The sequence below is a fragment of the Schistocerca nitens genome, chromosome 6 (assembly GCF_023898315.1).
Source record: "Schistocerca nitens isolate TAMUIC-IGC-003100 chromosome 6, iqSchNite1.1, whole genome shotgun sequence".
Classification (NCBI taxonomy): domain Eukaryota; kingdom Metazoa; phylum Arthropoda; class Insecta; order Orthoptera; family Acrididae; genus Schistocerca; species Schistocerca nitens.
Window position 1 is genome coordinate 580,247,748 of NC_064619.1, and position 288,358 is coordinate 580,536,105.

General features: G+C 43.5%; 1 protein-coding gene and 1 pseudogene across 1 annotated transcript; both read left to right on the forward strand.

Moving 5' to 3' along the window:
• Nucleotides 1-30,222: 30,222 nt before the first annotated feature.
• LOC126263487 (neural-cadherin-like) lies at nucleotides 30,223-149,146 on the forward strand. Its single transcript, XM_049960580.1, has 13 exons — nucleotides 30,223-30,433; nucleotides 38,057-38,303; nucleotides 40,430-40,646; nucleotides 43,451-43,727; nucleotides 43,888-44,357; nucleotides 51,146-51,271; nucleotides 58,343-58,489; nucleotides 61,591-61,782; nucleotides 64,209-64,399; nucleotides 69,713-69,902; nucleotides 76,742-76,924; nucleotides 140,494-140,683; nucleotides 149,082-149,146. The coding sequence occupies exons 1-13, from the start codon at nucleotides 30,223-30,225 to the stop codon at nucleotides 149,144-149,146; spliced, it is 2,706 nt and encodes a 901-aa protein (XP_049816537.1).
• A 116,462-nt stretch (nucleotides 149,147-265,608) lies between these two features.
• LOC126263885 (5S ribosomal RNA) lies at nucleotides 265,609-265,726 on the forward strand (annotated as a pseudogene).
• Nucleotides 265,727-288,358: the final 22,632 nt, after the last annotated feature.

The window sequence follows — 288,358 nt, forward strand, 5'->3', positions numbered from 1 at the left end:
AGACTGGGCTGTTTCGTGTACATGATCAACAACAGCTGATTTTTCATAACTAACCAGTCTGAATGCATCTTTGGATATAGAGGAATCTTCGAGACGAGTCATCGGCTTTGATGAGTGACGTAGGTTCAAATGGCTCTGAGCACTATGGGACTTAACAAAAAAATGGTTCAAATGGCTCTGAGCACTATGGGACTCAACTTCTGAGGTCATTAGTCCCCTAGAACTTAGAACTAGTTAAACCTAACTAACCTAAGGACATCACAAACATCCATGCCCGAGGCAGGATTCGAACCTGCGACCGTAGCGGTCGCGCGGTACTAGACTGAAGCGCCTAGAACCGCTCGGCCTTAATGGCCGGTGGAAGGAAATCGCCCGTGCCTTCTCAAAGGAAGCATCGCGGCATTTGCCTGAAGCGATTTAGCGAAATCGTGGAAAACCTAAATCAGGATGGCCGGACGCGGGTTTTGAACGTCGTCCCCCAGGATGCGAGTCCAGTGTGCTAACCTCTGCGCCACCTCGCTCGGTACACAAGTTACAATAATTCTTTAAGCACCAATTTGACATTTCCCGTCATTTTTTTACAACAAAACGTACAATTAACGACGAATTTTCGGGAGATCTGCAATTTGCTGTTGCTTAGAGATGGCATTTGTACATATGGGCTTCAATTGAAAGCCAAATTGGCGTGTCGCGATTCTGTACTGATAAAGATGGCATCATCCACGTCATTGGTCTACGTTCAAAAGCACATTCTGAATATCTGATACGCTAGGTATTGCCCTGCACGTTTGGAAAGACTAAAGAAATGTTCAAATGTGTGTGAAATCTTATGGGACTTAACTGCTAAGGTCATCACTCCATAAGCTTACACACTGCTTAACCTAAATTATCCCAAGGACAAGCACACACATCCATGTCCGAGGGAGGACTCGAACATCCGCCAGGACCAGCCGCACAGTCCATGACTGCAGCGCTTTACACCGCGGAAAGACTCTCCAAAGTGTTTTCTTTCCCGGGCTATGACGTCAGAAACTGGGTATTCTCAACTTTCAACGATCGAATGCACGGTCTGTGTCTAGACGGCTTTAAGGACGTTAGCTATGTGGGTACGCTGCAACGATAAAAATGAAATAGGAAAAAGTTGTGGTTGCTCATTGTAAGGCTCACAGCAGTCCGAGTGTGTGTGCGGAAACTCGGCTGTCGTAAACCACAACCGAATTGCAGATTGTTGGCGAATACCGCAAAGGGTAGCGTAGCGACTGCACAGTGCGCGCGCTCGTGCGTATAGGGAACGTACGCTGTGGGGACACGCGGCGGCTAGTTGTGAATGCGTCTGGTGCGCTCGCGGCGAGTCGTAGCGAGCTGAGCCGCGCTGTCTGCGGGCGGCGCTGGTCGTCAGGAATGCAGCGCGGCTGCGCTCCTCGCGTCTCTCCTAATTGGATAACAAGCCGGCCGCCGGGGTAGGGATCGGGTGGCCCGTAATAGCGGCTGCCCGCGGGTTCTCACGCAGGGGTAGCGCGCTAAACGGCGGGCGCGCGGCACTGCGCCGGCAGGGAATGCTGGCCGCCTCTGGCCAAGCATCGCCAGCCACCAGGGGCTACGCCGGTTATCACTGAAACCAGTCGTTTTCAGTTATATCGGTCATTTTCAACGCCAGTCTCACATGACTTTTAAAACCACTCAAAATAACCCATTTGGTTTTTTAAACCTTTTTTTTTGTTATAACACTACTGGCCATTAAAATTGCTACACCGAGAAGAAATGCAGGTGATAAACGGGTGTTCATAGGACAAATATATTATACTAGAACTGACAGGTAATTACATTTTCACGCAATTTGGGTTCATAGATCCTGAGAAATTAGTACCCAGAACAACCACATCTGGCCGTAATAACGGCCTTGATACGCCTGGGCATTAAGTCAAACAGAGCTTGGATGGTACAGCTGCCCATACAGCTTCAACACGATACCACAGTTCATCAACACTAGTGACTGGCGTATTGTGACGAGCCCGTTGCTCGGCCACCATTGACCAGACGTTTACAGTTGGTGAGAGATCTGGAGAATATGCTGGCCAGGGCAGCAGTCGAACATTTTCTGTGTCCAGAAAGGCCCGTACAGGACCTGCAACATGCTGTCGTGCATTATCCTGCTGAAATGTAGGGTTTCGCAGGGATCGAATGAAGGGTAGAGCCACGGGTCGTAACACATCTGAAATGTAAAGTCGACCGTTCAAAGTGCCGTCAGTGCGAACAAGAGGTGACCGAGACGTGTAACCAATGGCACCCCATACCAACACGCCGGGTGATGCGCCAGTATGGCGATGCCGAATACACGCTTCCAATGTGCGTTCACCGCGATGTCGCCAAACACGGATGCGACCATCATGATGCTATAAACAGAACTTGGATTCATCCGAAAAAATGACGTTTTGCCGTTCGTGAACCCAGGTTCGTCGTTGAGTACACCGACGCAGGCGCTCCTGTCTGTGATGCAGCGTCAAGGGTAACCGCAGCCATGGTCTCAGAGCTGATAGTCCATGCCGCTACAAACGTCGTCGAACTGTTCGTGCAGATGATTGTTGTCTTGCAAACGTCCCCATCTGTTGACTCAGGGATCGAGACGTGGCAGCACGATGCGTTACAGCCATGCGGATAAGATGCCTGTCATGTCGACTGCTAGTGATACGAGGCCGTTGGGATCCAGCACGGCGTTCCGTATTACCCTACTGAACCCTCCGATTCCATATTCTTCTAAAAGTCATTTGGATCTTGACCAACGCGAGCAGCAATGTTTCGATACGATAAACCGCAATCGCGATAGGCTACAATCCGACCTTTATCAAAGTCGGAAACGTGATTGTACGCATTTCTCCTCCTTACAACAACGTTTCACCAGGCCACGCCGGTCAACTGCTGTTTGTGTATGAGAAATCGGTTGGAAACGTTCCTCATGTCAGCACGTTGTAGGTGTCGCCACCGGCGCCAACCTTGTGTGAATGCTCTGAAAAGCTAATCATTTGCATATCGCAGCATCTTCTTCCTGTCCGTTAAATTTCGCACGTAATCTTCGTGGTGTAGCAGTTTTAATGACCAGTAGTGTATCATTTCTGTTATTTCCTGTAATAAACGTGTAAAGCAAACAAAGGTACATATCTAGATTTACATGATTACTCTGCAATTCACAATTAAGTGCGTGGCAGAGGTTCATCGAACCACCTTTCAGTTACTTCTGTGCCGTTCCACTCTTGATCAGCACGAGGGAGAAACCAACGCTTAAATATTTCTGTGCAAGCGCTGATTTCTCTTATTTTATTACGATGATAATTTTTCATCCGATGAAGGGGTTTATTTGGGGCAGATAGATGAAAGCAGTAGTGTAGTAACTAGAGATGGGAGAAAAAGGCCGGTTAAAATCGATACCGGTATTTTAGTACTGAATAGTCTGTAATTTTCGGTATTTGTTTGGTCTCGGTTACAACAGCTGTCGCCGTCTGTCATTAGTTATTACACAATGGCACTGTCCCTAATCTATAATTATTTTGCGAAATGTGGTACCGATAAAATATAGAAAAATGCACCATTTCCTTTAAAAGATTAAGAGTGGGGGCAGCCACAACAAACTTGTGACATCATATAAGAAGATAACTTAACTATTCATAGTTTTGAGTGAAAATTGAAAGTAGCTGGTCTGTTGCCTGGGACTACGTAATATCACTTTATCTGCTTTTAGACCTTGAAAACGGGCAAATTAACACGAAAAACAGAGTACTTCAACCTCAGTTTTCGTCCTGTAGCAATGATTATTCCTAAAGCCAAAATGGCGGCATGATCCTCGATTACAACATGATTTTTGAGCAGAGTTAAAAAAAAATTAGAATCAGTCTGAGAATACCAGTGATTTTTTTGTAGTATTCAGCCACTTATGACTTTTCGAGAAAAGCAGCGGTTGGTGAACGACGAAGTTCTTTTTTTTAATTTGCGGATTTAATATAGTATTTTGATTCTAGTTAAACTGCGTGCCTATGGAGGAACGTCTCAGTTGTATGACTAGATTCGTGATGTCCTATCAGAAAGGTGACACTTTGTAATAACTGACGAAAAGTCATCGAGCAAAGCAGAAGTAATATCTGGCGTTCCCCGAGGAAATCTTATAGGGTCACTGTTGTTCCTGACGCACGTAAAGATTTAGGATACAACTGAGCAGTCCTCTAAGATTGTTTGCAGATAGTGCGGTCATTCACAGTCATGTATTATCATCAGATGATTAAATTGATTTACACAAGATATCTGTATGGTGCGAAAAGTGGCAATTAACTCTAAATCAAGAAAAGTTTGAAGTCAACCACACAAGCACTAAAAAGAATCTGCTAAATTTCAGTTAGACGATAAATCACGCAAATCTAAATGCTGTTAATACAGCTAAATACTTAGGAAATGCAATTACGCATAACTTACATTTGAACGATCACATAGACAACATTGTGGGGAAAGCAAACCAAAGACTGGGGTTTGTTGGCACAACACTTAGAAAATGTAACAGATGCTGGCGTGGAAAGTAAAACTAAGTAATATTTCTATGATATCTGTGTGCAAACCAACTGATTTTCGATATGCCAATTTAGACAATTTGTTAAGAAATTAGTTTCTTTACGTGTAACTGTGGAAGTAACGGTACGTTTATAGTTTGTATTTTTTTATTGTGACGTTTTGTTACATTATTCCATGGATTTATTATGTCGTCGCTGAATTTTTATCCCAAGCACAAAAATATGGTTCAAATGCCTCTGACCACTATGGGACTCAACTTCTGAGGTCATTAGTCCCCTAGAACTAAGAACTAGTTAAACCTAACTAAGCCGGCCGCGGTGGTCTCGCGGTTCTAGGCGCGCAGTCCGGAACCGTGCGACTGCTACGGTCGCAGGTTCGAATCCTGCCTCGGGCATGGATGTGTGTGATGTCCTTAGGTTAGTTAGGTTTAAGTCGTTCTAAGTTCTAGGGGACTAATGACCACAGCAGTTGAGTCCCATAGTGCTCAGAGCCAATTTTTGAAACCTAACTAACCTAAGGACATCACGCACATCCATGCCCGAGGCGGGATTGGAACCTGCGACCGTAGCGGCCTCGCGGTTCCAGACTGCAGCGCCTAGAACCGCACGGCTTATCCCAAGCACAACATAGGCTTTAGGGGGCAGGGATTAGGAAACCAGGCGCTTTAATCGTACCGAAGTACAGATTCGAAACACGTTTGAAAACGCATTTTGAGAAAAGATTTTTGTGTCTGTGTGGAAGGTGGTTGAAGGCTTAAAGAATAAAGATTCAATATACGCAAAACAGTTTGGATTATTTATATTACCCTACCAAATACAACAACTCTCCCTTAAGGCGTACGAGTTGAGCAACCCTTACCCTGCCTTCCTTCTGGAGGAGTCACACCTGACGACGCCCACGAAGATATGATTTGTATTAAAGTATTTTTCATGTGTAAGAATTTGTATTTTGAAGTGGTGTTTGAAATATTGTATTACAAAAATATGTAGAAAAAATGAAAAAGAATTAAATTAGTGATTCCTAAGCGCCGTGGGGCAGGCGTCTCCGTTAAATACTGCAAAAGGGCGTCCGGCGCCGCGATTCAGCGACGTAAACGCGTTGAGAACGGCTTGGTGGAGGCTGCCAGCGCCGGCCGGAGTGGCCGAGCGGTTCTAGGCGCCACAGTCTGGAGTCGCGCGACCGCTACAGTCGCATGTTCGAATCCTGCCTCGGGCATGGATGTGAGTGATGTCCTTAGATTAGTTAGGTTTGAGTAGTTCTAGGTTCTAGGGGACTGATGACCTCAGAAGTTAAGTCCCACAGTGCTCAGAGCCATTTGAACCATTTGGAGGCAGCCAGCGCCTTTGCCGAGTGACCAGAATGTGCACAGTCTGCGCCGCTCGCGCGTGCCATTAGGCCGACGCGACTGCAGGTTTATTTTATGAGCTCTGCGCCACCGGCGCGGAGGGGAATATTTGCCGAGTTTCACTCCGAGGAGGGGTGGCCCTCCAGAGAGGCTCAGCCGCGGAGTGCATGGAGGGGGGCAAACACCCTGCCGTCTGCCGTTTCTGGCCTAGGGAGGAACCCAGCACACCGCGCAGTTTTCCTGCTTGTGACAGGCAAAAGTGGTACTGGGGTAAGTGATTAACTTGCAGCCGGGAAAGTTATCCAGGAAATTCTACGATGATTCAGAAAGAGAGGGCTGATTCCAGTTGTTTATTACAGACAAACTCCACTGAGGTGACTAAAGTCATGGGATACCTCGTAACATCGTGTCGGACCTAATTTAGTTCGGCGTATTGCAGCAACTCGACGTGGCATGGGGCCCAACAAGTCATTGGAAGTCCCCTGCAGAAATACTGAGCCACGCTGCCTTTATAGCCGTCCATAATAGCTAAAGTGTTGCCGGTGCAGCATGGTGTGCACGAACTGACGTCTCGCTTATGTCTCATAAATGTTCGATGGGGTTCATTTCGAGCGATCTGAGTGGCCATATCACTCGCTCGAACCGCCCAGAATGTTCTTCTACCTGTACATGTACATCTACATCTACATGGATACTCTGCCTGGCAGAGGGTTCATCGAACCACCTTCTCAATTCTCTATTATTCCAATCTCGTATAGCGCGCGGAAAGAATGAACACCTATATCTTACCGTACGAGCTCTGATTTCCCTTATTTTATCGTGGTGATCGTTCCATCCTATGCAGGTCGGTGTCAACAAAATATTTTCGCATTCGGAGGAGAAAGTTGGTGATTGGAATTTGGTGAGAAGATTCCTTCGCAACGAGAAACCTTTCTTTTCGTGATGTCCAGCCCAAATTCTGTATCATTTCTGCGACACTCTCTCCCATATTTCGTGATAATACAAAACGTGCTGTCTTTCTTTCAACGTTTTCGATGTACTCCGTCAGTCCCATCTGGTGAGGATCCCACACCGCGCAGCAGTATTCTAAAAGAGGACGGACAAGCGTAGTGTAGGCAGTCTCCTTAGTAGGTCTGTTACATTTTCGAAGTGTCCTGGCAATAAAACGCAGTCTTTGGTAAGCCTTCCCCACAACATTTTCTGTGTGTTCCTTCTGATTTAAGTTGTTCGTAATTGTAATACCTAGGTATTTAGTTGAATTTACCGCTTTTAGATTAGACTGAAATATCGTGTAACCGAAGTTTGACGAGTTTCTTTTAGCACTAGTGTGGATGACCTCACACTTTTCGTTATTAATGGTCAATTGCCAATTTTCGCAGCATTTAGATATCTTTTCTAAATCGTTTTGCAGTTTGTTTTGATCTTCTGATGACTTTATTAGTCGATAAACGACAGCGTCATCTGCAAACAACCGAAGACGGCTGCTCAGATTGTCTCCCAAATCGTTTATATAGATAAGGAACAGCAAAGGGCCTATAACACTACCTTGGGGAACGCCTGAAATCACCTCTGTTTTATTCGATGACTTTCCGTCAAATACTACGAACTGTGACCTCTCTGACAGGAAACCACAAATCCAGTCACATAACTGAGACTATATTCCATAAGCACGCAATTTCACTACGAGCCGCTTGTGTGATGTCGTGTCAAGAAGCCTTCCGGAAATCCAGAAATACGGAATCGATCTGAAATCCCTTGTCAATAGCTCTCAACACTTCATGTGAATAAAGAGCTAGTTGTGTTTCACAGGAACGGTGTTTTCTAAACCCATGTTCACTGTGTGTCAATAGAGCGTTTTCTTCATTCATAATTTTCGAACACAATATATGTTCCAAAATCCTGCTGCATATCGACGTTAATAATATGGGTCTGTAATTTAGTGGATTACTCCTACTATCTTTCTTGAATGTTGGTGTGACCTGTGCAACTTTCCAGTCTTTGGGTACGGGTCTTACGTCGAGCGAACGGTTGTATATTTATTGTTAAGTATGGATCTAATGCATCAGCATACTCCGAAAGGAACCTAATTGGTATACAGTCTGAACCAGAAGACTTGCTTTTATTAAGTGATTTAAGTTGATTCACTACTCCGAGGATATTTACTTCTACGTTACTCATGTTGGCCGGCCATTGTGGCCGAGCGGTTCTAGACGCTTCAGTCTGCAACCGCGCGATCGCTTCGGTCGCAGGTTCGAATCCTGCCTCGGGCATGGATGTGTGTGATGTCCTTAGTTTAGTTAGGTTTAAGTTGTTCTAAGTTCTAGGGGACTGATGACCTCAGAAGTTAAGTCGCATAGTGCTCAGAGCCATTTGAACCATAGTCATGCTGGCACCTGTTCTCGATTCGAATTCTGGAATATTTATTTCGTCTTCTTTTGTGAAGGCATTTCGGAAGGCTGTGTTCAGTAACTCTGCTTTGGCAGCACTGTCTTCTAATCAACCGAGAACAATTGAGGGCGCAGTCATGACATCGCTCCTTCGGAACATGAAGTCCATGAACGGCTGCGGAAAATGGTCTCTAAGCAGCCGAACATAATCATTTCAAGTCAGTGATTGGTTCAGCTGGACCAGAGGACCCGGTCCACCCCATGTTAACACAGCCCACACCATTATGGGGAGGACCCACCACCATCTTGCACAGCCCCTTGTTGATAAACTGAGTCCGTGGTTTCGTGAGGTCTGTGCCACAATCCAACCCTACGATCAACCCTTATCAACGGAAATCGGAACTATCGTTTCGCGCCCAGGGGTGGCTGGTTCAAATGGCTCTGAGCACTATGGGACTTAACTTCTGTGGTCATCAGTCCCCTAGAACTTAGAACTACTTAAACTTAAGGACATCACACATATCCATGCCCGAGGCAGGATTCGAACCTGCGACCGCTTCGGTCGCGCGGTTGCAGACTGAAGCGTCTAGAACCGCTCGGCCACACTGGCCGCCCAACATGAGTAACGTAGAAGTAAATATCCCCGGAGTAGTGAAGCAACTTAAATCACTTAATAAAAGCAAGTCTTCTGGTTCAAAATGGTTCAAATGGCTCTGAGCACTATGGGACTTAACTTCTGTGGTCATCAGTCCCCTAGAACTTAGAACTACTTAAACCTAAGGACATCACACATATCCATGCCCGAGGCAGGATTCGAACCTGCGACCGTAGCGGTCGCGTGGTTCCAGACTGTAGCGCCTAGAACCGCTCGGCCACCCCGGCCGGCCCAGGGGTGGCGCTGGAGGCGATGTTGTGCTGTTAGCAAAGGCACTCGCTTCAGTCGTCTGGTGCCATAGCCTACTAACGCGAAATTTCGCCGCACTGCCCTAACAGATACGTTTGTCGTACGTCCCACATCGATTTCTGCGGTTACTTCACGCAGTGTTGCTTTTCTGTTAGCACTGACAACACTACGCAAACGCCGCTGCTCTCGGTCGTTAAGTTGAGGCCGTTGAACATTGCGTTGTCCGTAGTGAGAGGTAATGCCTGAAATTCGGTATTCACGGCACACTTTTGACACTGTGGATCTCGGAATATTGAATTCCTTATCGTTTCTCGAAATGGAATGTTCTACGCGTCTAGCTCCAGCTACCATTCCACGATCAAAGTTTGTTAATTCCCGTGCCATTATCACATCGGAAACATCTTCACATGAATCACGTGAGTACAAATGACTGTTCCGCCAATGCACCACTCTTTTATACCTACTGCACGCGATGCTACCGCCACTGTATATGTGCATATTACTGTTCCATGACTTTAATCAGCTCAGTGTATATTTGTAAAAGATAGAAACACATTACGCCTGCCACTGGATAGAGGAAGGTTCAAAGTTTTGATACAGCTGCGCTGTTGTCTGTTTGTAGCAACAGGGCGACTACATAACAAGACAAATAATGTTGTGTGTTGGAATTTGTGCAAAGCCAGTCCATTGTTCAAGTGAAACGTGCATTCAGACGTCGATGTAGCAAGAAGCCGCGTCTGCACTTTCAGCTTTATGACTGGCGTACAAGATTCGTGGAAGCTGGTTACATATGCAAAGGGAAGAGCAGCTCTGGTCGGCCACGCTGATGAAAATGTCGAGCGTATCTGAGATTCGTTTACACGGAGCACTCTACCATCTGGTGAGCAAGATGTATGAGACAGGCGAAATACCCGCAGACTTCAAGAAGAATATAATAATTCCAATCCCAAAGAAAGCAGGTGTTGACAGATGTGAAAATTACCGAACTATCAGTTTAACAAGTCACAGCTGCAAAATACTAACGCGAATTCTTTACAGACGAATGGAAAAACTGGTAGAAGCGGACCTCGGGGAAGATCAGTTTGGATTCCGTAGAAATGCTGGAACACGTGAGGCAATACTAACCTTACTTATCTTAGAAGAAAGATTAAGAAAAGGCAAACCTACGTTTCTAGCATTTGTAGACTTAGAGAAAACTTTTGACAACGTTAACTGGAATACTCTCTTTCAAATTCTGAAGGTGGCAGGGGTAAAATACAGGGAGCGAAAGGCTATTTACAATTTGTACAGAAACCAGGTGGCAGTTATAAGAGTCGAGGGGCATAAAAGGGAAGCAGTGGTTGGGAAAGGAGTGAGACAGGGTTGTAGCCTCTCCCCGATGTTATTCAATCTGTATATTGAGCAAGCAGTAAAGGAAACAAAAGAAAAATTCGGAGTAGGTATTAATATTCATGGAGAAGTAGTAAAAACTTTGAGGTTCGCCGATGACATTGTAATTCTGTCAGAGACAGCAAAGGACTTGCAAGAGCAGTTGAACGGAATGGACAGTGTCTTGAAAGGAGGATATAAGATGAACATCAACAAAAGCAAAACGAGGTTAATGGAATGTAGTCAAATTAAATCGGGTGATGCTGAGGGGATTAGATTAGGAAATGAGACACTTAAAGTAGTAAAGGAGTTTTGCTATTTAGGGAGTAAAATAACTGATGATGGTCGAAGTAGAGAGGATATAAAATGTAGACTGGCAATGGCAAGGAAATCGTTTCTGAAGAAGAGAAATTTGTTAACATCGGGTATAGATTTAAGTGTCAGGAAGTCATTTCTGAAAGTATTTGTATGGAGTGTAGCCATGTATGGAAGTGAAACATGGACGATAAATAGTTTGGACAAGAAGAGAATAGAAGCTTTCGAAATGTGGTGCTACAGAAGAATGCTGAAGATAAGGTGGGTAGATCACGTAACTAATGAGGAGGTATTGAATAGGATTGGGGAGAAGAGAAGTTTGTGGCACAACTTGACTAGAAGAAGGGATCGGTTGGTAGGACATGTTTTGAGGCATCAAGGGATCACAAATTTAGCATTGGAGGGCAGCGTGGAGGGTAAAAATCGTAGAGGGAGACCAAGAGATCAATACACTAAGCAGATTCAGAAGGATGTAGGTTGCAGTAGGTACTGGGAGATGAAGAAGCTTGCACAGGATAGAGTAGCATGGAGAGCTGCATCAAACCAGTCTCAGGACTGAAGACCACAACAACAACAACTCGGAAGCCCAGAAGAGAAGCAACTTCCTCAGACAAAGTTGAGGCGTGCTCTGAAACGACGCCTGCATGTAAAGCCTTACAAGCTGCAGTTACTGCAGCACTGCTTCCCGGCAACCACAGCCGAAGATACGAATTTTGCAGTTTAGTTCCTCATGAGACGGCAGAGGACATTTTCTTCCCGAATGACTATCCTATCGGGTAAAGTAAACCGGCATGATGTAAGAATGTGGGGGGGTCACAAAAATCCTGGCGCTGTCGTCGAACTTGAAAGGCATCGAAACAGAATGTTTTTTGTGCCGTTTATGCTCTGAGATTTTATGGACCTTTCTTTTTTTGCGGAGGAAACTGTGACAGGAATGTCATACCCAAACATGCCGCAAAACAAGTTGTTTCCTCAACTTCACGAAGATTCCAGTAATTTAATTTTCGTGTTTATCAACGCTCCGCCACTTTCACCTTGAGGCGCGGCTTTATCTTAACGATATCATCCTACACAGCTGTATTTGAAAAGATGGACACCAAGATATTGTTAATTTGCTTTTGACCTTCCAGGTCACCATACCCCACACATTGCAATTTTTTTTCTGAAGGATACCTAAAAGACAGAGTCTTTGTCTCTCTTATGGTAGCTACTCTTCAAGATCTGAGAAATCGAATTGTTGAAGTTGTAGATTCAATAAATAAAGGCCTGTCGATTCACGTGCGGAATGAAATTATGTACTGTTTAGATGTTTCTCAAGCAACAGATGGTGTTCATGTTGAGCGTGTGGTACAGTGCCTGTGCGAACATAAAGCTTTGAACCTTCCTGTATCCGGTGACATGCGCAATGTGTTTGTATCTTTCATAGTCTGTTTGTAATAAGCATTTGAAATCTGTTCTTTCTTTTTGGGTTACCCTGGTACTTCTCCGCTTCGTATTCTACTGTGTACAAGCGAAAGTCAAGAGGCATAGGCGATATTTTTTCTACGTGATAGGTTGACAGCGACAACATCTCCTTAACCTCTTTTCTTCTTCTGCATTCATTGAATAAATCTATTTATAGTGTGATATGGGAGCATATTACCAGCGTCTCTATGCACCTAGAGAGATATAGCTGGAGTGATTCGCTTTTTGAAGGGATTGAAGCGGAAGAGGTTGTTAGCAGAATGCAGGTGCAGTATGGTCTTAGTGAAAGAAAAAAATTACGAGTGGATAAACCGTTTTAACCCGTTTAGTGATTTTTTTTTTCAGACTGAAAGACATTGTTTGGTTATTTTCATTAATATCGTAATCATAAGTAACAAAATGAAAAAAAAACTCTATCCCGTTTGTTTTTCAATGAAGGGACGGCTGGTACATACAGGGTTATTCATAAGCACCTTAGGTGTTTCAGAAGATAACTGCTTAAAAACCAGATGACAGACCCAAATCAGTGGACGGAGCATCTCTCCAGGTTTGTAATAAGTGTTTTGTAAGGGCACCGTTTGCGAAGCGGCATATTTCAGAGCATGCGTGCAATTCATTGACACGAACTGTCCGTGAAGGTGCGACAGGAGGCCGCTTTGAAAATCTGGTCATTGAGTTGCCTATCTGAAGACGCCAACTGCTTTGATGCAACGTACCTGCCCCGTAATGCATCCAGCCACCTGGTGTATTACGAATCGAAACTTATAGAGATGCTCTATCCACTGATATATGTTATTTTCCTATATGTTTCGTAGTTTTCGGGCAGTTGTCAGACGTTTTATGAAACCCACATGATATGAATGAATAATCTTGTATGCATCCCACTGGTGCTTTGACATAGAACCTATATATCCCAGTGGTAATGATATGGATTATGATCCCATATTCTCATTTATGATATACACTCATAGACAAAAAGAAAGTCGCCTCACGAAGGAATTATCCAAATGGGACGGAAATGTACATGTAGAAAGAAACAAATGATCACAATTTCAGAAAAATTAGATGATTTATTCAAGAGAAAGAGCTTAAGAAATTGAGCAAATCAATACCGCATTTGTCCTCTTCTGGGTCTTATGCAAGCAGTTATTCGTCTTGGCATTGATTGATAGCGCTGTTGGATATCCGCTTGACGGATATCTTGCCAAATCCTGTCCAATTGGTGCGTTAGATCGTAAAAATTCCGAGATGGTTGGAGGGCTCTGGCCATAATGGTCCAAACCTTATCCTACAATGGAGGCTTTCATGACCGGATGTTTCAGCTGCCGAGAATTCTTCCGGGTTGTATGGCCGTGGTCCAAGGAACTCTTCTCTCCCTGACGTGTCGTCCAAAGCTACGTTGGGCATCTTCACCTCCAACCAGGCGCACCTCCGAAGATGTCCAAAGCTACGTTGGACATCTTCGGAGGTGCGTCTGGTTGGAGTTGAAGATGTCCAACGTAGCTTTGGACGAAACGTCATGGATAGAAGAGTTCCTTGGACCACGGCCATACAACCCGGAAGAATTCTCGGCAGCTTAAAGTTCTTAGTTGCGGAAAGATCCGGCGATACTGTTGTCCAAAGTAGGGCTTGAGAAGCACAAAGACAAGTAGGAGAAACCCTCCTCGTGTGCGGGTGGGCGTTATCTTGCTGAAATGTTGGACCAGGATGGCTTCCCATGAAGGGCAACAAAACGGGTAGAATATCATCGACGTACTGCTGTACCGTAAAGGTTCCGCCGATAACGATCAAAGGAGGAGGAGGTCATTAGAAACGAAGCACAGGCTCGGATTAGTGGAGGATAGGGAGGGAAATCAGCCGTGCCCTCTCAAAGGAACCATCCCGGCATTTGCCTGAAGTGATGTAGGGAAATCACGGAAAACCTTAATCAAGATGACCGGACGCGAGTTTCAACTGTCGTTCTTCCGAATGCGAATCCAGTGTGCTAACTGCTGCGCCACCTCGCCCGGTAACAATCGAAGGGGTCCTGCTACGAAAACAAACGGAAGGCGAGACCATCCCTGGTTGTCGGGCCTTAGGGCGGGCGACAATCGGGTTGGTATGCAACCGCTGTCTGGGGCGTCTACAGACACTTCTTCGGCCTGCAATCTCATTGATTGGAGAATAATTGTCTTGAGTGATGATTGCCGCTTTGAACTGAACCTCAATGACCAGTGAAAGTGCTCCTCGTGTTATTCCGATCCAGTGACTGTCAATCACATATACTTGTATGATGGGTGGCCTCAGGAAGATTATACTCAAGACCAAGCAGCACCTCAACAGCCCCACGATTAGCGTCCAAGAGGAGAGACAATAATTGTTCGCTCAGTCATTCAGAACCACACAGCCACACCAAGTACCTTGAATAAGGAAATGGATTTATTTGCAGCAAGGCAGGTATCCAGTTGGACAGTGCGACTACATATGCAGCACCACTGACTGTGAACACGGCGACCATTGTTGAGCTTACGTCGATGAGGTAGCAGAGGGTGATCCGCTGAGAATGGTGTGGCCTACGACAGCACTGGACACAAGAGACTACGTCGTCTTGTCAGACGAGTCCCGGGTCTGTGTACAGCATCACAATGGACATATCCATGTGCGGGGACACTAAAGAGAACGAAAATTGCCGAACTACCTCCGTCATCGGCATACGGTTCCATTAGCTGACGCGGTGGTTAGGCTGCTATTAGGTGCAGAACACAATCACCTCCGGTCTGCATAGCCAGTAATATGGGCAGCAGCTGTTATGTTTGTGATGTATCAAGGTCGGAGGCTGTGTCCTCGTGATGTTATCTTCCAACAAGATAAAGCAAGTTGGCATGTTGTCCATGCTGTTCTGACCTACCTCAATGCAGATGGTGTTCGTTTGGTGCCCTGGCCAGTACGTTCTCCAGGTCCCTCACCAGCTGAAACCATCTTCTTGTGGGTCGCTGAGTGACTGGCACACCACCACTCACCAGCCACTACGCGTGATGAGCTCAGTCACAGAATTGAAGTAGCATTGAGTGACGCACCCTTATCTGTGACCCGCGGTCGGTTTTACTTGGAGCCCAGTGAGGTTTAGCCATTATTGCTGCCAGATATGGGAGCTCCGTGTACTAAATTGCGCACACTGTATACTCTGGAAAACATACAAATTCAGTTATATATTCTTCCTACTGTACTGTATATGCACAATAAGTAAAATTGCTTCATTTGCTGTCCTTCCAGGTGCTGCAAGTCTAATGGAACGCTGTATGTACGGCCTTGCTAAGATATACAGTAGGATGGATTTTTAGACATGAATAAACAAACAAATAAATAAGGCCACAAAGCCACCGAAAACTTAAAAATGAATTATTTGACAGGGCAAGAAAGCTTGCGGGGAGCACGCGCGTGGTATCTGCCGTACAGCTCGCATTGGCCCCACTCTGAACTCCTTCCTTTACTGAGGCCAGCTTTGCAGATAAGCGCTGCCTGGGCGAAATGTAAATCCGCATGCGAAGCCCCTGCGTAATGTTCTGCGGACACGCAGGCGGAGGGCGTGGGGGGAATAGGGGGGGGGGGTGCGTGCGGTTTGGCCGCAGCACCAGTGCTCTCGCCCTTAAACACACACACACACACACACACACACACACACACACAGACAGAGAGAGAGAGAGAGTCGTAAAAACGCGCCCACATTACAGCTAGCGGTCGTGCTGTGGACAAAGCCGAAAGCGTAGGTGAAACCTCTAGCTGGTCGCAACAGGCGTACCCACAAAACAATACGACAAAGAGTTAGGTCGCAGAATAAAAGAGAAATTTTGAGCAACATTTTCTTTAGACACAGATGTAGCATGAAGTAGTTTTTGTGAGTGTTTGCGTGTGTGAGGGTGCGGGGTGTAGAGTGGGACGAGAACGTGGGTAAGAGGGAGAGATGTTTATCCTTTTCTATTTTTCCGGCTTTTGAAATGTGACGAGGAAATATCTTAGTGAACAGTTCCGCGGGATAGAAGAAGCAGGATCCATGGGAACCTCTTTCGTTGCTGATCAGCGGAGAAAGATTTGAGTTTTAACAGCCGGCCGGTGTCGCCGAGCGGTTCTAGGCGCTTCAGTCTGGAACCGCGCGACCTCTACGGTCGCAGGTTCGAATCTTGCCTCGGGTATGGCTGTGTGTGATGTCCTTAGGTTAGTTAGGTTTAAGTAGTTCTAAGTTCTAGGGAACTGATGACCTCAGATGTTAATTTCCCATAGTGCTCAGAGCCATTTGAACCTCTTTTTTTTTTTTTTTTTTTTTTTTTTTAAATATTCCACCTACAACGATATCATTACTCTATAGTACGATTGTACTTGGGAATCTAACGAGATACGGTGTATAGACGTTATTTTAATGTGATTCTGATAGTGACTTATGCTGAAACTTCTTAAGGCGTATAATTTGTAAAATAAAAAAGCTGTCATGACTGAAAATTACATTAACTAGGGATGATATTGACGGTACATAAACTCGAATAAGGCAACGGTGGCAGCAGAAATCGGATCGGTCTTTCCTTGTCGGAGGAACTATCCGGGCATTCATCTTAATCGTTTTATATAATCTAAGGCAGGCCCCTCCCACTCCCAAGTCCAGTACCTTAACAAGGCGCCGTCTCACTCGGGTGGAGTGGTTTGAGGAACGCTCCACGGGCGCCAGAGAGCTTCAGTTCAGTCGTACTGAGCTCATCTGGTAGTCAGAGCCACGGCAGTTACTAATATGTTTCACTTACACACAGACGAGGGAGCGTAAAATGATAGAACCATTATCAAATAGTAGTCGAAACCTATACCGTTGGATTATTCATATGCTAGTCAACTCACTACAACGACAATACAAATGATGCCCTCCACGTCTTCGTCACATACGTTGCAGTATTTGTAAGTTACCCGCGATAAGAGACTTACGAGTCACAGTTACCTTACTTTTTGCACAAAAATTTTCGTGTATAGGTTAACAGACTGCATTAGGCAGAGTCCAGTATTCTTCTCTTTCTTAACGATTCGACCCCTCGAACACAGCTCTAGCCAGTCTCTGCGAGTTGTGGTCTGCCACGGATTAATCAACACTGCACTGTCTACATTTCTTTTTAGATTCGGCCACGTTTAGTATCAGTTATTTGTAAGATATAGCAATCAAAATCAATTTTGTCAACCTCAAGTCATCATCGGCGCGTCTCTACACAGTCTTAGTAACTGTAAAAAGAATTTTATATTAAAAAAAATGTACTTACTTTTCTCTGGCACTCCCAGAAATTCACTTTAACTTGTGTGGTACCTAACTATATTCGCTAAGTTATGAACGAGGGCTCCTATAGTCGAGACAGCGTAAGAAGAGCCCTGAAAGTTCGAAGCGCAGTTGCCAGGTTTCGACAACGAAACGCTAACGACTGCAAGCGAAAACGGTAGCCACCTACAGAACTGTGACGACACTGAGATGTTTACAAAATCGCGTTACGTTATTGTTTGTAGGCGTGCGAAGTTGCTGCGTCCAGCCCACAGCAGTTGTCAGGGATCAACTTAGGGCGACGCAACCACAATTCTCGATCGGCAGTGGCCGGCAGCTGCCACGATTCTCGATCGGCAGTAGTCGCTCGTCTTCGGCCCGTTCAAGTGGCTGGCCGCTGCCAACCTTGCTTAAGTAGCCGTTGCGAAGTGATTGTTGTGCCTTGCTGTGTTATATCATAAATCAGTACATCTCTTGATGAGCGACGAAGCGGTTCCTGCCTTAACACTGGTAGCGCCAGATACTCTTTTCACTCCTCGGAGAAGGGCAAGGGGATGCACCGAGGTGTCGAGTCGTTCTCAAGTTATTGGTATTTCACTCAACCCTTCCATAGCTTACATATTGCTGCGTTTTGCCACTCGCATGCCAGTTTGACAAAGGAGAATCCTAGGAGAATAGGGCAGGCCCAGAACTGCTAAGCATGATGAGCGAAATGAAATGAAAAGCTGCAAACGGATGGTAGGCTACGATTGACGAAACACAGAGAAGAATAAGTATATCAACGAAGCGTTACCGTCAGTAATTCACCAGGATGATATACAGGGTGTTACAAAAAGGTACGGCCAAACTTTCAGGAAACATTCCTCACACACAAATAAAGAAAAGATGTTATGTGGGCATGTGTCCGGAAACACTTAATTTCCATATTAGAGGTCATTTTAGTTTCGTCAGTATGTAGTGTACTTCTTCGATTCACCGCCAGTTGGCCCAATGGAAGGAAGGTAATGTTGACTTCGGTGCTTGTGTTGACATGCGACTCATTGCTCTACAGTACTAGCATCAAGCACATCAGTACGTAGCATCAACAGGTTAGTGTTAATCACGAACGTGGTTTTGCAGTCAGTGCAATATTTACAAATGCGGGGTTGGCAGATGCCCATTTGATGTATGGATTAGCACGGGGCAATAGCCGTGGCGCGGTACGTTTGTATCGAGACAGATTTCCAGAACGAAGGTGTCCCGACAGGAAGACGTTCGAAGCAATTGATCGGCGTCTTAGGGAGCACGGAACATTCAAGCCTATGACTCTCGACTGGGGAAAGCTTAGAACGACGAGGACACCTGCAATGGACGAAGCAATTCTTCGAGCAGTTGACGATAACCCTAATGTCAGCGTCAGAGAAGTTGCTGCTGTACAAGGTAACGTTGACCACGTCACTGTATGGAGAGTGCTACGGGAGAACCAGTTGTTTCAAAAAATGGCTCTGAGCACTATGGGACATAACTTCTGAGGTCATCAGTCCCCTAGAACTTAAAGCTACTTAAACCTAACTAACCTAAGGACATCACACACATCCATGCCCGAGGCAGGATTCGAACCTGCGACCGTAGCGGTCGCGCGGTTCCAGACTGTAGCGCCTAGAACCGCTCGGCCACTACGGCCGGCGAACCAGTTGTTTCCGCACCATGTACAGCGTGTGCAGGCACTATCAGCAGCTGATTGGCCTCCACGGGTACACTTCTGCGAGTGGTTCATCCAACAATGTGTCAATCCTCATTTCAGTGCAAATGTTCTCTTTACGGATGAGGCTGCATTCCAACGTGATCAAATTGTAAATTTTCACAATCAACATGTGTGGGCTGACGAGAATCCGCACGCAATTGTGCAATCACGTCATCAACACAGATTTTCTGTGAACGTTTGGGCAGGCATTGTTGGTGATGTCTTGATTGGGCCCCATGTTCTTCCACCTACGCTCAATGGAGCACGTTATCATGATTTCATACGGGATACTCTACCTGTATTGCTAGAACATGTGCCTTTACAAGTACGACACAACATGTGGTTCATGCACGATGGAGCTCCTGCACATTTCAGTCGAAGTGTTCGTACGCTTCTCAACAACAGATTCGGTGACCGATGGATTGGTAGAGGCGGACCAATTTCATGGCCTCCACGCTCTCATGACCTCAACCCTCTTGACTTTCATTTATGGGGGCATTTGAAAGCTCTTGTCTACGCAACCCCGGTACCAAATGTAGAGACTCTTCGTGCTCGTATTGTGGACGGTTGTGATACAATACGCCATTCTCCAGGGGTGCATCAGGGATTCCATGCGACGGAGGGTGGATGCATGTATCCTCGCTAACGGAGGACATTTTGAACATTTCCTGTAACAAAGTGTTTGAAGTCACGCTGGTACGTTGTGTTGCTGTGTGTTTCCATTCCATGATTAATGTGATTTAAAGAGAAGTAATAAAATGAGCTCTAACATGGAAAGTATGCGTTTCCGGACACATGTCCATATAACATATTTTCTTTCTTTGTGTGTGAGGAATGTTTCCTGAAAGTTTGGCCGTACCTTTTTGTAACACCCTGTATACAGTAATGGAAATTAAAAACTTTAAGTTAAAATAAGATGCGGTATACCTTCGTATTATAGTACTAATCCGATCATGACGCACCATACGAATTGCTGATAATTGCTTATGTGCACGATCAGTCAAGTTCGTGTCCTTCTGCATTGACACGTGCGTGAAGTCTTGCCTGTGGAGGTTACGTTGAGACGTATCAATCATACGGCTCTTTATGGCCGGCCGCTGTGACCGAGCGGATCCAGACGCTTCAGTCCGGAACCACGCGGCTGCTCCGGTCAGAGGTTCGAATCCTGCCTCGAGCATGGATGTATGTGATGTCCTTGGGTTAGCTAGGTTTAAGTTGTTCTAAGTTTAGGGGACTGATGACCTCAGATGTTAAGTCCCATAGTGCTTAGAGCCATTTGAACCATTTTTGACTCTTTGTGTGGTCAATTTCTCGGCATACATATCATACTAGTTTTACTGAAGTATAATTTTCTTGTAAAATCTTGATCCTTAACAATGGACCAAAAGAAAAAAGGCCGTGATATTTCGATAAATGTAATAATGTCTATGTTTACGAACTCTACGAAGACGATGAGTGGCCAAACGTATGCAGAAGGAAAATGTAATTCGTATGAGAAATAAATCTACGTCTATGGAAATGGAATGAAATCAGTAAGTAGTTACAAATTAATACATTTACTCATTTGACGAAATTGTGGCAAGTTGCAGAGTTTTTCTTTCTGTTACGGATAAGCAAGTGCATGCCTGCTTTTTTGGCGCCGCCATATGTATATTGTGACTGCGGCCATTACATTTTGAATCGTTACGAAAGAGAAGAATACTGGACTCTGCCTAATGCAGTCTATTAACCTATACACGAAAATTTTTGTGCAAAAAGTAAGGTAACTGTGACTCGTAAGTCTCTTATCGAGGGTAACTTACAAATCCTGCAACGTATGTGACGAAGACGTGGAGGGCATCATTTGTATCGTCGTTGTAGTGAGTTGACTATCATATGAATAATCCAACGGTATAGGTTTCGACTACTATTTGATAATGGTTCTATCATTTTACGCTCCTTCGTCTGTGTGTAAGTGAAACATATTAGTAACTGCCGTGGCTCTGACTTCACGTTTAGCTGTAGGTCTCTCATAAATTTGTTGCATGAAATATGTGCATGTAGAATTCTGTAGAATTTGGCAACAACAGGCCCCCATTAGAGACTGGAACAAGCTTCTTGTTGACATACTTCTAAGAACATGTCCCATCTTCAACATTCCGTCTTTGATAGTTGAAAGTCGGTGGCCCATCACATAATCCTCTTAACAGTCTTTCTTCATTCTTCCCGGTCCTCTGCATCCCGGAGTAGCTGGTCCCATGTTTGGCGTCTTCTCCTTTATCTGGTCTATTCATCGTCTCGGTGGTCTTCCCTGCAATCTTTTCCCTTCGACTTTGCCTTGGATGACGTTCTTTTCCATGTCATCCTCCTGTCGTCGAGCTATGTGATCAAAGAGCTGCAGGATTTCCACCCTTAGATATTGAAGGATTGATTTGTTGGTCCGTTTGCCCATACATGAAAATACTGAGCAACCGCCTATATGTCCACATCTCAAAAGCATCAATTCTCTTGCGGTCCCCTTCAGTTATTGTCCATGTTTCAACACCATTAAGGGAAAACTGGAAACACGAGAGATTTTAGCGCTCTCAATTTAATATGTCTGGTTAGGTCTCGGTCTTTCCAAATCACTGTCAGCTTCGATGCGGCATCCCTAACCAGAACAATTATACGTCGTATTTCTTGTGTGTAGCCAGCCATTTTCTGAACCACTGAGACCACGTAGAAAAAGTGACTAACTTCTTCATATTCTGATAGTACATCAGTAGCTGGTAGTGACTAACCTCTGTCAGTTATCATGATCTTGGTCTTTAACTTATTAATTGACACTCCAAATTCCTCGCTTTCTCTCTTAACTCTATCCAGTGATTCCTTCATTGCCACTTGTGATTCTGCCCACAGTGTGGTGTCATCTGCAAATCTTAAATTACCGATTCTTCGTCCTCCTATTCGGATCCCACCAGAACATATCCGTTCGACATCATTGTTGAATAACGCTCCACGCCCCCACTTGAAGTCCTGCACACGTGTCGAAAGATAATGTCCTATTATAGCGTCAATCTTGGCTCGTGGCGGAAGCATGAAAATAGAGATGGAAATCCAACATTAATGAAGAGGCCACTATACCATCGTCAGGCTTTGAAGTACCCAGAAAGGCATGGTACCGCCGAAAGATGATGCGAACAGGCCACGTCAAACCTATGTGGCTGCCTTGTACAGATGGGGCATCGTCAGTAGCCCTGAATGTGACTGTGGAACAGCTGAGAAGACCATGGGCCCCGTCATCCGGTAGAGTTCCAAGGGAAATTAACCTCAGAATAAGGTGTGACATACTGGAAGTTACAGCTGAAGCTGTTAACAGGATATCCAATACTGATATACGAGGGTCAAGTAGTACAACATATTTTTTCCTGAAAGAATGCTGGTTTTATACAGGATTTCAATACACCTTATTATTGCCTATTCTTTTGGTATAAACCCTATTTTTCAACATAATCTCTGTTCAATGCGACGGCGTTACACCACTTTACTGGGAGGGACAGTATACCCATATGGTACCACTCTACTGGTCGACGTCGAAACCAACGTCTTGCTGTATCAATAATCTCCCCATCATCCACGAACTACTATCCGCGGACTGCATCCTTCACTGGGCCAAACTGATTGAAGTCTTCTATTAGATGGCGAGGAACCTAGCAGGCACAACCTTTGTAGTATCCCAATTGGTGGACGAGTGTGTCAGCACTACCAACAGAGACGTGCAGTTGAGCAGCAAGCCGTTGCGTGTGAACCGTCGATCACCTGGAATGAGACTGTCCGCACGTTCCAACGTCGCGGGAGAGACAGTTGTGCGCGGTCGGCCGACACGCGGATACAGGCTAGCGACGTTGTTATGATGACAGACGCCTCGCCCAACAACTGCTGTGCTTTTGCTTACTGCCAGGTCTCCGTATACATTCTGCAAGCGTCTATGGATATCTGTGATGCCCTGGTTTTCCGCCATAAGAAACCTGAAGGCAGCTCTGCTTGGAACGCACCCCCGTAACAGATATTTTGAAGCTACGTATAGCGCTGCCACCTATCGGAACTGTAGGGGGTGAAACGGGGACGTTCCACAAGGTCCAACTCTTTTTAATAAAGCATTTGTGATTTGTAATTGGCTGGCTCTGAGCACTATGGTACTTAACAGCTGAGGTCATCAGTCCCCTAGAACTTAGAACTACTTAAACCTAACTAACCTAAGGACATCACACACATCCATGCCCGAGGCAGGATTCGAACCTGCGACCGTAGCGGTCGCGCTGTTCCAGAATGAAGCCCCTAGAACCGCTCGGCCACCCCGGCCGGCGATTTGTATATATTTTTTTTTTTATTTTCGTAGAATTTGTTAGTTGCAGTTCATTTTTGCCTTGTAAAATTTACATTTTGGTACTTTAAGATCTTAATATGCCACATGACAAATAAATGTTTGCCCTTCTCCAAGGACAAGTAAGTCGCCGGTAGAAGCAAAGCTGACGTAGTCTCGATTTCATACTGAACTGGCAAGCAAACAAAATCACGGCGAGTCTTGGCTAAGGGAGGGTTTGTTTGTGCAGGGTTGAAGTAAACAAGGCGCCCTCGCTGTTCGACCGCTGCCCTCGTTCTTCTACTTCCGAGGCAGCATTCACCTTCCCTTACCCTTGTTAAAACTGCCCGCTCAGTTAAATCTTATTTGTCCTGTCACAACGATTCAAGAAATTCGGTATCTAGGCAGCGTAATTGCACCAGTGTCGGCGACGGAACAATTAACTGAGTGTCCCAGAGTATCCCTATCCATTACTGTAGCACGGAAGTAGTGTTTCAGAAAGGTAGCGGGAATTTCTGAAACGTAGACAGTTGAAAATGGCTGGTGTTAGCGTCGAATTCGTAACCTCTGGAGCCGCTAAGCTGATTGATAATTAAGTCCACGTTTCCACGTTTTTGTGAATAGAATCATTACAAAAACTATAGAACGGTGCAGAAGCAACCCGACTTAAAAGATTGCCACCCCATTATGTTCTGAAAACAGGTGGTGCGCAATAATGTTATTTTCGTAGTTCACAGCTGACGTGCTTCTTCCTAGCAGGTGACATGTTTCCGTTGATCCACGGTCCAGTCGCGATGATTCCGTGGCAACTGGAATCGTAATTGGCGATTGATGATTGAGGAAAACGCAGGGGGGGGGGGGGGGGTGATAACGTGCAGCGACGGTAATCATCTAGCTGTAGACAACACAATTAACGTGGGAGATAGTAAGGAGTGAAATTAAATTTTGAACCACGCATGTTCTCTTCATATATCTTGTCATCAAGAATTACTGCAAGTGAAACATAAGAACTGAAGTCACTATGCAAATACTACAAAAAGTTTTCGCGGTATCAGTGCCGTACTCAACCGCTAAATTCTCTAGAATCGTTATTTCTATTTCAAATGAAAAGACGTGTAAATTAAATAAAGTACTTGCAGCTAATAGTGACTTAATCCACTCGTCCCACGGGGTGTTTCAAAATGAATATAGGGGTTTTCATGCTTTGCACCATTCCTTACATTCAAATGAAAGAGCGTCACCAACAGTATTGTTTGTGTATCGGTGCGCGTACACTGTTTCTTGTGTCTTCCGTTAGAAAGCGCTAGTGGCAAAGATGGCAACTGCTTAAGAGAAAGCTATTTTTATTTTACAGTACTCAAGGACCGAATTTATTGTTGCAGAGCAACTAGCGTTCCGTATTAAGTTCCATTTTAATCCTCCAGGTGATAATAACATCCGTAGATAGCTATCATCAGTTTCTAAAGCCTACAGACTACGATTTACATGCTAACTTCGGAAACGAAATGTTGCTGCACGACGATGGACATGTTATGGTTTGTGTTATCCTCAGTGACGAAACGACATTTCACCTAAATGTAAATATGTACGCACATAATGTGTGCATCTGGGGGTCAGCACATCCCGGCGGGAAGTTAACGTGGCTTTCTTTTTCGGTGAAGTAACTGTTATAGGTGTTTGTTATCTTGATGCCCTAGAACTAAGGCACATTCCTCAGTTGAAAGAAGCTGAATCACAGAACTTCATTTGGCATCAAGACGGTGCGCCGCCTCTCTGGCGTAAGTCAGTACGCGATTTGCTAAACGACATTGTATGCCTGCCCGACCTCTGGATTGGCCGCAAGGGGCAGGGAGACAGTCTGTTTCGCGTGGCCTCCACGTTCACCCACCTGACACCTTGCGATTCTTATCTTTGGTGTTGCGTGAAGGATCATGCGATGTGTCTCCCCTACTAGCTGATCTACCCAAGTTACCAAACAAGACTGAAGCAGTTGATGCAACAATTATTCCAGGCACACTGATCAACGTTTAGGAAGAACTTACCTATCGATTTGATGTGCGCGTTACGACGAATGGTGCGCACATTGAACACTTTAAGCAAAATAGTTTCTGATTATCATTATTTTGATGTATTCCACTGAATCGCGAAAGAAACGTATAGGCATGTGTATTCAAATACATAGAAACGGAAACAGGCAGAATACGGCGTTACGGTCGGCAACGCCTATATAAAACATGTGTCTTGTACAGTTGTAAGATCGCTTACTGCTGCTACAATGGCAGGTTATAGGGGTTTAAGTGAGTTTGAACGAGGTGTTATAGTCGGAGCACGAGCGATGGGACACCGCATCTGCAAGGTAGCGGTGAAGTGGGGATTTTCCCGCGCGACCGTTTCACGAGTGTACTGTGAATATCAGGAATCCGGTAAAATATCAAATCTCTGATATCACTACGGCCGGAAAAAGATCCTGCAAGATAGGGACCAACGACGACTGAAGAGAATCGTTCAACGTGACAGAAGTGCAATCTTTCCGCAATTTGCTGCAGATTTCAATGCTGGGCCATCAACAAGTGTCAGCGTGCGAACCACTCAAAGAAACATCAACGATATGGGCTTTCGGAGCCGAAGGCCTACTCGTGTACCCTTGATGACAGCACGACATAAAGCCTTACGCCTCGCCTGGGCCCGTCAGCACCCCACATTGGACTGTTCATGACTGGAAACATGTTGTCTTGTCGGACGAGTCTCGTTTCATAATGTATCGAACGGATGGACGTGTATGGGTATGGAGACAACCTCATGAATCCATGGACCCAGTATGTCAGCAGGGGACTGTTCAGGCCGGTGGAGGCTCTGTAGTGGTGTGGGACGTGTGCAATTGGGGTGATATGGGACCACTAATACACCTAGATACGACTCTGACAGGTTACACGCACGTAAGCATCCTGTCTGATCAACTGCATCCATTCATGTCCACTGTGCATTCCGACAGACTTGGACAATTCCAGCAGTACAGTGCGACACCCAACATGACCAGAGTTGCTACAGACTGGCTCCAAGAACACTCTTCTGAGTTTCAACAGTTCCGCTGGCCACCAAACTGCCCACGCATGAACATTATTGAGCATATCTGGGATGCTTTGCAACGAGCCATTCAGAAGAGATCTCGTACTCTTACGGATTTATGGACAGCCCTGCAGGATTCATGGTGTCAATTCCGTCCAGCACTACTTTAGACATTAGTCGAGTCCATGCCACGTCGTGTTGTGGCACTTCTGCTTGGCAGGTGTACCAGTTTCTTTGGCTCTTAGTGTATTTGTAACTGCAAGTTCAATGTAAATAACGCTGCAAAGCCTAAAAACCCCATATTCATCATGAAACATCCGATATTATAATTGCCACATCATATCCAACGGTTGTGCACATTTTATAGTGTAACTAGCTGACAAGCCCGGCATCGCCCGGGTATTCATTTTGCCTGTTGCGTGTTAGAAGCGAAAACAACAAATGAACTGTGTTTGTTGTGAAGCATCGAAAAAATTTCATTTCCATATATTCGTTAAAACACCTTTTAAATTATGAAACAGTCGTACAAATAAATATGCTTAATGTACAAATTTATAAATACAGAACCCAAATTAAGAAATATGATTGCGGATGGTTTCTATACACTGGGCGCAGCTTCTTCGCGTGTCTACAACGCGATTTTGTAAATGTATCTATGGCAACATCTCTTCATTGCTCTATAGACGGCTATCGTTTTCGCTTACAGCCGTTTGCGCTTCGCAGTTAAAAGCTGTCAAAAGCGCAGCCAGGTGTCAGCAACTTCCGTTATTTGACTCTACTGTACTAGTGTCTTAGTAGTAAAGAATAAACGTATTAAAACTTCATGCATGATGCGACATTTTTTCACGTATCTCAGTGATACTTCCTGAACTGTGTGTCGTACAGTGATATACGAGGGTAATCTCAAAAGTAAGGTCTCCTCTTTTTTTTTATAAGTTCATAGACCTGTTTATTTCTACAATGGTTTACATCAGTTTACAGCTTGAACATTTAGCTATTTTTCGACGTAATCACTATCGTATGCCCATGTCATACCAGCTCGCCGCCATGCTGTTCAGAAAGTTATGAACCTCTTCTTTCACCTCGTCGTCGGAGCTGAATCGCTGGGACCACAATTAACGCTGACAGGTACTGTGAGACTCTGAAAAAACTCAAACGGGCAATTCAGAACCGGAGAAGAGGAACATTGAGCAAGGGCGTACACATTCTCCATGACAACGCTCGCCCACACATCGCTCGGCAAACCGTTGCTCTCCTGCATCAGTTTCAGTGGAACATAATCACTTACCCACCCTGTAGTCCTGACTTGGCGCCCTGTTCCCTAGGTTAAAAGAACATTTGGCTGGAAAACGATTCAGCTCCGACGACGAGGTGAAAGAAGAGGTTCATAACTTTCTGAACAGCATGGCGGCGAGCTGGTATGACATGGGCATACAAAAACTGCCATAGCCTCTACAAAAATGCATCGACAGAAATGGTGATTATGTCGAAAAATAGCTAAATGTTCGAGCTGTAAACTGATGTAAGCCATTGTAGAAATAAACAAGTCTATGTGCTTATGAAAAAATAGGAGACCTTACTTTTGGGATTACCTCGTATTTGTGCAGGTATATTTAGAGGCATGTATGGGTACTCTAAGAAATATGTTGCGAATAGAGTTGGTATTAAAGAAGTGATAAATTAAAACGTCATGCACGATGCGGTAGTTTTTCACGAATCTCAGTGTTTATGACGTCATATCTTCTGATCTAGGTGTTATACAATGATATAATTATGTACGTACATACGTCGACATATGTGGATACTGTCTGCAAAATGTGTTGCGAATAGTTGGTAGAAACGAAGTAACAAATGTAAACATAATACAGAATGCGGCAGTTTTTCATGCTGCTCATTGTTTATGACGTCACGTCTCCTGAACTGTGATAGGTGGTTCTAATCCCGACGGCGATTATTGCATGACAGTAAGAGATATGTGTACAATTTTGGTTGAAATCGGTCCAGTGGTTTAGGAGGAGGTACGGAACAAACACACACACACACATATATATATGGGGGGGGGGATATAAATACAGGGCTATTACAAATGATTGAAGCGATTTCATAAATTCACTGTAGCTCCATTCATTGACATACGGTCACGACACACTACAGATACGTAGAAAAACTCATAAAGTTTTGTTCGGCTGAAGCCGCACTTCGGGTTTCTGCCGCCACAGCCCTCGAGAGCGCAGTGAGACAAAATGGCGACAGGAGCCGAGAAAGCGTATGCGTGCTTGAAATGCACTCACATCAGTCAGTCATAACAGTGCAACGACACTTCAGGACGAAGTTCAACAAAGATCCACCAACTGCTAACTCCATTCGGCGATGGTATGCGCATTTTAAAGCTTCTGGATGCCTCTGTAAGGGGAAATCAACGGGTCGGTCTGTAGTGAGCGAAGAAACGGTTGAACGCGTGCGGGCAAGTTTCACGCGTAGCCCGCGGAAGTCGACGAATAAAGCAAGCAGGGGGCTAAACGTACCACAGCCGACGGTTTGGAAAATCTTACGGAAAAGGCTAAAGCAGAAGCCTTACCGTTTAAAATTGCTACAAGCCCTGACACCCGATGACAAAGTCAAACACTTTGAATTTTCGGCGCGGTTGCAACAGCTGATGGAAGAGGATGCGTTCAGTGCGAAACTTGTTTTCAGTGATGAAGCAATATTTTTTCTTAATGGTGATGTGAACAGACACAATGTGCGAATCTGGGCGGTAGAGAATCCTCACGCATTCGTGCAGCAAATTCGCAATTCACCAAAAGTTAACGTGTTTTGTGCAATCTCACGGTTTAAAGTTTACGGCCCCTTTTTCTTCTGCGAAAAAAACGTTACAGGACACGTGTATCTGGACATGCTGGAAAATTGGCTCATGCCACAACTAGAGACCGACAGCGCCGACTTCATCTTTCAACAGGTTGGTGCTCCACCGCACTTCCATCATGATGTTCGGCATTTCTAAAACAGGAGATTGGAAAACCGATGGATCGGTCGTGGTGGAGATCATGATCAGCAATTCATGTCATGGCCTCCACGATCTCCCGACTTAACCCCATGCGATTTCTTTCTGTGGGGTTATGTGAAAGATTCAGTGTTTAAACCTCCTCTACCAAGAAACGTGCCAGAACTGCGAGCTCGCATCAACGATGCTTTCGAACTCATTGATGGGGACATGCTGCGCCGAGTGTGGGAGGAACTTGATTATCGGCTTGATGTCTGCCGAATCACTAAAGGGGCACATATGGAACATTTGTGAATGCCTAAAAAAACGTTTTGAGTTTTGTATGTGTGTGCAAAGCATTGTGAAAATATCTCAAATAATAAAGTTATTGTAGAGCTGTGAAATCGCTTCAATCATTTGTAATAACCCTGTAGATGGCACTCATTGCACACATATGGTTTAGAACCCTGCAGGCTATTAGTACTACAAAAAACGCTATTAATCTGCGAGTAATACATTGCCTCGCGTGACGTGAATGACTTGTGGTGTTGCAGACACGGACAACCAGCGGGTGATCATCCACGTGAAAGACGTGAACGACGAGCCGCCCTACTTCATCAACCGTCCACTGCCGATGCAGGCGGTGGTGCAGCTGAACGCGCCGCCAAACACGCCAGTCTTCACGCTGCAGGCCCGAGACCCGGACACAGACCACAACATCCACTACTTCATCGTCCGCGACCGCAGTGAGTATCGCTCCACGTACTTAACAAAGTACCCCTTTAATTTTGTACTTCACGTTCCAGCCGTGACGTTACATCGAGAAAAGGAGGAGCAGGGGCAACATGATCACCATTGGCTTGATCCTGTGCCAAAACTTATTTACATTATAAAATGAACATGAAAAGCACCTGCAAAAGGCATCGCTAAGGAGCTTTGTAAGTACGGCGGTTTACCCTTACATCTGAGACTCCTACGACTGTATAACATGCGCTCCAAGTCAGAAGAAAACGACGCACCACAAAATAATTAAACTTCCTGGCATATTAAAAGTGTGTGCCGGACCGAGACTCGAACACGGGACCTTGCCCGCGAAAGCAATAGGTCTCGAGTTCGAGTCTCGGTCCAGTACTCAGTTTTAATCTTCCAGAAAGTTTCATATCAGCGTACACTCCGCATCAGAGTGAAAATCTCATTCTGGAAACATCCCCCTGGCTGTGGATAAGCCATGCCTCCGCAATATCCTGTCTTCCAAGAGTGCTAGTTCTACGAAGTTCGCAGAAGAGCTTCTGTAAAGTTTGGAAGGTAGGAGACGAGGTACTGGCAGAAGTAAAGCTGTGAGGACGGTTCGTGAGACGTGCTTGGGTAAGTCAGATGGTAGAGCACTTGCCCACGAAAGGCAAAGGTCCCGAGTTGGAGTCTCGGTCCGGCACACAGTTTTAATCTGCTAGGAAGTTTCATGTCGGCGCACACTCCGCTGCAGAGTGAAAATCTCATTCTGGAAACATCCCACAGGCTGTGGCTAAGCCATGTCTCCGCAATATCCTTTCTTTCAGGAGTGCTAGTTCTGCAAGGTTCGCAGAAGAACTGCTGTAAAGTTTGGAAGGTGGGAGACGAGGTACTGGCAGAATTGAAGCTGCGAGGACGGGTCGTGAGGCGTGCTTGGGTAGCTCAGATGATAGAGCACTTGCCCGCGAAAGGCAAAGGTCCCGAGTTCGAGTCTCGGTCCGGCACACAGTTTTTCTCTGCCAGGAAGTTTCATATCAGCACACACTCCGCTGCAGAGTGAAAATTTCATTCTGGCACAAAATAATTATCCGAGTGGGACGAAAATCAGTAGAAATGATGTACATGTCCAGGCAACGTGAGCAAGTGAATACAATGTTGGTCCAGCTCTGGCCCTTATGCAAGCATTAATTCGGCTTGGCGTTACTGATAGAGTTTTTGGATGTTCCGGCGAGAGATATCCTGCCAAATTCTGTCCAAATGACGCGTTAGATTATCAGAATCCCCTGATGGTTGGAGGGCCCTTCCCATAATGCTCCAAACGGTCTCAACTGCGTATAGATCCGGCAACCTTGCTGACCAAAGTGGGTTTGGCAAGTACGAAGACAAGCAGTAGAGACTCTCACCGCAAGTGGTGGGCGGGCATTATCTTGCTGAAACGTAAGCCCAGGATGGCTTGCCATGAAGGGCAACAGAACGGTGCGTAGAATATCTTATCTCTGTGCTGTAAGGGTTCTGCGGATTACAATTGAAGGGGCGCCGCTGTGAAAAGAAGTGGCATCCTAGACCATCACCCCTAGCTGTCGGGCCGTATGGCAGGCGACAGTCAGGTTGGTATGCTAACTGCTGTCCAGGGCGTCTCCAGACACGCCATCATCATGGGATCTCATTTACTGGAACAGAACTGTCTTCAGTGATGAGTCTCGCTTCAAATTGTGCCCCAGTGACCAACGAAGACCTGTCTGGTCAGACAACACATACAGTACTTCAATGATGCGTTGAACACGATCGCTACACTCGCCGAGGTTGTATCTCCACAGGACATTCAGTGGATTGTTCTGCCACAGAAATTTTGGCCTCGATGAGTCTTTGAGGTATTCAGTTATTAAGCAGGGTGTATACGACCCGGGACAACCGGGAGATCCGGGAAAAACCCGGGAATATTTTCATCCGGGAGAAAACCGGGAAAAACCTGGGAATATTTTAGAATTCCGGGAATTTTTCATTGTTTTCAGTCAAATTTTTGTAATTTTGACTGGTAAGAACCGATACTCTAACAAAGAATATTACTGTATCCCGCTACTGCAGAATAATACTTCAGCAATAAAACATGAACGAGTGAAAAAACGAAAATAAAACTTAAACTGCAAAGAAATGCGCCAATAACAAAACAAAGTGCTCATACAAGCGTCTGCCAACAGCAAAATTTGACAAAGGCTTTAGGAAGAATATGCAATGATTCGTAACAACAAATTGCCTCCGATGAGCGTGACGTCACAACTGTTTACATTAGATTCGTTTTAGCAGTTACAAGCGGAATCATGCGCATGCGTCGTTGAGTAGTACCTTCTCCCGCTTCTGGCTACAGAAATGTGGTTGTTGGCTGTGTAAGCAGCCGCAGGTTCGAATGTCTTGTTTCTTTTATGACCTAATGCAAGATCTTTTAATGTTTTACACGTACGAACATACGGCTCCCTACGACATCGTAGCTGCGCAAGTGCGGTGACGCGGGTGTCATCTGGCGCTCTCTGGCAACTGCAGAAACGAATCTATTTCTAACAGGTCGCGGGAAAATATTCCGAAAGGTGGTTTGAAAAGCGTTACTATCAAAGAAAATTTCCTTTTACGCAAGTTGAACTACGTACGAGAATGTACGATGAATTTCTTAAATCAAAGAGCGTTTGACTCTCATTTAAAAATAAACTATTTGATGACGAGCCATTTAGATGAATTTTGAGCCAGAAGAACAGACATTTATGTCGTTCTTAAACATTTTAATGGCACATTTGTGTGATATATCTTAAATTGTAATACACGCATAAAAGACCAACATTATATGTGAAACCTTAGCTTCTCTTCCAGTGTATTAATCTTATAGACCAATATTATAAGTGAAAGCTTTACTTTTCTTGTAGCAACACTATGTATATTAATTTAAACCATTAACTTTTTCTGTTTGTGTGTTCGCGCTACTTAACAGTGAGGTTGCTATTGGCTACCTTCATCACATGTCATAAGTGCTGAATACCTGGTATCATCGGCTGGTGAAAATCACGTGACATGCCTTACAAAAGCGCATCGCAATCTAGATTTCAATGCTTCGGAAAGTAACATGCAGTGTTTGGTGGAATTCGAATTTATACTTTCGTAATACGGAAATATGCAGCGTACATGTTACTGCACATCAAAGATCTTTCCAAAACGTTCCCCCCCCCCCCCTCGTGTTTCGTTTTCTAAAGCGCCGTGAAATTCTACGCCCGTGTATAAAGAGAAAATGTACTGTCAGTTAACAGGGAAAAAGTATGTTTTCACCCGGGAGAAAATGTATTTTTAACTGGGAAATCCGGGAGAAAACCGGAATTTTTTTTTCTTTGTCCACGTATACACCCTGTTAAGGGATCGATTGAAATACGTTTGATGGAAGATATTAATTTTGTTGGTGGATTTCAGCTGGATAAGACGTGGGACCCGTTGGTGTCTTTAATACCTTATGAAAGTAAACATTGGCTCATCTAGCGACAATCAGTTTTGTTAACTAGACGTCTAAATGTTTACTCCGTAAGTAAATTCCGACAGAGAGCGCGCGTGTAGTATCACTTTGCTCGTGTGCCTGCGCGGCGTAGATGGAACAATATTCGAAAATGGTACGAAGCCATGGCCACCCGGATGGCGTTGGCGAAACTCGGCAAACGTCGCTCATGTACCGGCTGCCTTTGCGCAAGAGTCACCTCACCAGTTTTTGGTATAGGTCAGCGATGTGAACTATCAATCTCCAGCGCAAAACACTCATCTGATGGCTGAATGGTTATCAACTGAAAAAAAGTCAACGTCACCTGCCTGCATTTCCGCAATTTCATGGAATATGTCAACGATTTGTTATTAAAAACACATTGGGTTACAGGATTAAGCTGAAATTGCCATGGAAGGAGCGATTTATTTTCGCCTGACAAGTAATTGCTTTTTTCTTTCTCTTGTTACCATTATACATTAGCCTTTTGTGCAAAAACACAACAGGTTGTACACTGTTTCACTTAACATCCTAATGCGGTTGCATTTGCGACAAAACTCTGAAACAGTCCATCGATTGCCATTAAGATAATTACATTACTTCACTGCAAAATATGTAGTTTCTTGTATATCATAATAGATAAGGAAGTTTCGCATGGAAAAGTACTCTTTGCTTTGCGTGTTGTCATTTCCCAAAAACTCATTGAGATATCTCGAACTGTTTGTGAGATATGAAGGATGCGATGAATATTTCACTTTCATTCTATCATTTGCGCTTCATTGGAAATGAGTCCACTGCACACAATCTGTTTTCTCGATATTGAAGAAAGATACAGATTCTGTGTCAAGTTTGAAGAAAATTCGATGTGTATATAATTTTCATACACATCAATGTATTAGCTAACATCTGCCAAATGCAAAATCATGGTGATTCCCATTTTCATTGCAGACTATTCAGATTTCACATAGTACCATACTTAATACTGAAATATCACAGTAACAATGACTATTAAAGAACTGATATGCAGTTCATCATGAAGCTGACGAATGAGACTATGAGTTGCAGGAGAATCTTTTTTTTTTTAACAAATATTTTCGTTAAAACCGTTTGAGAATGGTCGCAGTGCAACTGGTGTGTGAGCACATCTCCATTCCCATAGTGTATCAGGGGTTGGAAGAGGATGTTTCATTAATAGCAGATGAAGTGCACAACACAGTAGGAGACTGCAAACCGAGGCTTGCCCAGCATTGAGAATGAGAATGTATTTCTACACTGGGGCCAAGTTGTCTTGCATGAGCTCCGATCTCCGATCAGAAATATGACAACATGCAAAAGTAATCTCACTGATTAAACAGGGAGATTAAGATCAGCTGTAAAAAAAAAAAAAAAAAAAAAAAAAAAAAAAAAAACAACTGCACGCTAAGATTTTGAATAACAGGCTGAAAATACATCTGAGCACCTGTTAAGTCAAGAACAAATGCACTTTATTAAAAAGGAAAATTGGCGACAGCTGCATGATTTTTGTTTACATGAGTAATTGAAAAATGAAGTGAATGCGACATTGAAGCCCACTTGGTATTCATAAACTTTGTGAGAGCTTCTGACAATATTAATGTGGAGAAAAATGAAGAAGCAGATTTTCCATTACATTCATCGGACGCTACAAGAAACATATACAAAGATATCTCCATCACCTTCGATTTAAGTGCTTAATTAAGTCAGCGCAAGTTGACAAACAAAGAGGTCAGACAAGGATGTGATGTATTAGACACACTTTTTAACATATATCAGGACAGTGTATTATGAGAATGGAAATCCCATATTGATGCAGGTATCATGACAAATAGACACACTTTCCCTACGATCTATTATATCCAGACAGTGCACCACTTTTGGCTGAAAAAATTGATCTACAAAAAGAAATTAATTTGTTCAACAGAAAATTTAAAAATAGACTGTTAAGTAAAACTAAAAGATACAAAATTGTCGGTGATAGCAAAATATTAGAACAAATTAAATACTTTAATTATCCAGGATGTGACATTACCATATGGATAGCCGAACACATTAAAGTGCCCACTTCTGAGGCATGGGGCTGAACACTATCTGCTGATCGAGTCTGCCTTGCAGATTAACAATGGGGGCTGCTATGTTGGGCAGCCTGCATGTTGTTTTTAAGTGGTTTTCCACATCCACCTAACTCAATACCAGGTTGATTCTCACATCCCACCTCACATAAGCAATGTGCAAATACTTTGAAAAACAATACCACTTTTGACCATGTTGTTACACTGGATGCAGGCAAAAGAGGTCTACGAGTACCTCCCAGGGATGGTGGGTCTTCGCTGGCAGTAGCTTTAAAATGTCTTGGGAGTGGCAACCCTATCATAATAAAAGTCTGTATTTGAGTATGCTCTGAGAAAATTGAAAAAGTACCATTCCAGTCGTAATTCTGAAATGACTGGATAAAGGGCACCAGGAAGGAAGGAAAGGATGTGACATTTCATGGGAATATGATGAGATACAGAGAAGACACCAGCAAAATTCTTAAATCTATATATAGAACAATCAGTAAATGCATGAAAAATGAACACGGACAGAGACACGCTTGAAACCATGACTGCTCCTACTTTATTCTATGGAAGTGTGTTTGTGGGTTACATATATCAGCAACAAGGCAGTAGAATTCAGGCAGCAGAAATGAGATTTCTCAGAACAGTGAAATAATGTAGTAAATTAATCATGAAGACATTAAAAATGAAATGAACATCTATAAATTAGGAAATAAAATCACTGAAATGAAAAAAAAGTAGCGAACGTATCAAGAGGAAAGCTTCGATCACTTCAAGCACTAACTTATTTGCTGTTCCAATGTAGTCTCTACATGTTCTCACTTACATTGTGCCAGTTCCCTCACATTTCACGGCATAGCCATATATGTATACTTTTATATAATAACAAATAGCAATATGTGAGTGTGTGTGTGTATTTTTAACTGTAATGCAGAATGAAAATACAGGACACAAAGTAAGGAAGTGAAAGGAAAGTAGAACAAGTAAGGATTAAGAAAAGCGGGAAAGGAATAGCTAAATAATGTCAAAATATATAACTTTTCGGACTCTATAATGTAGGTTTTCCGTTGTCAGGCAGTTGAAACACGGATTTTGGTGTAAACACTTATGGGATGAGAGCTGGTGTTTATGTAAGTAAGGTAGTTTTCTGTCCAAAAATGTGATGTGACCCAAGAGAAACTATATGATAGTCTGTAGGAGAGGGGGGGGGGGAGACATAGGCCTAGAGGTATGGAGTGTTTGCAATATTTTCAGAGATAAATGGTGAATTGTAAGCAACTATAAAAAAGTTCCAATTACAACCCTGCTACAATCCCATGTAATAAAGAATTTTTAAATTATTTTGTTGAGAGAAAAACACCTGTCTACACTGAATTTTTTTTCTTTGGTTGAGAGTGTGGTAGGACCGTGGCTACCCCCCATCCCCCAATAGCCCTGGGCATGGGTGCCTTTGATGTGACCATAGATAGGGTGGTGCACTGGTTATGTGTTTAACAGAGAAATTTAAAGAGGGACCAAGGCAACGTGAGTTTTCACTGTTAGACCCTTCTTGAAGGTGGGTCATAAAAGATCCTGAATAATGTTCTTTTTGTCAATCTGAGGAACACTTTTGTGGGTGGTATTGTTGTCTAGGAAGTGGCACACACATCTTTCAGCATGCAGAGGCTGTGTAAAAATTCCAAATTAAATGTTTGTCCAACATTACATAAAGCTCTGAGGTTGAGTAGTACAACTGATTATGTAATAAGAAGCATAGAATGGATTTGCAGAAATCAGAAGTGATGATTCTTTTTGCACCACTGTGATTAGTTTATTTCTAATAATTTTTTGCAGTTCTAACATCTTTATCCTTTTTCTTTTTATTGTATTCTTGAGGAGAAATGAATGTGCAACCATTTATATTTCTACCTACATTAGGGTTATGTTTTCTTCTCTAGATAGGATGAATTTTGGTTTATGATTACAGTTATAATTTTTTTAATGACTGTAGTATTTTTGTCTATAAAAATGTTATATGTTTCAATCACATTGATGAAATGATTTGAAATGTGAACTTCCAACAGCTGGTGGAAGATTTGAGGTGGATGAGCGCTCGGGTGTAGTTCGAACAAGAGGAACCGACCCCTTCCAGTTGGACATGGAGTATGTGCTGTACGTTAAAGCAGAAGATCAGAATGGGAGAGTGGATGAGCGACACTTCCAGTCAACACCTGAGGAAAGGCTGTCCATTGTTGGTGGGAAACGTGCTCCACAATTCTACATGCCGTCATATGAAGCCGAGATCCCAGAAAATCAGAAGAAAGATTCAGAGTAAGAATAAAGATGAACTTAAGTAAATAACAGAAATTCTCTCTCTCTCTCTCTCACCCCCCTTTCTCCCTTCCCCTCCCCCACCCCTCCTTTGTGTGTGTGTGTGTGTGTGTGTGAGAGAGAGAGAGAGAGAGAGAGAGAGAGAGAGAACTGAGATGAGACTAATTTCCAAGTTTAATAAATCAAATATAACACTAACACTTGCTTCAGATAAATGTTACACAAGCAGAGAAATATGATACAGAGACATGTTACACAAGTATATATTCCTGTCTATAAAAATAATCAGCCCTTTTCAGCCAACATCAGAAAGTTAATGAGTACAAAATGGAAATGGTTCCCAAAATTGCAAGTGTAGACTATTTCAAATTTGCTTACTCAAGTGAAGGATGATGGGAACAATCTCTTAAACATAAGATGTTTCACAAAATTTTTGTCAGTTCAGGGAATAATTTACTGTTATGTTCTGGTGACACCAGCTAGTGTGTATCATTTGTAAATACAGGGTGTCCCAGCTATCTTGTCCACCCAAAATATCTCTGGAACAATAACAGCTATTGGAAAACGAATTTCACCGGTATCAATGTAGGGCTGGGGCTCATGAATGTACATATTTGGAAACATTCTAAAACGAAAGCATATGTGTTTTTTAACACAAACTTATGTTTTTTTTTAAATGGACCTCCTATATTTTTTCTTCAGCAATCCATAGCATGACAAAGCACATACACAATGGCGTTGATTGCATCGCAATATTCCCATTACATCCCGAGATATTGAGACGCGAAGTTGACGCTTGAAACACCCGACATGAGCTGCTAGCGCACGTCCTGAGGCTCAGGCGTGAACCCCATGCTGCCCGTAATCGCGATGTGATTGACATGTGTAATCACACCTCCATACTTATCAAGAGATCCGAAACAACGGTAAAATTTTTAGTCCACTTGCTCGTTTCACTAAAACCATCAACATGAATTTTACTATTACGAGTGAATGATTAACTGTCACTTGCGCTAGATCTACAGTAAAGTAAAGTTTTAACGTTGAACGGCATTACCTTTTTAGTAACGGATTAACGATAAGCGAAGTTAACTTTGTGACTAACGTTGCGGTACACAGATATGTTACAGAACCGCATCACCCCTAGCCTATGGGATAAATACCTAGTGGAATGTACGACGTTAATGCAGGATGGCAGCAGACCGTATTATTCGTTTCGGACCTCTTGATAAGTATGGAAGTGTGATTACGCATGTCAATCACATCGCGATTACGGGCAGCATGGGGTTCACGCCTGAGCCTCAGGACGTGCGCTAGCAGCGCATGTCGGGTGTTTCAAGCGTCAACTTCGCGTCTTAATATCTCGGGATGTAATGGGAATATTGCGATGCAATCAACGCCATTGTGTATGTGCTTTGTCGTGCTAGGGATTGCTGAAGAAAAAATATAGGAGGTCCATTTGAAAAAAACATAAGTTTGTGTTAAAAAACACATATGCTTTCGTTTTTGAATGTTTCCAAATATGTACATTCATGGGCCGCAGCCCTACATTGATACCGGTGAAAGTCGTTTTCCAATAACTGTTATTGCTAAAGAGATATTTTGGGTGGACAAGATAACTGGGACACCCTGTATATAAACGTAAGAGTCATTTGAAAAAGTTCTACAGTGACTTTCACAAAGCGAAGATGAAAGCATTATTTTCCAGTTAAGTCTACCAAATTTGTATTTATTTTGTTGTTGATTCACTTATTGCAGCATAGCATCATTTATCGTGCAACTGTGTTCCTGATGGTAGTCAGCTTTGTGATCACAGTGCAAGTGCATCACTGTAAAAGTCATATCTTTAATCAGTATATATTATATTTTTCATTAAGTGTTCACTGTAGACAGTTGCTCACTTTGCTTAAGACGAAAATGTATGAAACACTGAATTACTCATTGCTTCTCTTCCATGTGGTGAAAAATTTGAGTTAAGATTTACCTATTAATATAAGGAACTGCGATGCCTCTATAAAAGTACATAGCACATGTTACATTTATGTGAAACACTGCATATTTGAATTATACATAAGGAAGGTTTCTGAGGTAAATTTTACAGAACTGTCATTTTTTTCCTGTTGCAGCATAATTTCTGTAAAAGCAAAGTCCTTTGCAGACCGTGAAATTAGGTACACACTGAAAGCTCAGGGCCAGGGAGCAGGCACATTTAACATTGGCCCTACATCAGGCATTGTTAAGCTGGCAAAGGAATTGGATTTTGAAGATCTGAGGCAGCCCCATGTTTACTCTCTGATTGTGACAGCCACAGAAGATTCTGGTGGATTTTCAACATCTGTAGAGGTAGGTTAGAGTTTTCAGCTTAAACTGGTTTATGGTGAATGTGGAACTTCCAAAAATACTTGTACTTGGCATGTTTTACTGAAAACAACGTAGGTATGTTTTTACATACTTAATGAATACAATTTAGGTTGTTTTCAGAACAAATTTTCCACTTTGCAGCAAATTGTATGCTCCATGAAAGTTTCTGATTGATTGATCAGAACTGAAAACCACCCCATTTCCTTTTGTGGCACCTCATGGAGGAAGGAGGCACAACCATATTTGAGTAAATGAAATGTCTATACATGCAAACCATATAACTTACTGTGTTAGTATTACACTGTGCATTGTTTATGTGAAAAGGCAGAAATAACATTTTTAGCAGAAAGAGCTAAATATTATCTTTCTTAAGTACAGTAACATCTCAGTCACAAGTATCTTCTTCTCTTTTCCTTCCCCAGTTTGGTGTTCTACTGATTGTGTTAGCATAATTTGTTCCATGTTGTTCCTTTTATCAGCTCACTATTTTTCATTTTCTCAAGGTGGGCATAATGCAAACATGGACTTTTGCTCTTTCTGCAGAATCTCTCAGTTTCATTAATGAGCTTTATGGCATCCTGTCTGTTGTATGTTGATTCCCTAGAGGCAGTTAGTGTTTCCCCTGTTCTCTGTTTTCTGGTAGACTATTAAATGAAAGTGGGTCCTTATTTTGATTAAATTTACTTAAATCCCCTTGTGTTCAGGCAACAAGGTGTTGCAAGTCACAGTAGATGTGTTAGACAGGATCTCACCAGCACTTCTCTCATAAGGCATTTTCTTCCTCATGGAGTCAGAATTCAAGATTTTTTTTTGCACCACCCCATAGCATTTGGAAGGCACTTTACAGGAGGAAAAATGTCTGATCTTGATGTTTCTTGAAGAAGTACATGCGTTTGTGCGCAGTATTTACCTCCTCGATAGAAATTTGAAGATTTGATCCCTGTCTCAGCCTCTGGTTGGACACACTGCTTTTGTCAATGATTTTTTTCTCACCATGTTTTCCAACCTCAGGCAGTTGTTGGGCCCATGTGGAATTGTGCTCAGGCAGAACAAAGCACACTAATTCTATTTGTGTCCAAACAAACTGTTGACGCAAAGCAGCAACATTGGTATTACTTTCTCCAAGCTAAACTGTTTCTGTTGAGCAAGTGTATCACTGTTTTCTGTGTCTTCACAAAGTATTATTTAAGTCAACATATATTCTGGTACAAAGTAGCCAGGAAAACTCCTGGCTGTTCTCTCGGTTGGAATTTTTCTGATACATCCATGAAAGTAAAGTCTTCTCTCTTTGAAAAATGTTCCTTATTTGGTTATGGTCTACATACTTCCTCCTTTTGCAGAAGCCCTAGTAGTTCTGCCAATTTCTTTTCCCCTCTCCCCTCACTTGTTCGCAACCATCAGCCCTTTTACTTTCTGTATTTCTTTCTTGCTTTTTGTCTCGATGTTCTTTAGCATGGATTTTCTGTTCGGTGTAACCCATTTGATCATGTACAAGTTTTATAGCTTTAATGCAGTGCCACAAAGTCTGAATTTTCCAGTGATTGAAACAATTTCTTGCATTAATTAGTCCGCAATAAAATCTTCATAAGTTTCTTGCTGCATAAGATACCAGTAGGAAATTTCATTGTGTTAACGGGCTGTGAAAACCTTTGTAGAAACATTAATTGATTTATTAATTTTTAAAAGATGGCAACACAAACATAAAATGGAGGTGGAAAGATAGAGCAGCTACACAGGAATATAACTTTATCTTAAGAACATGTGGTGATTGATGTGCTTGTTCTTTACACTTCACATGTCATTTGACTATGCAATCTAGTTACCGTAAGTGCCTCACATCTCCTACGTACTTCTCCTCCCTTCATGCTGAAACTATAAACAAGAAAATGTAATTGTATCAAAAACTTACAATCATTTAATGCTATCTAGTTATAAATTGTGGATTTTAGAATTTAAAAAACATTAAAATTACTAACAGTTTGCTTCCATTTTCATGCCATCAAATTATTTAAGCGTTATTTGAACTTCAGATATAGTGATAAATAGATATTATGAGAGCCAATACATAGTAAAATATGGTGTTACGAAATTTCAACCCTTGAAATCACTCTCAAGCGTCACAGTGGTTTTTTTGTGTGTGTGTGTGTGTGTGTGTGTGTGTGTGTGTGTGTGTGTGTGTGTGTGTGTGTGTGTGTGTACGTACGTACTTTAGAAGAAGGCCATCTGACTGAAAGCTCATTTGCTCATCAGTCTTTTTGTTATGCCTGTCTGTGAGTCAGCATCTCCACTATATGGCAAGTAGCAATCTCTCGTTTTCATAATATAGTCACTATTCCATCCTGGGTTGTCCATTGTTTGATTAAGTATCCAGATTTTCCTACTATTATATCACATTGTACATGAGCTGTCTGTGAAAAATGTCATGTTTGAAGATTAAATAAAAAACTCTGGCTCTTCCATCCTCAAATGTATAAAAATGGACACTGAAAAAGAATTTTAATTGTTGTTCAGTTTATAGTTCATAATTTTTATGGTATTCTGTGTCGCTGACAAGGTGGTACCTTATAATTATGAATTTCTTTCAAATGCTTGAGACACCATTTGGTGACGTTTGCTACCAGATCCAATAAATTATTTAAAAATGAATAAAACAATTATTTTCACATTATCATAAAAACTTGCAGAACACTGTATGCTTGCTCATTTTTACGTTTGAATTAATTTACTAGTATATAAATAGCTCATATGCATGTCAGGAATAACATTTGTATTGACGGGCTTTTCAGCTTACAATTCGAGTTACTGACGTTAATGATAATGCACCAAAGTTTGAGCTGCCGGATTACCAGGCTCATAATGTTGATGAAGATATACCATTGGGAACATCCATACTGAAAGTTAAAGCTACAGACTCAGACTCAGGAGCAAATGCTGAAATTGAATACTTGGTGTCTGATGATCATTTCAGTGTTGATTCAAGTGGTATTATTACCAATAATAAACAGTTGGATGCAGATAACAATAATGCATACTATGAATTTGTTGTTACAGCTAAAGACAAAGGTAACTTACTTATTTTCTCACTATTTCTTGTGTTACTGTTTTTTGTAATTCCAAATTGTCATATTATTGTGTTCAAATTACTAGTGGTAAGTTTCTCCGTATTGTTTCATGGTTCTTCGTGATGATTAATTGTGTATAATATTTGCATTATTCCAAACAGGTGAGCCATCAAAAACTGGAACAGCAACAGTTAGAATCTACACAAAGAACAAAAATGATGAAGAACCAAAGTTTTCTCAGCAAGTCTACACCCCAAATGTGGATGAAAATGCTGGACCAAATACACTGGTCACAACAGTTGTAGCTTCAGATAAGGATGGTGACAATGTTCGATTTGGTTTTGTTGGTGGTGGGACCTCATCTGGACAGTTTGTGATTGAGGAAATAACAGGTGTAATTCGATTACACGGGAATGAGATATCACTAGATAGAGATAAATATGAACTTAATGTCACAGCGATGGATGATGGATCATGCTGTGTTAATGGTGATAGCACAATTCATACGAGCACAGCAGTAGTTGTTGTTTTTATAACAGATGTCAATGATAACAAACCAGTATTCAAAGACTGTGGTACATATGCGCCAAAAGTAGAGGAAGGAGCTCCTAATGGAAGTCCTGTTATAAAGGTAATCTCAAAATAATTCTTATGCTCTGTACCATAAAGAAGGCACAATTTTAAAAAAATAATACTTGCAAAACAATAGCTAGGTAGCTGTGACACAGAATAATAAAGTTGTTCTTTAAATCTTATTTTGTTTTATGAGATGGTGCATTTCAATAATTAAATCTTGAATTTTATCTGGAACAGATTGTAAAGCAGTTACTAGTTCAAGTATTAAAAATATTATCATATTTTATTGTTATATCTGCCAAATTAACAATTTTATGGCCCATGCTGAATACCTCAGGTGGTTGTCTTTGTCATTTCAACTGAGAAGTTCCAGTAATGCTGCATAATTAGTCACAGGAACACATTCTCATATAAAAATGTGCATTTGCATGTTTGTAGAAAGATTCTGAAAGATATAGATGGGAGCAAAAGGATAAAGGGAATAGGGAGAGGATTTGGAAAGTGTACATCTCCTTCCACTTTCAAAACGTATACAAGATGATCAGAGAACTGAAAAATGCACTTAATGATCAGCAAGGACATAATGATACATTACTGGAATTTTGCAGTGATTGGTTTCTCTTTGTAGATCATAGAAACAACACTGTGCAATGACAGCCATACTATTTTAGTTTATTTCACCCATAGTGACTACACAATTAACAGGAAGAAAAAAGGAAGATTAAGGTTTAACATTCTGTCAATAATGAAATCATTAGGGGCAGTGCATAAGTTACGACTGGGAAAGCATGCATCTTATTACTCAATTTCATCAGTAGAGATTATGTAATCAACAAAGGGGGAGACAGCAGTTTTTATCTAAATGTTCTGAACTCTCAAAATGCTAGGACTTATGGTACCTTCACTCTTTAATAATTCCACCAGAAAACCTTTGGGATCCCTGTCCATGCAAGGAAGGACACTTATGAGACTGGCAGTAAGACAGTTCTTCTTTTCTTCCCCCCGTAACCAACAAGTGTGACAGTCTCAAGAGCATCTTGGATGGGGTAGATGAATCTATTGTTGAGTTGTGTGTTGAGTGTTGAGTGTACATGGTGGAGGGGAGGTTGATTGATCGATTGTTTTGGGTGAAGGGGATCAAAAAGTGAGGTGAAGGGGAGGTGGAGGGTTGAGTGGTGATCCAGTGCACAGTTGCAACCTGTCAGAGAGTTTCATGTGTGATCATCATGGACATCCAGTTCTTGAGACACAAAAATGTGCAGAAAAACTGTACCTGGTATTAAACTGAAGATTCTTTGCATAGAATGTCTGGTTCTGGACCACTCTCCTACAGAGATATTCTTGAAACACTCCTCATTCAGTTATCACTGCTTTTTGTTTATGTATAATTTGCATAAAAGAAGCTATCAGTTTTTGGATTCAGCTTAGACCATTGACAGGGCATGTCCTGCATAAAGTTCAAATGATATTACTTCATCTAAAACTCACTCCATTAAATTGAAAAATTGACAACTGGCAGTTAATTTATGTTGGATATGTGCAGATTTTAACCCTGGCTAAGATATGTAAGACCTTAACTTTGGCTGAGATGTGCAGGTTTTCACCAGTGGCTGCAATTTATGCTATAAAAAATTAGCTGTTAGATATGTCTCATGGAGGAACCAATAAAAAATTAAATGCAGTATAAAAATCCATTGAACACAGCAGAAATGAGTAGAGGCTTGGAGACACAGGGGAAAAAAAGATTTTATAAACAGGAGAATTGTAAAAGAAATCAAAGGGAGCCAGGTCAGGTACATAAGGTGTGTCGGTAAATGAGCAGTGCAGTTAACTCCATTTTATATTGATCTTCAAGCACAAGTTCATAAATTTTCTTGACATTTTCATCTCTCTGGGCAATTGATGGGTGTCCAGAACAAGGTATGCCATTACTCAGCATGTCACCATTTTTTAAGCAGAAAATCACTTGTACACTTCAGTTTTTTCCAAAGTACCATTTCTGTAACCTTTTCCTCATCACAACAGTTTCTATGATGCCTTTACAAAGCAGGAAGTAAAGTTTCACATCTGTGCACAGTTCACATACATCCACTATTTATAAAACTCGAGAAGAGAGCACAGTGGCTTAGGATAAAAAAAAATTCACTCTGGGAAGGTGCCATAGGTAGTGCTAAATTCCTAAGGAGTTGTGCAGCACACACATTAAGTGGAAAATGTACCACATGGGCTATGCCCATGGCAGTGCTATATAGATAACTTTTGGATACTTCCAAGTATTGCCTCACAAACTCAGCTCAAAAGTTCACAAAATAAAATAAAATGTCAGATGATTAGAAAAGGAAAAAAGCGCGGGAAAGTTCCATTGCATATGTTAATCCTCATAATACAGTTTCCATTATCAAAATTGATTGTAAAAAACCGATTGGAATGATAAGTACAAAAATAATACACTACTTATAGTAATTCCACTCACCACAGCTTATGATGACAGATATGAAGCTGACAGTTATCTTCTGTTTCCCTGATCTTATGTTTCGTAAAATACATTTCCATTTGAAATATTTTTCATGTTTTGTGTATTATATTCCTCTTATTCTCCTCCCTCCTTGTCCTCCTATTAACCGCAAAAAATGTATACATCTTACTTAAGTTTAAATGTTTGTCTCTCCTACAGTCATTCATGTAAAAAATGATTATATATAAAAACAAAGATGATGTGACTTACCAAACGAAAGCGCTGGCAGGTCGATAGACACACAAACATACACACAAAATTCAAGCTTTCGCAACAAACTGTTACCTCATCAGGAGGGAAGGAGAGGGAAAGACGAAAGGATGTGGGTTTTAAGGGAGAGGGTAAGGAGTCATTCCAATCCCGGGAGCGGAAAGACTTACCTTAGGGGGAAAAAAGGACGGGTATACACTCGCGCGCACACACACACACACACACACATCCATCCACACATATACAGACACAAGCAGACGTATTTGTCTGTATATGTGTGGATGGATATGTGTGTGTGTGTGAGTGTATACCCGTCCTTTTTGCCCCCTAAGGTAAGTCTTTCCGCTCCCGGGACTGGAATGACTCCTTACCCTCTCCCTTAAAACCCACATCCTTTCGTCTTTCCCTCTCTTTCCCTCTTTCCTGATGAGGCAACAGTTTGTTGCGAAAGCTTGAATTTTGTGTGTATGTTTGTGTTTGTTTGTGTGTCTATCGACCTGCCAGCGCTTTCGTTTGGTAAGTCACATCATCTTTGTTTTTGGATATATTTTTCCCACGTGGAATGTTTCCCTCTATTATATATATATAAACAAAGATGATGTGACTTACCAAACAAAAGTGCTGGCAGGTTGATAGACACACAAACAAACACAAACATACACACAACACCCTAATTCAGTAGTTAACCTTTCCTCCAAACCTCTCTCCCAATCCGAAACCTCTGTCCTATCCAAAGGCCTCACCTTCAGCCCCACTCCCAGATTCAACCAAACAGCCCTCGTCAAAGATTTACTGTCCTACACTCGTACTCTCTGCTGGAAGTATCACTTTGCCACGAAGAAAAATGATCCTAATCCTACTCCTAATGATCCAACTCCCCAAGACACTATCCAAATTGAACCCTGCCTGGAACAGTTCCGTCCTCCGTCACAGCGGGACCCACCTCCTCTTCCTCAAAATCACCCTCTCCAAACCTTCCAGGAATTTCTGACTTCCAGCCTTGCCTCTCAATCCTTCTTAAAAAACCTTAACCCTACTCCCAACATCACCACAGCTGAAGCTCAGGCTATCCGTGATCTGAAGGCTGACCGATCCATCGTCATTCTTCCGGCGGACAAGGGTTCCACGACTGTGGTACTTGATCGTCGGGAGTATGTGGCTGATGGACTGCGTCAGATTTCAGACAACACTACATACAAAGTTTGCCAAGGTAATCCCATTCCTAATGTCCAGGTGGAGCTTCAAGGAATCCTCAGAACCTTAGGCCCCCTACAAAACCTTTCACCTGACTCCATCAACCTCCTGACTCCACCGACACCCCACACCCCTACCTTCTTCCTAAAATTCACAAACCCAATCATCCCGGCTGCCCCATTGTAGCTGGTTACCAAGCCCCCACAGAACATATCTCTGCCTACATAGATCAACTCCTTCAACCCATTACATGCAGTCTCCCATCCTTCATCAAAAACACCAACCACTTTCTTGAACGCCTGGAATGCTTACCCAATCTGTTACCCCCGGAAACCATCCTTGTAACCATTGATGCCACTTCCTTATACACAAATATTCCGCACGTCCAGGGCCTCGCTGTGATGGAGCACTTCCTTTCACGCCAATCACCTGCCACCCTACCTAAAACCTCTTTCCTCATTACCTTAGCCAGCTTCATCCTGACCCACAACTTCTTCACTTTCGAAAGCCAGACATACCAACAATTAAAGGGAACAGCCATGGGTACCAGGATAGCCGCCTCGTACGCCAACCTATTCATGGGTCGTTTAGAGGAAGCCTTCTTGGTTACCCAGGCCTGCCAACCCAAAGTTTGGTACAGATTTATTGATGACATCTTCATGATCTGGACTCACAGTGAAGAGCAACTCTAGAATTTTCTCTCCAACCTCAACTCCTTTGGTTCCATCAGATTCACCTGGTCCTACTCTAAATCCCATGCCACTTTCCTTGACATTGACCTCCATCTGTCCAATGACCAGCTTCACACGTCCGTCCACATCAAACCCACCAACAAGCAGCAGTACCTCCATTATGACAGCTGCCACCCATTCCACATCAAATGGTCCCTTCCCTACAGCCTAGGTCTTCGTGGCAAACGAATCTGCTCCAGTCCGGAATCCCTGAAGCGTTACACCAACAACCTGACAACAGCTTTCGCATCCCGCAACTACCCTCCCGACCTGGTACAGAAGCAAATAACCAGAGCCACTTCCTCATCCTCTCAAACCCAGAACCTCCCACAGAAGAACCACAAAAGTGCCCCACTTGTGACAGGATACTTTCCGGGACTGGATCAGATTCTGTATGTGGCTCTCCAGCAGGGATATGACTTCCTCAAATCCTGCCCTGAAATGAGATCCATCCTTCATGAAATCCTCCCCACTCCACCAAGAGTGTCTTTCCGCCGTCCACCTAACCTTCGTAACCTCTTAGTTCATCCCTATGAAATCCCCAAACCACCTTCCCTACCCTCTGGCTCCTACCCTTGTAACCGCCCCCGGTGTAAAACCTGTCCCATGCACCCTCCCACCACCACCTACTCCAGTCCTGTAACCTGGAAGGTGTACACGATCAAAGGCAGAGCCACGTGTGAAAGCACCCACGTGATCTACCAACTGACCTGCCTACACTGTGACGCATTCTATGTGGGAATGACCAGCTACAAACCGTCCATTCGCATGAATGGACACAGGCAGACAGTGTTTGTTGGTAATGAGGATCACCCTCTGGCTAAACATGCCTTGGTGCACAGCCAGCACATCTTGGCACAGTGTTACACCGTCCGGGTTATCTGGATACTTCCCACTAACACCAACCTATCCGAACTCCGGAGATGGGAACTTGCTCTTCAATATATCCTCTCTTCCCGTTATCCACCAGGCCTCAATCTCCGCTAATTTCAAGTTGCCGCCACTCATACCTCACCTGTCATTCAACATCATCTTTGCCTCTGCACTTCTGCCTCGACTGACATCTCTGCCCAAACTCTTTGTCTTTAAATATGTCTGCTTGTGTCTGTATATGTGTGGATGGATATGTGTGTGTGTGCGAGTGTATACCCGTCCTTTTTTCCCCCTAAGGTAAGTCTTTCCGCTCCTGGGATTGGAATGACTCCTTACCCTCTCCCTTAAAACCCACATCCTTTCGTCTTTCCCTCACCTTCCCTCTTTCCTGACGAGGCAACAGTTTGTTGCGAAAGCTTGAATTTTGTGTGCATATTTGTGTTTGTTTGTGTGTCTATCGACCTGCCAGCGCTTCCAAAGATGATGTGACTTACCAAACGAAAGCGCTGGCAGGTCGATAGACATGCAAACAAACACAAACATACACACAAAATTCAAGCTTTTGCAACAAACTGTTGCCCCATCAGGAAAGAGGGAAGGTGAGGGAAAGACGAAAGGATGTGGGTTTTAAGGGAGAGGGTAAGGAGTCATTCCAATCCCGGGAGCGGAAAGACTTACCTTAGGGGGAAAAAAGGACAGGTATACACTCGCACACACACACACACACATATCCATCCACACATATACAGACACAAGCAGACATATTTAAAGACAAAGAGTTTGGGCAGAGATGCTGTTTCTGATTGGACATCTCTGCCCAAACTCTTTGTCTTTAAATATGTCTACTTGTGTCTGTATATGTGTGGATGGATATGTGTGTGTGTGTGTGTGTGCGAGTGTATACCCGTCCTTTTTTCCCCCTAAGGTAAGTCTTTCCGCTCCCGGGATTGGAATGACTCCTTACCCTCTCCCTTAAAACCCACATCCTTTCGTCTTTCCCTCTACTTCCCTCTTTCCTGATGAGGCAACAGTTTGTTGCGAAAGCTTGAATTTTGTGTGTATGTTTGTGTGTGTATCGACGTGCCAGGGCTTTCGTTTGGTAAGTCACATCATCTTTGTTTTTAGATATATTTTTCCCATGTGGAATGTTTCCCTATATATATATATATATATATATATATATATATATATATATATTATTTTACATATTGTATTTGTACTTTCAAAGCAGTTTGTTAGTTTTGTCCATATTTTTTGAGGACTTCAGTATATGTTCAAGTCACTTTTCACACTAATCCCATGGATCATATGATTTCATAGGTACATGCAACAGATGAGGATAAGGGTGTCAATGGGCAAGTGAAGTACTCAATTGTTCAACAGCCAAACCAGAAAGGTACAAAATTTACTGTTGATGAAGAAACTGGAGAAGTGTCTACAAATAAGGTCAGAAAACATTTAATAATTACAATTATTTGGCATCTCACATCATATTACCATGTAATCAACATGTAATTTGAAATTTAAAAAGCAGGGAAAGATGAGGCACAGATATAATAAAATACAACTGAATTTCAATCCATCTGATTTATATGTATCATTTTCATTGCTGTTTCTGATTGTTTTGGTATGATAGCTTTAGTACTCAGCACATTAAAATATTGCATGCTGCTATTTGATATCATGTTGTACTTCATATAGCCCTTGAATTCATAGTTTAATTACTCTTTAATGCATGTCATTAAAAATGTTTAGTTTTCCTGCAAAATAATTCGACAACTGTCTTAGTCCAGTAAAACCAGTATTGTGTTTTATGTGAAATCTATGACTGTTACAAATTAAATGATTAGCAAAGGCCATTGCATAAAGTCTCTGCTATTATTCATTAGTTCCTCAGTGTTTCAAAATACCATATGTCCTGTTATATTACTGAAGTGTGGTTAAAAATGAGTTTAAAGCAATTTGTGGGATTTCTGTATGTTTGTTGAATAATGTCAAAAGCAATGCTCTGTACAGTTTGGTTTTCAAGGCATGACTCACAATATATCCTCATACTTCCTGCCAGTACTTCTCTCCTACTTGCCAAACATCACAGCTGTCTCTTCCATAGTGTGCTGGAGTTGCTCTCCTGAAAGAAAAGAGGGCTAGCCAGGCACTTCTGGGAGTAAAGAATGCTAGTCCAGCAAAATAAACAGGACAGAGTCTATGAAATTTAGAAAGTAAGAGGGAGATACTGGTGACAGCCAATCTGTGACAATGGGTTGTGAGTTAACGCCAGATAACTCAGATGATAGCAGCATTGCCACAAAAGACAAGGTTCTGAGTTTGAGTCCTGGTCTTGTACACAGTTGAAATCTACTAGGAAGTTTTTGATCTAATTATCATCATTAAATGTTTGGGTTATGGTCTTATAAAATTTTACTATCTGGACTCCAACCACACTGTGAGTTAAGGAGACAAGATGAAAGTTTCTTGGATTCTAGCTACAGCTAGCTGCAACCAGTCAGTTATACAAAATTACTTTATTTCCATTAACTAGTTTTTGAGCCATTTCCCATGAAATTTATATATTCATTCTTCATGGATATTGTTGGACAATGGAGTTTTCTTCCTGTGACAACATAGGTACTAATGGTTCTAACATCCCCCGCCGAGCTTCCATTCTCAGCATATTTTGGTCACACAGTTAGCTGCTATGCACTATCACTGAATATTTGTTTCTGTTATTTTATCTGACAGTGTAATATTGTTTTCTTTAACTAAAGAAATGCAAGTACTATTTGCTGTCATCCATTCTTAGTGCATAGTGTTCAACTTTCTTCCAATAAGTAAGTTTAATCCTTCAAGTGTGATTCTGAAAAGTCTACAAAATACCCATCCATGGTTGCCATAGTTGGTTCATTGAACTCAAAACATTGCTAGTCAGAAATGTTTATAAGCATATATCAGGAATGGCCGGCCGATGTGGCCGAGCGGTTCTAGGCACTTCAGTCTGGAACCACAGGACTGCTACGGTCGCAGGTTCGAATCCTGTCTCAGGCATGGATGTGTGTGATGTCATTAGGTTAGTTAAGTTTAAGTAGTTCTAAGTTCTAGGGTACTGATGACCTCAGATGTTAAGTCCCATAGTGCTCAGAGCCATTTTTTTTAATTAGGAATGCCAAATTTGGTGAACAGGTCGGAACGTTTGATACTTAAATTTCCTGTTTTCATGTTACCAAAGCAGCTTTGTGACCAAGTGCATACTCCTGATAAAAAAATTCTTTATATTTTTTTATGAAAACAATCAATTTTTGACAAAATAATTTAATTGGATGGATAAAAAAATCTGTTCTAATTAGGCAAGCTTTTGGAGCCTGTCTCTCCTTCTACAGGCAGCAGAGTTGAAGGGGAAGGAAGAGGGGTGAAGGAAAAGAACTAGAGAGGTTGAGGAAAGGGAGTACATTTCTGGAAAGTCACCCAGAATTGTGGGATCAGGGGAGTCTCCTCTGACCTGCAGTTCAGGATGATTTCCCAAAAATCTGCCCCTTTTGCTAGATCTCTCTAGTTCTCTTCCTTCACTCATGTTCCTTCCCCCATCAACCCTTCTGCCTGAAGAAGGAGCCAAAGGGTCCAGAAGCCTGTCTAATTGTAACCTTCTTTTATGTGTATGTTCTGCTGCTACTTGGTGAGTAGATTTTTTATCTATCCAATTAAATTATTTCTTTATATTTTCCTATCTAAGTTCCTTTCTAGTGTTGCTTTAATTAATTGGTCCAGAATACATGTGCCACGGAAAACAGTGGCTTTACAGTCTGTGGGGTCAGTTTTGCTTGATTTTCTTTTCTTTCTTATTTGTGTGTGTGTGTGTGTGTGTGTGTGTGTGTGATACAGTGTATGGACTTCTAACCACTGCTTTAATTATTGTTTCACTCCTAGTGCATGAAATGAGGGATCCACAGCTCATCAACAGCAGCAGATCATTACATGAAATCACTTTGATTCCTTTTTAAATGGGCCAAATGTAGTTGAGATTTTGGTCAGCATTTAACAAACTTTTCTCATACAGAATTCTTTATGTAAAATGTGCCATGCTCTTTCTACTGCTGTGCCTACGGCATAAGCATTTCTTAAATCTGTAATTACCAATTGTTCACTACCATATTGCACACTTTCTTAATACTATCACCTGTGATTGCAGTTTTGTGGTGTGCTTGATGTGAGCTATCTTCAAGCAAAGTTTGACACATTTGATTTTAGTTGCACATTTCTTAACTGTTGCCAGTGGTGTAACAGGCTCCATGTAAAATTTTACTAACCTAACATGAAGGTAATCGGTTATAAATCATCTGAAACAAATTATTTTAAGATGGCACAGTATTCAGTTGTATTCATTTTAATGAAATGCAAAAAACAGCATTACAGAAATTCACATACACAAAGCTAATTAGCAGATCAAGTTAACACCACTTATAATAACAATGAAACTTTCTGGATGGAACAATACGTAATATTAGGGAAGGGCAACCATGCACTTATAGCAGATTGATGCATGGAGCCGAGTAACACATAACAGAAAACAGCATTTACACTACAAGCTCTAGCTCTTTTCCCTGAAATAGTACACACGTTAACACAGACACACAAATGAACACTCCCATTGCATAAGCTGATGGAGTAGGGAGGGGGAAGCGAGGGATGCAAGGGTGGGAAAGAGGTGGGTCTTTTGACAGATGACTTTGCGGCTGTGTGATAAGATGAAAAAAGTGCAGAAGATACAATGAGAGACGTAGGAAGAGGGAGAGTGGGGAAGAAGAGGGGGGATGGAAGGAGGGAAAGATGAAGATGAAGAGGAGGGGGGAGGGGAGAAAAAAGGTAGAAGGCTTGAAAAGGGAGAGAGGAGAGGGGTGAGGGTGGGAGGGAGGAAGAGAGAGGGAGAGAGAGATATTCATACGTAGTTCAGAGAAACCCTTCCAGCACAAGTTTCTCTGAACTGTGCAGATGGGAACTGTCTCTCTAACATGTCCTACCACCTCACAATCCCCTGACCTAAACCTCTGCAAACCTGTTCCCTCTGTCTCACCTTGCATTTTCCTTTCTCTTTTCTGCTCATACCACTCCTCCTTCCAGGTCAAGCACTGCCCTCTCCTACCACTTGTCCTCTCCCCTGTCCCCTGCCCACCCACACCCTTGTCATGCAGGCCTTCCCTCTCTTCCCCCACCCTCTGTCTCCCTCTCCCCTTTTTTCAGCCCTCTCCTCTCCCTCTTCACCCTTCTCTCCATTTCCCCTTCTCCAACTTCACCTTTATCTCCATTTCCCCCTCCCCTTCCCCCCCCCCCCCCCACTCAGTTACCCACCTCTCCCTCTACCTACATTTCTTGTTGTACCCTCTGTACTTGTTTTGTCTTCTTGTGCGGCTGCGTAATCATCTGTCAGACCTGCACCTTTCTCCTCCTTGTGTCCCTCCATACCCTTCCCCACCTCCATCAACTTCAGGCAACTACTTTCAGTGACTGACTATCAATAATTAGTCTTGCTGTTGCCATAGTAATGTGTGTTTGGGTGTCTGCATGATTGTGTGTGTGAAAGTATGCTGGAAAAATAGTGCTGTAAAACTAGTGTCAAAGCTGTTTTCTGTTATGTGTTACTTTCCTCCATGCCTCAATCCACTATAATGAGTGATTTCTTTTCCCTCATTTTACATATTTAACACAGCTTGTGATGTTTTGTGGTAAGTAACAACATAACAAAAACAAAAATTTAGTTTCATCAGTGCTGTCCCTGCTGGAGCAAAAAAATTTCACCTTGGTATCATAGTATTAGAAATTTCAGTCCTCAGCACTGGTTCTGTAGTGTGTTGTGTGGTATCTGTCTGTTTTCTGACACTTGGACAAAGCCATTCATCAGAGGAAGAAAGAAAAACTCCCACACAAAACTCACAGATACATGATCAATGTTGTCTCCAGGTGCTGTGGCCCAATTGAGGTGAGTAGTGATCTTATTGTGGATGGGTAGTGGGGGTATAGAAGAGGTGTGGGGCAGAGAGAGGTAGGAAGAGCTGGGTAGGAGTAGAGGAGGATGCTTTAGTGGGAGTGTGCAATGATATGGGAAAGGGGGAGGACAAAATAGTGGGCTGCTCCTACCCATCAAAGGCAAGGCCAACAATGAAGGCAGCCATGTAATGTAGCAACTACATGACATTCTATGTGGGTGTGACCCCTGACAAGCTGTAAAGGAGAGAGAGTTTGCCTTCAGTAACTGCTTTAAAGCCCATACCATTTTGATCCTCCCACCAACACCAGCTTTCTTGAGCTGCACAGGTAGGAACTCTCCCTGCAACATATACTTTGTTCCTGTAACCCACCTGGCATCAGCCTTTGCTGGTCACTGTCCTCAGCCTTCATTAATTCCTGTCCTCCACCTGCCTGTATTCCCTTCCCTGCTCCCACACCAACCCCACACTTGCCTTTTATTCCAACAGCTCATCTAGCAACCCACAACCCACTGTCCTGCTCCCACCACATTCCCACAGACTCCCATACACAGTACTGGAGCATCTACCTCCATCCCAACACTGCCATCTCCCTCTCTTCTGACCCCACACCTGTTCTGCACACTCCCTACCTACATCAGCCAAGATCACTTCTCACCCATGGGGCCACTGGCCTGGAGAAGACAGTTGTTGTGTATGTGTTTTCCATCATCTAATGAAGGACTTCATCCAATACCTAAAAATTAGCAAACAGTCGACTATTTTAAAAGTGCCTGTCTGCTGTTGTACTTCCCTGTGTGATGAGTTGCAAACTCACACAACTAGCTCTTTACCCACATGAAGTGTTGAGTGCTATCTACAAGGGATTTCAAATTGATTCTATATTTGTAGATTTCCAGAAGGCTTTTGAAACTTTACCTCACAAGCGACTTGTAACGAAATATCATGTTTATGGAAGGCAGCCAGTTAAGTGACTGGATTCATGATTTCCTGTCAAAGAGCTCGTAGTTCATAGTAACTAATGGAAAGTTGTCGAGTTAAACAGAAGTGATTCTGGCATTCCCCAAGGTAGTGTTCAAGGGCCTCTGCTGTTCCTTATATATATAAAAAAACAAAGATGATGTGACTTACCGAACGAAAGCGCTGGCAGGTCGATAGACACACAAACACACACACAAAATTCAAGCTTTCGCAACCAACTCTTTTATTTTCCTACGTGGAATGTTTCCCTCTATATTAGGAGACAATCTGAGCAGCTGTCTTTGGTCCTTTGCAGATGATGATATCGCTTATCATCCAGTAAAGTCATCAGAAGATCAAAACCAATTGCAAAATGAATATATCTGTACTGTGTGAAAATTGGCAGGTGACGTAAACTAATCAAAAGTGTGAGGTCAACCACATGAACACTAAAAGGAATCCATTAAACTTTGGTTACACGATTAATCAATAAAATTTTAAGGCTGTAAATTCAACTAAATAGCTAGGAATTACAATTATGAACAACATAAATTGGAAAGAACACACAGAAAATGTTGTGGAGAAGGTGAACTAAAGACTGCATTTTATTTGCAGAATACTTATAACATACAACAGATCTATTAAAGAGACTGCCTATACTATGCTCATCCATCTGCTTTTGGAGTACTGCTGCACAGTGTGGGAGATCCTTGTCAGATAGGGTTAATGGAGTACAATGGGAAAGTTCTAAGAAGGGCAGCATGTTTTTTATAATCAAGAAATAGGGGATAGAGTGTCGTGGATATGATACAGGATTTGGTGTGGACATCATTAAAACAAAATTTCAATCACCAACTTTCTCCTCTGAATGTGAAAATATTTTGTTGATGCCAACTTACATAGGGAGAAATGATTATCATAATAAAATAATGGAAATCAGAGCTTGCACAGAAAGATTTGGGTGTTTGTTTTGTGCGTGCGCTGTTCAAGAGCGGAATAATAGCGAATTATTGTGAAGTTGGTTTGATGAACCCTCTGCCAGTCACTTAAGTGTCATTTGCAGAGTAGCCATTTAGATGCAGATTCTGAGAGGCATTATATACGAGTTTCAGTTAGTGGATGTATATGTCAACAAACTGTCTAAGGCTGGTAAATTGTCTTGCTAATTAGTAATCATATATGGCATAATCATGTGAAAATGAAAGAGTGGTAGCCTCAGTTCCTGTTTAGTAGATTTCTTATAATCCTAGCTGGTACATGAGAAGGTAGAGGGGGAAAAAATGGAGGTTTTGTTGGCAGTGGTAGTTGAACGTTTTCATTGAGTCTCACAATTTAAGGACAGCTATTGAAGGAGTAACAGATTAAAACTGTATACACAATAGTTGTAAGTCATATCTCAAATGTCAGTATTGTGGATGGTAAATGTGACAATGATAGTGGTAAATGAAGGGAGCATTTGTAACTAATTCTGTCTCTTAAGCTGTCATGCAATACCCTCTTTCAGTGTGTTGTTTCCCATAACTAATCATTAGAAAATAGTATTTGTGAATAAATGAAGCAAGCTACTTTATTGTCTAATCCACAGGTGTTTGACCGTGAAGGCGATGATGGAAAATTTGTATCTGTAACAGTAAAGGCAACAGATCAAGGTGAACCTTCACTGGAAGGTGTCTGCTCATTCACAGTTGAAATCACTGATGTTAATGACAATCCACCTTTGTTTGACAGACAGGTAAGTCTTTGTTTACTTTGAATGTGACAGAAAACTACAACAGCAGTAATATGAAAATAACAAATATGTCAGTCTCTCACCATTATCAGCTTTTCGTAGGTTGTAAAGGACAAGCATAATTATTGAGTAATAAATAAATAGTAGTTGTTTCACAGCAGTGATGAAAGAATAGAACACTATGTACAAACATAAAATATTTCACTCTTGTGTGTATATTTGACACTGTCATTCCATATTTCTTTTTTTATCAAATATGGTATCTTTCCGCAGTTTGTACTTTGCACCCTTCCATTCGTAACTTAATAAATAATTTCACAAATGGTTAAACTATTTTTTCATCATCGTCATCATCATCATCATCACCATAATCCTCATCATTATCTAAATTCATGGATTAGGTTTGAGGAACCTGTTCCAGCTTGTGTGTCTTAGCTCCAACACTTCCCAGGGTGATATACATCCCTTACCCCTTTGGATATATATTGAAAAAAATTTTTAGGATATATGTCTTGTTGCATTCTGTTTACATGTTGCTTCCGTTTCTGCTTATGTGTGTCAATTTTTTCTGCCATTGCAAATATTTTAAGCTCATTTCTAATATCTTCATTTCTTAGTCTATCTCCTAGTTTACATCCTTTAACTGACCTGATTTCTGGCATCAGTAATCAATTTATGTCTTCTTTGTTTGCTATGAAGCCTTAGATTTGTAAAGTAGCATTAGAACAGCTAGTGTTTTATAGAATTTCAACCATATTTCTTTAGTTATCTTTTTGTTTAATGTTCTTTTATTGTTCCACAGATACCCCGAAATTTTGTTGTTTTATTATTCCTATCTTTGTCATAATCGAAAGAAACGTTGCTACCTAGGTAGTTAAAATGACCTAGTCACTTGAAGATTTTATTTTCTATCACTATTTTTGAGTGCACCTCTTGTTTCCCTCAGAACTCTATTACTTTTGTCATTGTACTGATATTTTGCAATTATCTCTTAGGCCAGTTTGGTTTAATTTAAAAATATTTCTTTGCTATTCTTCCTCTGAAGTGGTTGTTATAGTCTGGTCATCAGTATACATTAATGTTTTTATGTAATGGTCACATCTAGTTTTATTCCTATGTTATTATTTGATTCCTCGTTCTGTTTTTAATCACCTGAATTATATACAGAGTGAGAAAGGCTGCAATTTTTTATCTTCTTGGATAGTTAAAACATAGGTCTTACTTATTTTGTTCTCTGTTTTAATTACAGATTTAGTTTCATTGTATAGGCTTCTTATGGCCCATATCAAGTGTCATGCAATTCCAATTTTTTTTTAAATGTGGACTGGAGTTTAGTTGTGTTAATGCATTGGTATAGTCAGTAAAAGCTATGTGTGTCTTATTATTAAATTCTCTTGTTTTATTTATCACCTTCAAAGCAAATATATTGTCAGTTGTTGCGCATCCAAATCTACTTCCATTCTGGTCCTCAGTTAAAATTGTTTTGGCTATTGATCTTAACCTTAGAGTTAAAATTCCTGCATGCACATTGTATCCAATTGTTAAAACACTTATTCCCCTATAACTGTTAGTTTTTTCAATCTCATTTTTTAAAAAACTGAGTACACAACAGTTGTTGACCAGATGTGTGGTATTCTCGCTTTTCACCAGCATAAATTTAGAAAATATAAAAAACTTAGAAAGAGATTTTCACTTGGCAGCAGAGTGTGCGCTGATATGAAACTTCCTGGCAGATTAAAACTGTGTGCCCAACCGAGACTCGAACTCGGGACCTTTGCCTTTCGCGGGCAAGTGCTCTACCATCTGAGCTACCGAAGCACGACTCACGCCCAGTCCTCACAGCTTTACTTCTGCCAGTATCTTGTCTCCTACCTTCCAAACTCTACAGAAGCTCTCCTGCGAACCTTGCAGAACTAGCACTCCTGAAAGAAAGGATACTGCGGAGACATGTTTGGAAGGTAGGAGGCGAGATACTGGCAGAAGTAAAGCTGTGAGGACTGGGCGTGAGTCGTGCTTCGGTAGCTCAGATGGTGGAGCACTTGCCCGCGAAAGGCAAAGGTCCCGAGTTCGAGTCTTGGTCAGGCACACAGTTTTAATCTGCCAGGAAGTTTTATAAAAAACTTAGTTTGTGCAGAATTCTGCCATATTTTATCTTATGTTACTTTTTGTCATGAGCTGGAATATTTTCTACATGCATGGAAATTCTGGTACAATGTTCAGACTTGACCATGTGTAAATAAGCTAACTGGTACAAGGCCCAAACTTGACCATCTGTAAATAAGGTAAACGGTTTTGCAGCAAACAAGTTTTCCTTTCATCTTATAGAACAATGTGTTACAAAGCTTAAAACAAATTAAAATGGTCTTCTTGGACAATGTACTCAAAACTGATGTTTAATTTACTGTAGAAATCTGAGCTAATGTCACCTCAGGGATCTTGGTACTTTTGCACTTATATGTTAACATGTTAATTCTTCAGTGGTATTTGTGATTAAACCTTTTATTAGAAACATACTGCCTAACTGAAGCACAGTACAAGAAATAAAAATGGACCCCTTTAGAGACTTGTTTTGTGTGGTAGTTTGCCGTAATACAGTATTTTACACGTGCTCTACATTTAATAATTTCTCTTTCCCTCAAAATTTGTCACACAGACAGAACAGTATGTCTCCTATAGTTATATGTCTTTCTTGTTTCATATTTAAATGCAGATTATGTAACAATTAAATTATTTACTGAAAATAGGGAATGAACAAAAGCTTTAAGATGAATTTAATGCATCCCACAAAAGTTTTATTGTGTCTGATAAAACAAAAATTTCTTTCTGTCTGTTTTTATGAAAGTACATGATAATAAGTGAAAGTGCATCCCTTATACATGTTAGCATACATGTTAACATATCAGATGCTAACACATGAGGAGCCTGCATGACAATCCAATGCAAATGCGTGAACTTATTGGGGGCCTGAAGGAAGTGCCTGCCTGTATGATCAGTGGAAAGTTAACAATGTTGGTTTTGGTTGAAGTGTGATTCATTAACCAGAGAAAAAAATCAATATAATTATCCACATACCCGTAATGCAATATATTTCCTTCTTTCCACAGAAATACATTGAAAATGTCAAGCAGGATGCAAGCATTGGTACCAACATTTTGCGTGTCTCAGCTTCTGATGAAGATGCTGACAATAATGGCGCTATTGTTTATTCCCTGAGTGCTCCATATAACCCATCAGACTTGGAATATTTTGAGATTCAACAAGAGTCTGGCTGGATTGTTCTGAGGAAGCCTTTGGATGTAAGTATTTGAGTGCAAATGCGTGACCAGGCTGCTCTTTTCTCCAATTTTCATAATGTAAGTGTGAATGGATGGTGTTGTTGATATTTACATACAAATTTGCAAGCATGTCTTTGGATTACATACTGCTTTTGTTTTACAACTGTTTTCTTATTATTCAGAATATAACTCGTCTTTCATCAGGGTTTAATTTGGAAGGAATAGGTCTGGTGACTGTTGCTAAATACTTTTACACTGATGGGACATTAAAGTCTAATCTTCAATTCTCTTCTACTATCGGGAGAGTCAATTTCAAGTTCTCCTTTTAAGCACAGACATATTTAACTTCATAAGTAAAATCCAAACATAAAATTAATGCGATCAAATTAAGCCCTGATTTCCATATGATAATGACATTAAGCAGCATTTGAGAGGACAAGGAATACGATGTGCACGGCAGATAAGGTGATACTAAGATATTGCTGTATTTCAGTACCTTTATTGTGCCTTGACATGTTTCAAATAAGCCTATTCTGTCTCACACTTTACATTTCTATCTTTAGCTTCTTGAGTAAAATTCTTGATTTGTTCACACTTTACTTTAAGTTGCTGAGAAACATAAATACTCACTGTATACAATAAGTTTCATTTGTACGGCACTTTTTATTGTATATTGTATTTCACTGTTCTTTGAAATTAGTATGGTATGTGAACGTATACACACACTGTATATCCAAATGCACTGTTGTGAGTCCTTACATAACTTTTTTTTTTTTTTTTGCAAATAGCTCAAAGTTTAATTTCCTTGGATATACTTTGACGTATATTGTTCATCACCAGATTATATATTTTTGTTTTTCTGACCGCGAGGTTTTTAAATATTTTTTGAATTTTTCTAGGTTTGGAAGAGATGCGATTTTGCTGCATATGCAGTGGACTGATAGCTTTTTGTGATGAGAACTGTATCTCTGGTGTCTGAATGTAAATCTAAGTCACTAATTTTTGAACTACTTTTCAGAGAAGTGGAAAGATTTTTGAGAGCTGAATCATCGATTTTGCTGACACAGAATATATTTTTTCTTGATATTTTTTTGTCTCCTTTTTCAGGAGATGACCTAATAGAGTTTAGAACAAGTATGGTATTTTGCCAAACTGAGTGCATCAGAGCTAATTTTTAATTTTTGTTTTAAACCTTCTGCTGAGGTTTACTCTGATGCTACTCAGTTGTTATCAGATTTGTGACTTTTTCCTTCTGTGTATGGGGCAGCGTACCAAAAAGTCGTCCACATTTTTTACGATGTAGACTACATACCCCCATTTTTAACAACCACCCTCATCCCACACTTTTTAAAAGTACATTATTTTACGCATGTGGATTGCTTGCTTTAAAATATTGTTTATAATTTTCAAATTCTTTTTTTATTTTGTTGATTGCACCATTTCTGTTCATCGGAATTGAACTTCAACAAGGGATGTTTTCCAGTAAGTAGGTGACTACATTCCAACAGATACATATATTAAAAAATAAAGAAGAACCATACATATCATGGTTCATTAGTATTATAATAAGTAGAATAGAAAAAATACTGTTAAGCTTAATATTGTCCCTAAATGAGAGCACTCTGAAAGTAATGCTGGTACAGTTACAGAGAATTAGTAAATTTTCTAAACATCATTTATTCTGGAAGTGACTCATTCTTTATAAAAAAAAATTAATTGAAAATGAATTAAATTTCTTTGCTGAATAAAGTCATTCTGATCCGTGAAAATCATGTGGAATGAGATTTCATTTATTTAAATCTTTATTTGTTTGAGGTAGGTTAATGATGGTTTTACAGTATTTCTTTGTTTCATGTTTTATTTTATAATTAGTTCCTTTCTTTTTTTGAATTGAAAGTTGTGCTTGTTATCTCCCCTTTGACCTGACAGCACATCTTTTCATGCCACTGTAGCGAGAAAAATATCGTCTGCGTGTCCGCGCCTCAGACAGGGGCATTCCTCCCTCCTATGCAGATGTGGACGTTGAATTAGACGTCGTAGACAGGAACAATAAGCCTCCTCTGTGGGACGTGGGTGTATACGGCCCCATTCACATCAAAGAAAATGTCACAGTTGGTACAGTAGTGACATCGGTAAAGGCCAGGTTTGTATTTAACAGGTCTCTTTATTGTCTAAGCTTATTCACCAGAGAAGAACAAGCATCTTCATAGCAACTGCCGTTTGTGGAAATGGGAACATGCTACTGATTTTGTTTTTTGAAGTAATCTCTTTTTTGACAGTAGTACATCGTTGGACTAATTCAGTTGCTAAGGAGATTCCACAGCTGGAGTTGGCCCGACTGTGCGTGCCCCATACATCCTCATTTCTCGATTTAGATAGTCAGTAAGAACTAATATGACTAACGGCGTGATTTTTCTTGTTTTTCCACTGAACATTTTTTAATATAGCGAGAGACATACAAGTTGGAGGCCATGGCTCAAGATAAAGGATACCCTCCCTTGTCCCGAACCGTCGAAGTCCAAATAGATGTTGTGGACCGTGCAAACAATCCTCCAGTGTGGGACCATGTTCAGTATGGGCCCATCTACATTAAAGAAAACATGCCAGTTGGTGCAAAAGTGTTGTCCGTTAAAGCCAGGTCTGTCACCCGATTCAGTGTTGGTTGCTCCGTGGGGCACGCCTAATCCATGCACGGCACTGGGAGAAATATTTTGCACGTTTGCTCCCGTAAATGTTAATGCACGTCCAGTTATACTTGGTGTGTGTTTGTTGTTTTTTTGTGTCCGTCTTCTAGATATAAAATACAAAGCTTATAAGGAAAATGTCTTGGAATCCTTCCAGTCAAATGAAAATCTGTAGGTATATGTTGTAGAACAGCATGTTTACCAGCAGATATTAGGTTTCACTGTTATAGCTATTGAAACAATAGAATCGTGCTATGTTTTTTCTGCTTCTTAATTTTTTTTTCTTATTAATCTTCAGATGATAAGATATGCATATCTATCTAAATTGTAGAATTTTGTTATTAATTCATTTGACTGCAATGATTGCCATCTGCATCTGGGATGAGAAATTTCATTTACTGCCTTTAGTGCAAATTGTAGTCACAAAGAGAAATGTGAGCTTTGCATTTGGTTTTTGGAGATATCATATTGGTCACCCATTTGAGAGCTGTTGTGTTTTGCTTTATGCTAAATGATTGAAACATTCAGTTTCCTAATGACGGCAATATCATCCCTTCAATTTTTTAATATGGCTCCTGTGAACTACGCAATTATTTTTTTTTTTTTAATGAAATCTTGGAGATGCTGCGCAAAAGTGATGTAGCAGCTTACCCTTTGGCATCTTTACATGAATCAACAAGACTTCACACAAAGATTACTGCATAAAAGTAGTAGATGTATGTGCTGATTTAATGAAGTAAACCTGAGAAAGAGCAGTATTTTTGATCAGATAGCATTTAAGGGGATACGGAATCACCTATCCCCGCAATGTTAATATATGCCTACTATAGGGAACATTTTCTCACAAACTACTGGAGACAGAGAGGTAAAAATTTTACTGTATGTGCATTCATATGTTACAACAATACTGAAACAACAGTTTATTGTCAAAGTATTTTCTTACAGAGATATTGTACATTTATTTTTAAGTAAATTTTTTTCATCGCTTTTTACTAGACTATCACCCCTAAGTCTTTTGTAAATCAAGTAATTAAAAAATCGTTGTTTCAGTATGTAATAGGGACCTATGTCACTACGTCATAAAAATTTCAGACTTCTAGGTTGACCAGTACCTGAGATAATGTTCCTAGATGAAGTAAAAAGTAAACTTACGGGAAACGGAGAAAGAAGATTAAAACATTCCTGATCCGTAGCTAATACCCCCTTCACAGTCTTCATAATCATCTTCAAGTCTTCTTTTGGCACCCCTCTGCACCTGTCTTGCTTTTTTCACTAATGTCTTGATTATATTATCAGCATGCCTTAGTCTGTGCTGATCTAAAAAGAACATAGCACGTACCGTACGGGAACCAACACACATACCCAACTTTTGAAGGACCTGGCATTTAGTTATATTTCCAAGATTGAAGGTTGCCACAGCATCATACACACCAAAATGTAGTGTATTAATTCCGACAAACACTGTTTTTGGGAGACGATGCCATATCACACTATTCAAGCACTCGTTGGGGTTCTGCGTTTTTCCGTGAAGACATTTCATCAGAAGACTTCTGTCAGCCAGATCTCTGAAAATGGGCTTTATTTCTGCCATGATGGCTGATGGTAGACTGGTGGTGAATGTATTTCTCTCCTGTTGTTAGTCCCCTATTGTATTTACACCAGCTGTTTTCACCTTTGGGGCACAAACCATGTTGTGGATGCTCATCCGTGGATGCGGTGTGGAAATATAAAGCCCATATAGCTCTCCTCATTTCTTCAAGATTGCCTGTATTTTGCCTGATTGCAAGGCCATAGCAGTTCTGAATGTGGTCTATTATGGAATCAGTCAATCTTCCTCTGCCATCCAAGGTTTTCCCATCATCTAGTTTTTTCCCTTTCATAACTGATTTTAACCTTCTCAGCCTGGCACCCATTCTCTTCTGCACATGTCCTATACATTCAAGTTTGCTTATATTTACACTGTTCCCATATGGTTTGCTTTCCAAAACTTCTTTGAATGCTTTAGAGTCACCATCTCTCAGATATTTGACATAGCGAACATTATACCACTGTGAAGAGCGATGAAAAATTTTCTTCACCCCAGCAACCTCCATGCCACCACTACTACCATAATAATTAGCAATACAGTCATCACTGTGTTCATTTTTCAGCCTGCCTGTGCACCTACAGTATTTAGACATTATTGCAACATCAATAACCTTGCCAGTATCAACACTAGTTGCTGTTACAACACCATTGTTGGAGGTGTGGCCCCTTTTCTGCCACGTGCCATCAAACGCCACTGTGAGGTCACGACTGCCGTCATTTTCTTCCACTGCTTCTTCCACAGCAACCTGCATTGACTTCTGTGCTACATCTTCAACTGCAGATCCTAGTACATAATTGTAAGCTTCAAACTTTGAAGGTGCACTTGGAAGATTTAGAACACCACATAGCATATCACCAGCTGCTTTGCCCTTACCAATTGCTCGCAATCCATAAACTAACCTAATATTTACACTATAAAGTTCAGTTTTCTTGTATCCATTATTTACAGTTACTGAAACTGAACTTGGAAACTTACAGCTGTATTTACAAACACTGCATATTAAATTAAACTGGGCAGCCAGGCCTACATGGGATTCTACTTTCAGAGAAACGTTTCCATGACATTTTTTGCAGCACAAACTGTTTTCAAGAGCTTCACACAATATATTCGTATCAATGAGTTCAAAAACTTCATTCCCTCTATCAAGTAAATTATATTTCTCTTCCAAATCTCTTCGTTTTTTATGAGAAGCACTGTTTTCATTTGGTGTAAGTTCGTTCGGCAAATCAGTAATAAGTGGATTCACATTTTCCAACAGTGATGATGATGAACTGCTTTGCTTTGCTAATGAATCATTATTTCTTTTCTTTTGCCAGTTCACACGCTTTTTAAATACTTTTGCTTTAGCTCTAGGCATTTTCACTGCGAAAAATGAAGCACTAAATACGAAATAACTCAACAACAACTACTTTCTTATATCACACTGTTTACAAAACAGTCCCGCCACAAAGTCAAAGAGTAACTTGAGGAAACCAGAGAGAAACATTTTCGGGCAACTAGTGTATAAATAGTCGCTGGAAACCGGGATATTTGAATTCATGTCACTTTAAAGGTACTGCCAAAAAGTTCATGGTCAGCCACGAGAGACGTGTATAACTAAAGCGCAATACCCGATCTCACAAATATATAAAAATAAAATAGTTATAATTGTAGTAGAGCTATGTATGATACGTCATTTTAAAGAGGAAACATGGCAGAATATAATACGCCAATAAAAAAAAATTCGATTTTTTAACCCAAAATCCGATTCCGTATCCCCTTAAATGTGAGAAACAGTGGTTTTTATGGTTCTAACATCAGTTAAATTACCAGCACATATTATCATGTGTTTCTCAAAGAATAGAATTTTCTCACTATCCTATAAATGTTAAAGAGCCTTTCCTTACAAAATATATTTTTTTAAATGATAGCAGACATAATGTATTTGTCAATATTTAGAGCAACGTCATAGATTGAGTACTATAACTCACCCACTGTCAAGCTGAATCTGGTATTCTGTGACTTGCCACTTGCATGAAAGAAATCATTGTATCCAAACTAGCCTGAACGGTCAAATCTTACCTTCAGCATTCTTTTCAAAGCCTTCCAAAGAGGAGAAAAAGAGGAATTAAATGCATTATGAAAGAAATGCAATGAGGATAATAAGAATTAGAGGAAAGTGAGATTTATAGGATAAACATAGTTTCATGGAATCAAATGAGTTTGATCCTTCTTTTGGCAATATAACTTTCAGCAGATCTGAAAACATGTACTCGCAACATTAACTTCATCTCCAGAAGTTGAACGATTTTGTGAGATTTTTCATCACAACAGGTTATCTAATGCACAGAATGTCTTTCAGTTTAAATAAGCCTTTAAATTTACATTCTGCCTGTATAATGAAAAATGCTATTTCTCTCATGCATTTCTCTGCAAATTTAAACTGACTAACAATAAATCAAAACTGTTTTCTTGTTGTGTTTTTATATTTGGCCAATATGATATTTCCTGGATGAAAAATTATTCTTTTATTAAAATATTCTCCTTAGTTATCTAAAATTTTTGTTTCATATTATTTTCCTAAATGCACCAGTCACACTTTCTGCATTTTCTAAAGGCTAATGCATCACACTTGGAAGCACAATTATGAACTCACTTCTAATCATTATATTTGGGGAAGTGTATTTTGGGATGGATCAGGGAGTTAAGAAAAGTTATGTTGTATTTCATTTTAGTGTAGGTTTTAATGCAGTTGTTTGGCTCAGTAAAACCTTTTTGATTTTTATTTCACAAGCACACACACTTTGCACATAAAATACATGGGTGGTGGTGATTAGCCTCTAGGGCACTAATCTACAAAATTGAATTCAATTTTACCCTATTAATCAAAAACTGGTAGGTGGCACAAAACTAAAATCAGGGATCCAGGAACATATGGGGATATACTACCATAATGGTGCAGCAAAATGATGGCTTTATCTGAAAGCATGAACCAGTTAAGTTACATAAAAAGCTTTTGTGTGGAAATGCCTAGATAGTTATTACAGATAATGTGTAAGCTGCAAGTGTAGTTTATTGATTTGCTACAAATTATGAATACAGGTAACATCAATAACAAAGCAGTTTTTGACAAAATGATTGAAAATATAATTAATAAACAGTTTTAGAAAATCATGTAGCATGACTTCAGTTCAAATTTTTATAGTAACTTTTTGTTTTCATTGTTGTAACAATTGTGTTTGCTCAGAAGCAGTTGGAATAATAAAATATGAAAAGCCTTTTGATTTTCATTTGCATGTGAGCCTTTCCTAATGTTATGAGAAATGAAAAGAAATAGCAGTATAGTAATAGTAATCTTACTCTAGGTATGTAAAGAGGTTTTATGAGCCTTGTTGCTTTAGAAATGTGATCAGTTTTAAAATTCAGTATTTAACACTGAAAATTTACTATTAGTTTACATGAACAAACCTGACTGTCACTTCCACTGATCACTCTAACAGCGACTTCAGGATATATGCTTTGCAGAAATCATTACATAAACAGTTTTGGAAGAACATGTGAATGTACATATTGAGCACTTAAATAAGATAAAAGTTATATAGAGTACTAGACTGACTGTTGTATCAATAAAATGAAACTGGAAAATTAATTGCTGCCGATGCTTTTCAATGTTAATAAAATTTTGTGTGTGTTCATACAGCTCAGGCATAGATGGAAATCCAACTGTATTCTATCGTTTAATGCCTGGATCTACAGCTCAAACAAATAAGTATCATACGTTCTACCTACAGCAAAGAACTGATAATGGATTTACTTGGGCAGATATAAAAGTAAATCATCCACTTGATTATGAATCAATTAAGGAGTACAATCTCACCATAAGAGTTGAGGTAAATAAAAATAATTTATTTCCAGTGAGAAATGTTGGATAAAGTATTAATTCCATGCGCAAGAATTATTCTCTTAAGAATTTGTTGGTGATATCATAATGAGTTTCTGTAAGTGATGGCTTTACAATATTACGAAGCTTGTACTGCAAAATATTTAAGAGACTTGGAAGTTAACAATTGAGAAGTTATGTTTTGCTACATCTTCCTTACATGAGAGTCTAGCTGACTTTTTCGTGTACCATTCAAGTTATTTATTTCTTTGTTTGTCAATCTATTGTGCTCCATGTAGTTCAGTGAAGAAACTTCGACTTTTGAAAGCTAGTGAGATGAGTAACTTTTGTCTGTGCTCACTGATGAGTTGTTCTTCTGTAAAAACAACATTTTTTTTTCAAATAATGTTGAAAATGAGAGGTGGTGATGCCTAAATTTGAATTACAGTTTCCATTTTTTTTTATCTTAATGTGCTGTAAATGATTTCTTTCATCAAGTTTTATATATGTCGTGTTTCCGGTATGTATGGTATTTGTATTTTTGTTCTTGGTCACTTTTCTTAATCATTGAGGATTATGGAATAAAGTTAGGAGTGTCCGTAGAAGTGGTAGATTGCAGTTACTGTCATGTTTGTTCGTGTTATGTTTGTCCTAAACAACATGAGGTGTAAGACCAATCATTTTATTTTTATTGTTTTATAATTACTACTTCATATCTAAAAATTCATCTGTTGAGTAAAGGAGCTGTTATTCAGAAATTCTTTTAATTTGTTTTTAAATGTTGCTTGGATATCTATCTGACTTGTAAAGATATTTGGTAAATGACCGAGGACTTCTGTGGTAGCATAATTAACACTTTTCTGTGCCAAAGTCAGATTTAACTAGAATAGTGTATCTTCTAATGCTGTAGATACTGCTAACATCTCTAATTCCTTAAATAAATGTCTGCAAGGTGATCTTGGGTGGGCTCCAGCTATTATTAGCTTTTTACAATGAATACTTTTTCTCTTAATGATGAATTACCTCCAAAATATGATGCCATATCAAAGTAGTGAAAGAAGTAGGCATAGTAGGCTAATTTATTGATATGTGTATAACCAAAATTTGCAATAACCCTAACAGCACAAGTAGCTGAACTCAAATGTTTCAGAAGATCATCAATGTGTTTCTTCCAGTTCAATTTCTCATCAATGCACAGACTTCCATTCTCTGTCTATACTTATCAATGGTGTTATGCCATTTACTGTACAGAACTGTATATACTGTGTTTTGTCAAAATTTAGTGAGAGTCCATTTGCAGAGAACGACTTAATAATTTTCTGAAAACATTATTTACAATTTCCTCAGCTAATTCTTGTTTGTTGGTTGTGATTATTACAGTTATATCACCAGCAAAAAGAACTAGCTTTGCATCTTCATGACTATAGGTTCGCAAGTCATTAATATATGTTAAGAACAACAATACAGGGCCCAAGACAAAACCCTTTGGGACTCCGTTCTTGATACTGTAGGCGACTTGCCTACAACAAATAATTGCATAGCCGTCCGGTATCATGAGTTAACGAAAACATATTTATTTGTGAAAACTCACAATGAGAAGAAACTAGAAAAAACAACAGAGAAGTAACAAAAACTAGGAGATCCTTTAGTCTTATGGCAAAGATAAAAAACAAAACATGACCAAAAAAACTCTCGCACACTTTTGATATCACTTTGCACCAGACATGAAAAATATCACTGCCACACAGCTCCCCCCCCCCCCCACCCCCACCCCCCTAAAGTGCGGAGCCCCAGGGATATCTTGATACTTGAATTTTATTCGACGTCCAGCTCTGGTGTGCGTCGGGTGTCTCAGGGGCGGTGACGTTGTTGTTTGTGGTGGTGATTCACCTGTCTCGGACGATGTACTGAGCGGTGTTTTGGTATGCTCTGCGTCCATCGTGTGTTGATGCACAGGCGTGGTGTCAGAGGTCGGAGAGGGTAAAACCCATGCTGGCTTGACACGTTCAATCGATACCTTTGTCGGAACACCATTGTACATTATGTCCACGGTATGCTTATTTCTACTCAGCACCTGAAATGGGCCCGTATATGGTGGTTGTAAAGGCGATTTGACTGAGTCTGTTCGCAACATTACGTGAGAGCAATTGTACAAGTCTTTGTGTACAAACACCTTACGGTTACCATGGCGAGAAGGTGGCGGGCAACGTATATTTGTGCAGTGACGTTTTAGCTGCTGCACCCAGTGTGTGAGGCCCTCTGATCCAGGTAGTAAGATTGGTACTAAATAATCTGCAGGAATCCGTAGCGGCTCGCCGTAAACCATCTCGGCAACTGATGCACCAATATCGGGTTTTTGAGCTGTCCGCAGGCCTAACAACACTAATGGTAATGCTTCCGTCCATCTCTCTTGATGACACATCAATGCTGCTTTGAGTGTTCTGTGCCATCGTTCGACCATACCATTACTGGCAGGTTGATAGGCAGTCGTGTGGTGGCGTTGGAAACCGCACATTTTGGATAGCTCGAGGAACAACGTAGATTCGAACTGACGTCCTTGGTCAGTTGTGACATGAAGGGGGCATCCAAAACGGGCAACCCACGTACACAGAAACGTCTTAGCAGTAGTTTCGGCTGAAATATCGACTATTGGAGTTGCTTCTGCCCATCTTGTGCACCTACCCATGGCCGTAAACAAATGTCTGTAACCCTCTGACTGTGGGAGAGGTCCAACCAGGTCCACATGAACGTGTGCGAATCTAGCAGAGGTACCTTGAAAATCTCCAATATCAGCACGCACTTGTCGTCCTACTTTACTCTGTTGACAAGGAATGCAGGAATGTACCCAAAGGTGTGCATCTCTTTTCATAGAAGAATATAATAGAGGGAAACATTCCATGCGGGAAAAATATATGAAAATGTCTGCTTGTGTCTGTGTATGTGCGGATGGATATGTGTGTGTGTGCGCGAGTGTATACCTGTCCTTTTTTCCCCCTAAGGTAAGCCTTTCCGCTCCCAGGATTGGAATGACTCCTTACCCTCTCCCTTAAAACCCACAACCTTTCATCTTTCCCTCTCCTTCCCCCTTTCCCGACGAAGCAACCATTGTTTGCGAAAGCTTGAATTTTGTGTGTATGTATGTGTTTGCTTGTGTATCTATCGACCTGCCAGCACTTTCGTATGGTAAGTCACATCATCTTTGTTTTAGATATATCTTTTCATAGAAGGCCACACATAGCGGTCTGTCAGCAGCTTTATTGTAGCGTTGGCTCCTGGGTGCGATAGTGTGTGGATACTGTCGAATGCCGTCTTGCGCAGTATTTCTGAAATGAATGGTCTTGGTCTGCCTTGAGAAAAGTCACACCACAGTTTCCGCTTGGAGTTAGGCACCAGAATTTGCTCGAACTTCAGACCTGTAGACGGGTCATTTAACAGCTGTCGTAGCTCTGCATCCTTGGTCTGTTCCACTGCAAGTTTATCATAGTCTATAATTTCTGAAATCCCGCAAATACGTGAAAAATAGTCAGCCACTAAATTTTCTGCGCCTCTTAATGGCGTATATCTGTCGTGAACTGACTTATGAACTCAATATAACGGAACTGTCTTGGTGAGCATTTATCACTGGTGTTTTTAAAAGCCGATGTTATGGGTTTGTGGTCTGTAAACAGAGTCACTGGTCTAGCCTCTATTTGTGGGCAGAAGTATCGAATTGCTTCATAGATCGCGAACAATTCTCTGTCATACACACTCCACTTCTGTTGTGCAGCCTGTAACTTTTTAGAGAAAAACCGTAGTGAACTGGGTGAGCGAGCAACACTGCTTTGCTGAGGCTTGCTTGAAGATCACTAAATGCTTTGTCCCTTTCTTCTGTCCACTTAACTATTCATTGACCTTTGGCGTCGTGTCCCTTGAGTGCATCAGACATGAAAAATATCACTGCCACAATACTTCTCCAGTTAGTGGATTGTGCTGATTTTTGCAGACTTTATGTATTGTTAATTTCAACCTTCTGCAGTCTTCCAGTTAAATATGAATGAAACCATTTGTGCACTGTCACACTCATACCACAATACTTCAGTGTATCTGGAAGAATTTCATAATAATTCACAGGTCAAAAGCTTTTGAGAGATCACAAAATATCCCAATGGATGATGTTCGGTTATTCAGAGCATTTAATATTTATCAGTGAAAGAATATATAGTGCATTTTCTGTTGAAAAGCCTTTCTATCGGAGTCCACCCACCAACTAAATAACAAGAGCATTGAGTTGTCAACAGGGATGCATTACAGGAAACTTGCTAGCTGTATGTTAGAACACAATTAATGTTTGAATCAGAATCAGTTTGGACTATATTTAGTTAGCATAGACCGTAGCAGTTCTTTTCATGGTGTGCAGTGATTGCAGCATTTTATGTTAAACCTGAAACATTGGTTACACACACTGTATGTAAATTGCTATTAACTTTCCTGGCTGTGACAGGTACACAAAGACATGACCTGGGTTTTTGCTGTTTGTGCAGAACCCGGGCATCTTACTCATCTGAGAGTGCACAATTATCTGTCCAAGATGTTAACTACCTCTCTCTTCTTTTTCAAACACTGTGAAGCTTTTCTGCATGTCTTGCTGGGCTATTTGTTTGTAAATAAACACAAAAATATATGGCAATCTTAGTTGTGGGACACAGTGGAATAGATACATTAAATGGGATGTGTCCAGAATGGTTATATTGCTGCAAGAAATGTTTTAATGGGCAGCTTCTCATTGATTCCAACAGCATCACAGTTGCTAGGATATGGAATGACTCCATGCTTCAACCTTTTAGATGTTTGCACTTTATCTTACAAAAGCATAGAGACATGAGCGCTGATTAACAATGCAGCATCTTTCTGCATGAGCTGTAAAATGCAATGAAGTTGAATGTTTATATAGTGTTATTTCTTCAGAATGGTCCATGACCTATGTTCATTTTTTTATGAAACACCATGTACTTTTAATGTGATGTTATGATTAATATAATGTTGCAATACTCTTTATAAAGCATTGTTGTGACTAACGGTAGGTATAAAGGTGTAGCATATTATTGGTATCATGGAAAATTTCAGTTATGAATAATGGATGTGTCAAATATCATATTCTACTTTGAGAAAACAGTATACATTGAAATCATATGCTTTCTAAAAGACATCCAGGATGTACTATGCAGTTAAAAAAAAAATTCTCAACCCAGCAGATTCCATGTGTTATATAGCTTATTATTTTGAGAGATATTTCATCAGTTGAATGCAAATGGGATGTGCTAACTTGACGATGCTCACAAATCTGCTAAAGTATACTGTAGATCTGGATGGAAGCCTTCTCACAGACAAAACCTCATGGATATATCTTTTGCCTCTTTCATTTGATCCTTACTCAAATCATAGCAGTTCGGTTTGGTTCCTACAAACAGTTTCTTCCCTTGCTGCTGTAGGAACCAAGCTGTGACTAGTAAGTGTGACATGCTAATTCAAGTGTGAGATAAATTCCATATGTTTCTCTCAGATGGTATGCAGTGTTACTAATTGATAGTTTGTAATAGGTACTTTTATTACAGAAGACTATGTACGTAAAGCTGCTTCACGTTATTCAGCTGACATTTAAATGCTTGTCAAGTCTGCATGAGACATAAGTAGGATGGTTTACCTTCTTTTTGTCATTGTGTTATACATCGGGTGATTCAAAAATAAAGGACAGATTCCAGTTGTTTATTACAGACAAACTATGAAAGATAGAAACGCATTGTGATTGTTACTGGATATAAGCAGTTTTGAAGTTTTATGTTCACTCAGACACTATACACTACACTCAACATGAGCACCATGCATTACTGGAGTAACTGTAACAGGAGTGCCATACCTGGACGTGCTGCAAAATTGGTTGTTTCCTCTGCTTCACAAATACACCTATGATTTCATTTTTATGGTAGACATCATCCCGCCTCACTTTCATCTTGAGGTACTGCATTACCTTACCAACACCTTCCAACAGTGACTGGAATAGATGGACAACAAGATATTCATTGCTTTTGGCCTCCCAGGTCACCAGACCTCACACCTTGTGATATTTTTCCGTGGGGTTACATAAAATAGTATTTCTCCCACCTATGGCAGATACTATTCGAGATCTGGGAAACTGAGTTGTTGATGCTATCCATTTGATAAACAGGGACCTTTTGATTAATGTGTGGAATGAAGTGGATTACCATTTCATTGTTCCTCGAGCAATGAATTGTGCTCATGTTCATTATATATGTAGTGCCTGTGCAAACATAAAGCTTTCACCTTCCTTTATCCTGTGACATGCACGATGTGTTTTATCTTTCATACTGTGTCTGTAATAAACAGTTGAAAGCTGTTCTTTCTTTTGAAATCATGCTGTATATATCAGCAACAGAAAATACTGAACCAATGAGAAGCAGAGACCTGACATACAGCTGACAATAACTACACATTGCACTGAATTAATAGAAGAAGATTGCTGTTAAACACATTTGTGCTTTTCAGTGTTCTTGGTTTCTGACTTGTCTTTGACGAGTCTGTAAATCATTTACACCTAATAAAGTACGGCAGTGGTGCAACTTAACTGTAAAGCAACATAGCCAATTCACGATGCAATACATAATTAATTTCAGGTGTCACCTTTTCTTTTTACCTCCTACTCATTCTCTTCAGAAACTTTATATTCTTTCCCTCTGCATATATTCTTTGTATGAGCATTTCCTGATAGTACACTTCATAATTGTGATTCTTATTTCTACACATGAATTTCCTATAAAACTATCAGCATAACATTAATTATGTTTTAATTTTTAGAATAATGGAGCTCAACAACTAGCATCAGAGGCTACAGTCTATATCATGCTAGAAGACGTAAATGATGAAATTCCTTTATTTACTGAGAGAGAGCAAGAAACTGTACTTGAAGGAGAACCTATTGGAACAAAGGTCACTCAGGTCAATGCGATTGACAAAGATGGGACTTTTCCTAATAACCAGGTAAGAAGAATATTTAAGCTTCTCATAAGAGTCCCCTTAAAAATATAATTTTCTTTCCACAAGTGTATAATGCAAAAATACCTTGAGAAATAAATATGTTTTTTTTAAAATGGTTGTTCCTTTGCTCTGATCTACTGATCTAATAAACTAGGAAAGGTACACTAGTGTGTGGGCATTAACAAATTACGTTAACATTAGAAAATTAAACTCATGTCTTATCACTTTTTTCTCTGTGAGCTGTTAAATATTACCTAAATATTCATCATCCCAGATAGCTTTTCGTCCATCTACTTAGAGAATGCAGTGGTATGATTATATTGCTATTCTCTTTTTAGATAAATTATTAGTTTGTGCAACACACATTTAATTACAGAATACAATTTGTGATCAGACAGGAATTTTTTTAAAAAAAAGCTTTTTATGAAAGTTAGTTGCCACAAAACAATGTATTTTACATGTTTATATCACATAGAAAGTTCTTCAGCTTAGAGAACCACATGAGCTCTTCCTTTTGATATCAGTTTCTCTAATAAATGAGAACTTTCGTTCAAACTGCATATTCAGCTGAACTGAATCTTTAAGTACTGTGTGAATCCCCCCCACCAATCATTCATTTTTAAGCTTTCATGGCCATGAAATCCTTCTCTTCCCCAAAAACCCTTCTTTATTTTTGCTGTTCGCATTAACTACTAGTTCTATTGGTCTGTTCATACATAAGTACCCTACAGATTAATTTTCACAGGGTGTGTCTGCTTGAGCTACTAGATTTTTGTTAGCGCATCTACAGTGTTCTTTCTGCCTCCCCCTTCCAGCTCCTCCCACACAAAGAGGTTCTTCCACTAGCTCCAGTTCCCTTCCCACTCCAACCTCAACGAGAGAGTCTATTACCAACTTAATTGATGCTTGTCAGTCTACACAGCACTGTCTTCTGTAGTCATGGCCTTACTGCCATTGAATAGTATCAGTGCGTGTAACATTTTCATGACAAACATATTACTTCCTCTATGCAGGAATGATTAATTGCATCTTAGCAGATAGTCACTTTTTCTGTGAAAATTGTGCTTACAAACAAATCTCTGGAATAACGATCCTCTTATGTGAATTGTTCATATTGACCCAATATACAGGTCCACTCATTACTGGTCCACTCATCTGGCTTCAGTTAACTAATATCATCTTCATGATTTAAGTAAAAAATGAACACATACTCCATCTTCCTTCTTGAATGGTAAAATCTTCTCTTAAATCAGTCTGATATAGTCCTCCTCAGTTCAAAATACCAACACTGTTAACATTGTCCACTACTTCTCTGATTACACCATAACAGTCTGTGTTAACTATAAATCCACTAATCACCAACAATACCTCCATTCCAACACCTGTCTCCCTTTTCATATCATCTCCACCCTATAACCTAGATAGCCGCAGACATTTCATATTGAACAGTGAGTCAGTGCTGTGCAATTGGAGAACTGCAGTTTTGTAGTTTTTGAAAACTGACTGCTTGTTTCACATTGTGGATTGGCTCATGTTGGCACCATTCGAGACAAGAACAAGAATCATTGTTGGGTAATTTAGTGAAAGTTCTTTTGTGTGTATTCGTTTCCTGTTACCTTTTACTTATAGAGTATGGAATTTCAGTTGCTGTAAAAGTTCTCAAGTCTCTTTTACTGTGGGAATTTGGAGATTGATTTTCATGTATTCATTTGTTCTACAGAAAAGAATGTTGTCTTTAATTTGTATTAAAAAAATGGATCGTGCATAGTTCATATTGGCACCGATATAACACCTCAGACTTTTACTAAGAGTTTTTTCCATTATTTGCTTCAATCCTTCTCTGAGACTAGGATACTAGCTGTAGTATTTTGAAAAATATGTAGTGTGAGATAATTTGCAGCATTGGCCACATAGGGGTTATGGAAACACAGTGATAGAAAATTTTTCTCTGTCACTTGAATCACACCTTTTTAGCCTCATATTTTGCTATAGACAGTATTTCTTAAAACAGCTGAAATAACAAATTTTCATAAACCCAGTGTTTGTTTTCATGCACAAATTTAAGCACAGCTTCTACCAGATAGTGGAACATTCACAACCATGATCAGCAATAAAAGTCAGTCTGTTCATTACACATCAGTGATGTGAACCTATAATAATATCTTTTTACCAAATAGTTTGTTTAAAATCCATCAATTGCAAATCATGTAATCCAGGAACAATGTTTTTAACTGTTCTTAAAAAAAATTACAAGGTGTACAACTTTGCTTCCCATTTGCTGATAGGTGGCGACAACAGTAAGTAGCGGTCGAAAGAAACAGACCGCAGACGTCATTCAGTTAGCTTGGTTCTCAGTCAACATAACCTCATTCAAACATTAGTCAATTTGTGTCTGCGTCATAAAGTTGTTCTTGATTGAAAATGTCGGTTTATGAGCCTAATCTTGTCATTTGCGGGAGGTGTTACTGTTTCGTTTCAGTATGAAGAAAACAGCAGCTGAGTCTCATTGAATGCTCTCAAGTACGTATGGTAAGGACGCTGTTAGTGAAAGAACATGTCGTGCATGGTTTCAATGCTCCAAGAACGGTGATTTTAATGTTGCAGACCGGCATAGTGGTGTAAGAGAGAATGTTTTCGAAGATGCAGAATTGGAGACATTGCTGGGTGAAGACTCGCATTAAACTCAAGAAGAATTGACATGATCAGTGGGAGTGACACAGCAAGCCATTTCAAAATGTCTCAAGGCTATGGGCATGATTCAGAAAGAAGGAACTTGGGTCCTGTGTGAGCTGAAACCAAGAGACATTGAACGGCATTTGTGTGTTTGTGGACAGTTGCTTCAGAGGCAAAAACGGAAGGGATTTCTGCATCACATTGTGACCGGGGATGAAAAATGGGTTGATTACGATAACCCTAAATGCAAAAAATCATGGTAATATCCCGGCCATGCTTCCACATCGATGGCCAAACTGAATATTCATGGTTCCAAGACCATGCTCTGCATTTGGTGGGACCAGCTCAGTGTCGTGCACTATGAGGTGTTAAAACCAAGTGAAACAATCGCAGGTGCTTGTTATTGAACACAGTTCGTATGTTTGAGCAGAGCACTAAAAGACAAACAACCACAATACAGCGAGAGGCACAATAAAGTGATTTTTCAACATGACAATGCTCGACCCCACATTGCAAGAGGTCAGAACGTACTTGTTAAAATGAGAAGTCCTACCCCACCTGCCGTATCCTCCAGACATTGCTCCCTCTGACTATCACATGTTTAGATCAATGGCGCATGGCCTGGCTGATCAACACTTCCAATCTCATGATGAAGTCACAAATTGGATCGATTTGTGGATCGCTTCAAAAGATGAACAATTTTTTCGATGCGGGATTCATACAATGCCTGAAAGATGGGAGAAAGTAGTGGCCAGTGATGGAAAATACTTCTAATGATACACGTGTAACCAGTTTGTATCATTACAGCCTGGTTGGAGATTCACTTCATTTACATAAATCCATTTTCTTTAGAGGGGCAGCAGATGATATGCAAATCTCTGTTATGGTTGCAGGTTAATCAGTCAGTTAGTTAGTTTCGTGTTTCATGGATCATTTGCATTATAAATCATAATGATCTGGAATGAGTCAACCTGTATCCAAATAACAAATTAATTTGTAAATCTTTTTGTAATATATGGATGTGAGTTAGTAATTCCTACCAATCACCTTTACACATTACAATAATAGAAATACAGGGGGAGGGGGAATAATTAATAAGTAAAGGGACTTTTGAGAAAGGAATATTTATTCTAATGGTAGAAAACTGAAGCATATATTAAATTTTTTGAAAACTTTATCAGCGATCTTTTAAAATTAAAATTTAAAGATTAAAACAGTCTTGATTACAACTTTTTATTTTTATTGGAGTGACCGGTTTTGATTCTATTTGAGAACCATCTTTAGACTCCAGAATGGTGGGTGGACTCCGTGGAGAAAGTTGCGCCGACCTTCAGCACTAAAATAATGGCCAGCAGTTATTCCATTGTCGATGGTCAGCGCAACACGCTCCACGGAGTCCACCCACCGTTCTGGAGTCTGAAGATGGTTCTCAAATAGAATCAAAACCAGTCACTCCTATAAAAATAAAAAGTTGCAATCAAGACTGTTTTTAATCTTTAGAATGAAGCATATATTATTTTTCTAAACTATCTTACTGCAGTTTGACACACTTTGTCCAACGTTTCACAAGTTTTTTGATTCCTTTGGAAAAAAAGTCTTTTGGTTACTCCTGTAGTGAATTTTGCACCACACCAATGACTGCTGCATCGATTGCAAATCTTCCTCCCCTGAGCATTTCCTTCAACAGTCCAGACATGTGGAAATCGGAGTCAAGTCTGGACTGTGTGGCAGGTGTTCAAGCAATGAATCCCGATTCATTTATTGTTTTGGCCGTCTGTTTGGCAGAATGCAGCTAAGCATTATCTTGCTGCAGGATATATCTGTATATTGAGCAAGCAGTAAAGGAAACAAAAGAAAAATTCGGAGTAGGTATTAAAATCCATATCGAAGAAAAAAAACTTTGAGGTTCGCCGATGACATTGTAATTCTGTCAGAGACAGCAAAGGACTTGGAAGAGCAGTTGAACGGAATGGATGGAGTCTTAAAGGGAGGATATAAGATGAACATCAACAAAAGCAAAACGAGGATAATGGAATGTAGTCGAATTAAGTCGGGTGATGTTGAGGGTATTAGATTAGGAAATGAGACACTTAAAGTAGTAAAGGAGTTTTGCTATTTGGGGAGCAAAATAACTGATGATGGTCGAAGTAGAGAGGATATAAAATGTAGACTGGCAATGGCAAGGAAAGCTTTTCTGAAGAAGAGAAATTTGTTAACATCGAATATAGATTTAAGTGTCAGGAAGTCATTTCTGAAAGTATTTGTATGGAGTGTAGCCATGTATGGAATTGAAACATGGATGGTAAATAGTTTGGACAAGAAGAGAATAGAAGCTTTCGAAATGTGGTGCTACAGAAGAATGCTGAAGATTAGATGGGTAGATCACATAACTAATGAGGAGGAACTGAGTAGGATTGGGGAGAAGAGGAGTTTGTGGCACAACTTGACCAGAAGAAGGGATCGGTTGGTAGGACATGTTCTGAGGCATCAAGGGATCACCAATTTAGTATTGGAGGGCAGCGTGGAGGGTAAAAATCGTAGGGGGAAACCAAGAAATGAATGCCTTGAAATGATGGATATTTCGCCTTTCTTCCTGCACTGCCTGAAATGCTACCTGAGAGCCTACACACAATATCAGGCTCAATCATTACACCACTCCGGCTACCAAGACCATGGTCAACAAACTCTACCCCTTTGAACAATACAGTTGTTAAAATCTTTCCCATTTGCTGACACTGGTTGATAGTCCAGTTCTGTGTTAAGACAGCAATTAATCTAACAGATGTAGAAAAATATCCATAACTAGCCATATCATCTGTCAGCCTCTTCGCAAAGACCTTGCAATATTCTCTGTGAGCGTAACCATTAATCAGCCATTCTCTCCCAGGAATGGCCACTTAATGATGGCAAATTTGACCACCTGGTCATGGAGCATCCTGCTTAGCACAGTGTTTTTGACTGTGATAGCTTCATAAAATTATAATATTATAATTATGTGCCATTCAGGCCATGATGTCCAGTACCAACCCTTCAGTACCACATAGGTAGAAACTGCTGCTCTGCCTCTCTGTGTTGAAAGTTTTTTTAACTTCCCCTTTGAACCTCTGTGCTCTCAGTTATTTATCCCACCATCCTTATTTTTGACCATCAACACAACTACCACCATCACCACTTCCCACCTCTCTCCTCCAAATCCCAACTGTTGCTGGAAGTAATATGTATTTTTCTCTCCCAATGTCTCACTTCCCCCACTATCCACCAACTCATCTTTACTGCATTTTTTTTACATTCTCAACCAAGACCAACAGTCACATGCAATGATCTCCTAACATTCAAGCATCTTGAATGTGTGTTTCTGATAATACTTTTTAACTTAGTTTTTCTGAATATACAGACTTGCTCATCATCTGTTTCATGTGGCAGACAGTATCACTGGAAAATGCTACTTTAGTCCTCATTAGAAATAAAATGTTGTTTGAAGTGCATTTTTATGTGCTTTATCAGTAGAACAATGTGAAATTAGTTTTACATAATATTCATTTAAAGGATATTAAGTGATAATGACTCCAAGGCTCAGTACCAATAGCAACAAGAATAGGCTGCTGTGTGATCGTGCTGTGAAGACGGTGTCAACTGTTAGTCCTCAACATAGCATCCTTTCTGAGAAACTGCTGGAAACACATTATTCTTCATGTTTTGCCATCACTAGCAATAAATATCCATGAACTAAATATAGTACCACACAAATTTGATGTATTAATTGGTCTTATAAAATTAAATTTCAGATATAATTCTGTTTTTAATGAGAATCAAAATTAAGTTTTTCATTGAGAATATTTGTGATGTGAAAAATGTCACAAGCTGTTTTGCTTGAAGTGTCTCCATTTGCACATCACAAAAATGAAATAAGAAATATGTCAGAATAATTCCACAGAACTGTTACTAATTTACTTACCTCTTATTGACAAACATGTTTGGAACATTCACATATTAATCGTATGTACAAAATGACAAAACATATGAAATTCTGAGTGTTGATTATCCAGGACATGGGGCACATCACAGTGACAACAGCATGAGCACATTAATGACATAGATGAGCAGAATTTTCAAGGTGGAATGAAATTAGAACTCATACTGTTGAAGACAACACTATTACCTGGACATTTCAGTTTTTGTAATTTTATAGGCACAGAACTCATCCAATGAGACATAAGAAGCTTTGTGATCCCAGACTGTAATAATATGAAATTAAATGTAATAAATGTTTTGCATTACAAAAACAATAGTAATCGGACTTCAAAAAAGAAATTTAGATGGAAGTTCGACTTACGAGAACGTAAGTACGCATTTGCTGGTGTGCTGATGGAGGGCGATTGTGATGTCACTGAACCAATTGCTTCCAATATATCTAGATGCTTGAAACATAAATGCATGCTTTATGCATAATTAGTAAAGGGCATTGATCACTTTCTCAATAAATAGATTCTAACAAAGAGATAGAGGGGCAGGCCAGCATTTACCTCAGCTCAGTACAGCCGGTAGATACACAAAAAACAGAACTGAAAATTTACATTCCTAGCTTTCGGAACAAATGTTCCTTCATCAGGGAGGAAGGAGGGGAAAGAAAGGGAAGAAGGGAAAGTAGATTCAGTTACTCACAACCCAGGTTATGAAGCAACAGGGAAAGGAAAACAGGGAGAGTAGCAAGGATGGAGGCATGGTTGTCAGAGGGAAGCCAAAGATACTGTGCCAGCTTCAAACCAAAGAGGATGCATACAGAAGTAAAGAGGTATATAGTATAAAGATAAATACAACTATGTAGAATGAAAAGATGCGTGAATGGCTAAAGAGGAAAGGGAAAGACGAGAAGACTGAAGAGTAAATGGGAGTGAGGTTGTTTAACGTAGGTTCAGTCCAGGGGGATGGCGGGATGAAAGGATGTGTTGGAGTGCAAGTTCCCATCTCCGCAGTTCAGAGGGACTGGTGTTGGGTGGGAGAAGCCAAATGGCACATACGATGTAGCAGGTTCCTAGGTCCCTAGAATTATGCTGGAGGGCATGCTCCGCTACTGGGTATTGGGCATCTCCTAGGCTGACAGTTCGTCTGTGTCCATTCAAGTTCTCAGCCAGTTTAGTTGTTGTCATACCAATGTAAAAGGCTGTGCAGTGCAGGCATGTCAGTTGATAAATGACATGTGTAGTTTCACATGTGGCCCTGCCTTGAATTGTGTATGTTTTACCAGTAGCGGGGCTGGAGTAGGTGGTTGTGGGGGGATGCATGGGGCAGATTTTGCAGCGGGGTCGGTTACAGGGGTAGGAACCGCTGGGTAGAGGAGGTAGTCTGGGAATATTGTAGGGTTTAACAAGGATGTTACGGAGGTTAGGGGGGGGGGGGGGCGACGAAAGGCAACTCTGGGTGGTGTGGGGAGAATTTTGTCAAGGGATGATCTCATTTCAGGGGTTGACTTGAGAAAGTCATATCCCTGGCGGAGTAATTTGTTGATGTTTTTGAGGCCAGGATAATATTGGGTGACGAGGGGGATGCTTCTGTGTGGTCTGGGGGTAGGAACATTGTTGTTGGACGGGGAGGAATGTATTGCTCGGGAGATCTGTTTGTGGACAAGGTCTGCAGGATAGTTGCGGGAGAGGAAAGCACTGGTCAGGTTATTGGTATAATTGTTGAGGGATTCATCACTGGAGCAGATACATTTGCCACGAATACCTAGGCTGTAAAAGGCTTTCCTTTCATCCCGCCATCCCCCTGGACTGAACCTACGTTAAACAACCTCACTCCCATTTACTCTTCAGTCTTCTCCTCTTTCCCTTCCCTCTTTAGCCATTCACGCATCTTTTCATCCTAAATAGTTGTATTTATCTTTATACTATATACCTCTTTACTTCTGTATGAAAACTCCTTTCATCCCGCCATCCCCCTGGACTGAACCTACGTTAAACAACCTCACTCCCATTTACTCTTCAGTCTTCTCCTCTTACCCTTTCCTCTTTAGCCATTCATGTATCTTTTCATCCTACATAGTTGTATTTATCTTTATACTATATACCTCTTTACTTCTTTATGATCCTACAGCCTAGGTATTTGTGGCAAACGTATCTGCTCCAGTGACGAATCCCTCAACAATTATACCAATAACCTGACCAGTGCTTTCCTCTCCCGCAACTATCCTGCAGACCTTGTCCACAAACAGATCTCCCGAGCAATACATTCCTCCCCGTCCAACAACAATGTTCCTACCCCCAGACCACACAGAAGCATCCCCCTTGTCACCCAATATTATCCTGGCCTCGAAAACATCAACAAATTACTCCGCCAGGGTTATGACTTTCTCAAGTCAACCCCTGAAATGAGATCATCCCTTGACAAAATTCTCCCCACACCACCCAGAGTTGACTTTCGTCGCCCCCCCCCCCCCCCTAACCTCCGTAACATCCTTGTTAAACCCTACAATATTCCCAGACTACCTCCTCTACCCAGCGGTTCCTACCCCTGTAACCGACCCCTCTGCAAAACCTGCCCCATGCATCCCCCCACAACCACTTACTCCAGCCCCGCTACTGGTAAAACATACACAATTCAAGGCAGGGCCACATGTGAAACTACACATGTCATTTATCAACTGACATGCCTGCACTGCACAGCCTTTTACATCGGTATGACAACTAAACTGGCTGAGCGCATGAACGGACACAGACGAACTGTCCGTCTAGGAGATGCCCAATACCCAGTAGCGGAGCATGCCCTCCAGCATAATTCTAGGAACCTAGGAACTTGCTACACCATATGTGCCATTTGGCTTCTCCCACCCAACACCAGTCCCTCTGAACTGCGGAGATGGGAACTTGCGCTCCAACACATCCTTTCATCCCGCCATCCCCCTGGACTGAACCTACGTTAAACAACCTCACTCCCATTTACTCTTCAGTCTTCTCGTCTTTCCCTTTCCTCTTTAGCCATTCACGCATCTTTTCATTCTACATAGTTGTATTTATCTTTATACTATATACCTCTTTACTTCTGTATGACAGTAGAATATCTTTGGCTTCCCTCTGACAACCATGCCTCCATCCTTGCTACCCTCCCTGTTTTCCTTTCCCTGTTGCTTCATAACTTGGGTTGTGAGTAACTGAATCTACTTTCCCTTCTTCCCTTTCTTTCCCCTCTCTCCTCCCTGATGAAGGAACATTTGTTCCGAAAGCTAGGAACGTAAATTTTCGGTTCTGTTTTTTGTGTATCTATCGGCTGTACTGAGCTGAGGTAAGTACTGGCCAGCCCCTCTATCTCTTTGTTAGTATTTGTTTCACATCTTTATATGAGATTTTCCATTAATCAATAAATGGATTCTTCATCAGAGATAGAAGTTCTGCTAAAACTCAGAATGATATGATCACTGCCATTATGAACAAAGACATCAATTAGTGGACATTAATATGGGATGTGTCCACCCTTTGCCTTTATAACAGCTGGGGACAATTTCAATGAGGTGTCTGACTGTGGAGGAATGGCAGCCCAATCTTCCTCAAGAACTGAAACGAGAGAAAGTAATGGTGGCAGGCAGCAGAGGCTGGAACAAAGTTGATGTTATAACTCATGCCAAAGATGTCCCTTTAGGTTCAAGCCAGGACTCTGGCCAACCCGGTCCATTTTAGAAATGTTACTGCCCACAAACCATTGCCTTGCAGTTGCTGCCTTATGATCTGGTGCATTGTTGTGCTGATACAGTCATCGACTCCAAACAGTATGCAGTACACAATGCCACAAAATGTGTTCATATTCTTTCACATTTAGCGTTGCCTTAAGTGCAGTAAAGGGGACCACACCCCAACGCCAAAAAAGAAACGTACTGTAACACCACTTCCTCCATACCTTACTGTTGGAACAACATAATGGCAGGTAAAGTTCACCAGGCTTTGAATTGGACTGCCAAAGGGTATAGCACGATTCATCACTCAAAATCTCGTTTCCAATAATCCACTGTCCACTGTCATCACTCTTTACACTACATCTAGCATCACTTAACTTTGATTATAGAAATGTGTGATCATTACGAGCTGCTTGACCATTGTATCCAATTCTTTTTAACTCCGTACGCACAGTCATTTTGCTAGCTGGAATGCTGATAGAACTTAAGAGCTCATGAGTGGTTTCTTCTGCTGACTTCATGTGAATTTTTACAACCACCTTCTGCACTGCTTGACAGTCCCTGTGTCTCAGTACGTGAGGTGTGCCTAGTCTTGGTTTAACTGTGGTTGTTCCTTCACACTTCTCATTCGTAGTCGGATCACCAACAGTTGACCGCCAATGATTAGTCAACAGTTGAAGTCACTGACCTCTCTTGACTGACTGATTCTGCTGTTATTGAATCTATACTGTCAATACAACCTCACCCCTCCCCCCCCCCCCCGCCCCGCCCACCACCTAGTTTTGTACTGGCAAGTCCACTGCTCATGATATATAGTGGTCAGCTCCACATTACTCAGGTTACTTTTGATTACATAGTTTGCATATTACATGTGTGCAGCATATTGGAAAGCACATGTAGACTTTGTAACTAATAATTAAATACCCTAGATTTTGCAGTGAGGGTTGTATCTGGTGCCTCTCATATCAGCAGTAGAAAAGTAGTGCATCACAGCTACTTTGAATCAGTTACTAGGTATGGAATAATTTTCTGGGGACATTCAACCAACAACATTACAGTACTAGTGCGTCAAACGAAAATCATTTGACATGTGTAGCTCAACAGTGAGATTCATGTCACCAGTTACTTAAATATTCCTTCTCTCTGAATTTATAAATTTTAATTTTCATTTACAATAACCACCACTCACTTGAAAGTTACAATTTCGAGCCAGATTACATCACTGCTAACAAAGAAAATTTCAAACCTCCACTACAAACTAAAACTTTATACCCAGGCACCACTATATATGGGGACTAAAGATTAAAATAAGTAAACGGGAATGTATTTAACATGGAGAATGGCTCACTGAAACAATAGCTGTACAATTTTTAGTAGATAGTCCTGCTATTTCTTAATTTATTGAATGCAATTTGACAATTTGAATAAAAATACATTTTCTGTACATTTAAAAATGGTATCACAGTTGTTGTGGTGCAATAATGCTGGTAAAAAAAAAAAAAAAACAGTTCAAAAGTTTTCAGTGGAGTGTTTTTAGTCAGATGTTTTACTGTAATTTTAACTTGCTCCTGTGTAACAGATCATAACTATATTGTGAAAAGGAAAGTTGCTACCCATGATATAGCGGAGTTGCTGAGTTGCAGATAGGCTCAACATAAAGACTGCCACAAATAAGCTTTCAGCCAACAAGGTCTTTGTCAAAAATAGACTACATGCATGTGCGCACGCACACACACACACACACACACACACATGACTGCAGAGTCTCTGGCAGCTGAAGACACTGCCAGTGTCTGTGTGTGTGTGTGTGTGTGTGTGTGTGTGTGTGTGTGTGTGTGTGTGTGCCGTCTATTTTTGGCAAAGGCCTTGTTGGGCGAAAGCTTATTTGTGACAGTCTTTTTGTTGTGCCTATCTGCCACTCAGCATCTCCACTATATGGTGAGTAGCAACTTTCCTTTTCATAATACTGTTAAATTCCATCCTGGACTTCATTAGATTATAACTATAAATGGTATTGCAGTATTTCCTATAAATCAATGTCATACTTTCCATTCTTTTGAATTTTCTTTACGTTTATTTACTTTTCATATAAAAAAGGCACCCCACAAGTCTCCTGTGTAACAAATCAGAGGATGTGAGTACTGTAAATTTTAAGACAAACATATCACATTTATACTGGAAAATCAGGACTGAATAAGAACATTATGAATTAGGATAGGTTGCTACCCACTACATATAGGAGACATTGAGAAGTAGAATGCCATATTTACAGGTAGACTGATCTATAGGACAAAGTCCTCTTGATATTTAGAAAAACACACACGCATTTATACACAAACACAACTCACATACACATGACCTGTGTCATCTCTGTGTCAGGTCTCAGTGCCCAGAGAGGATAGAGACCATGTATGTGTGAGTTGCATGTGTGTGAATGAATATGTGTTTTTCTAGGTCTGAGAGTCTTTTCTAATAGATTAGTCTACTTTCAAATGTGCCAATCTATTGGCCAATGCCTCCTCTAGCTGGTGAGTAGCAAGTTACCATTACAATTACATTTACATTTACACACACACACACACAAAGTACTTTGCTTGCTGTTCTCATTCACAACATAAGTAAGTTCTTAACAGGTGAAAACAACATACTGTTTGGCAATGGTACACTGTGTATTATATGCATATTTCATTCTTGCCATAATGAAGATTCTACTTAAGATATAATGTTTAAAGTATTTAGCAATAATATAATATGATCAGCCTTCAATGTTTCTTCATCTCCTGTAACTGATGAATAATGTGTTCATTGGGCAACAATTTTGTTCTCTGTCAAATACAGGGCCTGTATATGAATTTGACATATATCCTCTTCTGTGACCCAGAAAAGAGAAGGGTTCACACTTTTCCAGATGTTTGGTGACTTGAGAATTAAATTTGTGGCACATATAACAGATTTTGCTCCTGTCGTTGAGGTATGATGCGAGATGTTCCAGTGGTTGTTAATGTGGCCACAGAAATGAAGTCTTTATAAGCATTGAGTTTGACCAGCATGTTGACTTCACAAACAATAACTGCTGGCTGGAAACTGTGCACTGTAATTTGCATATTGCTGTTCACTATTAAATTCAAGAGCAGGAACTAGAAGAAAAGAAGCAGCTGATCAATCTGTTTTCACTTTCATATCCTCAGTACAGCAATGCAATATATGCCAGATAGATGCACAATTTTCACACAGACAACAACCTCTTCAGTGGTGGCAGGCAGGCTTACAGTGAGGAAATTGTAGAGTCATAAATGGGTGGATATTACTTAAAATGAAAATTCTGAACCTGCTGTTACCTCCCTTCTTTTGCATCATCTAAATGGAGGACATCAACACTCACTGAAATTCAATATGTGTGAAATACATACCACAACAAAAAATTATAATAATTTTTATGACATCATATTAGCTGGCCTTGCCAGCTCACAACTAGACTTTGGGCAACTCCACACATCAGTATGTCACCACAACAAAAAGATTTCATACTCATATTGTTGGCTTAGCCAATTCCCAAACAAACTGTCAGCTTCTAAACCAATCTATCCCTCTGGCTATGCTACAGATATGTCTGTCACTGTAACATACATTCCAGAAAATAATGTACACTCATGGCCATTTAATTGTGACATCAGGAAAGGTAGCAAATAATGATTTCTTTATTGTGCATATACAGTGTTGTAGAAAGCACACATGATTAAATTTATAGGCTGTTTGAATGTATACAAGTTGCAAACTTTAGTATGCAGAGCTGCCTCCTCTCGTCGTGACTCTAACCCAACTGGACATCGAGTCGAAATGAGCTTGGATGACAGCTGAGACCACGACATTCCATGCTGTTTCAATTATGTGTCAAAGTATATCAGTTGTATTGACTAGTGAGTGGTTACATGCCAGTCTGTCGACAACCCAACACCAAATTTTTCGGCGGGCGAGAGATCTCGAAAATGTGCTGACCAGGATAACATGTGAAAACCTTCTGTATCAAGGTAATTCAGGTCATCATGGGTGACATGCAGTCTTGTTTTACCTTGATGAAAGATAAGGTAGGTTGGTTGGTTTGGGGAAGGAGACCAGGCAGCGTGGTCATCGGTCTCATCGGATTAGGGAAGGATTGGGAAGGAAGTCGGCCATGCCCTTTCAGAGGAACCATCCCGGCATTTGCCTGGAGTGATTTAGGGAAATCACGGAAAACCTAAATCAGGATGGCCGGACGCGGGATTGAACCGTCGTCCTCCCGAATGCGAGTCCAGTGTCTAACCACTGCGCCACCCCGCTCGGTGAAAGATAATGTTTGGATAATTTGAAGATAGGGTACAGTCACCAGCCATAACAATTCAGGTGCCTGCTGTCCAAATTACCATCTTCATGAACGAGAGGTGACTGCATTATGTACCCAGTCAACCTCATACCATCCCAGTAGATGCCAACCATCCCAATAGATGCTGATCTGTACGACAATGACAAATGCAAACTGTCAATGTTGATTCTTCCTAGGGCATCTACACTAGGATACACCCATTGTGAAGTTGTAGGTAGAACAGGGACGTGGTGTCACTGAGTGTTCAGTGGGAACACGGCTGTTGGCATGCCTTTCTCTGCTGCTGCACCAGGGGAAGCTGCAACAATGATCACCATGCCAACAGTCTGCGGTGTTCTGGAAATTACCTCACTATCCTTATAGATACTTCTCTTGCTACAAACAAGCTAATTTCTTGACTGAAGGTACATAATTCGGCTATATGATCCTGCACGGCCAAGCCTATAATATGCACTTCTCTTGGGCGCTAGTCCATTGAGTATTGCGCTCCTGATTTCAGTGAGCCTGTATTGGCGTAACAGTCATGGGATCATGGCCAACATGAGCGGTATCACAGAACAATAAGCTGTAGCCTCAGTAGGACATGATTCTGCTGCTGTTAAATTCTGACAAGTGCTGGTACATGATTCTTCTTTCACAAGGCATAACCAGATCTTCTCGCAAACAAGCAAAATTCAAATATTGTTTTTGAATGAGAAACCAAAGCCAGCTTGAATTTTGTTGCATGCTGTTTTCATTGTTCTGCAGTTTTCATGGTCAGGAGCATAGAAGCAAAATTAATATTGCCCATCTATTTTGTCTCTATTTACACCTGTATGCCATCACACATAACGTCATCATTATGTTACAAGTCAAAACCAATGCCTGGCATTGATAAGTTCACCCCATCCTCTGGAATATGATGTTTTACTTTGAGAGGAATGTGAAAAACCCTCGGTGATTACAATAGCAGCATTATATCTCTGGATCTCATTCAAAACTGTAGAAAATTGTGTGCACATATGAAAGTTATCATGCTCAAACGATTGATGTTTGAGGAATCAAAACTGATGGGGCACAGTGAAAATCAGAATGCTGTATTCCATTTTCAAACATTCTTTAACAAAAGGTAACATTACTACAGTAATGGTGATTTATTGATTTAGGTGGTGAAAAACTGCAGAAATGGCTAATATTTTGCAATGCCGTGAGATCTGGGGGGAATACCTGCCACATTTGGTTTGGATGTTCCTGCTGCTACTCTCCACATAGGGTACGCACGGAAAGCCCGACAGGCACATTTAAAAGCAGATTGCAGTATGACGTTCAGCTATCACCCAAAGTACTACATCACATGAAGAGACACACACATCCAGTCACAGACAGACTGCTCACACACATGGCACTGTCTTCTCAAGGGTGCTGTGATCACACACATCTACAAGGAGATCAGCAGAACTATCTGACAAAACCATCACCTCACATCGCTAGTCACTGCCATTGAGAATAGTATCATCCCCCACTCTACCCTGCTGTTCTTCTTCACTCCCCACCTCATTCCTCTTCTGTACCCCAATTACCCACTTCAACCAAGACAGGTACTCACCACAGAGGTGCCCCAGTGTCATGAGACAAAGGCTGCCATGTTTGTGTGAGCTGTGCATGTACAAATGTGTGTGTTTGTGTGTGTCACTGTCTCTTTTCTGAGGAAGCACTTTGTCCAAAAGCTGATATTTTCTGTTTTTAAATATGCCTGTCCACCACTTATAATCTCCTCTGTTTGGTGATTATCAGTGTATCCAATTCTGTTGTTATGAATAAAGAAAAGTGCACTAATATTGCCAGTTGGCTCCAGATATGGAGAAATGAGATTTATGTGCTCTGTTAAGTGTAAAACTGTAGTAGCCTAGGGATATTTTATTTAAGAGTTATATGTGAAGCTAATCATACAATGAAAAAACCTGAGAGGAAAAGTGAATTGGAACTTGGAATAAAATAATTATGTGGTTTAAGTATGGTGTATTTTAGGTCGCTTATGGGATACTGAGAAATGGATGATTCCGTGTCAAGTGATGTAGATTTATGGGTGGTCCTCACTCAGGCATCTCACATTTTGTTAAAATTTGTTGCACATATTTGCTAAATGGCCAATCTAAGGTTTACAAATTTCTAGGTCCCAAATTTTAATACTTTGTGACCAGGGCAGGATGCAAAAATTTCATGGTAACATTTAAAAAATTGTAGCCATGTTTGAATTGCTGTAATTCAGTGGTTAATTGTGGTAAAGCTACAAAACTTGGTTAGGCAGTTGAACAGTTAGCATTGTGAACATTGTATAGATATCATTTGGCACATTTTTTCTTTGTAAAACCTCTAAGTTTTATCACTTTTTGTTTCATAATTTAGCAGGGGTGAAGTTGACTGAAAACAAATCTCCTCCCAAAGTAAATGAATTTTGGACCCTTGTCTCTCAGAAGGGATGCATGATACACACTTGTGTTAACTACCATTTGAAAGGCCACTTTTTTCTCAACAGAATAACAAATTTCCACAAATGATTTTTTTCCTTAAAGTCCTACATTCATCCAGTTAAGTTTCTTATGTAAAACAACATCTGAGAGGATCAGAAAATGTAGGATTTTTTAAGGTAGTTGTTAGTCACAATGTAATTAATAGCTTGCATTGGTGGATTTTGCCACTACCAGTTAATAAGGAACTGGCATCCTCATCACTAAGTGGCCACACACAATTCAGTCATTTATTCAGCTGGCAAGTACAGCCACAGGTGGAGGGCCTTACCCAGGTTTCCAAACCTGCTAGTTGATTGCCTAATTGATACAATTTAACAACATTTTCCAAGCCATATGTTTGGGTGTCTTCATAGCTCCCAAACTGACATACTGACAGCATTAAAGGATTAGCCATTTAATATTTTTAACTAGCCCTAGGAAACGGTATTGATGACTCTTGTTGTAGGTTGCACAAGTAGATTTGTGATAAAGTGCCGATTGTGGAGTATGTATCTATTAGAATAGCCTGTGGAACAATCTCAAAGTGCCACAAGGATGCATGAAATTTAAAAGTGCATCATTATCCTGGGATTTCACAAATATTGCCAACCCAGCAGCTGTTGCCATGGCAACAGATGACGAGAAGTCCCCTAGCAACATTTTGACTTAGCAACATTTTCACTTGAAGTGTTTTGAAATTAGTTGGAATAAAGCAACTGTCTCTTGTTCCAGAAATTTTTGAAGAAGCTCTGGCTGTTTCAGTTTGGATCTTCTCAGCAGAAAAGAATTCAGTTTCATTAAAATTTTGCTCGCAGAATAAGTGGAAATCAAAAGACATGAAGATAGGTTTTCCTTTGAGCTAGCTGGTGTAACTGATTGTTTTACAGTCTCTCCAATTCCATCTCATGCTGACTTTTCAAGACTTCTTGCATGACTCAGCATTTACACCAAAATTTTGAGATGTAGCCCTAACTTGTGGAATTACTTAACATTTGTACTGGGCTGATGAAATATATGATTTTCTGCAGACCTGTCAGTTTTAGTATTGTTAAACCCACAAGGTTTGCCAAGAAGATATGGACTGCATTGGGTCCAGTTCTCAGAGACACACTAATTACATAAAAACTTTTGTGTTGTATTTTCTCAGTTTTGATAAAATAGAAAACAGTGGGATACATAATAGCTTGACTGTTTTCCCTATGAAAACCTGGGACAGCATCATGGACAACAAGGGAGTAATTTTCTGCAAAACCACCAGGACTTAGATTTTACTTCATAGTTTTGAGATTTGATTTTTTTAACTAATTGGTGAATAGTGAGGTCAGAGATTTTTGATCACATCTCTGTGACAAAATAAGCTGTTGGCTGCATGGTTTCAAGTGATGCATTTTTGTTTGAATCCACTGTTTGTACTTCACAGTTTCTTCAGGATCTGTGTTGATTCTTCTTGGTAGCAAAGCTATCAATCATATTATCTTTAAATTTCTGATCAGTTGTAACCTATTTAACCAGATTTTTCTCTGTGGGAATTACGCAGAGAGAACTTTACCCATTGTACGTCATTGACTCATAAAGCCTAATTTAATTCTTTGAAGGGTGCTCATACTTCTTTCAGAAAATGCTGTAGTGAAAGGGAATGTGAGACTCAATTTGAAAAGCTTTGTTAATTATTATAAATATTTTGAAAATCATTGTCCATTATGAATTTAAGGAGGTCTGTATGTGGTAAATAGTTATGTTTGTCAATAAATATGTTTCATATATCATTTTCCAGAATGGGTAAATTGTTTGAAGGCCATTCAATTTCATTGTTGGGAAATTTGATTTGTAATTTCCAACTAGATTCTTATCAAGCAACTCTATAAATTGAATATTCTGTAGATCTCTAAACTGCATATCCATTTGCACTATCATGTTGTCTAAAATCTTGTAAGATAGCATCTTAACACTTATTTCAGTGTGAAATTTCTTGTTACAGCATTCAGTACATGAGGTCAGTTTTTCCTGATCTCATATCCTTTAATGAACTGACAGTCTTCTTGGTTTCAGCATTGCCCAAACTAATATCATATGCAGTTTTGTGTTTAATAAGTGGATACAGGTTGTGAATATATACAAATATTTCTTTGTAAAGGCAAGGTAGGAAAAGGAATTGAGTTTTATTAAGAAAGCTGAGCAAGCCAGAAGCACTGTAAATGACTCTGCATCCTAGAATTCATCATCTGGGGTGATATTTTGGAAAGTGTCTTTCAACTCACTGTATTTGAGGTATAATGTCTGAACAGCTCACAAATTGAAATTCAGCATGTAGTACATGTTTGAGGCAATCTGAATCCTTTATTTTGTAAGTGTTGTGTTCTCTTTAAGAACTTGCTAAAAACAGATGGAATGGTACAAGGTTGTAAATGAAAAGCTTGACTGCTTTGATATTTTTAGAACAATGTAACAATGAAGTTTTTGAACATAACAGTGAAAAATCATAGCTCACGAACATTTTTGTTCAACAGAATTTTGGACACACCAATGTTTACTTTCCATTACCGAGGCCCCATCATATGTTTGGCTTACTGTTTTGTCAGAAATTCCCCAAACATCGACTGCAGTTTCTGATAAACCCTGAGCAGTTTTGTCACTAGAAACATTGTGGAAACCAATAAATCTTTCTATGGGACCATCTGTGTACAAAACCTGAGAAGAATCCTCATTTGTGACAAACAAGAAACATCCAAGGTTTCATATGCTTTCATTCCAACAGACGCACGACTGTATCTCTTCTTTTATGTGATTGTTAATGGCATCGGTAATCAATTCAGTTAATTTTTTTGGGTTATGGTTGATGTTGTCTGAACCCAGAAGTGCTCTGCAGGAGATCATGAATAAACCGTTCCTGTGTAGACAAAAGTTCCAATAATTCCAAGTAATTCCTCTTGTTGTTGGAACTTCCATCTTCAAAGTGTCCTCTCAGCAAGCTATTGTGTGCCCAAGAAAGAAACAACATCAGCAAGTCTCTTGGTTATGAATCTGTTTTGTTTCACAGCCACATTAAGTTTTATGGCTAGAAGTTTGTCTCCCTCAGAAACTAAATGTTCGGTTCATTCATGGCCCAACAGCTTAAAGCACTCTGGATTCTGAATGTACCTCCTTGAGTTCTGGTGTTTCTTGGATTTTCTGTTAAAATTTTTTGTCACACATTCTTTGAAAGAAGCTGCTGTCCATTCTTTTTAAATCCCAGACCCGATAAATAAAATACACATGTAACAACAAAGTTTATTTGCTACAGAGCAACTTGTAACGCAAGGATACTTTTTATACCATAAAAATTGAAAATTTTGTGTTTTGTTTCCCACCAACTATTTTAACGTCTGAGAGTGGTGTGGATCGCTTATGTTTATAGGTGCACTTTGTTTCATAAATCCAGCTTGAAAATGGTTTGTCATCTAATTTTCAAAATAAAGACACAGGTGTTCCCTCTGCACAAGCCTCAATAGAATCAGTTAATCACATGCACTCACAAATTATACTACTAAAACAAGTTTTCCTTAACCAGAACAGAGTATGAAATAACATGGCTGAGGCAGGTCTCACTGCCACTCTCCTGCAGCACAGGTAACTGACTGCTGCCTTGCCAGCTGCCACATGGAAACAAGAAGCCACCAGTGAAATGTTATAAACTGGTTAGCATGCATAAGGCAGTGAGCTCTCAACTCATGGATGGATCCAATGAAACTGTAGAAAATACAAAAAAACTTATGCTGTTTTCAACACATTGTTATGTTCTGACTCTAATTGTAAGTTTCCTTCAGATTTTTCAGTAGACTCTGAAGAGCTTCACTACTGTCTTAGACATGCAAGTGAATTATTCTCTCTCTCTCTCTCTCTCTCTCTCTCACACACACACACACACACACACACACACACACACACACACACACACACACACACGTGCGTGCGCACTCACTCACACTCCCTGAGCCCACACATGGTACTTGTTTTGATAAGCAATGAGTATTTCTTTTTTTTCTTTCAAACTGCTTAGCAACAGTTGATTTTGTTTCTGAACAACTCACCAGGGTGGAAGCCCCTAGCAAATGCTACCTTGCTACTTATCAAACGTTGTACCGTTTAACTTTGCATTTGACACATTCTTTAACATGTCTACTCACCCTCTAAGTTTTAAGAGGGAAAGTCACAAGAGAACTAAAACTGCTTTCAAACTATCACATTCTTCCATCTGCACATCCTCATCAGATGAATCCAAAGCTGTAACAGCAGTCAGTTGGTTTGGAGTTTCACTTGACAGTTTAAACACAACTTTTGCCACACTTAACCTTATTGCTAAAATATTTGGTTGATTTGCCAAAATTTCATTAATCCATCTCATTTCTTTCTGATTGTGATGAATCTTTCTTTAAAAAGGATTATAGCATTATCTTTGAGCGCTTCAAATGTTGTTAGCAAAATGGCTTTATGATCAAGACAAATTGTATATTCATCACTGAACCTCTGGCCAGAATGACTCGGCAGTAATTTCTTTGGTTCAGGGGAAAAAGTTTCCAACATTTAGCAGCTAATTGCTGGAATTATACATCAGCAGACACTGGAAAATAGAGTAACCAAAAATAAATGTAATTATGCAACTGAGAAACCAGTTAATGCTTCAATTTTGGTGCAATAGCTTGTCATTAATGATTGATGGAGCACCTTCATCCTCTGAAACCAAGGAGGCCAGAAAATATGACCACTAACATGAAAACAATGCTATGATTTCTGGTGAACTTTGTAGCTCATTTTCACCAAGCTATATTCCCAAAAATTCTTGTTCGTGGGAGACATTGACAACAGCAGAACAATAAAATGTAGAATTTCAGCACTGATCTGATGTGACAAAAGACTAAGTACGGAAAAATTAATTTTTCATCTTTAATCCATACTTCTCTGAATGATAGAATAGCTTCACTGGATAATTGTAGACCTTTAAGGAAATTCGATATTTTATTGAAAAAAAGATGCTCTTTCAAATGTTGGTTGAAGCAAGCATGTATCAGGTATCTCTTTAGAGATACAAGGCTTTCAAAACCATTTACTCTGACAGCAAATTTGTTTTGAGACAACTTCAACCCTGTGTTATCTAAAAAATTATGAATCCAAAATGGATAAAACTTATAGAGGTTTTATAAACAGGATGCTAGATAATAATGTCATAATAGGAGAGATTTCTAAACCAACTACATAAAGTGATCAAGCTACTTCAACTTGGGAGAAACTGGTAGGTGTCGACATACAGTGTCAGGAGCTGTTGTATTGCGTGCCGACATTGGTAACAACGTGTGTGATGAATGAAGGAAACCGAATGCAATGTATCACGAGTAGGTCGTCGGTAGCAAATTGGGCTACTCGTCTGTAATTTTCTATGGTTCACAAATCAATTTAGGTGGTATTTTGTTTTATTGGGTTAGAATTTAATGACATACTCACAATTTTTGGCAAAATTGGAAATAAGACATACAAGTAAGTTATTGCTATGACAAACATACAACTTGGGCTGCGCTACGTATCAGTCTATTATAGCAGTCGTATTTTCTTGTTGAGATTTGTTGGTTTTATCAGCTCATAAAGAAATTGTCAAATTCCAGTGTAACCTCGGCCTCAGTCTGCCAGTGCCGTATATCTAGATTTCTTCCATTCACATTCATTGGCTTTGCCAGCTGACATTCAGATGGTTACATTCCAACCTAATCTAGGCCTTGGTCTTCACTACATGTCAGTGTGTGAGCACATCTGTATATTTCTTCTCCATTCACCAAATAAATATGAAAATCAGTAACCAGCCTTAAAAATCATAATAACCAGATCACTACAAGTTATGCTGGTGCTTTCCACATCAAAAACAAATGTAATTAAATCAATAAGATCAATCAATATGACTGGATAGGTAAAAATGTACTCACCAAGTAGTGGGGCAGGAGAACACACATATAAACATATTTAAATTTGCAAGCTTTTGGAGCCAGAGGCTCCATCTTCTGGCAGAAGGGATGAAGGGAAAAGAAGAGGGGTGGAAGAAAGTAATTGGCGAGGTTTAGGAAATGGGTAGAGTTCAGAGAAGTCTTCCAGAACCCTGGGACAGAGGCGATTTACCACTTGGGATGAGGAAAAAAAACTGATTGTTGGAGACTGCATAAGATTAAATGTGAAAACCTGGAAGCTTAATGCTGGAAGATAGGGCATAATACAAGGCAGAAATTACTGATAAACATCATGCATGAGTTTGCCATATGGACTTTCATTGAGTCAGACCTGTTAAAATTCTTGGAATCTCTAAATAAAATTTCACACGGTCCTATCCCGAACGTCATGCCACTTTCTTAGCATTGATCTCACCCTCCCTGAAGGTCAACAACACACATCTATTCATGTTAAACTTACTAAGAATGGTTCTTACATTGTAACAGATGCCATACTTTCCTCCCCTATAGTGTTTTGTTCAGATGCTGACTCTTTTCGGCAATATACCACCATCCTTACCAAGCCTTCACTGGACATAATTACCCCACCAGCCTAGTTCAAAAGCATATTTCTTGGGTCATCACATTCAATTCTGGTATTGTTCATCCCTCCATAGAACTAGTTAGCAGTGCACCTCTTGTCACTCAGTATTAACCTGGTCTTGAATGTATTAATCAGCAACTTTGACAAATCCATGACTTCCTGAAATCATACTTCGAAATGAGGTGCATTCTGTTTGTGATTTTGCGCACCACTCATAGACTAACTTTTCGTCACCCTCTCAATCTCTGTAGTATCCTTGTCAGACACTATGCTCCTGCACCCATTTCCCTATCCTGTAGCTCCTACCTCTATGATTGATTGTTCCCAGTGTAAGACTTGCCCTATGCACCTTCCTGCCACAACCTACACCAGCCCTATAACAGGAAAAACATGAAACATATACTGTCAATGGGAGAACCACCAGTGAATTGACACTTGCCATATACCAGCTGTTGCATAAACATTATTCAGCCTTTTACATCGGCATGACTGCCACCAAGTTATCAGTTAGGATGAATGGGCATATTCAGTGGGTGTATAGTGCCAACACACAATACCCTGTTGTGGAGTATGCTCTACGGCATGATAGTTGTGACTTCAGTGTCTGTTTCACCATATATGCCATCTGGATTCTACCCCCAGACAAGAGTTTCTCAGAACTCTGCACGTAGGAACTGGTATTACAGCATGTACCCAGTTCTAACCACCCCTGGCTTTCATTTACTTTAATTTCTTTGGTCTCAGCATTTCTTCACAGTAACTGTTCCTTTCTTCACTCACTTTTAGTTTTCTGTATCATTCATTTTCTGTCCTATCTATTTCTTATTGCCCCCCTCCCCCTCCCTGCCCCCTCCCACATCTACCACATAAACTTAGCTTTCAGCTCTCATTAACTTATGCACAAAGTTTTGTCAGTAACTTCTGCCTTGTGTTACACCCTATCCCCCAGTTTTAAGCTACCACTGGGTGAGTAGATTTTTTATCTATCCAATTACATTATATTTTCAAATACAATTAAATGATATCTTCTGCCAAAAGAAATCATTAGATACAGCAATTCTTATTGACAACCATATACTATCGCGTGACTGGCTAAGACCAACATCAATGAATTGCCAACATTTAACGCACACTTTAAGTACTGCAAACACCTCAAATGCACTTCAGTCGTTTTTCTCTGTGTAATTTGATCAGTTCGAAATCAAAGTGGTGCTATAGCAACATTAGAAGTGAAGTGTGATATGAGCTGAATGTTGTTTACTATATTTCTATTTAAATTAGTTTCCATTTGACAGCAAGAAGGGTAAACTGTTCCTTCCATAAATACACCAGTGGGGGGTCCGGGAATTTTCACTGTGCAAAATATTATGCCTGTCACTTCTCAGGTAGAAAACTTCTTCGGATGCAAAAATTTCTGCTATTTCAAGAAAAAGCATAACTTGTGCCATAATTAAAACAAAGAACAGACTTTCAATATTCGTAGGGAAACCTTGAATTTAAATTTATTACATAATTTTTAGAGGCAACAGAGACTTTAAAGTGATTTTCTATCACAAGATTTTAACTTTGGACATTAAAAGGTAGACATCAATTAATTCAAATTATATGATAAAAGCTTACAGTAAATTCAACCAGAGAAGTTTCATCATGGTTGATGTGCCCTTGTGGAGTAATGAATTAGTATTTGTATTTATTCAGGTAGCTTAAGCTACTTTGAAAAGTGTAGTTGAGGGCACTGTTACCACCTGCACTTAAGATGGAATACAAATCTAAATACATTGATACTCTCAGATTTTGAAGGGAGCAGCGTTTTAAAACTTGTGCTGTAGAAGTAGAAATTCGTGGGAGTTTTCACAACATACTGTATGCTGGCTAACAATTTTGGGCTATTTATGAAACAACTAGACGCATTATTAAATTTTTCAACTTCTAAACAGGATGAGCTTAAGTTGTAGAACCTAGTTCATTATCCTCAGCAGTGAATATTCATCAGAGACAAGGGTATCATCAGGAGTGCCCTAGGGAAGTGTGATAGGACTGCTCTTCTTCTCTGTATGCACAAATGATCTGACAGATGGGGTGAGTAACAATCTGTGACTGCTTGTTCGTGATGCTGTAGTATATGGGAAAGTATTGTTGTTGAGTGACTGTAAAAGGATACAGGATGACAGAATTTCTATTTGGTGTGATGAATGACCGCTTGCTGTAAATGGTAGAAAGATGTATGGTAATGCAGATGAGAAGAAAAACAATCCTGTAATGTTCATATTACCATATTAGTGGTGTGCTGCTTGACACAGTAACACTGATTAAATTTCTATGCAAACATTGCAAAGTGATATGAAAAGTAATGAACATGTAAGGACAGTTGTAAGGAAGATGAATAATTTACTTTGGTTTATGGGGAGAATTTTAGTGAAGTGTAATTCAGGTATGAAACAGACTGCACCTTTCAAGTGTTTGCGACCTCCACCAGATCAAATTAGAGGAAGACATTGAAGCAATTCAGAAGTATGCTGCTAGATTCATTGCTGGTAAGTTCAGTCAACATGTGAGTGTTAGGGAGGTGCTTTGTGTGCTCAAATGGAAGCTGTGGAGATAAAACGATGTTCTTTTCATAAAACACACATGAGAAAGCTTAGAGAAAAGGCATTTGCTGCTTACTGGAGAACGATTCTGCTGCCTAACCAACCAACCAACCAACCAACCAACTCCGCCCGAACAGGCCATGAAGGCCCAACAGTATCGACCGGTCACCATGTCATCCTCAGCCCAAAGGCATCATTGGATGCAGATATGGAGGGGCATGTGGTCAGCTCACCGCTTTCCTGGCCGTATGTCAGTTTGCAAGACTGGAGTCACTACTTCTCAGTCAAGTAGTTCCTAAGTTTGCCTCACAAGAGCTGAGTGCACCTCTCTCGCCAACCGTACTTGGTAGACCGGATGGTCACCCATCCAAGTACTAGCCTAGCCTGACAGTGCTGAACTTCGGTGATGTGACGGGAACCGGTGTCACCACTGCGGCAAGACCGTTAGCGATTCTACTTCCACCAATGTATATTTTGCACAATAATCACGAGCCCAAACTGAGAGAAATTAGGGCTCTTACGGAAGCATACAGACAGTCGCTTTTTCCTGACTCCATTTGCGACTGGAATACAAAACGAAATACTAGTAGTGCTGTGTGGTACTCTCTGCCGTACACCAGATGGTAGCATGCAGAATATGTATGTAGATGTTGAGGTAATACGAAGTGAGCATTTTATTTTAAATGTTTAGGGTTCACCTGCTATACAGCTACCTGTATGCTTAAGTCCATCATCGTTTCATATAATCTAACTCTTCCTCATACAATTTAAACTAGGTATGGAAACCAGCAATGCCACTACTGATAGCATTTCTACAGACAGAGAGATTGCAAAATCATTATGTAATTACTTATAGTTAAACTACAAGACTAATTAGTGAAACAGGAATTGAAAACTTGTAAGATGTATTTACTGACACAGCTGCTAAAAATGGCAGTTCAGGTGCATAGTGAACTTCACAATACTGTGGCGTTCGAAATACTAGTTGAAATTGCTTGGTAAATCGCCCGTCTGGGATAGTGTAGCCGCTGTTCTAGGCAACTTACAAGGGAGGGGACCAGTCCGGCATGTCGAAAACCACCCTAAAATTTTTTAGACAGGAAGAATACGCCGAAAGAAATTTTAGCTACTACGGTGCACTGCAAGTATTTTTTTGTAAAAAAGCTGCTAAAGTTACTCATTTCTACTGCACAAGAACCGCTTCTAACAGAGATTTGTACTACACGCGCAAAGTTGACACTCGGCGCGGTGGCTGATGGGAGCGACCCTAAGGCATTTCCAATTTTCAGGCCTAATGCGCGAATCCGAATCGACGAATAGCGCGAAATCCAAATTGCACACACATTAATTTTAAGCCCTGAAACCATACCAAAAACATCTCAGATCATTAGGTTTTTTTAATAACTTGCAGTTCATAACGACTGCTTAACTTTTGCAGATGAAATTGGTAAACAAGTAATTAACAGAGGAAAGAAAATAAAGACAGTGTATGAGGTTACATTACAGATGACTTCCGTTAATCGAAACTTATGTTAATTTGTGAATAATGTAAATTTTGCTGACAATGAAACAATTCATTGTTTATTCCCTGCAGTCGTCAAAAAAATTCAAAGCGTCTTTTGGATGAAGAAAACTGACAATTTACTTCACAGAAATTGTTTTATCTAGCGCAAAATGGAACGGAGTAAAAAATGATCGTGGACGTGATTCTGCATATTATGCTGCGTACCGTGCATACTTGGTCAAATTCGTAAAATGTGGTGATGCAACCTGACAATGCACAAACGACTGAAGTTTAACAATTCTGTTCCTCTGATAAAGCTGATCTGACAAAAGATTATGTGAAGTTATATTTAAGTTTTCTGAAAAGTGCTGTTCACTTTTGACCCTTTTTCTCGAGATGCTGAATCACACGATTAGTTCTGGCTGGTATCCGGATTATATTAACAGTCTTTCCTTTCTTAGAGGTGGTGTTATGTCCTGACCGAGAATCCAACGTAGGCAATGCATTATTTTCTGCAGTATTATCTATTAATGATATCTCCTCTACATGTTTACTTGAGGTAAACTTCGTAATTTTGCGACTTTATTTTAAGTATGATATCCTGAATTTGTTAAACCAGGTCGAAGAAGCGTGGAAATCAATTACGTTCAATGGACTAGTAATTCAGAGCGCCCAGTCTTGTACATCTGCCTCAGTAACGGTGCACTAGTCATCACAAACAGCTCTAAATCTTTCGAATAGTTTTTCTTTCATATTTTTGCGAGTTTCATTTTAGCACATATTTTGTACTTCGTGTAAACGTTTTTCCATTTGTACAATTCATGTTCAGATTTTACAAAACGAAGCCGACTTTGCACACTTTAATTTTAATCGTTTTCTTCCTTCTTTGTTTAACAATAAAATTGACAGCCTTTCCTTTCTCTCTTTGGTGTATTACTGTACATGTTTTTGTTGTGGACTTTAGTTAGCACAACAATCATCGTTCGAACCACGAGTCACGGAATTGTCAGAGTTATTTCCTGTTTCTTGTAATGTTTCCACGATTTCTAACGAATTATCGACATCAATGGAATGAATACCCAGAATTAACTAATAAACATGTGATTTCGCGTACATACCACGTTATTCTTATTTCATCTTGCAAGGTTGAAAACATTCACTAGATTCACATTACTGGAACTCCGGAAGCTGCACAAAGTTGGATGCTGTTGGCGAGCATACACCAAGAAATCAAAAAGAAAATTAACTCCGTTTTGCCTCCGTTGTAACACTTAGCGATACCGCAAAGCCAACTTATTATGGATATTAAATGACCTGCAGATTTGATCGAGTAATAACTGTGAACAATTGTATTACAGAAACTGAAATTCGCTTTACAACTTACGTACGAATTGTGCCGTATTATCTGTTTACTGGTGTGCTGTCAGCCAGGAACATATGCCCACTGTGTTGCGCATGCGCTGTCCGCTACAGCTACGGCAGGGGTGTACATGTCACCAGCAACCTGGCGTGCTATCGGCGAGTTTCAACATTTTTTTAAAAAAAGTACGTGGAGAGTGTCTTAGCAGCTACAATTTTGACATAGTGTTTCTTGCGGCGTATTCTTCACGAATAAAAAATTTCAGGCCAGGTTTCGGCGATTCCTTTGTAAGATCTTTGTAAGATATTGGGTGAGTGCTGCTGGTAGGCATTTACACTTCGCGGTCGAAAGTTGGCAACAGCTCTCAGGGCTCTTCTCTCACCGCTTGAAATATAAATTACGACGGATGGATCGAAGATCAAGTGCAGATTCTGTGGAGTAAGATCATTTTCGTTAGTACACCAGTCACTTTAAAAGCGAGACGGAAATTTCAATTGCGGTATGTTACAAGGTTCTTATGAAGGGTATTAATGAGCCTGGAGCTTCAGCCCCTCTGTCACGCGGCCTGTGTGTCTAGCTTGCCAGATGGGCAACGACTTTTCGCGGGCTAATATTGCGCGTCTGGCGCTTCGTTGTCTCGAGAGAGCGGGGAAGTATTCACCTCACCGGACAGCGGAGGGGTCGTTACTCACGAGGCATTACGCAAGATGGATGGTCGCTTCTGAGGAAACAATACAGGCCCGCTTTGGGCTGGCGTCGGGAAGTTAACACTGGAAGAGGGCGGTGCCGGGCTAGAGAGCCATCTCAGAGCGACAGCCGCCACGCTCGGCTGAACTCCCGAGACGGCGCTGTGAATGGGCTCCGAGACGACTGGCTCCATAAATATTCCGACAAGGTCGCGCCCCAGCTACGGCGCTATCACTCGCACTCACACACTGTTCAGCGGGGCGCAGCATTTGTTACCGGCTGCCGCGCGCCTTGCTGCGTGGATGGGGAAGGTGGGACTACCTCCTTTAGAGCCATCCTTCTCTTTTGATAGAACACTTCCGCGGCCCCTTGGTATTTAAATCCGCCGTGCCTGTCGTCTTTTGCTTTGACCTGCTGCCAATCTGTGTCTTATTAGAGAAATGAGTAAAGAAAGAAGCTGTTTTAGTGTGCAGTATGGTGTTTGGACCTCAGCACTCTTATAGTAACCACGCCTTCTTTCATAGTCAGTGGCACTACGATCCCTTCAGCAGTTTTCATTTTAGAAGCTCCTTATAATGCTCCTAATAAGTCTAACTTGCATCTTACAAAGAGACGATCAGACCCTTTAATCACGGATTTCGATGACTCGTAGGTACATCTACATGATTACTCTGCAATTCACATTTAAGTGCATGGCAGAGCGTTCTTTCTTTCTGTTCGAGCTCTGATTTCTCTTATTTTATTTTGATGATCATTCCTACCTATGTAGGTTGGGCTCAACAAAATATTTTCACATTCGGAAGAGAAAGTTGGTGACTGAAATTTCGTAAATAGATCTCGCCGCGACGAAAAACGTCTTTGCTTTAATGACTTCCATCCCAACTCGCGTATCATATCTGCCACACTCTCTCCCCTTTTACGTGATAATACAAAACGAGCTGCCCTTTTTTGCACCCTTTCGATTTCCTCCGTCAACCCCACCTGGTAAGGATCCCACACCGCGCAGCAATATTCTAACAGAGGACGAACGAATGTAGTGTAACCTGTCTCTTTAGTGGACTTGTTGCATCTTCTAAGTGTCCTGCCAATGAAACGCAACCTTCGGCTCGCCTTCCCCACAATATTATCTATGTGGTCTTTCCAACTGAAGTTGTTCGTAATTTTAACACCCAGGTACTTAGTTGAATTGACAGCCTTCAGAATTGTACTATTTATCAAGTAATAGAATTCCAACGGATTTCTTTTGGAACTCGTGTGGATCACCTCACAATTTTCGTTATTTAGCGTCAACTGCCACCTGCCACACCATACAGCAATCTTTTCTAAATCGCTTTGCAACTGATACTGGTCTTCGGATGACCTTACTAGACGGTAAATTACAGCATGTTGTAGAGATACCTGTCTTGAGTAGGCTAGCGGCTTTTCTTGCGACACGGCCCCTAATTTCCGAGGAAATCGGTGTTGAAGTTTCATACGTTTATAGTTCTATTCTCATAACGTTAGTCACGCTTTGATCAAGCGAGTGTAGCTTAGCGATTAAGGTTCAAGGCTACCGTGCTGGAGGTATCAGTTCAAATCAAATAAAAAAAAGGTTCAAATGGCTCTGAGCACTATGGGACTTCACTGCTGAGGTCATCAGTCCCCTAGAACTTAGAACTACTGAAACCTAAGTAACCTAAGGACATCACACACATCCATGCTCGAGGCAGGATTCGAGCCTGCGACCGTAGCGGTCGCGCGGTTCCAGACTGTAGCGCCTAGAACCGCTCGGCCACTCCGGCCGGCCAAATCAAATCGAATCAAATTATTGATTCATGGGGAGCTCGTTTTGTATCATAGCGAAATAGGGGAGTTAGTGTCACAGACATGGTACGTGAATTGGAGTGGCTATCATTAAAACAAAGGCGTTTTTCGTTGCGACGGGATCTTCTCATGAAATTTCAATCGCCAGTTTTCTCCTCCGATTGCGAAAACATTGTTGGCACCCGCCTACATAGGAAGAAATGATCATCACGATAAAACAAGAAAAATCAGGGCTCGCACAGAAAAAATTAAGTGCTCGTTTTTCCCGCATGCCGTTTGAGAGTGGAACGGTAAAGAGACAGCATGAAGGTGGTTCATTGAACCTTATGCTAGGCACTTTATTGTGAATAGCAGAGTAATCACGTAGATGTAGATGTAGAGGGCAGACTAATCACACACTTCACAATCAAACTTTTGTAGATGAAGAAAGCATGCACCTGCGCCGTAAAAACTATCCTACCCAATTATACTCCAATTTGCTATCTCTGTGATGTTTACTTTTACAGGCAGGGTAAAATTTTTGTGAAAAAAATTCATCGTGTTGACGAGTTGCTAGAGAGTAATGGAGAAATCGCTTCGATTGAAGATTCCACAAGAATACGTTCTTTAATTGTGCATCAGTATAGTGCACCTGCTTTCATAGGAACTATCAAATACGTGTGGTTCACGTCGAAGTTGACTGGAGAAAGAACAATCATTTAGAATCTAGACAAAATGTGTTTTCCGGTATCGCTTCTGAAAAATCCGTGTGTCTGCAAGGCAAGTAGCTTTCACTAAATGTGTGTGGTGTTCTATGAATATGTGTTTTGGTTACTTCTGTGACAAACACCAATCGGAATTCTGATCTAGCACAAAAAGCGATGCAAGAGGTAGCGACTAAGGCGATTGTGTAATATATTCTGTAACAAACAGAGTACACATTCGAAGAAAGTTTGCTGTAATGATTGATTTGTAAATGAAATTACTACGAGGAAAATGACGAATTTTGGTTTAAATGATTCTGAGCACTATGGGACTTAATATCTGAGGTCATCAGTCCCCTAGAACTTAGAACTACTTAAACCTAACTAACCTAAGGACATCACACACATCCATGCCCGAGGCAGGATTCGAACCTGCGACCGTAACAGTCGCGCGGTTCCAGACTGAAGCGCCTAGAACCGCTCGGCCACTCCGGCCGGCATGACGAATTTTAAATAAGCTTGCACTGAGTATAAAAGGTGGAATTCTTTAAAAGTTACTACCAACGCTGCGGGAGAAATCGATAAAAGTGTTTACCTTGAGGGAAGATAAAACATCTGGTTATCGGAGAAGTGGAAACTGGACAGACTGCCTCTTTGCACACTGTTGACTGAACATTCCATTGGCGCAAAATTACAAACGAGTTTAGTTTTCATACTCGGGGCGTAGCGCAGTGCTGCCGGTCCGCAGATTAGCCGTTTGTACACGTTTTTCCTCGTTTCGTTTGCTTCGGCGTCGGCCGGGTGCGCCGCTGTGCTACACAACGTCCGCCAATTAGAGGCAACTGGTCCACGCAGACGGGGCGATATTTGGCGTCGGCCTTTGAGCGGACGCCCGCTAACGAGGCATCCCCGGCCATTCCATTGGATCAGCCGGGCGGCGGATAGGCCCGCGCGAGTAAGCGCATTCTTTCCGGATGTTTGCGGCAGAGAGGGCCGAAACAAGCCGAGTCGAGCGCGAACGTGCCGGCGCGGACCGATACGACCAGTAAGCCGTCGGCACACGGACCGTGCATCCGAACGTTGAGCGTGCCGAGTTTCTGAAGTCATATCGTGGAACAGCACGTCCGGGAGTCTTTCCGAACGTGCACAGCAGTATCTGGCATGTCAGATATTCCGAGCGTGCGTTTGAGCGTTGACCAATGAGATGGCACAACGCCACCTACGTCACACGAACGCCGTCTCTCTTCAGTACAGAGTTGTGAGGCGCCATATTGGCATTCATATGGCCTATATGTATATATGCCGTTTCTGAGAACCAGCAAATTGCGAATCACTGGAAAACCCGTTGTTAGTTGTGTGATTCGTTCCAAGAAAATAATAAGGAACATCATAGCCGTGGCAAAAGAATTATTGTAACGAGCGTATTATGAGAGTAGGCTATTTGAAGGCAGCGACACACTGAAGATCCACTAAAAAGCATTGTTCTTGGTACAATTTGTTATAATTAAATTTCAATTAGTAATCTGAAGAGGGTAACATACTTTGATTACTTACATTGAGTGTGTTGTTTGTTTAGCGTAATGAGTAGCGTCACTGACCTGTATTGATTTCGTAGTTGGGGCGGAGTTTCGTGTCTTGAGACTACTAAATTTTATTTCCTAACATTCGCGTTTTTATTAGGTTCTGATACTTTATTATTACTTTCATGTAAGTATATACTATAATATTTGATGTTAAGTAAATAAAAGTTCACCTTTTTTTGAGGGGTGACTTTGTTCGTTTGGCTTAATCTACAGGAGAGCTTGCACTACTTGTATAAAGATATTTTGCTCCTTTTTCTTTTACGCTTTGTAATTCACATGTTGCAAAGATTCTGCTACTGGGTAGGAACAGTGATTAAGTTAGACTGACCTTGGGGTTTTACTAAAATGTGGGAATGATAAAATAATGTATGTCTTATGCGGAGAAGTATTCCAAATTTGTACCGCACTGTTGGTAATGGAACTTTTATATGTCTCTGTCCTTATTGATTGGACATGGTACTTTCCTTTTTGTGGACGATGGAGGAAATGTGCGTTTTAGCAGAGCTAACGTGGGAATTTTACGCGCGCCCGTTAAGTAAACAGTGGTTTACGAGCTAGAAACATCCAGCAAATGCCGCTGGAGTGCGTTGCGATCGCGTATACCACGTTGGGGCCCACGTACTGTACGCACAAGTCGTTATCGTTCCTGAGCGTTCAGCAGCACGTTGAACTTGGCACGCTCAACGTTAACGTTCGACATGGTACTGCCGAACGTCAACGTTGAGCGTGCTAAGTTCAACGTGCTGGTGAACGCTCAGAAACGATTCGACTAGTGCATACGGTACGTGGGCCCCATCGTGGTACACGCGATCATAGCGCACTCCAGCGGCAGTTGCGGGATGTTTCTAGCTCGTAAACCACTGTTTACTTAACGGGCGCGCGTAAAATTCCCACGTTAGCTCTATTAAAACGCACATTTCCTCCATCGTCCACGAAAAGGGAAGTACCATGTCGAATCAATTAGGACACAGGATTATAAAAGTTCCATTACAAACAGTGCAATACAAATTTGCAATACTTCTCCACATAAGATAAACATTATTTCATCATTCCCACATTTTAGTAAAACCGCAAGGTCAGCCTTACTTGGTCACTGTTCCTACCCAGTAGCAGAATCTTTACAACGTGTGGATTACGAAGCGTAAAAGCGTAAAAGAATATCTTTATACAAATAGCGCAAGCTGTCCTATAGATTAAGCCAATCGAACAAAGTCACCCCTTAAAAGAAGGTGAATTTACATTTACATAACATCAAATAACATGGTAGTATATACTTATATTAAACTAATAATAAAGTATCAGAACCTAATAAAACACAGATGTTAGGAAAAAAAATATGAAAGTGTTGAGTCGCGAACCACTGCCCAAACATGCTGCTTTGTACGGAACACTGACGCTACTCACTTTTTTTTTTGTGCTTGGTCGTTGCGGACGTCGCAAGACATCCTGTTCAAGTTCGGTGGTTGATCCTTTCACTCAGTTTTTTTTTATTACAGAGGCCAACCGGCTCTCTGACCGAACACGCTGAGCTACCGTGCCGGCTTTTTCGCTATACCAACAACAGGCTATTGACATTCAATCACAGCACTTAGCTCCTGCCAAAAAACCTTAATCGTAGATACCTTACTAATTGAAATTTAATCATAACAAATTGTAGCAAGGACAATGCGTTCTGGGTGGATCTTCAGTGCGTCGCTGCCTTCAAATAGCATACTCTCATAATACGCAAGTTACAATAATTCTTTTGCCACGAATATGATGTTTCTCATTATTTTACTGGAACGAAGCACACAGTTAACAACGAGTTTTCCAGTGAGTCTCAATTTGCTGGTGCCCATAAACGGCATATATACGTAGAGGCTTGAAATGAATGCCAATATGGCGCCTCACAATTCTGTACTGAAGGGAGACGGCGTGCGTGTGACGTAGTGGCATCTCATTGGTCAACGCTCAGGCGCACGCTCAGAATATCTGACATGCTAGATATTACTCTGCACGTTCGGCAAGACCCCCGAACGTGCTATTCCACGCTATGACGTCAGAAACTCGGCACGCTCAATGCTCATCGTCCGGTTTCACGGTCCGTGTGCCGACGGCTTTAGTATTAGAAAGCAACGCGCCAGAAAGGTGGACAACGATTTGTGTTAAACTTCACGTTAATGGGTATTTTCTGTACTACATGAATCGGAGACATACGCACTTACTCTGATCGCCATCAACGTAAACGTAAATAGCATACGAACTGCGGCTATAAAATAACGGAACTAGGCCTACGAGGCGTGTTTTTTTAAGTAAGTACCGTTTTGAAATTTTAAAAAAAGACGTGCTAAGATATCTCAATAATTTTATTTTTACGTGAAAGCCTGTACCTTAATCTACGCACTGACGCCATTACAGTCTGATTCTTCCTTGTTTACGTTGTGTACTGAGTATTTAAGGTGCCTCTGATATTCGTTGAGTCCCTCCGACTGTGAAGTACGGGCTGTTATAAGATTTCTTAGTGCTAAAGGCCTAAAAGCGATCGATATTCATCGTGAGATCTGTGCAGTTTACGAAGAAAACATCATGAGTGATGGAATGGTAAGAAATTGGGTGAGAGCATTCAAAGATGGCCGCACAAATGTGCATGATGAACAGCGGAGTGGGCGTCCTTCGGTCGTAAATGAAACTTTAGTGCAGGAAATGAACAATAAGGTGTGAGAAAACAGACGCTTTACGATTCCCTCCTTGCGGGATGACTTTCCTAATGTTTCTCGTAGTGTTTTGTATGGCATCGTGTGCGAGTACCTGAATTACCGAAAATTGTGCGCACGTTGGGTACCCTAAAATGTTGACGGATGTGCACAAAACCAAACGCTTAGATAGTGCATTGACTTTCCTTGAGCGGTACCACAACGACGGTGATGATTTCTTAAGCCAAACTGTTACGGGCGATGAAACAAGGGTGGCCTACGTCATACCAGAATCAAAGCAACACTCCATGGAAGTTGAGCAAGGGCATCGTTTTGCTGCAAGACAATTCCCGTCCGCATGTGGCGTATCAGACCAAGGATCTCATCACATCTTTTCGATGGGAAACTCTAGATCATCCTCCGTACAGCCCCGATCTTGCGCCCAGTGACTACCATCTGTTCCTGCACTTGAAGAAACACCTGGGAGGTCAGCGTCTTCAAGACGATGACGAAGTCAAAACAGTGGTAATGCAGTGGTTAACAAGTCAGGCGGCTATGAGTCTAACCTAAAGACATCACACACATCCTTGCCCAAGGCAGGATTCGAACCTGCGACCGTAGCGGTCGCGCGGTTCAGACTGAAGCGCCTAGAACTGCTCGGCCATAGTCGGACTAAGACCTTTCAAACGAAAGTATAATGTGATATAACGATTACCAGTTTTACCCATGTTTACAAATTTGCTGAGAGTGTTCACTACCGATGGCTGCCAGACAAAATTAATTCTAAACACTGCAGGATCGTCAGCCTTCAGTCTTAAGCTCTATAAGGTTCTTAGGTTATACCTTGTTCATTTTTCTGAGACAACAACCGCTATCCATACGTCACGTCGAGTACTTCTGAGACAGCCTCGAAACTGCAAAGTAAAACAAGCTGGTAGGGCAGTGTTTTGCATGTGCGGGGCTACGCGTCTGTGCTGGCGCTCACTCCCCAGAAGAGCAGATATAATGGGAGGGGAACTTAAGCCCCTTGCGCTTCTCCTTGAGCATTTGAAGCACGACCCGCACACTCTTTGTGGACCCGTAATTCCTCTAGACTTAGGTGGTGGCCAACTTTCAGACTCGCTGCCCTGCAATTTCGCCTATAGCGAGCTGAAACAGCTTTGCGAGACAAGTATGCAGCCGTAAATATTCATAACTGAAACGCCGCCTCGAAAAATGGCAGCAAAATGGCCACTGCCTCCCACTACCCATCTCTATATGGCGACTACCGTGGTGCTTCGTAAGCTTGGCGCGAACACGAGCGAACGAGCATTCTCTCTGGTGCGAACGCTTGGCGAACGCGAGCAAACAACATTCAGTCGTGTTCGGTGCGCATTCGCAAATATCCGCTGGTATTCCGCTAGTCGTCGTTCTTCCAGCGGAAACCTCAAGTATATTCTCGTGCCCTTGCAGTGGTCAGAAGAGAACAGAAGAATTGAAGAGGTCGGCGGAAGAACGTGTTAACCCTCAATTCAGTTCAGTGAGGATTGGTGTCATCACATAAGCTGCCGCATTTTCGAAAGCACGATATTCTGGCAACATTTATAGTGGGCTTCGCGGAACTAGGAGGGTCAAGGTCATCACGCCTTATTACAAAAAAAAAAAAAAAAGATGGTTCTGAGCACTATGGGACTTAACATCTGAGGTCATCAGTCCCCTAGAACTTAGAACTACTTAAACCTAACTAACCTAAGGACATCACACACGTCCATGCCCGAGGCAGGATTCGCCTTATTACAGCATTGTCAGTAAGTCATAATTTCAAATTATAGTAAAAATTCTGAAAGAAAGTATTAGACGCCTCCTCCTTAACAGCATGGAGGCGAGCTGGTATCACATGGGCATACAAGAACTGCCACAGCGTTTACAAAATTGCATCGACAGAAATGGTGATTGTGTCGAAAAATAGCTAAATGTTCAAGCTGTGCCGGCCGGAGTGGCCGAGCGGCTCTAGGCGCTACAGCCTGGAACCGCGCGACCGCTACGGTCGTAGGTTCGAATCCTGCCTCGGACATGGATGTGTGTGATGTCCTTCAGTTAGTTAGGTTTAAGTAGTTCTAAGTTCTAGGGGACTGATGACCTCAGATGTTAAGTCCCATAGTGGTCAGAGCCATTTGAACCATTTTGTTCAAGCTGTAAACTGATGTAAACCATTGTATAAATAAAAAAATAGGAGACCTTACTTTTGGGATTACCCTCGTAAATAGATTCGTGTCATTGTATTTATGTTCTTCTCATTGAATTTAATCAATGGTTCAAATGGCTCTGAGCACTATGGGACTTAACATCTATGGTCATCAGTCCCCTAGAACTTAGAACTACTTAAACCTAACTAACCTAAGGACATCACACAACACCCAGTCATCACGAGGCGGAGAAAATCCCTGACCCCGCGGGAATCGAACCCGGGAACCCGGGCGCGGGAAGCGAGAACGCTACCGCACGACCACGAGCTGCGGACAAGAATTTAATCAAGCACATAATACCCCACCACGCGACCGCTACGGTCGTTGGTTTCGAATCCTGCCTCGGGCATGGATGTGTGTGATGTTCTTAGGTTAGTTAGGTTTAAGTAGTTCTAAGGTCTAGGGGACTGAAGACCTTAGAAGTTAAGTCCCATAGTGCTCAGAGCCATTTAGCTTTAGCAATACCCCAAAATACTTTTTTGTGCCCTAGCACTTTCTTCCCCCACCCCCCTTCAGTTTAACTAGGTAGACTCATGGCCCCCTTGCCTCGTGGTGCCCCGCTGTCGTAATTTAGCAACAAAGGCGAACAAGAGCTTTGCGAATGTATGTATTAGGCTCTGGTGGTATTACGCAGTTCAGGTAATTCATCTGACTTAGTAGTAAAAGAAAAAAAAGGGGGTTTCTGTTGTTCCATCCACCGACAAAACTCAGGTTACTGGGAGGCTGCGGAACACAATAGTTGCGTGACGTAGCGCTGAAGACGCTCACGCGTGACCTGTTCCTTTGTTGTTTGTTACGCAGCGTTCAGTAGGAAACAAAGCGTGTTTATTTACTCGGAGCAGACTGGTACGAAGGTTGCTATTGCTGCCTCACTACCATGGGATACTCCCTGTTGTCGCTACCCAGTCTCAACAGGCGCCCTCAGCTCTTACAGGATAATGTTTCACTAGACTGAAAGAAGCACGCCCGTCGACGCATTCAGCACACAGCCCTTCGGCAGAAACACTCCATAAAGCTTCCCCTGTTAACGAGTTCCGGGAAACCAACATAACTGCTCCAGAGTGTTATGAAAACATGAAAATTAGTAAACTCGTGCATTGCCTGCAGGGTATAGAGCGACCGTTTGCAATTAATGTAAAGCTATTTGTCGAGAAAACAAAAGAGTGCGTGCACTCGACAAGTAGAGATATTGCAGTGCCTTTGTATTCGTAATTCTGAATTACGATGCGATGTTACTTCGGATATGCATGCGTGTCCGAGGTAGCAGACATTGCGGCGATTACAGACGTTATTAAATACATAAAAGGCGGCCGGACTGGCCGTGCGGTTCTAGGCGCTACAGTCTGGAGACGAGCGCCCGCTACGGTCACAGGTTCGAATCCTGCCTCGGGCATGGATGTGTGTGATGTCCTTAAGTTAGGTTTAATTAGTTCTAAGTTCTAGGCGGCTGATGACGTCAGAAGTTAAGTCGCATAGTGCTCGGAGCCATTTTCAACCAAATACATAAAATGTATTCGCAGTTGCGAATATGGACAATCATCAGCTGTATATGGAATGACGACAGTGAAAATTTGTGCCGGACTAGGATTCGAACCCAGATTTTCCGCTTGTCGCGAGCGGTCGACGCACTATTTGGCTAGCAGAGTACGACTCAAGGCCAGACCCAATGTTCCAAAATGGTTCTAAGCACTATGGGACTTAACATCTGAGGTCATCAATCCCCTAGGCTTAGAAGTACTTAAACCTAACTAACCTAAGGACATCATACACATCCATGACTGAGGCAGAATTCGAACCTGCGACCGTAGCAGCAGCACGGTTCCGGACTGAAGCGCCTAGAACCTCTCGGCCACAGCGGCCGGCCCCAAAACTTCCATATGTCGTCAACCCTGTGTCTACAAACTGTGCTCGTACATCCATTGTGTATAGTCCCGTACTTTATTTGAATGTTGCTTGTCTAATGTCGGCGGATAAATACGATTTGCAGTGCCTGTCTTATTCCGAATTAAGGTACTTTGGATATGCATGCATGGTAAGGGGACCGCTCGGGATTAGCGGGAAATCCAGATTCGGGTCCCGGTCTGGCACAAATTTTCAGGGTCATCATTCCATTATACGGCAACTGCGGATACATTTCATGTTGGCAAGTAGAGCCTGACAAACAGTAAATATGGCTTCTTTAATGCGTAAAAGCGTTGGGTAGTCACCATTATCATCATTATTTTGTCACCCACTGCAAGATAACGCCCTCCTGTGGTACAGTACGGACGAAAACGGTAGATGCGATGTACGTGTACAGACAAACCAAGGGCTACAGTTTGGATGATTTATTCAAGAGAAACTGCTTCACAAATTGGAATTGACTGATAGAGTTTTTGGATATCATCCTGAGAGATGTCATTCCAAATTCTGTCCAACTGGCGCGTTGTTTGTGTTCGTTATTCCCGAAATCTACTTTGTCCAGCAAGATCGCCACATATCTCCCCAATTGAGAAGGTTTGGAGCCTTTATGGGCAGGGCCTTCCAATCAGCTCGGGATTCTGGCGATCTGACGCGCCAATTGGACAGAGTTTGGCATGATATCCCTATGGAGGACATCCAACAACTCTGCCAATCAGTGCCAAGCCAGAATAACTTCTGGATAAGGGCCAGAGGGGGAACAATGCGTTATTGACTCGGTTACGATACTTTGTGGCGCTCTTTCTCTTTAATAAATCATCCAATTTTTCTGAAACTGTAATAATTTGTTTGCCTGTACATGTACGTCACATTTACTGATTTCCGCCCTGTTCGGATAATTCTTTCGTGGTGTGTCTTTCCTTTTTTGTTTGTCTTGTAGTGTGTATCATTCCCCTATGATTCATAACAGGCGAATACCATATCTTGTTCCTCTTTTGAATCCGAACTGTTCTCCCACAATCCATCTTTTGAACTTGCCATGCGACAGGCTTTGATTCATCGCTTTCACAATATTTTAGGTGCATGATAAATTAAGACTGATAGTGCTCTGCTCTTGACATTTTTTTGGTGTTCTGCAGTTACTAATTTGGTGTACTACCGTTGCAAGAAAGACATCAGGCCATTCCCCATTGCCGTGTATCTCATTACAGAAGTAGACTGTATCCTAACTTCCCCTGTTTCAGAAACTCTTCAACACTTCTGGGTTGCTAATAACATTTGGCTTCTATTACTCATCCTCTTCAGCGCCTTTTCTACTTCTGCTTTCAAGATGCTATTCCTCCTCTTCAGCTTTAATTTCACTTGATATTTGATCCATCTTCTGCAGACATTCTACATATTCTTGCCTCCCGCTCAAAACCTCCTGTGGTTCTTTAGTTAATGTGCGCCAGCTCTTTCTATTTCCGTGTTACCCTTCCTTCTTTTATTTTCAAAAACTACCTCAATATCCAATCCGTACATCATTTCATATTTCCTCTCTAGATTTTTTTTCTCTTATTTCCTTGCATCACCCCGCCTTTTACTTGCTTCTTCCTTTTCTCTTCTTAAACTAACAAGAACTGTGATCGCGAGAATAGATTACAGCTGCAGTTACAGCATCAAAATATGTGTCTAATGTGTAACGTTGAGTTCAGGTTTGGGAACAGTGGGCTGATGGATGTTGGGCTCTGAGGAACTAGGATTCAGTAAATAGATAAAGAAATCTTCTTGAAACACCCTCATACTTTTGAGAGAGACCAATATGGTAATAATATAATCAGTTTAGGCCTCCGTTTTCTCTACTTTGCAGTTTTTGCGCCATTGCTGGTTTGTGTTCGCTGTGTGTGCGAAAGAACGTTAGTTATGTGCGCGAGCTGAAACAGGCACTGCGTAGTTTTGCTTGCCGCTGCAGAGGGCAGCACGCAGGCTCGGCTCGTGGTTTCTGGAGCGGACCGAAAGCGCGATCTTGTGGTGGAGTGCGGTGAGGGACCGTGGGCACACAGGCCATTTCACGCGGTGGCGGACGCGCGCGCTCTCTCGTGGCGCCCGAGCTAATTACTGCCGCCCCGCACAACCAACAGAGGCCTCTGCGCGTCCGCTAAATAGCACATTTCGTTTCGCGGAGCTGACGTTCCATTTCCCACACATCTGCCGCAGCGAGCGACCACAAATGAACTATGATAAATATTACTCGGGTGAGAAGCAAAACACGGTCCGTTTCGGCCTCGGCACACAAGCCAATGTTTACACATTCCACTGTAGCGTAAAACAACTTTGGGATGGACAATTTTCCCAGTGCTGTTGGTGAACCGTTGCCAACTTGTGTGTTAAAGGATGTTGGTTGTAGGGATTTCTTAGTTTGTTTTCATTATTTACCTCGTTAAACTTGTTTTCGTCAAGGTGGTGGCTGGTTAATGACACAAATTGCAGCTTGGCAAGTTACCACGAAAAAGCTCGATCTGCTGGCTCCTATTATTCGACTGATGAAAACAGGAAAGCAGCATGGAGTAAATGACGGAGCACTACACCACTAAAAAGGGAAGCAATGGTTTGGTTCCGACCTGTTGAAAGCTTTGTTAATCACTCTTTTTCATTCATCAGTTGCTTGGGGAGTGATTCAAGAGCAAAGATTTCTTATATACCTATTGATACGTTGTTGTCTCTCTTGTGTTAAGATACCGGGTGATCAAAAAGTCAGTATAAATTTGAAAACTGAATAGACTGACACACATGCTTTTAATGACATGGGGTTTTATTAGAACCAAAAAAATATAAAAGTTCATAAATGTCCGGCAGATGGCGCTTCATCTGATCAGAATAGCAATAATTAGCATAACAAAGTAAGACAAAGCAAAGATGATGTTCTTTACAGGAAATGCTCAATATGTCCACCATCGTTCCTCAACAATAGCTGTAGTCGAGGAATCATGTTGTGAACAGCACTGTAAAGCATGTCCGGGGTTATGGTGAGGCATTGGCGTCGGATGTTGTCTTTCAGCATCCATAGAGATGTCGGTCGATCACGATACATTTGCGACTTCAGGTAACCCCAAAGCCAATAATCGCACGGACTGAGGTCTGGGGACCTGGGAGGCCAAGCATGACGAAATTGGCGGCCGAACACACGATCATCACCAAACGACGCGCGCAAGAAATCTTTTACGCGACTAGCAATATGGGGTGGAGCGCCATCCTGCATAAACATCGTACGTTCCAGCAGGTGTTTATCAGCCTGGCTGGGGATGATGCGAGTCTGTAACATATCGGCGTACCTCTCACCCGTCACGGTAGCAGTTACTGACGTTTTGCTGCCCAGCGCCGTCTGTCGGACATTTTGTGAACTTTTTTTTTTTGGTTCTAATAGAATGGCTCTGAGTACTATGGGACTTAACATCTGTGGTCATCAGTCCCCTAGGTTCTAATAGAACCCCATGTTATTCCCAGTATGTGTGTCAATTTTTACCTATCTTCATTATTCCGTGGTTTATTAAGTTTTCAAATTTATACTAAGTTTTTGATCACCTGGTACTTCCGCTAAATTAAACATTAGTCTACAAAAGAGACATATAATCAAGAAAAGAAATCATATTTTCCCAACACAATGAAGATAGGGCTACAGGAAGATGCGCAGTTAAAGTTTGTGCCGCACAACAGTCTATGGGGAAACTACAGGGTGGCGGAGTTAAAAGTAGCCCGACTCTTCTTTGAATGCGAATGCTATTTCGACTTCTAAAATAAACAGCTACAACAATGGGCAGTTTTATCGATTGTTAACATTCTTCTGTCTGCATTTCAGTTTATTTCATAACTGATCTTAGACGTTTCTCTTTGTGGTCTGCAAAATAATTTTCTCGAAAGAAGAAAGATTTGAAATTGTGAAAGGATATGTGAAAATAGGTTCGGTTAAGGAAACTCGCGAAATTTTCAGAATTAAGTATCTGAGAAGAGGACTACCAGCAAAGAGAGCAATACCGAGTCTGTATAAAAATAGGCGCACCTAAGGATCTGTGCGAAATGTAAAACGACCAAGAATTCCTTCAGTTCTCTTGCAGACATTCGTCGAAGAATTATTCAGAGCCCAAAGAAGTCTACACGTAAAGTGACCCAACAGGTACATGTAAGTAGGGGGAGTTGCCAGCGGATATTGAAAGGTCTTAATTTGGAGTCATATCGTGTGACGCCGTGCAGCAATTGTGGATGACAGAAACGTGTAGATTACTGCACGGCGCTTTTGAATAACCCCCCTCCCTGCGCTAATCGTTAATTATCGGGAACTATTTATGATGCCATCTCGCTCTCCATATCTAGAATTCTCAGGGACCTCTTCTTTTTCCAAGTTTGAGTAGCCACCCTGGTTTAGCAAAATCAACAGAAGATCAAAACGAATTGCAAAATGTTATGTACAAGATACCTGTATGGCGCGAAAAGTGGAAGTTGCCCATAAACAATAAAAACCGTGAGGTGTTCCACATTAGTAATAAAAAATTCGTTAAATTTCGATTACACGATGAATCATAGAAATTTAAAGGTTGTCGACTAAATATCTTAGGATTACAATTACGAACATCCTGAATTGGAACCATTACACAGTGAACATTTAGGGTATTACGAACATCCTGAATTGGAACCATTACATAGAGAACATTCAGGGTAAGGGGATCGGAACAATGCGTTTTAGAAGATGCAACGAATCTACTAAAGAGACTGCCTATCCGTCCCCTTCTGAGGTATTTCTGCGTGCTATGGAATCTTTTCTAGACACGATTGATACTGGATATCGAAAAACCTCAGCGTATTTTAGTAAGGGAAAAGGTATGAAGAATATGATAAGCGATTTAGGGTAGTAGTCATTAAAACAAAGTATTTTTCTTTTCACGAAATTTCAGTCACCAACTTTCTCTACGGAGTACGAAAACATTTTGTTCAGTCCCATGTATGTAGGGAGAAATGGCCTTAAAATAAGAGAAATGAGAGCTCACTTGGAGAGATTTAGGCTTTCGCTCTTCCCACATGGTCTTCGAGAGCGGAACGTGCAAAAAATAGTCTGTAACTGGCTCTATGAACCCTCTGCGGAGTAGTCATATACAGGGGGCATTCAATAAGTAATGTAACACATTTTTTTTCTGAAAGCAGGTGCGTTTTATTCAGGATTACAATTCACCGTATTATTTTCTCCACTATTTAGGCTAGAAAAACCTGTTTTTCAACATAAAAATAGTTCCAATGGCTCTGAGCTCTATGGGACTTAACTTCTAAGGTCATCAGTCCCTTGAACTTAGAACTACTTAAACCTAACTAACCTAAGGACATCACACACATCCATGCCCGAGGCAGGATTCGAACCTGCGACCGTAGCGGTCGCGCGGCTCCAGACTGTAGCGCCTAGAACCGCTCGACCACTCCGACCGGCTGTTTTTCAACATAATCTTCGTTCAATGCGACAGCTTTACCCAACCTTACCGAGAGGCCCTGTTTGCTCGAATCGTACCAATTTACTCGTCGACGTCGGAGCCAACGTCTTGCCGCATCAACAAACTTCCCATTATCCACTAACTGCTTCCCGCGGAGTGCATCCTTCATTGGCCCAATCAGATGGAGGTCGGTAGGTGCGAGATCCGGTATGTAGGCGAGGAATCCAGCAGCACACACTTTTGAGTACCCCTACTGGTGGACGAGTGTGTCAGAACTACCAACAGGGATGTCCAGTTCAGCAGCGAGGTGTTTGATTGTGAGCTGTTGATCTCTTCGAATGAGAGTGTCCGCACGTTCCACCATTGTTAAGAGTCACAGCTGTGTGCCGCCGGCCAGAATGCGGAAGGTCGGACAGGTTGGCGCGATCTTGTTGCGATGATGACAGACGCCCGCCCAACGACTCACCGTGCTTTTGTTCGCTGCCAGGTCTCCTTAGACATTCTGCAAGCGCGTTAGAGTATCGCCAGTGCTCTGGTTTTCCGCCAAAAGAAACTGAATGACAGCTTTCTGCTTGGTACATACCTCCGTCAGATGCCATTTTGAAGGCTACGTATAGCGGCGCCACCTATCAGACCATCATGAAACTGCAGGGTCTGAAGCGGGAATATTCCACTAAGTCCCACAACAAATTCCGCATTCTTTCAATTGAAATTTGGCGAGAAAAAAGTGTTCCATTACTTACTGAACATCCTTCGTAGACGCAGATTTTCATGGTTGTCGTATAGCTACTTACAAGACTATCCTTTCCGTCCAGCTGATCTACCACGTTCTAAAACATGATACCCTGGATGTACTGATTTTGTTAGATTGAAGTACAAATATCTGCAGTAACTGCAACCAGTGTTTGTTCCGCTATCATATAATCATACAATAAAAGATCCTTCTTTCTATGTATTCGCAATACATTACATTTGTCTATTTTAATGGTCAGTTGCCACTACCTGCACCAAGTGCCTATCCGCTGCAGATCTTCCTGCGTTTCGCTGCAATTTTCTAATGCTGCAACTTCTCTGTATACTACAGCATCATCCGCGAAAAGCCGTATGGAACTTCCGACAACTTCTACTAGGTCATTTATATATATTGTGAAAAGCAATGGTCCCATAACACTCCCCTGTGGTACGCCAGAGGTTACTTTAACGTCTTTAGACGCCTCTCCATTGAGAACAACATGCTGTGTTCTGTTTGCTAAAAACTCTTCCGTAGGCTCTTACTTTGTTTATCAGGCGACAGTGCGGAACTGTATCGAATGCCTTCCGGAAGTCAAGGAAAATGGCATCTACCTGGGAGCCTGTATCTAATATTTTCTGGGTCTCATGAACAAATAAAGTGAGTTGGATCTCACACGATCGCTGTTTCCGGAATCCATGTTGATTCCTACGGAGTAGATTCTGGGTTTCCAGAAATGACCTAATACGCGAGCAAAAAACATGTTCTAAAATTCTACAACAGATCGATGTCAGAGATATAGGCCTATAGTTTTGCGCATCGACTCGACGACCCTTCTTGAAAACTGGAACCCCCTGTGCTCTTTTCCAATCATTTGGAACCTTCCGTTGCTCTTGAGACTTGCGGTACACGGCTGTTAGAAGGGGCGCAAGTTCTTTCGCGCACTCTGTGTAGAATCGAATTGGTATCCCGTCAGATCCAGTGGACTTTCCTCTGTTGAGTGATTCCAGTTGCTTTTCTGTTCCTTGGACACTTATTTCGATGTCAGCAATTTTTTCGTTCGTGCGAGTATTTAGAGAAGGAACTGCAGTGCGGTCTTCCTCTGTGAAACTGCTTTGGAAAAAGGTGTTTAGTATTTCAGCTTTACGCGTGTCATCCTCTGTTTCAATGCTATTATCATCCCAGAGTGTCTGGATATGCTGTTTCGATTCACTTACTGATTTAACGTAAGACCAGAACTTCCTAGAGTTTTCTTTCAAGTCGGTACATAGAATTTTACTTTCGAATTCACTGAACGCTTCACGCATAGCCCTCCTTGCGCTAACTTTGACATCGTTTAGCTTCTGTGTGGAATGTGGAAGCGGGCCGTTCCAATAGGTACAGTAGGTCCATCCTCGATTCGGAACAGAGCCAACGGTTTATTTTCTCGCTGGTCAGTTGCAGAATACTGATAATCGCGGAAGAAGTACCGTTAGTAACTTGCGCACGTCGTGCAGGAACCGTTCGGTGTATATAGAGCGAGGTACAGGGTTGTTTGTGCTCTAGTGCGCTCGGACCTTCCAGAACCTGTGTGGTTCTCTCAGTCTCAGCAGGCGGACAGCCACGCCCCTGTAATCTCAGCAGGCCATTCGCCGCGCTAAACTTACGGCCGCCATCCGGCCCGCGCTCCGAATTTCATTAAATCTCTCCCGAAAATGTCCGACTAGCCGCAGCCACAGACGCGGCCGATGGAGAAACGCGGTACGGGCCAGCTCGGCGGACGGAATCCGATTTCGGGATATGGCGGCGTGTTCGCCCCGAGCGCACTTCTGCCGGTGGCGCCGCCCCCTGCATACCCGATCAGCTGCTCCCGAATTCTTCTCCGGTAGGGGACCGAGGTTCCTGTACTCGCCGTCCTCTTGCTTCTTTTTGACGGACAACGTATGTGAGAGGTTGGCGCTCCGCTTCACTGTTCCACCTACTGCTGTGGCTAGCGTTACTCGCTCTAGACGCCGAGTTCGGAGGATCTATCCTTACTCTACCTGTAATGCTTTTTTAAATACCGACACGATAGGCTGAAGGCAGCAGGTATTTCCTTTGATTTAACAGAAGCTTTTGACTGTGCGGACCGTGCAATACTTTTGCATAAGTTGTAACAGTGTGGGATTATGGAAATAACTGAACAATAGTCCACTTCAAATGAATCAGCTGACTGTCTATCCACACCACACATTTACGGAGAAGCGTTCTGGAAAATGCGTGTTCACAGAAGCATATGGTTTTTTTTTATATTTTGACTAAAGTTCAGTCTTGATCACGTCATGTATGTTTTAAATGATACAGGCAACCGGTTTCGGTTCTTTCTACAAAACCATCATCAGACCTATGGCTCCTTAGGATGGTAGGCGGAGCTCTCCTTGCTGCTACGCAGTCAACTGATCAGCGAGCAGCGTAGCAGCGAGGAGAGCTCCGCCTACCATCCTAAGGAGCCATAGGTCTGATGATGGTTTTGTAGAAAGAACCGAAACCGGTTACCTGTATCATTAAAACATACATGACGTGATCAAGACTGAACTTTAGTCAAAATATAACAATTAATTGATCACTGCTTTCCAAAAATGTTTACCAAAATATGGGTTTTCGTCAAACCACTGCTGTCAGTTACAGTTGACAAATGACCCCATGGCATCTGGAGTACCAACACTTGAAATGAAATCTTAAGTCAGTAACCACCTCTCCAAACAATAAAAATCAGACAAATGTTATAGACACTGAAGAGCCATTGAATCTGGTACATCTGCCTACTATCGAGTAGGGCGCCCGCGAGCACGCAAAAGCACCGCAAACGAAGTGGCATCCACTCGACTAATGTCTGAAGTAAGAGGGAATGGAGATTGCTTCTGAATAGCACGTTGCAAGGCATCCCAGACATGCTCAATAATGTTCATGTCTGGGGAGTTTAGTGGCCAGCCGAAGTGTTTAAACTCAGAAGAGTGTTCGTGGAGCCACTCTGTAGCAATTGTGCACGTGTGGGGAGTCGCATTGTCCTACTGGAATTGCCGGAGTCCGTCGGAATGCACAATAGACATGAATGGATGCAGGTGATCAGACAGGAAGCTTACGTAGGTGTCACCTCTCAAGAATCGTATCTAGACGTATCAGGGTTCCCATATCACTCCGACTGCACACGTCCCACACCACTACAGAGCCTGCATCAGCTTGAACAGTCCCCTTCTCACATGTAGGGTCCATGGATTCTTGACGTTGTGTCGGTACCCGTACACTTCCATCAGTTCTATACAATTTAAAACGAGACTCGTTCCACAAGGCAACATGTTTCCAGTCCTTAACAGTCCAATGTCGGTGTTGACGAGCCCAGGCGAGGCGGAAAGCTTTGTTTCGTGCAGTCATCAAGGGCACGTGAGTGGGCCTTCGGCTGCGAAAGCCCATATCGATGATGTTTCGTTGAATGGTTCGCACGCTGACACTTGGTATAGCCTTGAAATCTGCAGCATTTTGCGGAAGGGTTGCACTTCTGTCAAGTTGAACGATTCTCTTCAGTCGTCGTTGGTCCCGTCCTTGCAGGATTTTTTCCGGCCGCAGCGGTGTCGGAGATCCGATGTTTTGCCGGATTCCCGATATTCACGGTACACTCGCGAAATGGTCGTACGGGAAAATCCCCACTTCATCGCTACCACGGAGATTCTGTGTCCCATCGCTTGTGCGCCGACTATAACACCACGTTCATAGCCACTTAAATATTGATAACCTGCCATCGTAGCAGCAGTAACAGATCTAACAACTGCGCCAGACACTTGTCTTAATATGCTTTGCCGACCGCAGCGCCGTGTTCTGTATTTAAATAGGCATGTCTATACCAGTGTATTTGGCATCTCAGTGTATATATATATGAAGTATTCGAATGAAAAGATACGAAAAATCGTAACAATCAAACCGATGGAAATTTGCATTTGCTACTTGGGGTAGGGTAGTGTGACAGTCCATCAAGAGCAAAAGGCGTGGGCTGCCTCACGGAGGGAATGATTCTACTACTCGATAATTCCCTGCAGCACTATTTCAGACATTAGTCGAGTCCATGCCACATCGTTTTGCGCCACTTCTGCGTGTTTGCAAAAATTCCTTAATGCTGTATAGAAATGTTTGCACTACTCAGCAAGTTTCATTTTCAATAGGATTACAGCAGAGGTAAAAAAACTGAGTGTAAACCTGTGCTATTCAAATTAATGTGTGTTTCCATATGGCAGATCTGTTCTACTCTGTGCAGTAGTTCCTCGCTGTAGTTGAGAAGTATTCTCTGTAAAAGGTCATTTATCCCTGTACTCTCTCACAATTCTTACGGTGTTTTATTGATTGTTTAGTTCTTTTGTTTATAAATTTTTTAATCATTATCCTGTAGACTATGTACTGCATTGTTCTGTGACCAACTAGCTTTGGCTCGCATGGTCCTACGGAAGCCGATAAATAAATGCCTATAGGGACGTTCCGTACCAGGTTTGATACTATATTTCTGATCGGTATCAGTACCTAATATTGTATTGATACGTCGATAATATTGGAACAGGAGTGTCGACGCGTATAGTATCACAAGGTATTGACTGGTTCTTAAGTTTTTTGAAGCTTTTCATTAACACTAAAAAAATTTATTTGATCTATGATGGTTTGAAAATACCGTGGCCTGCCGCAGTTTCTGGATGAATTATTTATTTCACCGCAACTAACTTCCGGCCTAAGTCCATCGTTAGACCGCACCTTGGAATTCTCGTACAAATTTCATAACTTTGTTGTTACGAAAAGTGATAATGTATATATAATAAGACAGAGATCTGCATCTTTGTAGGTGACATGGTGTCTCGTGAGCTTGAGTGTAGCACATGATTTAGCGTGTTACACGAGTAATGTGATGCCTTCCGGGAGTTTAGTGTATTCATCAGAAAGCTGATACAGTACATACAAGAGCAGCACCAGTTGCGTGATTTTTTCCCTGTTTGGGGGGGGGGGGGGGGTTGGCTCATCGTGCAGCCAGAAAATGAGGTACTGCTGGGTTAATTGCGCAGTTGCTAATTGCGCTAATTCATTTAATTACTGTGTGCTGCGAACCTGTATCGCCCAGCTAAAATTCTCATTTTATTGTTGCGTTTTTGGCTGAAAACGAGAATTACGACAAATAACAGTATACATTGACCAATTTTGAAGATACACTGTCCTGTGATTTTACGCTTTTGAAACAACGCGATAAAATAGAGGTGCAGGAAATACAGAGCTACAGTGGCAGAAAGTAAGGACGACTGGAATATGGCGGGGGAGGCTGTGAGAAGTTTTTGATTTTCCCCATTACTGTAACCCCAAGATTGGGTTGTATCTGTCATTTTTTAAGACACTTATACCATTTTTCGTATGGCCCGTGGCCTAGTACAAGCCGTTGTGTTAGGCACAGTTCGAACGATTTGCACGTCTAATGTAGTGTAGTGTAGATGACTGGAACAGTTTTGTGTTGGTGTTGACGGGGTGGTGTAAAAGCAGGTATTACACAGAATTAAGGAGGTCGCCGATATTTATGGAGAGGATGAGCCACGACACTGGGACAGGTTCTGATTATCAGTGTATTTATGCCACCAGCAGCAAATTAACGCCAAATAAAATTCCGTTCATTACCACGATGTCGGGCGTGGAGGTCTGGCAGTGAAGGGCGTGCCTGGAAATCGAGAGGTCCCAAGATCGAATCGCTATCGGACCACGGAAATATTCGCTCTGAAACTTCCTGGCAGATTAAAACTGTGTGCCGGACCGAGACCCGAACTCGGGACCTTTGCCTTTCGCGGGCAAGTGCTCTACCATCTGAGCTACCCAAGCACGACTCACGCCCCGCCCTCAGGTCGGCCATCGACGAGCAGAACCCCAGGAAATATCGAGAAAGTGCGACAAATGCTGGCGCAAAATGGGCGACGTACTGTCAGAGTGATTGCGGAGGAATTGGGCATTAGCAAGGACACGGTGCACACCATCGTCCGCGATGATTTGCGTAAGCGAAAGATCTGCTCCCGATTTGTGCCACACAAGCTCACAGACGAGCAGAAAGCAAAACGGATGGAAACTGCTGGTTATTTCATTTCCATGTTCAAATGGTTCAAATGGCTCTGAGCACTATGGGACTTAACATCTGAGGTCATCAGTCCCCTAGAACTTAGAACTACTTAAACCTAACTAACCTAAGGACATCACACACATCCATGCCCGAGGCAGGATTCGAACCTGCGACCGTAGCGGTCGCGCGGTTCCAGACTGAAGCGCCTAGAACCGCTCGGCCCTCAGCCACTTCGGCTGGCTCATTTCCATGTGTGCCGGCCAGTGTGGTCGAGCGGTTCTAGGCACTTCAGTCTGGAACAGCACGACCGCTGCGGTCGCAGGTTCGAATCCTACCTCGGGCATGGATGTGTGTGATGTCCTTAGGTCAGTTAGGTTTAAGTAGTTCTAAGTTCTAGGGGACTGATGACCTCAGATGTTAAGTCCCATAGTGCTCAGAGCCATTTGAACCATTTCCATGTGTGACCAGGATCCACTGCTTCGGAACACCATCGTTACGGGAGATGAGACCTGGTGCTACCAGTTCGATCCGGAATCAAAACGGCAATCGATATCATTGTGATCACCGTCTTCTTCGCGATATAAAAAAAAAAGAGCCGCCTGTAAAAATCCAAGGTGAAAACAACGTTTATCGCCTTCTTCGAAAACGGCATCATCCACGAGGAATTTGTTCCTGCAGGTCAAACCATTAACGCTGCATTTTGCCAGTCCGTTTTGAACCGATTGCTACAGCGTATACGCCGGGTTCGGGCAGAGCTGCACAGGACTGAAAAATGGACGCTGCTCCATGAGCATGCCCCTGCACACTGCGCGATCCGTGTGCACCAATTCTTGACGCAGAAGATGGTAGCTGTTCTTGAACACCCTCCGTCTCATGTGGACTTCTTCCTGTTTCCCCGCTTGAAGGCGGCCATGAAAGGTGAACGTTGTGCGGACGTGAATGCCATCAAAGATAGTGTGACAGAAACTGTACGAACGTTGTCAAAAATGTGTTTTAGCGGATGGTGACTACTTTGAAGAGCAATAAGGAAGATTTATTTGTATCTTTTGTTTTGTTTGTTGTCTGATAGCATTCACTGAACTTTTTAGACACACCGCGTATGCTGAAAAATAGTGTTTTATAGCCAAAAGAATGGGAAATCAACATGCTTTGCATTACTTACTGGACACCCTTCGTATGTGATTTCTGCAAAAGGAGGGAGCGTCTACATTTGTTTGTCTCTGTATAGTTTGATGCAATGTTCCTTCGGATATGCATGTTTAGATGTTGTACCACACTCGCAGTTTATCATTACATATGAGACAGAGAAGTTGCTGTCCATGCATCAGCACGGCTGTAGAAAGCATCGCTCCTTCGAAACGCAACTTGCCCTTTTTTCACATGATATCTTGAGAACCATGGATGAAGGGTGTCAGACGGATGCCATATTCCTTGACTTCCGGAAAACGTTTGACTCGGTGCCCCACTGCAGACTCCTAACTAAGGTACGAGCATATGGGATTGGTACCCAAATATGTGAGTGGCTCGAAAACTTCTTAAGTAATAGAACCCAGTACGTTGTCCTCGATGGTGAGTGTTCATCGGAGATGAATCATCTGGAGTGCCCCAGGCAAGTGTTGTAGGTCCTCTGTTGTTTTCTATCTACATAAATGATCTTTTGGATAGGGTGGATAGCAATGTGCGGCTGTTTGCTGATGATTCTGTGGTGTACGGGAAGGTGTCGTCGTTGAGTGACTGTAGGATGACACAAGATGACTTGGACAGGATTTGTGATTGGTGTAAAGAATGGCAGCTAACTCTAAATATAGATAAATGTAAATTAATGCAGATGAATAGGAAAAAGAATCCCGTAATGTTTGAATACTCCATTAATAGTGTAGCGCTTGACACAGTCACGTCGATTAAAAATTTGGGCGTAACATTGCAGAGCGATATGAAGTGGGACAAGCATGTAATGGCAGTTGTGGGGAAGGCGGATAGTCGTCTTCGGTTCATTGGTAGAATTTTGGGAAGATGTAGTTCATCTGTAAAGGAAACCGCTTATAAAACTCTAATACGACCTATTCTTGAGTACTGCTCGAGCGTTTGGGACCCCTATCAGGTCGGATTGAGGGAGGACATGGAAGCAATTCAGAGGCGGGCTGCTAGATTTGTTGCTGGTAGGTTTGATCATCACGCGAGTGTTACGGAAATGCTTAAGGAACTCGGGTGCGAGTCTCTAGAGGAAAGGAGGCGTTCTTTTCGTGAATCGCTACTGAGGAAATTTAGAGAACCAGCATTTGAGGCTGACTGCAGTACAATTTTACTGCCGCCAACTTACATTTCGCGGAAAGACCACAAAGATAAGAGAGATTAGGGCTCGTACATAGGCATATAGGCAGTCATTTTTCCCTCGTTCTGTTTGGGAGTGGAACAGGGAGAGAAGATGCTAGTTGTGGTACGAGGTACCCTCCGCCACGCACCGTATGGTGGATTGCAGAGTATGTATGTAGATGTAGATGTAGGTAATCTTGAGGTCCGCTGTATAGGAACGTTTTAAGAAACACAAGGGTTATCGGAGTTGTTGTAGCGCTGCTAGCTGCCTGATTGCCTCTTCCCTTCCAGCGCGCAGAATGGGTCCGGCGAGAGGTTGGCTCTCGGTGCCCGCCGGGCAGATAAGGGCCAGGGATGGCCGGAAAAACCACCTGCGCCTGAGTTAGGGCCCTGCACGTCCCCGGAATAACGAGTTGCCGCGCTCCAGATAACGAACTAATAAAGCAGACGCGCACCGGCGTGCGATTAAGGAAACGAAACACCCGGCTTTGCGCCCTGCACAGCTACCCACCCGCGCTCTTCAGAAAACAAGCGCCGCAAGAATACCCTCGTTCAGGACGACCTGTGTTCTGTCCAGACTATATTACGCCACCTTCCGAATTAACGGCGCGCTGCGTAATTGGCTACAGATACGTGTAATCCGCCCAATTAAGCGATAATTACAGAGCTTGTACCTCGTGAAGTGTAGGCTGCTTAATTTGAGCCCATTGTGCAGCCTGTAGCTTTTTCCTCCCTCTCATTTACCTCGGTTTGGCTACGAATAGCTCTGGCGTTTATTTTCTACGATATTTGAGAGTAATAGAATGGATCAGTGGCCAAGCTGTATTCAGTATTATTGGTTTCGATGGATAGGTTGGTAACGAGAACAATTTTAACACATGAAACCTGAAATTTTACAAGATTCAGCGACTTCAAATGAAAAAAAACCTGTGTGCGCAGTTCGGGTTCACGCCGTAGCTTTTTGGTGAAAGAGTCCGAATAAAGGTATAAAATCATTTTCGTGTGAACAGGTAAGAAATTATCAATCACCTTAATACAGTGGTTACGCTAAGTAGTATAGTGGCTTTACTAGATAAATAACAAATGGCTCTGAGCACTATTGGACTTAACATCTGAGGTCATCAGTCCCTTAGAACTTAGAACTACTTAAACCTAACTAACCTAAGGACATCACACACATCCATGCCTGAGGCAGGATTCGAATTGCGACCGTAGCGGTCGCTCGGTTCCAGACTGAAGCGCCTAGAATCGCTCGCCCACACTGGCCGGCATATAAATAACAACTTAGGATTGTATGCCCTATGAGCCAGCTGTGTAATCGCTTCGCGCCGTTTTTTCATTTCTTTTCTTGGCTGCCATAGCTCTCGCATGCGTTCGCCGCAGGGCTTTTTACGCTTTTTCCATTCCACTATAGCCGACATATTAGTCCTAGTGAATCAACAACTGTATTGCTATTTAAAAGAATTCTCATTTATTCTTCAGTCTCAGTTACACATTTTTAGTTACGTGATATGTTTCGATCTCCGTAGAACATCTTCAGATCTAAGTAGGTGCGTCTTGGCTGTCAGAACATCAGATCAGAGTTGATGTGAGAGTGTGATACGGACAAGACTGGTTGCTTACCCAACTAATGAAGAGGTCATGCTGAAAAGTAAGGCCTCCGAATTTTTGCTGTGGAAACGCTTAAAGCTTTTTTAGATAAAACAAACGTTGTAATGCTCTACGTCTTCATTCGTCATGTCTCCGTATTTATTTCTCAGTTTGGTCACCGTAACGAAGAGCACCTTTCTCCCAACGAGAGGCCGGCTTATTGATACCGTCAGAGTGGATTATTAGACCTTGTTGACGGAGTCGTAACCTCACCTCTGTTTGTACTGTTTTATCGCTATCAGAGCGAAGGCCTCGAACGTGTTCTTTAAGTTTTGGAAACAGATGAAAATCGGATGAGGCCGAGTGGGGACTGAATGGAGAATGACTGACGACAGTGAGCCCGAGGCATCGGATCGTCGCGCGTGTGGCAGCTCTCGTGTGTGGTCTAGTACTGTCGTGCGTAAGGAGAGGGTGCTGCACGTGTGGACGAAATCTTCTGCGGTTAGAGACTGGAATACGGTACGCTGTTTCTCACGCACCGACATAGTTACGTTACATACCGCTATGTTACACGCCACAATTCAGAGCCCTCTAGCGGCAGATTGTTGTAAATATGTGGACATGAAGAATAAAGATGCTGCATTTAATAACGTTTGTTTTATTTAAAAAGTTTTAAGAGTTTTCACATAAATTTGGAGGCATTACTTTTCGACACGCCCTCGTATATGTAAAGGTGATCCAAAGAGATCGAAATATGTCACATAATTAAAAATGTGCAACTTGGACTGAGGAATAAATGAGAATTGGTTTTGATTTTCTTTCGAGGCAAGTTTTCATGTGTCGTGCTGTTTCTGTAATTCCGAGCATACCGAGTGATCAAAAAGTCAGTACAAATTTGAAAACTGAATAAATCACGGAATAATGTAGATAGAGAGGTACAAATTGACTCACATGCTTGGAATGACATGGGGTTTTGTTAGACCCAAAAAAAATACAAAAGTACAAAAAATGTCCGACAGATGGCGCTTCATCTGGTCAGAATAGCAATAATTAGCATAACAAAGTAAGACAAAGCAAAGATGATTTTCTTTACAGGAAATGCTCAACATGTCCACCATCATTCCTCAACAATAACTGTAGTCGAGGAATAATGTTGTGAACAGCAACGTACAGCATGTCTGGAGTTATGATGAGGCATTGGCGTCGGATGTTGTCTTTCAGCATCCCTAGAGATGTCGGTCGATCACGATACACTTGCGACTTCAGGTAACCCCAAAGCCAGTAATCGCACGAACTGAGGTCTGGGGACCTGGGAGGCTAAGCATGACGAAAGTGGCGACTGAGCACACGATCACCACCAAACGACGCGCGCGAGAGATCTTTCACGCGTCTAGCAATATGGGGTGGAGCGCCATCCTGCATAAGCATCGTACGTTCCAGCAGGTGTTTATCAGCCAGGCTGGGGATGATGCGATTCTGTAACATATCGGCGTACTTCTCAGCCGTTACGGTAGTAGTTTTGCTGTCCAGCGCCATCCGTTGGACTTTTTGTAAACTTTTTTTTTTGTTTGGTTCTAATAAAACAGCATGTCATTCCAAGCACGTGTGTCAATTTTTACCTCTCTATCTACATTATTCCGTTGTTTATTAAGTTTTCAAATTTATACTGACATTTTGATCACCCGGTATTTACGAGTCATACAAGACTACTTCTTTTGTTATTATGTAATTATCAATCTAATACTCATTTTCACTCATGCATCGGCTAATATTTTTATCGTCTCACTTTGGGTCCTAGTAGTGGTCCGCAAGCTCTTCACAATGACATCCGAATCAATGTCCCAGGTAAAGGCGATTCTACGCTAGACAAGTTTATAACTTTACACAAAGCTAACTCGTAACAATCACGCAATTGCGCCTACACTGGTACGATGACGTCACACGTGAAACAATACTGCCCGACATACATCTAAGCTACGAGCTATCCGTTGCGACCTCAACAAATTTTTACGCATTATTAGCCGGTGGCTATTAGCAATTCAAATATGACGGTATTTCAACCGACGAGCGAGTAGACGTGTTCGCATCAAAAATAATCTAATCGAGATAAGATCAGAAATGCTATACATGAGATTTTTTTGTCATCAGTCTTCTGACTGACTTAATGTTGGCCGCCACGACGTCCTTTCCTGTGCCAATCTCATCAACTCAGAACAGCACTTACCCCCAACGTCCTGGTTAATTTGTTGGATGTATTCCAGTCTCTGCTTCTCCCTACCGTTTTTTCCTTCTACAGCCCTAGCACGAAGGAGGCTATTCTCTGATGTCTTAAAACATGTCGTATCATCATAACCCTTCTTCTGGTCAGTGCTTTACTGCATATTCCTTTCCTCGACCAATCTGCAGGGGACCTCATTTCTTACGTTACTAGCCCATTTAATTGTCACTGTCCTCCTGTAACAGTATATTTCAAACGCTTCTATTCTCCTCTTGTCTGATTTTCTCCTGGGTAGTAACTATCGGTATCTTCACACTTCTTTCGGACTGTCTCGAAGCAGAATATTTTTAGAGTACAGCAGCAAGCAGCAACAATACAGTTTCGGTATACTGTACTGAAACAGCGCCGTTATCGATTTCGAAACCGGCATCGGTGCTTTTTCTATAAAGTAAACCAAAACTACATTCTGGCTTTCTCCTGCTGGACCCTACAAATATTTGCATCACATAACACCCACGATTCTTCAATATTTTCATCATATGACAAAATAGCATGAATCGAAATAATTTCCGATACACTTGGCAGCTCCATGTTACACCGATCCCCCTTCTTCTTCACCTCTTCTTATACTCGACAAGTCACCTTGTGTGCGGGTGAGGGTACTTCTGATAGCACTGTCATTCTCGACAATTTCCCCCCCCCCCCCACCTTTCCCTATTCTTTTCACAAAGGGTACTTGGAAAGGAAAATTGATTTCCTCGTCGTGGACGTTTCACAGAAGGTATGATACGTTGCTCAGCTCTTCTTGAAACGTGCTCTCTTGAAACGTGTTCTCTGGGAACAATAAGCGTTTCTATGACGCACAACACCTCTCGCGTAGCGTCTGGCGCGGGATTAGCCGAGCGGTCTGAGGCGTTGCAGTCATGGACCGTGCGGCTGGTCCCGGCGGAGGTTCGAGTCCTCCCTCGGGCATTGGTGTGTGTGTTTGTCTTTAGGATAATTTAGGTTAAGTAGTGTGCAAGCTTAGGGACTGATGACCTTAGCAGTTAAGTCCCATAAGATTTCACACACATTTCAACATTTGCATAGCGTCTGGCACTGGAGTTTGTTGAGCTCTCGAGCCTACTGGAGGATCTCGTGGCAAAACGCGCTTGAGCTGCATCTTCCCTTAATCTATTAATACAGACTACAAAGAGTTGCAGCCGCACAGGGTAGCCATGTGGTCTAAGGCGCCTTACCGCGGTTCAGTTGGCTACCCCCGTCGGAGGTTAGAGTCCTCCGTCGGACATGGGTGTGTTCGTTGTCCTTAGCGTAAGTTAGTTTAAGTTAGATTAAGTAGTGTGTAAGCCTAGGGACCGGTGACCTTAGCAGTTTGGTCCCATAGGAACTTACCACAAATTTAAATTTCAATAAGGGTTGCAGACTGATTTCACAATACTAAAAAAAATCTGTCCAACGAGTGCTTTGTAAGTCACTTCGTTTGTTGTTGAAATACGTTTCCTTAACATACTTTCAATAAATCTTAAAGCCTGGCATCTGCTTTTTCCTACATTTAGTCGTAGTGCTCATTCCACGTCTGGTTGTTCTGGGCTGTTACTCCCAGATATTTTACTGTTGTTGCTGTTTCTATCGATTTACCGCCAACAGCGTAATCGAGTAGGAATGGATCTCTTCGCCTGTGTATACCTCGTGCGTCACACATACGAGCACTGTGTGGTCGAAAGTATCCAGGCTTAATGTGGCGCTTGTCCATTCCTTGCGTTTCTGACGGTTTGGACCTAGCTGCGAACATTCAGTGAGGTGTCTGAATGTCTGTGGGGAATGCAGCCCATTCTTCCTCAAGACCCGAAACCAGAGAATGTGATAATGTTGGACGCTGGGGTCTGGAGGAGAGTCGACGTAAGTCATCCCAAAGATATTCCATAGGATTCATGTCGGCACCATAGGCAGACCAGTCCATTTCAGAAATGTTATTGTCCGCAAACAATTGCCTCACAGATGCTGTTTTGTGACAGGGTGCATTGTCAAGCTGATAACAATCAATCATAGTCTCCGAAATGCTTCTCTACAGTACGCAGTACACAATACTGCAATATGTATTCATATCTCTTCGCATTTAGCGTTTACATCAGCACAATAAAGGGACCGTACTGTACCATGAAAAACGTCACCTTACTGTGATACAACCTCTTTCGTGTTTCATTGTTTCTGCTACAGCCTAGCCGCGCGTAGTGGCCGCGCGGTTAGAAGCGCCATGTCACTAATCGTGCTGCCCCTCCCGCTGGAGGTTCGAGTCCTCCCTAGGGCTTGGCTGTGAGTGTTGTCCTTAGCGTTAAATTAGTTTAAGTAGTTTGTAAGTCTAGGGACCGATGACCTCAGCAGTTTGGTCCCTTAGGAATTCACACACATTTGAACATTTTGAACCACTTCACCCTAGCGTCGGATTGCCATAGGGTACAGCGTGATTCACCACTCCAAATCACTCTTTTTCCAGTCATAGAAATGTGCGGGTTATCAGGAGCTACCCGACCATTGTATCCCAGTCTTTTTAACAGCCTGCGCACAGCCATTGTGCTAGCTGGACTACTCATAGGACTTCAGAACTCACAAGGGATTCCTTCCGCCGGTTTCATGCGATTTTTTACAATCGCCCTCCGCAGCACTCGGTGGTCCCTGTCCGACAGTACGTAAGATCTGCCCGGTCTTGGTTTAACTGTGATTCTTCCTTCGCGTTTCCACTTTACAATCATATCATCAACAGTCGACCTGGGCAGCTTTGGAAGGGTTAAAATCTCCCTGACGGATTTATTCATTAGGTGAAGTCCAGTGACTAGTCCACGTACGAAGTTACTGAGGTGTCATGACCGACTCACCCTGCTGTTACTGCTTCTCTACTAACAACGCAATATTCCCCGTCTCCTGTTACACTGCCAGGTCCGCCGCTCGTGGCATCTAGAGGCCAATTCAGCATTACATAAGGGGGTCCGGGTACTTTTGATCTGATTGTGTATTCACGTTGAGTGCCAGTTGCATGTCCCTGCAGCAGTATCCGATCTTTTGCAAGTATTCCTGCATTTCACAGCAGTGTTCTGAATTTGGAAGCTTCCTGTACACAACTGAATCGTACTTGAATGCTGATAAGAAGGAGCGTATGCCGTATTTAATTGACGAAAAACTACAGTACTACACAACTCCCTGTTGGCCATCTAATTCCCAAATTGTGCACAGCTGCAATATTGTAGAACAGAGAGGCATCGTAACAGTTTGTTGACCAGGCTTACCGAGCGTCTATGTAATGACTGTAATCGCATCCTTAGTCATACGTGTCTGGAAGCCCATCTTTATACAGGATGGTTGAGGGAACTTAGCTGTTTAATTTGAGCCGTCAAATCAAAAACACCGTCAGCCGAATATATTTCAAATTTTATTTTACTTGTGCGGCCAATTTCGACGTTTCACCACGTCGTCTTGAGGCTTGCTGACCGACGTGCCGGAAGAATCCATGCTCATGTGCAGTCTGCAATTGATGAACGGAGGGATCGAGTTGTTAGAAAAGTAATCTGCGGGTGCCAGTTACTGACCCTGGTCACTATTTCGATTGCAAAAGTTTGGATTCTTCTACTACATCTACATCTAGATACATACACCGCAATCCACAATACGGTGCATGGCGGAGGGTACCTCATACCACAACTAGCATCTTCTCTCCCTGTTCCACTCCCAAACAGAACGAGGGAAAAATGGCTGCCTATTTGCCTCTGTACGAGCCCTAATCTCTCTTATCTTTGTGGTCTTTCCGCGAAATGTAAGCTCTTCTACACTTCGGTCATGGGGCATGAAGGTGTCATATTGAAACGCCGAAACTGGTTGCATAACCAAAATAAAATTTGAAATATAGACAGCTGAAGATGTCCTTGATTTGACTTTTTATTCTTAACTGCACGTCTTTCACCCTCTCCTCTCGGAACGTATGCGTTTCCGTATCCATATTAATTGGACTAGTTTTTCTGGCTTCGGTGACTTTTACCACCTGTCAAAATATTCGACACCTTTTTTTTCTTACGCCCTGTGTACATTACAAACATTAACGGCCTCATAACACTACCTTGGAGTACCTCCGGAATTACCATGACATCTGTCGATTTTGTCGCGGTAAAAATGACATGGGTCCCGGCGGAGGATGGAGTCCTCCCTCGGTCGTGGGTGTGTGTGTGTTTGTCCTTAGGATAATTTAGGTTAAGTAGTGTGTAAGCTTAGGGACTGATGACCTTAGCAGTTAAGTCCCCTGAGATTTCACACACATTTGAACATTTTTGAAAAATGACATGTTGAGTGCTGTGTAGTACTGCATCCAAGCAGAAGGCTGGTCCGGTACTCGGCAACATCGTATCTGATTCACTTTTTTACGCAGTTACCGCGATCGACGTGTAATGGATGCGGCTGTATGTTCGCAGGTGTACTATTACGTCGTGGACTCGCCCAGGAACGAAGGCAAGGGTTTCTTCGAGATCAACGAGCAGTCTGGAGAGGTGTTCACCAAAGTGGTGTTCGACCGCGAGAAGCAGGGCGCCTACGCGTTGGAGGTGGAGGCTCGAGACGGCGCACCCTCGGCTCGTCCCAACAGCAACGGACAGCCCAACTCCGGTGAGTACTCACTTTCTATATCTGAACTGTGTCTACCGGACTGAAACCCCGTCTAGACTCGACTATTCTGGACGTCAAGTCAGCGCGGAACGGAAAGTACTGAGGAACTGACGTGGTGCATTCATGACCACGACGAATTGCCCATCTGAGCGCTATCGATCGAGTTGCGCTGATGCTGTATTGTTTCCACAGGTCAGAGACAAATCCCAACAAGCTATTGCACCGTATCCAATTTCTCTGGGCAGCATCAGCGCTGCTGTTTCTTGTACGCACGCCAAATGTTACTAATCCATTATAAAGCACAAAGGTAGAGGTCTGTCTGATCACAAAAAGACAGCAGCGTCTTCTTCAGCATGCGTAAAACACCTCGATATGTTGTTGCTATTTCGGCATCCACTGTACGTAGGTTAGGAGCTCCTAAACGTCAGTGCAGCAAATTATTCTTGCTTCTACTGAAGACTTGTCAATAGACGCCTAGTTGATGTTGAAATTCATCATTTATTGTTTGTGTAAGTGGTAACCACTGTACAGGTGGAAACCTATGTTTAATAAGCACGCAGGAGTCAAGGTGTAGGATCATTTATCAATATTGTCGCACAACATCTCTTCTAATGTTGACATTAAATTACAAGTGTTTGTTTATATAATTATGTTTTCACTTAGTCAATCATGTTTTCGATGAAATTTTCTCTCGTGTTTAGGCAGATATTTGCAATTTCGTTTTTGCAATTTGTAGCAGCAGTCAGCCCAAACAAACGCTGCTCATCACGTGCTTCATGCGACGCCCAGTGCCGACGGAAACCGTCGGTTAGTTTTCCTTGTAAACAAAACTATTTATAAAGCGGACTTTTACGCACCAGTTCGATACAGCGGTTCCATATCAGTTTACCGCAATATTCAATTCTATTAAAAGGGAGAGTAAAACAGTTACAGTAAGGAATACCGCAGCAGCGACGGCACTGCCTGGCCGCGCAGCGTCGCTAGTCAGTCGCTGTTGGATTATCGGCTTTTCTTCGTCTTTGACTGTCCCTGTTAATAGGCATTGAATATCGGAATAAACTGATTTGGAACCGCTCTTTCGAATGGGCACGTAAAGTTCTGCTTTAAAAGTAATTTTGTTCGTAAGGGGAAACGAACCGACGCTTTCCGTCGACACTGGCGTCGCGTGGAAGACGTGATGAGCAGCATTTGTTTGGGCTGACTCCAGCCACAGACTGGAAAAATGGAATTGCGAGTACCTGCCGAAACATCAGAGAAAATGCGCCTGATGACTCTTAGGAGAAGCACGCAGTATATGTAGGGTGAACAAGAACTCCACTGCCGGCCGCGGTGGTCTAGCGGTTCTCGGCGCGCAGTCCGGAACCGCGCGACCGCTACGGTCGCAGGTTCGAATCCTGCCTCGGGCATGGCTGTGTATGATGTCCTTAGGTCAGTTAGGTTTAAGTAGTTCTAAGTCCTAGGGGACTGATGACCACAGTAGTTAAGCCCCATAGTGCTCAGAGCCATTTGAACCATTTGAACCAATAACTCCACTGACATACTTTCAGAGGTTGTTCAGGGTTACCATCTGGTTCAAATGGCTCTGAGCACTATGGGACTCAACTGCTGAGGTCATTAGTCCCCTAGAACTTAGAACTAGTTAAACCTAACTAACCTAAGGACATCACACACATCCATGCCCGAGGCAGGATTCGAACCTGCGACCGTAGCGGTCTTGCGGTTCCAGACTGCAGCGCCTTTAACCGCACGGCCACGTCGGCCGGCTGGTTACCATCTGATTGTGGTATAAGGACCTACGTCTCCGGCGGTTCGTTACAGAGTAACAATTAACTACGATTTATGACCGCTAGATTGACCGAACATGAAAGATTTTGGAGACTGTGAAAGAAAGATTACACCGTTGCTAAACATGCTCTGAATGAATCTCATTCATATGATGTGAAATGTGATGTTTTCTATTCTATAAAGGAACTAAAGGGAGAAAATTAACATTACTGGAAATTGTGGCCATTAATAAACACCAATCAAAGAATCCTGATCGTGTTCTTAATGACCAAATACAGTTTCAATACTCGCCCTTATTAAAGTAGCAGCCAATTATTATTGCTCTCACCATTAGTTAATAAGCTTGTTATAACTGTTCCACAACCACATTCCATAGACGTTTTTCTTCCCCTCCTTTTACTCAGTGTGTTCATCACATTCACCAGTATGTCCATACCACATAGTAGCATATGCCATTACCTACTTGTAGAACATTTCTGTTTTATACACTCACATATTTTTAATATTTGATTATACTGTAGTGTAATATTTATTTATTCAGTGTCTCTTCAGGTACACTGCTGGCCACCGTAAATGCAACACCAAGAAAGACAAGAGGTAGCACAACAAAATCTATTTTGTAGATAACATGTTGACCAAGTATCAAATGATTACGTTTACAGACGTCTGTGACATGTGGTTCCTGCCAGAATCAGTAGCCAGAGTAGCCGCCATTCTTGGAGATCACCGCTGCCACACGTCTCGGCATTGAGTCAAAGAGACGTTGGATGTGTTGCTGGGGTACAGCAGCCCAAGCAGCTTCCACACGTTGCCAAAGATCATCTGGTCTGGCAGCTGGGGATGTAATCTGGGTCACTCGTTGAGCAACCATGGACCACATGTTTTCTATCGGCGAAAGATCCGGAGAGCGAGCCGGCCAGGGAAGCAATTCAATCTGGTTATTGACGAAGAACATTTGGACAATGCGTGCCACGTGTGGTCGCGCATTATCCTGTTGAAATATGGCTGTGGCCGAGCCCTGAAGGTAAGGAAGGACAACTGGCTCCAGCACCCCGGATATGTAGCGCCAGCTATTTAAAGTACCGGCAATGCGTACTAGAGGCGTGCGAGAGTAATATCCAATACCGCCCCATACCATAATACCCGGTGCAAGACCAGTGTGGCGGTGCATAATGCAGCTGTCCAGCATCCTCTCTCCACGGTGTCTCCACACTCGAATCTGACCATCGTAGTGCTGCAGACAGAAGCGTGCCTCGTCAGTAAAGACAACGTCATTCCATTCTGCCGTCCACATCCGTCTGTCATCACACCATTGGCGACGGAGACGTCTGTGGTTCTGCGTCAATGGTAGACGAAGCAATGGACGTCTTGCGGACAGACCACTCTGCTGTAAACGGCGTCGAATGGTACGCGCAGACACTGGATGATGCGTTACAGACGCAATGTGCTGTGCTATGGTTTGGGATGTCACTGAGCGATCCGTCACTGCCATGCGCACAATTTGCCTGTCAGCACGTGCAGTGGTGCACCGAGGTGAATGCAATGGACCACGTCGGTCCGTCGTGCCCTCCTGCATCCAACGGTCACATATCCGCATTACAGTTGTTTGGTTTCGTCCAACACGACTAGCGATTTCTCTGTATGATAATCCACAATCTCGGTAAGCCACTATCCTTCCTCTGTCGAACTCGGATACTTGATCAAACGATGTTCGCTGTTGTCTACGAGGCATAACTGATCGTCTTGTGAAACAACCACAAGGTAAACACACGTGCCGAACGTACACTCGTCGAAATCGCCAAGCCTTAAATGGCGCTATGAGGTGGCGCCACAGGCGCGCGTGATGTGCGTCTGCGCTGAAATTCTAATCAGTTGCATATCTAATCGCTGCAAACCCATGGTGTAAATTTCACTTGATTCTAATGCTTCCTTCATGGTGTTGCATTTACGGTGGCCAGCAGTGTATTACAACATGCATGTGTTTTGCATCGATATAGTCATAAATGTCACATATCTTTGTATAGCATTCTTAGCACAGCTATGAATTCTCGCTAAAGCTACGTGGACTCTCTGTTCAACATTAAGTTATTGATGATGGCCTAATAAGCCGAAAGCCAGTTAATAACTAACTAATAAATATTATTGTGGAACGTGTCCGCCCCCGGTAGCTGAGTGGGCATGCCGGCACGGTAGCTCAGCGTGTTCGGTCAGAGAGCCGGTTGGCCTCTGTAATAAAAAAACTGAGTGGAAGGATCAACCACCGAACTGAACAGGATGTCTGCGACGTCCGAAACGACCAAACACAACGATCAATAACGAAAAAAAAGTGGTCAGCGCGACGGACTGTCAATCCTAAGGGCCCGGCTGGGTCGGGGATTTTCTCCGCTCAGGGACTGGGTGTTGCGTTGTCCTAATCATCATCATTTCATCCCCATCGACACGCAAGTCGCCGAAATGGTGTCAAATCGAAAGACTTGCACCAGGTGAGCGGTCTACCCGACGGGAGGCCCTTTTCACACGCCATTTATTTATTGTGGAACATTAATACGTTGTATTCAAGTTATTAATATGTTTATGCTCCTCCAAAAGAATATTATGACCTATTCATTTTGTCACCGCATTCACCCATGCAACTGCAACACTGAAGATCCCTGTAATATCCAGTCACGTAGAGGTACATAATAGAACACAGAATAAAGCGACGATCCTCGGATGAAACAAACGCGAGGCAGAACCGAGGAGTAGTGAATTCAAGCTTGATTGCGAAAAGTAAACAGGCCGTTATTGTTGTCAGCAGCAAGCACCGTGATTGAATGGAACACATTTCTGCCCGTACAAGCTTCACGGCACATACCGTCTACATTTGCGATGTTGTGCACTGTTTTCAGTGCAATACACATACGAAGGTAAAAGAGGCAAGAAACCAAACGAATCACGGTAACCTTTAGTCTAATGTTTCCACATAGTCACCACTATGCGTTACGCAATTTTGCTAACGATGAACAAGAGCCCTTGCCGCGCTGCTAAAAACGTGAACCAGGTAAGGCTAGCCATTGTTTGCGGCTACGACAACAGCATCTGAGATTGCAAAATATTGGCCAAGTAATGCACCTTCAAACGGTTCAAAGCTTTGGAAGTATGAAGGGGCTAAACCAGGGCTGTGCGGTGAAAGTGTAGGACAGTCTAGCCTAACTTGGTAACAACTTGCAATGTCCCAGAACTGTTGTCGAGCCTTCCAGGAGGAAGACTCCTCTGTTGCCTGCCTGTGGAAATTCGGGCTTTCAGCCTAGTCAGTGAAGTTGAAATCTTGCTCTATTTAACTTTTTTATTACGCTTCCTGTATCTTTTGTAACTTTCATGAAAATAAGTGGGAAACATTAGTTTCGAAATGACTCTCGCACAGTGGTGTGCCTTTATTTCAGAGCTCACTCGAATGCCACATTGCGTTGGATGTCTTAGAGCGTACAGTACTCGTCAGCTCAGAACGCTACAAGAAGGCACCAAAACCTGAGTTGACAATGTGTCTCTTGCCCCTTTCGAGAATTTTTACACAGTAGTGTGGTCTCTAAGAGCCAGTGCCGAGTTTTGTGGTTCTTTGGTGGTGGTGGTAAGGTCCTGTGGGACAAGACGGCTGTGGTCTTCGGTCCCTAGGCTTACACACTACTTAATCAACTTCCAAACTAACTTAACGCTAAGGACAACACACACACACACACACACACACACACACACACACACACACCCATGCCCTAGGGAGGATTCGAACCTCCGACGGGGAGAGCCGCGCGAACCGTGGCAGGGCCCCCTAGACCGCGCAGTTCTTCTTTGGTAGACTGAGTAGGTTAAGCTCGTGAACTTTTTTTGAATAACTAGTTAAAAATAAACAATTACAGATATCGTTGTGTTCTTAAAGTAATCTGCGTCGATCGTGGCAGTCAGTCACATTGTCACCATTTCCCACTCTTCATTATCTCTGACTTTACGCACGTCGCCTAAGAGAGGGGGATACGTTCCAACTTGCAGACGTGCATTGGTCGCCCTGCAGACGTTGTGGCGGCGTCGCGGGTTGCATAACCCCCGGGAAATCCAGCCGCACGCAAACTGCAGCTAAAGCGCTGCATTATGTAAAATCTTCTTCGCCAGCCTCCGAAAACTGGCGTAAATAAAGTTTTACAAGTCCACCTACTTGTTGAGTTGTGCGGTAAGCCAGGCTTAAATAATCATTCAGCAACTGGAAGTTTAATGGAATGACTTTACAAAACAAGAGGAGATTCGTGGATCTCAGAGGTTGGCAGCGCCCCCCCCCCCCCCCCCCCCCCAAATCTGTGTTGATTCATTACTGGCAAGCGCTGCAGATCTGATTACTGCTCTCAGCGGGTGGGTATTTATCACAGACCACTCCACCCTTGTAATAATATCATCATAAATTCTGGGCTAATTAAAAAATTAATAATTGTGCAAAGAAGCTTACTCGTTCCGAATTGGATTCAATTTGTCGGCAGAATGATCTGCAAAAGTACGTCCAGAGCCACAATTTTGTCCCGCACCGTTTATTGACTTTATAAAACCAAACTTCGCTAATGGGAATTTGGTATCTTGATACCAAGGAAATGTTCTGCGAGAAAATGAGACTCACTGACGGTCTGTCTGCTGATTAAATACGAGTATCCTAAATTTTCTTCGCAGATAATTCTTGACTCGTTAAAAAGGTCTATACTCTCTTTTCACATAGAGGGTCTGCGACCAGAGGCTCCTGAAGCAAAGACCAACGCCTTTTCGCTACTTCATTAATCGCCGAGAGATTAGCATCACCTTTGTTTACTTAGCGGAACTAAGATATTTTCGTGTCAGAATAGCAGGTCTTACGAAAAGTGGACTACGTGCTCACTGTACAATTTAACTGAAAATAGTTTTGAAGAAAATACACTCATGTTCATAAAAAAAACAGAACACCATGAACGACTAGAGATACGACGTTCGTATTCTCAGGACGTGTACATTAGTATGCCCTGCAGAACTGATAAACATTTGAACCATGTCGTCCCCCTTATTCAAGATCAACATCGATATCGTGGCGCAACACCACCTGACGGTGAAATCCGCCTGCGCGTCTCGTTGTCGCTATAAACCGAAGGTAATGGATCAGTGTGACTTGAGCAGGTGTGCGGGATGCCTCGAGACGTGTGCGCGAATCGTACCGTCAAATCAGTGACTTTGAAAGAGAGCGTATTATTGACATGAGAGAATGTGATGCGTCCACCAGGGAAATTGCTGCTCGTGTGGAACAAAGTATTCCGGCACTGGAGCGGGTGTCTGCAGAATGGTTCTCGGAAGGCTGTAGAACATGACGAGGTGCGTCAGGTTGCACCACCAAGAGAACCACCCGGGAAGATCGAAACCTCATCCCAGTGACTTTTCGGGACAGATGTGCGTCCTCTTCGGCTTTGCCGCCACAAAGGAACACACCGTACTGTATGAGGGGTGAGAGTCCGTCGCTGTTTATTACGGCATGGGTTACGTGCGCGTCGTCCAATTCTCCGACTACCTTTGACGAATGTTCAGAAACATCCGACACGGCGGTGGTGTGTGGAACGACGTCACTGGGGACAGGAATGGCATCGGATGAATCCAGGTTCTGTTTGTTTAAATATAAATGGCCGTATTTTGGTTCGCCGCAGACGGGGGGAGCAGCATCACAGTAACTGCATTCGCACAAGACGTACGACGGCAACTCAAAGCCTTTTGGTATAAGGTGCTATTGGGTGCAAGCACAAATCACAGTTGGAGTGTGTCCAGGGCACTGCGACCATTCTGACGTACATGAATGACATCCTGCGACCCGTAGCTATTCCCTTTCTGCCGAACACGCCAGACGACATTTTTCAGTAAGACAATGCACGATCAGAGGTTGCTGCAGGAAAACGTGCCTTCTTGGTGTCACAGGGTGTCAGCCTTTTTCTCTGGCTCGCCGATAATCAGAATTGTCGCCAGTTGAAAATGTGTAATGAATGGTGAAGCGCAGGGTGCAGCGCTGTGACCCAATGCCAACCACCACAGATGAACTTTGGAAACATGTGAACGCAGTAGGGATGGCTGTATCACAAGACTCCATTCGCGTCGATGTCATCACGCATGGAACAAGTTATCAGCGCTCAAGACGGACCCTGTGCCTATTAAGCAACAGGACACATGCTGAATCGAGGTGACTGAAATGCTAATCATTTCTGCAGAACATACTTATGTACATTTACATGTACTGTGAATATAAACGTCGTATCTCTACTTGTTCAAAGTGTTCTCTTTTTTTTCTGAACATGAGTGTATGTTTTGCAGCATACTCAAACATTTACGAAACCACAGCATGTCCCCCACGTTATCAGAACATGAACATCAGGTTTACACACCTTCATATTCAGCACCGTATCCCTTCTTCGTTAACCCTGAAGTTAGGTCCAGATGGAACACACTGAATACTGCGGGACATTTCTTAAGGTGTTTAGCACAGTCTCCGTAATTTCTTTCTTTCTGCATCCAGCATCATTGGATATGGCCCTTTTGTATCAAACGATGACGCATCTTTCGACTGACGAAGTCCACATTGTTTATATTTCAGTGTCACCCATCGAGCACTGGAACTTCATTGACATTGGTTGGGTACGTTCTGTACGAAGAGTCTGAATTTGCAGCCATTTTCATTACAAGTAAATTAATATGTGCGGTACGCTGAATGTACCCTCGTATCTCCTCACAAATAAATTACAGTTAAAAAATTGGATGGGCAAACATGTAATAATGGTTCAATTGGCTCTGAGCACTATGGGACTTAACATCTGAGGTCATCAGTACCCTAGAACTTAGAACTACTTAAACCTAACTAACCTAAGGACATAACACACATTCATGCACGAGACCGGATTCGAACCTGCGACCGAAGCAGTCGCGCGGTTCCAGACTGAAGCGCCTAGAACCGCTCGGCCACACCAGCCGGCTGCAAACATGTAAAGCACTATAATGTTGTTATTTGCTTTTACCGTCTTCAGTTTCGCTATAAAGGTGAAACTCCAAATCAAACTCCCAGCGTCAACAGGTAACACTCGACGAACGTGATCGATTTCATTACTGAACAAGAACTATACTTCTTAGGAGTACACAAATCTGTCAACAGATAGGGGAAAAAGACACTCTGGCGTGGTCCTTATTTCCCTGACAGATCTCTTCCTCTTTTCAAAGAAGCAATGCATTACAGTAAAGTGACAAATCCCGACTTGGTACACGTATTTTACTCAAGCGTCCACATTTTGCCGCTTCTCTGCGCCACACTGTACTTTTGATTCACAGCAGACCAACGCATATCTACAGGCTAGGGAATCTGTAAGAATGCGTACAGTGATGGGACGAAGGCAGACCCAGCGAATGGACAAAATCTGAGAAAGTTTCCACCCAGAATCTGAATACTCCAGACAAGGTAGGAAAGCACACTCGGTACGGTGACCCCTGAGCATGCAAATTGGAACAACTGCAGAACGTCTAAAAGACGCGAGAAAGCGCAGCGCACACATCTCTGGGCGCATCTGCTGCGAACGGCGTCCCGAATTTCTGTTACGACAATAACCGTAGATGGCGCGCACCCTGGCAAGGGCTGCAACGTCCATAACGGCGCTCTCTGTCCGTGGAGAAATAAGGCGGGAAACGACGGGGGACCCTGCCGCCCAATTGCCCCTAGAATCGATAACCTAAAGGAGCGTACGCACAGCCGTACCCGCGAGTGTTTCCTTCACTCACGTGCAACGCTTGTTTAATGTGTAGACTTGGGCAGTGAAGGTAAGAAAAACAAAATACAAGTACGCCAGTGTCCTACCAACAAGAACTGCGAGACTGTGCACTGAGCTGACAAAAGTCATGGGATACCTCCTAAAATCGTGTCGGATTTCCATTTGCACGGCGTAATTCACCAACTCGACGTGGCATAGGCTCTGAAGAAGTCGCTGGAAGTCCCTTGCAGATATACTGAGCCATGCTGTCTCTATATCCGTCCATAACTGTGAAAGTTCTGCCGGTGCGGGATATTGTGCACTAACCGACCTCTCATTTTGTCACATACGGGGTGTGATTCAAAAGTTTCAAGACTTAACTCAGAACTAGAAATTTATTGTTCATTTAAGTTCAGCGGACTAAAATTCTTCAAAATATGATCCTTCAGAATCAACACAGTGCTGCCAGCGCGTCTTCCACTGTTCGCAGCCCTTCTGGGAGGCCTCGGGCGTCATGCTGTCAAGGGCTCTCGTTGAAGTCTGCTGGATGGTGGCGTCGATGGAGTCGAATCGCTTCCCTTTTAGGCCTGTCTTGATTCGGGGGAAGAGGAAAAAGTCACTTGGAGCCAAGTCTACATCTCTACATCTACACCCATACTCCGCAAGCCACCTGATAGTGTGTGGCGGAGGGTACCTTGAGTACCTCTATCGTTTCTCCCTTCTATTACAGTCTCGTATAGTTCGTGGAAAGAAGGACTGTCGGTATGCTTCTGTGTGGGCTCTAATCTCTCTGATTTTATCCTCATGGTCTCTTCGCGAGATATACGTAGTAGGGAGCAATATACTGCTCGACTCCTCGGTGAAGGTATCTTCTCGAAACTTCAACAAAAGCCCGTACCGAGCTACCGAGCGTCTCTCCTGCAGAGTCTTCCACTGGAGTTTGTCTATCATCTCCGTAACGCTTTCGCGATTACTAAATGATCCTGTAACAAAGCGCACTGCTCTCCGTTTGATCTTCTCCATCTCTTGTACCAACCCTATCTGGTGCGGATCCCACACTGCTGAGCAATATTCAAGCAGTGGGCGAACAAGCGTACTGTAACCTACTTCCTTTGTTTCCGGATTGCATTTCCTTAGGATTCTTCCAATGAATCTCAGTCTGGCATCTGCTTTACCGACGATCAACTTTATATGATCATTCCATTTTAAATCACTCCTAATGCATACTCCCAGATAATTTATGGAATTAACTGCTTCCAGATGCTGACCTGCTATATTGTAGCTAAATGATAATGGATCTTTCTTTCTATGTATTCGCACACATTACACTTGTCTACATTGAGATTCAATTGCCATTCCCTGCACCATACATCAATTCGCTGCAGATCCTCCTGCATTTCAGTACAATTTACCATTGTTACAACCTCTCGATATACCACAGCATCATCCGCAAAAAGCCTCAGTGAACTTCCGATGTCATCCACAAGGTCATTTATGTATATTGTGAATAGCAACGGTCCTGCGACACTCCCCTGCGGCACACCTGAAATCACTCTTACTTTGGAAGACTTCTCTCCATTGAGAATGACATGCTGCGTTCGGGCTGTAGGGTGGCTGCGGCAGTGTTGTCACATTGAACTTGACCAAAACTTCGGCGGCGGCGCGCGACGTGTGAGCGGGCGTGTTGTCGTGGTGGAGAATCCAATCGCCCTTGTTCGCCGGGCGGGCGCGGCGAACTGGATCCCTCAAGCGGTGGAGCACTCCAGCATAAAAGTCACCTGTGACAGTCTGTCCGCGAGCAACAAACTCCTTGTGAATCACTCCTTTACCATAAAAAAACCAATTATCATGCTCTTCACACACGACTTGCTCGTACGAGCTTTCTTGGGCTTCGGCGAGGAAGCAGTGTGCCATTCTGAGCTTTGACGCTTCGACTCAGGATCGTACGTGTAGACCCAGGTCTCATCACCAGTAACCACTTTCTCCAGAAGGTTCGGATCAACATTCAACTGTTGGAGCATTTCCCGGAAAACAGTCATACGTCGTTTCTTCTGATTCACGAACAAAACTTTTGGCACCAGTTTCGCACACACTTTTCGCATCATCAGATTCTCCGTCACAATCCTCCACACCGTACTCTGACTGAGTCCCACTTCATCGGCAATTAATTTAGTACTAAGACGACGGTCATTGTTTAAAAGTTCCCGCACTCTCTCCACATTTTGATCCGTTCTGCCTGGTGGCCTCCCAGAGCGGTCGTCGTTTTCAACATTCCCGCGGCCATCTTTGAAACGTTTGTGCCACATGAAAACCATTGCAAGGGAGATGACTTCTTCCTTAAAGGCCTCTTGAATCATACCGAGAGTCTCCGTGGCGGTTTTGTTCAGCCGCACGCAAAACTTAATCGCATAACACTGCTCCATTTTCGCCTCTCCCACTTTTCGACCGAGTTCAATGACACGCACTCACGCTGCAAGTGATGCACACTCTCCTGGGTTCCGGAGGCAACTGCCGCAGCGTCAGTTCGTTCCATGAGACCCCCTCGACTACTTCCCCCACCAGGCGGAACCCGTCCGCGCGCGTTCCCCTACTCAGAAATGAATCAGTCTTGAAACTTCTGAATCACACCTTGTAAATGTTTGATGGACTTCGTGCCGGGCGGTCTGAGTGACTAAAACGTTGTCTGGAATTATCCGGAATGTTCTTCAGACCAATCGCGAACAATTGTGGTCCGGTGACACGACACATCGTCATCCATAAAAATTCCATCGTTGTTTGGCTAAAAATGGTCTCCAAGCAGCCAAACACAACCATTTCCCGCCCATGGTCGGTTCAGCTGGACCAGAGAATCCAGTCCATTCCATGTAAATACAGCCCGCACCATTATGGAGCCACCACCACCTTTCGCGGTACCTTGTTAACAGTTTAGGTCCGTGGCTCAGTGGGATCTACATCACGGCCGAACCCTACCATCAGCTCTTACTAGCTGAAATTGGGACTCATGTGACAAGACCACGGTTTTCCAGTCAAGGGACCAACCGATATTGTCACGAGCATAGGAGAGGCGCTGCAGGCGACGTCGTTCTGTTAGCCAAGCCACTCACGTCGATCGTCTGCTGCCATAGCGCATTAACGCCAAATTTCGCTGCACTGTCGTAACGGATACGTTCGTCGTACGTCCCACATTGATTTCAGTGATTACTTCACGTGGTGTTGCGTGTTTGCTAGCACTGCCAACTCTACACAAAAGCCGCTGCTCTCCGTCATTAAGTGAAAGCCGTCGGCCTCTGCGTTGCCCGTGGTTGAGAGGTAATGCCTGAAATTTCGTATTCTCAGCACTGTCTTGACGCTGTGGATCTCGGAGTACTGAATTCCCTAACGATTTCCGAAACGCAATGCCCCATGCGTCTAGGTCCAACTACCATCCCGCGTTCAGAGTCTATTGATTTCCGTCGTGCGGTCGTAATCACGTGGGACACCTGTTCACATGAATAACCTGAGTACAAATGACAGCTTCGCCAGTACAGTGCCTTTTTATACCTTGTATAGATGATAGTACCGCCATAAGTATAGATGCATATTGCTATCCCACGACTTTTGTCACTTTAGTGTATGCTACAAACAAGTAAAAAAATAATGATATGGAGAGTGGTTGCACACCGAGAATCACGGCCAATTCTTCTACTGGCTAGCTTGGATAAGACAATGCCGGAGTATTCCCAATATACAATACTGGCCATTAAAATTGCTACACCACGAAGACGACGTGCTACAGACGCGAAATTTAACCGACAGGAAGAAGATGCTGAGACATATAAAATGATTAGCTTTTCAGAGCATTCACACATGGTTGGTGCCGGTGACGACACCTACAACTTGCTGACATGAGGAAAGTTTCCAACCGATTTCTCGTACACAAACAGCAGTTGACCGGCGTTGCCTGGTGAAACGTAGTTGTGTTGCCTCGTGTAAGGAGGAGAAATGCGTACCATCACGTTTCCAACTTTGAGAAAGATCGGATTGTAGCCTATCGCGATTGCGGTTTATCGTATCGCGACATTGCTGCTCGCGTTGCTCGAGATCCAATGACTGTTAGCAGAATATGGAATCGGTGGGTTCAGGAGGGTCATACGAAACGCCGTGCTGGATCCCAACGGCCTCGTATCACTAGCAGTCGAGGTGACAGGCATCTTATCCGCATGGCTGTAACGGATCGTGCAGCCACGTCTCGATCTCTGAGTCAATAGATGGGGACGTTTGCAAGAGACCAACCATTTGCACGAACAGTTTGCATGGACTATCAGCTCGGAGACCATGGCTGCGGTTACCCTTGACGCTGCATCACAGACAGGAGCGCCTGGCCTGCGATGGTATACTCAACGACGAACCTGGGTGCACGATTGGCAATACAGTATTTTTTTTTTTTTTCGGATGAATCCAGGTTCTGTCTACAGCATCATGATGGTAGCATCCGCTTTTGGCGACATCACGGTGAACGCACATCGGAAGCTTGTGTTCGTCATCGCCATACTGGCGTATCACCCGGCGTGATGGTATGGAGTGCCATTGGTTACATGTCTCGGTCACCTCTTGTTCGCATTTACGGCACTTTGAACAGTGAACGTTACATTTCAGATGTGTTACGACCCTTGGCTCCACCCTTCATTCGATCCCTGCGAAACCCTACATTTCAGCAGTATACTGCACTACAACATGTTGCAGGTCCTGTGCGGACCTTTCTGGATACAGAAAATGTTCGACTGCTGCGCTGGCCAGCACATTCTCCAGATCTCTCACCAATTGAAAACGTCTGGTCAATGGTGGCCGAGCAACTGGCTCGTCACAATACGCCAGTCACTACTCTTGATGAACTGTGGTATCGTGTTGAAGCTGCATGGGCAGCTGTACCTGTGCACGCCATCCAAGCTCTGTTTGACTCAATGCCCAGGCGTATCAAGGCCGTTATTACGGCCAGAGGTGGTTGTTCTGGGTACTGATTTCTCAGGGTCTATGCACTCAAATTCTGTGAAAATGTAATCACATGTCAGTTCTAGTATAGTATATTTGTCCAATGAATACCCGTTTATCATCTGCATTTCTTCTTGGTGTAGCAATTTTAATGGCCAGTAGTGTATATTAGTAAGACTGAAAGAATTTCTCTACCTTTGTAGCCAAGGGTGTAACTTACAGCCCTAGGCGCCCCTGATAATTACCTAAAGTGAGGCTCCCCCCTCTCCTTCGTGTATGCCAATCACATTTTCAACGGAACAAAACGTTGCACACACATCGTTTCTCAGCCCTGTAGCTGAAAAGTAGATGTTCTCTAGGGTTTCGAAGTATAAGGGGCAGTGAAATGGAAACGAGACAAATGGAATAAAATAAATGAACTCTTTGCTATTTAAAAAGTAATCATCTGACCACATGCTGCCAAAGTTGTTTCGAGTATGCTGCAGAAATTTCTCCGCGAAGCCATTACACATCCTCCACACTTTTGAAGCCTTCAAGGAAGACATTCTTGGCCGTCGAATGGCTTCGGACGAAGAGATGCACGCCTGAGTACAATCGTAGTTCCGTAGGCAACCGCATCTTTCCGTGAAGGCATTGATCGTCTTGTCTCACATTGGGCTAATTGTATGAACAGTTATGACGATTACTTTTGAAATAATAAACAGTGTACTTAATTTATCGATGTTTCGTTTTCATTTGATAGCCTCTTATACAAAGCTGGTTTTAGAATACCCTCGGAGCTTCTGAATGACCTTTAGGACTAGATTCAATTTTTTACTAGAGTTTTTTTTATTTTATTATTTTTTTAAATTTTTTTTTATATAACCTTATATACCCCAGTCATGGAGAATCTTCGTCGTAGCCTTGGTGAAAATACGTCCACACATCTTTTCCGTTTCTTTATAAAAATTCAGTTAACTAATGTTCGTGATTTATTTTTGTCCTGGGCAAATGATGTAAATGATTGTTATCCTGTGGGACATTGCCCCGGACGCCACAGCTCTCTTTCACCCCTGCTATTATCGCTGGATAGCTCCCCATGTCGATTATTTTCTGCATATCCTCTCAGAGTAAACGACATAAATCGCAGCGTGACGCAGTTCTCAACAATATAGACGTCTCTGCAACAGCTCAGGCTGTTGCCTAGCGTCAGTCTGAGACGAGTTGAATTGCGAGCATCACGAATGTTAGTGTCGCCATTCAGCAAAATCATAAGAAAACCGTGAAATGCAGCACGGAGCAACGACAGCAGTCAGAAGGTAAGACTTCAATCAGCATCTGATTTAGGCCAATCGTCAGGACTCAAATGAGTCGCAGCTTTCTGCATGCATGCTTAATAAAGATAGAGATTTTCGCCACAGAAGTTATATTCAGGGTAATTTGATCTTGCAAAGCAGTTACCCTGACTGAAGCAGTTTGTGTTGGAGAAGCGTGGATTTTATAAATCTTGTAATTACAGGAATACGAAATATTATACATGCTCGCCGGCCGGTGTGGCCTAGCGGTTCTAGGCGCTTCAGTCTGGAACCGCGCGACCGCTACCGTCGCAGGTTCGAATCCTGCCTCAGGCATGGATGTGTGTGATGTCCTTAGGTTAGTTAGGTATAAGTAGTTCTAAGTTCTGTGGGACTAATGACCTCAGATGTTAAGTCCCATAGTGCTCAGAGCCATTTGAACCATATACATGCTCCAACAAAGTTGAAATCTCAAGTGTTTTCTGTATTCCCTCGTATAGATAATGTTCGACAAGTTGAGTATATCACGACGGTGTCTTGAAAGACACGTTTTTCATGCACACATCTTAAGAAGTAATATATTCTTATAAGAATTTCTAACGGGTGTGACGGATTTCATACATTAAGCTAAATTTTCGTCACAAAACAAATTTTCCTTGTATGTCATAGGTGTCTTATCAGTGGAATGGAATGCGATTTGTTTCTACGTACGTATCATTTACGATGGGTCAGTTTCATTATATATTTTTCAATGCAGTTCGTATCCTCATTGCCAGCAGAATTGCCCAAATTTTCGTGGCTTCTCGTCTCTGCGGTACTGAATCAGTAGAGGTCGCTGGAATTGGAACTGCTAATATGTTGATTACTCTCGCCATCAACTTTGGCGGTCAAGTCATAGACCTGACGCTGTCGTCATCATTGGTCAACATCTTTCGTGCATTACCTCTTGCGCCATTGCATGCCCTCGGACCAGACACAGGCAGTTCTGTCCACTATGAGCTTACTAAGCGCCCTGCAAACGTCGTACAATCAATCGCACACCAGGGAGTTACCAAGCAGTGTAAACCAACATTTCGAACGCTACTTTGATGACAAGTTTATTTACGAAAATTAATGTGCCACGTTTTGCAGAACTGCGTATGTTGACTGATGCTTGTAAAACAGACGGGAGTTAAAATTTATTGAAGTTGTTTTGCAATGTATTTCTTGGGAACTGTAAACTCTCCACTAAGAAAGTGTTCAGACTTAAATTATCTTCCAAGTACATAAAAAGAAAGTTATTGGTAGTGTCCACAATTTTGGGGCTACCTTTGTCTTACAAATTTCCCCACTTTGCTGGTTGCACTTCCTCTCCTTACTTTTTGCTACCGATCTGGATGTTGTTTTTATGCCGCTTCCCACATCTCATTAGGTGAGGTTTGCCGCCCTGGCCCTTTTACTTGCTGCTCTGTGGCTTCTCTTGCCTTGCCCTAGCAGTTACCTCTCTTTCCAATTATTTTGTAAGACGTAAATGTTTCCCGTGGACAAAAAAAGTATCAGAGTACAAGAAATCTGCAGCAAGAAAGTAAATATCGTAGCAGGCAAACCTTTTCACTAGAAATAACAAACCGGATAGTTTTAATGACTCTTGCAGATGGAGGAAGCTCACTTGATGTTACGACAGAATCAAGACGTGTCTTTAAGCAAATTGACAAGACTCTACGGAAGAGCAGAGAGAATTCAGAACGAATACAGCGATTACAAACGGACATAGATATTTAATTCATAGCGACACTTCGATGAGAATTACAGGGAATGTCGGAGAAATTTCAAAATTTCGATCGTTGGGGTATGGAGGTTCTTACAGTGTTAACGCAAAATCTTCCAAACCGTCCGTCTCCGTAGCTGAGTGGTCAACAGGCCCTCATGCGGAGGACCTGGGTTCGGTTCCCGGTACTGCTATGGATTTTTCCTTCGTTGGACTGGATGTATTCAACGTCGTGAAGCCAACTGAGGAGCAGCCTGCTTGAGAGGTCGCGAGTCCAATGTCGAAACGTCGACAACGGCCGGGAATGCGATATGCTGACCCCATGCCCCTCTGTACCCCATTCGATGATGAATGACTAAGGATGATTCGACGGTCAGCCGGCCATCGCGTAGTCTTCAGGGCCTGATCCCGAGGTTTCCTTTTCTTTCTATCGTCCAAATGACTGGATCGAATGTACTGGGCCACACAACGCTGTGTTCTGCTGTTAGCCAACTGAATATCCCAATGTGGCACCCGTGGATTTCTTTTATGGGATCATGTCAAGAAGACCTTGTGTATGTGCCTATTCCGCCGGAAACAATTTCAGAATCCCAAATGCGCATTTCTAATGCTCTCGTGTCGCAGACTCCACATATGCTTCAGAGTTACGACGCGAATGGGATTATCGCTTAGATTTTGTCCCTGTGACCAAGAGAAGCCAAATAGGACACCTACGAAGAATGTAAAAAACGAACTTTCTTTTACGTTCTGTATAATTCTTGTCGGTGTATCGCTATGTAGTAAATATTATAGTCGTTCTTAATCGGTAAATTAATTTTGAATCGTCTAGTAGTAATAGAAGATGATTATTGTAAAGTCTTTGAAAGAACAGTTATGAAATCCGGTGTCACTTTCTGTGCCACAATCCTCAGACTTCCCGCTGCTATCGTCTTTGCAGAGCTGCAAAAACTGAATTATTTTGTCTAGCAAATTACTGGATTCACCATGCCACTGTCATGGGGCCTTAGTACGTTATCCTCCAAAAGACTGAGTATCAATTCTTTTGTGACGTGCATACTTTCCCATGACGTCGCTTCGCTTGTTGATGGGCGACTACGAAAGAGAAACGCCGTCCTCACTGCACAAAGCTACCATCTTAAAACAGACCTGTCTCTTTGACAAACAGAAGAATGTAGGGCACGAACAGATATACACACAGACTCTCTCCCCATCCCCCCCCCCCCCCTCAGCCTTTGTCCATCAGCGAATGGAAGACAAGAGGAGCAGAGACTGTGCTAAAGGTCGCCCTTTGTCAGGTGCGGCGTTTTAATTTGCGAAACACGAGTGAAGGCGCAGGTTCACCGCGGGCTCAATACGGTTCACTTTAAGGACGACGCACTATGATACATTTATAAGCGCCTATTTTCTAAGGGTTTCGCCCTGGGCGAAGTCTCCTAGCAGTTCCTCGCACTCTGGAAAGCAGTTTGCAAAGACCCAGCTCGCAATGCGAAAACAATAGCCGGTAGCTCGTTATCACCTGAAACCGTTTTAATTAACTTGCGGCGGAACGTGTCCCGGTGGCTGGGACAGATGTACGGGCGTTCTGAAACACGGGCTGCGGCGCCACCAATGTTTTATTAATTAAGCCAGCTGGCACCCAGGGTCTTGTCGCTTCCCTTGCACACTGCACGCGGAACATAGCCTTGTCGGCAGTAAGAATTCTCGGTCCTCTTTGTCGCAAATTTTACCCGTTACGTCCCCGTCTCAACTTCTGTTCCGTCAAGGGCGCTTTCCTGTTTGCTCTGAAGAGACAAAAATCGTGATACGGCTTTTTAATTTGGAACAGGAACTGACGTCACAAAGACTGTACGTTTCCGCGGAACTCTCTGAAATACATGTTCAGAAAAGTGGCAAACTAAGGCTTCATTCTATCATCTCTCATACAAAGTCTTTGACGAGCAATGATCGGTATTCACGGATATAATAGCAACGATCATTCGAAGCAAAAACGTCTGTTAAACGTGGACTCTAAATTGCGTACCTGAAGGGCTATGAGCACTTCTTCGCCTTTGATACTGCGAAACAGCTCTTATACTACAAGCCCTTTCCTTTCCATATTTTGAGGGGTGGTTGTTTGGACCTAAACAAGAAAAAATTTCATGTAAAAATGTCTTTTAAAGTGCACACCGTAAGAACTATGAGCACTTATTCCTGTTCGCTAATATGAAACACATCTCCTGTAGTGAAGAAGCGCTCATAGCTCATGAGGTATGCATTTTAGAGCCCAATTTTACTGGACTTTTTTGTTTTGGATGATCGTTCCTGCCACAGCCATGAATATCAGCTATTCCTCCTGGGACACACTGTATGTGTTTAGTTTCTCAACATTTCGTATTTCATGAAAACACTCTAGAGTTTCGTATCAGCGCACACTCCGCTGCAAAGTGAAAAATTCATTCTGGAAACATCCCTCCGGCTGTGTCTAACCCATGTTTCAGCAATAACCTTTTTTCCAGTAGTGGTAGTCCTGAAAGTTTCGCAGAACGTCCGTGAAATTTTGACGTTAGAAGATGAGTTAGTGGTGGAAGTAAAGCTGCGAGAACGGGTCATGAGTCGTGCTTGTGTAGCTCAGTCGGTAGAGCACTTGCCCGCGACAGCCAAAGGTCCGGAATTTGAGTCTCGGTTCGGCACAAAGTTTTAATCTGCAAGAAGTTTCACTCTAAAGTTGTCAAATGATCGTGATATGTATCACGACGCTGAGTAAACAGTAACTGAATACACCAAATAAAACGTTGGTGTCCGTTAAAATTGCAACAAAATGGCCCGGTTCAAATGGCTCTGAGCACTATGGGACTTAACATCTGAGGTCATCAGTCCCCTAGAACTTACAAAGGAACCTCCCCATCGCACCCCCCTCAGATTTAGTTATAAATTGACACAGTGGATAGGCCTTGTAAAACTGAACGCAGATCAATCGAGAAAACAGGAAGAAGTTGTGTGGAACTATGAAAAAATAAGCAAAATATACAAACTGAGTAGTAAAAGTGTAAGATATGCAACATCAAGGGCTATTTAAGCTGAAGAGCGCCGTGGTCACGTGGTTAGAGTGATAAACTGCGGAACGAGAGGTCCTTGGTTCGAGTCGTCCTTCGAATAAAAATTTTACTTACTTTATTTTCGCAAAGTTACGATCTGACCATTCATTCATTGACGTCTCTGTTCACTGTAATAAGTTTAGTGACTGTGTTTTGCGACCGCACCGCAAAACCGTGCGATTAGTAGACGGAAGGACGTGCCTCTCCAATAGGAACCGAAAACATTTGATCGCAAATTCATAGGTCAACCGATTCCTCCACAGGAAAACACGTCTGAAATATTCTATACGACACTGGTGACGGCATGTGCGTCACATTACAGGAATATGTTGTCGACCCACCTAACTTGCACACTTGGCGAAAGGGTAAAAAGATTCTTCTACCTTGCCCGATTTAGGTTTTCTTGTGGATGTGATAATCACTCCCAAAAAAGTGATGAAAACATAAGAGTTTGTCACATAAACGGCAACAAATGAATGCAACAGTTTCAGAGTCGCACAGTTTTCCCTGTGCTCTGTCAAAACATACGTTTTTAACGTTTTCAAGTTTTTCCGTGTGTAGACCGTCAAATCCTGCATGTGTCCAAGCAAATCTGAACATGTCCTGGAATTTTGGAGAGCGAAGTTGATCATGTCTGAGTGCATGAACTGTGATAATTGTCTGAAAATAAAAAATTAAAACTTTTCACTCGAGGGAGGATTGAACCAGGGACCTTCCACTCCGTAGTTGCTCACGGTAACCACGGGACCACGGTGCTCCTCAGTGTACTCGTACCTTGATGTGGCTTATCTTGCACACGGACTACTCAGTTTGTATATTTTGCTTATTTTTTCATAGTTCCATACAACTTCTTCCTGTTTTCTCGATTGATCTGTGTTCAGTTTTTCATGGCCTATCCCTGTGCCAACTTATAACTGAATCTGAGGGCGGTGCGATGGGGAGGTTCCCTTGTTAGAACTAACTAATCGTAACTAACCTAAGGACATCACACACATCCATGCCCGAGGCAGGATTCGAACCTGCGACTGTAGCGGTCGGGCGGTTCCAGACTAAAGCGCCTAGAACCGCTCGGCCACTCCGGCCGGCAAAATTGCAACATCAGGGAGGACAGCAAATAACGAACTTTTACTTGGTGTGCATATGCATTATATCTTAAGTGAAATGCGGTCCTGCGGTTCCCTCCTCCCCCCCCCCCCTCTCTCTCCCTCTCTCTCTCTCTCTCTCTGTCTCTCTGGTCTAATTCTACGCAAGACTGTAGCGCAGCGGTCAAACTTTCTTACTCAAGAGCCAATAGTGGTATTGTAGGGTGGCATACTGGGCAGCGTATACACACATTTTGTTATTAATTGGAGACGTACATAAATTAGTGTGTTATGAGACTCCAGTAGGCTAGCTATACTAAGGGCGCAAAAAGTTGGCCGCCGACGGCAAAGTACTGATCGTTAAAAGTCGGCACGATTCGTATCACTTCGTGGCTGTTGTTGTCTGTTCCAGACAGATGCCACCCTTCACACCCTCAATGTAACTGCCTCAGGAAGAGAGGTGTTGTCTGTGTGATCGGTGGGTTAATTGATAAATAACAATAATTGTAGCAATATTTAATTGTATTATGCAATATTAAATGCGATCATAAATGTTTAGTAAATGTTTTGAATGTAATTTTTGTTCTACTTGTTGCGCTGTATTACAACAGCCTTAATTTAATTTCATATTCCTTGCTACGAATAAGTACCCATCTGAAGATGAATGTTGTTCACGAATCCATGTTACCTCAGTGTGAAAACTTGCAGTCTTGCGTTATCTTGTGGAAAGATAGCGTCGCGAATACCTGAAAGGTAGGACACAGCCATCAGCCTTAACACGAAATGTAGCGGCTACTGCTCAAATTTACGGCTTTATGAACGAGAGATGATTGTGTTGAGTACCCGTTGGTACTCCATACTGTTACGGCGGGTGAAGGGCCAGTATGAAAATGAAGGAATGCACTCTGACAACGTTACCTCCCTTCCAAGTCTCCCAAACGGATACATCCATCACGATGGGCGCTAGTTATGGACACTTCAGGGGATTATAAGCTGCACGTGTAATTAAGTGTATTCCCACGAAGGCGGTCGAGAGGTGTAGACCATCCCAATGGCTGGCAAACGATGGTGTAGTATCTTCATCTAATATATATTTGTTATATCGTTGAGTCCTCTAGACCAGGGATGCGCAAATCGCGGCCGCACGCGGCCCCCTGTTGATCTGATGGCGGCTCGCCCCTCGCCGTTCCGTCTTGTAATTTTTTTCTTTTACTTATCTTTAATCCCCTCTGGAAAAGGCGAGGACAGGTCCGTATAAAACTTACTTCATTCGATCTACGCCGGTCTCGCTGGCATGGGGGCAAAGGGATCCCGAAATGGAATAATGACTTTTCTCACGGCACTTTTTTTAACTTGCACTCTTGCGCCTGCAGGGAACGACATAATTCTGTAAAAATATATAATAGCAATTATATTTGTTAAATAAAATGAATATTTGTGAAACAAATGATGTAATTATATATGCAGGGTGTCTGTTTTAACTTGAGACAACTAAATATCTGGAAAACGAATATCTAGGTGTAACGATAATATTAGTGAAGGGGACACTTTCTGTACTACAACTGTCCGTCTCCTAACCACCTCTCCTGCGTGCGGATGGGTGAACTTTATTTTCAAATGGGAGCCCTCCATTTTTATCGCATACTCGGATTCTACGCAAAAAATGCTTACGATTTACTCAGACCATTGTTTCGTTGTAGACGGCAATTATCATGTGTGCCAATTAAGAACCGTCGCATTTGATTCAACATTTCATTTACGATGTAAATGTAAACCTTTGTGTTGTGACGATTGATACTGGTGTATGGACGTTGAGTTTGCAAATGTGACTATACAGAACAAATAATATGGCTAAACATTGACATTTCTGGAAAATAAGCTACTTGTATCGTATCATAGCCTTTTCTTCCATATGGGATTGATTGTGATGAGTCCCCAAACCATCGGAATGCTTGATTTCGGTGGAGCCATCGAACCCCGTGATCAGATTTCGGTTCGTGTTTCCATCCAACCGTCGCACCTCCCGCGCTGGCCGCTACGCGGCTACCGTCGGAATACGAGCCACAACCGTTGCCATAAGGTAAAATGTCCATAAAGTGATAGCGAAAGGCGCACCTGGCATAGGAATTCACCGAAATCAAGCATCTGACAAGCGGATTCAGTGAAATGAAATGCCCCAGCATTGAATAAAGAATTTTATGCAGCTGAGACAGTATTTTGTTGTCTGTTATTTTTCATTCGGAAAAAAAATGGTTCAAAGGGCTCTAAGCATTATGGGACTTAATTTCTGAGGTCATCAGTCCCCTAGAACTTAGAACTACTTAAACCTAACTAACCTAAGGACATCACACACATCCATGTCCGAAGCAGGATTCGAACCTGCGACCGTAGCGGTCGCGCGGTTCCAGACTGTAGCGCCTAGAACCGCACGGCCACATCGGCCGGCTTTTCATTCGATTCTTGGTTAAATTAGAACCGAAAGAATATTACAAACGTTCTAGGTATTATGAGACAACGATAGCAAATAATGTTTATAATAAAAACAGTATTTTATAAATATATGTGGACATTTAAAAGATATAGAAGAATGGATGCGATTTGGACAAAAACAGAAGCCATGCGTGCACAAATCAGCAATGAATTTAGCGTATAAACTCCATTACGACCATCTACAGCAATAAGAATGTTTTGATGGTTGCTACATTAATACTTGCCGAACAGTGATTTGACCTGGAACCTACTGCGCAATACAAAATCTTACTCTTACGACTACGTAATAGGGTAGGAGAGAGTTCAAGTACCTTGGGTCGACTATCACTGAGACAAATGACATTGCCAGTGAGGTGAAAGCCAGAATAGCAGCAGGTAACAGATGCTACTTTGCCGCATTACCCATGCTTAGGAGTTCGCTTCTATCACGAAAATCCAAAATCCTCATTTACAAAATGGGACCAGTTGTTATGTATGGTGCCGAAACGTGGACCATGACTGTAAATGAGTAAAGGATCCTTAGCATATGGGAGAGAAAGGTGCTACGTAAAATACATGGCCCAATATATGATCAAGAAAGTTGGCGCATTGGTACGAATGCAAAACTACAACACCTTTTTGAAGAACCTGACATTGTCACTACCATTAAAATAAGAAGACTGCGGTGGGAAGGGCACGTGGTCAGAATGGAGGAAGACAGAGCTTGTAAGGGGATTTTTCATGGCAAGGCTGTAGGTAGACGGCGGAGGGCACACCCCAGAAATAGATGGGTGGATGGAGCTGAAGAAGACATGTAAAAGCTGGGTGTCAGAGGATGGAGACGAAAAGCCGTGTATCGAATAGAATGGCAGGATATTATGATGGAGGCCAAGGCCCTTCAAGGGCTGTAGAGACGAGGAGTAAGTAGTTAGTACGAAAGAGGATAGGAATGGTGGAAGGAAAGGTGCTTGGCCGGCCGGGGTGGCCGAGTGATTCTAGGCGCTACAGTCTGTAGTTCTAACTTCTAGGGGACTGATGACCTCAGAAGTTAAGTCCCATAGTGCTCAGGGCCATTTGAACCATTTTTGAAAGATGCTTAGGAGGAAATTGTGACCTCTAAGATCAGGAGACAGTTCATACAAAAGACGGATGAACCAGAAACCGCACATCTAGAAGGGATCTCGAACGCCGTCAGGAAGAAAAAGGGAGTACATACTTCTCACATATCCGTAGCTTGGACCGAGGGACTGACTTAGTAGTACAGTTTCCTCGTGAGCAACAAAAGCAAATGTTGTGCGTCCAGTAGTTACATAGGATTTTCGAAAAAGTGGGACACAAGGAAACAGATTTACGACAGCGTAACTTTCGATTCGAAAACTGCCACTCATTTCCAGGACTGAATTAGATCCCGAACGAAAACATTGGCAGATGAGCGAAGAAGTTCGCAAAGTCTGAGAATGACAAAGATAAAGACCGAATGAAAGGAAAGTGGTCCTAAGTAACGTCTTTCGCAGAAGGCCAAAATGAAAAGATGACCACCGAAGAGGTGAGATCAGAAATAGGATTGCCGCCGACCCGTGATAAGCGGAGCGATCGCTGTGGACGTTGGAAGAGCCGCCATGAGCTGACAGCGCGTTGGTACCGAGAGCCGCATTCCAGCTCGATTAGCATCGAGGCTCTATTGTCTTCGGGAAGCGCACTGGAACGCCGGAGGACGGAGGAGAGGACGAGAGCAGCAAAACCAGCCCAATAATCGGCCGAGGTCGTCGCGGTACGATTGTAGTCGTCGGTGCACTCGTCCGCTATTGTGCTCTTCCAGCTAACGGCGACTGCGAGTTCTCCGTGCGCACTGCCATTATCGTGCTGGAGAAACAGCTGTCGTCCTCGATCGTGCGCAGATCGTTCGGATGGACGATCACGAGCCATCACTGTTATGTTTCTAAGCAGCCCTGACCCCATACGGACTTGTGGAGCGGCAGCATGCACGCCTTTCGATAGCAGCGCCACCTCCATGTCGGCAGCTTTCTGTAGTAGTGAATGGCTATGGATCGATTTAAAGTAGTCGGCATTTGACAGCTAGTGGACTGCATTACACCCGCTACCAATACACCAACGGCAGCCTGGCTTTTTCGACTATGCTGCGCAAAGCAATGTGCCTGCCACAGTTCAGTGAATCGTTGCAGTGGAAGATTAGTTTTAGTTTCGCTTACCTTACGATCTGCGCTGAAAGTAGTCGAAATTAGGACGTAAGTGCGATACTGTGGTGATCTATATCGTCTTTGAATTTCAGAGTTTTTACGTGTTTTTTTTAGGAGATTTTGATTTGAAGTTTCATACTTACTTATGGATTCTTCCGTTACTTCTTGAACAGGTCCATATTTAAGGTTGAATAACAAGTACACTGCTTTTGTTCTCTGTTTTTTGCTTATTTCTAACTACTTTTTGGCTCATTGGGCCATCCTTAGCAAACAACTGCAAGGGACACTAGTTCTTAGGTAACCAAACATTTTAAGCAAACATACAATCCACTTGCACGGAATGTTGTTCACCCAGACTTTTTTTAACGTTTTAAATTATCATTTACGCAATGGACAATAATAAGCACAAAAATTATTAAATTACAACACGTGACAAATTATATGGGTGTAATGCTAAGGTTTGAGAGGTTTTGACATTGGTTGAGAAACTGTCGGACTAAGCTATCTTCATTTATGTCATGCACTAGACGAACTATGGAATCCTAACCATATTATCTGTAGTACTGTAATATTGTGTATTTTAATTGCCGTCTTTAATATTGTCCATTGTGTAAAGCCTAATTCAAAATGTTAAAAACGTTTGGTGCACATCATTCTGTGGAAATGGATTGTATCTTTGCTTATAATGTTTGGTTACCAAAGAAGTAGTGTCCCTTGCAGACGCTATTAGTCGTTTCCTGAAGATGGCCCAATAAGCCGAAAACTAGTTACAAATAAACAAAAATCAGTAGAACAAAAACAGTGTATGTGTTATTTAATTCTTGTTATGAGCTAAACACTGACAACAAATTCCCAAAAAGTTGTCGTTGCCGAAGCTTAAATATATCAAAAGTAATGCAATACACAATTTTGGAAAGATTCGTTGCTGAGCGAGTTAGTTTCGTAATCAACGAAAAACTAAGTACTTCAGTGAATTCATCACTTTACGAGATGTGACGAGGCAAATTTGAATGTGTATCCGGACAAAAAAATTGCACACGCTTCAAACCAGTTGACGTAACGCTGGTACTAATCAAGACTATGAGCAGACTTTCAGTAAGCGTAGAAACACTACAGAGACCTATACTAGAAGTTGATTCCACAACTTTTACGTAATTTTTATCGAAGGTAGAGAATTGAAAATGATTTTCTATCGGCGCGGAGAGCAGGCGCTGTGGTGGTCGCATGAAACGTCTACTAGTCGTGACAACATCGTAACTTTGAACTTTAAAACATCAGAAGCCAACAAATTTTGAATCCGAGCGTAGAATCGTTGACACATGAAGAGGTGTCGGACAGCATCCTTGTCTAGAAATAATTGTAACGAGCGTTCTCTGTCCTGTCTTCATGTCCAATTCATACACGCTGTGCTGCAGTAATCAAACGAATGGATTGGATGCCATTTGGTTTCCGGCATAACAACATCACCTACCAAATAAATATGACCATATCTAGGAAGCAAATACGTCGTGGAAAATGACAATGTGTGCCAGACGGGGACTGAAGCCTGGATCTCCTACTTTTCGCGAGCAGTCATCGTATCCATTAGGCAGAATGAAAAAAATTCTTCTTCATGCTCACTGATGTTTTCTTCTGTTATTAACGAATGTTTCAACCATGGAGACAAATTCATGAAATCAAATTAATGGCGTCAATACGGATGCAATGACATGAACTAATCCCAGTTGAAATACGGAACCTCCAATATAATTAATATTTTCTTAATATGTGCATTTCGGTGCGTATAATTCAGTTTATATACAAGGTTTTGCACAATTGAAGAGTTTTATGGCATAAAGGTGTAAGTCAGTTTTGATTGCTTTGAGAAATTGAACATTTCGTCAAACGTCGTAAATTAAAATCAGGAAAGCCTAACAGAAGGACGTGTATGGATATTGGGTCTAATATCAGATAGTATTAATATTGGAGCACAAATTAAGTGTAATAACATTAATATTATCACCATAATTATCATAAAGTCTATAAATTTCACTTTTAATTAACAATACTTGAGCGTAATTAAATGGAGTAATATTATCATGTTAATCGTCTATAAACTGCATGAATTTCAATTCAGATTAACACAACAATACATCTCAGTCGATTCCTTTTTAGTTTCATATCCTGTCTCTTACTCTCTCTCTGCTGTTTACTTCCACGTGATTGTTGTTGCTTATCGTCTTCATTAGACTCACTTCCGGATAGATGACATTCTGAAGCAGAATCCGAAATTTTTCGCTCTTAGTTCGTGATTTCTCCAAGTCTTTCTGAATTATTCGTATCTAATTTTGTTCCTTAGCGTTGTGGTGCAAGCCAGACTTATTTCACTTTGCCGTAACATGTATCATACAAGCTATTTCAGAGTAGAACTTGTGATGCCATCTGTGATGCAGTTGTGCATGCAAAGACTTAAGTCCCCATCTAACTGGGCTAACATTTATGCTTCTACTGGTTCTTGTTTCACTTGTAAGACACTCCGTTATCTTGGGGTCAAACCAAAGAACTGATTCGGTGAGAAACACTTTTCTTCGATCCAGGAACTAAACAAGAAAGAGTTTATTTTCTCAGTCATTGTGGACGGCTTTATATTATGTTTAAGGTAGGTTGTCAGGCATCTTATGAGAAATTGTGTACGACGTTTTACATAAGGAAGATGGGAAACAATAAAAGGGAAAAAGAGATAAACCGACAAAGAAACTGCATTTTGCTCACGACTGTGTTTCCCAAGTATTTTGTTATTCGACTAGCTGTTCCAACCCACGCGCTGCTGTGGATCACAAGCGGAGGCCACGACGTTTGGAACGCGGATTTATTGCAGACTTCGTACACTCTTAGTACTCCATGAGGACAACAAAATGTGTAAGCAGTAGCGCGTACTTCTCAAGCGTTACTGAGAAAATCGCAAGATAATTTCGATCGCCAAATATATACCTGTGGGTTTCCATTTTACCATGAAGTGTGAAGAGTGGTTAGTGTTCGAGCCCTGTAATCGCTGGGTCGCTGGATCAAGTCCCGCTCGTCAGTTTTTTTTTAAATTTCTAACACAGTCATTTTCTTTACTATTTATATAACAATTGAGGTAACGGGGAAAATACGTGTAATCGGATGAACTTTTATTAAATTTACTGTGTTATTAGGCAGTCTACAAATTTTTATTATCACAAATAATATAATATTCATAACTACCGATCGACCAATTTTGAAGACACGGACAAGCATACATTTTCAGTATTACTTTATGCGTTTGGTCGTTTACTAGTAAGTAGTTATGAATATTATATTATTTGTGATAGTAAAAATTTCTAGACTGCCAAATAAGATTGTAAATTTAATAAAAGCTCATTTGATTACACGTATTTTTCCCATTACATCAATTGTAATATATATAGTAATGAAAATGACTGTGTTAGAAATAAAAAATAAAAAAAGCTGACGAGCGGGACTCGATCCAGCAACCCAGTGATTACAGGGCTTGACCGCTAACCACTCGGCTGCCGGCGCTTCATGGTAAAAATGGCCACCCACAGGTATATATTTGACGACCGAAATTATCTTGTGATTTTCTCAATAACGCTTGAGAAGTACGCGCTACTGCTTACACATTTTGTTGTCCTAATGGAGTACTACGAGTGTACGATGATTGCAGTAAATCCGTGTTCCAAACGTCGTGGCCTCCCCTTGTCCGTCTGGTTACATTGAAAACAAAGGAAAGACAAAACACGTGCTTCTAATATGGATGGCAGTAGGATATACGTCGTAATCTGCTTCTCTCCCCTGACTCCGTCCGTCTCCTCCTCACCCCCTCATTGACCATCTCTTCCTTATTACCCTTCTCTCTGTCCGTCATTTCCTCGCCACCTTCTCTGTATTGTCTGAGTGTTCATTAGAAAGTTCCGAAATGTTTGGTAATCACGTTTCCCCTATATGCGTATTCGGGTGCAGTGTTGTGTCAAAATTTCAAAGCAGTCGGTGAAGAACTTACCGAGATTTAAGATTTTGAACACACAAGCATTTACATTTTTATTTGTATAGATGTAAATGTTAGTTCGTACATCTCCGAAAGTTCTTCACCGAATACTTTGAAATTTGGACACAACATTGCGTTTGAATACGCATGTGTTTTTATATATCTACTGAATTGATATATATGACGGCTGTTCGGAAAGCAATGTCCGATCGGTTGCGAAATGGAAGCAACAGTGAAAAACAAAAAATTGTTATTCGCAACAGTTACCCACACCTTCCAGCTATCTCTCTAAATAGTCGCCGCTCTGACTTAGACATTTGTTGTGGCATTGTAAAAACTTTCCAGGACCCTCGTCACAGAATGCAACCGCCTGTACTTTCCGCCAGTTATCTACGCTGGTGTGTCTTTCGTTGTTTGTGCCATAATGTTGTCTTCACAGCCCGTGGTTCATGTGAGCAGAGATGAACATCGGAGGGAGCCAATTAAGGGCTGTTTTGTGGGTGATCAAACACTTCCCACCGAAAACTCGGCAGGAGCGTCTTCATTGTCCCTCCAGAATGCGGCTGAAAATTGTCTCGAAGAAAGAAACGCATGGCATTTATGTTATGTGGGCTGCGTAGCTTCAGGCGAAATCTCTCAGCAGATCCACATACTTGGCGGGAGACACTTGTTTTAGGCATTTCTACGTCATCACTTTGCGCTCTGAACTGAAAAGAGCGATGTCAAGCGATCGACAACACACTAAAGATACTGTCCAACACATCTGTGCAAAGTTCCATCGGATTTTCACAGTGGTTTTCATTTAGTGCCAAATCGGACCTTACTTCCCGAATACATCTCATACATTATATATATGGATGGATGGGATACATAGTTAACAAAAATTTCATATTGTTTGTTCAAAAGCTTATGTCTCCCAAAATTCTTATATACCATATGGTGCTCTAGTAGCTGGCCAGGTTGGCCGAGCGGTTCTAGGCCCTACAGTCTGGAACCGCGCGACCGCTACGGTCGCAGGTTCGAATCCTGCCTCGGGCATGGATGTGTGAGATGTTCTTAGTTAGTTAGATTTAAGTTGTTCTAAGTTCTAGGGACTGATGACCTCAAAAGTTAAGTCCCACAGTGCTCAGAGCCATTTGAGCCATTTGGTACTCTAGTAGATATATAAAAATACACGCGTATTCGAATGCAATCGATGAACAACTTTTGGAGATATACGATTTTCAGCAGACAAACACATACATTTTTATTTATGTAGACGTACACAGATGTAAATTATCCACTTTCAGAATCCCCTGATATTAGTTTTTCACTGATTTTCTTAAAAACTCGTCACTGTTTCTTTCCTGTTTGTCTCACGAACGTATCTATACGTTTTAAATTCGTGAATTCTTTTAGTCTTCCTGTATTGATATTCTCCTTATTTTTATGACTTTGTGCTTTTCGAGAGAACAAAATTGTGATGTAGAAATAACGGTTTGCGTGCCCTCTAATGCGACTGCTGTTATATCGTTATTAGGACGGAATTCTAGTACAGGATGGTATTAAATGTGGCCACTCGTAGCGACTGTGTGCCGTTCCTCAGCGAATAATTTCTCTAATTTTGCGCAGACAAGACTGTAATGAGCAGCATTAAATTTTATCCGAGGGAACGCAGAAATTTAATTCGGCGCTTTTCTTCTGTACGACGAGGCTGCGGAAATACGAGATGTTAATGGCGCGTGGAAATGTCTCCAGTTGCATTAGACGTACAAGTGGTGAAACCCGAGCCGCCGCCAGCATTCTGGGCCGGCATATTGCTGTGCAAAGGAATACGTAAGCGGTGCACCCGGCTATGTTTTATTAGCGTAACAACGTTTATTTTTATTTGTCTATTTTTAGACGTGAGAAGCATGTAACAGTATATGTTGTTGTTTAATAAGAGCTTTAATTTCGCAGCTTGTATTGCTCGGGGAAGCTAACCGTATACCCGACAGTGGCGGAAACTAACTTTATCATTGTGAGTAGGTTTAGCCACGCTCCAGTTTCAGTAATGCGCTCTGTTACCTAACAGTACAAACTTATTGATAAGAAAAATTGAAATTATTGGCGATAAAAAAGAGAAAGAAGTGACAGTACAGACAGAAAATATGATGGAATGTGCGAACGAAATTTTGTAGCTGAGAAAGTCAGCTGTGTGCAAATTACTACAGGGGCGACACGATGCTGAGATAAGTTGAACTGAAATATTTACCCCAAAGAAAAAGCAGCAGATCGTTCTCAGTAAATATCCCGTTTATGATATGGATAAATGAGTTATTGGCAGCCGTTTCTGCGGTATTATGAACAATAAAACTTTGCGAGAAGTTCACAGCTTTATGCCGTACGGAAAAAATGGTTTAAATGGCTCTAAGCATTAGGAGACTTAACTGCTGAGGTCATCAGTACCCTAGACTTAGAACTACTTTAACGTAACTAACCTAAGGACATCACACACATCCATGCCCGAGGCAGGATTCGAGCCCGCGAGCGTAGCAGCAGCGTGGTTCCGGACTGAAGCGCGTAGAACCGCTCGGCCACAGCGGCCGGCTGCCGTAAGGAACTGTACCTCAAAGCTAGTAATTCAAATTAGACAAGGGGAGAGCATGAGCTCGGGGATGAGAAACTGAGTGAATGATGATGTGGTTGAAAGTGTCCGCTATCTCACTACAAAAATCGTGAGCTGTATGAACCCAGCGCACTATTGCTCCATAATCCACGTTAGCGGTGTAGTCAGCGGCGAACTAAGCCCATCGGAGGGGAAACTGAATGAGGCCCGCGGTCTGCTTAGAACTGGATGTATTTGTAATGTACATAATGTAAAATATTGTTTAATATACACTCCTGGAAATTGAAATAAGAACACCGTGAATTCTTTGTCCCAGGAAGGGGAAACTTTATTGACACATTCCTGGGGTCAGATACATCACATGATCACACTGACAGAACCACAGGCACATAGACACAGGCAACAGAGCATGCACAATGTCGGCACTAGTACAGTGTATATCCACCTTTCGCAGCAATGCAGGCTGCTGTTCTCCCATGGAGACGATCGTAGAGATGCTGGATGTAGTCCTGTGGAACGGCTTGTCATGCCATTTCCACCTGGCGCCTCAGTTGGACCAGCGTTCGTGCTGGACGTGCAGACCGCGTGAGACGACGCTTCATCCAGTCCCAAACATGCTCAATGGGGGACAGATCCGGAGATCTTGCTGGCCAGGGTAGTTGACTTACACCTTCTAGAGCCCGTTGGGTGGCACGGGACACATGCGGACGTGCATTGTCCTGTTGGAACAGCAAGTTCCCTTGCCGGTCTAGGAATGGTAGAACGATGGGTTCGATGACGGTTTGGATGTACCGTGCACTATTCAGTGTCCCCTCGACGATCACCAGTGGTGTACGGCCAGTGTAGGAGATCGCTCCCCACACCATGATGCCGGGTGTTGGCCCTGTGTGCCTCGGTCGTATGCAGTCCTGATTGTGGCGCTCACCTGCACGGCGCCAAACACGCATACGACCATCATTGGCACCAAGGCAGAAGCGACTCTCATCGCTTAAGACGACACGTCTCCATTCGTCCCTCCATTCACGCCTGTCGCGACACCACTGGAGGCGGGCTGCACGATGTTGGGGCGTGAGCGGAAGACGGCCTAACGGTCTGCGGGACCGTAGCCCAGCTTCATGGAGACGGTTGCGAATGGTCCTCGCCGATACCCCAGGAGCAACAGTGTCCCTAATTTGCTGGGAAGTGGCGGTGCGGTCCCCTACGGCACTGCGTAGGATCCTACGGTCTTGGCGTGCATCCGTGCGTCGCTGCGGTCCGGTCCCAGGTCGACGGGCACGTGCACCTTCCGCCGACCACTGGCGACAACATCGATGTACTGTGGAGACCTCACGCCCCACGTGTTGAGCAATTCGGCGGTACGTCCACCCGGCCTCCCGCATGCCCACTATACGCCCTCGCTCAAAGTCCGTCAACTGCACATACGGTTCACGTCCACGCTGTCGCGGCATGCTACCAGTGTTAAAGACTGCGATGGAGCTCCGTATGCCACGGCAAACTGGCTGACACTGACGGCGGCGGTGCACAAATGCTGCGCAGCTAGCGCCATTCGACGGCCAACACCGCGGTTCCTGGTGTGTCCGCTGTGGCGTGCGTGTGATCATTGCTTGTACAGCCCTCTCGCAGTGTCCGGAGCAAGTATGGTGGGTCTGACACACCGGTGTCAATGTGTTCTTTTTTCCATTTCCAGGAGTGTGGATTTAATGGTTGAAAAGAAACAAGTATTTATAATACACTGACATGACGAAAGTCGTGCGATACCTCTTAGTAATCGTGTAGGACCTCCTTTTGCCTGGTTTAGTGCAGAAATTCGACGTGGCATGAACTCATGTCGCTGGAAATCCCCTGCGGAAATATTGAGCCATGCTGCCTCTATTGCCATCGATAACTGCGAAAGCGTTGCCGGTGAAGGATTTTGTCCACGAAATGGCCTTTCTATTATGTCCCATGAATGTTCAACGGGATTCACGGCGGGTGATCTGGGTGGCCAAATCGTTCACTCGAATGGCCATAATGTCCTTGAAACCAATTGCGAACACATGTGGCCGTGTGACGTGGCTCATCGCCAATGGGAACGGGAAGTCCTGAATGGTTGCATATGGCCTCAGAGTAGCCGCACATAACCATTTCCCGTCAGTTATCGGTTCAGTTGGACCAGAGGCCCAGGTAGTACTGCACAGCACCTCTACGGCCTATCCATCTTCCATCGGCACAGTTACCGGTGAGGTCCACCTTCAGAAGCTTCAGAAACTTCAGACATCCATTTTACCTGGCATCCGAGACTCGTACGGAGGCGGAAGAGTTTACTTTCAACAAGATGGTGCCCCAGCCCACTACCAAAATCGTGTTAGGGCGTATCTCGACGAAAATCTACCAGGAAGATGGATAGGTCGTAGAGGTGCTGTGGAGTATCCACCACGTTCGCCAGACCTAACTCCTCTGGACCTTTTACCTGTGGTGAACACTAAAGGACGTCGATTATCGACAAAAGCCACGCACAATGGATGATCTTCGAGAATCCATCGTACATTCATGTGCAAATATCCAACTGAACACTTGCAGTCAGTAGTTCGTGCTGCAGTTCGGCGGCGTCGGTTGTGTGTTGATGTTAATGGTGACCATTTGGAACAGCTACAGAGACATCTTTAAGTTGGCCCTTAAGCTACACTTTCAGAAAAAATGAGACAACTCCGTCAATTAGTTTGCAGGTTATGGACTTTTAAACAGTGGATACATTATAAATGATGACTAACTGAAACCCTCACCTGCCGACAGGTGTTGTTGATATACCTCGATGTGGACAGCTGAAAATGTGTGCCCCGATCGGGACTCGAACCCGGGATCTCCTGCTTACATGGCAGATGCTCTATCGAGGTATATCAACAACACCTGTCGGCAGCTGAGGGCTTCAGTTAGTCATCATTTATTCCAGGGAAAAGCTGCACGGTCATCAACAGTATTCTGTTCTTTCCAGAACAGTTACTGTCTTCTTATATATATAGTTTAAGGCTATCCAGCCATTGACCTTCGTCTGTGCGTATGCGCACAGGTTGCCCAAACTCTTACGGGAATTGCCAAAGCGTGCGCGAGTAATGAGTGAATGGGCAAATGTCTATAAGGTGCATTACATATATATTATTGTGGACAGTTGGGAATGTGAGTCTCACGGGAAGCGTGCAAGGGATAAGTCCCTGCAGTCGCGCTATTCATCTGTGTCCTCGGTGGCTCAGATGGATAGAGCGTCTGCCATGTAAGCAGGAGATCCCGGGTTCGAGTCCCGGTCGGGGCACACATTTTCAGCTGTCCACATCGAGGTATATCAACAACACCTGTCGGCAGCTGAGGGTTTCAGTTAATCATTTATTCCAGGGAAAAGCTGCACGGTCATCAACAGTATTCTGTTCTTTCGGGAACAGTTACTGTCTTCATATATATAGTGGATACATTTTTTTGGACCCAGCTATATTTGCGCTATTCTTTTATTTCATATTTTAATATACGTTGTTATTTGTTTAAGGTTCAGAATTTTGCTCTGAACTGGATCTGTTACTCCGCCCGGCATTTATTTTTTTGCACAAAGCCAAGACGGGTAGTGGGAATTCTCGGTCCTAAGGGCCCATGCCCTTTCTCGCCTTAGCAAGCCGAGTGCCGGCCGTGGTCCTTTTATTAACGCATCGTGCCCGGCGCCACGCGCTCCCGCACGATCCCCGCGGCCATGCGTCTTGGCGGCGCTCGCGGGCATATTATTCCGGGAGGCGCCTCCTTATTCTTCTTCTGCGACGCGGAGATTGGTGTCGCGGCCCGGCGCCGCCAGACGGGATTTTATGGGCGGCTGGCGGTGCGAGATTGTCTCTATATTTCACGAAGGCATCGCGGCTCGCGGCTGGTCGCGGTGTCCGCAGTGACGTCACACGACCGCCTGCCTGCTCCTGGCCGTCAGCATTTAGTCGCACGCCGCGTCCGCGCGGACTACCTGTGGACGGCGCTCAATCCTGAGACGCGCGAGACTGGCCTCGGCGAGCGTTCCCGCCCTCTGCCGCCGCTGATTTCTTCCATTTATTCATGAAATACTGCGCCGTGGTCGATGGCTGTATGCATGAAGGGGAGGGGACAAAATAAGACTTTACACACAGATTTAGGTTGCACGGCACTGAATCACAGCAGCATTGCTATGTGACTTGTCATTTTGCGACTGCGCCACATTTTACTAAAGGCGTTTAAATTTTTACTTTTATTTATTTATTTATTGTTCCGTGGGACCAAATTAAGGAGAAGTCTCCATGGTCATGGAACGAGTCAACATATGAAATTATAACACGATAGTAGAAACAGATAAAATGAAATACAAGAAACGTATTAAGGCGACAATTCGTAAGTTTAAACAAAGAAAATCAACAATGTAACACTGGAATTTGCTTAATTTTTCAGCTCTTCCAGGAGCTCCTCGACAGAATAGGAGTGAGCCATGAGAAAACTCTTCAGTTTAGACTTAAAAGTGTTGGGGCTACTGCTAAGGTTTTTGAGTTCTTGTGGTAGCTCACTGAAAATGGATGCAGCAGAATACTGCACTCCTTTCTGCACAAGAGTCAAGGAAGTGAATTCCACTTGCAGATTTGATTTCTGCCTAGTATTAACTGAATGAAAGCTGCTAACTCTTGGGAATAAGCTAATATTGCTAACAACAAACGACATTAAAGAAAATATATACTGTGAGGGCAATGTCAGAATTCCCAGACTATTGAATAGGGGTCGACAAGAGGTTCTCCAACTGACACCACATATAGCTCGAACAGCCCGTTTTTGAGCCAAAAATACCCTTTTTGAATTTTCAAATTTTAAGCTAAGTTTCGGTGACTACAGTATCGTGAGAACTAACAGCCCAAAAATGCAAGAAATTCTAAAAAAAAAAAAAAAAAAAAAGGCAAGGCAACTTTGCAGTTGCTTTTCGTACAAAATATTTTAGCCAGGATGACATAATTTGTTGTCAACAGTGAAACTGACGACACGGTTGTTAGTCCACATGCGGAACTAGCAAACTACAATAACTCGATTGAGTGCAAGACAGAAGGGGAAAGATGCTCCTTTGAGAGAGAGAGAGAGAGAGTATGACTGACTTCAACGACGTAGGTGGGAACGACAGATACATGCTTCCAGAGTGACTACCTACCTGTGTCCAAAATCCTACAGCTAAGTGAAATAATTATAATGGTTAGTGCACACTTCGATTTAATACCGTTGTAGCAAAACCGGCAATGCTGTGCAATTGCTAAAGATTTATGGGAGTTTGATATACGTCCTAATATATTTCCTCCTTCTCTATCTGTCCATCTCCTTCTCCACCCCTCTCTTTGTCCGCTCCTCCTTTTCCCCCATTTCTCTGTCCATCGCCTTCTTCCCCCTTCTCTCTCCATCTTTCTCTTCTCCCCTCTCTTTGGCCAACACCTTCTCGCTGTTTCTTTGTCTGTTCTCTCCTCCTTCCCCCCTGCCTCTCTCTCTATCACCATCTCCCCATCATTCTGTCCCCATCTTTCTGTCCCCATCTTTCTGTCCATATCTTTCTCCACCCCTCTGTTTGTCCATCACCTTCATCCCCCTCTCTGTCCATCTCCTCCTTCTCCCCTCGCTCTTCATATCCTTCCCATTTTCTGTGTCCATTTCTTCCCACCTCTCTGTCCATCTCCTGTTCCCCCCTCCCCCCACCACCCTCTCTCTCTCTCTCTCTCTCTCTCTCTCTCACACACACACACACACACACACACACACACACACACACACACCTTGAGCCTTTTTTTATTGTTATTGTGTACGAAACCCTCGATTGGGAACAGAACTGTGTGATCTGGTTGGGATCGTTAGCATAGGGGGTATGAGGGAGACATCTCCAGCTGCTGAATCTGCAAGGACAGTAGCTTTACTGACAGTATTTCGCATGGTTTAATTTCCGAACGTGTAGAGTTACAAAGTTGTGGATGATTCATATTCCTTAGTAGCATTATAATCATAAGCCGATAAGTCGTAAGTACAACTTCACCCTTTTCTGCTAAAACTGATTCTGTTAAAACAAGACAGTGAATTATTATGTACATATCTTTTTGTTTAAAGTTACATCAAAGCTTCAAAGGAGAAATAAGGCATCCAACAGGTTGCAAATAATTGTTCAATACATTTACCTAGGTTTCGTTAATAACACAGCCAACCGTATGCAAATTATTGTTTAATACGTTTATCTAGGTTTCGATGCCTCGTAGGATGTCTTCATCAGACTGAAAATTTAAAAACCATAACTTTACGTAACTGAAGCGTAAAATAGACACTGTGTTGCAAAAGAAAATGTACAGTTTGTTGTATTCAAGTGATTCCATATGTACTTAGCATTATGGTTAGTACAGTTTCTTTTGTCACGGTCTTTCTCTCTCTCTCTCTCTCTCTCTCTCTCTCTCTCTCTCTCTCTCTCTCTGTTTCCTCCCCTAATTTCAGTGGGGATGAATTAACCGTTTTATGAGTGCTGAAAAAGATGCGTGCATGTTCCAAAAAATGGAAAACGAAGGTTTGGGTACAGAGCTACTGGAAGGAGAAGGGGTCGCCCAAGGAGAGTAGTGTTCCGGCGTTGCTAAACCTGTTTTACCTATCGACGGGTATTTCTGGAAAATCAGTTAGGGTTGCTCTACAGACACCTAAAGCAGTGATCAGATCCACTGGGCAAAGTATCTGAACACGTTGCCATAAACTGTCTCAGCGATAAAATATGTGCTGCTTGGTACGAGAATACAGCTCCCTCAAATCAGGGGAAAAAAATACACTTCTTAAACATGACCCCCCGTGTGCAGAAAAAGGCGGAGTTACGGACGGTTAGCTTTTATGAGGCTATTTCATAAACGTTTGGATATCGCCGTTCGTAACCTCTAACGACGTGCTTATGAGAGCCCCAGAGCGGTGCGAGGTCAGAACGACGTCGGAAACTGAACCACTTCGTGCCGGCGGCTTGTCACCAACTGGGCGTCACACTTCTTGAGCCACGGACTCGTGTTTGTATCATCCGAATCCTTCCAAAGGGCTACCGGATTCCCTCGGATCGCGACGAGATCCGTTCTCTCTTCGTGCGCGAATTTTCATTATCTAGAATTATAGACGAAGGCGGGAAATCCCAGCGCCGTCGAGTCATTAGGGACGATATCTTCACTATCTGCTGAAGTGTTTCCTTGAACAGTTCGTTTATGCTGGGCCTGTACATTTAGTGGCCGTTGTTCATAAGCGATAGTCATACAAAAAAAAAAAAAGGGAGTTTCGCTTCCAAACAGCCGGCCGCGGTGGCCGAGCTGTTCTAGGCGCTTCAGTCCGGAACCGCGCGACTGCTACGGTCGCAGGTTCGAATCCTGCCTCGGGCATGGATGTATGTGATGTCCTTAGGTTGGTTAGGTTTAAGTAGTTCTAAGTTCTAAGGAACTGATGACCTCTGATGTTAAGTCCGATAGTGCTGAGAGCTATTTGAACCATTTTGAACCAGCCGAGGAACAAATTTCGCGTGACAGCAAAAAATGTTAAATTGCATTGTGTCATTGATGAGAGATTTTTGGTAATGACGAATTTATTTGTAGGCCGTGTCACAGCATATTCATTAAACTGACTTAACCTGTAAATGATTTATATCGTCAAGTTTATTCCTTATTTTTAGCCCATTAAACCCGTCTATAAGCTACTGCTGAGGTACTGGCTTACAGTAAGAATATCTACCGAGTGAGCATTCGTAGGCACAGAACAAAATTTACGTGGCTGTGATACACTGCCTCCCAAAGTCACGTGATTGTAGTGCGGAGTAAGCTTTGTCTGTAAGCGGTATGCAGATTTTAAATGTCACTACGTCGCTAGTACTGTCAGATCCGCTCAAAATTATTGCGATTTCCGTACATGCGCGCGTTACAAAGCCATCCTAATAATCAGTATTCAACGCTATCTGCTCAAAAGTATATGAACACCTATTGGTGGACATTAATATCCAGTGTAGGCACCCTTCACCTTTATGACGTCTTCAATTCGGATCGGGACACTTTCAACGAGGTGTGTGAATATACAGGGTGGTCGGAAATTCCCGTTACAAACGTCTAGGACATGTAGAGGGTAGTGAGTATAGAACATTTTGAATAGGAACCCATGTCCGGAATCGTATCGTTTCCGTTCTACGACAGTTTCAATTCAGATGTGTACCTCGTCAACGTCTGATTAGGGCAAGAGAAACGTCTCAGAGTTCCCTGTCCTGGTATGCAACCGGGTGGACACGGTGACATGTACTACGTGAAACGATCCCCAGATGTCACTTATTGTCCGCTTTGCTGTGAGCCCGAGTCAATACCTGTGCATCACCGATAGAGGAAACATGGTGCAGTACACGTTTGCGGAATACACAGACATGCTCCTTGTGTATGGCGAAGCTTGAGGTAACGGAAGAGCTGCTAGTCGGCCGTATCACGAACGTTTTCCACACCGTCACTCTCCATCGCACAAACTATTTGCCCACACGACGGATACGAGAAACGGGCACCATCACCGTGAAGAGGCAGGACTGTGCTGCTCCACGGCGACGCCGCGCTCCCGAATTTGAAGAAGATGTACTGCGTCGCATTGAAGATAGCCCGCCAACGAGTTTGCGAACAATTGCGCGTGCCATGGCTGTTAGTCACAGTACAGTCTTGGACGTCCTGCATGAGCAACAATCACATCCGTACCACTTACAAAGGGTACTCGCTATAGGTCCAGTAGACTTTCCACAACGCGTCGCCTTCTGCACATGGTTTCTGCACCTTTGCATCGACGCACCCCTGTTTCCACGTCGAGTTTTCTTCACAGATGAATGTAGGTTCACAAGGGATTGTGTTCTGAATGCTCGAAATAGCCATGTCTGGCCGGATGAAAACCCTCATGCCACGCATGTTCAGGGATTTCAAGACAGGTTTGGAATTAACGTGTGGGCAGGTATTCTGGACGGTCATGTGATTGGACTATTCCTCCTTCCATCCAAGCTCACGGGTCCCGCATACTTAGTATTCCTACGACACGAACTGGGCCCCTTCTTGGAAGCTATGCTATTGAGTGTCCGTCAGGAAATGTGGTTTCAGCATGATGGAGCACCACCTCACTTTTCACTGGCTGTCCGGAGACATCTCAACAGACGGTATCGTGAAAGATGGATGGGCCGTAGTGGTCCAACCGCGTGGCCGCCACGATCGCCGGATTTAACCCCTATGGACTACTTCTTGTGGGGTCGTATGAAGAGCCTAATTTATGAGACACCTGTAGAGACAGAGGAAGATCTGCTGGCACGAGTTCTGGCCGCTGCACAAGACATTGAAGAGACACCAGGTGGGATGGAGGGAGTGTGCCAGAACTTGCTTCGAAGGTACAATGTTTATAACAACGTTGATGGTCGTCACATCGAGCCGCTGTTTTAATGCATCGGTACGTTGCGGCTGGTGCCGAAGATGCTGGGTCCTTGTTGTTGTCGACTAACGTAAACCATAAGGTGTAAGTTGTAATGAAAAGCCGGCCGCGGTGGCTGTGCGGTTCTAGGCGCTGCAGTCCGGAACCGCGGGACTGCTACGGTCGCAGGTTCGAATCCTGCCTCGGGCATGGATGTGTGTGATGTCCTTAGGTTAGTTAGGTTTAAATAGTTCTAAGTTCTAGGGGACTGATGACCTAAGAGCCATTTGAACCATTTTTTGTAATGAAAATGCGTAAGTAATAACGGAACGAGTCAGCATTCTTCTCAAATGGATTGCAACAGTTGTACTGGGTCACGCCTAAGTACATTCCTCACGCGGATGTAGATGAGATAATCATCTGCATTGAAATTGCCGTAGAACGGAAACGATGCATTTCCGGACATGGGTTCGTATTCAAAATGTTATGCACTCACTACCCTCTACATGTCCTAGAAGTTTGTAACGGGAATTTTCGACCACCCTGTATGTGGAGGAATGGCAGCCGACTCTTCCTCAGGAGCAGAAACGAGAGAAGGTAGTGATGTTGGACAATGAGAGAATTAAGTGATGTTGGACATTGCTAACTGGAGGGAAGTCGGCGTTCTAATTTATTCCAGAGGTGTTCTATTGGTTTGAGGTCGGGATTCTGGACAGGTCAGTCCATTTCAGGAACGATATTGTCTACAAACCATTGCCTCACAGACGCTACTTTCTGACACGGTGCGTTGTCGTGCTGATACAAACCATAGCGACTCCAAACTTTTACGCTAGTGTACGCAATCCAGTAAAATGGGTTAATGTCCTTACGCATTTAGCGCTTTCTCAAGCGCATTGAGGGGATCACCTCCTAACCACCCCCATACCGTAACACCACCTCTTCCGCACTTCACCTCAGGTGATATAATCCATTAGCACACTTGATACAAACTGAACTACACTGCTGGCCACCGTAAATGCAACACCCTGAAGGAAGCATCCGAATCAAGTGAAATTTACACCATGGGTTTGCAGCGACGAGATATGCAACTGATTAGAATTTCAGCGCAGACGCACATCACGCGCGCCTGTGGCGCCACCTCATAGCGCCATTTAAGGCTTGGCGATTTCGACGAGTGTACGTTCGGCACGTGTGTTTACCTTGTGGTTGTTTCACAAGACGATCAGTTATGCCTCGTAGACAACAGCGAACATCTTTTGATCAAGTATCCGAGTTCGACAGAGGAAGGATAGTGGCTTACCGAGATTGTGGATTATCATACAGAGAAATCGCTAGTGGTGTTGGACGAAACCAAACAACTGTAATGCGGATATGTGACCGTTGAATGCAGGAGGGTACGACGGACCGACGTGGTCGATCGCATTCACCTCGGTGCACCACTGCACGTGCTGATAGGCAAATTGTGCGCATGGCAGTGACGGATCGCTCAGTGACATCCCGAACCATAGCACAGCACATTGCGTCTGTAACGCATCATCCAGTGTCTGCGCGTACCATTCGACGCCGTTTACAGCAGAGTGGTCTGTCCGCAAGACGTCCATTGCTTCGTCTACCATTGACGCAGAACCACAGACGTCTCCGTCGCCAATGGTGTGATGACAGACAGATGTGGACGGCAGAATGGAATGACGTTGTCTTTACTGACGAGGAACGCTTGTGTCTGTAGCACCACGATGGTCGGATTCGAGTGTGGAGACACCGTGGAGAGAGGATGCTGGACAGCTGCATTATGCACCGCCACACTGGTCTTGCACCGGGTATTATGGTATGGGGCGGTATTGGATATTACTCTCGCACGCCTCTAGTACGCATTGCCGGTACTTTAAATAGCCGGCGCTACATATCCGAGGTGCTGGAGCCAGTTGTCCTTCCTTACCTTCAGGGCTCGGCCACAGCCATATTTCAACAGGATAATGCGCGACCACACGTGGCACGCATTGTCCAAAGGTTCTTCGTCAATAACCAGTTTGAATTGCTTCCCTGGCCGGCTCGCTCTCCGGATCTTTCGCCGATAGAAAACATGTGGTCCATGGTTGCTCAACGAGTGACCCAGATTACATCCGCAGCTGCCACACCAGATGATCTTTGGCAACGTGTGGAAGCTGCTTGGGCTGCTGTACCCCAGGAACACATCCAACGTCTCTTTGACTCAATGCCGAGACGTGTGGCAGCGGTGATCTCCAAGAATGGCGGCTACTCTGGCTACTGATTCTGGCAGGAACCACATGTCACAAACGTCTGTAAACGTAATCATTTGATACTTGGTCAACATGTTATCTACAAAATAAATTTTGTTGGGCTACCTCTTGTCTTTCTTGGTGTTGCATTTACGGTGGCCAGCAGTGTAGTTACGACCGAACGTATTTAACGTCCCGAATAAAATCATATTATATACACGAAATGTATTCGCGGCTGCGAATACGAAGGCTATCAGCTGTATAAGGGAACGACGTCAATGAAAAGTTGTGCTGGACCAGTACTCGAACTGGATTTCCCGCTTTACGCGAGCAGTCGCGTTAAGTGTTTCGGCTATCCGTGCACTGCTCACGGCCAGACCTTCATAAGCCCTCGTTACTGCGTCACAACCTGTACTGTTACACGTATTATCTAATTCCCGTGCAGGAGAGGAAATTTTAATTGAAAGTTGCTGCCTGGGATCAGCGGACAAGTACAATAATGCAGTGCCTATGTTGGTAAGGAGAACAATGCAATGCTCCTTCGGATATGCATGCAAAATCATATTTCTCAGCCGATACCACGCAGCGCCTTTCAATTAAAATGTGCTCACCTTACGGGAATTACATTATGTACGTACCGGTACAGGTTGTAACGCAGGAATGACGACATATGAAATTTTGAGTCTGGTCGTGAGTCGTGCGCGGATGGCTAAAGCGGCTAAGGCGACCGCTCGCTTAAAGGGTTCGAATCCCGGTCCTGCGCAAATTTTCATTGTTATCATTCCCTTATACGGCTGACAGTTGTTCATATTCGCAGCAGCGAATGTATTTCATGTACGAGGGGCGTTTGAAAAGTCCGTGCAAAAATAAAAACTACTTATGTGTTTGGGGTAAACCTTTTTTTTTTATTTTTCGACATAGTCTCCTCGTCCAACGCTGTTGTAATTTGTTGCTCCCTTCCGAATAATAGGAACTGTCCAAGTCTGCAAAACAGCTATTAGTTGCTGCAATCACCTCCTCGTTAGAATAAAATCTTTGGCCCGCAAGCCATTTCTTCTAATTGGGGTACAAATAGTAGTCCGAGGGAGCCAAGTCTGGAGAATAGGGGGGATGTGAAACGAGTTGGAATCCTATTTCCATTCATTTCTCGACCACAACTGCTGAGGTGTGTGCATTGTCGTGATGACTTCTTTGAGGTCCAATCGCAGGCGTTTTTCTTACAGCTCGGTTTTCAAACGGTCCAATAACGATGAATAACATGCACCTGTAATAGTTTTACCCTTTTACAGATAGTCGATGAGGATCATCCATCGCGAATCCCAAAAGACAGTCGCCAAAACCTTTCCGGCCGTAGGGCTGGTCTTCGCTTTTTTGGTGCAGATTCTCCCATGGTAATCCATTGTTTAGATTATTGTTTGGTCTCAGGAGTATACTAATATATCCGTGCTTCACCGCAGTTACGAAACGACGCTTGAAGTCCTACAGATTCTTCCCGAACAGCTGCAAACCTTCCTTGCAACACTTCAAACTATTCCGTTTTTGGTCAAGCTTGAGCAATCGTGGAACCCACCTTGCGGATAGCTTTCTCCTGTCCAAATGTTTATGCAAAATATTATGTACCCATTCATTCGAGACGCCCACAGCACTAGCAATCCCACGCACCTTAACTCTTCTGTCATCCATCAGCATATCATGGATTTTATCAATGATTTCCGGAGTCCTAACCTCCACAGGGCGTCCAGAACGTTCAGCATCACTTGTGCCTATACGGCCACTCCGAAAATTTTGAAACTATTAGTCGAAGGTGCAGAGTCACCGAATTGCTTATCAAGCTTCACTTTAGTCTCCTGAGGCGTTTTGTCTTTCATAAAGTAATGTTTAATCACCACACGAAATTCTTTTTCGTCCATTTTTTGACAATCACTCGACTTCCTTGATTCACACGAATGCCAAGCACAAACAAGTAGACCAATATGGCTGAAACTTGGTGTGCGTTTTTTCCAAAGATGCTACTAACTCAACATGACCTCAGTACGCGCTGGTGGTGCCATCTCTCGGACTTTGCACGGACTTTTCAAACGCCCCTCGTATATATAAGGTGATGTGATTCTACATCTACATCTACATCCATACTCCGCAAGCCACCCGACGGTGTGTGGCGGAGGGTACCCTGAGTACCTCTATCGGTTCTCCCTTCTATTCCAGTCTCGTATTGTTCGAGGAAAGAAGGATTGTCGGTATGCTTCTGTGTGGGCTCTAATCTCTCTGATTTTATCCTCATGGTCTCTTCGCGAGATATACGTAGGAGGGAGCAATATACTGCTTGACTCCTCGGTGAAGGTATGTTCTCGAAACTTTAACAAAAGCCCGTACCGAGCTACTGAGCGTCTCTCCTGCAGAGTCTTGCACTGGAGTTTATCTATCATCTCCGTAACGCTTTCGCGATTACTAAATGATCCTGTAACGAAGCGCGCTGCTCTTCGTTGGATCTTCTCTATCTCTTCTATCAACCCTATCTGGTACGGATCCCACACTGCTGAGCAGTATTCAAGCAGTGGGCGAACAAGCGTACTGTAACCTACTTCCTTTGTTTTCGGATTGCATTTCCTTAGGATTCTTCCAATGAATCTCAGTCTGGCATCTGCTTTACCGACGATCAACTTTATATGATCATTCCATTTTAAATCACTCCTAATGCGCACTCCCAGATAATTTATGGAATTAACTGCTTCCAGTTTCTGACCTGCTATATTGTAGCTAAATGATAAGGGATCTTTCTTTCTATGTATTCGCAGCGCATTACACTTGTCTACATTGAGATTCAATTGCCATTCCCTGCACCATGCGTCAATTCGTTGCAGATCCTCCTGCATTTCAGTACAATTTTCCATTGTTACAACCTCTATACACCACAACATCATCTGCGGAAAGCCTCAGTGAACTTCCGATGTCATCCACAAGGTCTTTTATGTATATTGTGAATAGCAACGGTCCTATGACAGTCCCCTGCGGCACACCTGAAATCACTCTTACTTCGGAAGACTTCTCTCCATTGAGAATGACATGCTGCGTTCTGCTATCTAGGAACTCTTCAATCCAATCACACAATTGGTCTGATAGTCCATATGCTCTTACTTTGTTCATTAAACGACTGTGGGGAACTGTATCGAACGCCTTGCGGAAGTCAAGAAACACGGCGTGTACCTGTGAACCTGTGTCTATGGCTCTCTGAGTCTCGTGGACGAATAGCGCGAGCTGGGTTTCACACGACCGTCTTTTTCGAAACCCATTCTGATTCCTACAGAGTAGATTTCTATTCTCCAGAAAAGTCATTATACTCAAACATAATACATGTTCCAAAATTCTACAACTGATCGACGTTAGAGATATAGGTCTGTAGTTCTGCACATCTGTTCGACGTCTCTTCTTGAAAACGGGGATGACCTGTGCCATTTTCCAATCCTTTGGAACGCTACGCTCTTCTAGAGACCTACGGTACACCGCTGCAAGAAGGGGGGCAAGTTCCTTCGCGTACTCTGTGTAAAATCGAACTGGTATTCCATCAGGTCCAGCGGCCTTTGAGCGATTTTAATTGTTTCTCCATCCCTCTGTCGTCTATTTCGATATCTACCATTTTGTCATCTGTGCGACAATCTAGAGAAGGAACTACAGTGCAGTCTTCCTCTGTGAAACAGCTTTGGAAAAAGACATTTAGTATTTCGGCCTTTAGTCTGTCATCCTCTGTTTCAGTACCATTTTGGTCACAGAGTGTCTGGACATTTTGTTTTGATCCACCTACCGCTTTGACATAAGACCAAAATTTCTTACGATTTTCTGCCAAGTGATTCGGAACTTTATTACGTAACTTACTCCAGTTCGTGGCAAAGTGCGCTGATGGATTACACCGTCTCCACTAGTTTATGATGTGAGGATGGCGTGTTCTCTGGCACGTGTACACACACCCCGCGAAGGCGAACAGCACCGCACACCTGGCGCGGCGCTTAGGTGGCTTACGTAAGTTCATTTGCGGCGCTGCGCGCCACTCAATGCGCAAACCGCATTAATTAACAGCCACTCGGCGGTTGCCGCATGCACAACGCGGCGCTGCTGCGGCAGCAAACCTCGAGATTTCGCAGCTAGGCGAGCGCTTTGGGGCGATCTGCAGCGACGGCCGGGGCGCGCGGAAGCTGGCGGCAGCCAGTAATGGCCAGTTAGCGCGGCTGCAAGTGCGGCAGAAAACCCGCGGGCCGTGCCCGGCTTCCGCTCATTACGGAGGCGGAGCGCCCCGGGCCCATTCTGCAGGTGTTGCGCCAGTAAGTAGGCCCCGCGGGCCGACCCCCGCTGAATCAATTACTGCCCTAACGAAGGCGCACGGCCCTTCGCAGGCGTCTCTCTGCTCCATTAGTTTCTCAACTGTAGCACTCCTCTCCATATTGTGTTTCGAATAACACTTATTATGGCCGCCTCTTTGTTGGACGACGACTCTCTGTGTCCGACCTAAAAAAATTATCTCACTACCAGTGGACGCTGAACGTACGAGGGGCGTACAATAAGTAACTCACTGTATTTTTTCTAAAAGCCGATTGATCTTATTCACGATTCCAATACACCATATTATTCCCCACTCCTTTGGCTACAATACCATACTTTTCATCATAATCTCCGTTCACAGCCTTACACCACCTTACTGGGAGGAATTGTACCACTCTACCGGTGGACGTCGGAGCCAGAGTTATGCTGCACCAATAACTTCCGAATCATCCACGTACTGCTTCTCGCAGAGTGCATCTTGGTTGGGCCATACAGGTGGAAGCCGGAAGGTGCGAGACCAGGGGTGTATGGTGGGCGAGGAGAAACAGTACGACGCGCGAAACAAATTATGCGAGTTGCAGCTGCACAGATTTAGTCGAAAACATTCATTGGTGGATCGAGATTAATTCTCTGCACTGCTACACAAGGAAAACCAGTATAAATATTGGCCGCTAATCTCGCTTTGACCCGCGGGACAGTGTGAAACTTACCACCAGGGCAAAGTCAATAATTTTAAAGTCGTGCAGCAGTCCATTTTCAGAAAGATTCAAAGATCCGATCACTGGACTGAAATACACAATGCCATCAAAAGAATGCAGGCAGTTACTAGTGGACATTAATATTGGGTGCGTCCGCCCTTCGCCTTTATGATTGCTTCAGTTTTGACGGGACCCTTCCAGTGAGGTGTCTGAATGTCTGTGGAAGAATGACAGACCGTCCTTCCTCAACAGCCGAAACTAGAGAAGTTTGTGATGTTGGACACTAGGCTCTGGAGAGAGGTCACGTTCTGTCTCATTAAAAACCGTTCCAGTGACTTAGATCGGGACTCTCGGAAGGCCATTCTACTTCAGGAATGCTATTGTTCACACACTATTGCTTCACAGATGCTACCTTATGACTCGGTGCATTGTGATGCTGATACAATCTTCGTCTCCGAGCTGTTCCTTTACTGTGGTGTAAAATGTGTTCTTATCCTTCCGGATTTATCGTATTGTTTAGTGCAATAAGGGAACCAAACCCTAACCACGAAAAACACCCCCATACCGCAACATCACCTCGTGCATACTTCACTTTTGGCACTACACGTGATGGCAGCTAAGAGTCTCCAGGCATTTGGCAAACACAAACCCTCCAATCAGATTGACACAGAGTTTAGTGTGATTCGTCACTCCAGATCACTCATTTCCAGTTGTGGCGTCGCTCTTTACAGTAAGTGAAATGTCACAGAGCATTAAGTACAGAAATTTGTGGATTATGAGAACCATTGTAGTTCATACTTTTTGACTACGTAACTGCGCTAACTGGACTGCCTGGTACCACTTTGAAACCTACGAGTTACTCCTTCCGCCCGTTTCATGTGATTTTTTGCAGCTGTCCTCCTCAATGCTAGATGGTCCATGTCCCTAGTATATGGTGAAGTGACAGTCGTGGTCGAAGTGTGACCTGTGCTGTTGTGTCTACATTATATCTGAGGTAATTGAATTCGAGCATGGGCACATTGTTGGTGCTTGAATTTCATGGTCGAGCGGCTGCTCATAAGCCACACATCCCGCCGGTAAATGCCAAACGACGCCTCGCTTGGTGTAAGGAGCGTAAACATTGGACGATTGAACAGTGGAAAAACGTTGTGTGGAGTGACGAATCACGGTTCACAATATGGCGATCTGATGGCAGGGTGTGGGTATGCGAATGCCTGGTGAACGTCATCTGCCAGTGTGTGTAGTGTCAGCAGTAAAAGTTGGAGGCGGTGGTGTTAGGGTTTGGTCGTTTTTTTTATGGAGGGGGCTTGCACCCCTTGTTTTGCATGGCACTATCACAGCACAGGCGTACATTGATGTTTTAAGCATCTTCTTGCTTCGCACTGTTGAAGAACAATTCGGGGATGGGGACTGCATCTACATCTACATCCATACTCCGCAAGCCACCTGACGGTGTGTGGCGGAGGGTACCTTGAGTACCTCTATCGGTTGTCCCTTCTATTCCAGTCTCGTATTGTTCGTGGAAAGAAGGATTGTCGGTATGCTTCTGTGTGGGCTCTAATCTCTCTGATTTTATCCTCATGGTCTCTTCGCGAGACATACGTAGGAAGGAGCAATATACTGCTTGACTCTTCGGTGAAGGTATGTTCTCGAAACTTTAACTAAAGCCCGTACCGAGCTACTGAGCGTCTCTCCTGCAGAGTCTTTCACGCTTTCGCGATTACTAAATGATCGTGTAACGAAGCGCTCTGCTCTCCGTTGGATCTTTTCTATCTCTTCTATCAACCCTATCTGGTACGGATCCCACACTACTGAGCAGTATTCAAGCAGTGGGCGAACAAGCGTACTGTAACCTACTTCCTTTGTTTTCGGATTGCATTTCCTTACGATTCTTCCAATGAATCTCAGTCTGGCATCTGCTTTACCAACGATCAGCTTTATATGATCATTCCATTTTAAATCACTCCTAATGCGTACTCCCAGATAGTTTATAGAATTAACTACTTCCAGTTGCTGACCTGCTATTTTCTAGCTAAATGATAAGGGATCTATCTTTCTGTGTATTCGCAGCACATTAGACTTGTCTATATTGAGATTCAATTGCCATTCCCTGCACCATGCGTCAATTCGCTGCAGATCCTCCTGCATCTTTCAACAAGATCGAACACCTGTTCATAATGCACGGCCTGTGGCGGAGTGGTTACACGACAGTAACGTCCCTGTAATGGATTGGCCTGCACAGAGTCCAGATCTGAAATAGAACACCTTTGGAATGTTTTGCAACGCCGACTTCGTGCCAGGCCTCAGCGACCGACATCGATACCTCAGTGCAGCACTCCGTGAGGAATGGCCTGCCATTCCCCAAGAAACGTTCCAGCACGTATGCCTGCGAGAGTGGAAGCTGTCATCAAGGCCAAGGGTGGGGCAACACCATATTGAGTTCAACCATTGCCGATGGAGGCCGCTACGAACTTGCAATTTTCAGCCAGGTGTCCGGATACTTGTGATCACATAATGCATATAGCATTTTTGAAAAAAATGTGTGGACTTTCTTTCTCGTGGAATTAAGGGCGTTACCACTGTTGGAGGCGGTGTTCCTCGGTATTGGTTTGTTGTCTCCTGGGGAACCAGATTTTTTTTGTGCGGTGTGCTTATGTTCTGAGCTACGCGCTGCTGAGTCACATTTAGAACGTGATCATAATGGCGTGACTCGACAATTTAGTCGCCAAGCACGATGTAGAACTATCTTACACGTCCACGGTTCCTCCGGCGAGAACAGGCGACTGCACTTCGTGACCTCTAGGCGGGTCGCCGGCATTGCCCCAAGTGCTGGCGGCCCGAAGTGTTTCGGGGACCCTGGCGATGGCAATCGTCGGGAGCGAGAAGAAGCGGCCCGGGCCGGCGACTCGGCACATAAACTGGTTTACAGCGGCCTCCAGCGCCGCCCTTTAATAAAACACCGCGCGCCCTAAACTCGGCCCACCGTAATTTCCGGTGTCCCGCGCCCTCTCCCTTAAGATAGCTGACGTCATGGCGACCGGCTCGCCGCAGCTCGCCTCGGCGAGTCGCCGCAATCGCGAACTGCATTATGCGCGCGCCCGACGCAGACGAGACAATTACGGGAATGCGCCGGCATTCTTCGCAGCGTCGTAAAGTTTTTTACGCACGCATAAATCCAGCCTGTTTTCTTTGACTTGTAAATCTCAGCTGGTCTCTGTAGCGTTTGCCAAATGTAAGGCAATAAGCGTTTTTCGTCCTAGCTCCATATGTAATGTTTCAGTGCTCCTTTTCATATTTTGTCGCAATGATAGTCGTTATGCTCGATCCCTAAAACTGAAGATTGCCCGCTCTCATTTCCCATGAAGATGACTTGTTGGCTGGTATGGCGAGTGTTCTACCACAGGACTGATTTCGCCCAAATTCTGCGCTGAATAACCCCAAAGAAAAAAAGAGACTTTATTTTTTTTGTCATTAGTCCTTAGACTGGCCTGATGCGATCTGCCACGAATTCATCGCTTGACAGAACGCGAAAATTAGAGGAATTGGAGCTAATACAGAGATTTATCGACAGTCATTCGTCCCTCGCACCGTTCGCGAATGGAGCAAGGATGGCGGGATCAGTCAGTGATATCAGAAGTACCCTACGCCACACATTGCCAAGTTGATGCCGTGGTACTGATGTAGCTGTAGATGTGACAATCTCCTCATCACAGAGTGCCATTTGCGTTCGAGAACTCGGTTATTTGCTGGATATATTCCAATCTCTGTCTTTCTCTACAGTTTTTACCTTCATCAGATACCTTAAATATGATTCTTAACAGATGTTCCATATTGAGGAAGAAAGCCGGCTATAGTGATGTTGGTGAAGTCTTCATTTTTTCCTAGTCACTTGGCCAAGGTCAGTCCTACAGAGCGGTTGAGGTATGCTGTGCGATGCTAACAAAGATCGAGGCAGGTGGTGCAGTGGTAAGCACACTGGACTCGCATTCGGGAGGACGACGGTTCAAACCCGTGTCCGGCCATTCTGATTTAGGTTTTCCGTGATTTCCCTCAATCGTTTCAGGCAAATTCCGGGATGGTTCGTTGGAAAGGCCACGGCCGATTGTCTTCCCCATCCTTTCCTAATACGGTGGGACCAATGACCTCGCTGTTTGGTCCGTTCCCCCAAATCAGCCGGCCAGCCAGCCAGCTAACAAAGAGATTGCACCACTTTGCGTCAAACGCTGTATGCAATCTTGGAGCAAGTGTTCCCTACACTGTCCACACCGAGCTTATATAAATAATGAGGTGTCTGCACCTGACAAGTTACTTGATCGCTATCAGTCATATGGGAATGTGCTAACCTCCACTACGAATCTCTTTTGCGCGTGCTTAAGGCTCGGATGGCGTTATATTGTTGTGTTCCAGTCGCATGCATAACCGGTAAAACTGGGTGAAAGTGAACTTACTTGAACAAGATGTCTGGGAAACGAGTGCGTCGTTTTCCGTGTTCTGTTTGTGTGCAGCCCTCTGTGTTACAGAGAACCGGGTGGTAAGTACCGGAGATTATTCTGCAGTTTTAAGACAAGCAATTAACTTTTCGTAAATGCGGGCAAAGAGTAGAAATCGACTGTGAACTGTGTAGAGTGCTGAGTATGATAGAAAACGTTACTTATTTGAAGAACTAATTTCTTGTGCGTGAGAACATAGATCATAATACATTGTTTGGTTAAACGACAGTAAACTTTTATTTATGGTCGTAGTTCCTGACTCCTTTGCGTTATTCATAGAGAGTTCGAACATTTTATTGCAGTTTAGGCGAGCTGAGAAGTTGACCTGTGGAACGAAGACTATGGACAATAAATTCTCCATCACTTTCTGGCTGTCCGTACAAACGGTTTTCATGCCCTTTTAAAAGGCTGTGACATCTAAAAATCTCTCAATACTACCAAACATTTCAACTTACCAAAATTGGAAAAAGACCTTTTGTTTTCAAATGTGTGTGAATTCCTAAGGGACCAAACAGCTGAAGTCATCGGTCCCTAGAGTTACACACTACTTAACCTAACTTAAACTGCCTTATTATAAGAACAACACACACTCATGCCCGAGGGAGGACTCGAACCTACGGTGGGAGGGGCCGCGCAATGGGACGGACCGCGCAATCCGTGACATGGCGCCCTAAACCGCGCGGCCACTCCGCGCGGCCCTCATGTTTTCACCCACCGCCCCACACAATGGTAAACCATGGCTATTTCCAGGACTGCACGTGGAAGGGCACTAGTAGCCATTACGTCCAGCCTTTCAAAGAGAGAGTATACATTTAAGCAGTTAATTTAAAATGTAATCGCAGATTCAGGCAGAAGGGGAAACTGCGAGTCCACTGACCGCAATCACGGACTGATTCCGAGCATACTGAATTGAATAACCTTTATGCAAATTTCCTGCGTTAAATCAGTTTTTCTAGAGATTCTAGATACGCTGATGTGTTGCGGATGGTAAGATCAGAATAAATTTCTGTTAGCTGTCAGGCATATCATTAAAGAAACACCAAGATGGCTTGGAGTGTTAAAAGAAAAGAAGAGACGATTTTTTCTAATTTGTTTCGTGACCACGCTATCGCGGAAGAGTACAGTTTTTACTCGATGTCCTCCAATTAGCGTTACAATGGAATATCCTACTCAAGATCTTGGAAGACACCCCCGCGCCACCGCAGGAAAGCAGCGGAGGAATTAGCGCAGCCTCCCATGCAAAGTTGGCGGCGTGGATTATTTTTTAACGATGGAACTAGCAGACAAAGCTAGCAGAGACACGCTTTTCGGCAGACTCTTATGCAGTCTCTTTTGCCGTCCGATTCATGTTGATCTTTTGTGAATATTCGCGCAGAAATCTGTGCCATCTCAACTCACATCGTGTACAATTCCATCACCTTGAAGTCAGAAGCGCAAATTTTACACCACGGCAGCAGTTCGATCGCTTCGCGAGGTGACGACTTGATTACTGCGGGTGCCGTGACCGGGCGCTGCGAGTCGATTGCACGCGTCGATTGCACGAGTCGATTGCTAGAGTCGATTGCAAACCTCACTCCAACACGATTTCGGTTTGCGGGCCGCACGTGCCACGCTTGCAACGAGTTTCGATTACTCTCATGGCCAACCGATATCTCCACAGTTTTTCTCAGAGTAGTTTTACGCACGTTGCGCCGAATTACAACTGTCGTGGGGCTGGACCGATTTTTCTTATTATTGCTAGCGTTGTTCTTTACGTATGTTGTTTTTTTTTCCAGTGGAGGACAGGCTGTCACAACTGATAATCCGGCGTTGTGGATTGGTGGTTTTTCCGCACTGAAAAGTCTACCTCGCATTTCTTTTATTTTGTGGTACCTAAATTAGTTTCTGCCTATATCTCACTAGTCTGTAATCTTTCTCGCTGTCCCGAATTCTTCAAATACTTCCCGGCTGAAATACCTGCTGTAGGTTCGGATTTTCGATGCTGCAACTGTCAAGAAGACAGCAAGATTTTTCCAGTTAAGAACATATTTATCTGAAGATAGAGGAAGGAAGTAACGGATAGCGCAACACGTACAATTGTCACCTTCAATAGTATACCACAAAGGGGTATGTACCGTAATTATTCAGTGTAGATGATGATACAACGGCGTGACTTCCCTCGGAAAGTTAGATGTATGTTATAAAAGTCATTACAATTAAATCCTGAGTCAGTTTTGGAACCCACGTATTTAACTGAAGGTGCGTAAAGTGTCTTGTATTTTCTTCTCAAGCTCTTGCGCAATCACTTTACTTTCGCGCATGAGGAAAATTATTCCGACGTCTTCTTATAGCCACAGTGTTATATCTCTTCTTTCTTGAACGCGTCGCCTAGGATTTGAAATCAAATGGTTCAAATAGCTCTGAGCACTATGGGACTTAACTGCTGTGGTCATCAGTCCCCTAGAACTTAGAAATACTTAAACCTAACGAACCTAAGGACATCACACACATCCATGCCCGAGGCAGGATTCGAACCTGCGACGGTAGCGGTCACGCGGTTCCAGACTGTAGCGCCTAGAGCCACACGGCCACTCCGGCCGGCGGATTTGAAATAATGAATTTTTCTTCTCTGCATTGCTCAATGGGAAGGACCAAACTTAATTTTCTTTTATTTTCAGCTGTATTCTTGCTATAAGTACAGCTGTGATATATTACAATGACTTCTTTATCATTTCAGCGATACAACAACTTTTTTTTATCCTTCAGAAATGACCTTTCGTGTAGCAAAATTTTCACGGAAATAGTTACAAATAATGTAATATAGAATTCATATGAGTTCATCTAATAATACGTATTTAGTGTGTAAGAGTCTACAGTGTAATATAAAGTAATATATTGCCTCACAATAATTGTTCTTAGACATGGAACGTTTATACTCAAGGCACAGCAAATTTTATATTCTATAAAAGTTAAGATTAAAATATTCTTATTTGTTTTTGTTTCTCATCTGGAATCATTTAGGACTAATTTCATATTTCTAAACATCAGGCTACAGCAGGTGCCGTACACTTAAATGATTCATTATATGCCTCAACACTTCTTTTACTATAAATTTTACTTGATCCTGTAGAGTCAGTCGCACCGCTCTTTGGTTTATAAACCACCATACGAGACACAGACTAGGCTGCGAATCCCTATAAATAAACTACCACCCTGTCCCTGCCGGCCAGTGTGGCCGAGCGGTTCTAGGCGCTTCAGTCTGGAACCGCGCTACCGCTACGGTCGCAGGTTCGAATCCTGCCTGGGGCATGGATGTGTGTGATGTCCTTAGGTTAGTTAGGTTTAAGTAGTTCTAAGTTCTAGGGGACTGATGACCTCAGATGTTAAGTCCGATAGTGCTCAGAGCCATTTCTTCCGTTTCTCGCGAACGGTCGCCTTAACAGTTTCTGCTACCGGGACACGAACCCTACTGAATGGCTCTGAGCACTATGGGACTTAACATCTGTGGTCATCAGTCCCCAACCCTACTGACCCAAATTTCTAACTTATCCACGCTACTAACGTAGTGCCCTGCCCATTATCCTCACTAATCGTAGAGATCGCTGATTCGCGAAGGAGTTCAGCGTTGTTTGTACATCTGTACTGAAAGGATCATTCGCCGTCTCACCATAGTTGTATATATGTGGTGTCTGTTCCTCCTTACATATTCGAAAGAACACACACCACATGGATATGAAATATTGATGGGCTATTGAAAGTGAACAAACTGTGGAATCCAGTTTACCCATTCAAGAATTTACGTGCACATTGATTTGACTATCGATTTTTTCACTTGGTGACTCATGAAAAAGTGTAAGGTAATATATGTACTATGTTTGACAGGTGCTGCTATTGAAAATAATTGTGTTTTTGAAGCTAAGAGCGTAATGGTAATCGGTGAGTTGACAATGGTGTCTTGACCAAAACTGAACACGTTACAGCATCTTTTGATTGTTCCATGATGCCGCCGTTCTATCAATTATAGACGGAAAGGTGGTACATCATAATTAAAATCATACAAAAATATTCTTACACCTAATTAATAACATCTTCGAAATTCTTTCTGTATCTTATTTCGGAAACACACAGAAGAATCTGTTTGCAAATTTTAGCACTTATTAATTCATAACGTATCTGGTAACAAAATAACACTTCTAAGTTTAATAAAGCGCTTACGGAATTTCGGCCGTGAAATAGTTGTAAAATCTCACTCATTACGTGGGCCACACTACATCTTGAAGAAACAGTAATATCTTAGAAATGAAATGACCCTGCTACATTCGCACATAACAACCCTGTGACTGCCTCCATAGAGTAGTGTCCAAAACGTTACTCTATACTGCGATAAAGATATGTATTACACGTGTAACTGCGTACTTACCACTGATTTATGTATAAGTGATGCCAATGTTGATAACGCTCTGCCACCTAACAATTTTCTGCCCTGTCGTGGGAACACTAACGTCGTCTTTTTTGCTGCAGCGGTGATTCGCGCCAATTCTTCCTCACTGTTTCACTGTCAGTCGCTTCGCTAGTCTTCGTGAACTCTCTAGCGTTCTGAATTTGTCCCTCACACCCATTTGCGAACCACTGATTTGGTCATCTTGTCTGCATCGCGCATTCAAAAACCCATTACTGCACTAATCATCGAGCGGTTCGTTTCACTTCATCGGGTCCGGCGGTCTAGCTGTGAAGCGCGTGCCTGGAAACTGAAAGATGGCCAGATTGGATTTTTTTCTCAGTATGCCCTCAATGTAGCCTTCACATCACAACTTAAAAAAATAAGAGCTACAAAAGTGATCTTCAAATTCACCTCCACTCGCACGTTTTCCCCCACCCGGTTAGAGCCGGCCTTGTGGCCGAGCGGTTCTAGGCGCTACAGTCTGGAACCGCGCGACCGCTGCTGTCGGAGGTTCGAATCCTGCCTCGGGCATGGATGTGTGTGATGTCCTTAGGTTAGTTAGGTTTAAGTAGTTCTAAGTTTTAGGGGACTGATGACCTCAGAAATTAGGTCCCATAGTGCTCAGAGCCATTTGAACCATTTTCAACCCGCTTAGAATTTTCAATATGTTGTTCGTGGCACTCCCTCCTGCCACTGCGCAGAAAGACTAAGTTATTTTGATTGACTGGGCTATAACGCCACAGGCCTTGGCATTCACTTACAAATTATAAAAATGTCGTTTGCGTAGATTTTATCTCGCAATTTTGTGAATTTTAGCAGCAAACAAATAACAATTAAATGTTTTTGTTTGTCTGGCCCTCTTATTACGAAACTATTGTGCTGTAAGGGTTAAGTTAGATCGATTTGTAAATGTAATTAGTTTTCGCACAATGTTTACACGAGTATTTTCTGTTTCATTACCCTCAAGGGAAAGTTTTAATTAATAATATTAACGAAAATATGCGCCTAAGCCGATGGTTTAATACCCAGTCAATGAAGATCAGAAAAGGTCCAAAATGGGAAATAATTCGTGTAATCGTAAATTTTTGTACAGTAGCAGAAGGGAGTGCCATGTCTGACATTCTAAAACTCCTGACCGATGGATGGAAGGTGAGGATGAGTGTGGTGGTGGACGTGCGTTTGAAGGTCACTTTTGTACACTTTTTTCTTTAATAATGTGAAACTCGCGGCGTCCAGCGAAAACGTATCCCAGTGCAAAATTAAACTACAGTGCGGAAGGATACTGAAAATCTCGTACGACGCGCAAGCGCTTTGGCTTAGGCGGTCGTCGTAGGCTAATATGGCGTTCAGGAAATGTATTAGCAATCGCGAACATGAGCCATTATCGACTGTGTATCGGAATGACGACACTGAAAGTTTGTTTGTGGCGCACTGGAACTCGAATCCGGATTTCCTATTTTACACGAGCGGTCGCCTTAAACGCTTCGGCTATCCGTGCACGAATCACTGCCAAACCTAAACTTCCACAAGTCGTCGCCCATGTGTCACAACCTGCACTAGTAAGTTACGTATATTCCCGTTACATGTCTTGTGAGAGTCGAGCATCTAGTATTGACGAATAAATACGAAATAGGAGTGCTTGTGGTGTTAAGAAAAATACGATGCATTGTTCGCCCGGACACGTATGTTTGTCCAAGGGAACATTGCAGCGGACTTCTTAATAACACAGGAACTGCTATTTCACAGTTTGACGTAGTTTCCCGACTTGACAGAACACAAGTTGTAGGGAAGCAGCCTACTCATGCCATATAAAATTCATATACTTTCCATTGTGTGCCAGCCTAGTCCGCTGTAACTAGCTATGACTTCACGAATGTTGCGCAATACCTTAAAAGTAAAATAAATAATCTGAAAGTTTATAGCATGTTAGAAATGATGCTAAAATAATAATGTGTTAAGTTTCAGTTTGGTAACTTAAACAGTTTTCGGAATTTCGACGTTTTACGTAAAAATCATCGGCGCAGCAGGAAGGAGATAGAAACTTCAAAATTTATATTCGGATTCCTTTTTCACTGTAATTTAATGGAAACAGCATGCTGGATCTGACAAAGTAATATTTTGGTTGAAATTAATGATTTTCTGTTTTTGTGTCCTACAAGTTCGGAAGCAAGATAGATTACGTAAGTGATTAGATAAAGCTACGATGTTTAGATTTAGGTAGAATGGAGATACGCTATAATAACAAAGATGTGAGATGTTTCAAAAACGTGGCTATAAAACTAGAGCTGTAGTGTCTCTTCAAAGGGCAAGTTCAGAGCTCATCTATTGCTCGCAGTACAACTAAAATAATTCTCTCGCCAAAAGTATTTAACCTAGCCACATTAGAATTTTATTATAGATACTTACCTGTGTGCTGATTGCACAATTAAATCGAGAGCCTCATTGGCTTTCAGCGAATGAACCAATTAATTGTTTATTAACGTGAAGCGGTGTTCTGCTAGCCCCAGCGGCTAGTCAGTAAGGCAAATATTGTCGGCTGCTTCTTCAGCGGTCCGCAACGCGGCCATATAAATAAGAGCGTGGGCGCTAGAGTAAGGCCCCAGTTCTCTTCTAGATTCGAATCAGCGCGCACTCCGTGTCGGAAGCCGCGACGCGTTTGTGCAGTTGCCAGGAACAGCCTTGGATGCCGTATTACGTAACTCGATATGCACTTAACAATGAGTTCGCATTGGGGTAAAGAGTTAATTGCGGAACGACTCCAGTGATTTATTCTCAGTTTGCGTATGTCGTATTTTCACGTGTCACCGCAGAACAGACTTTCTACCATTGCTAGCGTGGCGTTTGATGAGTATTAACATCAAATTTTGGCGAGCATTCACTTTGAACATTTACATCGATAACGATTATTGAATAGTTTCGTTGTCTAGGGATTATAGGATCCGCGCAATAGACTCTGAACACCTCTGATAGTACAATAACTGATATGGGTAATCATCTATCTCGAATTTTACGCTTTATCGTTTTCAGAATATAGTGAAAATTGTTATAGTTAACAGCATTTTCAATGAATCCCAGACATCATCCTAAATCCTCAGATTTATGAACTTCAGTAATCAATAACTTTATTTTTCTTTCTCCATCAGAGTGGGCACAGTGAACTCCAATTACAGGCATCACGTTTTTGCTAATCACTTTCTGGTTGCCAACATGGTAGTTAGAGAGCCTGTGTTGAGAACGACAATACTAAAAAATATATGTTCAAATGGCTCTGAGCACTATGGGACTTAACATCTATGGTCATCACTCCCCTAGAACTTAGAACTACTTAAGCCTAACTAACCTAAAGACATCACACAAGACCCAGTCATCACGAGGCAGAGAAAATCCCTGACACCGCCGGGAATCGAACCCGGGAACCCGGGCGCGGGAAGCGAGAACGCTACCGCACGACCACGAGCTGCGGACCGAAAATAATATGTTGTTTGTTGTTGTGGTCGTCAGTCCTGAGACTGGTTTGATGCAGCTCTCCATGCTACTCTATTCTGTGCAAGCTTCTTCATCTCCCAGTACCTACTGCAGCCTACATCCTTCTGAATCTGCTTAGTGTATTCATCTCTTGGTCTCCCTCTACGATTTTTACCCTCCACGCTGTCCTCCAATGCTAAATTTGTGATCCCTTGATGCCTCAAAACATGTCCTACCAACCGATCCCTTCTTCTAGTCAAGTTGTGCCACAAACTCCTCTTCTCCCCAATTCTATTCAATACCTCCTCATTAGTTATGTGATCTGCACATCTAATCTTCAGCATTCTTCTGTAGCACCACATTTCGAAAGCTTCTATTCTCTTCTTGTCTAAACTATTTATCGTCGATGTTTCACTTCCATACATGGCTACACTCCATACAAATACTTTCAGAAACGACTTCCTAACACTTAAATCAATACTCGATGTTAACAAATTTCTCTTCTACAGAAACGCTTTCCTTGCCATTGCCAGTCTACATTTTATATCCTCTCTACTTCATCATCAGTTATTTTGCTCCCCAAATAGCAAAATTCCTTTACTAGTTTAAGTGTCTCATTTCCTAATCTAATTCCCTCAGCATCACCCGACTTAATTCGACTAATTGCATTATCCTTGTTTTGCATTTGTTGATGTTCATCTTATACCCTCCTTTCAAGACACTGTCCATTCCGTTCAACTGCCCTTCCAAGTCCTTTGCTGTCTCTGACAGATTTACAATGTCATCGGCGAACCTCAAAGTTTTTATTTCTTCTCCTTGGATTTTAATACCTACTCTGAACTTTTCTTTTGTTTCCTTTACTGCTTGCTCAATATACAGATTGAATAGCATCGGGGAGAGCCTACAACCCTGTCTCACCCCCTTCCCAACCACTGCTTCCCTTTCATGTCCGTCGACTCATAACTGCCATCTGGTTTCTGTACAAATTTTAAATAGCCTTTCGCTCCCTATATTTTACCCCTGCCACCTTCAGAATTTGAAACAGAGTATACCAGCCAACACTGTCAAAAGCTTTCTCTAAGTCTACAAATGCTAGAACGTAGGTTTGCCTTTTCTTAATCTTTCTTCAATATATAATTCTTTATTTTCCACCCGTCGCCCCATAAAGTGTACTGTACGAAATTGTTCGCCTCGACTCCCTCTACACCACTGTGGTACATTGTAAGCAGTCAACGTTTATGCCGTGTATATTATTTTTATTGATTCCAGATTCAGCTGCGGTTCCTTTGCAAAATTCCCGCGGATCCCCACGAGTTCTTGGACAGCAGCTCGACAACCGCTGGCTTAGTAAGAGCGCTGGACACGGACTTTAAATGCCGCACTCCCCGAGCGGCGCCAGTACGCGGCCGCGCCGCTCTAGCTCCTTGCCTCTGTCGCCTCCTTTTAATCCGGCTTAGAGACAATGGCGCCACCTGCTCTTGGTCCTGCTGCTCCTCGGCTAATCCCCGCTGTTCCCGCCTCCGCACACACCGCTGGCGCAGCATGCACTGCGCACACGTCGTAAAACTCCACAACCCCTATTAGCCGCGGCAAACACGTCACCGCCTGCTTGGAGGACGGAATTACGCCGGTACACCCTTCAGTGACTGTACTCTGCCCGTCCAACCTTCCTCTGCTACTGTGTTCTCTAGCCCCGAAGTGTCACAAATCAGAATATTCCAGCACTAACGTGACAGCGATCGTAGCTCGGATAAAATAACTTTGTGGTCGACAGATATTACAACTCTGTAGTCACATTGACGCTCATCTAATGTAGAAACTTAGACAGTCTTCTGAGCTGAAAAACAATCATGGACTCCAAAATCATCGGTCAACCAGCTTCCGCTTTTCTCACATGCCGTCCTGAAAGCTGTGGATCGAGGCAAACGGGTAGGTGCTGTATTTCTTTACTTCCAGTGAAACATTAGACTCCAGGCTTATTCCTCGGGCATGGATGTGTGTGATGTCCTTAGGTTAGTTAGGTTTACGTAGTTCTAAGTTCTAGGAGACTGATGACCTAAGATGTTAAGTCCCATAGTGCTCAGAGCCATTTGAACCATTCCAGGCTTATTAAGGAAAGTACAGTCATATGTGGTATCAAACGTAATTTGTGATTCGACTGAGGATTTCTTGGTAGTTATTCGGTGACCCTTCGCTAGCACCCACGAACCTGCTTCCGAAGTAAGAGTGATTTCAGGTGTGCCGCAGGGTAGCGTCGTAGGACCGTTGCTATTCACAGTATACATAAATGACCTTTTGGATGACATCGGAAGTTCACCGAGGCTTTTTGCGGATGATGCTGTGGTATATCGAGAGGTTGTAACAATGGAAAATTGTACTGAAATGCAGGAGGATCTGCAGCGAATTGACGCATGGTGCAGGGAACGACAATTGAATCTCAATGTAGACAAGTGTAATGTGCTGCGAATACATAGAAAGAAAGATCCCGTATCATTTAGCTACAATATAGCAGGTCAGCAACCGGAAGCAGTTAATTCCATAAATTATCTGGGAGTGCGCATTAGGAGTGATTTAAAATGGAATGATCATATAAAGTTGATCGTCGGTAAAGCAGATGCCAGACTGAGATTCATTGGAAGAATCGTAAGGAAATGCAATCCAAAAACAAAGGAAGTAGGTTGCAGTACGCTTGTTCGCCCACTGCTTGAATACTGCTCACCAGTGTGGGATCCGTACCAGATGGGATAGATGGAGGAGATAGAGAAGATCCAACGGAGAGCAGCGCGCTTCATTGCAGGATCATTTAGTAATCGCGAAAGCGTTACGGAGATGATAGATAAACTCCAGTGGAAGAGTCTACAGGAGAGACGCTCAGTAGCTCGGTACGGGCTTTTGTTGAAGTTTCGGGAACATACCTTCACCGAGGATTCAAGCAGTATATTGCTCCCTTCTACGTATATCTCGCGAAGAGACCATGAGGATAAAATCAGAGAGATTAGAGCCCACACAGAGGCATACCGACAATCCTTCATTCCTCGAACAACACGAGACTGGAATAGAAGGGAGAACCGATAGAGGTATTCAAGGTACCCTCCGCCACACACCGTCAGATGGCTTGCGGAGTATGGATGTAGATGTAGATGTATTAGATTCAAAAATCCAGGAATCCTGCTTCGCCACTACATCCATATCCTACCTGCCATGAATCTACATGCCTGTCCGTCCTCGCCCGCCGGAACTTCAACGAATTTCCGCCACCCAACGATCAAATCAGTCCCTCGATAGACCCTTTTTCCAACCGTAGTCAACAACGTTCCACGTTATGCCATTCGTATGTTTCCCACCCTTCCCGATCCTCCTCCTAAGTAACTATAATCACTTCCTGCTTTTCCACAAGGGCCCATAGTTCTACTCATCTTGCCACATCCATCGTCAACGTGACATTTTAATGTCGTCTTGGCATTGCCATTACAGCAGCATTAATATCATCGTCACTAATTACATTTCAACTGTTACGTAAAATCATCCAAAAAGTTTGTCTACCGACGTAAATTTTGAAAACTGAAATTATTTTAGTCTATTTTATGTACCAGATTATTATAAAATATATTCCATATTTTGAGAGGTGTTAGTGCGGACCAATGCAAGATAAAAATGTCCAGTAGTCATGGGCTCCAAAGTACACTCATGCTCATAATTTAAGGATAATTGCAGAATGTGGTGCCCCACAACGTGGCACTACACAAAACTGGCGCTAATAGCATAGGCACATAGGGAACAAGCACGACACGGATCTGTAAGTCCACGGTGTTGGTGATAGGTTGAGAAAACCGTCCCGAAACGCTGCACAACGGGTTGGCATACTCTGGATCAGGTGGTCGAGCAGCTGCTGGGTTATAGCCTCCCATTCTTGCACCAGTGCCTGTCGGAGTTCCTAAAGTGTCATAGGGGTTTGAAGACGTGCAGCGGTACGTCGACCGAGAGCATCCCAGACGTGCTCGATGGGGTTTAGGTCTGGAGAACAGGCAGGCCACTCCATTCGCCTGATATCTTCTGTTTCGAGGTACTCCTCCACGATGGCAGCTCGGTGGGGCCGTGCGTTATCATCCATCAGGAGGAAGGTGGGACCCACTGCACCCCTGAAAAAGCGGACATACTGGTGCAAGATGACATCCCGATACACCTGACCTGTTACAGTTTCTCTGTCAAAGACATGCAGGGGTGTACGTGCACCAATCATAATTCCACCCCACACCATCAAACCACGTCCTCCATACAGGTCACTTTCAAGGACATTAAGGGGTTGGTATCTGGTTCCTGGTTCACGCCAGATGAAAACTCGACGAGAATCACCGTTCAGACTGTACCTGGACCAGTCCGTGAACATAACCTGTGACCACTGTTCCAATAACCATGTACTGAGTTCCTGACACCAGGCTTTACGGGCTCTCTTGTGACGAGGGGTCAGTGGAATGCACCTTGAAGGTCTCCGAGTGAATAAACCGTGTCTGTTCAGTCGTCTGTGGACTGTGTGTTTGGAGACAACTGTTCCAGCGGCTGCGGTAAGGTCCCGTGAAAGTCTACCTGCAGTACTCCGTGGCCGTCTGCGGGCGTTGATAGTGAGATATCGGTCTTCTTGTGGTGTTGTACACTGGGGACCTCCCGTACTGTAGCGTCTGGACAGGTTTACTGTTTGCTGGAATCGTTGCCATAACCTTGAGATCACACTTTGTGGCACACGGAGGGGCCGTGGTACGACCTGCTGTGTTTGACCAGCCTCCAGTCGCTCTCGTATTCTACCCTCATAACGTCATCAATATGTGTTCTTTGAGCGATTTTCAACACACAGTCACCATTAACACGTCTGAAAAAGTCTGCACGCTTACTCGCTGCACCGTACACTGACTTGCACCAACACACCTCTGCTTGTGTGGACTGCTGCCAGAGCCACCGTGCGACGACCCAAGGTCAAATGTACCGCATGGTCATACCCCGAGGTGATTTAAACCCGCAAACCGCCCACCAGAACGTTGTTTCACCATGTATCAACATTATCCTTAATTTATGAGTGTGAGTGTAAATAGATACGTGCATGTATTCGTCTTCAGTATTGGAAGCTGTTTGCTATTACGGAAGACCTGCAGAACGTAGGAAATAAAGAAGTAAGCATATGAGAACACATTATTCTGTTACTTTGAAACAGCAGAGCTTCTAGAGGAGCCATCGCTGAGGCTGATGTCTGCCATTTCTGGTGTGGAATAATAGGTTTCCATTGTGGTGTTAATTACAGAGCCTCCACCAACTACTGACATGCAGGGTCCATGGATTCATGAGGTTGTCTCCATACTCGTACACGGCCATCCGCTCGATACAATTTATCGGAGAATCGTACGACCAGCCAACATGTTTCCAGTCAACAGTCCAATGTCGGTGTTGACGGACCCAGGAGAGGCGTACAGCTTTGTGTCGTGCAGTCATAAAGGGTACGCGAGTGGGCCATCGGCTCAGAAAGCCCATATGAATGATGCTTCGTTGAATTTTTCGCACGCTGACGCTTGTTGATGGCCCAGCATTGAAATCTGTAGCAGTTTGCGGAAGGATTGCGCTTCTGTCATGTTGAACGATTCTCTTCAGACGTCGTTGGTCTCGTTGTAGCAGGGTCCTCTTCTGGCCGCAGCGATGTCGGAGATTTGATGTTTTACCGGATTCCTGATATTCACGGTACACTCCTGAAATGGTCGTACGGAAAATGCCCATATCATCGCTACCTCGTAGATGCTACTGATCATCGCTAGTGCGTCGACTATAATGCGAGGTTCAATGTCGCTTAAATATTGATAACCTGCCCTTGTAGCAGCAGCAACCGATGTAACAACTGCGTCAGACCCTTGTGTTGCCGACCTCAGCGTCCTATTCTGTTTGTTTGCATATCTCTGTATTTGAATACGCATGCCTATTGAGCAAGCAGTAAAGGAAACAAGAGAAAAATTCGGTGTAGGTATTAAAATTCATGGAGAAGAAGTAAAAACTTTGAGGTTCGCCGATGACATTGTAATTCTGTCAGAGACAGCAAAGGACTTGGAAGAGCAGTTGAACGGAATGGACAGTGTCTTGAAAGGAGGATATAAGATGAACATCAACAAAAGCAAAACGAGGATAATGGAATGTAGTCAAATTAAATCGGGTGATGCTGAGTGAATTAGATTAGGAAATGAGACACTTAAAGTAGTAAAGGAGTTTTGCTATTTAGGGAGTAAAATAACTGATGATGGTCGAAGTCGAGAGGATATAAAATGTAGACTGGCAATGGCAAGGAAATCGTTTCTGAAGAAGAGAAATTTGTTAACATCGAGTATAGATTTAAGTGTCAGGAAGTCGTTTCTGAAAGAATTTGTATGGAGTGTAGCCATGTATGGAAGTGAAACATGGACGATAACTAGTACAGACAAGAAGAGAATAGAAGCTTTCGAAATGTGGTGCTACAGAAGAATGCTGAAGATAAGGTGGGTAGATCACGTAACTAATGAGGAGGTATTGAATAGGATTGGGGAGAAGAGAAGTTTGTGGCACAACATGACTAGAAGAAGGGCTCGGTTGGTAGGACATGTTTTGAGGCATCAAGGGATCACAAATTTAGCATTGGAGGGCAGCGTGAAGGGTAAAAATCGTAGAGGGAGACCAAGAGATTCAGAAGGATGTAGGTTGCAGTAGGTACTGGGAGATGAAGAAGCTTGCACAGGATAGAGTAGCATGGAGAGCTGCATCAAACCAGTCTCAGGACTGAAGACCACAACAACAACAACAACATGCCTATACCAGTCCCTTTGGCGCTTCAGCGTATGAATAAAGGAAAAAACAGCCGGCCGGAGTGGCCGTGCGGTTCTAGGCGCTACAGTCTGGAGCCGATCGACCGCTACGGTCGCAGGTTCGAATCCTGCCTGGGCCATGGATGTGTATGATGTCCTTAGGTTAGTTACGTTTAGTTAGTTCTAAGTTCTAGGCGACTGATGACCTCATAAGTTAAGTCGCATAGTGCTCAGAGCCATTTTTGGAAGGAAAAAATATCACCCTTACCATGAACAGTGGCTTCCTAGTCGTTGCCTACCGGCAATGTTTGAAGAACGGCCCGTGCAAAAGGCAATATCTTTGCACGCAGTATACGCAGGGGATTGAGTGCATGAAGCGAGAGACGTTGTGCGTTGTTTGTAGAAGCGCTGTGGCGCGCACCGGAGTTAATATGACAGGCCCGTGACGGAGTCTCAGAGGAGGTCGGTGGTGCCTGCGGCTATCCCCAGAGATTCCGCCCCCGTATTACTGGCCGACGATCCGCTCCGCAGTGCGACCACAAAGAATCCCGCCACGTACCGCGCAACCGAGGTGGCCGTTATTGAATTCCGGATCTCTTGTAGCCGCGGCGAGATTCGGAGCACGTTTCAGACACTGCAGCTGTCTGTCATTCACTCGCGTTATCACCGCATCTTGCCTTCATTGCGGATATATAGCGCGCAGCAACGCGAACTGTTTCCTACTGCGCGCAGGCCTGCATGCCGGAGAGCTTCTTACTGCTGACGTGGAAATAACCCGGCAGCTTGAATTTTCATGAGGCCCTTTGCATTACAGCAAGCATCGATATACCGAGCGAACCTTCGCGTCCTGACACTGTAGTGACGCACTACGACTCAGGGTGGTCCATTGATCGTGGCATGGCCAAATATCTCACGAAATAAGCGTCAAACGAAAAAACTATAAAGGACGAAACTTGTCCAGCTTGAAGGGGGAAACCAGACGGCGCTATGGTTGGCCCGCTAGATAGCGCTGCCATAGGTCAAACTGGTATCAACTGCGTTTTTAAAATAGGAACCCCCATTTTTTATTACATATTCGTATAGTACGTAAAGAAATATGAATGTTTTAGTTGGACCACTTTTTTCGCTTTGTGATAGATGGCGCTGTAATAGTCACAAACATATGGCTCACAATTTTAGACGAACAGTTGGGGTAACAGGTAGGTTTTTTCAAATTAAAATACAGAACGTAGGTACGTTTGAACATTTTATTTCGGCTGTTCCAATGTGATACATGTACCTTCGTGAACTTGTCATTTACAGGTAATCACGCTGTTACAGCGTGATTACCTGTAAATACCACATTAATGCAATAAATGCTCACAATGATGTCCGTCAGCCTCAATGAATTTGGCAATACGTGTAACGACTTTCCTCTCAACAGCGAGTAGTTCGCCCTCCGTAATGTTCGCACATGCATTGACAAATCGCTGACGCATGTTGTCAGTCGTTGTCGGTGGATCACGATAGCAAATATCATTCAACTTCCCCACAGAAAGAAATCCGGGGACGTCAGATCCGGTGAACGTGCGGGTCATGGTATGGTGCTTCGACGACCTATCCACCAGTCATGAAATACGCTATTCAATACCGCTTCAACCGCACGCGAGCTATGTGCCGGACGTCCATCATGTTGGAAGTGCATCGCCATTCTGTCATGCAGTGAAACATCTTGTAGTAACATCGGTAGAACATTACGTAGGAAATCAGCATACATTGCACGATTGGGATTGCCATCGATAAAATGGGGCCCAATTATCCTTCCTCCCATAATGCCGCACCATACATTAACCCGCCAAGGTCGCTGATGTTCCACTTGTCGCAGCCATCGTGGATTTTCCGTCGCCCAATAGTGCATATTATGCTGGTTGCGGTTACCGGTGTTGGTGAATGACGCTAAATAGAACGCGTGTAAAAAGTCTGGCATCGCCCCGTAATTTCTCTTGTGCCCAGTGGCAGAACTGTGGACGACGTTCAAAGTCGTAGCCATGCAATTACTGGTGCATAGAAATATGGTACGGGTGAAATCGATGTTGAAGTAGCATTCTCAGCACCGACGTTTTTGAGATTCCCGATTCTTGTGCAATTTGTCTGCTACTGATGTGCGGATTACCCGCGACAGCAACTAAAACACCTTCTTGGGCATAGTCATTTGTTGCAGGTCGTGGTTGACGTTTCACATGTGGCTGGACACTTCCTGTTTCCTTAAATAACGTAACTATCCGGCGAACGGTCCGGACACTTGGATGATGTCGTCCAGGATACCGAGCAGCATACATAGCACACGTCCGATGGGCATTTTGATCACAATAGCCATACATCAACACGATATCGACCTTTTCGGCAATTGGTAAACGGTCCATTTTAATACGGGTAATGTATCACGAAGCAAATACCGTCCGCACTGGCGGATTGTTACGTGATACCACGTATTTATACGTTTGTTACTATTACAGCGCCATCTATCACAAAGCGAAAAGACTGGTCCAACTAAAACACTCATATTTCTTTCTACACGAATATGTAATAAAAATGGGGGTTCCTATTTAAAAAACGCAGTTGACATACGTTTGACCTATGGGAGCGCCATCTAGCGGGCCAACCATAGCGCCGTCTGGTTTCCCCCTTCAAGCTAGACAAGTTTCGTTCTTTGTAGTTTTTTCGTTTGATGCTTATTTCATGAGATATTTTCCCCAGTCATTATCAGTGGACCACCCTGTATTCAAGATGACTTTTCGCTACGTAAAGGTTGAAGAAAGACGAACCTACATTTATAGCATTCGTAGATTTAGAAAACGCGTTAGACTGTGATGAGCGAAATACGGTATTGGAAATTTTGAAGGCTGCAGGGACAAAATACGGGAAACGATTGCGTTATTTATATATTGTACACAAACCAAACTACACAACAAGAGTCGAAGGGCATGAAAGAGATGCCGTAGTTGAGAAGGGAGTGAGACACGGTTGTAGCATACCCCGGATGCACGAGGTATGAGCAAAATGTAATCAGAATATTTTTAATTTCGTGGGATTTATACATCTAACTTCCATTTCTTTTATTTTGTTGGTGCACTTGTAGCTGATGTATGTTTGCATTTTCAGCTGTTTTGAATATTTAGTTTGTCGTTGATAGTCGAAAGTTTATATGTGTTTTCTAGTGTTTGGCGGATTTTTACTTTCGAAAAAGATATATCAAAGAATTTGCATCAAATTTTGCTCGAAAAAACGGAAAAAAGTGCAGCACCATATTCGAAATGTTGACTGTGGCTTTTGGCGAATTTACTATGAGTTAAGACAAAAGAGCTTAAGAATGGTATAAACGTTTCAGAGAGGGTTGAGAAGACGTTGAAGGCGACCACCGCAATTGACGCCCTAGCACATAAGTTACTGACGACAGTGTGGAAGAAATAAAGAAAATGGTTCTGGAAAATTGCCGAATCACCATCAGAGAGGTTGCTGGTGATGACGGTATATCCTTTGACTCACGCCAAGCAACTTTTTTCGGATTGATTGAGAAGTACCGGCTCTGAGCTCGTAAACTGACATACGGCCGGGAGAGCGGTGAACTGGGTGAACTGACCACGTGCCCCTCCGTATCTGCATTCAGCGTTGCCTGATGGACTGAGGATGGCAGGGCGGCCGGTCGGTACCGTTGGGGCGATATTTTATTTTTTGTCGCGGCTCATTTACTCATCTGCGCCTTGGTGTGGTAATTCCAAAAGGTCCAGGGTTAAGTTCGTGTCACATATCGCTTCTTTCATCCGGCAGTGATGTGTATATATGGAGAATGCCACACTGCAACGTGGTTCGTAGTTCACACTAAACTGACTAGGTAAGTCAGTTTACAGATCGCAGGAATGCAAGGGCAGACCATTTCCAACAAGCCAGCACCACGAAGTCCAAACCAACCTTCGGGTTGAAGACAGCTTTGCATTAGTATAGAAGTAAGTTTAGGTGGCTTAAGCTCTTTTTCTGTGTATATCTGCTGAGTCGGAAGACGTGACAGTTACTAGAGCGATCAGAGAACCAGTAAGATATGCGCCATAGGCTTGGATAGAAAGTACCAGTCCTTATTATCTTAAAGATTTTGCCGGCCCGAGTGGCCGAGCGGTTCTAGGCGCTACAGTCTGGAACCGCGCGACCGCTGCGGTCGCAGGTTCGAATTCTGCCTCGGGTATGGATGTGTGTGATGTCCTTAGGTTAGTTAGGTTTAAATAGTTCTAAGTTCTAGGGGACTGATGACCTTAGAAGTTAAGTCCCCATAGTGCTCAGAGACATTTGAACCATTTTTAATTAAAGATTTTATAACCATATATAATCTACACAAAGAGCAGTCATATCAACTGCACAGAATCTGTACTTGACACTACTTGCTGATTTCTGATAACAAAACAAAGGTGATGTAATTTTATGGAGAAATAAATGGGAAACACAATACAAAGGTGATGTTATTTTATGGAGAAACAAATGGGAAAATTGTAGAGTAAGTAACAAATTTTAGGTACCTGAAATGCAATACATTACGTGAAGACGATAAAGGTAGAGAAATTTAACTGAGTGAGTGGCACTATTAGAGTAAAGTTACAAAGGAATGTAAGAAAAGAAGCACTGGTGAAGTTATACAAAAAAAAAAAAAACTGTCGCTCCGACTTGTAGTGGAGCGAAGCCTGGACAACAATAGACACACTAAGCGTCCAGAGGGCGGAAATGAGATTTCCCAGACTCTGACACCCACCAAGATACACAAGACCGAAAGTGAAATGCAGAAATAAAGGCAGAATTAAGATTAATGTCTCTAAATGAAAAAAAATAAAGGAATGCAGAAGGTAACGGAGAAAGCACATCAGATTACCAAAAACATTTTACAGACACTGATACAAAGGTTTGCAGCGACGTTAGCTGCATTTTGGAAATGAAATGAATAAATGGCAACTGGTGAAAATTTGTGTCAGACCGGGACTCGAACCCGGATCTCGCGTTCACGCGAGCGGTCACGTTAATCGAGTGGGCTGTCTGAGCACGCCTCTCATCCTCCCCAAATTTCCAGACCGTTACACACTACTAGCGTAACTTCACCTACAAATGAACCCCTTACTTGCCACTTTTGGATTCCCGCAAGAGATCGGGCTTGATATCCATTCGCACTTACAGAATGGACTTTGGTGTGTAATCCAAAAACAAATGGGAAGGCTGTGGCTAATCTCTATAAGAAGGCGTAATAGGCAGAGCCTAATATGTGAACGTGATGATAATAATATGTGATGGTGATGATGACTCAGGGGAATCTTTAATGTTGATATATCACGTAACTTAGCTCTTTATTCAAGAGCAGTTCTCCGTGACTTGTAACACTCTCAAGCTCACTGAGCTTCCTCTACAGAGTGCCCCAGAAGGAATGTCAGTTGACATGAACGATCATTGCCGCGCGGGATTAGCCGAGTGGTCTTGGGCGCTGCAGTCATGGACTGTGCGGCTGGCCCGGCGGAGGTTCGAGTCCTCCCTCGGGCATGGGTGTGTGTGTTTGTCCTTAGGATAATTTAGGTTAAGTAGTGTGTAAGCTTAGGGACTGATGACCTTAGCAGTTAAGTCCCATAAGATTTCACACACATTTGAACGATCATTCGTAGCAAAAAAAGTCGAGTAAACATGACCTCTAAATTGCATACCTTAAAAGCTATGTGTACTCGTTCATTTTCGCTACTATGAAACACGCATCTTTTACTGAACAAGTGCTCATTATTCTGTTGTTGTTGTGGTCTTCAGTCCTAAAGCCGTCGGCACACGGACCGTGCATCCGAACGTTGAGCGTTGAGCGTGCCCAGTTTCTGACGTCATAGCGTGGAATAGCACGCTCGGGAGTCTTTCCGAACGTGCAGAGCAATATCTAGCATGTCAGATATTCTGAGCGTGCGTCTGAGCGTTGACCAATGAGATGGCACAACGCCACCTACGTCACACGCACGCCGTCTCCCTTCAGCACAGAGTTGTGCGGCGCCATATTGGCATTCATTTCGAGTCTATACATGTATATGCCGTTTCTGAGCACCAGCGAAGTGAGAATCACTGGGAACCCCTTTGTTAACTGTGTGATTCGTTCCAATAAAATAATGAGAAACACCATAGTCGTGGCAAAAGAATTATTGTAACGAGCGTATTATGAGAGTAGGCTATTTGAAGGCAGCGATACACTGAAGATCCATCCAAAACGCATTGTTCTTCGTACAATTTGTTATAATTAAATTTCAATTAGTAACATAATTATCTACTATTAACGTTTCTGGAAAGGGGTAATCCAATATGATGAAGAAATGCAGTTGTGTTGTATGTTTAGCGTAATGAGTAGCGTCTTTATCCAGTAATGAACTTTTGTTGGGGCGGTGGTTCGCGTCTGAACAGTTCCAAATTTTGTTTCCCAACATTCGCGTTTTTATTAGGTTCTGATACTTCATTATTAGTTTAATATAAGAATATGCTACAATATTTGATGTTATGTAAATATAAGTTCACCTTTTTATGAGGGGTGACTTTGTTGGATTGGCTTAATCTACAGGACAGCTTGCGCTACTTGTATAAAGATATTTTGCTCCTTTTTCTTTTACGCTTCGTAATTCACACGTTGCAGAGATTCTGCTGCTGGGTAGGAACAGTGTTCAAGTAAGACTGACCTTGGGGTTTTACTAAAATGTGGAAATGATGAAATAATGTATATCTTATTCGGAGAAGTATTCTCTAAATTTGTACCGCACTGTTTGTAATGGAACTTTTATAAGCCTGTGTCCTTATTGATTGGACATGGCACTTTCCTTTTCGTGGACGATAGAGGAAATGTGCGTTTTAAAAGAGCTAACGTGTGAATTTTACGCGCGCCCGTTGAGTAAACAGTGTGATTTACGAACTAGAAACATCCCTCAAACTGCCGCTGGAGTGCGTTGCGATCGCGTATACCACGTTGGGACCCACCTACCGTATGCACAAGTCGCATCGTTCCTGAGCGTTCAGCAGCACGTTGAACTTGGCACGCTCAACGTTAACGTTCGACAGCACGGTCCGTGTGCCGACGGCTTAAGACTGTCTCACGCCCTTCCCAACCACTGCTTCCCTTACATGCCCCTCGACTATTATAATTGCCATCTGGTTTCTGTACAAATTATAAATAGCCTTTCACTCCCTGTATTTTACCCCTGCCACCTTTAGTATTTGAAAGAGAGTATTCCAGTCAACATTGTCAAAAGCTTTCTCGAAGTGTGCAAATGCTAGAACGTAGGTTTGCCTTTTCTTAGTCTAGCTTCTAAGATAAGTCGTAGGGTCAGTATTGCCTCACGTGTTCCCATATTTCTACGGAATCCAAACTGATCTTCCCCGAGGTCGGCATCTACCAGTTTTTCCATTCGTCTGTAAAGAATTCGCGTTAGTATTTTGCAGCTGTGACTTATTAAACTGATAGTTCGGTAATTTTCACATCTGTCAACGCCTGCTTTCTTTAGGATTGGAATTATTATATTCGTCTTGAAGTCTGAGGGAATTTCGCCTGTCTCATACATCTTGCTCACCAGATGGTAGAGTTTTGTCAGGACTGGCTCTCTCAAGGCTGTCAGTAGTTCTAATGGAATGTTGTCTACTCCCGGGGCCTTGTTTCGACTTAGGTCTTTCAGTGTTCTGTCGAACTCTTCACGCAGTATCATATCTCCCATTTCATCTTCATCTACATCCTCTTCCATTTCCAAAATATTGTCCTCAAGTTCTTCGCCCTTGTGTAGACCCTCTATATACTCCTTCCACCTTTCTGCTTTCCCTTCTTTGCTTAGAACTGGGTTTCCATCTGAGCTCTTGATATACATTCAAGCGCTTCTCTTTTCTCCAAAGGTCTCTTTAATTTTCCTGTAGGCAGTATCTATCTTACTCGTAGTGAGATAAGCCTCTACATCCTTACATTTGTCCTCTAGCCATACCCGCTTAGCCATTTTGCACTTCCTGTCGATCTCATTTTTGAGACGTTTGTATTCCTTTTTGCCTGCTTCATTTACTGCATTCTTGTATTTTCTCCTTTCATCAATTAAATTCAATATTTCTTCTATTAACCAAGGGTTTCTACTAGCCCTCGTCTTTTTACTCATTTGATCCTCTGCTGCTTTCACTATTTCATCTCTCAAAGCTACCCATTCTTCTTCTGCTGTATTTCTTTCCCCCATTCCTGTCAATTGTTCCCTTATGCTCTCCCTGAAACCCTGTACAATCTCTGGTTTAGTGAGTTTATCCAGGTCCCATCTCCTTAAAGTCCCACCTTTTATTCTTAAGGTGCTCTTTTTAGAGCCCGTGTTTGCAGAATAAATTTTTGTTGTTGTTTTGCTCCATACTACGTCCTCTGAAAATGTGGAAAGGGAAGAGCTTGCAGGAGCAGGGATTTGCTTCACAGTGTCAAAGATGATTTTCTCATAGCTCTTAAGGTGTGCATGTTAGAGCCCATGTTTATTAGGCTTTTTCGAATCGCGTGCTCGTTCCTTTCGTATCCTTGAATGCTGACCATTTATCCTGGGACACCCTGTAAAGAGGCAGGTAACTTCACCGCTTCTGTTCTGTCTGCAAAGCGTCAAGGAAGAGTTACGAGACGTCTGCTATGAGAGGCCGTTGTTAAATTCGTCTGTTTTGTTTTTCTGATTTTTTCACAGTTTGTGCTTAATTTTGTTTTAACATCTGTTAGTAATATGGCAGGGTACAGAGAATATCTTGGCTGCCGTGCCACAGTAGTGGGGTTAGAACGCTGGCGCAGAGTGAAGCCTGCGCGCGTAAAGCAGTTAATAATGAATGCAGAGCGAGCGGCCGGGCTTGATGGATTTCTGGAGGTCGGGCAGCGCGACAGGTTGTGAAGGCGCGCCAACCCCGCACCTCGCAGCAATTAAACGAGAGCCGGCCCTGCCGGTACGCAGCAGGTGTGCCCGTAACTTGTAATGAAGCCACTTGCTGCAGCGCACTTAGCCTCCGCCTCCACCTTCGCAGTCGCCACGCCCATTAAAATGTGCCGGCGGCCGCTATACGGCGGGGGTGGGGGGCGGGCCAATTACAGCTCGCCTCCGCCTCCGCCTCCCTCGCCGCCTCCCTAGGCCGTAACGGCTCCGATAATCCGGCCGGGATTATCCCGACACGTCCCTATTTACATAAACAGCCCCCGGCCCTGGCGGCGCGCCCTTGTACGCTCCAGGCAGAGCCCGGCCTTATCCTCGATTTACTGTCTGTTGAGTGCTCCGAACGTACTTAAGAGAGCGTAAAAGGAGACATAAATGTTTGTAGTGCCTCCGCTGCGGCACAATGGACACTCCACTTTACGAGCGGTCGCTGATAAGCCCCTTGGAAACGAGTAATCGAAGCGAGAGAAATTGTTTTGTCTCCGTGGTACGTACATAGACAAGGGGCGACACACATAGAGGGGAGAGAGAGAGAGAGAGAGAGAGAGAGAGAGAGAGAGAGAGAGGGGGGGGCGTGGAGGGTGTGTGTGTGTGTGTGTGTGTGTGTGTGTGTGTGAGAGAGAGAGAGAGAGAGAGAGAGAGAGAGAGAGAGAGAGAGAGAGGTGGTGAGGTTTTTGGAGGAGAGGTGAGGACGATTGTTTATTGTGCAGAAGTGGTACAAAGCTGTATCACTTTTCAACATAATCTTCCCCACGCTCACTGCAAGTCCTTCAGCGCTTACAAAGTGCATAAATTCCTTTAGAAAAAAGTTCTTTTGGTAGTCCGCGCAACCGCTCACGCACCGCGTGGCGTACCTCTTCATCAGAACGGAACTTCTTTCCTCCCATTGCGTCTTCGAGTGGTCCAAACATATGGAAATCTTTTGGGGCAAGGTCTGTTGAGTATGGTGGATGAGGATACACTCAAAATGCAGGTCTCTGACTGTTGCAACTCTTGTACGGGAAGTGTGGGGCCTTGCATTGTCACGTTGCAAAAAGACACCTGCTGATAGCAATCCACGTCGCTTTGAATTGATTGCAGGCCGCAGATGATTTCTTAGGAGATCTGTGTATGATGCACTGGCGACAGTGGTCCCTCTAGCCATGAAATGCTCCAAAATTACGCCTTTTTCGTCCCAAAAGAGAGTCAGCAGAAACTCCTCTGCTGATGGTTCTGTTAGGAACTTCTTTGGTTTTGGTGATGAGGAATGGCGCCATTCCTTGCTCGCTCTCTTCGTTTCCGGTTGGTGGAAGTGAACCCAGGTTTCGTCCCCAGTAACGATTCTTGAAAGGAAGCCATCACCTTCTCGTTCAAAGCGCCCCATCACCTTCTCGTTCAAAGCGACGAAGAAGTTCTTCACAAGCATCAACACGTCGTTCTCTCATTTCGGGATTCAGCTGCCGTGGCACCCATCTTGCAGACATTTTGTGAAACTGCAACACATCATGCACAGTGTAGTGTGCTGACCCATGACTAATCTGTAAACATGCTGCAATGTCATTTAGTGTCATTCGGCGGTTTTCCTCCACTATGGGTTCAACTGCTGCAATGTTCTGTGGAGTCACAACTCGTTGTGCCTGACCTGGACGAGAAGCACCTTCCACTGAAGTCACACCATTTGCGAACTTCCTACTCCATTCGTAGACTTGCTGCTGTGACAAACGTGCATCACCGTACTGAACCTTAATTCGTCGATGAATTTCAATAGGTTTCACACGTTCACTACACAAAAACCGAATAACAGAACGCTGTTCTTCCGTGGTGCAAGTCACAAGTGGGGCGGTCATCATATACTGATACTGCGACGGTATGTGTGCATCTGCACTTTGCTGCCACCTACAGGCCATTCTGCACCATGTTTGTAGCACACTTACCAACTTACAGAATAACGGCGCGAAATTTCGATTTGTTATTGCAGATTTAAGGTTTTCATTTGACTCATCCTCGTAGCAACGAGTCCAGCCCGCTGATAAAGGCAGAGTGCCGTATTAAAAGTTAATCAACACTCGTGATAACAGAATTAGCTTCGTCTTTAGATAACGAGCCGATCGGGCCAGTAGTCTACAAGTCGTGTTCATTATTTGCCGATTGAATCATATCAAATCAATTTTCCTTGACAATATGGGAAATTCATAGGCTTTCCTAAAAACATGACTCCCGGCGCGTGAAGATGTTATAAGTTTCTGATAAAACAAAAACACTCCGTCTTCAGGCCAGGAGTGGCCTACCGTGACCATCCGACCGCCGTGTCATCCTCGGCGGAGGATGCGGATAGGAGGGGCGTGGGGTCAGCACACCGCTCTCCCGGTCGTAAGATGGTATTCTTGACCGAAGCCGCTACTATTCGGTCGAGTAGCTCCTCAGTTGGCATCACGAGGCTGAGTGCACCCCCAAAAATGGCAACAGCGCATGGGCGGCCTGGATGGTCACCCATCCAAGTGCCGTCCACGCCCGACAGCGCTTAAATTCGGTGAGGAACCGGTGTATCCACTGGGGCAAGGCCGTTACCATAATTTTCTGATGCATGGTTTAATTGATATAGAATTTGTACAATATGTCGAATTCCTAGAATGTTAAAGTAGGTAAAGCAGCCATTAGTTCGAATTTCAGTTTTTTCTTCGCCATCGGCGGAGGGACACAGGCCGCGTCCGCCGTTTTTTCGGAAGACCCTGGATTCCAGGTGTACCAACTGTGAGGGCGCCAACACTGCCTTCATGGCCGGAACGAATGCGCGAGAGGCGAACCTGTTAGGTTGGTCACGGAGCTTCCCTTCCTGCCGGCAGAGGTATACTCTGTCGTTGGCTCTTGGTACACAAAAGTGACGGGAGATGCTCTCGACACCCCAGTCGAAACCAGTGCCTACTAGAAGCCGCCATTATGCACGGTGGTTACATCGGTATGTCGATTTAACGAACGACACAATGTTGCATGGTCAGTAATCACTTTCCGCGTAGTAATCGGTAATAACTTCGACGCGACAATGTGTGCGGAAACGGTTGGTGCGGGAATCGTATCATTTTTCCGTAAAAGCAACCTCAGCTGCTCCTGACTGGATTGGCCTTGTCATTTTTCATTACTATTAGTAATGAGATTTCTGCGCACACCACCTGAATCTCATTCGAAAGTGTGTCCAGGTTACGTGGTTTACGTTTGTACACCTCATCTTTTACTGTGCCCCATAAGAAGAAATCCAGCGGCGTGAGGTCTGGAGAGCGTGCAGGAAACTCGATTGGTCCCCTGCGTACTACCCACTGGCCTGGCACATTGTGATTCAGGTATGCTCGTACGTCCCTATGATAGTGCGGCGGGGCGCCATCTTGTTGGAAATAAAACTCATCATTGCCGTATAATGCACGAATGGCAGGGAATGTGGAGTCAGCAAGCATTGTTAGGTGCGTTTCTCCAGTAACAGTACCTTCAAAGCGGAAAGGCCCAATGAGTCCCCTTGCAGACAAACCACACCACACATTTACACCAGGCAAATTCACAGCCTTTTCAACTGTAATGTGATGATTATACTGTAATGTGATGATTATCTTCAGCCCAGTACACGCAATTGTGGCTATTGACAGTTCCATTGAGTTTGAATTGGGCTTCATCCGACCAAATTATGCTACCCATAAATCCCGGTTCGCGTCTCACCATCTCCTGAACCCATTCACAAAATTCTAACCTTCGATCTGGATCGTCGTCACTTAGCTGTTGCACCAGCCTTGGAATGTACACACGAAACTTGCCTTTCTTCAGAATGCGTAGCACACTACTAGCACTTACATTACTCTCACGTGCCGCTTGCCTTGAAGATTTTTGAGGCGAACGCTAAAACAGTTCCAAGACCGCAGTTGTGGAATCATCACTTGTAGCTGTACGAGGTCGCCCTGATCGACCTTTATGCACATAACACACTGTTCCATGAACTTCGAATTTGTCTCGTAGACGTGTAACTGTTAACCTTGAAGGTGGTTCTGTACCATACTCACTTCTCTACTGTCTTTGAACCGCAGCTACATTCTCAAACTTCCAGTACCACTTAATTATCTGCTTCCGCGCTTCAAAGCTCAAACGCAACGCTATGTTGCAGTTACTTCCTTGCCACTGCTGCCACCTGTTGAAGAAACATAACATTACTTTCTCACAGATATTTAACCTTGTAGAAAGGGAAATAAATTGTCTATGACAGTTCAAAGTGTGCATACATTTTTTTTGACGCACCCTGTATATACAACATGACACCAGGTCTGTCTGTTTTCTTGGTGTATGGTTTTCCCTGGTTGTCTCTTTCTTTATCAGTTTATCACTGCAACCCAGCAAGACGTGATAGAGCCAGATTCCGGTCGCGATCGAGACAGCGGAAGAACCACAAGCGAGATTTAATATAGCCAGTTTTTGGGAAACAAGGAAAGGGGGAAATCAATTAATTATTCAGTCATTTTTCAAGTCGAAACATTGAGGCATGTTGTCCAATGGCTTCATCCGGATGCATGCTAATGCCCTCCACTGCTAACGCGTTGGAGGCGACATTGCAGCAGTCTCAGTGGGAAACGCTGGAACATCCACCGTACAGTCCCGACCTTCCAGCGTGTGCTTGGACCTCTAGAACAAGCTATTCGCGGACATTGATTCGCAACGGACGAAGAAGTGTGTGACTGGGTCCAGGCCTGGATCCGACAGAAGCCTACTAGCTTCTTCAAGGATGGAATCGACTAGCTAGTGTCGCAATGGGATAAATGTGCCAACAGTTTTGGCGACTATTTTTGAGTATGTGTACTGTGTATAGCTACATTTTTGAGTTAATAAAATCGTTATCGGTACTTTGCACTAGTGACCGGGTTTCGTTTGAATGCACCTGTAGTATGTCTATGTAGCAAAAAAACCTAGTCATTACTTTGGGATTGTAAGAATTTCTTTCTTTTGTATTCCCTCCTCGGCACAAAACCAGTTGCAGTTCTCGCAAATTGTCCAGTAACGGTTTGCACGCCGTTTTAATTTTCTCGCAGATACTAACACACACACACACACACACACACACACACACACACACACACACACACACACACCTTAGACTGCTATCGACTGCTAGCGTTTACGACATCGGCAGTACTGCACAGACATTCCCACTGACAGCCGCTTTATTCCCGTTCAACCTTTATTGACCTCAAATTGGATCCGGTCCTGCAGGTTTTACTGAAAAATACAAGAGTCGCAATACACGCTCCGCCCGCTGCGTTACCGTTGTAATTATCTCTCCTGTTTCATTTGTTCTCGTTCGTTTACATTAAACGGTTGGCGGCCTCTTTGTCGTAAATGAAACATTTTCCCCCTGAGTCGTTCTCTGTTAATTATTTTCGTCATCATCTGCACTGGCCAAATGTGATCCTTTTCCACAGCACATGTAGAGTCGGTTCCGTCCTGTAAAGCCCATGTTACGTGACGAAAGAACGGCGGAACGATCATGAAGACGAACAGTTAGATACCGTACTTGGCATTAAACTAGGCAGTAAGCACTCAGTCTTAGTTAGGTTTGCAGCCAAGTTGCGATTTTGTCTATCACTGTATTTGGACAACGTCCCTGATTCCGTTCATCATGTGTCGAGGACGAATTTAGTGGCTCGCTGTTTGAACTCAAAACTTTGGCAAGCAACTATATCCGCACTTGACTCCTAACGAAGGCAACTGACGATGTTATCGAAATTGTAAAGAGAAAACGACAACAGTGCTGCGAACCCAAACAGCTAGTAAATCATCAGCTTCCTAATACAACTGAATGATCACAATATTCTTGTATTTTTCTTGTTTTTGTGTAAGTGCTGCACAGTTTCAAGATATATGAAAAACGGCATTATGACATAGAGCGACAACTCAGTAATAATAGTGTGTCCCCCATATTATGTTTTTGGGGCTGTAATTAATCGCACAACTACTTATTATTATTATTGTTGGAAACGTTGCTTTGGTGGTCATGATGCAGTTCTTCAGATATTGTTGGGATTCTGTACCAAGACAAATCGTTACATCTCAATGGAAATCATCGCACAATTTGACATGTCTCAATATCGGTCGCTAGTTTATCCTCTCATTTGAATTCCTATACGAGACACATAACATCTGCATCTACATCTACATCCACATCCACATCCATACTCCGCAAGCCACCTGACAGTGTGTGGCGGAGGGTACCTTGAGTACCTCTATCGGTTCTCCCTTCTATTCCAGTCTCGTATTGTTCGTGGAAAGAAAGATTGTCGGTATGCATCTGTGTGGGCTCGAATCTCTCTGATTTTATCTTCATGGTCTCACGCGAGATATACGTAGGAGGGAGCAATATACTGCTTGACTCCTCGGTGAAGGTATGTTCTCGAAACTTCAACAAAAGCCCGTACCGAGCTGCTGAGCGTCTCTCCTGCAGAGTCTTCCACTGGAGTTTATCTATCATCTCCGTAACGCTTTCGCGATTACTAAATGATCCTGTAAGGAAGCGCGCTGCTCTCCGTTGGATCTTCTCTATCTCTTCTATCAACCCTATCTGGTACGGATCCCACACCGGTGAGCAGTATTCAAGCAGTGGGCGAACAAGCGTACTGTAACCTACTTCCTTTGTTTTCGGAGTGCAGTTCCTTAGGATTCTTCCCATTCGCTCTATGATCTCGACATTCTGCAAGACACATTGAATCAACACAAGTATACATTTATCGATGGGGATCAGGTCCACCCGTACACGCAGTTTGCTTTTCCTCGGCACGATGGCATCTGCCCGCAGGACAGTGCAACGTGTCGCACAGCTCGCCGTGTACGTGTGTGGTTCGAAGAGCACCAACATGAGTTTGCCGGACTCCCCTCGGCACCAAACGTCCCGGATTTAAAACCCAATCGAGAATCTTGCCGTGCGGTATTAGCCGAGCGGCCTAAGGCGCTGCAGTCATGGACAGTGCGGCTGATCCCGGCGGAGGTTCTAGTCCCCCCTGGGGCATGGGTGGGTGTGTTTGTCCTTAGGATAATTTAGGTTAAGTAGTGAGTAAGCTTAGGGGCTGATGACCTTAACAGTTAAGTCCCATAAGATTTCACACACATTTGAACATTTTGAGAATCTGTGGGACCAACTCGAACTGTCTGTTGGCGCTGTGGAACCTCACTCGAGGGTTGCAGTTTGACGACCGCTGGCCTAGAGAATTGTAACCGCAGTGAAGTTTCACTCTGCAGCAGAAGTTTCAAATCTGCCCACATTCCGCTGCAGGGTCTGTATTCATTCTGGAAGAATGGGCCTATCAGTGTCTCAGTCTATTATACGTTTCCCTCTTTCCCTAATTTTGTTATACATTTTTTTTCTTTGGTGGAGAAAACGATGTAACTGCGCTGCTCGTTAATGTGCAAATGAGTCCAGTTACAAAGAACTAACAGAAGTTACGAGCAGCTGAAAATTTCCTAGAACACGCAAGTTTGCAGGGCGCGCCTCGACAGAAGGAAGCCGTAATTCTGCGGCCGCGGACAGTGACAGCTGGCAGCGAAACGCCGCCACAGGGAAGGAACGCGGCCGGGCCTTGTCAGAGCTGGCGCATTACCGCATAATGGGCACGCCGCAGTCCGCGGCCTTTTTGAGGAGGCTTTTTGTGCCGGCCGCGGGGGCCAGGAGAAGGCATAAAGAATGATATATAAGCCGGGCCAGCTGTGCGAGAGTAATGGCGCGCTGCTGGCACGCGCCCAGCGTCAAGCCCGCCCCGGCATTTGGCATTAATGTTCTCAATGACATTAGAAAACAGCGCGGACCGCGAAAAACCCGGCCGACATGGCGGCCGCTTTCATTTTAATTTGCGGGCTAATTCGCTGCCATTGTGTGCGTGTGTAGGGCGGGGGCGGTGCGAGAATACAAACAATGCCTGCACAAATAAACAGCGCCGTCAATAATTTCAGCGTACCGAATGTCGAAAGATTGTGAAAGAAACTAAAGGAGTCGTCCAGAAGCCGTGTCATTCCCAAGCGAAAACAGTACCGCGAAGCCGCCCTACACTACTGGCCATTAAATTTGTTACACCACGAAGATGACGTGCTACACACGCGAAATTCAACCGACAGGAAGAAAATGCTGTGAAATGCAAATGATTAGCTTTTCAGAGCATTCACACAAGGTTGGTGCCGGTGGCGACACCTACAGCGTGCTGACATGACGAAAGTTTCCAACCGATTTCTCATACACAAACAGCAGTTGACCGGCGTTGCCTGGTGAAACGTTGTTGTGATGCTTCGTGCAAGGAGGAGAAATGCGTACCATCACGTTTCCGACTTTGATAAAGGTCGGATTGTAGCCTATCACGATTGCGGTTTACCGTATCGCGACATTGCTGCTCGCGTTGGTCGAGGTCCAATGACTGTTAGCAGAATGTGGAATCGGTGGGTTCCGGAGGGTAATACGGAACGCCGTGCTGGATCCCAACGGCCTCGTATCACTGGCAGTCGAGATGACAGGCATCATATCCGCGTGGCTGTAACGGATCGTGCAGCCACGTCTCGATCCCTGAATCAACAGATGGGGACATTTGCAAGACGACAACCATCTGCACGAACAGTTCGACGACGTTTGCAGCAGCATGGACTATCAGCTTGGAGACCATGGCTCCGGTTACCCTTGACGCTGCATCACACACAGGAGCGCCTGCGATGGTGTACTCAACGACGAACCCGGGTGCACGAATGGCAAAACGTCAATTTTTTCGGATGAATCCAGGTTCTGTTTACAGCATCATGATGTTCGCATCCGTGTTTGGCAACATCGCGGTGAACGCACATTGTAAGCGTGTATTCGTCATCGCCATACTGGCGTATCACCCGGCGTGATGGTATTGGGTGCCATTGATTACACGTCTCGGTCACCTCTTGTTCGCATTGACGGCACTTTGAACAGTAGACGTTACATTCCAGATGTGTTACGACTAGTGGCTCTACCCTTCATTCGATCCCTGCGAACCCTACATTTCACCAGGATAATGCACGGCCACATGTTGCAGGTCCTGTGCGGACCTTTCTGGATACAGAAAATGTTCGACTACTGCCTTGGCCAGCACATACTCCAGATCTCTCACCAACTGAAAACGTCTGGTCAATGGTGGCCGAGTAATTGGCTCGTCACAATACGCGAGTCACTACTCTTAATGAACTGTGGTATCGTGTTGAAACTGCATGGGCAGCTGTACCTGTACACGCCATCCAAGCTCTGTTTGACTCAATGCCCAGACGTATGGAGGCCGTTATTACGGCCAGAGGTGGTTGTTCTGGGTAATGATTTCTCAGGATCTCTGCCCCCAAATTGCGTGAAAATGTAATCACATGTCAGTTCTAGTATAACATATTTGTCCAATGGATACCCTTTTATCATCTGCATTTCCTCTTGGTGTAGCAATTTTAATGACCAGTAGTGTATATTCCCCGTGTATTGCTGTAGACACTTTGTTGGCACTGCCTACATCAGCTGCGAGTAGTCATGGGACGTACGTACTCGAGGAACGAGGCAGGAAGTAGCGTACTGGGCCAATTGATCCATTTTTAAAAGATCGACATCTCATTCGTGCTGGAGAGCGTCAGCGAGTTCTGAAATGTTTTTCGAAAGAAGTTTATTCTGCGGCGCGATCCCACATAATATTAACAAGAAATTACCGATTTCAGCCGTTTGATTTTTGGTTCGTGGGGCGCTCAACTGCGCGGCCATCACTACCTGTACACAGTCTCAATTTTACACAGTCCTCTCTAGCCACTGTCATGAATGATGAGGACAACACAGACACCCAGTCCCCGGGCAGTGAAAACCCCCAACCCGGCCGGGAATCGAACCCGGGAGCCCGTGATACAGAGGCGGCAACGCTAGGCACTAGACCATGAGCTGCGGACTGATTTCAGCTGTCACCGACTATCTCCTCATCTTAAGAAGGAAACAGTAATTCAATCCCAACATTGGCTAAATTTATAATATGGTGTTCCCGCTCGGAGGATCAGCTACTGCTCCCTTCCCATGGCTTCAATGTGGCGGGTTGTCGCTGAAACGAGTAATTTCTTGTTGGTAATTAATTTACGTGTGATTGTTTCAGAAAATAAATTATGTTTCTAAAGTTTCAGTTTTTATTTGTTTCTCTCTGTTCAGTAAAAATAATTTACCCACTGCCGTTGCCAGTTTTTCTTATTCAGATTTCTGGCGAAGTTCTGTTTCTCGTTAGCCTTGGTGTCACTTCACTATCACTGTAACTACTCGTGGTATCGGAACTACTGCTAACAAATATAAATTTATCTCATGGATTCTTGTAGTTTGTACCTAATGAATATGTGAAAGTACTCAGAAATTATGTATTCTTCTGTCTCTGTCAACCAGAAACGGTTATTCTCTCCAGCCGGCCGGGGTGGCCGAGCGGTTCTAGGCACTACAGTCAGGAATCGCGCGACCGCTACGGTCGCAGGTTCGAATCCTGCCTCGGGCATGGATGTGTGTGATGTCCTTAGGTTAGTTAGGTTTAAGTAGCTCTAAATTCTAGGGGACTAATGACCTCAGAAGTTAGGTCCCATAGTACTCAGAGCCATTTTTGAGTTATTCTCTCCCATTAATGAATGTTGAATTGAGGAGACACTGCAAATTGAGATTATTGTGACGGGTTGTCACGAATGAAATGGGTTCCAAACAGGTGGTAAATGACATGATTATTGCACGCGTAAAATGTAAGAAATGAAATCCATTTACAGTCAAGACGAACGCTTATGTTTTGTTATAGCACTTCTTCTTTGCTGTGACTCAGGGTCAGAGCGTTAGGTACATTTATCAACATTGAAAGAACCAGTATAAAACTTGGGCTGAAATAGCCTGTCGTGAGCAATACATCTGGAATCTCTGTTCAATAGACCTCTTGCTCGTAGCGCTGTTTAAATACGAAGTTTACAAACGTGGGCAAGGACTTGTACGTTAACTTGAAGAGTCTAACAGATGGTCTCTGATTCTGGTGTAGCCGATCATGGTACCCTTCTCGCTGTTTTCCGTGGACTAGGCGTTGATTAGAACATAGCCTGGAGTAAAACTGACCTCGTGTCTGTGTGTCCGTCTATTTGAAGACAGGCCACCGAAGGTGGCACGGAGAACTTCTGCGGGCGTATATTACTTCTTCCGTCTCACTGGTGTCACCTGCGATGCTCCGATAGCAAGGAGAATGTTTGTAGATTCGATAGCAACCGCCGGCACTACGCGTATCGTCTACACCACAGAGATAAAAGAGTGGAATTCCGTGTCAGTATTAACTGCTTGGTTATGTGGCCAACGAGTTAGTAAGTAGCTTGTTTACATCACCAGAACTTTGATGCACTGCTTGAAGTTCGGACAGTGTTTATAACACTTGATACTCCAGCACTGGAAATAAAGATTTTTGTGGTGTCATTATTTGTAAATACAAGCTGCCCTTTGTGAAGGTAATGAATTTCGTTGTTAACTCCATGCTGTTGCCATATCTAGTGTTGAAACAGAGAACATAATTTGGTTTTGGAAATATGGCACGGTCATTAAAGTGTATTACTGTTGAGAAGAATACGGCAGGAAATCCGTCGAAGACCCTCGCAAACACTTTTACCTGAAATAATTTAGGGAAAACCTAAACGTGGAGCATTAGAGATCCGACCACCATTTCTCCTGAGTACGGGTGTGGGTTTACCCACATGTAGCCAATGCTGCCTCGAGTACGCTGGAGACGTTTCACTGGGAAACCCTTACACACCCTTCATACATGCGATTTTCATATTTGTGGAGCCCTGAAGAAAGACATTCATCGCTGTCGATTTGCTTCACACGAAGAAGTGAAAGCCTGGGTACGACCCTGGTGCTGTAGGCAACCGCAAATATTTTTCCACGACTACATTGACCGACTTGTCTCACAGTGGGGTAAGTTCAAAAATGGTTCTAATGGCTCTGAGCACTATGGGACTTAACATCTGAGGTCATCAGTCCCATAGAACTTAGAACTACTTAAACCTAAGTAACCTAAGGACATCACACACATCCATGCCCGAGACAGGATTCGAACCTGCGATCGTAGCGGTTTCGCGGTTCCAGACTGAAGCGCCTAGAACCGCTCGGTCACACCGGCCGGCGAGGGGTAAGTGTATTAACATTTGTGGTGATTACTTTTGAAATAATAGACAGTTGAATTACTTTCTTTTTATCTGTGTAGTTTTCATTTGACTATTTCGTATAGTGCCTTAACCACTTTGCCATGTCGCTCGACTAGATTGTGTAACATTGTAGGCCAGCTTCTTCAGCACATGCTATCTGGGTCGGCTGCTCTTCTCCTTTAACACGACTGCCATGGATTCATTTTTAATCAGAAAAGTACGTGATGCCTATTTTTGGAACCCAGAATTTTAAAGTACAGAATATTATCTGTAAAAGAAAATTCGGTAGCTAAAATAGTGGGTTTCCGACCTATCAGCTCTGATGTGGCTCCAAAAACAGACCAGAGGAATAAATGAGAATATTTCGCAACGTTTTGTTCATTTTGATCCCTCGTTTATCAGTCTGCTGCCTTTAAATTACAGAAATTCGATGAAAGGTCTTTTCACATACAGGGTGATTAACGTGTCGCTACCGATGTCGTTTCATGCAACCTGCAATACGTCTGTGTCAGGAATGGTATCCTGACAAGCGACAGTCACGTAATCGATGTAAGTTCCTCTCAGAGCTTTGTGCGACTGTCAGCAAACGTAATCATACTGAAAAAAAAATACAAGTGAGGATAGGCCGCGAGTTACACGGTACTTTTGGACCAAGATATACCTTGCTTCTACCATACTTATGCAAGTGTCTCCTATAGTTCTTTGTCTAATTAGCGGTTTAGTCATACAGATTCTTGATGTTTCTGCAAGTTTATTCCGTTTATAGTACTTAATTTTTCTAAATGGTTCAAAAAAGTTGTCGTATGAAGCGTGTTTCGCCATTGGTAACAAAGAAATTAATAGGAGATATCTTAATGTGGCATTTTGACAATGTGCTTCTCATCTGCAGAACGAAGTTCCCAAAAACATTTTTCTGTCATGTGGGGTTGCATAAAACAACATCGGTAGGGTCAGCTGCATCACCCTATATATTAACCGTTTCATTGGATTACGTACTGGACTGTTCTTACTTCCACACTTCCCATTTTGAAATCGCCTTTTAATTTCGTTGTCTGCAATGGTGAACAACACTTTATAAAGTAAAGTTTCTGAACCATTTCGAAAGATTAAGTAAACAGTGTAAAGTTATGAAGACATCTGGAACCCGTACGGGCACATCGGTAGTTACACACAAAAAGATAGAAGTATGGTAGAATAAGGTATATCTTGGTCCAAAAACACCATATAACTCATGGCCAATACTCACTTGTATTTTTTTCAGTGTGGTTCCATTGGCTAACAGTCGTCCAAAAATGGTTCAAATGGCTCTAAGCACTATGGGACTTAACGTCTGAGGTGATCAGTCCCCTAGACTTAGAGCTACTTAAACCTTACTAACCTAAGGACAACACACACATCCATGCCTGAGGCAGGATTCGAACCTGCAACCGTAGCAGCAGCACGGTTCCGGACTGAAGCGCCTAGAACCGCTCTGCCACAACGGCCGGCTAGTCGCCCAAAGCTCTGAGAATGAGCTTACATCGATTACGTGGCTGTCGCCTGTCTGGATACCATTCCTGATACACATGTCGTGCAGGTTGCATAAAACGACATTGATAGGTGCAGCTGACACACCCAGTATAGTTTCCGCTTGCTTATTATATGACTAGTTCTAGTCTTACGTCTGTATATGAGTCAGTTATTGCAGGTTTACAACAAGTAATGGAAAGTTGTAATGTGTATGGGTGAATTCCCTTATTATTGCTACACAATACAAGTTTCGTTTACAAAATTAGTGGTTTATGATGCGTTGAAAACTGGGACATTAGTGCTTCGAAACTGGTGTCGTAATAAACACATTCAAATTGGGTGTAGCAAGGTTCTTAACCAAAATAAAAGAGTCGTATTCCATTGTTGGGCAGTATACCCGGAGGGATTGTTCAGCTATCCTAATCAGAAAGTATCTCTCTCCTTGAGGTGTTTGAGAGGTGCCTCTTAAGTTAAGAGTTTTTGAGTGTAGGTGACTGTGTGTAGTGTAGCTTCTATGTTGGTTAGGGATGAGAGGAGACGAGAGGGTGGATGAAGCACCGCGACGCTTCCCAAAAGCAACAAGGAGACCGATGGGGCTAATGCCCCCATCCAACGGAGGGCTCACCATAAACACTCACTCCTTGAGATGTCTGCAAAACGGAGGAAGATTGGGTTTTAACGTCCTGTCGATTGCGAGATAAAGAGAGACGCAGCACAAGCTCGAAATGGAGAAGTGGCTGTGGCCTTTCAAAGGAATCATCCCGGCCGTAAGGGATTTATGGAAGTCACAGGAAACCTTACCACCGCGCCACCTCACTCGGTGAGTGATTTTGAATTAAATCTAGGACATTTACGGATAAACTGACCATCGGGAACGTAACGCTACCACCTTCCGTCCACTTATGAGCCAGATACTTAAGGTGAAAACTTTTTGGACTATCGGGATTGGAAACATCTACCTCTACATCTACATCCACATCCATACTCCGCAAGCCACCTGACGGTGTGTGGTGGAGGATACCTTGAGTACCTCTGTCGATTCTCCCTTCTATTCCAGTCTCGTATTGTTCGTGGAAAGAAGGATTGTCGGTATGCTTCTGTGTGGGCTCTAATCTCTCTGATTTTATCCTCATGGTCTCTTCGCGAGATATACGTAGTAGGGAGCAATATACTGCTCGACTCCTCGGTGAAGGTATGTTCTCGAAACTTCAACAAAAGACCGTACCGAGCTACTAAGCGTCTCTCCTGCAGAGTCTTCCACTGGAGTTTATCTGTCATCTCCGTAACGCTTTCGCGATTACTAAATGATCCTGTAAGGAAGCGCGCTGCTCTCCGTTGGATCTTCTCTATCTCTTTTATCAACCCTATCTGGTACGGATCCCACACTGCTGAGCAGTATTCAAGCAGTGGGCGAACAAGCGTACTGTATCCTACTTCCTTTGATTTCGGATTGCATTTCCTTAGGATTCTTCCAATGAATCTCAGTCTGGCATCTGCTTTACCGACGATCAACTTTATATGATCATTCCATTTTATGTCACTCCTAATGCGTGCTTCCAGATAATTTATGGAAATAACTGCTTCCAGTTGCTGACCTGCTATTTTGTAGCTAAATGATTAGGGATCTATCTTTCTATGTATTCGCAGCACATTACACTTGTCTACATTGAGATTCGATTGTCATTCCCTGCACCATGCGTCAATTCGCTGCAGATCCTCCTGCATTTCAGTACAATTTTCCATTGTTACAAGCTCTCGATATACCACAGCATCATCTGCAAAAAGCCTCAGTGAACTTCCGATGTCATCCACAAGGTCATTTACGTATATGGTGAATAGCAACGGTCCTATGACACTCCCCTGCGGCACACCTGAAATCACTCTTACTTCGGACCGAGCGAGGTGGCGCAGTGGTTAGACACTGGACTCGCATTCGGGAGGACGACGGTTCAATCCCGCGTCCGGCCATCTTGATTTAGGTTTTCCGTGATTTGCCTAAATCTCTCCAGACAAATGCCGGGACGGTTCCTTTCAAAGGGCACTGCCGACTTCCTTCCCCGTCCTTCTCTAATCCGATGAGACCGATGACCTCGCTGTCTGATCTCCTTCCCCCAAAACAGCCAACCAACTCTTACTTCGGAAGACTTCTCTGAGTCGAGTGCCGCTGCACTGGCATGCGTTAGCTACCTCAGCTAACAAGGGAACCTCCCCATCGCACCCCCCTCAGATTTAGATATAAGTTGGCACAGTGGATAGGCCTTGAAAAACTGAACACAGATCAATCGAGAAAACAGGAAGAAGTTGTGTGGAACTATGAAAAAAATAAGCAAAATATACAAACTGAGTAGTCCATGCGCAAGATAGCCAATACCAAGGAGGTGTGAGCTCAGGAGCGCCGTGGTCCCGTGGTTAGCGTGAGCAGCTACGGAACGAGAGGTCCTTGGTTCAAGTCTTCCCTCGAGTGGAAAGTTTACTTTCTTTATTTTCGCAAAGTTATGATATTTCCGTTCGTTCACTGACGTCTCTGTTCACTGTAATAAGTTTAGTGTCTGTGTTTTGCGACCGCACCGCAAAACCGTGTGATTAGTAGACGAAAGGACGTGCGTCTCCAATGGGAACCGAAAACATATTGCCCACGGAATACATCTCACGTATTTAATGCACTCTCGTCCAAAGTAGCGAACAGTCAACTGCCAGCCAGGGAGCGTCGTTAGCAGGAATAATCTCTCTTCCCTGCGCTGTAGTCGACTGACGTCGTGTGTTTCGATGTTTGTTTAAGTGTAGCGTCGCCATGCTACGGCGCAGTTACCTCGCATCGGATGGACGGATGACGGACAGATAATAATTGTCTGAAAATAGAAAATTAATTTCACTCGAGGGAAGACTTGAACGAAGAACCTCTGGTTCCACATTTGCTCACGCTAACCACGGGACCACGGCGCTCCTGCGCTCACATTATCCTTGATGTTGCCATCCTGCGCATGGACTACTCAGTTTGTATATTTTGCTTATTTTTTTTTCATAGTTCCATACAACTTCTTCCTGTTTTCTCGATTGATCTGCGTTCAGTTTTTGAAGGCCTATCGACTGTGCCAACTTATAACTAAATCTGAGGGGGGGTGCGATGGGGAGGTCCCCTTGTAAGAAGGCAGTTGTTTTTAGCTGATTTGGAATAATACGACTAGACTGTCACAGGTCAAAAACAGAAACCACAGACTTTATTGGAATAAGAGGACCCTGCAAGGAGAGAAGAGGAACAAGAGAGATGGTAAAGCGAGATCGAGGGTAGCAGGTGTCCGACACCAGAGTAGACGGGGAAAGTTTGGTGGCAGCTGGAAGGTGCAGGGCGGCTTTCTCAAAAGCGGAGCGCCGACTGGCGCCCGCCTCGCGGCCTATTATTTCCCCGCGAGTCCCTTCAGGAAAGGTGCCCCTTTGCCGGTACAAAAGGCGCGACACGTGACGAATAAATCAGAGCGGGCCGCGGCGCCGCGTCCGCGGCCGGCTTCCGGCCCCACCCCCACCCCCACCCCCACTGGCCGGGTCGCGCCTCGCCGCGCCGGTATCAGCGTTCACGGGAGATTGCGCGCCCGTATTCAGGCGCTGCTCGCGGTGCCCGCTCTAAATCACCCCAGGCAGCCAGCCAGCCAGCCGGACCACTTTGCACAGTGCTCCGCGCCGCGCCGGCTAACTCGCAAGTCGCAGTTCCGCGTCCGGCCGCGGCACGCTCGGCTGCGCCAGTGACCTCTGACCTCGGCCGCCGTTTGCTCCCCGACTCGCAGCCCCCGCACTGCAGTTCGTTGCACTCCCTCCAGGCCGACTGCTGCTGTGTGCCTCGCCAGGACTTTCATCCAGATCTTTGTTTGTAGCGGCCACATCTCTACCATCTACCAATTACCACTTACGCCCTACAGTAGTTCTGCTGGTGATTTCGCGAAAGTCTTCCGCAACAAACGCGAAATAAGGCAAAATAAATCAGTCGTGTTCAAAGTCGCTTAACTGGATACTGACAAGGGAACATCCCCATCGCACCCCCCTCAGATTTAGTTATAAGTTGGCACAGTGGATAGGCCTTGAAAAACTGAACACAGATCAATCGAGAAAACAGGAAGAAGTTCTGTGGAACTATGAAAAAATAAACAAAATATACAAACTGAGTAGTTCATGCTCAAGATAGGCAATATTAGGGACATTATGAGCTTAGGAGCGCCGTGGTCCCGTGGTTAGCGTGAGCGGCTGCGGAACGAGATGTCTTTAGTTCAAATCTTCCCTCGACTGAAAATTTTACTTTCTTTATTTTCGGAAAGTTATGATCTGTCCGTTCGTTCATTGACGTCTCTGTTCACTGTAATAAGTTTAGTGTCTGTATTTTGCGACCGCACCGCAAAACCGTGCGATTAGATGACGAAAGGACGTGCCTCTCCAAAGGGAACCGAAAACATTTGATAGCAAGGTCATAGGTCAACCGATTCCTCCACAGGAAAACACGTCTGATATATTCTATGCGACACTGATGACAGCATGTGCGTCACATGACAGGAATATGTTGTCGGCCCACCTAACTAGAACACTTGGCGAATGGGTAAAATGATTCTTCTACCTTGCCCGATTTAGGTTTTCTTGTGGATGTGATAATCACTCCCAAAAAAGTGATGAAAACATAAGAGTTTGTCACATAAACTGAAAACAAAATGTTAAACTTTTCACTCGAGGGAAGACTTGAACCAAGGACCTCTCATTCCGCAGCTCGTCACGCTAACCACGGGACCACGGCGCTCCTGAGTCCGCACTGTCCTTGATATTGCCTATCTTACGCATGGACTACTCAGTTTGTATATTTTGCTTATTTTTTCATAGTTCCACACAACTTCTTCCTGTTTTCTCGATCGATCAGTGTTCAGGTTTTCAAGGCCTATCCACTGTGCCAATTTATAACTAAATCTGAGGGGGGTGCGATGGGGAGGTTCCCTTGTGAGGGGCCAGATATACCGAGTGATCAAAAAGTCAGTATAAATTTGAAAACGTAATAAACCACGGAATAATGTAGATAGAGATATAAAAATTGACACACATGCTTGGAATGGGTTCCATACATCAGTTGGTAAAAACTAAACCCTTACAGGATCACTTTGTTGTCCATTTCTGTCTGTCTGTTAAGACCCCTTTTTCTCGTGAAAGGGTAGATATCAAGATGAAATTTATGTCAAATACTAAGGTCTACAGTCCCTTGGCCGTGTAATAAATGTAAGCTTCAAATGCACTGTTGTCAAAACATACGGCCATTTGTGTCACATATTTTGTTGATTCTGACAAACTCACTTTTCAAATTGTACCATTATAATTCCAAGTTTTATTGCTTTTATTTTTACATTAGGCCTATTTAGAGTTAATTGCCATCATAAAGTTATCTGTAAGAAAATAATTAATTCCATTTATGATTGAATACAAACGAATAAATAGGGCTAAACACAAACTAAACTCCGTCCGAATAGGCCTTGGAAGACCCAACGATACCGACCGGCCGCCGTGTCATCCTCAGCCCATAGGCGTCACTGGACGCGAATATGTAGGGGCATCTTGTCAGCACACCGCTCGCCCGACCCTATGTCTGTTTACGAGATCGGAGCCGCTACTTCTCAATCAAGTAGCTCCTCAGTTTGTCTCACTAGGCCTTAGTGCACCCCACTTGCCAACAGCCCCATCCAAGTGCTAGCTAGCCCAGCCCGACAGTGCTTAATTTCGGTGATCTGACAGGAACCGGTGTTACCACTGCGGGAAGGCTGTTGGCCAGGACTAAACAAAGCCTGTACCGAAATTAGTCTACGGAAATAGTGTACAGTGACAGTATCCAGCAATGTCTTATGGACACGCAAATAATAAGTAAAGTAAATAATACTCGAGGAAACAGTACTAGCAAAATTTCTAAATAATACCGAAAGTTAAAAATTATATAGAAGTATAAAAAAGAAAATTTGTAGATTTAGAGCTATAAAACACAGGAAAAGAAAAAAGTATAAAAGTGGCAAAGATCAATACCTACATAACACAGAAATGACTATAACCTTGTAGTACTGGTGGTGTATCTGTCAGATAAGCTTTCAAGAAAACACTGATTAAAGAATGTAATGTGACAACTACATAAAGTACTAAGTAGGATAAGGTGATAACCAACCACTAGTACTCCAGCAACAGCAAACGAACGCAATTAACAAGGAAATAGCGATAGAATCGTGTATATTGCTTGGATGTCAATGCATAAATGTATAATAATAAAATCCATTTAATAATTGACTATGAAATTAGAAATAATGTGCCACAATTATGTACCATGTACCTACAGATAATATGATATGGCATTTCAGCCGAAATAGACGAACTGTAAAAATAAAAGCAATTAAAAAAATTAGCAGCATACTTTTAATCGTAATTATACAATGTCCTTAAAAGATATATAGTACGCAGTGGGCCAAGAGCAGTATAAAAATCACTTAGCAAAATCTGTAGATGAACTGTGTACATGCGAGGGGTCGTTCAATGACTGATGCAGCATTTTTTTCTTTTTTTTCTGACACCAGGTTGGTTTTATTCAGGATTCCAATACACCATATTATTTCCCATTCTTTTTGTTAAAAAACCTCATTTGTCAATATAATCTCCGTTCAATCCGACGGCTTTTCGCCACCTTAGCCGGTCCCTGTGGCCGAGCGGTTCTAGGCGCTTCCGTCCGGAACCGCGCTGCTGCTACTATCACAGGTTCGAATCCTGCCTCGGGCATGGAAGTATGTGATGTCCTTAGGTTAGTTGTGTTTAAATAGTTCTAAGTCTAGGGTACTGATGACCTCAGATGTTAGCCGGCCAGGGTGGCCGAGCGGTTCTAGGCGCTACAGTCTGGAACCGCGCGACCGCTACGGCCGCAGGTTCGAATCCTGCCTCGGGCATCGTTGTGTGTGATGTCCTTAGGTTAGTTAGGTTTAAGTAGTTCTAAGTACTAGGGGACTGTTGGCCTCAGAAGTTAAGCCCCATAGTGCTTAGAGCCATTTGAGCCATTATTCGCCATCTTAATGGGAGGGTACCTAACCGCCCTACTGGTTGACGTCTCGCTGCATCAATAACGTTCCCGTCATCCACGTAGTGCTTCCCGCGTAGTGCATCCTCCATTGGGCCAAACGGAAGTCGCAAAATACAAATTCCGGGCTGCAGGATGGATGAGGAAGAACAATCTAAAGAAGTTCTGTGAGCTCCTCTCAGGTACACAGAGTTGCGTGAGGCCTTGCGTCGTCATGAAGAGTAAGAAGTTCGTTTGCCTTTTTGGTGGCGATGAACACGCTGAAGTGGTTTGGTCAGTATTATGATGGCACCACAGTACACATCAGAGTTGATCCTTACACCACGAGGGAGGACATCAAACAGGATAAACCCCTCAGAGCAGTAGAAGACCGTCACCATAGCTTTACCGGGTGAAAGTGCAGCTTCGAACTTTTTCCTCGTAGAAGAGCTCGTGTGGCAGCACTCCATGGATTGCAGTATTGTTTCGGGTTCAAAGTCATTAACCAATGTTTCATCGCCTGATTCTCGGCAGAAAATTGTCAGGATCATCCTAGAAACGCGCAAAGCAATTCCGCACAGGTGGTCCTTGGTTGCTCTTTATGGTCTTACATTTGGCGGCGAGAAACCCAGCTGGCCCAGACCTCTGAGTACTCCAACTGGTGGACGAATGTGTCAACAGTAACAACGGAGACGTTGAGCCCCTCGATCACCTGGAAGGAGTGTGTCCGCACGTTACAGCGTTGCAAGTGTGACATCTGTGTGCAAGCGGGAGATCCAGCAGGTTTGCGCGATCATATTGTGATGACGCCAGACATTTTCCCCAACGACTCACCGTGCTTTTGTTGACTGTCAGGTAAGCGTAGATATTCTGCAAGTGCCTGTGAATATCTGCGGTAGTCTGGTTTTCCGCCGAAAGATACACTGTAACGGATGTCTGGTTGGAATGCACCTCCGTTACTGACGCCAATGTGAGGACTACTCATATAGCCGCCATCTGTCGAAACTTCATGAAACTGTAGAGGCTGAAGCGGGAATATTTCATAATGTACCACAAGAAATTTTGCGTTTTTTCAGTTGGAATCGGTGTTGTTGTGGTCTTCAGTCGAGAGACTGGTTTGATGCAGCTCTCCATGCTACTCTATCCTGTGCAAGCTTCTTCATCTCCCAGTACCTACTGCAACCTACATCCTTCTCAATCTGTTTAGTGTATTCATCTCTTGGTCTCCCTCTACGATTTTTACCCTCCACGCTGCCCTCCAATACTAAATTGGTGATCCCTTGATGCCTCAGAATATGTCCTACCAACCGATTCCTTGTTCTAGTCAATTTGTGCCACAAACTCCTCTTCTCCCCAATTCTGTTCAGTACCTCCTCATTAGTTATGTGATCTACCCATCTAATCTTCAGTATTCTTCTGTAGCACCACATTTCAAAAGCTTCTACTCTCTTCTCGTCTAAACTATTTATCGTCGCCTGCCTGTGAGGCCGAGCGGTTCTAGGCGCTACAGTCTGGAACCGCGCGACCGCTACGGTCGTAGGTTCGAATCCTGCCTCGGTCATGGATTTGTGTGATGTCTTTAGGTTAGTTAGGTTTAAGTAGTTCTAAGTTCTAGGGGACTGATGACCTCAGATGTTAAGTCCCATAGTGCTCAGAGCCATTTGAACCATTTTTTCTCATTTCCTAATCTAATTCCCTCAGCATCACCTGATTTAATTCGGCTACATTCCATTATCCTCGTTTTGCTTTTGTTGATGTTCATCTTATATCCTTCTTTCAAGACACTGTCCATTCCGTTCAGCTGCTCTTCCAGGTCCTTTGCTGTCTCTGACAGAATTACTGTGTCATCGGCGAACCTCAAAGTTTTTATTTCTTCTCCATGGATTTTAATTCCTACTACGAATTTTTCTTTTGTTCCCTTTACTGCTTGCTCAATATACAGATTGAATAACACCGGGGAGAGGCTACAACCCTGTCTCACTCCTTTCCCAACCACTGCTTCCCTTTCATGCCCCTCGACTCTTATAACTGCCATCTGGTTTCTGTACAAATTTTAAATAGCCTTTCGCTCCCTGTATTTTACCCCTGCCTCCTTCAGCATATGAAAGAGAGTATTCCAGTCAATATTGTCAAAAGCTTTCTCTAAGTCTACAAATGCCAGAAACGTAGGGTTGCCTTTCCTTAATCTATTCTCTAAGATACGTCGTAGGGTCAGCATTGCCTGACGTGGTCCAACGTTTCTACGGAATCCAAACTGATCGTCCCCGAGGTCGGCTTCTACCAGTTTTTCCATTCGTCTGTAAAGAAATTCGTGTTAGTACCGGGTTATCAAAAAGTCAGTATAAATTTGAAAACGCATTAAACCACGGAAGAATGTCCATAGAGAGGTAAAAATTGACACCCATGCTTGGAATGACATGGGGTTTTATTAGAACGACCCCATATTGCTAGACACGTGAAAGATCTCTTGGGCGCGTCGTTTGGTGGTGATCGTGTGCTCAGCCGCCACTTTCGTGATGCTTGGCCTCCCAGGTTCCCAGACCTCAGTCCGTGCGATTATTGGCTTTGGGGTTATCTGAAGTCGCAAGTGTATCGTGATCGACCGACATCTCTAGGGATGCTGAAAGACAACTTCCGACGCCAATGCCTCACCTTAACTCCGGACATGCTTTACAGTGCTGTTCACAACATTATTCCTCGACTACAGCTATTGTTGAGGAATGATGGTGGACATAGTGAGCATTTCCTGTAAAGAAAATCATCTTTGCTTTGTCTTACTTTGTTATGCGAATTATTGCTATTCTGATCAGATGAAGCTCTGTTTGTCGGACATTTTTTGAACTTGTGTATTTTTGTGGTTCTAATAAAATCCCATGTCATACTAAGCATGTGTGTCAATTTGTACCTCTCTATCTACATTATTCCGTGATTTATTCAGTTTTCAAATTTATACTGACTTTTTGATCACCCAGTATTTTGCAGCCGTGGCTTATTAGACTGGATAGTTCGGTAAAATTCGCGTCTGTCAGCACCTGCTTTCTTTGGGAAATTACCCGAGGAAAAATGTGACGCATTAGTTACTGTGCGCCCCTCGTACATAACTAAGTTGATACGGATTCCTCGGCCGGCCAGTGTGGCCGAGTGGTTCTAGGCGCTTCAGTCTGGAACTGCGAGACCGCTACGGTCGCAGGTTCGAATCCTGCCTCGAGCATGGATGTGTGTGATGTCCTTAGGTTAGTTAGGTTTAAGTAGTTCTAAATTCTAGGGGACTGATGACCTCAGATGTTAAGTCCCATAGTGCTCTGAGCCATTTTTGAACGGATTTCTCAGGGTGCGAGTCCTCCTCAGACTTGTCCGTTTTTTTAATTGGACTGCGTAATTAAAACGTCCACTATAGTTCAATTCTTTTATCTTTGCGGTTCGCGTATGCTCGCCCAGACGCTGGAGATAGCTGCGTTGCCAGTTGCACGCGCCAAGAGAAGCAGCGCCATAGTATAGTTTGCAAACTTACGTTTAGGGGGGAGCGCGCAGTTTATGAAGTAAAGCCACCACGACCGCATTAACCCTTTCGCTGTTACAGAGACGTGCTCCCCGCATTCCGCGCTGTGCGCAATTTCGTCATCACTGCACTGCTCGCCTGTGCAGACACATGGTGTTTCGACTGCTTTGACACACTTTATCATTCGATTTCGCAAAAACAATTTGGCCCAAAAATTTGATTTTTACACATCTTCTTGATTGATACCTTCCCCCCATAAATGAATTATTTTTTTTTCGATGTTCAACGCAGTTATTGTGCAGCATTAGATGTTGTAAACCATTGGTCGAAAGTTTGAAGAGTTTGCAGAAGTAAAAGTCCATAGCGTATACTTTCCGTATGGCCGATTTTAGTTGCCACTAGAAATTTCAAAAAGTTACATTCAAGTAAGACACTTCGATATTGTTTTTAAATAAAGAAAATATTAAGCACCGAACACGGTTTGAACTGAGAACCTATCACTTGGCAGTCAAACACTTTAACCATTACGCTAACGCAGCTTGTCGTTCAATAGACCTCCTGAAGGGCTTTAGAATATTACGCAAAATACCGACAAACACTGTTGGTATGACTACGAATTACGTTTCGTCGAAGTAAAATAGGAAATAAACAATTACCGCTGTTCTTTATTGCGAAAAAGCCGTTAGTGAGAATGATACAAACACCTTTCCTTGCTATCGCCTGAATTAGGAGGCCTATTGCTTGTTTGGTTTAATTAATTAATTGAGTATGAAGCAATTGGTATTAAGAATGCTGTTTTCAAACTTTCTATAAAAGAAAGTCTGCTGTCAAGAGATTGCTTTTGTTCAATTACTTTATTTATGACTGAACGTTTCTAAAACTGAAGACACTCGTAAGTGCTCTGCACTGCAGTCGACCTCTGGCAACGTCGTTCTCTGTTCATTGGCTGACTGTGTTTTGTGATGTCAGATGCGCAGAACGATCCTAAACTGGGCCGCCATCGTAAATGACGCGCACTTTAGTGTGAAGAGCCTGCTGGTGTAGTTAGAAGTGAGTTGGTACGGACCGCAGAATGGCGTCGGACCGGTCCTGGCTGTCGCCGTACCGGGAGACGGACGGCCGGTGACGTGCGCAGCCACTGTGCGTTCCGGCCAAATTGCGGTCGGGTCCCCGCGCGCCGTGTGTTCTGGCCCGGCCCGGTCTGGGCCCCTGCCAGCCGGGATTCCTGCTGCGGCTACTCCGCGCAACAGATTCCCGCGGCACGGCGTTATTTATAGAGGGCCGCGGCGCCATATTGCGTATTGCGGGTACACGGGCCGCGTGGCGTGGAACGCATCCAGCTCGCCGCCCGTTACGTACCGACGCCGGCCGGAAAACACCGACTTCGCGGAAACCTGAATTATGGAAAACACGGCTGGCGCGCGGGGATGTCCGCCCCCCTCCCCTCCCCCCACCCCTATCCGTTCCCCTTCCCCTCGCGAGCGATGAAATGTGTAACTTACGAGGGAAGCGTACACCCGACGGCTCACCGGTTTTGCTCATCGCACGACTGTAGATGTTACGAAGGCTGCTCTAGCATTTTCGGGAAATCGAGGTAAAAAGTTTTACGAGCCTGTTGAATACCAAACGAGAGCGCCAGCTGTCGAGCAGGGGCGTTACTGCAACGAGTTAAGGCGGCAGACTATAAGTCTCGACCTACTGCATTCCAGACTCTATCATTCCTTTCAGACTTTCCATCAAACCCATATAACATATCGCTACAACTGAAACGTCCCGTTAGAAAAATTAATGAATTACTGTGCTGATAAACCTCTTACGTTCTTTGATTTTCAAACAGCTGAGCAGAACTGAACGTACTCAGACATTTCTCTCTTTACTTATTCTGATCAACACTAAACTGACACACAATATTTCAGCGCAACGCAGTCTGACTTTCAACAATCCCTACAAAAGAATGGCCCTGACTAACAATAACCTATAACTTTCATGAATCACTTACCTCACAAAAATCTTCGTTACTCGAACTACTGCAATACAGCGAGCGCCAATACTGCCAGCTAAATGAAAGATTCTAACTACGGAAGACACTAACTACTGATAGCCATAGTCAGCAAATGAAAGATTTTGATAGAGAACAAACAATGTATTTACCTTAATAATGTTCAAAAGTCATCATATACATATCAGTTCATGATATCCAATATTACAAATTTACTCTTTCTGATGGACACACGTCCAGTTCGTCCGCTCTCAAAATTCTGCCATCTCTCTCCCCACATCCACCACTGCTGGCGGCTCACCTCCAACTGCCCAACGCTACACGCTGTTCACATCCAGCTGCCCAACACTACAATAGCGAATATTTCAACAATGCCAACCAGCCACAGACTGCACACAGCACAGCCAGTGATTTTCATGCAGAAAGCTACGTGGCGTTACCAACATAAAAACCTAAACACCCTACTTACACAACTAACCACGTTTCTTCGGAAGAATATGACGTTTCGGCTGCTGCCGTCATCAGATCTGTAATTAAGATTAAAATATTATACGAATGAGAGGCGTTTTTATTAAATTTTTAGGCCACAAAGGACAACAACTTAAAAAGGTTAAAATTTTACTAAGTTCTCTCACAAAAACTTTGAGCTTATAAAACCTCTTTGTTTCTGGAAATATGTGGTAAGGTCTTATGGAACCAAACTGCTGAGGTCATCGGTCCCTAAGCCTACACACTACTTAATCTAACTTAAACTAACTTACGCTATGGACAACACACACATCCATGCCTGAGGGAGGACTCGAACCTCCGATGTGGGGAACCGCACGGATCGTAACAAGATGCTTCAGACCGCGCGGCGTATGGCTGTCATCCAGAGCAAGTACACTCCTGGAAATGGAAAAAAGAACACATTGACACCGGTGTGTCAGACCCACCATACTTGCTCCGGACACTGCGAGAGGGCTGTACAAGCAATGATCACACGCACGGCACAGCGGACACACCAGGAACCGCGGTGTTGGCCGTCGAATGGCGCTAGCTGCGCAGCATTTGTGCACCGCCGCCGTCAGTGTCAGCCAGTTTGCCGTGGCATACGGAGCTCCATCGCAGTCTTTAACACTGGTAGCATGCCGCGACAGCGTGGACGTGAACCGTATGTGCAGTTGACGGACTTTGAGCGAGGGCGTATAGTGGGCATGCGGGAGGCCGGGTGGACGTACCGCCGAATTGCTCGACACGTGGGGCGTGAGGTCTCCACAGTACATCGATGTTGTCGCCAGTGGTCGGCGGAAGGTGCACGTGCCCGTCGACCTGGGACCGGACCGCAGCGACGCACGGATGCACGCCAAGACCGTAGGATCCTACGCAGTGCCGTAGGGGACCGCACCGCCACTTCCCAGCAAATTAGGGACACTGTTGCTCCTGGGGTATCTGCGAGGACCATTCGCAACCGTCTCCATGAAGCTGGGCTACGGTCCCGCACACCGTTAGGCCGTCTTCCGCTCACGCCCCAACATCGTGCAGCCCGCCTCCAGTGGTGTCGCGACAGGCGTGAATGGAGGGACGAATGGAGACGTGTCGTCTTCAGCGATGAGAGTCGCTTCTGCCTTGGTGCCAATGATGGTCGTATGCTTGTTTGGCGTCGTGCAGGTGAGCGCCATAATCAGGACTGCATACGACCGAGGCACACAGGGCCAACACCCGGCATCATGGTGTGGGGAGCGATCTCCTACACTGGCCGTACACCACTGGTGATCGTCGAGGGGACACTGAATAGTGCACGGTACATCCAAACCGTCATTGAACCCATCGTTCTACCATTCCTAGACCGGCAAGGGAACTTGCTGTTCCAACAGGACAATGCCCGTCCGCATGTATCCCGTGCCACCCAACGTGCTCTAGAAGGTGTAAGTCAACTACCCTGGCCAGCAAGATCTCCGGATCTGTCCCCCATTGAGCATGTTTGGGACTGGATGAAGCGTCGTCTCACGCGGTCTGCACGTCCAGCACGAACGCTGGTCCAACTGAGGCGCCAGGTGGAAATGGCATAGCAAGCCGTTCCACAGGACTACATCCAGCATCTCTACGATCGTCTCCATGGGAGAATAGCAGCCTGCATTGCTGCGAAAGGTGGATATACACTGTACTAGTGCCGACATTGTGCATGCTCTGTTGCCTGTGTCTATGTGCCTGTGGTTCTGTCAGTGTGATCATGTGATGTATCTGACCCCAGGAATGTGTCAATAAAGTTTCCCCTTCCTGGGACAATGAATTCACGGTGTTCTTATTTCAATTTCCAGGAGTGTATATATGTAAGAGATATTACGCTTCCCCTACCTACGGGTTTTATGCAACCCACAGTGCCTTCAGTTACGAAAGGCGAGGGAAGAAAATCGCTCTGAGCACTATGGGACTTAACGCCTGGCGAAAGGCGAGAATTTCATATTCTCTCGCTCGCTATGCAAAACTATTAGTCTTACAGAGAAAATGAACAGGACGTTTTTGTAGGAAATTTAATGTTGTTAAATTCTGTACTGGTGTATTTTTTTGCGCTGTACTTTTCGAACTACTCACGAAAAACGTACACGAAAGTGATCTTGATACGCGTTTTTATTGAGTAACTCGAAAACCGTTGCCTCCAGTGCGAACGTCCGCAGCTCGTGGTCTCGCGGTCGCGTTCTCTCTTCCCGAGCACGGGGTCCCGGGTTCTATTCCCGGCGGGGTCAGGAATTTTCACCTGCCTCAAGATGACTGGGCTGTTTGTGTTGTCCTCATCATTTCATCATCGTTCATGAACGTGGCGAGATTGGGCTGAGCAAAGGTTGGGAAATTGTACGGGCGCTGATAACCGCGCAGTTGGTCGCCCCACCAACCAATCACCACCACCACCACCACCATCATCATCCAGTGGGAACGTATCCCAGTACAAGATTTAACTATCTTAATTTTCCAACGAAAGGATTCTGCTATTTTTTCTGTGGGTCATATAGTTTGTACTAGCTATCGTGAGAATTGAAAATCTCGCATGTTGTTTTTGAAGACATTGCAAGTTGCACAAAACAACGTATTTTTCTTGCTGCAATGTATTTTATTTGTTGCATACGTGTTTCACCTTTTACAATAAGTCGTCTTCAGTGGATATAATAGTTGTTCGTTTTTCCGTCCAAAATCTGCGTTTCCCCTCGTTTGGTCATACACTCCTGGAAATTGAAATAAGAACACCGTGAATTCATTGTCTCAGGAAGGGGAAACTTTATTGACACATTCCTGGGGTCAGATACATCACATGATCACACTGACAGAACCACAGGCACATAGACACAGGCAACAGAGCATGCACAATGTCGGCACTAGTACAGTGTATATCCACCTTTCGCAGCAATGCAGGCTGCTATTCTCCCATGGAGACGATCGTAGACATGCTGGATGTAGTCCTGTGGAACGGCTTGCCATGCCATTTCCACCTGGCGCCTCAGTTGGACCAGCGTTCGTGCTGGACGTGCAGACCGCGTGAGACGACGCTTCATCCAGTCCCAAACATGCTCAATGGGGGACAGATCCGGAGATCTTGCTGGCCAGGGTAGTTGACTTACACCTTCTAGAGCACGTTGGGTGGCACGGGATACATGCGGACGTGCATTGTCCTGTTGGAACAGCAAGTTCCCTTGCCGGTCTAGGAATGGTAGAACGATGGGTTCGATGACGGTTTGGATGTACCGTGCACTATTCAGTGTCCCCTCGACGATCACCAGTGGTGTACGGCCAGTGTAGGAGATCGCTCCCCACACCATGATGCCGGGTGTTGGCCCTGTGTGCCTCGGTCGTATGCAGTCCTGATTGTGGCGCTCACCTGCACGGCGCCAAACACGCATACGACCATCATTGGCACCAAGGCAGAAGCGACTCTCATCGCTGAAAACGACACGTCTCCATTCGTCCCTCCATTCACGCCTGTCACGACACCACTGGAGGCGGGCTGCACGATGTTGGGGCGTGAGCGGAAGACGGCCTAACGGTGTGCGGGACCGTAGCCCAGCTTCATGGAGTCGGTTGCGAATGGTCCTCGCCGATACCCCAGGAGCAACAGTGTCCCTAATTTGCTGGGAAGTGGCGGTGCGGTCCCCTACGGCACTGCGTAGGATCCTACGGTCTTGGCGTGCATCCGTGCGTCGCTGCGGTCCGGTCCCAGGTCGACGGGCACGTGCACCTTCCGCCGACCACTGGCGACAACATCGATGTACTGTGGAGACCTCACGCCCCACGTGTTGAGCAATTCGGCGGTACGTCCACCCGGCCTCCCGCATGCCCACTATACGCCCTCGCTCAAAGTCCGTCAACTGCACATACGGTTCACGTCCACGCTGTCGCGGCATGCTACCAGTGTTAAAGACTGCGATGGAGCTCCGTATGCCACGGCAAACTGGCTGACACTGACGGCGGCGGTGCACAAATGCTGCGCAGCTAGCGCCATTCGACGGCCAACACCGCGGTTCCTGGTGTGTCCGCTGTGCCGTGCGTGTGATCATTGCTTGTACAGCCCTCTCGCAGTGTCCGGAGCAAGTATGGTGGGTCTGACACACCGGTGTCAATGTGTCCTTTTTTCCATTTCCAGGAGTGTAGGTTAGGCTTAACCTTCCAAGTTTTCGTACTTAGTAGCCTCATAACGTATAATCAACACCCCTGATTCTTGTTTTATTTTAATATTAATTACAGATGTGATGTTGATGGCAGCAGCCGAAACGACGTTATAAATAAAGTAATATATGGAGCAGTCTAGACGGGATTATACACAAAATATCCACCATAATCGCAGACTCATTAAAAAAAATTATTTCCTTCATTAATACGTACACTCGTGCCAATTGAGATATAATAAAGAATCGTCATGAAACCAACATTAATTTAACGATACATTTAGGCCTATATATGAAATACGGTTGCTTTAGTCAGAGTAGTTATACCCCGGCGTTACTTCGCCGCGGTGCGCACAATGAATGTATAGATAAATATGTGATTCTTTCATCACGATTCCTACGTATTTCTCGATAATATCTCGCCCCGAATACACCACAACTTATCGCTTCGTTCTCCTGTGACGTGAGTGTCTATTTGAAAAATACTAAATTGCACCTTGGTTCGGGATCGACGTTAAATCATAGGTCGCCTATAATGGGCTGGATAAATCAGTTCAATTGCCGAATGAAATTATGGAGATTTGCACCAAGATAGATAAATTTAACGACGCAGAGATCCACAACTTTGAAAACAAGGTAATTAAGGTTTTAAAAGGATTACGCTAAAACGACGAACTCTTATTACAGAGTACAACAAACCAGTTTGAAAATGGCAGACTTGCACTATGGAGAATGCAGCGATTTCCATAATTACAGTTCTGTTTTTTTTTCTCTCTTGATGCCGATTTCAGGTGTCAGGTGAATAGTCTCTATCTTCATTTCTAATAACCATGCCAGGATTAGCTCGTCAACTTGTGAACTGTACGACTGTTCTGTGAATGCATTTCAACACAGAAAAAAAGAAACAAATGCACAAAACATTTTCATTCTAATGACCTAAAACATGGAAAATCGTTTTGAATTTTTAAGACTTAGGCCATAAGGTTCAAATGACTCTAAGCAGTATGGGACTTAACATCTGAGGTCATCAGTCTCCTAGAACTCAGAACTGGTTAAACCTGACTAATCTAAGGACATCACACACACCCATGCCCGAGGCAGGATTCGAACCTGCGACCGTAGCGGTCGCACGGTTCCAGAAATAATATGTGTAAAGTCAGGCTGTCACCAGCACTGCTCCATGCATCCTTTTTCTCCATCGTCTCGTTCCACATCTGCAGGGTCTCACACTTCTGTTCCAGATGAAGGCACTATTTCCATTAACACATTTTACGGCCAGTGACGTGCCACAGAGTAGAAACGGTGGCGAGTCTTTTCACTCGTTTTAAGCAATGACGTCAATTAAAAAAAACATACTTCGATGTCTGTGAGAATTTTCTTCCATATAATTTTCAGCAGTAACTATTGCTTTCAATCATTTAATTTCACGACCTGTGGCTGTAGTGCATCAAAAAGTAGTTTGCATGTCTTGGGAAATATATTAGACAGCTACGACGTGGAAATGACTGTGGCAAATTTAACGTTTATATTAGACAACTACGATGTGGAAATGGCTGTGGCAAATTTAACGTTCGAGGTGGTGACCTGTTAAAATCTTACAGGAACTGTAACATATTCGTCTACAGAAATGCTCTTCCTGCTGTGTGACTGCAGCTGATTTTGCCCTTGTTGATGCCCTGCAACATATCATTCTTAAAAGGTCTCGATAATTGGATAACTGCCTTGCAGCTGATTAATCAAAGAAATACACTTCCTCGTGGCACTCCTGAATGCTGACTTGGGCGTGGGTAAGAACGTGGTCCTAAATCACATTCCACCGACCTGCACGCCACAGCTCTGCGCCCGTTCAGGCACATGCGCCCCGCTCAGATAGGCAGTTAAAACCGCACGTGTGAGGGGGCCCTACGGAGTGGGAGGATTTATATTACTTCTGTAAGTTAGCACAGTGGATTTGCGGTGATTGCACACTTTCCGTTTAAGACAAATTATGCATTTGCATTAGAATACAGCATTCTGTGTCACAAACACACTCTACCCATTTTTTCCCCGTGTGTTTAATTAAGTGTCCATCCCCTTGCTGTTTTCAGCTGTGCTAAGTGTGTAAGTTCGTGAACTATTTCTATAACCTTTACTATTCTCTTGTCGGCATACTGATTGCGCTTAATTTTCCTCTTAATGTAATTAATCTTCGATTGTAGTATCATACCTGCTTCGTACAGTTGCTCCAGTACGAACCAAATAAAGAACTAGACCACAAGGAATACGATGAAGGACCAGGAGAAGGCTAAGGAAGAGGGGGAGCGGATAGTTTCCCAGGGCGGTGTTCCAGCTCAGAGGTCACAGAGCGGTGCTGCGCAGGCTACCCTTCAAAATGCCAAAGATAAGGGAAAGAAAGGGTCACCTAGATTTGGACCCGTAAATTACTCCAGCGCTGTGTTGAGCTGGCAGTCCGCCGGGAGCTAGTGTAGCGTCTCTAGATGGCGGCAGCGACCCGTAGGTCGGGGGGTGCTGCGGACGCGGAAATTGGCGACAGGGGGTGGGGTGACTCCCACCCCCGCACCCATGCGCGGCACAACCGGGCGAAATGACTTCGGGGCGCAGCTGCCAGCGGACTCCCTGCGACACTCCGTTTTTGTCACAGATCATTCTTTTTTCCTCCTTTCTCCCTTCCTTCCCGGCCGGCGGACAGTGATCTCTGCCCGGTAATTACTCTCCATAATGGAGTTGGCCGACTCCTTCTTCGCCAGAAACTTTTTTTATCCGCCCGACTGGCACAACGGAATGCTTGGATAGTCAATTTCTTCCGCACAAAGGGAGGGGGGCAGAGAGAGAGAGAGAGAGAGAGAGAGAGAGAGAGAGAGGGAGGGAGAGAGAGAGCTGGGGGAGGGGGGAGAGAAACGGGGAAAGATAAGTGGTATTGATTGATTTTGATGAAACTTGTGGCAGTGTACTTCAGCAAACACGATCAATTCGTGCAGTTTACCACTGACGTTCTTGCGTGTTATCAGAAAATGTAGTGTGCGAGAACAGACACAGGGGAATCCACACCGCTGGTGTGCATCCCAAATAGGTTCACCATCAGAGGAGTCCTGTTTGACTCGGCACACCTCCATATTCGTTCCTTCCGCTGCTCGAAGCACTTTTGCGCGTCGCTTTCCACCAGACTGCGCACGAACTCCGTCGCCTTTTGCACTCCGGTAGATTCAAATGGCTCTGAACACTATGGGACTTAACTTCTGAGGTCATCAGTCCCCTAGAACTTAGAACTAATTAAACCTAACTAAACTAAGGACATCACACACATCCATGCCCGAGGCAGGACTCGAACCTGCGACCGTAGCGTTCCAGACTGTAACGCCTAGAACCGCTCGGCCACCCCGGCCGGCATTCCGGTAGAGCGCTAGAACTGTTGTTTCTGTTTACTGCAGGGTTACTGGGCCATCATCAAATGACATATTGCTGTTTTGTCTAACAGGCTTCTCGCACAGAGGGCTTCCGCAACTGCTGTTATTTTTTTAGCAAATGGCGTGCCAATTGCATAGAAATTTATATACAGGGTGGAGCAAATAAAAATGGGCCGGTGAACAGAGTCCCAGGGTACGAAGAAACATAGCTGAGGAAAGGAAGTACAGTACTGACCGACTTTAGCAGATGTTGAAAGTGACCACCATTGATGTCTCGCGCTTTTCGGCCCTGATCAAAAAGTTGCCGAAGGCAGATCGAAGCTGGACAGCTGGAATTGCGGCAGTGTGTTCCGAATTGCTCTGCTGCACTTCTTCATGACTATGAGGGTTGTTTGGAAACACTTTAGACTTAAGGGCTCCCCAGACAATAACCTCACACTGACAGATCAGGTGACCTGGGTGGGCAGCTAGGGCCGCGATCAGACTGAACTCTGCTAACAACTTCGTAAGGTGTGAAGACTGTATAAATGCGCTCCAAGGTTAGGCCAGCTATATTGGCAGTTACTCCATCATGTTCGGATGTGGTTATATCCATACACCACGTCCACCTTGATTTGCCCCACCCTGTATGTATACTACCGGGTTAGGCGCCTACGCTATTACCAAGTGTTCAATCCTGAAAAACAAGAACAAACAAAACGTACCTTAAAATATATACTTTAATTATGAATAATATTGCGTAACAAATCGTCATAAGTGAAATACATGTCCAAAGAAACATATGAAACTTATATAAAAGGGGTCGTGCCACGAATCGTGGTTCTTAGGACACGGTGGTGGAATGGGAGAATTTCTTGCAGCTGTAATGGCTAGAGATTAAACGAGTCGTTTCTGAGGGAGTTAAATTGTGGGATGACACTCTGAAAGAAAATGAGCTGTGCTATTCGGGAAGCAAAATAACTAATGATAGCGATTATAAGAAGCACACAGAGTGTAAAAAGACTACGTATACAAAATTTTAGCTTGTTCAGAGGGTACGAAAAGAAACACGTTTCTTATGCGACAAAAATATAAGTGAATCGTTTCCCGGCTAGGTCTCCATGAAAGTTTTGGCGCTAAAGATAATCAGAGACATTAATGCACAACTGGAAACTAAGTAGTAATGATTATCTAACACGCTCAAAACAACCACGTGTTTCACGAGTAATGGCTGCAGCTTCCGCCAGACAGACAACCAGAACTTCCGGAATGTCTGTCGGTGTCTCGTACACCAAAGGCGCCATCTCGCCCAAAGAAAATCTGTAGATCGTCAGCAAAATCTCTGAAACAATATTACTCACAGTTTGAACATCCTTTCCGAAGATCACCAACGTATGATCTTCATGGAGCTCTAGCGGGGGGAAAGTCGCCCGTGACATTTTCGTCAGATACAAAAAGTAATTTTTTTTTCAATAGAAAGAAAAGCGTTACTGAAAAATGGAAATTTAACATCGAATAAAAAATTGAGTCTTTAGGAGACATTTTCTGAAAGTTTTTGCGTGGAGTGTAGCCTGTTACCGAAGTGAAACGTGAACGATAAACAGTGCGGGCAAGAAGGGTTAAGAAACTTGATGCTGCAGAAAAGTGCTGAAGATTATGTAAGTAGATTGGATAGGCAATGAAAAGGCATTGAATTGAATGGGAGAGGAAATACAATCAAAGCACACCGTAACTAAAAGAAGTCATCGATTGACAGGACACCTCCTGCGGCTTGAAGGAATTGTTGATTTGGTAATGAAAGGAAATTAGTGGATTAGTGGACCGTGGGCGACGGGGGGGGGGGGGGGGGGGGGCGGGGCGGCAATTGTAGAGTCTGGCGAAAGTTTGACTACCGTATGCTCTGATGAGTGTAGGCTGCAGTAATTATGCAGAGATGAAGAGGCTTGCACGGGGGATAGGCTAGCGTGGTGAGCTGCGCCAAACTAGGCTTCGGATTGATGACCACAATGACAACGACACGGGAAATAGTATTCCAATCTAGTTGAAATGTACTCTTCCGAAACTTTCTATGGCCGCAGCGACGCCGGCAGCCGAAGTGAACGAGAAATCACTGATAGAGGTCAAAGGTCACTTTTCCTCGTTAGCGGCCAATTTTCACGATTCCTCCCTTTGTGGTACGTGAGCGGTAAATTGTGGCTCTTGGTGGTGCGTTATTTCGCTGTTATCGCTGTTACCACGGCCCAGATATCGGCGCCGCCTCTGTGTTGTTTCAGTAAACAAGGTATACGGTCGCCGACAACATCCGTTCTTTCTCTCGCCCATTCTCGTTATTGCGTTATACGGTTCCACCCAATTCGAATGTATGCGTACTACTCATTCCAGTTTTCGATAACATCGTGATGAAGTACGCCTGAAGTTCAGGAAGCTTTTAATATGCAAAAATTGATGATTCCACAACGAACTGAGAGATACCGTGTTATACAGCCGTAAGGATGCGACTTTCTTCGGTAATGTGTTTTTGATAGAACTGTGCTAATGTAAAAGTAGAATTCTAGCGTATCACAACATATCCTCTCGCTCTCTGTTAAATTCCTAGTCCAAATGACATAAAAAAACTAACTCAAAAAGCCGCGTTCACACGCGCAACTAAATTGACACCGTAGCTGAGGTATACTGCAGTAACACGACTGTTACAAGTGTGAACCCCAAGTTTTTGGTGACGTCACTGCTATGGTGTTCATACCACATCCAATGACGCCATTAGCGGAGGATGACACGGCGGTCAGTCGGTTCCGATGGGCCAGCCATAGCCTGTAGACGGCGCTTTTACTGCTCTGGTGCCACTTCCTGCTATGCCACTAAAACTCAGGTAGTACTAAGCGAGCCGCGCGGGGTAGCCGCGCAGTCTTGGGCGCCTTGCCACGGTTCGCGCGGCTCCCCCCGACGGAGGTTCGAGTCCTCCCTCGGGCATGGGTGTGTGTGTGTTGTCCTTCGCGAAAGTTAGTTTAAGTTAGATTAAGTAGTGTGTAAGCCTAGGGACCGATGACCTCAACTGTTTGGTCCCTTGGGAACTTACCACAAATGTGAATTTTTTGTACATAGCGTCAACTCTAGCCTTCCTCTCACACACTACAGAGTGGGGTAGCGCATTGGATAACTCAACTGACTCGCATACGGAAGGACGACAGTTCAAACCCGCGTCCGACTTTCTTTCTTTCTTTCGCTTACGCCATAGTCCCACAGCGATCGCGGGGTCGGCGTGGTTCCAACGGATTTGGCAGTGTTAGTGTTAGGGATGGCCGGATGCCCTTCGTGCCGCCACCCCGTACCCCCAGGAAGGAATCACTGTACTCCAACTGTCTGCGTCTAGTGTAAGTCGTGAAATAGTGCGGACGTGTTTCATATCTCTGCGACGCGTGTAACTGAGGCGCAATGTAGGGACCAGCCCGGTATTAACCTAGCGGGATGTGGAAAACAGCCTAAAAACCACATCGAGGCTGGCCGGCACACCGGCCCTCGTCGTTAATTCGCCGGGCGGATTGGATCCGGGACCGGCGCGCCTACCCGAGTCCAGGAAGCAGCGCGTTAGCGCGCTTGGCCACCCTGGCGGGTTCAAAGCTGCGTCCGATTATCCAGATTTAATTTTTCCGTGATTTCCCTGAATCGCTTGTCTCAAATGCCATGATGGTTCCTTGGAAAAGGCACGGCCGGTTTGCCTCTCCATCATTCCCTAATCCGAGCTTGTGCTCCGCCTCTAATGCCCTCGTTGTGGACGGGACGTTAAACACTAATCTCTTCTCCGTCTTCCTCTCACCACTGAATAACACCATTCGACTCCTTCCTGGAGGTTGTATTCCGAAAAACCAGTTTTCGCGGATTAAGTTCTGCTCTTCTCCGCCTGAGTCCAATTTGTTTTCATTTTCTTACTGAAAAGAAGCCAAAAAGGGGTTTGGCAGGTACAGTTTTTTCGAAGTTTCGGGAACAGTGTAGAAAGCGCTCTTGCTTTTGGAAACAAAATAATGAGTCGCGGTTTCAGTACACCAACCAGTGTTAGAAATTGTACACTGTATGAGGGAGCCGGCCGCTGTGGCCGAGAGGTTCTAGGCGCTTCAGTCCGGAATCGCGCTGCTGCTACAGTCTCCGGTTCGAATCCTGCCTCGGGCATGGATGTGTGTGATGTCCTTCGGTTAGTTAGGTTTAAGTAGTTCTAAGTCTAGGGGACTGATGACCTCAGATGTTAAGTCCCATAGTGCCTAGAGCCATTTTGTATGCGGGAAATTGCTCCTCAAATGATATTTACAAGCCAGCGCTTGGTTGCAGAATGAATTTCCACTCTGAAGCGTACTGTGCGCTGACCAGAAACGGCTTAGCTGATTAATATTGTATGACAGACCGGAACTCGAACTTCGAACCTTTGCCTGTCGCGGGCGAACGCTTTACAGAAGTTAAGCCGTATAGTGCTCAGAGCCACTTGAACCAATTTGCAGAGATCCCAGTTTCTGGTTCTAGTGTGGCACGCAGTCTGAATCTGCCAAAATGTTTCAGATCAGCGCAGACTCTGCTGTAGAGTCAAAATTCATACTGCAAACAGTTAGCTAGTAAATAGCATTTGTAGATGCACCATTCTTCTGAGACTTTGGAATTTTATTGTATTCTTTGTTTTTGCTTTCAGTATCGAGGATTTTCATCCACGTCAGTTTTCACCGTTAATTTCGGTACACCCTGTACATATTAGATGTTGTGTAAAGGTTTTCGTAGAACCACAAAATCACTATGATCCAGGGCTTCACAACATACGTGCTCGCGGAGCAAGCTGTGAGCAGCAACGCGCAAGCACGGAGCAGCGCGAGCACGCTACCCCCACTACCGGACCAGAGCGGAGAGTGGGGATAGTCACGTGGGGTACACAACAGCTGCCGCCAGTCGACGTAAATCCGCGGCCAGCTGCAGGGATATCACTCACGAATTATTACTGCGACAAATGAAACAAATAAAGGAGAATGTACACGTGCCACATAATTTTATTAGCTTAGTGTATGCCTCTAACATCTGTAGACACTGAAACTAAAGAATTCCACGACAATTCTATATTTTCAACACTTTCTTCAACACTACTTAAAATATCACCTCCGGTTGTAGTGTTCTTCATGGCTACTACATCGAGGAGCTCCTTCCTCACCTGAAGATCTCTATTAACACCTCTAATAAATATGGCAAGCTGCGCTGTTCCAGTGATATCAACACTTTCGTCCAGAGCTAGAGAATACGCCATAAAATCTTTACAGATATTTGCAAGCTGGCTCTGGACGTCGTCTGCCATGTCCTGTATGCGACGCATAATGGTCATGTTAGATAATGGCACAATCCGAAACTGTTCAACTTGAGATGGACACAAATGTTCCGCTGCAACTACCAAACATTCTTTTATTAAATCGCCATCAGTTAAGGGGCGCAGGGATTTTGCTAAAAGCAAAGCAATTTTGTAACCCACTCTGAGAGCTGCCTCAGTTGATTTTTCTTCGTCGTCCAGATCTTCTTCGGACAGCGTCCTTTTAAGTTTAATAACTTCCTGTGCACGATGTGGTCAATCACATTTTCCACGTGCGTAGTCTTTCGCGTGGTACGACATATAATGTCGCTGCAAATTAAATTTCGTAAAAGAATTCAGCGTTTTGTGACATACTAAACATTTTGCAACACCATCTTTTTCAGTAAACAGATACAATTCCTCCCAATGGGGGTTGAACTGCGAAAACATGGTTGGGGTTACACAACGGCGACTTCACATGATTCTTAACCAGCGAAGTGACTTAAGAACTGATCGTAGTACTTTAAACGTTACACGGTCGGCGCGAATTCAATAGGCACGCTGCGGCCATATTCAAACGTGCGCGCATTTCCCCTCCCTCCCCTCACTCACTACTCCGCGACCTTGCAGCTGCTCGCGAGCACGTGCCCGAGCAGACGCGAGTACTCGCGCTCAAAACCGGCCAGTTGTTAAGCCCTGCTATAATATTTCATATTACAGGATGGAAACTTGACAATTTGCTCCAGGAATACTTGCTGGTGTCTGACTAAGGGCCTAGGTCTGAAACTTGCCTCTCAAAAATGAAGTATTGACTCGAAAGTAGTGTGGCTGTTTGCATCTCCTTCGTCACTGATGTTACCGAGACTACGAAGGTGGCCGAGCGGTTCTTGGCGCTTCTGTCTGGAACCGCCCGACCGCTGCGGTCGCAGGTTGGAATCCTGCCTCGGGAATGCATGTGTGTGTTGTCCTTAGGTTAGTTAGGTTAAAATAATTCTAAGTCTACGGGACTGATGACCTTAGAAGTTAAGTCCCATAGTACTCAGAGCCATTTGAACCATTTGATGTTACCGAATACAGCTGCAATGTGGTTAAGCCAGCAGGGACTTTTGAAGGATGCTTCTAGGTTCTGTTTTGCCATGTAACTTGGCACTTAATGTCGGTCGCGTCCTAGCTTGAAACACAACAGCGTGGACCAAAGTACTGAAGGTAAGGATTGTGCGGCTCTGGTAGAATGTGCCCGGGCTGAGGAGACTGCGTTGCGGGTCGTTGCGGGCAGCTGTCGCCGCCTCCTCGGTAGTTGGCACCCCTGCGCGGCACGGCTGCGGCCCAGCACTTGCTGGCGTCGCTAACGAGTTGCCGGCCACATGGCGCCCGGCCCGTCACAACAGCCAGCAGGCACTCCCCCGTTATTACTGTTGTTGTCTCATCAGCTGCCCCGTCGTCTTCATTGCTGGCGACAGAAGCCGCAGTCGCGAGGTCTGCACTACTCCAAGCCACCCCCGCCAGGCTGTTCGCGTCTCGCCTTCCGCCAAACTTCCTCGTACGCGCCACAGTGCTCGCTGTTAATACACTACTGGCCATTAAAATTGCTACACCAAGAAGAAATGCAGATGATACACGGGTATTCATTGGACAAATATATTATACTAGAACTGACATGTGATTACATTTTCACGCAATTTGGGTGCATAGATCCTGAGAAATCAGTACCCAGAACAACCACCTCTGGCTGTAATAACGGCCTTGATACGCCTGGGTATTGAGTCAAAGAGAACTTGGTTGGCGTGTACAGGTACAGCCGCCCATGCAGCTTCAACACAGTTCATCAAGAGTAGTGACTGGCGTATTGTGACGAGCCAGTTGCTCGGCCACCATTGACCAGACGTTTTCAATTGGTGAGCGATCTGGAGAATGTGCTGGCCAGGGCAGCAGTCGAACATTTTCTGTATCCAGAAAGGTCCGCACAGGACCTGCAACATGCGGTCGTGTTGCCTGCTGAAATGTAGGGTGTCGCAGGGATCGAATGAAGGGTAGTGCCACGGGTCGTAACACATCTGAAATGTAACGTCCACTGTTCAAAGTGCCGTCAATCCGAACAAGAGGTGACCGAGACGTGTAACCAATGGCACCCCATACCATCACGCCGGGTGATACGCCAGTATGGCGATGACGAATACCCGCTTCCAATGTGCGATCACCGCGATGTCGCCAAACACGGATGCGACCATCATGATGCTGTAAACAGAACCTGGATTCATCCCAAAAAACGACGTTTTGCTATTCGTGCACCCAGGTTCGTCGTTGAGTACACCATCGCAGGCGCTCCTGTCTGTGATGCAGCGTCAAGGGTAACCGCAGCCATGGTCTCCGAGATGATAGTCCATGCTGCTGCAAACGTTGTCGAACTGTTCGTGCAGATGGTTGTTTTTGTCTTGCAAACGTCCCCATCTGTTGACTCAGGGATCGAGACGTGGCTGCACGATCCGTTAGAGCCATGCTGATAAGATGCCTGTCATCTCGACTGCTAGTGATACGAGGCCGTTGGGACCCAGCACGGCGTTCCGTATTACCCTCCTGAACCCACGGATTCCATATCCTGCTAACAGTCATGGGATCTCGACCAACGCGAGCAGCAATGTGGCGATACGATAAACCGCAATCGCGATAGCCTACAATCCGACCTTTATCAAAGTCGGAAACGTGATGGTACGCATTTCTCCTCCTTGCACGAGGCATCACAACAACGTTTCACCAGGCAACGCCGGTCAACTGCTGTTTGTGTATGAGAAATCGGTTCCAAACTTTCCTCATGTCAGCAAGTTGTAGGTGTCGCCACCGGCACCAACCTTGTGTGAATGCTCTGAAAAGCTAATCATTTGCATATCACAGCATCTTCTTCCTGTCGGTTAAATTTCGCGCCTGTAGCACGTCATCTTGGTGGTGTAGCAATTTTTATAGCCAGTAGTGAAATTGTGCTCGCAGTTTTGTATCAGAAAAGTCAAAATTCATACAAACTATAGAAAAGGAATTCACACCTCCTGCTAAAGCGCTGGACCGATGTCAACCGTACTTGGTACACTTATCATTTACTGTCCGCGAAGAATCACTGTGGGGGCTGAGAACTGCCAACCTATCGAAGGGGCGGGGGTGAAAGTGCAATGTTGCCCACGACAGGAGAATACCCATACTTCAGTCGTCCAGTGTTTGAAAATGAGAGCGCTTGCAGACTTGCAACAAACTTTATCATAATTTCAGAACTTGACTAAAAGTTTTCTGGTTAACGACCGCTTTATAGGGGAAAGTATGAAGTTTATTACTCACTACATTTTAGTCACATGTGGCACGACATTGTAATTTATTGCTTCTGTACTATCAACCGCATTCGTGACACATTTTACAGATAGTATTCACATATACCACTCAACGAACTAGAAAAAATTACATCACGAAATGTAGTTCAGAAGATGTAACACAATAAACAAAGAGATGCTTGATAAACTACCGCTTAATGCGCGACATTAAAATTTATTACTTCTTTCCTACTAACTCTATTCACAGTACTTTTCGTAAACAGTATTCACGTCTGCCGCGGAATGTTCTTACAAAAATAAACCGTTATACGACACATGGTTCACGAGGTATGACTTTAAATACTGAGGTGCGAGGAAGAACTGCAGCATCATGCATGGCGTTGTAATTCATTACGTCTTTGCTAATAACTATATTCGCAACACGTCTCGCAGACAGTAGCCACATACGCCACTGAATGCACCTAGAAAAGTATTTTATTGTACGACATCATAAACATTGGGCTGCGTGAAAATGAAACTGTTTACCAGATGTAAAACAGTGACTGTGACAGCTCAGCATATAGAACATCACAGTGAAGAAGATTAGGAAAGAAGACAACATGACAAACTGTGAAAGAAAGCAGTCACTGTAAAAACGTAATACATCAGGAAAACCACACCATGTGGTAAAAAGCCATAAAATGAAAGCCCCCTGCTGATGCTGCAACTGCAGTGAAACATGTTTGGGATCAAAGATAAATAAACAATATTGTGTGTTGTTAAAGGTGGACCCCATCCAGATACATACATACCGGTGAAATTTGTGTGCTAATAGGCCTTACACGTGACAGTATTAAATATGTATGAAACATATTTGAGATGTGCATATGCTAGCAAAGCCACTGGTAAAAAGCTCATCCTAAATTCCTGGAACGTTTTGACGAGATTTCTGCTCGTCATCTGCAGGCGATCTCCTGAAATTGATGGGCAGGAAACACATCGAAACGTTGCGACAACTGAACTTCATGACTCGGCTAGGAACCTGAGAAAATTTTGTCGCCTCCCCGGTTCGGTTTGCGTCTTTAAATGCTCTCGTGTGGGTGACCACTCCTCCACCTTAGGCGTACCACCTCATCGGGCTGCTCGGTCACGTGGAGACAATCCGATAGAGGCCGCGCCCGACCCACGACCGCGAACCCGTGACTGAATACAAATAGCGAATTTAACGGCCGCGGTACCTCTCGGTGATTTCATTCCGGTACATTTACTGATATTTTCGCATATCGGAAACCACCTCAGAGAAGAGTAATTTGCAGCCATTCGCAGAGGCGATACATTACGTGTTTTGCGCCTGTATGTTTGACGCTTGTGTGTGTGTGTGTGTGTGTGTGTGTGTGTTTTTAAATACGTTCCGTTTTTTCTGCTTTCACGCATGTTTTTCTGTAATTGGTCTGCGGACAAGAGTGTTGGTGTGTCGAAAGCAGCAAAGGTATATGAAAAAACAGGGGACGAGAGTAAATAAATAAAGGAAGACGGTTGGTTGGCTGGCTGCATGTTTGGTGCGCCGCACCGGCAGGGCACAAAGCGGCGGCGGATGGGGAGGATGGCCGGAACGGCTAATCTCGTTCCGGGGAAGCAATTTTCTGTCGCAACTCGCCGTCCGCGGCACTCGAATTTAATAAACGAGTGGACGCTTCCACTTTTCCACGCCGCTCCCGCGAGCTCTGCGTGGAAGATGGGGAGAACGATGGGAGGCGGTCACCGATTTCGCCCGCGAGAAGGTGGGCGTGTGGTCGTGATCGAGCGCGCACAGGCGGCTTCCTGGTCCAACCTTCTGGTGGCTCTCGAACGCAGTGGCGTCGGGCGGCGGCTGTCTGCGGAATGCGAGATCTTGAGGACCCTCTTCCTCCGGCTGTAGCCGGGATTTCGCTTCGGTCGGGAAGGAACAAAAGCAGGGTGCCGTCGCCTGTCGAAGAAACGGAAAGCAAAGAGAGAGGGGCAGAAGAAGAAAAAGGGGGACAGAGAGAGAGAGAGAGAGAGAGAGAGAGAGAGAGAGAGTTGTTGTCAAGTCTTCGAAGGAAGCACACGAATACGAATTTCCCGGTATCGAGATACTGATGGCTCCAGTATCCCAATATTGATACGTCTGTATGTGTATGCATGAAGTGCATATGGGTCCTGAAGATGGCATATTGAAATGCCGAAACTCGCTGTCAAAATAATATAAAATAACATCTCAAAACGTATGGCTGTTTGGCGATTTTCCTCGCTAAAAATTTGAGCACCCGCTGTCCGGCGTCCACAGTGGATTAACGGACAACCATTCCTGGTTCTCGGGCCATTTTTTTAAATTCTTTACTGAACTCATTACATTATACATATTAACCCACTACCTAACTACATTAGTGGGTCCTATTATCATACAGAAAAATGCGGCTCTTTATTCTACACTACAGGTAATCTTAATTATGTTCTTACCGCTATGTGGTTCCTTATTCTACGAAGAAACTAATGCTACCTGCAGCGTTACAGGTGTGCCAGTGCTCTATCAACCTGATGGATGTTGGCCTGGCCCACTGAGCTAATCCCAGTGGGCATGCCCCTGCCACTGGGCTAGCCAGTAACTTGGTATCGCTACAGTGTATCCTAAAAGCCTTATCCTATCTTCTACATCTAACCTAATTTTACATCTAGTGTCATAATTAGCGCGTTGGTCCTATCCGGGTATTGTAGACCTTCCCCCCTAGTCCAGAGCAAGGCGGATTCCAGCCGTGAAGCGGCTGGCCAAGTCCCGGCCCGGCGGAACGGGAAAGGTGCACGGATTAATGGTTGTCCCTTAGAAAGTTCTTAAGGACTTTTTTTCGAGCCGGCCGGTGTGGCCTTGCGGTTCTAAGCGCTTCAGTTTGGAACCGCTTGACCGCTACGGTCGCAGGTTCGAATCCTGCCTCGGGCATGGATGTGTGTGATGTCCTTAGGTTGGTTAGGTTTAACTAGTTCTAAGTTCTAGGGGACTAATGACCTCAGAAGTTGAGTCCCATAGTGCTCAGAGCCATTTGAACCATTTTTTGACTTTTTTCGAGATTTCGTCTGTCAGCTTGTTCAAGACATTGAAGGTGTTGTCATCATGCCTTAGTAAATGGTACGTGTCGTTATTCGGGAGTTGCTGTCGTAGGTCGTTGGCTACGTCATCGAAGAGGTGCCACCCATACACCACATGTTCTGGGGTGCCTTGCACGGCACCACAGTCACACGCGGGTGTAGCCTGCTTCCCAAACTGACATAGATATGTCGGGTAGGGTCTATGTCCAGTAAGAAAGTGCAGCATTCCTCTCGTAGGCATGAAGTACTAAGTTTTACTCGTCCGGTAACAGCTCATAGGTTCTGCGCCCCGTATCCTCATTGTTCCACTGTTCCTGCCATAGTTCGATCCCTCTCTTTTTAATCGCATTTCTATCCCCAGCGTAAACCCCAAGGATCTACATTATCTTATCCCTTTTCTCCTTCTTCGCCCAGTACCAGGCAGCCTGCTCACGGATTTTAATGTCCAGTGGACAGATCCCCATTAGCACAAGAAGCGCCCCTCCAGGTGTTGTCCTGTAGGCCCCTGCTGAACGTAGGAGCATGTTACGCTGCACTCTTCTTACGGCCATGGCAGGCATTACCCTCGTGAGTCTGTGTGCCCAGACCCCTGATCGGTATCCTACTATTGATTTCTCGGGCCATTTGCGGAGAAACAGAGAAGGTTGGTATCCCACCGCAGTCCGGGGCGTCTCTAGACACTTCTTCTCATTGGTAGAATTGTCTTTAGTGGCGAGTCCTGCTTCGAAACTCACTGGCGCTACATATTCCGAAAACCCGTGTCTAGTCTCGGACAAACTGCAGTACTTACAGCTTACGACTACGCTGGTTTGAATCTCAAATTGATCGCTGTCTCATACAGACGTTGTGTCCTTTATTTCCATGAAAGTAAATACGCCATCTCGAATAAGTACGAAACTGGGTGTTGTTCCGCTTTGATTTCGAATTAAAAAGGGGCAGTGAGGAAATAAGGCACTGTGGAGTGTTCAGAAATTGTAATTAGTTTCACGTACTCACTTAAAGCTGCACTTGTTTCTTGCTATAGTAAATTGGACTACTCGGCACTGCCAAGTCGTCTCTTTAGTAAAGAACTGCGAGCGACACATCCATATATCATTAAGTTCCATGTACGTCTCACGTTTAATATGGCTTATGACACCGTAATTTTATGTATTGAGTCGGTAGCGCTACAGGAAAAGAAATGAGTTTGTGCTGTGTTTAAAACGGAAGCACCCATTTAGTTTTAGTCTCCTGTATCTGATTGGTGTTGAAATCATTTAGCTCTCCGCTACTAGCTGCCCGTTGGGGCAACGGCCTTGCCGCAGTGGATACACCGGTTCCCGTGAGATCACCGAAGTTAAGCGCTGTCGGGCGTGGCCGGCACTTGGATGGGTCACCATCCAGGCCGCCATGTGCTGTTGCCATTTTTCGGGGTGCACTCAACCTCGTGATGCCAATTGAGGAGCTACTCGACCGAATAGTAGCGGCTCCGGTCAAAGAAAACCATCATAACGACCGGGAGAGCGGTGTGCTGACCACACGCCCCTCCTATCCGCATCCTCCACCGAGGATGACACGGCGGTCGGATGGTCCCGATGGGCCGCTTGTGGCCTGCAGACGGAGAGCCTTACTAGCTGCCCGTGGAGAAGTTTTACCTCGTTTTGTTCTCTATGCGGCAGCAACGTCATGGTACAGATAGTTTTGACTACCTCGGAAACGCATCAGCAGCCAGCGACTCTGCAAATGCGTTGTTCGCGGCTCCTCAGTTCGTAGTAGCAGTGTGCGAGAACTCACATTTGCTCGCCAAATTTTCCGTGCCCGGTGTAAATGTAAATGCCACGAGTATAGAATTTTTCTGTTTACCACAATGTATACTATAGAGCGCAGAAAGTTCTGAGCAGTAACAGCAGCACTGGATCCGCGGAAAATGAACTTTTTTCGTACAGAGATGCATAGAGAAATAACTGTCCAGTGTGGTTCAACTGCCACAATATATTCATCCTCGTAGCTCCTCTTTTTATTGTTCACTTAATTTTTAATATTATTCGGTACCATCAAATATCCAGTGTCTGTATTGGCTTTAATTCTCCGTCGCACATGCGTTCAATCTAAGCTTAGACATACCGTTTCCGAGACATTTTCGTCAGTTCCACACTAGTAGACATCTATCAGGTAAAGTTTTGTACAATACTGAAGTGAATCTCGCAAAAACAAAAAAGGTCTGAGCTGATAAGCGAGATTAGAAAGCCGTAATACCGTATATTACCAACCATAAGATGCTACGGACTATAAGATGCACCTTAATTTTTGAGCAATTTTTTTACAAAAATAACATTTTTACTATTTTTATTATTGGATTGCAGAGCCAGTCTAAATAAAAATCTTAGTGTATAAAACCTAACTGACCTTTAATATTCTTGAAAATCGTCACATCAACTTCCGTTTTCTTCTTCCACTTTGTCGTCATCGTTGTCCTCTATTGATGATTTAAAAGTTGCCCCTCACCCCTAGAAGGGCGGGGGCTGGGGGTTACGTGTAGTGTCGTTTGATGTCCCCCTTGAGCTTACGAACTTGTCTTACCAACTATTTGTACCCGATGTTAGTTTTCGAGATAATCTCATCCGAAACTTCAGATGGACCACCCTGTATAAGATGGTCTTCACTGCATCGAGCGCGTTACTCGTGCCGCACTTCTTGAAAGATTTAACATTAATGTATTCTCTCACTCTAGACCGCGCCTGTTTTATCCACCGACACATATGTTCGAATGTAGGCCGTTTTAAGGCTCCGTTCGGCGTGAATCCATGTTGGGTTTTATCCATGATACATTTGTTCCATTCCTCTCTCGTATACGCTTTAAAACGGTTTATTTATCGAGACATCATGAGCTTGCAGTTGTGAGGTAAGTCCTACCGGAATAACAAGAGGCTCTGTATTTCCCTGTCTCAGTCTCTCTTTCACGGAGTGTTTCAAATGAGCACTAAATTGATCTAGCACAGCAGCAGAACTCTTCTTCAACAATGCACCTGTCCTCCTCTCTCAAACTCTGTTAATCCATAATTTCGTATCAGCCTCATCCATCCAACCGGATACCACCTCCTAGCGATATTTCGATATTTTTAAAGGTGTTGGCATCGTTTTGCGCCTGAAAATGATGACTGCATTAAGTTTAGTATCGTCAGCATAACATGAGAAAGGACAACAGTGCAATGCATTTTTTCATGTCTGCTTGTTTTTATAGTTGCAGTTTTAGCACCTTTCGTGGCAACACTTCTGTTACTCGTCACATCAAATGTCAGAGGAGTCTCGTCCATATTCGCTGTTTGGATTGGTTCCACTTTAGTTTTCTTTCGATGTTCAGTAATAGAGCGATGGAAAGATAAAATTTTTATTCATGCTTTGTGGCGTTTCCGGAGGTAGTTTGGTTTGGTTCGCGTGCTAAGGCCATGACGCTTCATAGTCCTGTAGCACCAACCAACTCCACTAAGTCCCGCAGCAGCAGCAGCTTACGAGGTTATATTTGAACCATTTTTGTATTAATTCCAATGCATTTTTGACCGTGTCCTTGAATCTATTTCAGTATGACGTCTTCTAGTTTTGGCCATTTTGCATTCAGTCCTCTATTTGCACATTTAGTCTTCCTCATTTTACTCAGTTCTTCTTTACTGGCCCCCCAGTCGCGAATGGTTTTTTATGTTGGTGTAGGGCGGGAATGCCGTTCAGTTGCTCTGTTTTCATGTTCTTCTGCATGTGCTATTATTTTCAATTTATAGCCCGCATCATATGAATACTTTTCATTATTTTCCATTACGAAAGTAGCTACTAACAAAAATATTGTGCTGTTACCGATAAGAGAAATCATTTCCAATTCAAGCCGACTGGCACCGTAGACTGTAGTGTCACATCATAGGCTATGCAATGTTCTTGGTTTCTGATGGCGGGACGGAAGGGAGACACTGTTAGCAAGCTTGCGAATCCCTGCAAGTCATGTTCGTCGCATCGATGCACTGCCGCTACCGCAAGTTGAATACAGCGTTGCCAGAAAGAGATAGGTTTCCCGCGGCATCGAACATACGGCTATTTTTAAGACTGCCGGGAATTTTAGATCAAACACTGGATATTTTTATATTAATTTCGAGTATAAGACGCACCTGAATCTTAGAGGCAATTTTTCGAAGGAAAAAATGCATGTTATAGGCCGTAAAATACGGTAATATTTGAATATTCAGCAGAATATTCTAAATCTATTTCAGCTAGGCAAACAATCGTTTCTGCAACTGTTACTCTTGTAGCGTGTTTAACGAAGATAGTGCCTTTAGGCTTTAAAGTATTCAGTTTAACACGAAATCCGAATCAAAGTATAACACGAACAACATTATGTTAATCACTGATCCTTCCATGTGCTCCAATCTTCCGTACCACGAACAGGCCACAAGAAAAATCAAGCGTGAATGTTGTATAGAGGGAGTGAAAGTTAATTAAGCCGATAAAAAGGGTTCAGATGCGAGAAGCGCGTAGGGAAACTCAGAACCGGCCCGTAAATAGCTTGGTAGAATTGTTACAAAATCGTTTTCCATGCCACTGTACTTTTATAAACAAACAATAGGGGTTGTGAACAATGAGGGCCATCCCATTATAATAACCCGCCAGCGGACATCTCTCGTGTCAGCCTTTGTGTTTGGGAGTTAAACACTGTGGCTGCAGGTAAAAGGACACGAAAGCCAATTTAGTATCGGGGCGCATAATTAGTGTGTCTTTCACAAATTTTTTGCGACACAAAAATAATTCTCCTTAAGGCAAGTACACGGCATTATCATCTGTAACACTAGAATGGATAAAAATACCACTGCCTCTTCTTACATTCTGTAAAGTATTTGCATTGTGTATGCTTGGTGACAGGCTCCGTATCGGGAATAGCTCACGGGCGCAGCATGGCATCACAGAGTTGTCGCAAAACGCGCTAATTTAAAAATAAATTATGCAAGCCTTTCCGGATTTCATTCCTACATATTGTGTGTATGAGTGGATTGCCCTCCTGGTATGGGATTGTGGAGTGCCTTCAAAATACTCATCTACTCTACTCACTGCATTGAGTACCACTTGTCACGTAATGAAGTCGGAAAAGTTTGTTGCATTGTTTGTTGTAGTGTTGTCTTTTTGTCCTTTTATGAATGCAGCTGCGTCCGCGGTGCGGCCTAGTAGTTCATCTCACCATCCACCTTTTTTCTTTAGATTTCAATCAAAATGCGAATTAAAATGGTTTCAAAGTTCGAGGCTTCAATTTATCGTGCGCCATTGAGAAGTTGGCAGCGACAGAACCAGCTTAAGGGGCTCCGGAACGCCCTATACTTGCAATGTTAAAATAACGCTTATAAATTACATCTTTCCTCACAAAGTATTTGAGGTAGGAAGTTGAACTTTTTACAGATTATTTATTGAAATATGGGCTACAACTTAACACAAGGATTTTACAAAATTTTAGTTCAGTTATTAAAGATGATTTTTTTTCAATTGTAATGAAAATTCACAACATTTTTTTGCAATTTTTATTTATATATTCAAAAATATACAGTTTTTTGGAAAAAGGCTGTGTTAAATTATGCAGTAGGTACTGTGTAACATTTACTGAAAGTTTGAAACAAATATGTTTGGAAGATCCTTAGAAAACATGTAATTAGTATGAGAAAATAAAAGTTTTGGGAATCGAGCGACAAAGATTGGATTAACTTTTTAGTGCATTCCAGGTCCATAGGATGGATTATCTTCATCCTCTGCAAACTCCTCCTCCAGCTTCCTCTTGTTCCTCCTCCTGTTTACTCTTGCTTGTATTTCTAGACTCTTTACAGCCCTGTCTGCAGCCCGAAGGCGTTCCTTGTCTAAAGCAAGCATCGCTCGTTGTTGTGTTTGTAGATTTTGCTACCATTTTCTTCAGTTGCAGTTACTGCAACACTGTTCCAAAAGGTGGTCATGTATGAACACTTATCACATTTCAGTTGTATTTCACTAGCAAGTCCTACGTGCTTTATTATGGAGAGTTCCAGACCAACTTCACTACAATGAATACATCTTACACAGTTTGAAAAAATTCCTTTAAGAACCGACATATCAAATATTTCATTCACATCCGATTCGCCCATAAAACATTCATAGTTTTCACTCATTGAACCAAGCTTCTTCTGTGAAGTATTTTCTTTCCCACTTTGACTGCTATGGGCAGGTGTACTTGAGAGGTTAGGTTCACTCACTTGGTTATCGTCTTTATTGTTTACAGTAATAACACATACCTTTGGCTTTCCAACATTTCTCCTTTTCTTACAAGCCTTCAGAGGATTTCTAATAACTTTACTTTTACTCATTATTATACTTCAACAAAACAGAGACTCAAGAAACAGAATTAATTACGAATATTTTCGAGATAACGACAGAGTAAATAAACATGAAACAATCGACAATCACACCAGCGATATATATTGAACCATCACAGGTTAGCCACAACACATACTTTATCTCACATCACTAAAATGTACCTGATGAACACGGACGTTAATAATAACACCATTTGACAGCAGTTTAACAGCGCCACAGTGGGTCACGCCCATGTAGAACACATTTCAAAAAAAATTTAAAAATAGTTGTAGTCTTCGGAATTGAATAAATTATATATCTATTAAAAGGTAATAGTCTGCAGATTCAGAAAACGCAAAAAAGTAAAAATTGAACTTTTCATGATTTTGAGCCTTTCCGGAGCCCCTTAAAACTTCGTATGCTGTATCATCACCTGGATTAAAAAGATAAAAATAAATTTATTTATTTATTCGTGCCAAAGCGTTGCATACAAAATAGACTAAATATATGAAATTCATACGTACAAAGAAAATATAGATACAATGTGAGGCAGTTTGTCATATAACAGTAAATATAATCAGACCAAAAATTAGCAACCTCGACGGCATTGTTCCTTGGCCCGCAATAAGCCCTCCAATGCGCAGGAAAATTGTCACGGAAGACAGTTGTACAGGTGCTTGGTGGTTTATTCAGCTCCACATTCACATAAGGTTGATGGGTCTTCAAGATAGTTCCATTTAGCCATATTATCCTTTGTTCTACCCACCCTACTTCTAAGTCTGTTGAGGACATCCACACTTTCCGTTGCAGATTTTCGCCGGGGCAGTGGGACCCATGATGCGATGTTTGCCTTTCTGGGTGTTCACAGATTTCCTCGTGCCATTGACGCTGATGCACTGTCACTGACAGAAGTTCCTAGAAAGCTGTTGCTAGATTTCAGCCTGCTTACGGGTGTCCATTCAACGGCTGAGCAGCGTTTAGTTCCACCTGTGTGTTCTCGGCAACTTCTCGTCTTATATCAGGCGGGACTATCCCCGCCAGGGTGTAGAGCTTGAGGGCAACTTCCACATTCCTGGTATGAATACAGCTGTACCAAACAGGGCAAGAGTACTCAGCAGCAAAATAACATAATGCTAATGCCGATGTTCAGAGTACTGTCTGTTGGGCAGCCCAACGGCTACTTGTGAGCTTCCTGACGATGTTATTGCGGGTGGATACTTTTTATTTTCTGTTTAGGCCTTGCTTTCTAAATGTCAGAGCACGGTCCAGCGTGACCCCCAGATATTTTGGATTATGACAGTGCTCCAGCTCCATGCCATGCCATATGTCTTTTAATTTTCCTTTCGCGTCTTTGTTTCGTAGATGAAAAGTGCATACTTGAGTTTTACACTGCTTCGGTTTCATTTAGTTATTTTGGTAGTGTGCCGCAAGAGTGTGAAGTCCATTTGTTAAATGCCCGTCTACTGTTTCGAAATCTTTGGCTTGAGATATTAGCGCCAGATCATCAGCAGAGGTGAAAGTTCTTGTGTTAGGAGGTTGTGGCTGATCCTACTATAGATGTTAAACAGGGTAGATGCTAAGACGCAATCTTGGGGCCGATCTACTTTTCTTGCCGTATAGCTCGACATAGAGTCTACAGTCCTAAAGGAGAGACCCTACGAAGCTAGTAAAAGTCGTAATCTCCGGTTAATTGATATAGTTCGTGCAACATGATGAATAAACCGTACGTTGTGAAGCGAAGAGTATGAGAGACGATAAAAAGAAACAATTGGAAGGAACATATAGAAAATGTTGTGGGGAAGGCTAAGCAAACACTGCATTTTATTGGCAGGACACTTAGAAAATGTAACAGACCTACTACGGAGACTGCCTACACTACGCTTGTCCGTCCTCTTTTAGAAATACTGCTGCGCGGTGTGGGATACTTACCAGGTAGGACTGACGGAGTACATCGAAAAAGTTCAAAGAAAGGCAGTACGCTTTGTATTATCGAGAAATATGGGCGAGAGTGTCACAGAAATGATACAGGATTTGGGCTGGACATCATTAGAAGAAAGGCGTTTTTCATTCTGACGGAATCTTCTCACGAAATTTCAATCTCCAACTTTCTCCTTCGAATGCGAAAATATTTTGTTGACACCCACCTACATGGGGAGGAACGATCACCACGATAAAATAGGGGAAATCAGAGCTCGTACGGAAAGATATAGGTGTTCATTCTTTCCGCGCGCTATACGAGATTGGAATAATAAAGGATTGTGAAGGTGGTTCGATGAACCCTTTGCCAGGCACTTAAATGTGATTTGCAGAGTATCCAAGTAGATACAGAAATCAAAAAAGCTGTTAAGGTACGTAAAGTGGTCACGGTTTTCGCGACAACTAATTAGAGTTCAATTGTAGCGACATTCACGTCGCTTCTCTGTTCAGTTCCTTGCTGAGCTGTATGTGGAATTAACCTAGTTGCCTGCAAATTGCGGGCTTTGCCGTGTGCAGCGCGCCCGGTAACGGCAGAGCCTTATTGTAACGCTGTGCAGGTGCACGTGTCTGGTTTTTGCCCAGGGGTCGTCGCTCTGGTGGTGACGTAGCGAGCGCCCGCCGCCGTATTTCACGCTAACGCGGTCGCCCGTGTGTTTGCCAAGTGTGCGCGCAACCCGTCGTGATACAGCACGTGTCCGATGTTTGCGCACGCGCGCGCGCCAAGTTTATGAAGACACAATTATCGGCAGGTTTACACCGCCGTTAATCGCAGAGCGCTCTCGTCCTCTTCGGCTACCGGTCGGGCGCACGGCGCGCTGCGCCTAGCTTTGTCCGCTGCTGATGGTGTTTGAGCGTTTCGCCGAAACCGCAGACCGTCCGTTACGGGCTACGGGTCTTTCCTACTCCCCGCGGCCCATCCCCAGGCTGCCGGGCGGATACATTGTTTATGTAGGGAGAATCGGCAGACTGCGGGCGCCGGCAAGCGGTGGGGTCTTTTGTGGTCAGCTGGCGGTAATTTGCGGTCCATCAGTTTGGGAATCCACTACAGAGAAACTGGGCGTGGGGTGTGGGGTAGGGTAGGGTAGGGTAGGGTGTGGGGGAGGGTGAGGGGGGGGGGGTTGGCGTGTCGCACAGCGACTGTAACGTCGTCTCTCGGACGCGGTCCGAAGCAAACTGTATTTACCGGCAGTTGTACAAACACGTGTAATGTTACCTGAACGTAGCTTTCCGCGGTCGCCGTGTTTACTTGCTGGACAAACATTATGTAGAAGTGGGCAAACAGAACTAATTAGTGCGTCGCCACGAGAGACCCAGTGCTTCCAGAGGTTGTAAAACGACTAGGGGTCTCTACGATTCGCGATGAAGAGAGGACAAAGTTGAAATGACGAATTCTGTGCGAAAGTACGTGACGGAGACTGCGAAATGTTCAAATGTGTGTGAAATCTTATGGGACTTAACTGTTAAGGTCATCAGTCTCTAAGCTTACACACTACTTAACCTAAATTATCCTAAGGACAAACACACACACACACACACACACACACACACACACACACACACACACACACATGCCCGACGGAGGACTCGAACCTCCGCCGGGACCAGCCGCACAGTAGACTGCGAAGAAAGTGCAGAATTTTCGACGTAATTGCTCCTGACAAGGGAAACTCCCCATCACAGCCCCTTCAGATTTAGCTGTAAGATGGCCTAGTGGGTAGCCCGTCGAAAACTGAACATAGACCAAGCATGAAAACAGGAAGAAGGTGTACTGTACTATAAAAAACAAGCAAAATCGGTACAGTGAACCGTCCAAGCTCAAGATGTGCAACATCGACCGAATCCAAATAGCCACGGCGTCGTGGTTGTGTGGTCGCCGTGTTAGACTGCGAAGGACGAGATCCGCGTTCGGTTCTCCCTCGTTCCATGCATATGATTTTTCCTTTTTTTTAGAAAATTGTGAATTGTCCGTCTGGTCAATGGCGTGTCTGTTCGTTGTATTAAAATTTGTCTCTGTGTTATACTGTAACGTCCATTTGCAACAGCGAGCTGTAAGGAAGGGACCGCCAGACATACGTACCTCCCATTTGTTATGCCTCTTGTGTTGCGTTTCGGAAGTTTTGACTCTTGAATTTCCTTGTTGTAACGTAGTTCAGTCCCATTTATTTATCGTTTTCATTTGTGTGAATGGTCTATGCGGCGTGTCGCCTGCTCTCACTATTCATCACATTTACTTTCGACAGTAATATATATTCTTACAGCATGCCTCATACTCTACAACCAGTGTATAGTATGACAATCGCGAAGACCTCATAAGGAGGACAGACACGTCAATGACCCGACAGACGGACGGTCAGTTCATAATTTTGTGAAAAAAAAGGGCACGAAGGAGATTTGAACGCGGATCTCTCCCCTTGCAGGCTACCCCGTGATCACATAACCACATCTTTTAGCTTGGGCCGTTTAATGTTTCTATTTTGCTTCTTTCTTCGCAGTTCCGTACACATTCTTCCTGCTTTCATGCATGATATGTGTTCAGTTTTTGACAGGCCACCCACTGGACCTTTTAACAACTAAATCTGAGGGAGGGGGGAGGGGGGGGTTTACCTTCTGAGACCATTGAACAGAAAGTCTCGGAATGTTGATTGCGAGCCGCGCGGGATTAGCCGAGCGGTCTCAGGCGCTGCGGTCATGGACTGTGCGGCTGGTCCCGGCGGTGGTTCGAGTCCTCCCTTAGGATAATTTAGGTTAAGTAGTGTGTAAGCTTAGGGACTGATGACCTTAGCAGTTAAGTCCCATAAGATTTCACACACATTTTTGGTGTTGATTGCGAATGCTGAGCGTTTTAAGGAAAACACGTAAGGCATTATCGGAGAAACTGTGGGTCTTTAACCATCGTTGCTTTTCTAAGAACTGGAAATTTTGGGCGTATAGTGAAAACGTTGTTCTCTTTGGTAAGATAGGTGCGAACACACAGAAAAAGTTTTATATCATTACTTTCCAGAGACCACTGTTGCTGACGTGGATATCTGAGGGTACATAGGGCTAATGCTGGCTCGCTAGAAAAACACGTAAAACTTATTCAAAGAAACACGAACTTTCGACGTCGTTCCTTTCTTGAGACTTTTGATGTTGAGCTACAAATCTCTTGCGTATAAGGCAAATAGTAAGATGATACGTAAAGCGTATGGGGAGAAATTGACGAATTTCGAAGTCATCCTGTTGAAATGGAAGTGGCCGGCCGAAGTGGCCGCGCGGTTCTGGCGCTGCAGTCTGGAACCGCGAGACCGCTACGGTCGCAGGTTCGAATCCTGCCTCGGGCATGGATGTGTGTGATGTCCTTAGGTTAGTTAGGTTTAACTAGTTCTAAGTTCTAGGGGACTAATGACCTCAGCAGTTGAGTCCCATAGTGCTCAGAGCCATTTGAACCATTTTTGAAATGGAAGTCTTTTAGCGTAAAATTCGAATATGGAGCTCTGTAGTAAATTAAATAAAGCATGTGTGGAGAAATTGGTCAAAGATCTGCACTGCTGAACTAGAGATCTCAGGGCTAAAGTGGAACTGCAGAGTTCTATGGGAAAATATGTAGAACAGGAGACACTACGGAAATCGATGCCTCCTTAAGAGAACTGTAAATCTCGGATGTAAAGTGCAAGTCATAAAACTATGTAAAAAGACGCTATGGCAACACTGAAGTGACGAAACTAAGGAATTTTCGTTATCGTTGCCTTGTTGAGACCAATACTGCTGAACCGCTCCCAAAACCGTGACCTAATCAGGGACCCAAACTGTCACTTGATGAAACGAAGGTACGAAACGCTCCATGATTAATGAATGTTATAAGTTAGAGATTACTTACAAGGTGTGTGGTAGTTTACATATAGTTTGAACACAGAGACATGGACCGCATAGTGTAAATATTGTAACGCAAAATGGTATGGTTCAAATGGCTCTGAGCACTATGGGACTCGACTGCTGAGGTCATTAGTCCCCTAGAACTTAGAACTAGTTAAACCTAACTAACCTAAGGACATCACAAACATCCATGCCCGAGGCAGGATTCGAACCTGCGACCGTAGCGCAAAATGGTATGACTTTTGTTTTGCAGATGTGGCTCAGTCAGGAGAGAAAGTTCATAGTGAATGTTATATCTAGTTCAGTTACGGTATAATGTTTCGAGTTGCAAAACCGTTTTCGCACAACGAAATTATTTTCCTGTGTATTCATCTACACGCCAAAAGTTAATTCCGTATGTTAAGATATTGTACACGAAAATAAATTCACAGATCAAGTGCTGGCTAGAAACCGATCTTTTCATGTGCAGACTATTTTCTCCTTTCAGTTTCCTAAATCACATCCTCTCCTTCAGTCTTAGCTTTGTTCTAAAATTATCTGTGATGTTGATAAGTTGTGGTAAACAGCTACTGATTTAAAGAAGCATCTGTCGCAGAATTAAATAAACCGTAGTTGGTTCAAAATACAATTTACCGTGTTCATAATGAAAGTCACAGCTACGGATAAAATGGCGCAACGAAAAAAAAAAAAAATCCAGGTGTTACTACGCCGCTCTGCGTTTATCAGCGCAGTGTTGGATTACTGGACGCGTTGAATTACAGACTGTAATGCATTTCTGTTTTTAATGGCCCTACAGTGCTCAGTGGGTGTTTGAATCTCACATTGTCTTTGGATTTTTCGCGTAATAATAAACATAAAACAAATGGCGTTTCAACTGCCACGAGCTTAACGATCTCCACATTTCCGCTCGTAGCTACGCGAATGCCGGCAGGCAATTCAGCGACACGGAAGAGTGAATATTTCATCTCTGAACGTTGGAGTGGTAAACAACTACAGTACTTTTATGATACAGTTGTTGCATACTTTATTCTGTGTTGGTTAAGTTGACATGAGGTTAAATTTGCTTCTGAGATTAGAAACACATTATTGTAACATCGTCGTCGTATTTTAGAACGTACAATATTGTCCAGGAAGTCGTTCAGAACTCAACCGATCACTTGTTTGAGAAGCGAATTGCAAAAATACTGCTACGAGCCTCTCCCATTCAGCGGTGAATTAATTAACAGTTACCTATGTCGGAACCTGTTAGACGGATTGTCGGAAGTGTATTGATGGGCATGATATCGAAGAAAATATTCTAAATTTGGTTAGCATTTCGAGTCAGGAGAGATTAGAAAATGGGGAAATGTACTTTGATCTGTATCTGTGCAAACGTTCTACTAACTAGAAACGGCCGGCCGGTGTGGCCGTGCGGTTAAAGGCGCTTCAGTCTGGAACCGCGTGACCGCTACGGTCGCAGGTTCGAATCCTGCCTCGGGCATGGATGTGTGTGATGTCCTTAGGTTAGTTAGGTTTAAGTAGTTCTAAGTTCTAGGGGACTGATGACCACAGCAGTTAAGTCCCATAGTGCTCAGAGCCATTTGAACCATTTGAACTAGAAACGAAAAGTTTTTCAGGTGGATGATCCTCTCCACGAGTGTCTTTCGATGAAGTAATTTTTTCGAAAGTCGGCCAAGCCCGTCCGGATGCAGATGAAATTCGACCGGTGCAAAGTGGGAAAGCGTTTTTGTCAATTCAGAAGAAAACTACAGATATGTCCACTAACAAGCCTTCGCAGATCAACGTATTTTTAAAATCTGAGTAGTACGCATCAACTTTTTCTCTCTTACTGCTACACAACACATTATACACCTGTACTGTTGGTCTGATTTTAAATTCTATTTCAGGAGAGCTTACATATGATTTTCGTGTTTATGGCTGCATATACAGTTCAAAATGGCTCTGAGCACTATGGGCCTTAACTTCTGAGGTCATCAATGGCCCAGAACGTAGAACTACTTAAACCTAACTAACCTAAAGACATCACACACATCCATGCCAGAGGCAGGATTCGAACCTGCGACCGTAGCGGTCCCGCTGTTCCAGACTGAAGCGCCTAGAACCGCTCGGCCACACCGGGCGGCCTGCATATACGGTGTTGAGACTTTCGAATTCATGCAGTAACCCACTGAATCTCAGTGACTGTGATGATCATAACAAATGAAAGCGACAGGTCATGACGGTATCATGTATGGCATGGACCAATGTTTCTTCGTATTTATGTAAATGAATTTATTTTTGTCATCTTAACATGCAATTAATAACGGGCGTTTGTTTATTTTGTCACACTTGAGACATAGCGTTATACTGGCACCTCTTCCTGCAAAATATTTCCATCAACAATTTTTATAAAACTATTTCTCGAACTGATAGACTTGGACCATTACAATGCAAAGTATTCAAGTGTTCTTCGTCGAAATCTTAATTGTGGCAAATGTTTCATGTCAAAGTGACCTTTTATTTGATTTTTCTAAACCATAGAAGCTGTATTTTACTGTGTATTCTCCAACGGTTAGTGCTTTTTACGCAACAAACATTGCGAGCCTCCTCCTTTTGACTTTGTCCCAAGAATAAACACGAAAGAAGAATACTAGGAGACATTTGATTTTACCACTTGACATTCAGTATTCTCTGCGTTACAGATAAAATGAATGACAACGTATAAACAACAGAAAACTCTCCCAACATCGTTTTCTTGTGCTGAATAAAAGAAATGAGGAAAATGTTACGAAGTTACGACTCGACAAAGTTGTCCGGACAAAATGTTAGTCACATGCTTAAAAGAGCCGACAGGTAGTTTTGGAGCTTTGAAGATAGTGTTGACCAGGCGGTCATGTGAAATGGTGTGTAGATGAAGGTAGGTTGTATGGAATCAACAGAGTAACATGGGTCGACGTGGAAACGAGCCATACTAACGCAGTGCAACTATCATGTCTGGATGTTCCCATAACCACACCGTTAATAAAATTGCCCTATTTGTTTGTATATCAACGGGGACTGTCTAACATAGTGGTTCACCTCCTGAGGGGTTAAAAGAAATTTTGTGACGGTAAAAATAAAAGGGTTTTTTTGTGGTTCAAATGGCTCTGAGCACTAAGGGACACAACTTCTGAGGTCATCAATCCCCTAGAACGTAGAATTACTTAAACCTAACTAACCTAAGGACATCACACACATCCATGCCCGAGGCAGGATTCGAACCTGCGACCGTAGCGGTCGCTCGGTTCCAGACTGAAGCGCCTAGAACCGCTCGGCCACACCCGCCAGCTTGAAAATGTGTGCCCCAACCGGGAGGTTCGATTGTGTTTCAGTCACGAAACCAAATTATTTTAAAAGATCTGTACTTCACTGCCGATAAAAAATTTGTAAACCTAGAAGGACGACATGTATTTTGATCCGATGACGGCATACACTACCTGGGGATCGTAAAGATACTGATAATGGTTTCAACGTCGTCCACCGACAAATAGCGTAGTGGCTTAGCTACCAGAGCGCCATCTGTGTCTATCCTTTAGTAGGGAATGCTAATATCCATTCATTTGTGCTATCTCTCTTCATGTTCCAGTACGTCAATCAAGTTTTTCAGATAACATTTATGTTTAAAATCTGTGTGTTGGTTTAGAATTTCGTCTGGATAGTCTTTTGTGTGTATGTATCTCTAATTATTCAAGTACGTTCATAGTGAGTCCTTTCGGTATTATGTGTAACATTTGTAATGCTAGTTCTATTTCCTCTGCCGTTTGGTGTTCGTTTCTCGATGTAAAAAGAACCTAGATTGATTATTGTCATTATGTCTGGTGTGTTCCCTGAATTCAGCTTCTTTCTACAACTAAAAAACCATCACCCAGTCAAGAAAATTGAAACTGCATTACAATTACTACGTAGAATACCGAAAGGACTCGGAGTTAACATTGGCTCTGAGCACTATGGGACTTAACATCTATGGTCATCAGTCCCCTAGAATTTAGAACTACTTAAACATAACTAACCTAAGGACAGCACACAACACCCAGCCATCATGAGGCAGAGAAAATCCCTGACCCCGCCGGGAATCGAACCCGGGAACCCGGGCGTGGGAAGCGAGAACGCTACCGCACGACCACGAGATGCGGGCAGTTAACATTCGTGAAGAGCTGGATAAATAAAACATATATATAACAAAATACAAAAGATTATCTGGGTGAAATACTAAACGAACACACAGACTTCATACATAAATATTATCTGGAAAGCTTAACTTACTGTAGATGCAGCATGGTCATCAAATCAGACTAGACGTAAATACGTACTATTCCAGTGTGTAATTATTCACATGGAGAACGATCATATGTGTAGATAATTTCAGGAATATTGTATTCACAGGTTACTTCAGAATGGCAATAAAGCCAAAACAGTCGACGTAATAAAGAATATTAGACTTATTACAGCTAATCTGGACCTTTACTTTTCAAAATGTCATGTTATGACGTGTACTGTGCTGCGGGCCTAGTCAAACGAAGAATTCCTGAGAGAGTCAGTCTTCTGACAAAATGAGAAGAGAGAGGCACCCGTTTGTTTCTTGAGCAACTTTCGGACCACGTTCTCTTGCTCACTCTCTTGTTACTGTGCTACAAGTATCTGCTTAGTTCATTGAACTTCCTGGCAGATTAAAACTGTGCGCCGGGTTCGAGTTCACACAGCTTTAATCCGCCAGGAAGTTTCATATGGTGCACAGTCCGCTGTAAAGTGAAAAATTCGTTCTGCTTAGTATATGGTGTATTTTTTCTTCCTTCTTTTTCTCTGTGACTTGATGGACTGCAGTGAATTGTTAGTTCGGTTCTTGCAAAGATGGAAAGCTGAAATTAGAAATGGCTCTGTCCTTGCTAAATGTGACCTCCAAGCACTTTCATTAATTAGTTTCAGTGTGCGTTAATTAGTTTCAGTTCGTGAAGCTTTCATCTCATATTATTATCAACGTATGTAGGAATCCAGCTAATGGAAGTAACTATTTTTTGATCTTGTTTTTCGAGATTATTACATGAATGCACCACTAAAGTATATTTCTCTTTTGTTTTATTACGCTGAATTCCACTATGTGTAATTATCTCTTTTCGCGTTACGGTTTAATGTATGTTACACCCTTCGTCATCCGTGACCCACATATGAGTACGGCGCCAGTTTTCTCTGGAAACTTTACTTGCAGCTCGTCTACTTCCTTCCATCTTCGCCTAGCGAGCAGCCATATGAAGTACCTTTCCGTAAGAGATTTTTCCAGCTGAAAAAACTTTGCTGGCGCAGCTTATATCCCGGCGACGAAGGTACTTATTGGCTCTTCACATCGCTGAATTCTTTTTTTTCTTATTTCTAGAAGCATAACTCGTAGAAAAAGTACAGGAGTGTCACTTCTCGTACCGAACGAAGGGGGCGCAAATAAGCGAATAATGGGTTGTCTGCAATATAGCTCATGGGAACGCCTTCTCATATTGGCGAAGCCAGGCAAGTAATTTTTCGCTTCACGATGATGCATGGGAACTTGGAAGTTTATTGTAGACTAATACTAGACAGACTTACCAAATGATACACTGCCTGCTAAAAGGTGAAGCATCCAGAGGGGAAGGAGGAATCGAAATGAAACATAAGGTATTTAACACGGCTGTCAATCAGCGACTGTTGTATAATACAAAATTTTGAAAAACACAGCTCTCAGTCGCGAACACAATTAATTTGTGACCTAGGTTTCGGTGGTACAGGGGACACCTTCTTCGGACAAAATAAAAACTAAATGTTACAGCATAACGTACCAAAAAATACGGAAGCTGCGGTCATACCTGACAGCGTCAGATAGTCAGAAACAAAGTAAAATGCAGCAGAGGTGCAAGCCACTAGGGGCTGCCATGTGTCCTCTGCTACAGTCAACACAAAACTGAAATATCATGTGACTTGAGCGCCACGGCAACTTCAAGACAGTACCGCCATCTGGTGGCTAATTGGTAAAACAAGCTATTTTGTAGACATCTCTCGTAACTGCAGAGAGGGAGATAAACAAACACCTGAACGATGTACATGAAGTAATTACGATAGCGGGATACTGCATGATATAAAATAAACTAATGAATGACTGGCTGCAGTACAAAAATTTCAGAATAAATGCATAAAGAAGACATATACAAAATAATCCATTAAATGACATTACTGCTTGCTATAATAGATACGTTATAAAAACGAAAAACGTTTTTTTAAAAATTTACGTATATGACCGTAAAAAGTAGAAAGAAAAGGTATTTCTGAATCTGCAAGAAGTAGTTGGTGCATCAGAGTGTTAGATCTCGCCAAGCAGTGGCTTTATACCATTGAAATAACTTCTTCCGCGCAACTGCACCTGCTCGTTGAGGAAAAGTCCGTCATTCGAAAGCAAATGCTTGAAAATTTCCAGCTCCTCCAAAATATCAAGTTTACGCCCTTTTTTTTCCAATGTGGAAAATTTCCAACTTCTCAACCCCTTTAGGAGAGTGCCCTGAGATTAACAGGTGATCTGCAAAAGAAGAATTAGGGTCACACGAATTGTTTTTCCTCAGAAAATGTTCTTTACAGCGAATTGAAAAGGCACGTCCTGTTTGACCAATATAATAGGCACCACAAGTGTTACATGAAATCTTGTAGACACCAGAATTCTACAGAGGGCTAGTAGTTGACTTTAAATTATGGATGACATTTTTTCTCAAGTTGTTATTTGTAGAAAAGGCAATATTACGTTTGTATTTAATCCGAAGCAACTTTTGAATCTGGTATGACACTGGACCTAACAATGGAATTGAGAAGAATTTCTTCTCCGATTCTTCTGGGGCGCTAATGAAAGAACCAAGTGTAGTACCCTTCTTGCCAATCTTCTTTCTGAGGATATCATCTACTAACCGAGCTTCCTAACCATTATTGACCGCCACAGTTTTAATAAGATTAATCTCATTAAAGTTTTCTTTCGAGAGGGGAATGGAAATTGCTCTGTGAATAGCCGAGAAAAAGAAAGCATTTTCGTGAGAGGCTGGATGCATAGAAGAAGCTGGAACGATTTGATCAGTTTGAGTCTCTTTACGGAAAATGTTGAAGGAAATACTGTTTTCAATTAAGGACAACGTAAGATCGAGGAAATTTAATTGACGATTTTCGTTTTCTAGTTCACAAGTGAACTTAATATTATCATGGAGGTCATTAAACAGATTGAAAATGTGGAATTGCGCGCAGCGTTGTCTGCCATAGCAACAGCGATTTCATGAACCACCTGAGGTGCAACTGGTCGTCGGCCTTTCCCGGAGCAACGCCCAGTTCTCCAGTTGATTCGAACTTCTTCATCATGCTCCGCACAGTAGGTGCAGAATGACGACCATTCCGTGATCCTTTCAGCCAGCGGTATCCTCGATGTGCAGCTGCAGCATTACTATTGTTTTGATAACAGAGCTTCACCAATAATGCGCTGCTCCCTTTGCTCAATCTCATGTTGGCACATCAACAAGTGCATTGCGACCGGTCGGGTGTGTGAGACTATGAGTCACGTTGACTGATCACGGCACCTGGTGACCATGGTTGGAACTGGACGGTGGCGCTGTAACGCAAGGAAATTATGCACCCCATACTCTGGACATTGATGCTACCAAGTTTGGTACTCGTACCGTAATTAGTTTCCGTGTTGTAACGTGTTAAATAGGGAAAGTTTAACTATATCCACCCGGTATTTCCAAAGCCTTCCCTTGCTGCGCAATTCGTGCCGGTAACTTCAGTGGGCCGACGAGACGTATTGACATCTGCTGAGTCACAGCCGATGCCCGCACTGTGCACTTGTTGTTGTTGTGGTCTTCAGCCCTGAGACTGGTGTGATACAGCTCTCCATGCTACTCTATCCTGTGCAAGCTTCTTCATCTCCCAGTACCTACTGCAGCCTACATCCTTCTGAATCTGCTTACTGTATTCATCTCGTGGTCTCCCTCTACGATTTTTACCCTCCACGCTGCCTTCCAGTACCAAATTGGTGATACCTTGATGCCTCAGAACATGTCGCACCAATCGAACCCTTCTTCTAGTCAAGTTGTGCCACAAACTCCTCTTCTCCCCAATTCTTTTCAATACCTCCTCATTAGTTATGTGATCTACCCATTTAATCTTCAGCATTCTTCTGTAGTACTACATTTCGAAAGCTTCTATTCTCTTCTTGTCTAAACTACACTCCTGGAAATTGAAATAAGAACACCGTGAATTCATTGTCCCAGGAAGGGGAAACTTTATTGACACATTCCTGGGGTCAGACACATCACATGATCACACTGACAGAACCACAGGCACATAGACACAGGCAACAGAGCATGCACAATGTCGGCACTAGTACAGTGTATATCCACCTTGCGCAGCAATGCAGGCTGCTATTCTCCCATGGAGACGATCGTAGAGATGCTGGATGTAGTCCTGTGGAACGGCTTGCCATGCCATTTCCACCTGGCGCCTCAGCAGGACCAGCGTTCGTGCTGGACGTGCAGACCGCGTGAGACGACGCTTCATCCAGTCCCAAACATGCTCAATGGGGGACAGATCCGGAGATCTTGCTGGCCAGGGTAGTTGACTTACACCGTCTAGAGCACGTTAGGTGGCACGGGATACATGCGGACGTGCATTGTCCTGTTGGAACAGCAAGTTCCCTTGCCGGTCTAGGAATGGTAGAACGATGGGTTCGATGACGGTTTGGATGTACGGTGCACTATTCAGTGTCCCCTCGACGATCACCAGTGGTGTACGGCCAGTGTAGGAGATCGCTCCCCACACCATGATGCCGGGTGTTGGCCCTGTGTGCCTCGGTCGTATGCAGTCCTGATTGTGGCGCTCACCTGCACGGCGCCAAACACGCATACGACCATCATTGGCACCAAGGCAGAAGCGACTCTCATCGCTGAAGACGACACGTCTCCATTCGTCCCTCCATTCACGCCTGTCGCGACACCACTGGAGGCGGGCTGCACGATGTTGGGGCGTGAGCGGAAGACGGCCTAACGGTGTGCGGTCTTGGCGTGCATCCGTGCGTCGCTGCGGTCCGGTCCCAGGTCGACGGGCACGTGCACCTTCCGCCGACCACTGGCGACAACATCGATGTACTGTGGAGACCTCACGCCCCACGTGTTGAGCAATTCGGCGGTACGTCCACCCGGCCTCCCGCATGCCCACTATACGCCCTCGCTCAAAGTCCGTCAACTGCACATACGGTTCACGTCCACGCTGTCGCGGCATGCTACCAGTGTTAAAGACTGCGATGGAGCTCCGTATGCCACGGCAAACTGGCTGACACTGACGGCGGCGGTGCACAAATGCTGCGCAGCTAGCGCCATTCGACGGCCAACACCGCGGTTCCTGGTGTGTCCGCTGTGCCGTGCGTGTGATCATTGCTTGTACAGCCCTCTCGCAGTGTCCGGAGCAAGTATGGTGGGTCTGACACACCGGTGTCAATGTGTTCTTTTTTCCATTTCCAGGGGTGTATTTATCGTCGATGTTTCACTTCCATACATGGCTGCACTCCATACAAATACTTTCAGAAACGACTTCCTAACACTTAAATCAATACTCGATGTTAACAAATTTCTCTTCTACAGAAACGCTTTCCTTGCCATTGCCAGTCTACATTTTATATCCTCTCTACTTCGACCATCATCAGTTATTTTGCTCCCCAAATAGCAAAACTCATTTACTACTTTAAGTGTCTCATTTCCTAATCTAATTCCCGCAGCATCACCCGACTTAATTCGACTACATTCCATTATCCTCGTTTTGCTTTTGTTGATGTTCATCTTATACCCTCCTTTCAAGATACTGTCCATTCGGTTAAACTGCTCTTCCAAGTCCTTAGCTGTCTCTGACAGAATTACAATGTCATCTTCGAACCTCAAAGTTTCTTCTCCGTGGATTTTAATACCTACTCCGAACTTTTCTTTTGTTTCCTTTACTGCTTGCTCAATATACAGATTGAATAGCATCAGGGAGAGGCTACAACCCTGTCTCACTCCCTTCCCAACCACTGCTTCCCTTTCATGCCCCTCGACTCTTATAACTGCCATCTGGTTTCTGTACAAATTGTAAATAGCCTTTCGCTCCTTGTATTTTACCCCTGCCACCTTCAGAATTTGAAATAGAGTATTCCAGTTAACGTTGTCAAAAGCTTTCTCTAAGTCTACAAATGCTAGAAAAGTTGGTTTGCCTTTCCTGAATCTTTCTTCTAAGATAAGTCGTAGGGTCAGTATTGCCTCACGTGTTCCAACATTTCTACGGAATCCAAACTGATCTTCCCCGAGGTCGGCTTCTACCAGTTTTTCCATTCGTCTGTAATGAATTCGCGATAGTATTTTGCAGCTGTGGCTTATTAAACTGATAGTTCGGTAATTTTCACATCTGTCAACATGTGCTTTCTTTGGGATTGGAATTATTATATTCTTCTTGAAGTCTGAGGGAATTTCGCCTGTCTCATACATCTTGCTCACCAGATGGTAGAGTTTTGTCAGGACTGGCTTTCCCAAGGGCGTCAGTAGTTCTAATGGAATGTTGTCTACTCCCGGGGCCTTGTTTCGACTTAGGTCTTTCAGTGCTCTGTCAAACTCTTCACGCAGTATTGTATCTCCCATTTCGTCTTCATCTACATTCTCTTCCATTTCCAGAATATTGTCCTCAAGTACGTCGCCCTTGTATAGACCCTCTGTATACTCCCTCCACCTTTCTGCTTTCCCTTCTTTGCTTAGAACTAGGTTTCCATCTGAGCTCTTGATATTCATACAAGTAATTCTCTTTTCTCCAAAGGTCTCTTTAATTTTCCTGTAGGCGGTATCTATCTTACCCCTAGTGATATACGCCTCTACATCCTTACATTTGTCATCTAGCCATTCTTGCTTAGCCATTTTGCACATCCTGTCGATCTCATTTTTGAGACGTTTGTATTCCTTTTTGCTGCTTCATTTACTGCATTTTTATATTTTCTCCTTTCATCAATTAAATTCAGTATTTCTTCTGTTACCCAATTTCTACTAGCCCTCGTCTTTTTACCTACTTGATCCTCTGCTGCCTTCACTACTTCATCCCTCAGAGCTACCCATTCTTCTTCTACTGTATTTCTTTCCCCCCATTTGTGACAATTGTTCCCTTATGCTCATCCTGAATCTCTGTACAACCTCTGGTTTAATTATTTTGTCCAGATCCCATATCCTTAAATTCCCACCTTTTTGCAGTTTCTTCAGTTTTAATCTACAGTTCATAACCAATAGTCCGCAGCTCGTGGTCGTGCTGTAGCGTTCTCGCTTCCTACGCCCGGGGTCCCGGTTTCGATTCCCGGCGGGGTCAGGGATTTTCTCTGCCTCGTGATGAGTGGGTGTTGTGTGATGTCCTTAGGTTAGTTAGGTTTAAGTAGTTCTAAGTTTTAGGGGACTGATGACAATAGATGTTAAGTGCCATAGTGCTCAGAGCCATTTGAACCATAACCTATAGATTGTGGTCAGAGTCCACATCTGCCCCTGGAAATGTCTTACAATTTAATGCGTGGTTCCTAAATCTCTGTCTTACCATTATAGAATCTATCTGATACCTTCTAGTATTTCCAGGTTTCTTCCATGTGTACAACCTTCTTTTATGATTCTCGAACCAAGTGTTAGCATGATTAAGTTATGCTCTGTGCAAAATTCTACCAGACGGCTTCCTCTTTCATTTCTTTCCCCCAATCCATATTCACCTACTATGTTAACTTCTCTCCCTTTTCCTACCCTCGAATTCCAGTCGTCTCGCTTCACTACCTGAATAGTTTCTTTTATCTCATCATAAACTGAAATAACTGATGAAACAAAATTGTGTGAAAA

Coding starts and splice junctions, on each gene's coding strand:
- LOC126263487 (XM_049960580.1), top strand. CDS start 30,223: ATGACTTGTGGTGTTGCAGACACGGACAACCAGCGGGTGATCATCCAC. Junction 58,490..61,590: donor CACCTTTGTTTGACAGACAG/GTAAGTCTTTGT, acceptor TTCTTTCCACAG/AAATACATTGAAAATGTCAA. Junction 64,400..69,712: donor GTGTTGTCCGTTAAAGCCAG/GTCTGTCACCCG, acceptor GTGTTCATACAG/CTCAGGCATAGATGGAAATC.